Here is a 280,468-nt window from a genome sequence, read left to right as displayed (position 1 = left end):
TTAACCACATATGAATAATAAATAAACAAACACATGGTATGACATAGGTTATACATAATATGAAATAGAATCATAATTACATTAAAAAAATCAAATCAGGTGAGGATGAACTAAACTATTATAATTATAAGTCAATATTTAAAGTTGATCTTCTAATACTCAGAGCTTGTTTGACAAATAAGGATAGTTTTATAAGTTCTTGTTTATTTCTTGTGTTTAACAGTTCGATGAACTTAAATACAGACGGACGTAAATAATAATACCGTTTTATGTATTTCTTTCTTATAGTTTCCAAACGTGTACACATACAAATAAAATGAAATTGGTCTTCTATATCTCTTGAGTTACAGCATAAACGATATCTTTCTTCACGTTGTATACGATTACGATTATGAATTTGAATCCTTAACGGGTGTGCAGAAAGTCTAAGTCTGCAGAAAAATAGTCGTAAGCTTTTAGGTAATAAATCCAAATAATCTTCATACACAAAAGTAGTCTTAAATTCCTTATACAAAAATAAAAGACGGCCATGGTTTTAGGTGATTCAATGCATACATATTACAAAACTAAACAACCAAAATTAAAATAAATTTCGAACTAGATCAAAGCATTCTCCTGATATTGCACGGAAATATTTTTTTACATTAGAGGTCACAGCGACGTTGACCTTTGACCTTGTGACCCCCCAAAATATAGGAGTTTTCTAAACCTCATGATCAACCTCCCTACCAAGTTTGGTGAACCTAGGTCAAACCATTCTCAAGATATTGAGCGGAAATGTTTTTTACATTGGGGGTCGCCGCGACCTTGACCTTTGACCTAGTGACCCCAAAAACAATAGGGATCTTCTACACCTCATGACCAACCTCCCTACCAAGTTTGGTGAACCTAGGTCAAACCGTTCTCAAGATTTTGAGCAGAAATGTTTTTTATATTGGGGGTCGCCGCGACCTTGACCTTTGACCTAGTGACCCCAAAAACAATAGGGATCCTCTACACCTCACGACCAACCTCCCTACCAAGTTTGGTGATCCTAGGTCATGCGGTTTTCCAGTTATCGATCGGAAACGAAGTGTGACGTACGGACGGACTGACGGACTGACGGACTACCGGACTGACGGACAGGGCAAAAACAATATGTCTCCCCCAGAGAGGGGGAGACATAATAAGCAAATACATCACCTTCATGAGTTCAGTAAATCAAAATATTTCATAATGCAATATATTACTTAAATGAACATGTCAATAATTTTATATGTATATTGTATCATTTTTATGTGTTTTATGAACAAAATAACTGAAGCACGTGCCTAAACATGTGCTGTTAATGAAAATCTCCAAGTTTACAAGATGTGAGTGATGAGTGTCGGTTCTCGATTATTTACTCTAATGAAATGATTACTCGATTACATTGGAGGTTACTTATTTTCCAACGTGACAATATACAAAACAACGCGTTCAATATTTTGGATTAATATGAAGTAGTCTTAATGACTAGAAAACGAAAAAAGTCAAAAGCTTCACCGGGAGAAGACAAACAAACTCCAAGTAAACGGCGAGAAAGAAAACAAAGACAAACAATGGACACTGACAAAGGTCAAAACAGTGGCAATAACAATAACACTGGGATTACGACCAGCCAGTTTAGTCAATATCCAAACCCTCAAACTCCACAGGCACAGTACTGCAGCCCGGGACCGCAGAGCTTAAACATGGCGGCAAGGCCGTACCCGGCCTGGGGAACGCTACCCCCCGGGGTGCCACAGAGTGGACAAACAACATCAAATTCACCAGGTACAATAAATAATGACCTAGTTTCAATGCTTATAAACATATTAGACAGCATGGACAGTAAACTCGCTCGGCTGGATTCCATTCAAACTAGTGTAAACAATATAAATATACGGATCCAGAGCATGGAGACAAAGATCATTGATCTCGAGAGTAATGTGCGTGACATTGAGAGGAGCCGCGAGTTTGATAGCCAAACACTGTCGGAAATAAACAAACAGCACAAAGACTTAGATAGTTACATTCAAAAAGTAAAAAAGTTTGAAAGTAAGCGCAATAGTAGTAGTAGTTTTATTCGTGCATTATGTCAATAACAGTACATTTCACATCAATATCAGATATATCACATATTATATTTGCATGATATTTAGAGTCCTAATAAGTTATATCACAGAAAGTTTAACATGAAATACATAATACTAAATCTACTATAATACTAAACAAGTATTACTTCTGGTGTTAATGATAAAGCTATCTAATTTATTACCAAATAATGTTTTACCAAATAAAGTTTAACATAATAAATGACATTGCACAGGATAACCCGTAAAGATTTGCACAAGTACAAAAGCTTATTTCCAACGGGGTCCATGTCTAAGGTATTAAAGTTGGCATTTAATGATTTAGCGAACAGTATTATATAATATTATATCATATACTCAGATGAATTAAATTAATATATGACATTCATCACAAATAAACTACTATCAGTATCACATAATTATATAATATACCACACAATTATACAAATAGTTAAGGAATATTTAAAAATTACCAAAGCAACTATATAAAAATTGTGCGTATTCTTAGAAAGCGCACTTATATTTATCTAATACATACAAATTATGAATACAAAAAGACAGACTTTTCAAACTTCTCCATCTCATTTAAGAGGTGAGTTTTGACTAATTTCTTAAAAACATACTTTGATTCTGTGTCTTTGATGTTATTTGGAAGCATGTTCCAATCCCGTATACCATTAAAATGAAAAGAAGCTGCTGTAAAACCACCATTATGTGGGACATAAAATTTTAAGTTGGATCTACTGCCATATGAGTGAACTTCGTTACATTTGGCACAATTATCCTTCATATAACTTGGACACTTGTCATAAAATATTTTGTGTACATGATTCAGCCTGTTGTTTACATCTTTGTTCGACATTTAAAAAACCAAGATCAGCAAAACTTGCCACTGAAAGCGAGGTTCTACAATGAAAATTATTAATAAAACGAACAATTTTATCTTGTGCCACCTGGATTATATTTTTAGACTTCATGGTAAGGCCACAGTACCAAGATGATGAAGCATAGTCAAGATGACATTGAACTAATGCATTACAAAGAGTTTTCCTAAGAGATTTGTTTAAATATTCACGTTGTCTATATAAAAATTTGATTCTAGAGTTAACCTTCTTAACAATATTGTTTACAGTAGATGTACCTGACAAATCAGAGTCCAAAATTGACCCAAGATATTTGACTGAATCTTGAGACTTAATTTCATGGCCATTACATTGAATGCTGAAATCCCCTATTTTGCCAAGTTTACGTTTGGAGCCAAAAAGAATGCATTCGGTCTTTCCTAAATGAAGGGATAATTTGTTATCAGTTAACCACATGCTGCAGTTTTGCAAATCTTGACCAAGAACTTGTCTAATAATATCAGGGTCTTTATGAGAAAATAAGATGGCGCTGTCGTCAGCATAAAGTATAAGTTTGCAATTAGAACAGATGCTTGTATTCATGTCATTAATGTAGCATAAAAACAACAGAGGACCTAATATACTTCCTTGAGGTACACCACACACAACTTGATCAAAATCTGATTTGGTATTGTTAACATGAACAGACTGTTTTCTGTCGGTTAGGAATGAGCGAAACCACTCCACCGACTCCACACCCAAGACCTATAGCTTTCGGCATAAGATATCATGATCTACTGTGTCGAAAGCTTTTTGCAGATCCAACATGATCATGCCAGTAAATAAATCTTTAGAAGATTGTCTACGTATATAATCTGTAAGGTGTATTAGGCAGGAGTCGGTAGAGTAGTTACCACGGAACCCGCTTTGATATTCATACAGCAAACTATTTTTTACTAAGAAGGATTCCAGCTGAGTGTAGACAGCTCGCTCAAGAATTTTGGACACAATTGATAAAATGCTAACAGGCCTATAATTTGAAACTTCTGACCTACTATTTTTCTTAAAAAGCGGTTTGACCTTGGCACTCTTTAAGTCATTTGGCAAGCTTTCATTAACAATAGAACTATATATTAAAAATGTGATATGTATCTTAATAAAAGGAGCTGCGTCCTTCAGAAATCTAGCAGGAATATCATCAAGCCCAGTGCCTTTTGAACAATTTAGTTTGGATAATTCATTCAGGACAAATTGCTCTGAAACAGTATGTAGTTTAAAGGATTTTGACTCAGGGTTTCTCTGCTTGTAGAAGTTTTGAAAAACACTGGATGAAACACTGAACAGATTTGATGCAACAGGCAGTTTCTCCACTAGAACTGATGCGACTGATGTAGTAAAAAAAATGATTTGCTATTGTTTTAGCGTCAAAACACAGTTTGTCACCTATGTTAAGAACTTCATTAGGTGAAGATTTACTACTATTACTGTATCCTAGATCCTTTAACTGGGACCACAGACTTTTTGGATTGTGTTTATTTTCTTCTAGTTTGTTGCATATATACTCAGATTTGGCTTTCTTAACAGCCTTTTGAACTTTATTTCTAAATGAGCAAAAGAGCTTGTAAAAATCTGTATTGCCCGTTTTCCTAAACTTATACTTATAAAAATCCCTATTCTTTATAAGGTCCAATATATCAGAATCAATCCAAGGCTCACTTCTTTGTTTTAAACGTACTTCTTTAATAGGAGCACTGTTATTTAAAACTGATAAAAATGTACCTTTAAAAAGAATCCAAGACGATTGTACAGATTCCATCTTAAACATTTCAGACCAATCACAAAGTTTTAATTTACTAATGAAATCATCAACATTGTAGTTTTTGGTACACCTTACATTAATAGTATTGTGTTTGTTAGGCTTAACCATGGTAGTTTTTCTTGTGCAAAAAAATTGGTAAATGATCACTTAAGTTTATTGGTAATGTACCAGACTGAGAGATCTTGTCACTGTGACTACATAAAATATGATCAATCAAAGTTGAGGATAAAGCAGTGACTCTTGTAAGAACTGTTATTAACTGTTTGAAATTAAACATATTTAATAATTGTTCATATTTCCTGTAGAGAGCAGATTTTTTATCTTTCATACATATATTAAAATCACCTAAAATATACCATTCGCTATCAGAAAGTCTACATGATAAAATATTTTCAAAATGTTCAGTAAAATCTAACTGGTTTGGAGGTCTATAACAAGATGATACTAAAATAGGTTTAGTTTTATATAAAAACAGTTCAGCCCATACAGCTTCTACATTATCAAATTGTAAGTCAGTTCTCAATGTGAAAGCAACATCTTCCCTTATATATAAACACACTCCTCCCCCATTCCTGTTACGGTCCTTGCGTAAAATGTTGTATCCCTGAATGGCTACCTCGTTGTCTGTAACGGATTCATCAAGCCATGTTTCTGTGATTGCAATAACATCCACTCTGCGTGTAGTGGCGAAATGTCTCAGTTCTGATAATTTTGGTAGTAAAGACCTTGTATTAAAATGTACAAAATGTAGACCTTTCTGTTTAAAAGCATCAAATTTGGAATAATCAATAAAATCTTCAGATCAAGTATGACTAGAATCATGTTGTTCAGTATTATTGTAGTCTGGTTGATTAGAAGTAACACTATCAAGGTCACTGGAGGTAATATCATCAAAGAATGAATCATTAAATTTATATGGATTAGAACACTCGTGACATGTCCAAGGATCTTCACTGGTGGATAGTCAACAAACTCGGAAGGTGAGACTCTGTGACACTTTATGTGCCACAGCTGATAGCAAGCAACACATTTTACAGCACGATGGTTGCAGGCAATTGGACGATAACATTCTGTGCAGGGGTTACGGACCGGACCTGGGTTGGCATGTATATCTGATTTATGAGGCGACGTTGATTTTTATGATTGTTTATCTTCTTACATGTCTCTTTTTCCAGCCATTTTCCATATCTATGATTTGGGTTTAAAATGCTTTAAATTGGATAAAATGAAGTTGTTCACCTTACAAAGTCTTCAAAAAGAAACTTCAGATCAGCATCCACCTTGTTTCAAACCTATGTGTCACTTAACTTTGTTGACATATCGCCGGATGTTCAAATCAGCTGATTCAGTCCACACGGAAACTTTAAAACCGGTTTATTTTACTTTTATTCCGTTGATTTTCACACAAATTTCACCAAAATACTCGTTTTCTTTATTCTGATGTTTTCTAATTTAACTTTTTTGTTTACCGTCACAAAATATTTTTATTTCTTGATTTTTGTATTATTTTCAAAAAGTAAACAACTTTCCGTTAAGTGACGTCATTTCAAACCGTCAGTGAAACAGCTCTAAGAGCAGAAATCCAGGACCTCAGATGCCGCAGTATGCGTGACAATTTACTGTTTCATAAATTATCAGAGGAAAAGGACGAAAACTGTGAGGAAAAAATATTACAATTCATACAAGAAAAACTCAAAGTAGAAAATGCCTCTCAACAAATACGTTTGCAGCGGGCGCACCGGATAGGTCCCTACAATCCGGAAAAAATATCGACCAATTGTGGCCAAGTTCGCCGACTTCCCCGATCGCGAGAAGGTACGCCGTGCGGCGAAAGAGCTGAAAGGTACAAGCTACGGTATTTCTGAACAATTCCCAAGAGAGGTAGTCGAGCAACGCCGGAAACTGATACCCATCATGCTCCAGGCCCGGAAGGATGGAAAGGAAGCCTACATAAGGTCGATAAACTGTTTATTAACCACCAGCTTTACCGTGGACCCTGTTAGGACGCTAGTGAGAGTGTGCTAAAGTGTATATCATGGAATGTAGAAGGGCTTACACTTCAGAAAAAATCTTCCAGTAGTTTTGTAAATATCATTAGTGAATATGACATTATATGTTTAAGCGAGTCATGGACTAATAAGAACTGTATTATAGATATAAAAGGATATTCTAAACCTATTCATTCATATCGTAAATATCAAAATCGACGGGCCAAACGATCCAGTGGTGGAATTATAGTATATATTAAAGATTACATTCGTAATGGTGTGCATTTAATAAAAAATACAATTGATTGTATTATTTGGATAAGACTAGATAAAACTTCTTTCATATTGATGATGATCTATATATTTGCTTTACATATATTGCCCCGGAGTCATCTGTATAATGTTGACATTTTTACCCAGTTAGAACAAGATATTTTATTGTTTAGCCAACGTGGGAAAATATTTTTGTCAGGCGATTTAAATAGTATGACTGGTAGTAAAGCGGATATCATTCAATGCGATCGTAGTATAAATGTAAATGACGTTATCGCCATAGATACATATTCGCCTCGCGTCTCGCGAGATTTCACTTCCAATCGCTTTGGTGAATACTTACTAGACCTGTGCAAGGCAACCAATCAGCGTATAGGCAACGGTCGATGGCCAGGAGACCGTGGGAATTTTACCTGTATGACCTATAACGGGACCAGTGTAGTTGATTATTTGTTGACACACCATGATAATTTTGATCTGCTAGCAAATTTCACAGTCGGGGATTTTAATACGTTTTCTAACCATGCACCTGTGTCATTCTCATTTAAAATAAAGACAGTACATCGGAATCCAAGCGATGGAATAATGAATTCACATTTTATAAATTTGATACAAAATACACGGCTTCTTTTGTGAGAGATACAACACAAAATATTGATAGCCTGATACAGGATCTAGATACTGAGATCAGCGGGGAGGGGAATGTTGATAGATTGACATCGATTTTTACAATCTTTTTATGTGGTCACGGAAATAAGTATTTTCGTAAATCATCTAAAAAAAAGAAATGTCGAATTTCATTATGGAAATAGGAAACAGGAATGGTTTGACGATTTGTGTTAACATAAATATGAAATATATAAAAATGCAGTGCGTCAATTTAATCTTAACCATTCTGATGTTGCTAGAGCATCTTTGTATAACGCGAAGAAAGGCTACAAGTATCAGTGTCGGAAGTCTAAAAAATATATTTAACTATGCACGTTGTCGTAAAATGAATGATCTCAGACGAAAGACCCTAAGAGAATTTTGGAAAATATTTCAACCATCGAAGGTGGTAAATGGGACCGATAATATCACTAACGAGGATTTTTTTTAGTAACCTCATGTCAGGTGTTGAATCTCGTGATAATGGTGACTATGATGATTTTGTTGGCCAGTTTGATGCGGAGGTAGAACAAAATGTTACGTTTGATTCGTTGGATGCACCTATCACAAATGATGAAATTAAAAAAGCAATTGGGAAACTAAGCTCAAATAAGGCAGCTTCTTTTGACAATGTGTTATACGAGTATTTTAAGGTATCAGTTCCACTAATCATGGGCCATTGAATACTTTTTTTAATCATATCTTCGACATGAAGTCATTTCCAAGGTCTTGGGCATCTGGTGTTATTATCCCAATCCATAAAAAGGACGATCAATCAGATCCAAATAATTATAGGGGGATAACTCTTACTAGCTGTTGTTCAAAATTATTCACTGTTATATTGAATGAAGATTAAAAGCGTGGGCAGAGGAAAATAGTATATTAACAGATGCGCAATTTGGGTTTAAAAATAAGTACAGTACTGTGGATCCTGTTTTTATTTTGCATTCATTGATTCAAAAGCAGTTTGAAAGAAAAAAAGCTTTACTGTTGTTTTATTGATTTTAAAAAGGCTTACGATTGCATTGATAGAAACAGACTCTGGTATAAATTTATTAAGTTGGGAATTGATGGTAAAGTTTTGTCCCTAGTAAGATCAATGTATAATGAAGTGAAACTATGTGTAAAACACTTGGGAACATTATCAGATTTTTTTAATAGTGACATTGGCCTGTTTCAAGGAGAGATAACCTCGCCGATATTTTTTCTCTCTTTCTTAATGATATTGAAATGCATACAAGAAAACCTTGACGTCGGAATGAACATTGACCATATTTCAATTTATTTGCTGCTTTTGCCGACGATGCGGTTATTGTATCAGAGACTAAGGCAGGATTGCAGAATTCTCTAAATAGTTTACATTCATACTGTCGCAAATGGAACCTCACTGTTAATATAGATAAGACTAAGGTAATGGTGTTCAGGAAGGGTGGAAGACTAGGTATTAATGATAAATGGTTTTATGACAATAAGGAAGTGGAAATTGTGAGCTCGTTTAATTATTTAGGAATTGTATTTAGTAGTGGCGGTGCATTTATGCAAGTTACAAAAACTTTAGCTGGAAAGGGGTTGAGATCACTTCACTCTTTGATGGCAATAGTCCGTAATATTAAAGTGCCAATAGATATAATGTTTAATCTTTTTGATGCATACGTCCTGAACTATGGTTCTGAAGTCTGGGGTTAAAATTCGGACGTGGTAGAAAGAGTCCACAAAAAGTTTTGTAAATGGGTATTAAATGTGAAACAGTCAACCAATATTTTGGCGTTGTACGGAGAGTTGGGCAGGTTCCCATTGTATATCGAAAGACATGTAAGAATGGTTAAATATTTCTTAAAACTTCATATAGTCAAGCAAGATAATTGCATTTTAAATGTTATATTACAGAATCAAATTTATAGTGTTGAAAATCGTTCTTCTACCAACTGGGCATCAAAGGTTAAGGAAATTCTCCAATCATCCGGTCTTTATGAAGTATGGTTATACCCAGGGTCGGTTAAAATGGACGTATTTGTTCCCGTACTAAAAAGTAGACTCAGAGATATTTATATCAGCAATTGGAGGTCTGGGTTAGACTTGTCTTCGTCTCTAGATGTGTTTAAAGAAATTAAGACAAATTTTGAACAATATTCATATCTCAGTCTTGTTTAAAATACAAAGTATATAAGTATTTTATCTAAATTACGCCTATCATCCCATAAACTAAGTATAGAAATAGGTCGACACAATAACGTTCCTATGAATGAAAGAAAATGTTCACTCGGTAATCTTAATGATATTGAGGACGAATTTCATTTGTCCAGTATATGCGGACCTTAGACGTCAATATATTCCGAAGTATTTTTACACTCATACGAGTATGATGAAATATATTGTTTTAATGCAATGTAACAACCAAACCACCCTAAGGAAGTTAGCGTTTTACTGTGATAAGTCCTTCAAATTACGTGATTCCTTAATATAGTATAACTTTTTGCTATGTTTCTTTGTTATTTTGATTGTATCATAAATGGTAGTGTTTAAACATAAATCTGTAGATCCTTAGGACATACGAGATGTACATATTCTTGTTCCTTTTGTGTGCGTGTTTTTTGTTATTGTTTTTGTTGTCTTATTTTGTAATATTCATATCCTTACGCAGTAACCACAAAGTTGTATGTACCACGCAGCTTGAACCTTGCGGCTGTATTAATCAACGTTGAGCAGTATTTATATATATAGAAATTCATATAGATTTTTATAACACCGAAATCATTACTTTTTCATATTATACCTTAATATCGATGACATTCTTGTTATTGTTATACACACTCTCACAATATTTATATCAAACTTAGGATTGATTTATTAATAGAACTTATGTTATAATTGTCACATGCCATGCATTTATTCTATACATATTGTTGTGACGATGAGCTTTTTATGCTTAAGTCGAATCAAATTTCTGTTCTGTTCTGTTCAGATATACTTATTAAACAAAAACGTGTGAATAAATATTGAAATGAGATGATATTCAAAAGAAAATTGTAATTTTTCGGCAAACCACGAAATTTCATGCCAACGAATATAAATGATTTCACAGTAAGTGGAAATAAAGAGTATACACATACATATATTCAATAATTGTTCTATGATGAGAGTTATATTAGCAAATATCTATAACTCTCTGTATCGGACAAGCTATAGAACATGAAACTATAGATGGTCATTTGAAAAAAACTTCAAAATTTACTTTTGTGATAGTCTTACCTAAATGAGGTACAATTAGTTTAAAACTGTGATCATAACATACTACAGAGAATCATTGTACATGAAAATTTGTGTATTTACCGTAAATAAACATTCCGTGTAGTAAAAAGACAGACAGAATGTCGAAGGGAAAAGTTATATTTAATACGTTCTTAATCATGCATACTTTTAAAAGCGTACGTATTTTGATTCAGGTAAGAGTTACTATACCAGAAGTATTTGAATATACTATTAATGAAACTATCACTTTCAAATGATTTTATTAAGTACTTAAAGCTGAATACTCGCTTTATGAAACAGTAATTTTTGTAAAAGTATATAATACAAGTATGTAGAACAAGTAAATATTCGTAATTAACAATTCAAAACGTTACATAATAAATACACAACTGGAACATCTTAGGGTTTTAAGGAAAGAAGATTCAACACGCTGTAGGACTATATGTGTTCATATACTTCTAAAAGAACATGCTTGCTATGATCAGCAGAGAAGTGAACTCGATTATAATATTTGGAGGCGGTGCCAATATATATAGGCGTGGTTGACAGGTTGACATTTAAATTACAATAAACGTTACATCCCCTCTCAACTCAGATTGAAATAAACATGGCTTATTAAAAAGTAATTGTTTTTCAAAAACATAATTGCCTTCTAATTCAAAGCTCAGTTTTAAACAAGTTTTGTCAAACCTGATTAATTGTTCACATTTGATGAAAGTTAAACATAAACACACAGAGTGTTGCACGTGTTGACCATTTCAACATTATCGCAACTGTCTATAGTTAATAGATAGATATTCATGTCAAATAAATCAGTGCGGCTTGAAAATCCAGGAGAAAATGTTTTAGTTAATATCCTGTTTCACTTGCCTATGAATGAAATTCTATAGTAATGAGAGTGTTCTTTCTAATATTCCAAACTGGTGCTCAATAGTATAGACTGGTCACTGGTATTTGAGAACAATTCTTTAATTACAACAAAGGGGAACAAAACGTGTAGAGCGAATGTAAATGGTAAGAGCCCTTGGTGTTTTTAACTGGGCGTTCTTTTTATCCTCCGCATAATAAACAGTCCATAAGTTATTTGCAGAAAGAAATAAATAATCAAAGATTATTTTTTAATCATTTGGTAGTTTCTGTAAAATATGCGGAGGTAAAAATGATTTTTGTTGCAATATGTTCATTTTAATCAAAATAACTTTCGATTCATTTTAACTTCTGTTTTAAATACGCATGACCCATGTGAGTGGGCATGAAAATGTGGTCACGGTGATTTAATGGATAACTTCCAGTTCAAGGTGATTTTAACGTCATAATTTCATTTTTTGTTGTCTTTTAACTTTTCATAGATACTGAAGTGTTGCGATGTGCTAGTCTTCTCGAATTGTCAATATTAAGCGAACTCGCGAACATACATGACACTTTGACAGTCTCCACTCATTTCATTTATTTAAATGTAGATAAACTGGACGAAGATATCGCCTAATTCTATCGTAGAAAGATATTCATTGTCTGAATCCGATAATATTTACACCTCAACTTCCATTCCTTAAATGAACTGCCTTTCGGCAATTGCGTTTATCAATCGATGAACGCAACATCTTCGGATATGTTCAGATTGCAATTCATCGCATAACAATATACATGAAAACTATTAATCTTGTTATTGTTTGTATTGTGTCAGCAGGTCCCGCTAAATATAAATTAACATTTTAGAAAGTGTTAATTTTTTAAATTTTAAATGTATTGTTGCCATAAGTGTTTGAATTTTACGTTTAAACGTGATTTCAAGTGGTTGATCTTTTTCCGCGTTATTGCGACGTCATTTGAAAATGTTTCCGGTTACAGTCGGGTCGTTCTATTTACAGAATATGTAGGAAAGGGTTACTGAAAGTCTTGTTTAAAAAGAAATGAAGTATTTTTAATACAATTATTGAATGAAATAGTGAACTATTGGTGTAAATATAAGTAAAGAATTGCGGGTTTGATGTCATTATCGGGGATATGAACGCAATTGGACTGGTCAAAGTACGCGTGGAGTCCTTCGGACTTTTACCAGCCCAATTGCGTTCATACCCTGAACAATGACACCAAGCCGCAATTCATTGCTGAAATAGATCATATATTTGTCATAGAAAGGAATCGCAGAACTCAGAATCATTAGCCATATTTGTTTTGACAGTTTTGCAGACGAACCGTAGTAAAAACCGCGTCAATTTTAATTTGTTTTTATTTATTTGTTCAATGCGTGTTCTTTTGTTATCAACTTTTTTCAAATGATATTTCTAGAAAATAATGTCTTTCATTTAAATTCTTCGTAAAACATCAAAAGAAGCATGTAAACAAGCCGGCATTCAACGGAACATGTGCCCTGCTATATTTAGCAATAAAGTAGATCGTAGTTAAATCACTACGCGCGGTGATTCACCAGCGCCCAATCAGAGCGTTGCTTTCTTGCCAAACTCCGCCTACAAAGGTCACGAAAGGTCGACCGATTCATGCAAAATGAACTCAATTTTTATCTTTCAGAAAATCAAGTACGGATGTAAATATAATTAGTGTCACTGTTAGTAGCGGGGGGGGGGGGGGGGTTATTGATATACACCCCCAGTGGTTTCATACCATGCGAGAGCGAAGCTACTAACAGTGAAATAACGAATATATCTCACCGAGTACCTTTAATAATAAGATAATATTAAGATTTAAGGTATGTGTCAGGAAAATATTCAGTGACGCTTTTTATTAAATATTGTCTCAAAATTATATTTTAAGAAATACAAAAAGTTTATTTTATCAAGTTTATTTGGAATAAATAAAATAACAATGTAAATATAGCGATAACATTGTTTGACAGCATATATATTTTCTCAGTAAGGTTACATTAAATTATAACTGTACAAGAAAGATGTATCACAGTCAATAAATGTAATAATAAGAAAAACAACAACAGTTAACTGTTTTTAACACTGATTTTTTAACAATTTCTTGAAGGTAACTCCTCAGCACATTTGCAGATTTCTTGTTGCATCGAAGCGTCTCTTCTTAATTTAATTTTAACCTTCTTTGAGAGATTCGTCACTTGTTGTGCCTGTAAACCGTTTTTTAGTCGCCATTTTGTAACCATTGACTCATGTAAAACAGTCGGTTACACTCAACAGATTGCTTGAATAAAATCGATATCCAATAACGTGCATGAGTTAGCTCCCATACAGTGAAAAGATAAACTGAGAAAGAAATTTTCGGCCGCCATTTTGTTACGTCTTGTGCGGAGTATGAAAGTTACAGGGGTGGTATGAAACTTACTGGAAATTACAGGGTAGGGGGGTATGGATTATACACGTCGTGCACGTGACCGCTCTAGGCCAATCGGATAGCGTCATTCATGTAGGAGGTGAGATATATAAATTTACATTTAGAAAAAACAATACATGTAAATATACACAGACTTGTATAGTAGTTTAACAATTAAATTATATTTACACATGTACAAACTTCCTCTTAATTAACTATTTAATTATTATGCTAATGGATTATTGTGCCATTGCATAAAATTAACACATTTACACTGCTATTTACAAACAGTCTTTGAGATATTCCGGCGGCTTTCGAACTATTTCTGACCTCCGGAGCTGTACTGGAGCTGCTGGTGGACCATAGGGTGGAAAGTCGATCTCTTCTTCACTGGTACCGGGTAAAGCGGGTGGATTATGAACAGTTTTAACTTTTGACGCATTTCTTGTAATTTACTTGTCTTCCCGCTGCGCGATTATCATTGAACCTTTCTTTTCAATGATCTCATATGGTTTTGGATCAAATGGTGTTGAGAGTTTATTGTGTTTTTCTTGTTTCGCAATTACTCGATCTCCCACTTTTAAGTTTGAGTCTTCTGCCTGTCGTCTGTTTTCTGCATATGTTTTCATCTTTTGTTTAGCTTTGAAGTCATTCTTTTTTGTCTGTTGGTGCATTGCAGATTTTTCTTTTCTTTGGGTGCTGACGGTTGTTTCGTGTTCATGGGTCTTCCAAAGAAAATTTCATATGGAATTTGCTTTGTACTTGCATGCGCAATAGTTTCTCAGATATGAGTGCATCGCCTGGTTCCATGGAATTCCTTCTGTAGTTGCTGCTCGTATGGCTTTGCAGATTGATTTATTAAACCGTTCAACTTCTGCACTTGCTTGCGGCAACATTGGAGTTATCTTTCTGTGTTTAAAACCCATATATGAAGCGAATTGTGTAAATTCATATCCTTTAATCGGTGGACCGTTGTCCTTTTTGAGTCCTTTTGGTATTTCATATTCATACATTTTTTCATCTAAGATAGGTAATACTGTCTTTGCTGAAAGTGACTTGATGATTTTAACTATTGGGTATCTGGAGAATTCGTCAATATATACCAATAGATACTTTCCATCGGGAAATGGACCATAGACGTCTAGCGATGTTTGATCTAGAACACTTTCTGGAATTTCGGTCATTTTTAGCGGTTCTCGAGTATTTGTATCAGTAGATGGCAGACATGGGATGCATTTTAATTCAACTTGCTTGTCTATAACTGGAAAAAACACCTTTTCTCGTAACAACTGCTTGGTTTTGACAATACCCTGATGACCTTCATGGGCAATTTCCATCACTTTTTCCTGTAGTGATCTCGGTATAATGAGTTTTGAGTCATGAAGTAACACTTCACCATCTTCAAGATACGCGACTGTTAGCTCTTACACCGTGCAACAATCTCTTTCACATTGTTTTGTGACCTTTTCTGTGTCGAACGTTTAACATTAGACAAACACCGTTTGCCTTCTTATAAGCTTATGCTCAACTCAGGCCTAAAGTGTCTCAAGTCAACAACCAGTAGGCGGAGGTCACTTTATGTGCAGCTTAGGCCTAATATGTCCCTATAAGTGTTGTCTTTTAAGGCGACAACCAGTAGGCTGTGGTCACTTGATGTTCATTACAAAAACGTACGTCCCTATTAGTGTCTTTAACGTCGACAACCAATAGGCGGAGGTCACTATGTTTTCAACACAGGCCTTAAATATAGGGATAAAAGTTTCTTTAAGCAAAATAACAGCAGGCAGAGGTCACCATATGTTCAGCTCAGGCTTAGTACCCCCATTTATGTGTCTCCTTGTATGCGACATTTTGTAGGTGTAGGTCACTATATGTTTAGCTCAGGCCTTAAATGTCCCTGTAAGTGTCTCCTTAGGCGACAAGTAGGCGGAGATCACTATATATATATTCAGCTAAATACTAGAACTTCTCTATTAGTGCCTCTTAAGGCGACAACCAGAAGGCGGAGTTCACTATATGCTCACTTCAGGCCTAAAATGTCACTTTAAGCGTCTCCTTAGGCGACAACCAGTAGGCGGAGGTCACTTCATGTGTTAAAATAAATATGTTCAGCTCATGATTACAATTTCCCGATAAGTGTTTCTGAAGGTGACAATCAGTAGGCGAACGTCGCTATATGTTCAGCTCAGGAATAAAATGTCCCTAAAAGTGTCTCCTAAGGCGCCTACCAGTATATGGAGGTCACAATATGTTCAGCTTAGGACTAGTACGTCCTTTTCATGTATCTTCGTCGACAACCAGTAGGCGGAGTTAACTATATGTTCAGCTCAGGCCTAAAAAGTCCCTATACGTGTCTATTGAGGCGACAACCGGTAGGCGGATGTCACTATATGTTCACTCAGGTCGAAAGTATCCCTTTAAAAGTATCGTAAGGGGACAACTAGTGGGCGGATGCCACTATATGTTTAACTCAGCCCTAAAATGTCCGTATAGGTGTCTCTTAAGGCGACAACCAATACACGGAGGTGACTATATGTTCAGTTCAGGAATAAAATGTCCTATAAGTGTCTCCTTAGGCGACAACCAGAAGGCGGAGGTCCCTCCCGCGGGATATGTTCAAATCAGACTAGAATGTCCCTAAAATATCTCTTAAAACGACGACTACTTACTTAGCTCTGGCCTATTATGTCCCTAAAAGTGTCTATTAAGGCGACAACCGGTAGTGGTGTTCGACTTAATACAAGAACGTCCTTATCATGTCTCTTAAGGCGACAACCAAAAGGCGGAGGTCACTATATATTCAGGGCAGAAATAAAATATCGCTATAAGTGTCTCTTCATGCGACAACCAGTAGGCGGTGTCAATTTATGTTCATCTCAGGCCTAACAAAGTCCCTATACGTGTCTATTAAGGCGACAACCAGTACACGGAGGTCACTATATGTTCAGCTCAGGAATTAAATTTCCCAGTAAGTATCTCCTTAGGCGACAACCAGTAGGCGGAGGTCAATTCCGCGGTATATGTTCAACTCAGACTAGAACGTCCCTATAAATGTATTTTAAGGTGACAATCAGTAGGCGGAGGTCGCTATATGATAAGCTCAGGCTTAATATGTCCGTATAAATGTCTATGCAGGCGACAACCGGTAGGCGGAGGTGAATATATGTTCAACTCAAGACTAGACGTCATTATAATGTCTCGTAAGGCGACAACCAATAGGCAGAGGTCACTTTATGCTCAAATCAGGAATAAAATATGCATTTGAGTGTCTCTTAAGGCGACAACCAATAGGCGCAGGTCACTATATGTTCAGCTCAAAAATAACATGTCCATATACGTGTCTCTTAATGCGACAACCAGTAGAAAGAGATCACTATATGCTCAACTGAGTCATAAAATTTCCCTATACGTGTCTCTTAAAGCGACAACCAGTAAGCTGAGGTCACTATATGTTAACCCCAGGAATAAAATGTCACTATAACTGTCTCTTAAGGCGACAAGCATTAGGCGGTAATTGAGTTAATGAGTAGAATGTGCAAACCACGTTTTCTTAAATAGTATATATGAAGAGGTAATATGAAGAGTGCATGATAACGATAAACATGCGATTTTATTTGGCGTACATTTTGTCCATCTGACCATCATCGATTGTACACAGGGAACCCACTATGTGATATACAAATATGGCACCATTTAAATAAATAATATTTAAATTTGATGTAATAAGAATTGAAAATTAAAGAAATCGTCACTTATACCCTAAAAAGGGCCGTATTTTTCTCTTTAATTCTATCCCCGTAACTAGACGTGAAATTAAATGACATAAAACACATGTAAATGTGGTTTAAAACTTGAATGGTGTACATAGTGATATTGCTCTTTTTAATACACATTAACCTCAACCCTCAGTCGCACAAAAAACAGACAATTACACATAAAAACAAAGTTGGAGAGAACTACACAAAAGCAAATTAAGGAGAGGACTAGAACAGTCACACATAAATATAACACAAAAATGCAAAAGAAAGATAGAGAGACTACATATTCATATATAACTAGTACTGGCGATACCACAGTGTACTAAAACGATTCCTCTCTGGCGATACCGCAATGAATCAGCGATACCGCATATTTTACATTCATGACAAAATTCATATATAACTAGTAATGGCGATACCACAGTGTACTAAAACGGTTCCTCTCTGGCGATACCGCCATGAATCAGCGATACCGCTTATTATAACTTCATAACAATATTCATATATAACTAGTACTGGCGATACCACAGTGTACTAAAACGATTCCTCTCTGGCGATACCGCCATGAATCAGCGACACCGCTTACAATAACTTATAACAATATTCATATATAACTAATACTGGCGATACCACAGTGTACTAAAACGATTCCTCTCTGGTGATCCCGTCATGAATCAGCGATACCACTTATTATAACTTCATAACAATATTCATATATAACTAGTACTGGTGATACCACAGTGTACTAAAACGATTACTCTCTGGCGATACCGCCATGAATCAGCGATACCACTTATTATAACTTCATAACAATATTCATATATAACTAGTACTGACGATCCTACCGTGTACTAAAACGATTCCTCTCTGGCGATACGGCCATGAATCAGCGATACCGCTTATTATTACTTCATGACAAAATTCATATATAACTAGTACATGTGATACCACCGTGTACTAAAACGATTCCTCTCTGGCGATACCGCAATGAATCAGCGATTATGTTTGTTAACTTTATAACAATATTTACACAATTTATACACTATTACTGGAATTTACATAATATATACATTCTTTTACTGGTAAAACCGTGTACTTAAATCAGCTCTTGCCATTCTGACATGAATGATCAATGTCGCTTCAATAACAATTTTTGAACGGAGGCCCTTCAGGGCCAACGATCATAGTAGGCATATCAGGTCCTTTCTACAAATAGCTAAACGGTAAAGCGGTCAAAAATAGTACGCTCTGACAATGCCTGAATACACATGACATTTTAAAATTTCAAAAAAATCTGAAATGATGTAAAGTAATGTATATTTGAACTGGTACATTTTTCCATAATTTTGAAAATGCAGCTAAAAAAATTCAGAAAATAACGACAATGTATACATACGCAATCGCTAAGAAACGGCGAAAAACTATGAGCATTGTTACAGATGTAAATCGGTAAGAAGTAGTTACCACCTGTATAAATTGATATTAAACAATTCTAAAATTCCTTCAAAATGAATGGACATGTAAACAATATGTAAATGAGAAACTAATGTACGAAGTGATTTTTTTTTGAAGACATATATCGATCAGGCATATTGATTACATTATTGCGCCGGTAATGAGCACTCAATATTTCATAAGCGCCTTATATTTACCGGAGCGTGTGCGACTTTGGCAACTTCTTAAACAGCAGCTCGAGGGATTGTGTATTGTAAGTATTTGGTCGTAACTCACGAAATGTTTAACGTTTTATAAGCATGATTTATTTTTGGACTGTCATTGATAAATCATGTACTGGGTGAGTACCTAAATGATCAGATCACTCTCTGCACTTTTTTTTGAAATATTTTTAGTTAGACTTGCATTACAACTACAAAATTTTCCATCAGCTAAGATTCATGACCAATTGGTTGATATAAATGGTATTTTTCAAGATACTTCTAATCTGCATGAAAATAATTTTATTAACCGCACAGTGAAGGCTGCCATTTTTGTCCTCGGAGTACCTTAATATGGAACAATTTTAGTTTGTTAGTTATTTCTATTTATTCTTTTTTAAATTATTGCTACATGTTCTGTTTTTGTAAATTATTATTAATATAGTTTAAAGCCAGCTTTTTTGTCATTTTTGTCAATACAATTTGAAGATTTAATTAAAAAAAAGTGCAGACTATACCAGTTTGTTGTGATTGTGGCAAGCATGAACGTTATTCCCCCCGCGTGCCATGTATTGACATTTGAACATAAAACTTTGAATGATAGCAGCATTTGAAATACTTACCGGAGTATCGTATTCTTTGTAACTTTTATCTAAGGCAAGCGTCTTTATTGATTATCCGATAAAACAATCGGAATCGGAAAAACACTATCATAACGGGTGTTCCATATTAAGGTACCGTTCCGATTTAGGTACTCACCCAGTACGGTAGATGGTTCCTTGCGCAAATACCTGTTGTTTATGTTTGTGACCTACATAAAACGGCCTAAATAATGACCCTCCATGTTCATTTCAATCTGTGTCTGGAATGCGATGACAATGTGTTATGTTCATCGAGTAAATTTCAAAGACGTACCTTGTTAACATGCTTTGTTTTGTTTTATCATGCATTCGTAATCTACGTGTTTATTAACTTCTTGGAACATTCGTGTCTAACTCGGCATTTGAAAACGTAGTTAATCGTGTATATAGCATCAATTTGTATGGTTGTGGGAATTTAATATATTAAAATCTGCAATTAGTTTTTTTTTCCAGCAGTATGATTTCACTGGTGTCAATGCATTTTCGCATAAATTGGCAATTTCTAAGACAAAAAATAAAATAGATCGTTTTGACAACTTTTTTTTTATATTTTTGATCTTAATAGAATGAGCGAAATCAGTTTGCTTATATGACTCACCGGGGATGAGCAAAAAAGTCACGTGACCACAAATGCAAACGCCAGTAGTATTTTGGCTCGATTGATCGTCAATCAAGGTAAGTTTCTTATCGATATTTTTGTTATACGCGAGAGTTCGTTCAAATGACATAGCGCAAAAAAGAATGCATTGTTTTGTCTTTCGATCGGTGTATTGGTCACCATTCATGTCTGCATAGTTTCCGAGAACACTTCGATACAAATTGTGTCCATAAATGCAAACGCACGTAGGTAGTGTTAAAATGTCACATATTTTGATAAATTGCCACATTTAATTCAAATGTTTGTTTTTCTGTTGTTCAATAATTGTTTTTAATTGCTTTATGAATACTTTGTGCGATGCAATATGTACAAAAATGCATTTTCTGAAGTATTTCAAATTTGGAAAACGTACGTAGTCTACCTAAAATGGCAAACGCACGTAGGCATCTTATAATAAGGAGCAAACGAATATTTCGTTAGCCTTTAATTGAAGATATTTATCCGCTTTAATATTAAATATCCATCATAATGAAAGTTATATAAATTTATGATACGTAACAAACATTGACACGATATTATGCGGGAGTGTTGCGGGAAATATGAGTTCTCGAACAAACTCTCATCCGGCCATACTGGTGGTATACAGACTTATCTAACCTAACAATGCTTGTTAAATGTTTATTTCGAACATTTAGAACAGCTGTTGTAATGTCACATTTCAGGAACCACACGTTTGATACAAAGAGTCGGAGTACAGTACAGTACGGGACTGTTTTGATAAACAGAAATGCATTACAGAAGGGTGTGTGCTGGGAGCGGGCCAGACGTAAAGATTCTAAGATGCTTGTAACAGATCGCATGGGGATAAGCATTTAATTTGAACATAATTTAAACATCTTTAATGAACCTTTTATTTAACCATTCTTCGTGTTGTGATGATAATACTGTCATGATAATTGTTAATGACAGATATTGTGATAATGATAACCATAAAATGAATTGCGGTGATACAATGACAATGTATGCTCTACCCGGAACAATGTTTATATCACTGAAAATACTCTTTAAACTGTATGTATAAGTGCTGTTTTACAGAAATAAAGACATTATGATGGAAATATTCTTCATTTATTCTATAACTGTATATCTTAGATTAGTTTTATACATTGAATAAATTGATTGACAATAAAAGCGATCACAGATAATCAGATAAAATCAAAGATAAGTAATCAAATAACATAACGATTAATTAATAAACAATACTTTTGTTATGATCTGCCTGAGATTCTACTTTCTTCCACATCAGATAAGTTGACCTAAAAATTTGGCAAGGGCCAAGATAAAACAAGTACCAGTATGGAATTTATTTTTTTAATCGTCATCACACAATTACCTCCCTTGTAGACGACTGTCGTCTGTAGCATCATGGAAACATTGTCTCGTGGCAATTTTAAAAATCAAAATTGATTATTACTCGCTTCAAATGGAGCAATAGAAAAGTTTTCGCGCTCCATTCAAGAAATAACGCTGTCCTCTTTTAAGAACTATAAATATTTAATCATAACATAAACATAATCCGAATTACTGCACGCATATCCATAACAACCACGAATTATTACAAATCTATACGCGCATTATATTCTCTACGCACAAAAGATTTCCAGGTTTTTCCAGGATCATCGCCGCTCGTGTAAGATAGGTTCATCCCACCCCTCTCGCAGGGTGTTTTGCGGAAACACGGTAAACCCCGCTTCCGCAATACACTCTATGTTCGGGTTGGGATGAACCTTGCACTCTCGGCCATGAAAGATACTTATTATCTAAAATTTGATGTTTTATTTGGTGTGTTTAATAACTTTTGCTTGCACAATCTACTTCTATGCCGATAACATTTCTCACATTCAGCGCACTGGTATGATTTCTCGCCAGTATGGCCGTCCATATGAGCCTTCAGGTCTATTTCTCCTCCATTGAAATCCCACACATGTCGCACGTATAACATTTCGTGCCATCTTCTCCTCGCCAATGCCTGTTCAGGTACGTATGTGTGGTGACCTCCTGCATGCATTTCGGGCACAGAAACTGCTTATTGGATCCATGTGTGGTGCACCTGTATAAATACATGTATGCCTTTAAAGGTATGCAATTAAAATACTTTAATTGCAATATTTTGGTAACCTTTTATAAAAACGCCTGAGCTTGTGACTGGTAGATAATTGCTTAATTATAGGATAATATAGAATAAAACAAGAATAATATAAGCATTTTTTAATACTAGAATACACTTACATATGGCGCGTCAAGCTCTCCGTTGTGTATAACTGTTTCTAACAGCGTGTAAATGCTTTTACACCGTCATTGCGGCGCTCATGCAATTTCAGCCCCCATGTCGTTTTCAACGCATTCCCACAAACGTGGCAAACAAATGACATCACTGAAACAGACACTGTCATTCATTAATTAAGCGCCACTTGATTTACTTCGCAAAATATATTACACAAATTATAGTTTGTTAAAAGAATATCATCTGTAAAAGCATTTTCATAAAAATACGTCTCGCGCAAACAAACGCTTATTAAAATTTTAAAAGATGGCTTATCTAGCTAAGTAAAACGACATAAATCGTTTCACTTTCCCTTGTGCATATGACCGTAAGCATTATGATCATAATAATAATTAAATATAAATTCAAAAATCTTACAGCAATAGTTATGGATATAAAAAGAATAAAAAGTTTTAAAAGCTTTCGACATATACGATAACTCATTTTTATTATTATATAAGATGCCTACGTGCGTTTGTCATTTTTGGTAAGCTACATGCGTTTGCCTTATGAAAATGCCAACGTGCGTTTGCCAAATTTAAATTCTTCAGAAAATGCATTTGTTTGTGCAAATTGCATCGCACAGAATATTCATAAAACAAATAAAAACCATTATTGAACAACTGAAAGTCAAAACAATTGAAAAAAATGTGGCAATTTATCATAATATTTGACATTTTAACACTACCTACGTGCGTTTGCATTCATGGACACAATTTGTATCGAAGTGTTCTCGAAAACTATGCAGACATGAATGGTGACCAATACACCGATCGAAAGACAAAACAATGCATTCTTTTTTGCGCTTTGTCATTTGAACGAACTCTCGCGTATAACAAAAATATCGATAAGAAACTTACCTTGATTGACGATCAATCGAGCCAAAATACTACTGGCGTTTGCATTTGTGGTCACGTAACTTTTTTTGCTCATCCCCGGTGATGACTGGGAAGCCATTGAATACGATTGTTTACAAAGAATAAGATCACATTTTTTATATTTACGAAATAAAACTTTTATTTTCGAATAGATATATATCAAAAATTGTAATCTGAAATTTTGTTATCTGTCTTATTTCACTGATTTCCAGATATTTACACAAGGATTGGTTAGTTTCATGACAAAAAGAAGAAAAGATGTCTTAATGGTCAATCTGTGAGAGTGCAGCTGTAGCAGCAGAGTCCGGTGAATAGCAGGGTATTTTTTTCAGCCAATTCTGAGGTAAAATCCCCGTTCTGTTGAGACTGCAGGTAAAATCCCTACCAAATGCTTTGATATCCCGGGAACATCCTAAGGAAGTCACATTTCCCCGCTATTTTTGGCCCAAAAGAAATCCGCCACATTTACTTGGCATTCACACCGCGGAGATAACAACATTGCCCATTTCCCCTCTACCCCCTGGACCGTGGGTTACAATTGACTGGAGCATGGCCTGTTCATTGATATATCAAATATTTCTGATGCAAATTTTAAATTGGATGATATTTTATAATGATTTCAATTATGAAAAGATAACTTTCTGCAAGTGCCTCAAAATACAAATAGTCAGTTTTTCACTTGATGTGGCACAGATATATTTTTGCAACTTAAATTTTACTTAATGAATATCAATTTGAATTTGCTTCATTGATTTAAGGCTTAAACTTATCTTTTGCTGCTATAAAAATGTACTATGTTCCAAGTATTTCCTGTATTTTCTAATGTTTTTCTATACTTTATTTTGTAAGATGTAAATAATTCAGCTCTGCACAATGCCTTTTTCAGATGTCATCCATAAATGACTTATTATATCACAGTTATACAACACCCTTCAATAAGCCTGAACGACTGTCGATGGAGGCCGGGGATGAAGCCAAGATTCCATTGACTCTTGCTGTTGGTGCCACATGCAACAGTATATAATCACTAACATGGTATTGCCTTAAAGGATGTGATCAGGAGAAGTTACAATGGATGTCACATAGTGGTGAAAACATGTGGCTCGGGGACAATTCCTGGTCAACCCATACTCTGCAGTGGTGCCTATTCAGAAACAACTATCCTCCTTTGCAAAGTATCATGTGCATCCATTAGGTTCAGGTATGGTTTCAAATTTAGACATAGGCCATTGACCGTGTAATCTCAAAATAATGTTAGGCCATACCAGTTTTATATATTAGGTAGTATTATCATATAACACTAGCCGATCCATTCTTATCATATGAAGTATAAAATGGCAGATTATTTATTAAATATCAGTCTTTAATGCTTTGTTGACAAAATATTAACACATGTTTGGATATATGAATTAAGTTTATATTGAAATAATAGAAGCACATCATTCTCCTTTTGGTCAGCTTTCATGTTTCTTCCTAGTGGAATATGCTGTATGCGGCAATGAATATTGAAATGTTGGTTTCAGGAAGTCTATGTGCACATTCAAAGTCTGAGGGTAGAAAGTAGCAATAACGCTAGAGGAAGTTGATATTTGGGCAAAAGTTACACTTCATCAACATCAATGTTTACATGGTGGTAACTTGAAGGTAATTTCTTTTTAAGCGTGCCAATCTTTTGAACATAAAAAATAAAATATAATGATTTGGGGTTTGCCGTCAACATTGTTTTAACATTAATTGATCAGAATCGCTTCGCATAATACTGAATACTCAATATATTAGTGTAGATCAATACAGTTAATTCGCCATTCCAATCAATTATTTTTTTTTTCCTTTCAAATGGCTTAAAACCAAAATTTAATATGAATGCTGATTGAGCATGTAATAGCTATCTTTGCCTATGTGTCCTATGCAACTCCCACATCCAACTCTTACAGACAAGGTCCCTTGTAGACTGTGATTGTAAGGAAATGTTGTTAACATGCACATACATTGAGTTAAGGCGGTTGTGTCTGCTCTGTAGTTTTGTTATATAAAAAAATAAAGGGTGTTCAGATAATTTGGTATACATGTTCAGCATGAAATGTTGACATGTTGCATGCAAGTCCCCTAATGGTCTGTTTTATTTCTACTATTTTAAAATGCTTTAATGAAATGCTATATATTATATGTCAGTGTATCTTTAAAGAACTTCCTCATTCGTTTGGCACATAATGCACATGTGCAATGCCCACACACTTTCCTTGAAGGTCAAGGTAAAACTCACATCATCATCGCCACATATGGCTGTAAATAGCCACATGTCATGGTTGTTGACACCATCAACATTACATCTGTTCTTTCGCTCAATCATTGCCTTTTCCATCGTGATTTGAATACATGTTTGTTTCCATAAGAAAGTTAAAATCATTAAAAACTTCCATAACATCTCTTGTTTACTAAGTAAGTACTATTTGTGTGTGCATGTAATTACTTCTCAATGCTCTTATGCAATGGTATGCACTGCAGTAGGGGTGCAAACGAATTGCACAAATTGATATTCAAATATTCGGTAATTCTTTCGATCGAATATTCGAATACCGAAATAATAGTTTGGAGGATTGGAGTAAACTACTCATTTTCCCCAAATGAGCCTTTGAAAATCGCAATTTTCAGGAAGAAAAGAACAATTCATTATAAACAGACACACAACAAAATCGAATAATTATAATTCTGCTGCCTTTATATTTGTAAACAATGTGAAAATAGATGGAATCCTAGTCAAATAGCGTTTTGCGCCAACGGAGGGTCTTTTCATAGGGCGAGCTGCCTCGTTCTGAGATTGACCTCTCAATTGACTAAATATAACTATGAAAAACCCAAACCAACTCGGGAACTAGTGAAATAATAAAACGAAAACATATCTGGATTTGATTCATCTGTTGTTTAACAATAGAGGAACAATATCCCAAAACGCTATACAGTCAAACCTGTATTAAGTGGCCACCCTTGGGAAATGATCAAAGTGGCTGCTTAAGACAGGTGGCCACTTAATCCAGGTTTGACATTTCCGCCACTTTAGCTTTATTCAGAGATGGAGTATGTATCTTAACCACCACCTCACACCACAATCAATAACATCTGTTTCAATATTATTGAAGGAGGTTGAATACAAATACATGTGTATAGATCAAAAACTTTATTTCAAATTTATAAATAAAATACATTAGATAAATGTTGATACAAGGCATAAACAAAACACACCACATATCAGTCTACACATTAACACAACTACATGAACATACACATTTTTAGTTCACTTTATAAAGTAGTCCGTATATTAAATAAATGTTGATGCATAGCGTTAACAAAACACACCACAGATCAGTCTGCACATTTACACAACTACATGTGCATACGCATCTCCCGTAATTTTACTCTGTCTTTTTGCCTTTGGATTTCCATTGCTTTCATATTCCTCCACAATTTCACGCTTACGCTTAAGTAAGAAATTGATTTGAGTCCGTCCACAGTTATAATCCTTGGCAACATTCTTGCATTACGACCGTTTTCTAATAACTTTACACACTCGACATGTTCTTTTAGAGTCAAACACTTTCGATTAGTCTTTTTTTCAGCCATAATCAAAGTTAAAAAAAATATCAAGAACAATGCATTGTAAATATCCGTTCGTAGAAATATAAATCCGAACACTTAATATAATATTGAATATAATAATATTGAAGTGAATAAAAATCGTAACTCACGCCGTCGAATGACAATGCACACTGTGAATTCATAATAACCGGTGTTTTTGTCGGTATTTAATAATTAACTTCTTATCTTAATTATTTAATTATCGTATTAATTGTGTCATTAATTGTGTCAATTCTGATCAAAACATTCGCCGACGTGTTATAAACATGATTTCTCGATGAGAAAACACGCATGGCAATCGTGTGATGCAATATTCATTTTCATTGGATGACGGAGATGCCCGAGGCCGTCGTTCTTTTCCGTAAACTTCTATGCGCAATTAAAGCTGTGTATTGGAAAAATTTATAAGCGGAAGTGTCAGTGACAAGGGATTAGTGGCCGCTAATTAGTGATTATATGGCTTCATGGGGACAAAAATAGTGGCCGTGGCCGCGTTAGACAGTTGGCCGCTTAATGCACGTACATTATATAGTAAAAACGTACGGGGGGAATTTGGAGTGGCCCGTTAAGGCAGGTGGCCATTTAAAGCAGGTGACCGTTCAACCAGGTTTGACTGTACTAGACATTTACATTTCAAAGCACGAACATTGTATCGAAACACGGAAAACAGTTTAAAGCATATATATGTAACAACATTATTGTACCACATGGCATTCATATCATCACGGCGATCTGAGCTATGTTGCACAGCTTTATTTGCAGCCAAGACAAAACATTGCTGTTAAAGCCGATTCCTAGTCAGTTATTGTAAAAGTAGGGGGACTTTTTACAGTACCCGACGATATGTCTCTAAATGACATATGACGCGTGTTTAGTATGTTGGCATTAGGGTCGTTGTAAAACCAAAACAAAACAACTTTATAAACAACGACAGTGTTGTAGGCAAAAGGTTTTTTTTTCTCTTTATTGAGAATTAGTATTATTACTCTTTCTTTCGAATATTCGAATATACGTTTGCATCCCTAGTATGCAGTGATTTTTAATAGCATTGATTTTATTATATCCAAGTATGTCGGACTTCGAGAAAACTGAGGCACCTTTTAAGAAAGTCAATACCACCATTGACGGTAATGATGTCCGGAACTTTGACTTAACATGCCTGCAAGCCACCATCTAATGTTGAGAACCTCTTTTTGGATGATTCCCAAGTTGCCCAGTTGCTATGACAATTGCCATGACAGGATGAGCGGTACTGGCCTGTCAGTGATGTTGAAATTGAGATGTACTTTTCCACATATTGATCCTAAACTAATCAGGCGTTATGCTCATTTATCCACCAATTTCGATATATTATTTCCTGAATTATAACAAATTATCCAATTTTTCATTAACCATCCTTACCTCTTTAACATTTGTATACAACTACTAAACATATGCTTGCGATTAAACTGTGCCATTCATTCATAATATAGGATTCTTCATTTCATGTCATGCTAGCAATGACCCATTAGAGTAAAAGGTGTTTTTTTTCAATGTTTCAATGTCATTTTTATCTTTTTGATCTACAATGCCTACCTCTCACACATTTTCTGTAAAATTTTAAGCACCAAAAACTTGACTTCTCATGTTATTTTTATGCAAAAATTATATACATCTATATTCCCATTATCATCGTTACCAATTGCATTCATTTTTTTACTTTCTTTTTCAGTACAGAAACAATTACATATTTTTTATCAAAATTTTATAACATTCCCAAATCCTTTTCTTCATCAGATAACTTCTTACAGTGAATGTCAGTCAAAAAAGTCTGCCCAGCAGTTAACTGTAGCCTTCAGTAATATACTAGTTTGATTGATTACATTTGTTTTCAGAAAATGAATGGATAATGCCTTTAATATATCAAATGGGTTTTTGAGTCACACATTTGGAAAAGTAGGGTGATGGTGGGAGATGTTTTAGTATTTTTGGACTTTGTAATATTTAGCAAGTCTGATTTTTTAAGTTTAGTGCTTGGGTCACTAACAAGCAAACTATCAAAAGAATCACTTTGAAACTTTAGAATACCTGTTACTTTAACCATTATATATTTTACAACAATTGTGAAGGAAGCTATGATAGCTTATACTAAGTCACTCTCGTTGGCACAATGTTGCGCGAGATTGTGGTCTTGTGTTGTGGGGGAAACCGGAGTACCCGGAGAAAACCCACTTCCCCGGCTTGGTGACCACTAACCAAACTCACATGTGCCCAGGCCGGGAATCGACCCGCCTTGGTGAGAATCGAGTGCGCTAACCACTGCGCTAACCGGAATACCTGTTCACTATCAAAAGTACAATATGAAATAAATAAACCTTAAAAGGATAAAATCAGGCGAGCGTTCATTACCTGCAGGCGGTGCTCTTGTCAAAAAAATATTTTCACCTGTATAATAACTATCACATGCTCATTCTAAAGTTTATTTTTTATTCGTATGTTTTCACAAACTGTATCGTTGTGGATTTTTTTAACATTTAAACATCTATGTATATAGCCTGTTAAAAGTCATGTGTGTAAGAATCCATACGCTTATTGTGCATATTTCACATACTTCATGTTGATATTTTCCTAATATTGACAATTGTGCTTGCTTAAGTCACTTGACCCTTTGTTAAACTTATTATAAAATGATTGATAATGCTATCACATGTACTTTTTGTTAATGCTATTGCTGTTTATATTTTTCCTTACTCATCATGTCAGTAGTACTTGCAAAAAACTCAAATGTTTTTACTAGTTGATGTTTCATACTGATACTTTTATGGGACAATGGTATATAAACGCTTTTATGGAATTATTGTACAAAACACTGACTACACATTGTATCTGATTATTTTAATGATACTTTTCTACAATTCTGCTCTGTATATGTTGATAATGTAAATACATGTTACTTGATGTATAGAATTATTGTCGCCCTCAACATGAAGTTTGCTCACTTTTTTCTACACAATTACTGATTTTTTTGTAATTACATTTACACCATAAAATTATGTTTACATTCTGTTCTGAATTGTGATTTATTCTGTTCAGTATATCAAAAACATTCCTAAATTATTGTTCATAAAAGTACTTCTTACACTGAATGTCAGTCAAAAAGTCTGCCTAGCAGTTCACTGTAGCCTCAGTAAGATACTAGCTTCACACATGACCAGTTCGTGTATTTCACACTGAAATTAGCCAACAAAACCAATATATGTATTGGGATATCTAGCTTTGATGTTTTGGCATGTAAAAATATTTTCACTTGCATCATAACTACCACATTCTCAACTAAAGATTAATAATTTATTCCATATGTTTTTCACATACATACATTTTATGCTCATTTACATTCATGTATCTATGTTTAATAAATTAAAGTCAGGTGTGTAAGATTCAATATCTTGACATTGCATATCTTATAGAACTGCAATATCTTATTTTATGTTTATGTTTTCTTCATCTTGACAATAGTGCTGGCAGCTATTGCTTATATCATGTGTGTACTTTCAATCAATATTATAGACTGATTGATAAGGCCAAATAAAAAAAATGGTCTGTTTCAGGTTACCCGACCGACCCTATTTTTTCCCGCCGACCTTAACCTATTTTCCCCTGAAAAAAATGTGATTTGGGTACGAAAAGCATTTGTTAGGATATGTATGTACGATAATAATAGTTGACAATATTAGAGTTGGATTTCTGAATGTATTTACCATACTTCACCTTAAAATAATTAGTCCTCTTGACAGCATTGAGGTTTCCTTGGCTGATGGCTTATATGGTAAATTTGCTTTCCCTCTCTTCATGTAATTATGTTACAGGGAGGTTAGCATTCTACAGAGGGTGATTGAAAGCAAAAGGGTGCATAAAGAAAAGTAAAACCGTTCCTGGAAAGTCTTAAATAATAGCAGAGTGGTGTACCATACCTTAGTTGAAATCCAACCATCATTGTCAAAGTATTTAACCAGACAAATAAAGAATGTTTCCTTTGAAGCATGGAACATGTTTAAAAACTACTGATAAACCTGAAAATTGATGACTTTTATTTTTGTTACTTTCTGAAACGCACCTATTTTTTTATTTGGCCTAATGCTTGCACATGTATTTTAGCTCAATTATTCGAAGAATAAGGAGGGCTTTACAATTCGCCCCGGATAAACTTTTAGGGCAAGTTGGTATTTTCACTCTATAACTTCAATACCCCTCATTCAATTCACTTAATACTTCACACAGTTGTTCAGGACCATCATATAATGAGGTTAGATGACTCAATATTATCCTATATTATACAAATTATGGCTCCTGATTAACTATGGAACTTATGTTAAAGTTTTAGGGCAGGTTGGGATATTTATTAATAACTTCTATCACCTTCATTCGATGGACTTAATAGTTCACAGTCGTTCAGGACCATCACACAACGAGGTAACATAACTCCATATTATCCTTAATACAAGTTATTGCCCCTGATTGACGTAGGAACTTAGGTTAAAGTTTTAGGGCAGGTTAAAGTTTTAAGGCAAGTTTGGATTTTAATAAAACAAACTTCTATATCCTTCATTCAATGCAGTTAATACTTAATTAATGACTACCATCTTACAATAAGGTCACATAACTCCATTTTGACCCTAAATACAAATTATGGCCCTTGATTTTTCTTTAATTTCTTTTGACAGGCACATTTTTATATTCTTAAACAGGTTTTCATAAAGGAAAACAATGTACATTTGTATAAGAATGACTTGCGTCATTGTCCGGGCGGGCTGGTCGGAGGGCAGCGTCAAAGTGACCTTATGTATCGGATAATTTTAGGTAGGTTTGACATATGGTGATCAAACTTGGTATATACGAAGAATTTATGGAGACCTTTCATGGGAATGCGTTGAGGCCTCTATGATCAAGGTCAAGGTCAAAGTTACTAGAGTCCAAACTTGGTATATAGGAAGAGTTTATAGAGACCTTTCCTGAGATTGTGTTTTGGGCCCGAGAGTTATGGTCTAGGTCAAGGTCACTGTTGCTAAAAATAGAAATATGGTTAGTACTCAGTAACTCAAGTAAGGGCTGACATGGCGTAACCAAACTTGATATATAGGACAAGTGTATGCAGAGCTTTCATTGGATTGCCTTTTGGCCCCCAGGGTCAAGGTCACTGTTACTAAAAATAGATTACTGTTTGGTGCTGAATAACTTCAGTAATGGTTGACATACTGTGATCAAACTTTATATGTAGAATGTGTTTATGGAGGCCTTCTATGGGATTGTGTTTGGGACCCTTAGGATCAAGGTCACTGCTACAAAAAATCGAAGAAAGCAGTTGAAACTAAATCTCTTCTGCCATCCATTAAATACCCGGTTTTGTCACATCGCGATTCTTATTCACTTTTTAATTTGATTTTTGTATTGCCTTTGTCAGGCACATATTACATCGTTATTGTAATCACTTCTTCGTCAAATCGGCGTAGTCGAGCGCGCTGTCTTACAACAGTTCTTGTTTGTTAATCTAATTGCTGTCTTAGAACTCATCATGCCAGCAGTGCTTAATAACTTATGTGTGCATATTTTTGGTGTTACCACCGTGTACTTAAATGATTCAACTCTGGCGATTCCGCCATGAATCTGCAAGGCTGCTTATTATAACCTCATAAAAAATTTTACATATTAACTTTTACTGGTGATACCACCATGTACTTTAGCGAATCATATCTGACGGTGGTGCCGTTAATCAGCAATGCTGATTTTTTTAAATAAATTTATAACAATATCTTACCGTAACTGGTGATGTCAACTTTAACTATTATACGAATGCAGACTTTATTTTCAGCATGCAAAAGTGTAGATACGCAATAAAAAAGTGCTGGGCTTATTAATTAAGAATTTCAACTTTCGCGCGCGTTTAAAATCGCGCCTACTGCCACTGATTCAATGCACAATCCGTGCTTCAATTGAAAATCACTCCGCTCATTCTTAATCATTGAGAATTTACTTCATGTTAACTAAGTAATATATATTGACTCCCTTCGTTACCGCCGTTGGAACAGCGATGCCGCCTTTTATTAAACTCTATAAAATTTTTATATCTTTGGTAATGCACTCATTCTGAAATACAGTACAGTCTCTGGTGTTTTCTTATTCAATACATTAACTCAAAGACTTATTATTGCTTTTCGACAAAGCTTTTCGACAAATAGACCATGTCTCAAATAAAACAATAAACTTTCAATTTGATAAATAGCTACCTAAAACAGCGAATGAATTATAAAACAACTTAAAATATGCATACCAGTCAAAATATCAAAGAAGTTGACAGTAAATACACCTAATTTTCCGAGCAACAAATAATTAAAATTCATTTTAGACGTTCGATGACAAATTTCAAAAACATTTAGTTAAAAACAGTTTGTAAGTATGTACCCAGGCATACAATTCTACTTGCATTTACCGAAACTCTGATGTGTAAAATCAAATGACAGATCATCACAATCGACTACTCCAGACAAAGTACCCTTACAGACTTTTAGAATCATGAAATATTTGAATTACTTTGTCAGTAGTAATACACAATTTACGAACTGAATACTGAATAAATAATTTATTGGGTCTTTTTTATATATCTGACACATTTTTAAACCGATCGACGTAAACGCATACATTCTCCATAACGTTCCATATGCTTCAAAATTGAATTTAAAACCAATGGCTCTGCCATATCATAACTAGATATCTTTGCATTTTAATATTATTGCTTCAAATCTTCCTCGTTCAATTCAGAGATGATTGAAATTCATTTATAATACTGATCTTTATATGTTGACCCTATGGCCACAACTATGACTGAGTGATGATAACAGAAAACCACAAAAAGCAAGGGAAATCCATCGGAAGCGCAGCCCGTGCACAGGAGATGACGTTAATGGGGCTGTACTCCGTATGATAAAAAAGCGGGGAAAAAAGAAAGTTGTCGAAAACTGACATTAACTTAATATCGATATGTACAATGCATTGAAACTTACTAACTGAAGTACCACATAATTTATTTATTATCCGCAGTTTTTTTCGTATTTTTCCATTTAAAAAAAGTACTAGGTATGTCAACCTAGTAGAAACCATTCCATATGCTTGATTGGCTGGTCGATGTTATCACGTGGTATTACCAAGTTAGGTTTATAGCTTAAACATTCCAATTATCAGGGAAAGCCTTCGTAGCACAGTGGATACAACACTCAACTGCAATTATGGCGACACCGGTTTGAACCCGGTCTCCGACTCGATTTTTTTTTACATTTTGGTATTTTTTTATAGTTATGAGATCAAAGAGTAAAACATTTTATTAAATAATTGTCCTGAGATTCGTTACAGAAAAAAAACTTTTTTGGTGCCAATCTGGTGTACAGTCCCTTTAACTTGACAAACACATATGTTTACACCCACGTGGTTGGCCCTCGGAATCCGTGTAGCCCCGACTTCATTGTTTGGCATATTTTCTCCTACGTGTTGCTCGCAAAACAGAAATAAAAAATGTCACCTAAATATTCTTTATAATTATGTCAAATCTTCATAAAACTAGAAGCACTATATATAAAAGGGGCGAAACTAAAGTTTTCTATCAAAAATCATCGATGCCTTTAAAAACAAGTATATTTTTTTATCACTAGTAACAAAATACATATGAACTGTCTATATATAATAAACTTAGCATTACATTTTTCATTTGGAATCATTATGATAATACATGTATTCATCATTTCATATAAATCCAAAAAACACATTGTCAAAACAACTTACCCTCTACATGAGGATTTAAACCATGCTTTCCCCAGCCTATTCAGTAAAACACGGATGTCTGTCTACTGCCCGTTACGACCTCAAATAAATTAAATCGATGTGAACGTATCGGCTCCCCAAAGCTGAATACCTTTTCATTCATATGCGCACGAATTACTCGTGCTATAATTATAAATCGCCACCTGGTCGTTATTTCATTTGAAACTAGGGAAAATAATTTCCTTCTTATTCGTTTTGCTCAAACGTAGGAATTATATGGTAACTCTAATTTCTACAATATTCAAAATTATCTATTTCCATAAAGTAGTATAACTTCAATTTATAAGGTTAAAATATTGGACAAATATTCATTCAACACCTGTCGATAACAGTAAAATGGGATCAAATACTTGATCTATTTAGTAACCCAGTGTATGATACGGATCAAGTATTTGACTATAATGTGGCTGTCACAGGCTGATAACATTGTCTTTACCTGTTGGGGCTGAGTTATATTGGTGAATACTTAATTTTTCATCAAGGGATATGTGCAAAATCAAGCAACACAGTGAACGACTTCTTACATAAGTGCAACCCCCACTGTCCTATTATAATAATTCTTATCATCATTGTTTTCATGTTGATTAGAACAATACTTATAGAGATCAAGAAGAATTATTATGCCAAATTTTAGAATGAAATATAAGTATTATAGGTTTAATATAGTTATCGATCCATACTAAGGGGTTTTTTTTTAAGATGAAAAGATCTGAATAAAATCAAGACAGTATGACTTCGAAATCAAATAGCAAAAAGTTACAAGTACAAAATTGCTGCAGGAGACAGCAAAAAACACCGGGGATGAGCAAAAAAAGTTACGTGACCACAAATGCAAACGCCAGTAGTATTTTGGCTCGATTGATCGTCAATCAAGGTAAGTTTCTTATCGATATTTTTGTTATACGCGAGAGTTCGTTCAAATGACAAAGCGCAAAAAAGAATGCATTGTTTTGTCTTTCGATCGGTGTATTGGTCACCATTCATGTCTGCATAGTTTTCGAGAACACTTCGATACAAATTGTGTCCATGAATGCAAACGCACGTAGGTAGTGTTAAAATGTCAAATATTATGATAAATTGCCACATTTTTTTCAATTGTTTTGACTTTCAGTTGTTCAATAATGGTTTTTATTTGTTTTATGAATATTCTGTGCGATGCAATTTGCACAAACAAATGCATTTTCTGAAGAATTTAAATTTGGCAAACGCACGTTGGCATTTTCATAAGGCAAACGCATGTAGCTTACCAAAAATGACAAACGCACGTAGGCATCTTATATAATAATAAAAATGAGTTATCGTATATGTCGAAAGCTTTTAAAACTTTTTATTCTTTTTATATCCATAACTATTGCTGTAAGATTTTTGAATTTATATTTAATTATTATTATGATCATAATGCTTACGGTCATATGCACAAGGGAAAGTGAAACGATTTATGTCGTTTTACTTAGCTAGATAAGCCATCTTTTAAAATTTTAATAAGCGTTTGTTTGCGCGAGACGTATTTTTATGAAAATGCTTTTACAGATGATATTCTTTTAACAAACTATAATTTGTGTAATATATTTTGCGAAGTAAATCAAGTGGCGCTTAATTAATGAATGACAGTGTCTGTTTCAGTGATGTCATTTGTTTGCCACGTTTGTGGGAATGCGTTGAAAACGACATGGGGGCTGAAATTGCATGAGCGCCGCAATGACGGTGTAAAAGCATTTACACGCTGTTAGAAACAGTTATACACAACGGAGAGCTTGACGCGCCATATGTAAGTGTATTCTAGTATTAAAAAATGCTTATATTATTCTTGTTTTATTCTATATTATTCTATAATTATCTACCAGTCACAAGCTCAGGCGTTTTTATTAAAGGTTACCAAAATATTGCAATTAAAGTATTTTAATTGCATACCTTTAAAGGCATACATGTATTTATACAGGTGCACCACACATGGATCCAATAAGCAGTTTCTGTGCCCGAAATGCATGCAGGAGGTCACCACACATACGTACCTGAACAGGCATTGGCGAGGAGAAGATGGCACGAAATGTTATACGTGCGACATGTGTGGGATTTCAATGGAGGAGAAATAGACCTGAAGGCTCATATGGACGGCCATACTGGTGAGAAATCATACCAGTGCGCTGAATGTGGGAAATGTTATCGGCATAGAAGTAGATTGTGCAAGCAAAAGTTATTAAACACACCAAATAAAACATCAAATTTTAGATAATAAGTATCTTTCATGGCCGAGAGTGCAAGGTTCATCCCAACCCGAACATAGAGTGTATTGCGGAAGCGGGGTTTACCGTGTTTCCGCAAAACACCCTGCGAGAGGGGTGGGATGAACCATCTTACACGAGCGGCGATGATCCTGGAAAAACCTGGAAATCTTTTGTGCGTAGAGAATATAATGCGCGTATAGATTTGTAATAATTCGTGGTTGTTATGGATATGCGTGCAGTAATTCGGATTATGTTTATGTTATGATTAAATATTTATAGTTCTTAAAAGAGGACAGCGTTATTTCTTGAATGGAGCGCGAAAACTTTTCTATTGCTCCATTTGAAGCGAGTAATAATCAATTTTGATTTTTAAAATTGCCACGAGACAATGTTTCCATGATGCTACAGACGACAGTCGTCTACAAGGGAGGTAATTGTGTGATGACGATTAAAAAAATAAATTCCATACTGGTACTTGTTTTATCTTGGCCCTTGCCAAATTTTTAGGTCAACTTATCTGATGTGGAAGAAAGTAGAATCTCAGGCAGATCATAACAAAAGTATTGTTTATTAATTAATCGTTATGTTATTTGATTACTTATCTTTGATTTTATCTGATTATCTGTGATCGCTTTTATTGTCAATCAATTTATTCAATGTATAAAACTAATCTAAGATATACAGTTATAGAATAAATGAAGAATATTTCCATCATAATATCTTTATTTCTGTAAAACAGCACTTATACATACAGTTTAAAGAGTATTTTCAGTGATATAAACATTGTTCCGGGTAGAGCATACATTGTCATTGTATCATCGCAATTCATTTTATGGTTATCATTATCACAATATCTGTCATTAACAATTATCATGACAGTATTATCATCACAACATGAAGAATGGTTAAATAAAAGGTTCATTAAAGATGTTTAAATTATGTTCAAATTAAATGCTTATCCCCATGCGATCTGTTACAAGCATCTTAGAATCTTTACGTCTGGCCCGCTCCCAGCACACACCCTTCTGTAATGCATTTCTGTTTATCAAAACAGTCCCGTACTGTACTGTACTCCGACTCTTTGTATCAAACGTGTGGTTCCTGAAATGTGACATTACAACAGCTGTTCTAAATGTTCGAAATAAACATTTAACAAGCATTGTTAGGTTAGATAAGTCTGTATACCACCAGTATGGCCGGATGAGAGTTTGTTCGAGAACTCATATTTCCCGCAACACTCCCGCATAATATCGTGTCAATGTTTGTTACGTATCATAAATTTATATAACTTTCATTATGATGGATATTTAATATTAAAGCGGATAAATATCTTCAATTAAAGGCTAACGAAATATTCGTTTGCTCCTTATTATAAGATGCCTACGTGCGTTTGCCATTTTAGGTAGACTACGTACGTTTTCCAAATTTGAAATACTTCAGAAAATGCATTTTTGTACATATTGCATCGCACAAAGTATTCATAAAGCAATTAAAAACAATTATTGAACAACAGAAAAACAAACATTTGAATTAAATGTGGCAATTTATCAAAATATGTGACATTTTAACACTACCTACGTGCGTTTGCATTTATGGACACAATTTGTATCGAAGTGTTCTCGGAAACTATGCAGACATGAAAGGTGACCAATACACCGATCGAAAGACAAAACAATGCATTCTTTTTTGCGCTATGTCATTTGAACGAACTCTCGCGTATAACAAAAATATCGATAAGAAACTTACCTTGATTGACGATCAATCGAGCCAAAATACTACTGGCGTTTGCATTTGTGGTCACGTGACTTTTTTGCTCATCCCCGGTGAAAAAAAGGCTCGCTCTCAATCGATCCATAGCAATGTACAGTTAGTGTTTTGTGAGGGGGCGAAATGGGCAGTTTCAGTACTGACACATGGAAATTTTAATTAGCCTAGGTTCGTTTTATTACATATATATAATGCAAACATGAGTTCACAAATCGTATTCAAATAATGCAGGACATCTTTGAAGCTTTATTTTACTTAATGACAGATTTTGAGTAATGTACATTGAAACGTTTTGTAATGAGAACTTTTTAGAAAAAAAGCTGCACTTTGTGTATTTTGAAGTGCTGAAATTAGAACGAATAGGCACTATAAATGACTATAAGTCTGATGTGTTCTAGTCATGTTAGCCAGGAAATAATGTAAAATGGGGCAAAATGAACTGAGAAATGAAAAGTGGCACTTTTATTCAAAATTTGAAATTGAAAAAATATTAATGCAAGTTAAAAAAAGAAGTGACTAGAAATGAGTGTGACATGATATTCAGAATGCAATCAACAATATATGGTATTGAAACACAGATGTGTCTTTCAAGTATGAAATATGCAACATGCAATACACAGTTTCATAACATACACAGGTACTAATAAAATTCCTGAGAAATATAATGATGTTATAGGCAGTTGAAATTTCAGTTTTCGAGATCGAATTCCGCGTGCCGACTCGCCAACCGAAAGCTTCCAAAATACATAATTATTCAAATTAATGATGACCTCATAATATTCATATAACTAATACACACAAATAAAAATGAAAATGTTAATGAAAATATTTACTTATTGGTCAATTTGAATAAAGACAATATGTCAGTGAAGTATTTGTCTCCCTTCGCCAACCGCCGAAAGACGATTTAACGCGTCAGTTAAAATGAACTTATTAGTTGTTTGATTATGAAATGATTATGAATTATGATTCAAATAATAGCATTTATATTCTTATGGAAATGTTAGATCAATAAACAGCAATTGAAAATATTTAGGAATATATTTGAAACATTGCCTTTGAAAAAGGTCGAAAGTGTCGTTAAAATAATTTTCTTTTAAACCTAGATCTGTAGTTTAGGGCTTTCAAAGTATAATATAGTAAAGTAATATATGAAAATTGGAAAAAGCAGTCCAGTCTGTTTACTGCCACCAGTGCTGCTATAGACCAGGTACTTCATAGATAAATAAAAGTTGTTCTTTATAACACTCTAAGATAATCGCATGTACTCGAACATATTATAATTATTCAAGTTTACATATGCATTTATTACACAAAGGTTAAATTCTGCACTCGTTTCCTATTTTGGCATTGTTGCATTTTTTTTATTAATACTGTTTATAGGAATTTATTCACGACAAGTCATCAATGTAAGAAATTGTTGATAAACAACAACGTGTAACGTCACAATGCCCGTATAAAATAAAAAATATACACTTCTTTTATCTCTGAAGTTTTAGTTTTTATCAATTTCAGCCTGCAGAAACGAGAAAATCGCAGATGTCCATCCTGCAACAAGATGCCAGACACTGAACAACATTATAGTTCTGCCATGGTCATCCTGAAGAAAAAAGACCGCTTTTCATAGGTGCGCTCCTTCAAGGACAACCATAAGAGACTGTTCAAGGTGGATAACATTACATATTCCAATCAGCTTTTACAACAATTGAAAACGCAAGTACCTGTCACTGCCAGAGGTCGCTTTACTACAGATCTAAGTTTAAAAGAAAATTATTTTAACGACACTTTCGACCTTTTTCAAAGGCAATGTTTCAAATATATTCCTAAATATTTTCAATTGCTGTTTATTGATCTAACATTTCCATAAGAATATAAATGCTATTATTTGAATCATAATTCATAATCATTTCATAATCAAACAACTAATAAGTTCATTTTAACTGACGCGTTAAATCGTCTTTCGGCGGTTGGCGAAGGGAGACAAATACTTCACTGACATATTGTCTTTATTCAAATTGACCAATAAGTAAATATTTTCATTAACATTTTCATTTTTATTTGTGTGTATTAGTTATATGAATATTATGAGGTCATCATTAATTTGAATAATTATGTATTTTGGAAGCTTTCGGTTGGCGAGTCGGCACGCGGAATTCGATCTCGAAAACTGAAATTTCAACTGCCTATAACATCATTATATTTTAATCTTTAGGCTCTAAAATTTGGTTTGGTAATGTATTTGTATAATATTAATATAAAAACAATAAACAAAAATCATAAGAAGGCGTCTTTCGGTAACTTTCATGCGTATTTCGGTAATTTTATCCGTCTTTTTTTCCGGTAAATAAACGTATTTCGGTAAGTCCAGTATCCGTGGGTTGAATTGCTTTGCGCATGCTCAAAAATTGAAAGGAGTTATTGACCTCCGGGCCTTTGTTTATACGCCTCGAAATCGACAAATTATATAATTTCGTTACACTTTTTGCCAATTAGGTAAAAGAAAAACATTTTCACAAAAGATAAATCGAAATCACTCTAACAGTTGTCAATATAGTATCATTCTCTAATTCTAAATTTTCAACATCACTTTTCTGTGCATACACTAACAATCGAAAGGCTAAAATCAATCATTTCCATCTCCAGTACGATCTCATAAACCAATCACTAAAAAAGGCTCGCTCTGTGGAGCAATAACTATATATAGCACACACTTCTTCTGGTTTCGTCTCAGTCTGTAGTCTGCAATGGTCTCACTAATGTCATCATAAATGTCAAATTTCACTCGTTCTTTATCGTGTGCCTGTCCAAAAACTGATCCAATAAAGAACCATGCAGTCTCTATCTGGTCGTGTCTGATACAGTCTACTAATAAGGGCCGTGTTGAGGCGTGTGACAGCGTCTGTAACTCGGTGCCGAGAGGTCCTCAGCTCCTTCCGCTTTTTCATAACACGGGTCTTAACACTATTGTTAATGGTCTTTACAATTACTAGTCTTATCCCTCCACCTCTGGTTGATATTCTGTGTATCGCAAGGATTTCATCCCTAGATATTTCGGCACCCTCTCTGTTCAGTATCTCGTACGCCCACCTTCTCAACAAGACTCACCTCTGTCTCGCCCCGTTCCTCCTTAACAGCCATCATCTTGAAGTTGGTCTTACGAGAATATTGCTCGTTGTAGTTGGACATCCTCATGGCTTCGGTGCTCCTCGTTTCCTACATTGGGCTCTATCTACTGTCCTGTCGTTAGGCATTTTTGTCGCAAGACCAACACAGAAATATTGGAAAAGATTCAATACAGAGCTTTAAAAAATGTTTTAATAATTACACCTCAACTAACGAACTTTTTCTACATCTAGTTCGATTGCCAACATTACATTTGAGCAGGGTTAGATACATCGCTATTGAAACTAACAAATGTCTGTATGGTATCTCACCAGAATATGTTCAAAACCTTGTAGCTTTTAAGACATATAATTTTAATCTCAGATATGAAAACTGTGTACTTGTTCCATCAGTAAGAACAACTAAATATGGGAAGAACTCTTTCCGCTTTGAGGCCAGTCATGTATGGAACAGCCTCCCAAAAGAAACAAGAAACGCCGCAATGCGACGAAACCAGGGTTTCAATGATTGACAGAAGAACTTCAGACTGTGTCTATTTTTCTTTTTTTAGTAACAGTGACCTTGACCATAGGGACTCCAAACGCAATCACATGAAAGGTATCCATAAACTCTTCCTTTATACCAAGTTGGATCAAGATATGTGATACCTAACTAAAGTTATTCAGTTTCAACCGTTTTTTTAATATTTAGTAAAGTGACCTTGGCCTTGACTCTAGGGACCCCAAACGCAATCCCATGAAAGGTATCCATAAACTCTTTCTATAGACCAACTTTGGTCAAGATATGTGAACCCTGACTAAAGTTATTCAGTTTCAACCATTATTCTATTTTTAGTAACAGTGACCTTGAGGGACCCCAAACACAATCCGATGGCAGGTCTCCATAAACTCTTCCTTTATACCAAGTTTGGTCAAGATATATGGAACCTGACTAAAGTTATTCTGTTTCAACTGTTTTTTTTCTATTTATAGTAACAGTGTCATTGACCTTAACCCTATGGACCCCAAACACAATCCCATGAAAGGTATCCATAAACTCTTCCTTTACACCAAGTTTGGTCAAGATAGGTTGACCCTAACAAACGTTATTCAGTTTCAACCGTTTTTCTATTTTTTGAAACAGTGACCTTGACTTTGACCCTATGGACCCCAAACGCAATCCCATGAAAGGTCTCCATAAACTCTTCCTTTATACCAAGTTTGGTCAAGATATGTGGACCCTAACAAAAGTTATTCAGTTTCAACCGTTTATCTATTTTTAGAAACAGTGACCTTGACCTTGACCATAGGGACCCCAAACGCAATCCAATGAAAGGGTTCCATAAACTCTTCCTTTATACCAAGTTTTGTCAAGATATGTGGACCCTAACAAAAGTTATTCAGTTTCAACCGTTTATCTATTTTTAGAAACAGTGACCTTGACCTTGACCATAGGGACCCCAAACGCAATCCAATGAAAGGGTTCCATAAACTCTTCCTTTATACCAAGTTTTGTCAAGATATGTGGACCCTAACAAAAGTTATTCAGTTTCAACCGTTTATCTATTTTATGAAACAGTGACCTCGACCTTGACCCTAGGGACCCCAAATGCAATCCCATGAAAGGTAATTATAAACTCCTATAGACCAAATTTGGTCAAGATATGTCAACCCTAACTAAAGTAATTCAGTTTCAACCGTTCTTCTATTTTAAGTAGCAGTGACCTTGACCTTGATCCTAGGGACCCCAAATGCAATCCCATAAAGGTATTTATAAACTCTTCCTATAGACCAAGTTTGGTCAAGATATGTCAACCTAACTAAAGTGTCACCGTTTTTCTATTTTTAGTAGCAGTGACCTTGACCCTAGAGAACCCAAACGCATCATATGAAATATATCCATAAACACTTCCTATAGACCAAGTTTGGTCAAGATATGTCAACCCTTATTGAAATTATTCAGTTTCATAGGTGAGTTTGACGCCGCCCGGCCGCCCGCCAGCCCGCCCGAACAATGACGTTCGTCATTCTAATTACCAGGTTTCACTTTGTGAAAACCTGGTCAATAAGGTGCTCTCAAAACTACCTGTCATTTAGAAGGCTGATCTGCACCTGGACCTGACCCTCTTGTTAATGCTCAATGTGCAAATAATACCTTATTGCTTTAAACAATTAGAAGAAATTAGAAGAATTATATGTTATATGAATTAGATGTTTGGTTGAATATATTTATCCTTTGTCTTAACGGAAAAGGAGTTACGTTTTAGTGGGATGGCCTACACACTCTGGACAAGATATGGCATTCAAATACCATAGATTTCAGCGGAAATTTTGAATAAAAATAACAAATAATTAAATTAAATAACATGAGCTAATCTATATATTTATGATTGTTTCAAATTTATAGAACACCTGTCAAACACATACAACTACTTGTGGTTTTCTTTCGGCAAGTATTGTTTTAGGTGTTACGACTTTACATTTTCAATTAACATTCTTACACAGTGGTAGGTGCTGATATTGCCAGGACAGTTGCTGGGCAGAGGGTTGGATGGTTACCTGTAGGTAGGGATTGCCCCCAATGGGATCAATAATGTCTGTATACGCTACTGTTTCTGATAATATCAGCAAAATCTAGTAGTATCTGGAGGAGTGAATGCGAAAAATAAAGAAGCAGATAGAACCTTTTCGCTTTCACCCCTCAAATTTTATTATTATTATAAATTACATGATAAATAGAATACCTCCTATAAGCAATACTGTCCAAGGATGTTTCCTATCAAGCTAGATTAATTATTTATATATTATTAACTTTTTTACCAACCACACATCAATGTACCATGCTGTTATTCCCATCTATAAAATGCTACTTACAATTTTGCTATTTTAATGTATACGATTATCCTTTAAGCTATACCCTTCAAAAAACTAACCATTTTACAGTGTTATGTCAACTAGCGGAACCGTGCGCGTGTGGATTGCCCGTACAGCCGGGAAAACTTGTTGATGTTATCACTGTTTTCAATGCTCTAATCTAATTTACTTGTTGAAGCTGTATGCATGAATATGATAACCAATAGCTGTTTTTTTTTGTTCATTTGATATTACTTTAGAAATATTCCAACTTAGGGACTAGTTCATAAATTGCAGAACAATGCTTTCAATAGTTTCCACGTTGCATGATAAAATATGAAGTTTAGTATGTTTTATAAAACTTTACACTTTAATTGATAATGAAACCTTAAATTATAATAGCCCTGCTTATCATTTTGAAAATTTTGATTTTAAATACCAACTCAATCATAACAACTCGGCCATCTCCGAGATAGATACAGGCCGAGGTGTTCCGATTGATATGAACTCTACCAAATATATGAAGGTTACACGGTACTATTACAATATCCTTTATGTTTGTAAACCTCCTACGCAGTAATCTCCCTTGGTGACAGCAAAAATGCCGAGTTTTTAAAAATTAACCTTGAGCTTAATTGTTTGTTTTGAAAATGTCATTTGAAAGAATCAACTCCAGATAATTCCCTCTTGATGTATAGTATTTTTATCCCCGTTCTATATACTCGTATGAGTGAAATGTGTTACAAAAACTTATACAAAATATGAAGCAAGGAATTCACATAACATGTCGGTACAAATAAAAGGTGAATTTCATGCTATTGAAATCTATGTATTAGACCATTGACTCTATTTCTTCCGAAGAAACGTATGTATATTTTTGTTATAATTTAGTTTTAACCGGAAGATTAGCTTTGGAAAAAAAAACAGAATATCTATAATTCCGGGCTTAAACTATTGTAACAATATTATTAACCATAATATCCTTCGAGCATATGTACACCCAACATAAAAAAAATATTATCATTGAAATAATAACCATTTTTGGTTATCTGCATGCACGTTTTTCTTCTAATTTCATTGCGCCGACTTGATGCTATGCATCAACTTTTTTCTTGTGTATGTTTGTTATTCATGTCAGAAAAAGCTCATTGAGCAAATGTTTCTTGTTAAGTGCGTATTTTGCAGGATGTTCAGTTCTCGCGCCATGTGCCCTTCTTCTTTTCCTATCATTCTTGCATCATCATCGCCTTTTACTTCATCTAACGTTCGTGAGAAATCCGCCATACTCCTCCAATGTACCCAATGTACCATTTGACATACTGGAGGTACAAAGTGGTACTGCGAAAAAACTGGCCTTCGACATATAGTCTGGATTGGCGGCTCCTTGTGCTCCAACTCGATGTCTTCCAGTTTCATGTTGGCTGTGAAGTCCAAGATCCGGTTCATGTGCCGGGTGCCAGATTTTCCTTGATTTCAGTTTGATATTTCAGCTCTGCAAGTGCACATTTTTCACCAATACCTTTTACACGCTGCAAGCGTTCAAGTTTATCGAAACTGACGTAGACTACATTCTTTCTTTTTGTTTCAGAGTCTGTCATGAAATTAGCATCACCTGGGCTAATGTATTCCGCCATTCTCAAAAAAGCATCCAGTTACTCAAGGTCAAAGTTTAATTAACAATTTAATTTAATTTACGAAATAAATTCTTTGAAGATCAAAACACCAGAACAATTTACATTAATCAGCATTAAAGAAAATCCATTTCTTATCATTTTTTTAATCAACAAATAAATAACAAATAAGATATTCAGATTTAAATATCAATTTTCTACCTATTTTCAAAACAGACTGTGTAGGTACAGTGTAACTCGAGGTGTGAAAGGAAAAGTTTCTATCTTCTTCTTTATTTAATGTCACTTAGAACCTTTTCGCATTCACTCCTCGAACTGTATACTGGATGTTTCGCCTGGTATTCTGTCGATGATGCAACACGATTACAACTTACGTCCAGTGATATGTCTGCCCGTGTAACGTGTAACGGGTTATTGACTAACACCTGGATACAACGACACAAGAACCACCAGCTCTCAGGATCCCGAAACCCTCCGTCACAACAACTTGCGATCCGGATGCTTGTGTAAGAAGCTCTGTATCCTGATGAAAGAGGTACAATATCAATTGCTGGGAATACACCAACTCAATCCGGCGTAACATTAAATTTTGACCCCGTTGAAAACTGACCCTATGGGTCATTTTCAACGGATTATTGAACAATTTATTTTCAATTGACCCTGCCCGTTATTCATGACCCAAGCCCCGCATTAAAAAATGGCCCCGTTGAAAACTGATCAGCTGTATGCAGGTCATATTTCAACGTTGAAAACATATCCCAATAGGCTTATGCTATACGCCTTTTACCATACAGCTGTAAGATAAACATTTGTGCACCCTTTTTCATATAATATTTTTAAGTTATTAAAGGGGCTTGTTCACAGATTGCCAAATTGCACTTTTTTAAGATTTTTTGTTTTATATTCCAAAATAAACTGATGAAACGCATTAGATATGTTAAAAGACTGACAACCAATTAGGAGAGGACGTAATTTCGTTTCATGCAAACATTAAGTGAGAAAAATGTTTCATGGCAAACAAAATGTCGGATTTAGAATGAAAAGTATCGATTCAGGTACCAACTGTTACCTGGTAAGTGGTCTTTTTCTTTAAATTTTGAAAAATGTAGGCGTCCAGTATGTGGCGAAAAAGGGTATTCTTCGATCGACATCTTAGTTTGGTATCATAACTTCAAAGATAAAAAAGTTATTCATTTAGAACAAACAAACATCAAAATCGAATAATTTCAATTCCATAGCCTTTAAATTTCTAAACAATATGAAATTAGATTTACTCCTAGTCAAATAGCGTTTTGCACCAATGGAGGGCCTTTCCATAGGACGAGCAGTCTTGTTCTGAGATTGACCTCTAAATTAACTAAATATAACTATTGAAAACCAAAACCAACTCGGAAACTAGTAAAATAATAAAACGAAAACAAACGTGGATTTGACTCATCTACTGTACAACATTAAAGGAAATGTATCCTAAAAAGCCATATTATACATTTACATTTCAATACACGAACATTGTAACAAATCATGGAAAACCGTTTATAGCACATATATGTCACAACATTATTGTAGCAAATGACATTCATATCATCACGGCAATTTGAGCTATGTTGTACAACTTAATTTGCAGGGAAGACAAAACATTAGTGTTAAAGCCGATTCCTAGCGCGTTATTGTAAAAGAAGGGAGACTCTTTATAGTTCCCAAGTTTCCAAGTTTATTTTTAACATCACTCATGTCATAAGTACATGACAAAAGAGCATGGGTACATATACAATACAACATAATGAGGCATTACAAAATATATTGGACATAATAATACAGATTTTCTAAATGTGAATATTGTTTATGTTATTGAAACTTTAATATCAAACATATATAAATATATGTGGAGGAGAACATAGTGTTACATTCTTATACTCAATTTGTTAACAATACACTTGAGGAATTTACATAATTTTATGAATTTTATATCATCATTGGGATTGATATTCATAATATCCTTAAATTTCAAAACATTAGGATATCGGTATAATTGTCTGTCAATAAATCTTATTCTATATGCGGCAAAATAGCTACATTCTAATAAATAATGAAATTCATCACCAATACTGTTTTTATCACAAAGTTCGCATTTTCTATCATTCAGTTCTATATTGTTCCAGCTTCCTACTTCAATTGGTAGTCTATTATTTCTTGTTCTGAATTTTACTAAATATTTCAAAAACTTAGCAGGTGTTTTAACTAAATATTCTGCGAATTCAAAATTCTCTTTAAACAGTCTATAGCTACAACATTTTCTTGACGTATTTAAAGTAGAATACCACTCGTTTTTGAATAGATCGGATAATTTCATGTGAACGGACCTTTTAAGCCATAATGTGTTTGGGAACTCATGGGTTTCCCAAATATTATTCATACCACCTTTAATGAATATATTTCGTATATGTTTTATCCATTGAAATTCATTGTTTCTAATTCTATTGTCATACATATATCTACTAAGCATAACATAATAAACAGATACTGGAAGTTTTGTACAGTGTGGGACTCTAAGCCTTGACCAATAACTGATCATTTGAGTATCAATATCTATTTGCAATGGCTTTACACCGGTTTCGCCATATACCATACAGTTTGGTGTACTGCTTTTAATGTTTAGTACATACTTCAAAAAATTCAACTGTACTTTTTCTAAAATATGATTATTTCCGTAGCCCCACACTTCACATCCATATAATAAAATTGGTTTTACAATTTTCTTAAACAAATCAATATGTAGGTCAATAGATAGACATAATGTTTTTGCTTTTTTTAAAAGACTAAACATGGCCTTTATTGCTTGCTTTGCAATATGTTCTTTAGCTTTACAAAATGAACGACTTCTACCAAATATCACTCCTAGATATTTATATTCAGACACTACATCAATATTAGCATTACAAAGAGTGAACTCGTATCTAGGCAATCTACCTCTGGAAAAAATAAGAATTTTGGTTTTTGAAGTATTGACTGTAAGTCTATTTTCGTTACAATAATTTTCATAGACATGTAGAGCATTTTGTAAATCGTTAGCATTTTCAGAAATAATAATTGTATCGTCAGCATACAGCAGTACAAACAATTTTAAGAAATCTATTAATCTTTGATCACCGTCGTGTTTTGTAATAATCAAGCCATTTGCAACTGTGCTATTTTGAAAATAGTCATGTAGATCATTTACAACAAACGAAAACAATAAGGGGGATAAACTTTCTCCTTGTCTGACCCCTATACAACATGGGAAGTAGTCCGAGCATGTTCCATTTACTCGAACACAACTTTTAGCCTTTTCGTACATATTTTTTACAACATTAAAAAACTTTCCATGAATACAATAGTTATCTAATTTCAACCATAGCAAACTTCTATTAATAGAATCAAATGCAGCTTTCAGATCTATGCACGCACAGAATAGCTTTTTGCGTGAGACATACAGATAATTTTAATACGAACATATTATCAACTGTCGAGAACGTAGGTATGAAACCAGCTTGAAATTTACTTATCAGATCATGTTTTTCAACAGATTTCAAAAGTCTATTATTAAGTATCAATGTAAATAGCTTCCCGAAGCAAATAAGCAGCGTTATTGGGCGATAATTGGCCGGGTCAGACACGTCTCCTTTATTCTTATATATAGGATTAATGATACCAACAGTCCAATCATCTGGAATAATGCCTGTGCTTAACACAATATTGAACAATTTATGATACATATCTTTCATAACATCAAAAAAATATTTCAAATATTCATTTACAATTTCGTCTGCACCTGACGCTTTGCTATTTTTCAGTTTCTTAATTGCCATTTCTATTTCTTGAATGGAAATTTCATCGTTAAGCATATTGTCATCAATGTTTATATTTGCATTTGTATTATTTATGTTTTGTTCATTACCTTCGCCATCTCCATGAGCATTTGGATCACTGTTGATATTTTTAAAATAATCATACATTTCGCCTAGTGTTGCATTACAAATATTAGATTTGTTAGAGCTCAAAAATTTCCAAAATTGTTTTGGATTAGATTTACTCATTTTTTTCAATTTATCTACATTTGCCTTTTGATAACTCTTGTAAGTTTTAGACAATGTGTTTTTATAACTCTTGCTTTTGTCTTTAAGATTATTTCTATGAACTTCAGTTTTATGTAATTTGTACAAAAATTTCGCTCTATGGAATCTTTTCCGTGAATTTTTACATTCCTTGTTGTACCAAGCTTTATCTTTGTTTAAACATTTCTTTATTGTAGCGTTGCGAGTGCTAAAACTAGCATTTGCACTGTCATGGAATAACTGTCCTATTTCATGGACAATATCATTTATATTGTTAATATTAATATTATTCGTTTGTTACAACGCTTCTTATTCGTTAACAATATAATTTATTTTATCTTTACTAATGTTATCAATAAAAATGTCGCTTTTATCATTTTCCCATGACCTCACTTTTTGGGGCGTGTCATGTTTGTCATTAACAACAATCTCATTACACTTAAAACTAAACGTAACATTCACAGGACAATGAACATCAGAGTACATACAACAGAAATCATTGACACACATTTACAACATTCTCAAACAAAGTTGGACTGCACACAAAATAATCCACAGCGCTTACATTTTTACAAGTCTTACTGCCGTTTAAATCGCCTGGGGTACGGCCATTCAAAATAAACAAACTGTTTGCTTTAAGGAAATCAATTAAGGGCGTTTTTGTTGGTAATAATTTGTTTCGGTTTTATATCGGTTTCACGAACTGTGTATTTGTTGTAACAGTTTCAAATAAAACCAAAACCAGTTTCAATCGTTTTTTAAGGAAAACCGAAACCGATTTTTGAAACTATCGAAACCCCTACCGGAGGCGGTTTCATCGGTTCGTTCCATCCGAAAACTAGTTTACTTCGAAAACAACATGGCGGATAGTGATCAACTTCGTTTGTTGAAACTCAATCTTTGTTATAACAATGCTTAACAATGGGCAAATGAGCTAAACGAAAAGGGTTACATTAGTAATTGTGTAGCTCAGTAGCTACAGTAGCTCCGCCACATTGTTGAAAATGTACACAAAACCATGCATTTGTTACTTCAAGCAAAACTATAAAAAACCGGTTTCGTCACTGCTGAAACCATTGAAACCAAAACTGAAACTGGTTTGATATCAACAAAAACGCCCTAATTTATATCCGTAGTTACTATTTTATCACAATTGTTTCTTTTTAGGCTTATACGCGATTGCTTAAAGAAATAACTTTCATAATTTAGTTCTTGAAACAAATCGTCAAGTTGCATTTCATGAAAAATGTCAAAATCAGGTGCCACATACTCTTCCAAGTATTTTGTTCTACTATTCAAATCACCAAATATGCATAGTTTATTAAATTTTCTAGAAAGAGAATCAACATCATTTTGTAAAAGCGAAAACGGGTTTTCAGGTGCATAAATAGAGTTTTTCGGGGGGATATACACAACACCATATAAAATATTGCCGATAGCGGTAATCTTGTCAGACAATAAAAACCACAATAAAATTAAATGACATATGACGCGTGCTTAGTGTATTGGCATCACATTCACACCTCTGGCATTAGGGGTTAATCGTTGTAAAAACAAGACAAAAGAACTTTATAAACAAAAACAGTGCTGTAGGCAAAAGGTGTTTTATTCTCTTTTTTGCACCATTTTTTTCGAATATTCGAATACCGATTTTGACATTCGAAAACTTAACGTTTGATCGAATATTCGAATATTCGTTTGCATAGTTAATAACCAAAGTTTTATTACGAAAACCATGTTATGGAGTGACCAAACTCATGCAAAGTGACAAAACACGATCAAATCCACGATTTATATGGAAAACAACAAACTTCGCTCCTTCGAACATATCAAACATGTGCAGTACATTCATGACTATTAACATGAAATCATCTACTAAACTTTCAAATTATAGTTGTAAACGTCCAGTGTGTTAATATGGGAAAGTAAACATTAACTGCACTTTGAGAGACTGAAATTAAAGCCAGTGATTAGCAAAGTCCTCTTCGTCGCACAGCAGATTGAAAACATTTGGGTCTATAAGATTTGCTATACGTTCGGTTCCAGGAATATTGTATGGGCTTAAATTAAAAGCACGAACAAAAATTGTGTCTGGGCGCGTTTCAGATTCCTCTAACACTCTCTCATCGCAGAAGTCGTTCACAAGTGCAGCACCCAGCACAGCGCCTGACACATGTACCTTGAATTGTTTTGGAACATATTTTCCTATTGGTAGATACGGGGGGTGCTGAAGATATCATCTGTTACGTCTAATACGGGCTATAAGTGGCCATTAGGGTGAAGCAAGAAAGCGTTGCATTCGGCCGTTAAATTCATTGATGAAAATTTTGTCCAGCACATTTGTCCTCCATATTTGCAGTATACAAACACGTTCGTATTTAACATTGTGGCAAAAGCCAGATTTTCTATATCCGTCCCCCATTGCCCACATTTCGGTTTTATTTAAATACGAAGATGCTTTGCACTCCCTACAGCAGATATCTAAATGTTCTAAATAAGCAATTGCCATCTCCTCTCATTTGTACCGTATTCTTAGGTCTGGCAGTAATAGTAACTTACTAACTTTCCAACGGGGTCAACTATCCCATATAAATATTCGTAGCTCTTTCCTGCTGTTTATAAATGCCCATTTTCTTGGTCAAAATGCATCGAAGAAAGAACTGTCTATACATGTTTTTTTCAGTCCAAGATTTCATGACTTGCGTAGATGTTCGACTTCTCAGCATCTCAAGTTCAAGCTCTGCAAACCGAGTCCCCGCCAAATTATTTCCCCTCAACCTTCTACTTTTATTTTATTTCCGACACATTAAAAGTTCTAACCATGTGAGACGATGTCATCGCATGGGCGCCACTGGACAGGCGTATATCCGGCCGCCACGCGGCTCTCTTATTAATAGTAGCTCATATAGATTATCACGTGTCTCTTTTGCCGTTAATCTTGCAATCAGAGCATTATAATTGTGCATACCCTTTTTTTTAAAAGAGTACGATTTCATACTGAAACACGGTAATTTGCCGATGGTTATATATCGATGTTCTAGTTCCAATGATGACGTGCACAGATTGAAGCTGACATTCTAATAGCGGGTGTCCACGCAGTGCGTATAGGGAAATGGATCTTTCAGCTGCATTGCTGTCGGTGTCTTTGGGTGATGACTTTATTTGTTTGATGTTTGAACTTTATTACTCGCTGAAAGTGATATACCATGGACGTGAAAAAATGGGAATTTCATTCAGTTAGAAAAATATTAATATACGAGTTAAACGTAAAAAAGAGTGAATATAAAACATTTTTAGGTATCGGCTTATGAAATAAACGTATTTTAACTACCATAAATATCATGGTATTAAAAGACGGGAAAGAGTTTTAAAAGGATGAATATCAAACAATTATCTTAGTATTCAAAATGGGATGTTAAAATTAACGACTATCGTAAAACATACATAACGGAGTAAGGTTTTAATTTAGGAGGAGTTTTAAGTGGGAAACTAACAGACGAAGTTCAGAGGTGAAGTCCAGATGATGTTCCAACAAACAGTATCTTGGATTGTAGCTGTGGTAACGAATGTGGTCGTAGCTCAATCAACGGAAGTGCAGAAAAGACCGAATTGTCTGGATGTAGGGGAAACGTGTGCGCACAGTATTGGGTGCGGGATGGCTTTGACAAATTTAAATGTAGCTTGTCACACGGTGATTTCTGGAGAGGCACTAGGTTGCACTGAAAGTTGCACAAGAGCATTAGTGATGATTCTCCACTCTGACAAAGGCCTTGGCCTTCCTTTCACCAATTGTGATTGCTATGGCAACCAGTTTTGTCAACAGCGGAAAGATATGATTGAAGTTTGCACGGAACCCGTGTCCAAAACATTGCATACGCGTCATGTGATCAGTTGCCGACTTGCTCATTGGTTGTGCGCGGCGGACATGGAATGTAATAGAGCACTAATTGAGGTTGAGACAAATTGTGACGGCCTTTACAAAGAACAGTGCGGTAACAGATGTAATGATAGTATAAACGTGCTTTTCCTCAACTCAAAGACGGAGAAACTCCAGAATTGTTTGTGTGACGGAAGTGAACAGGAAAAGTGCTCTAAGTTCAAGATTAATCGACAAAGGATTTGTCTGATGAGAGACGACGTCAAGCACTCATTAAGGCAATATAATGGCGGTCTTTCCCTGAAATTAACTTTAATTGAGCTTTTAGTTAGTGTCTTATATCTTCATATTATGATGGATTCTTTGTAGCTTCACGTGTACATTTAGATATAAAATATGGTCAGTCTCTTAAATTGTATTTAATTTACCAAAATTAAAATAATTGCTTCCAAATAATTGTTATTGAAACACCTAAAAAATATATTAAATCCGTGATATTTTCTCATATTTACACCAACCCAGCAAAAAAATATAACTCAATTCATTTCAATGAAATGCCACTTTCAAAAAAAATACACAAACATCAATAAAAACTAAACAAAATTAGTCTTGAAAAATCTTTAATTTCAAAACTTACTTTTTTCACTTCTCTGTCTATATGGTCAGCAACTCTCTTCTATTTCTATATCGTCAACTAACTTGTCCGCACTTTAGTGTGTGCCTGTTAAAATGTCGTGCGTTTATTCCCACGTGGGCTATCACGTGAAATTTTAAGCGGGGAAACTGCGCAGGGGATGAGATAATTGTGTTACGTGATGGAATGATGCGCTTTGAGTGGATAGTAATTCTTTGTTTACGTTTCGATGTTCATTCATGTTTGGGCGCAGGGATACTACTTTAATATTATCTTTATCTAAGTTGAACAAATAAAATTATTAAAATAGATATTGCGTTATGACTGCTTCTTGCATTTTTAAATCTAGCTCAGTTATTGGAAACAGCTTGCAATTTATATAGTCCGCATTTTCTCACTACTTTTTTTGGTGGTAAAAAGGCAAACGACACTTGTTACTATTAATAGGCATTTTATGTTTTGAGTGTCGAGTTTGTGGCTACGCTGAACAGGGTTGAACCCTGTTCAAAAATATCGATAAGAAACTTACCTGGATTGACGATCAATCGAGCCAAATTACTACTTGCGTTTGCATTTGTGGTCACGTGACTTTTTGTTCATCCCCGGTGATACCGGACGTGTGTTTCCGGTCATGTGACACCAGTGCTGGAATATTAGTATCTATCATGTGTTTTCGGTACGGATAGAAAAAATCCGACCCGAGGGCACGCGCGTAAGCCGGTAACGAGGCGTGCGTGCCCGAGGGTCGGATTTTTCGATCCGGACCGGAAAAAAACATGATTGATATTTTTTTTTTTATATACCTAAAATTATGAATTTGTGGAAAAATTGACGTAGAAAACGCGCTTATGTACATTTCACCAAAAAGAGCGTGCGACATTGTGTACTGACGTCTTAAAGCGCAGTAATTTTAAATCACTATCGACGTCAAATAGTTCCTTTAAGGTCACTGTTACTAAAAATAGAAAACTCTATAGAAAATAGTCAACGGTAGATGGTAAAGGTTTAAAGTAGATGAATGATGTTTCCTGTATACTCGTATTTGAAAATAATGTCTGGCTCGATCAAACATAGTTTAAACGGTTGCAGGCATAGGACGAATACTTTACAGGTTGTTAAATAGGTCCGATCTAGAACTGTTATGTTTGTTGTGTCACTAAACCCTAGTTTCTCCTGACATGATACTACTCTATTGTTTAGATCTTCGTTTGTGATTTAAGACAGTCTTGCTGTACGTCAACGCAAACATGGCTAACGCTATTTAGCCATAGCGTTAGCCATGTTTGCGTTGACGTACAGACATTATTTTCAATTACGAGTGTACCGGAAACATCATTTATCTACTTTAAACCTTGATCATCATTACAATCTTTTGTCAACATTTTTGACAAGACCGATCTACCGTTGACAATTTAAGTACTAATTAAGTGCAATCAGTTTCGCTTCTGGTAACGATTGATTAAATATGAATGTGAATATTTCTTTATTAATTGTTTTAATGCATCCTCAAATTTAAACAGGTACACCAAAAACTACAAAATAGACGATTTTCATCCACAACATCGCGTCACTGTAGTTTTTTTTCTCAACTGTATCTAGATGAAAACACAGCGAAATCAGATTTGGCAGTTTCAAAATACCTCATCTGGATAATGATGATGTCGCACAGTGTTACGAAAACCATTAATCTCTCAGAAAGAACAGATACAAACACGAAACAAAATTACCGTAGGTAATGAACGCCTCTCTCAATAAATGGCACCTAACCTTAGCCACTTATTTGCGTGCACTGCTCCTTAGCATTGTGCATAAATACTAATTTTGAAGCAAATACGTCATTACCGGTTTCTAGACGGATAACTTTTGATCAATACACATTTATATTGTACCAACTTGACACAACAATCATGAATAGTGTTGCTAATCGTCAAAACAGGCCAATATTATCGAGGGATCCTAACCTTAGCCGTGCCTTTTAGTTCGTTTTCCTCTCGAGTCGATGCCGATGTCCGAATGTTTGACAAAACTACAGCATGTTTCATGGAGATCCAAGTACCAATGGGTGTGGAATTTTCTCTAGCAGGTTTTTCACAATATGCCAGTGTTTAAACTGGCTTCCAAAATTTTAAATCGCCAAAAAACTCACCTTTTACATGGGCGCCGCCATCTTGTTTGAATGCTAAGGTTAAGCTCGATTCTCCCCCCCTGGTAATGAATTCAATGTAAACTTAAAATAACGAGCACGATCATTGTATACGCCGAGAACCACTATCTGGACCCTTTACAAAAGGGTGGTAATACAATGACTGCTCTCTGAATACAAATAAATTAAAACTTTAGTTCATATGTATATGTATATGTGTATTTTACTGTTTGAAAATATACGAAAAGGACGCCATGGACTTATGCATGATATCAGGAACGATATAATGATCGACTTTCCAACATTACCGAGCCCGGAAAACAAACACTTCATCTCCGGAGTTATGAAATGAACGCGTATAATATGGATTTCCATTACTTATAATAGTAATTATTTTAAAGATGTATAATCTACGTTGTGGTGTCGAAACATTTCTCTTCTTTTCTTCTTTCGTTTTCACATGAAAGGATGAGGTATTACAGAGTATGATGTAACACAGAGATCTTACTAGAAACCTTAAAATGCAAGTCACCACAACGCCAAACGAAACCAAATTAATTTGCGCCCGGAATAGTAAAAAAAGAAACCAGTATCGAAAAAATATCAAAATTATAAAGGCTCAAGACACAACCGTAGTGCCAGTAGAAGTCCAGGATGATACATGTTATATGCTATGCAAGGTGATGGTGTTGTTTTAATAACGCTTCTGGTCTAGATACATTGTATGAAAGTATGCATACGGAAATAGAGCATTACTGGACCAGAGGCTACATATGTATATAGATGTCTTGATAATCCAGTATGAATGATCACTGTTAAAAAATTGTTCGGCCGAAGTAGTCAAGAGAGAAAAAACAATATCGGTATAAACTGTATAGAGACATTTTGAGTTAACAATTCTACCGATTTAAACTGTTACATCCATAGCACTATTAGAAGTCCATGATGATATTACATGCTATGCTTGGTGATGGTGTTGTAATATAACGCTTCTGGTCCAGGTTCATTGATAGGAAAAACAGTTTTTGATCCTAGCCCTAGTCCATTCATTCACTTAAAGATATTTAAGTTTTGAAAGTACATTTTGTTAAGACCCATTGATAAAAAAGAGAATGCACTGGACCAGGAGCTACATAACTGGGTATAGAAAGTATACTATGTATTTTTATCCCGCATATACATATTAAAATGGAAACAAATCGGGCGCGGGCCGATTTAAAAAAAAAACAACAAAAAAACCCTATATATTATTTTAATTGTTTGTTTAAAAAAAAACCATAGTAACCCTCTCTGTATATGTACATGAACACTTAAAAAACATGTAGGGAAAACAGGTAATGTCAACGCACTCTCTGGTCTTGAAGAAGTTCCAATAATTAAATAGTGTGGCAATAGTTGGGCATCGACAACAAAGTGGTCAGTTCATATATATATGAGAAATATAAATTCATATAGTGGGCGAAAAGTCCTGTTCTCACAACACTTTCTTGTCAATGAACTGATCGCGAGTCTTGCCCATCCTCGAAAAAATATCATTCTTACACGTAAATGTTTTTTAAGATACAGCGCAATATCTAAATTACAACTGTAGTTAAGACTAGAGAAATGAAACCATATCCAATATTCAGAGCTGTGAGGCCACTCTAGATGTCATTCATCGCAGGTTTCGCGGCATTTTGGGTGACGGGGTCAAGCCATAATGCAGCCATTATAGGGCGCGAGCAGACCTTTATAAACTCAACAACAACAACAACAACAAGCGTTTACAAAACGTATAGCTTCCGTATAGGTAGGGCTACTGATCTCGTGGCACATGGGTGTCCTCATAATGAAACTTGGTCGGTGGTCGTCGGATTCGTTCAAGCGATACATAAGAATATAGACACGCCGAACTGAATATACCATTTAGGTCATTACTTGAGTATATGTATTTAATAGTATGAGGATTAGGACACGTTGAATAAGACGGCCCGGGGAAATAGGTTAGGAGATAAAACCTCATATACATAAATAGCATTACGGATAAATATATATATATATATATATATATATATATATATATATATATATATATATATAAATATATTTCGCAGACATATGGGTACTGGGAGACTCAATCCCGCGTCAGGCCGGCGAGAAAGCACGATCGAGGGGTATACCAGATCTGAAGCTTCCCGCGTCAATTTCCTGGTGGGGAGTCGGCGGCCTCACCTGGCCTAAATTCACGAGGTCGTTCGAAACGCAGGTTCTCTTGTGTTCTCCACCAAAGATCATAGTCATACATATCGGGGGAAATGACTTAACCCAGGCTCCCTGTTACGTAATTTCAAACCAAACCGCAAAGGAAATCCGCTATCTTAGAGCGGCCTTTCCAAACGTAATAATAATTTGGGTTGACATTTTGGACCGCATGGACTGGCGCACACAGTCTTACTAAAAATAATAATTAAAGCCAAAAGAAACTGCTTAAACAGACATGGTAGGAGCTGGGTTAGGCTTACGGGCGCGTTCGATGTTCTGTCGATCGATATTGACTCTACTACACCGGGGTTTTATCTGTCCGACGTGGTGCATCTCTCGGACGTCGGACTAGAGTTTTATTTAGATTCAATGAAGGACATCCTTAAAAAACATATCTAAAACAAACGATCATTTGCGTGGCCTAAGGCATCAGAATTTTGGAGGATAAATTTATTTCATTAAATTTATTGTGGCGTAAAATTCTGTCGGTTGGTTGACAGTTGGCACATAAATATTAATAAGTTTAATATAATAAATCATTTATTGACTAAAAAATAATGACTACTGGATTTGTGACCTCTACCAGCGTTTAGCGTGGCTCCGGTCTCATGTCCTTTACATTGGTTTAGAGGTTACAGTCCACCAATTTTTAAATATAGTTAGGAAACATGTTGTGCAAGTTAGTTTAGTCTTGCATGGCCGTCGGGAAGGTCATTCCTGATATTGTACCATGTGTCAAGGCTAACGTTGTTTTGTCAGAGCCAGTGCCGGCTCCCGAGCTAGTGCCAGCTCGCATAAATATTAGTTTGAGCTAGTGCCAGCTCGTGTACAACTGTTAGGTTTAACATCTGTGAACAGTTTTTCTTATTTTACATTTACAAGCATTTAGGATGCTTCAACCGGCGGTTTTACGACCGACGGGATTTTACGTCACACTGCGGCCAAAACTTGCCACTACTTAGGTTTTTGATAAATATGGTTCATACATACATTGTATGTATATATGTATATGTCTAAAGGTTTCCATCAATAAAAGTAAACATATATCCACGTTTTGTTAGTTTTTATTTCGCATGATATAAATAATACACAAAAATCAAAACAACAAGTTTAAACATAATTTGACCAATTATGGTTCCTGACAAGATTTGACCTAGTGACCTAATTTTCGATAATATGTGACCCAGTTTTGTATATGTCCAAGAGTTCATCAAGGAAGACATTTTGATTAAGTTTCATGAATATTTGACCATGTATAATGCCTCTAGTTCGTTCCAAAGATTTGACCTAGTGACCTAGTTTTTGACCCCATGTGATCCACTTTTACAAGTGGTGGAGATTTGATCAAGGGGAACATTCTGACCAAGTTTGAACATTTTCTGATCAATGCCTACCAAGATATGGTTCCGGACGGACGGACGGAATGACGTACAGACAAACAACGCCAAAACAATATCCCCCTCCCAAAACCTTTGATTGGTGCACCCTGCTTCAGCTTTCTGGCATCCTGTTGCCTTTTTATTAAACCCTGCTGTTCCATTTGGTTTGATAGAGTTAATTTTCAGAAATAAGTATAAAGATAAAAATACATTATTGTGACACTAAAGTAAAGATAACGGCTAAGGTATTTAACTATTCGTATCGAAAGTAGTTACAACACAAACACAATGAGAATTGAACATTGGTCCTTGCAAAGTGACCCAAAACGGTTGGAAAATATTTGAGGTGGTACGCAAACTTTAATGATAATTCTAAGTCGAAAAAGGGGCATAATTCTGTCAAAATGCTTGATACGGTTGACCTCCTCCTGTGTACAGGTTGGGGGCATGATGGTGAACAAGCGTGCAAAGTTTCAAAGCCATATGTCCATGGACTTTGAAAATATTTGAGGTGGTACGCAAACTTTACAGTAAATTCTAAGTCGAAAAAGGAGCATAATTCTGTCAAAATGCTTGATACAGTTACCTCCTCCTGTGTACAGGTTGGGGGCATGATGGTGAACAAGCGTGGGAAGTTTCAAAGCCAGATGTCAATGGACTTTGAAAATATTTGAGGTGGTACGCAAACTTTAACGTAAATTCTAAGTAAAAAAGGAGCATAATTCTGTCAAAATGCTTGATAAGAGTTACCTCCTCCTGTGTACAGGTTAGGGGCATGATGGTGAACAAGCGTGGGAAGTTTCAAAGCCAGATGTCAATTGACTTTGAAAATATTTGAGGTGGTACGCAAACTTTACAGTAAATTCTTAGTCGAAAAAGGGGCATAATTCTGTCAAAATGCTCGATACGGTGACCTCCTCCTGTGTACAGGTTAGGGGCATGATGGTGAACAAGTGTGCAAAGTTTCAAAGCCATATGTCAATGGACTTTGAAAATATTTGAGGTGGTACGCAAATTTTAATGTAAATTCTAAGTCAAAAAAGGAGCATAATTCTGTCAAAATGCTTGATAGAGTTACCTCCTCCTGTGTACAGGTTGGGGGCATGATGGTGAACAAGCGTAGGAAGTTTCAAAGCCAGATGTCAATGGACTTTGAAAATATTTGAGGTGGTACGCAAACTTTAACGTAAATTCTAAGTAGAAAAAGGGGCATAATTTTGTCAAAATGCTTGATAGAGTTACCTCCTCCTGCGTACTGGTTGGGGGCATGATGGTGAACAAGTGTGCAAAGTTTCAAAGCCATATGTCAATGGACTTTGAAAATATTTGAGGTGGTACAAAACTCTTACAAAAACTTTAACATATTAAGTGGTTACGCCGACGCTCAGGTGACTAGGATAGCTCTCCTTATTCTTCGAAGTCAAGCTAAAAATGTTATTTCTCTCTATAAAATAGGTTGTACAATATCACTTTTGGAAAGGGGAAATGATCAATGCATTGACATGAATTGCTCTTGAACATATTTTTCAAAGGTGATATCCACACATCTTTAAAAGAAATATAATAATAATTCTAATAATGATTTCATTAAAATAAAAACAGCAATAAGGTGCATGATAAATGTGCATGTATTTCCAAGCAAGACTTGACAACAAAACAATAAGTCAAAGACATTAATCAATACATCATATGACAACAATAAAGTAAATATATGATATACATGTCTAACAAGACAAAACCAATGTAAATAACAATTGAAATTCAAAAAATAACAAAAGAAATTTGACCATCTCAAAAGACTTTCAACCTTAGGTCAAACCAAATTGATGTTTTATTTGTCAGTTTAACTTTACCATTTTTTTTTAAATGTGTTGTTTTTATACCTAAGCAACAGCTCCAATTTTAAAACTCAAACAGGGCTAAACAACATTATGTGCATGCCTTACTATGAAATACCATAGCAAAAAAGTGAACAAACCTTGATGTGAATTTATTCCACATTTTTTAAACACATCCAGAAATAGATAGTTAATCATTATTATATATTTGAAATGAAAATAAGTTTATATTTCTAGGGTATGAACATAATGGGAAACATTGATAATTAATTAATACTTATGTAACCTCCAGTCAATGTAAGAATAAAATACTGTATTCCTGACCAATGTGTTTTATGAAAGTTTTATGTTCAAATTATATTAATGTTGGTAAAACTGTAAGGTAGTGTCACCAGAAGCGACCCATATACGCAACTTTCTTTGGGTTTGGATATTATCCTCTCACTTGTTTAAGTACAAACTCTGGCATACTCGAGTACTCCGGCAAACTCTCAGCTGTCAGGTTCACACATACCTCATGCATAAGTCTTTCTTTTCTCTGCAATTATGTGTTATGGCTTCACAGTCCTCATCTCTCTGACACAGTACCGGTACTTTCACCTTATACGTATAAAATTATTGCCAGGAAGCGGTGGTCCTCCATTCCCAAGCTAAGACATAAAAATATTTACATGTTTTTCTTTTAAAGGGGCTAGACACCAGATGATCAGAACATCGGCAAATACAGTCTTTCCTCAAAACAAGCCCAGAATTGTCAATGTGAGCTAGTAGGAGACCAATAATACATCACTTGACATGGTTGAAATAATGAACGCAACAATCATTTAGCTGTCTTATCTGTGTTTCCCCCTTTAAAAAGCGCATAATGGTTTCCCAGTTTAAATCATATCTGTTTTTGAGTACAGATAATTATACCAATGCTATTTTTAAACTTACTGGGATTTACGTGGTAGACAACCCTCGTAAATTTCAATTTGGAAAACTGCGCAAAAACTGCGAAAGATTCTTACAAGTGGTGTAAACTATATGATACATCAATATATTATAAGTAAAATTCAATGCTTTGTACACACCAATGTCAATTTTATTTAAGTTCTTGACAATTTTCTTTTTTTCTTGCATGATCTGGTGTCTAGCTCTTTTAAAGTTTTCACTGATGATTCTGGTGAATCATTTACCACATTTAAATATGTTATATTATTTTCATATTTGTACTAACATGTGATCAAAGTGAATTTTATTCAGGGTTATATATCTAAATATAAATTATTCAGAAAAAATCATTTCTCAGCCAAAATCAGACAAAGCTAAAGCTAACACTGAATGTGATAAATATCTCCACCTTCTTTTTATACCCCTTCCCTAAATTTGCCATGAAATGGAAGTGGAAAATGGGTGGTAATTGTTGGAGTATTGGAATGACTTGGCAGTTTGTGAAAAATGAGAACAAAAATGAGAAAATTGGACTTTGATCTTATTTTAATCATTTCCCACCAAATGCCACCCCAACGTGGTAATTGGTTGAGTATTGAAATGTTTTCCACGAAATACCACATGGCATATATTTTCACCAAATGCCAACCCAAAGTGGCAGTTGGTGGAGTATTGGAATGTTTTCCACCAAATGCCACATGGAAAATATTATTTCACCTGCTCGCTCCAATATTTCTCAGACGAAATCTGACAAAACTAGAGCTATCACTAGATATTATTAATACCCCCAACACACCACCTTCTTGTAATAACCTATCCCTAAATTTGCCACAATAATAAGGTAAAGGAGAAAAGTAGGCTTTTTCCACAGATGGACAGATGGATGGACAGACAGGACAGGGTGATTCCTATACAGCCTCCACCACCAAGTGGTAAGGGTATAACAACAATATAATGAGTGGAGCTTTATAACAATATGTTAACATATTTTAATCTTGTGGTTCTGGAAATTTTGGGATATCTAACCAAGAATATATTAAATGAAAAACATTTCAGCTTGCCAATGCTCATTTACGATTTGGTACATTAATGGCGCAACAAAGTTGAATATGAGATGGTCATGAAACGACAATTACTAACCTTTTAAGAAAGAATTATCTTGTTTTAGTAAATAACTACTAAAATTTAAAAAAACAACAACAAATTATTAGACAAATTTCCTGCCTTAAAATAGAAATCATCCAAGTTTTGAAAAACATTATTTTTTGAAAGTATACTGCCTTTCGAGACAGTTAACAAAACTCACCCTTGTGTTTTTGTTATACAAGTAAAGCATACAAATAGATGTGCAGTTTTTGTTTTACAATAACAACAAATGACACAGAACAAAAAAAAATATGTATTGCATGTACGTGTTAAAGGATTATTTGGTATTTTCTCTCAACACAGTCTCTGTCACAATGTCAAGTAGAAAAAACATGGAACTTTTTTGTCTGAGACATGATTCTGTCTAAAAAAAGACACTGACAGGGGTGTCCATGATGACACATGTTACATTCAAGTTGGCATTTCAAAGACAGCTGTCACTAGCTTTTTTGTAGAAACGCTTACTGGATCTGACAACCATCTGGAAAATATGTGGAAGAGAAAATGGTAAAAATATGATGAAATGTACAATGCAGTACTTGTTTTCAGTAATGGTGTATTGATTATCAAACCAAATATAAGCTGAGCTTAGTGCTAGTCTTTAACACCGAATAAGAATATAAGCAATGTAAATAAATGTTCAGTACATATAAAGGTTAGTATCTATACTATTCGAGTAGTTGGAATTTAAAAAAAGGGAAAGTATAATGACTTGTAAGGAGTATATTGAGGTAAATTAAATATAATACCATCTTGATTACCTAAATAGCACTAATATTACAGTGGTAGAAAATATCACAAGCCTGGAAGCCCTGTTTATTGTGAAACTGAATTTAAGTGTGTAAGTGATTAATTGATGTAAGCATATCTGCTGACTGCACACTGATAACCTTGATATGGTCAGACAAGAGTTTCACCTAGTAACCCAGAAAACAATTAAAAATCACCTAATATAGCTTTAAATATTTATTATATTATAATACAAGGAACAATACAAGGAATTCAACTTTGTATCCCAGTTTTACACCATAAACAGTCATCATTAAAACAAAACGACATACAGTTGTAAGGCAAATATAACTAACAAGAATAGTTAAATAAACAGGTACAAAATTTATAACAAGGTTGTGCGTCATGCCATACTTTAATGGCACTTCAATTAATGTTTTTTTTTTGTTCAGTGAAATATGAAATGGTATTGGTACGGGTATGTGTACTAGTCCAGCAGCGGATGTCCAAAACCTTGCATCGGATTATATAAAAAATGTTTTTGTTTTTTTAAGTAGCTTAGACCCCCAAGTTAAGGAATCCGTTTGATGGCCTCTCGCCACCCTTGGGGAAATCAAAATATTCAAGATGGCCGCCAATTTTTACCAAAATCAACAAATAACTATGCTTCAATTCTTGTGAAAATCTATGCGTTTATGGTTTCTGAATATTAAACAATGAATTATAAGATATTTCACACCATATTAAGGCCATCATGGCGTCCAATATGGCCGCCAAAACAAAACAAATCTGTCTAATTTGTTATATTTGGTTGCAAATAGCAGTATCTTGGATTGTTTTAATATGTACAAATCATGTGTGCTTTATCTATTTTAAATAATAATACATAGTCACATATTTACTATTAGATGGCGTCCAAAATGGTCACCATAACAATCATAAATGAACACAGAGTAAATAAAACATGCACAATTTTTTACGTATGTATTTAAAAAATATGGCATTATTTTCATTAAGCCTTCGGCTTTCACATGTATACATAGCATATTATTCTGTACGTTTCAACCACACCGCTCTTTAAAAAGACGTTTTAAATAACCCGCCTTATCACTGCGCATGCGCATATCCACAACCGGAAGACAAGACCCATGCTGTGTCACTTTTTATTTTGGCGTGGACCAGACCGGTCGCATTTTAGAAGAAAGAAGTATCATAGACGTGCTAGAATTAGAGGACAGCGTAAGTATGTCTTCGGACCATACTGATAAGTCTCTCAGTGGGTTTTCTTCTTTGGAAGATAACCAGATCCATTCTTCGGATGGTTCCGAAAAAACGACAACAAAGCCAAAAAAGGTTGTTAAATCTGTTGTTGTTGTTCCAAAAAAGTCAAAGACTTTGGTTAAAACTCCAGTTTCTACAAGTAAGACAAAGAAACCGTTAAATAAAAAATCAAAGAAGTCTTCGGACAAGAAAAGTGTCTTCGGACAAGAATAGAAATTCGGATAAGCAGTCTTCGGACAATAATGGAATTGATATTTTAAAACTTACTCCCGAAAATATTGACTCCCTTCCGGGTTTGTTAGGGAAAGATAGTTCATCATTTAATGATTTTGAACAATTTTCCCCACAAGATTATCCCAGGATGCAAATTCAGATTGATGCTAATGACATTTCAGATACGGAACTAGCTGAAGAAAATGTGTTGCCTCCTCCGGATTTTACGAGTGTGTTTGATACAGACAGTAACAATAACCAAGTTTCCTCGGAATTCGGGTGGACAATGCCAAAGCTGAAAGCCCCAGAGATGGGCGAGCCAGTAAGTGATCCATTAGCTAAACTTGTGAATGTTGCTAGTTCTAAGCAATGTGAAATGGATGGGGTGGTGACTAAATACAAAGTTCCATCCAACTGTGATTACAGTTAATCAGGAAATTTGGAAGATTATGAATATAGGTGGACATCTAAATGATAAGTTGATGGTGGATATTCAAAACTTGGTGGCTGATGGCATTGGTTTAGTTTTGAAATTGGTGAACCTTTTAAAGGATCAGAGTTTAGGCACTGAGGCTAAGGGTGTTTTGTCAGACACTTTGACTATACTTGGCCAGACACAATACAATCTTTCTATGAGAAGGAGGTACATGATTAGGCCTGCCTTGAAGAAAAAATATGCTGGTCTATGTAATCTGTCAACAGAAGTTACAAAGAAATTGTTTGGTGACCATATTGATAAAGAGATAAAAAGTTGTGAAACTTTGTCTTCCATTGGGAAGGATTCATACCCACAGCGTGGTACCTTTGCTCGTGGTTGTGGGAGATTCCAGCAAAGGCGTGGTGGTTATGGAAGTTATTATCAGCCAAGGTACCAGCCATATGAGCAGTACAGGCCAAGAGGCGCTGGCTCTTGGAGGGGTTCGAGGTCTAGGCCGCATTCCGAAATGCTATGGCCACAGCCACAAACGATCAATGGAGAGTTCAGTAGGTAAACTAAAATTGTATGTTGATCAATGGAAAAATTACACTAATGATTCTTGGATTATTAATGCTGTTTCGGGCTATAAAATTTATTTTGTCAAACAACCATATCAAGAAAAAGTCCCAAATGAGATACCTTTTGATGGGGAAAAATGGGAAATTGTTAATGATGAGGTAAATTCTCTGTTAGATAAGGGCGCAATTGTTGAAACTGTTGAATGAATCAGAAGAGTTTATATCAACTCTATTCATTGTTCCAAAACCAAACAACAAATTTAGACCTGTCATTAATCTTAGATTTCTAAACAAATTTGTTGGTTATAATCATTTCAAACAGGAGATATTTAATGTTGTTTTGGATTTAGTGCAAAGAAATGATTTTTTCACTAAAATGGATCTTTTAGAAGCCTATTTTTCAGTGCCTATCCATGATGATTCCACTAAGTATCTGAAATTTTCTTGGAATGGTCTATTATACAAGTTTATTTGTTTACCGTTTGGTTTGGCTATTGCGCCATTCCTGTTCACTAAGATTTTGAAGCCTATTTATGCCTGGTTCAGGAAACAGAGTGTCCGATGTTCCTATTACATCGATGATTCATTGAATATGAACCAAGATAAGTTAATCTGCTCTAGAAATACAGAAATGATGACAGACACGTTAGAATCCTTGGGGTTTGTGTTAAATAGAGAAAAGTCTGTTCTGAAACCATGCCAACGAATCCTCTTTTTTGGTTTTATCCTGGATTCAGTAGAATTTAAAGTATATTTGACTCAGCAAAAGATTCAAAAGATTTTGATGATTAAAAAAATAATAGGCCAAAACATTATTATCAGAAGGGGTTGTTGTCATTCGAGATTTGGCCTCTTTTATTGGTCTATTAGTCAATGCCTTCTATGCTGTGTTTGAGGCAAAATTACACTTTAGAGATCTTGATTGAAACAAGATTAAAGGGTTAGAAGGATCAATGGATTTTGATAAAAAGGTTCAGTTGTCGGATCCTAGTATCTTGGAACTAAAGTGGTGGCTCAATAATGTAGAAACCAAACATGGGAAATTGATAAGACCCATGCCTGAACATGTGATTTGTAGAACCGATGCATCGTTTCTGGGTTATGGAGGTATTGATTTATCAAGTGAAACGCATACAAATGGTAGATGGGCATCTGAAGAAAAGCATAACAAATCGATAAATTACTTGGAATTGTTGGCAATATTTTATGTATTACAAGCATTGTAATATGACGTACAAAATACGCATATAGAAATTCAGTCTGACAATACAACAGCAGTTTCTTATATATCTGAATTTGGGGGTATGGCTTCCTCTGATATGGATGTTTTAGCGAAGAGCATTTGGATGTGGTGCATAGAAAGGAATAGTCATTTGTCAGCTACTCATATACATGGTAAAAGTAATACCGCAGATTATTATTCAAGAAATTTTTCTTCATCAACTGAGTGGATGCTAAAAATGGACATATTTGAAAGGATATGTTTGCATTTTTTCACGCCTGACATTCGGATTTATTTGCCTCTCGATTAAACAAAAGACTAAACAAGTTTGTTTCGTGGTTTCCAGAACCTGGCGCTAGCTTTACTGATGCTTTCAGTGTCTCGTGGCAAAATATGTCACCATATGTTTTCCCACCTTTTAATATTGTTGGGAAAGTGATAAACAAGATCATACAAGATGAGGTAGATGAGTGTATCATAATATTTCCATTTTGGTGTGCGCAATCTTGGTTTACCATGATATTAGAAAACATGTGTTCTTTTCCTGTTAGGCTACCAAGACACCGGGACCTATTGACATTAGCGCATAACAGAGAGGAACATCCTTTAGGGAGGAAGTTTCGACTCATCGCAGCAACAGTATCAGGGAAGCACTCAAAGGTCGAGGTCTTTCGGGAGAACTTGCTGATTTCATCATCAAGTCATGGTCAACAGGTACTAGGAAGCAATACCAACATGCATGGAGACAGTGGGGTATTTGGAACGATATCAGGTGTAGCAGTGCCTCTCAGACGTCTGAAATGGTTGTCTTGACATATTTATTTTATTTGCATAAGAGTGGTAAATCTTACTCCGTTATTAATACACACAAGGCTATGTTGTTATGTACTTTACCATTTTTTGGGAATTCTTGGTGTAAAAATACAGATTTAATTCCAAGATTTATGAGAAGTGTTTTCATTAGTAAACCTCCGAAACCTCGATATATTGCTATGTGGGATGTGTCAATTGTGTTAAGATTTTTGGAGTCTTTGGGCAAGAACTCTGATCTTTCATTGAAAATTCTAACTTTTAAGACTGTTGCTTTAGTGGCTCTTGCGATAGCTCCTAGAGCTCAGACTTTAATATCATTGTGTTTGAATAATATGATTGTGGAAAAGGATGCTATAGTGTTTATGATTTCAGATATATTGAAGACTACTGCTCATGGTGATTAATTTTCAGTTAGGACTGAACATTTCAGAAATGAATCTTTATGTGTTATGCACACATTACTTGACTATATTGAAGCCACTAAGAAAGTGAGATTGTCAAATTCCCTCTTTATTTCTTATGTAACGTTTAAGAAGGTTACTACTAGTACCATAGCTAGATGGTTGAAATTGACTTTAAGTTTAGCAGGAATAGACATGGAAGTGTTCAAGGCACATTCATTTAGAGGTGCAGCTACTTCTGCTGCATTTAATAGAGGTTGTTCATTGAAGTCTATTTTGAAAACTGCTAATTGGAAATCTGATAAGAACTTCAGAAAATTTTATTATAGACAGTCTTTAAGGAAGCAGGATATTTCATTCAGTAATGCATTATTTACTTTATAAATATTGAAAGGTGTTTTTGTTTACTTTGTTGATTATAGTTTTAGTTACCTTTGAAGATGCTATGTATACATGTGAAAGCCGAAGGCTTAATGAAAATGATGTCCCCTCATCCAAGCTTTAGTGCAGGATGAAGGGCATTATTGGAATTAAGCCGGAGGCTGAGCATGTATGCACCTGCCCTTCATTGGTTATCATATACCCATCCCTTTGGAGATGCAACTAAAACTAATTATTTTAAGAGTGACACGGCATGGTCTTGTCTTCCGGTTGTGGATATGCGCAGTGATAAGGCGGGTTATTTAAAACGCCTTTTTAAAGAGCGGTCTGGTTGAAACGTACAGAATAATATGCTATGTATACATGCTCAGCCTCCGGCTTAATTCCAGTAATGCCCTTCATCCTGCACTAAAGCTTGGATGAGGGGACATTTTTCTTCATTTAAATTAACAGTATTTTATATGATATGAATTGATATATTTGTTACATAGCTCAACTGTTTAAGCGTTATTAGAGTTTATTGTTTTTCAAGCGTTTTACTTGACAGTTGCCAAACATTGTACATGACATCTGCACATGGTTGCAACGACATTGAAGAGACTGTTGCATACATGTGATAATTTCTTGGGTCGATTCCGGGACACTCGTAATGTCAACACACACTAGTGGGGTCCGGAGGCATGCCCCCCCGGAATTTTTTTTAAATGGGGAACGTCTGTGGTGCATTCTAGAGCATATCTGGGGCTATTTTAGTAGTTTTTAACATCGGGAAAATGTACCTATTTTGACTGCCAAGAAGTATTTTTTACTTGACATGGTTGTTTTTTTTCTGCATTTAATAAAACCACCAGATATTTTCCCAGGCTTTAAATGAAGTGCTAACCAGGAGCATATGCAGTCTACTTTTGGTTTCATCAAAACAGAAAATAAACAACTTTTATACAGGCACCTGTTTTCCCGCGCTTTTGAGAACATGTGTTACAAAATATTTATTTTTTCATCACATTTAAAACGTTTGCAATTTATGACACACAATATTTTCCAGACGATCAAGAAGATTTTCCAGTCGATGAGCTTTTTTCCGTTTGGAGATGCATATAATTTTGATAGAGAAAGGAGAAAGACCCGCGGTTTCTGCAGGGCGTGATATTTGTGGGTTTCAACAAGAACATCAACTGAAGGATTTCAATTTTATTGCGTTTTATAATCATACCAGCATGAATTAATAAAAATGATTAAATAATACAAGAACATACACTAACAACACTAGTTACACACTTTAAGGGCCTCAGCACACATGTCAGACGTAATTTCTGTCTTAAAGCACGGCGTTTTGGAGTTATACTTCAAGGACAGTAGGGCGTTTATCGCTTGCTTGTTTAGGTTGCCTCTGTCGTCCCTCTGGATTTTCTTCAGACTGCTGAAGCAGCGCTCAGGATCGGCATTGGAGTGCGGTAGCGAGAGCACAGCGAAAAAGAAGTTCAAAACACTTAAGTTGTTTAAAGTTGTTTAAAGTATAACGGCGTATCGACTTTGAAATTTGAATGGAATATGGGATGTTTTCCGTGTTTTAATTTTGTTTTCTTACTCATTTTGTCACTTTCTTTGAACTTACCTTCATGCTCGTTTGTGAAAAATATCAATTCATCAATTAAAAGCTATCATTCATAAGACCTAACAAATCCATAAGAAAAAAATGAATTTGTATACAAGAACGCTCCCCGTCCCCGACTCGCACAACAATAGGCCAATAGATCAATTATCGGGTGATTGACGATGACCTGGACGACACACGTACCAATTAACGGATTAGTGTCAACATGTCCTGTGTTTTACGACCAGTGTCCTGGACAGGCAAAATAGCTGACTTACATTGGTAAAATTAAGATAATCGATTCCGAGATTTTTTTACTTATGTTGTCTATGTTTCACCCAGAAGTTCTATTGATAGCATACATAAGGCTGGTTATAATATTTTGTGGAAACTCCCTTGCCCTTAATACCATTCTATAACCTCCTATAGAAAACAACAAAATCAATACCTTTCAATGGTATTATTTTGGAAGTCTCATTGAAGTGATTTAGGAAACCAATAAACATATACAGCATAAACTTGCAACATGAGCAAAGTATGCCTTATTAACAGCATGCCTGACATAAATTGAGCTTACAGACGTGGTTGACTGGCCGAGGAAAAATTGAGATAAGACCCACCTTCTGGGGAAAACTCAGAAACCAGTCTGCCCGTTTGTCATCCAGATTTACAGGATTTGTCTCGTACCACTAGATGTCGGGCCTCGTCACCCGTAAGCTCCTTCACAATTATGTATAAGGAACATATCATTAATATGATTCATGGATACATACTTAATCAAGTTATACAAGTGTCAATTACAATGCTTTGTATTCAAGTGATAACAAATAGATCATTCATATCATGAAATTGCATAAAAACAGGAAACTTTCAACATTTGCTCATAAGATTTGACAATCACTTGTATCGATGTGAACGTATCGGTTTCCAAGCACTGGGTGCCTTTACATTCATATGCGCACGAAATACTCGTGCTTATAAAACGCCACCAGGCGGTTATTCCATTACAAACAAGGGAAAATAATTTTCTTCTTATTTATTTTACTCAAATGCAGAAAATAATATTCCATTAGAGTTCCCACGCTTCCTACACATTACTCATAAGCATATGCATTCCCCCAAAACGTAGAAAAAACATCGGTGTACTGATCTGGGTTTGACCATATGATATTAAGAGCTACTCTGTACAGTTGTAAATCTTCGGTAAATACTGTGTACTCTTGACTGCACCTGGTGGCAATAAGCTGGGCTTCTTTTAAAGCTGCTTTTATTGTGTCTGGATCAGATGGAGATTTTCAATAAGTGGCAAGTATATATACTGCTTTGTTTTTGTCTTCTTGTATGCTTTGCTCGTCTTGTTTATCTTGCCATTTCTTTTACTACCTTTAAGGGCATTACTTTCTTTAATGGTGCTTCAACTGGCATGCCTTCTTTGGGCCATTATAATGTTCGACGTTGATTTCACAATCAATTGGGTTTGTCATTTCACTCTTGTCAACACGCCATATCACGTTGCCATCGTCTCCATCATTTTCTTTGGAAGTAAGCCGTGTCACAAGCATTGCAAGATAATGTGTTGATATTTTCACATTTTGTTAAGATATGTCCGCATCAAAATTATCCACAACCATCTAAACTAATTCATCTGAGCAATCTGATAATCCCTGAAGAGTTTGGTTATTATATAGTAGCTGTCACTGCTGCTGATATTTTGAATCGCAATACCTCGTCATAGGTACAGGTAACCCCAAAGCTGTTCATTTGGTTTACTTGTGCCTTTGGATTTCGCATTATAACATCTTAACACTCCAATTTGAAGTGGAGTTGGAAAATTGGTCAAAATACTGGTCACGTTGCTTCAAATCAGATATGCTGCTGGAGCGTCATTAAGAGTTTCATAGACACTTGGGATAAAAGTTTCATTACTGTTGGACTGAAATGATTTTCAATTTTTTGTTTCTGCAAACGTATGTTATACATTTTTCTGTCATACTCTATATCTTTGCTTTCGCGAACGATATGTTTTGCTACTTTTAATCGCTATTATAATCTATATCTGACTCATCGTTGTCGTTGACAACTTTCAACAATGCCGGGGCTCTTGCTTTTAATACGACTATCCTTGCAAAACCAGGTGCTTTTACAACTAGCAGATCGTCACCAAATCGTTCAGTCAACGAGGCAACAAGATGTCTTTGGGTCAGTATTACACCTCCTTCAGCCATATATTTTTTAAAGAGTTCAATTGTGTTCAACACAGTAGAAGGATTCTCTAACATCAACCCACAAAGATATTCAAATGCTTAATCAACATCTCTGTCTTCATTGACAGACCCTGTAGACAAACTTGATTAAGCATAGAGAATATTTTTGGGTGACATAAATTTAGCCTTACAGTCTACATGATACATAATTTAAATCAGCAAATTAACAAAGGGCAATAACCAAGGGGAGGACGTTATTTCGTTTCATGCAAACATCAAGTGGGAAAAATGTTTCATGGCAAACAAAATGGCGTATTTGGAATGAAACTTTTGCCTGGTAAGTTGACTTTATCTTGTAATTTTGAAAAATGAATGCATCCAGTGTGTGGCGAAAAACTTATTCTTCAATCGATATCTTCATTTGGTATCATAACTTTAAAGATAAAAAAGTTATTGAACAGGTTTGTGGCTCAGGAGGCAATGTTTACAAATAAATGTGTTGAATTTATCCTCATCGTTTTTGTAATTTCTCGGCAAATATGGCATATCTGTGCATGTTGTAACCGTGCTTGCATGTATATATTCCTATCTTCCGAACGTCAAGGTTGTTACTGGACTGTACATGTTTCCTGGCCGATTTTTTGTACCTTAAACCCCCATTTTGTTTAGTGCAAGCACATTACCCACATTTTGGTGACAATGCAAACAACCTTCTGCATTATTTCAAAATACAAGTGTGTCCAACTGTTCATGTTGTGCTGTAAAATTAACTACATACCTCTGACTCCCTAACAATTGTATGTGTTTATGACAAAACTTTAAACATGAAAATTAACAAACGGCAATTACTCTAAAACTAAATAAGTAAGAGTTACTGTTATTGTATACTGCACTTACCCTCCATGAGATCTATCTACATATGAGGTTTCAAGTTGATATCTCTTATATTCTACAAGATATGACCCAGACAAAACTTTAAGCATGAAAATTAACAAACGGCAATTACTCCGAAAATATGGAAGCAAGAGTAACAGTTCTTGTGCTCTGCACTTGCCCTCAATGAGATCTATCTTCATAATATGAAATTTCAAGTTGATACCACTAATAGTTTATGAGATATGCCCCGGACAAGCGAAAACAGGATGCAACCACCGCCACCGCCGACAAAAGTAACCCCTATATGTCGCCATTTCAGGCTACACAAAAAGCTATCATTGTGCAAAGTGTTTGATTATTTTGATTAAATGTATTTTGTTATGTGTTAAATTCATTTACTTCTTATGAATATTACAATTAGAGCTGTGCCGTAGATCGATTATAATTGACAATTGATCGGAAAGGCTAACAGCGGCGACAATCGATAGTGAAATTTGAACAATCGACTATAAAAACAAGGGACGTAACCGCTAACAACTAATTTACTTATTTCTGGTTAATACTAGTTTATGTTGAAATGTTAAGGTGTTACTATGTTATGTACGCATATTCTTATCAAGTCAATAAGTCACTACAGTACCTTATTACAAATTTTCTTTGTAGTTTAACTGCTAAATTTGGTCTCAACTTTTCATGTTTGTGGTTTAAAAGTGATTTTTAAAACATGTCACCATTTACTTCTAACCATGTAAGAATTTAGTTTTCTCAGTTTTCGGAAAGAAACTGTTCTTGTTAAACAGAAACTGTTCTTGTAAAACATATAGAATATTCAACTGCTTGTTGTACTTGTAATTGACTGATTCTTAAAAAGAAAATGATTTCTCCCACCTCAGATAAGTAGATCCATTAATTTAACCATGCTAGAAATTCTTATCTTGCCCACGGGCCAAGATAAAATGCCCGTATGGAACTTCTTTTAATGGTCACCACATTGTAATTACCTCCCTTGTTGAAGACTGTCGTCTGTAGCGCATCATGGAAACCTTGTCTTGTGGCAATATTTAAAACGCGAGTTAATTATTTCTCGCTTCAAATGTCACCAGAAAACAGTTTTCACGCACCTTTCAAGAAATAATGCTTCACTCTTCTTAGAACTATTTAAAGACCGATCAGACCATTTACATACTCTGAATTACTGCGCGAATATCCATGACAACCACGAATTATTGCATATCGGTACGCAATTATTTTCACTAATTACAAAAGAGTTCCGGCAAAAAAATACATTTTTACTTAATTTTGTTTAACTGAGGTGGGAGAAAAAGCATCTACCATAGCCGCTCGTGTAAGATAGGTTCATCCCGACCCTCGCGCTGGCAATACATCCTACGCTCGGGTCGGAATGAACCTATCTTACACTCTCGGCCATGGAAGATACTTATAATTTTTCCTTGTGTTTATTTTACACATGTATACAATGCTAAATTAATGTAAGACAAAAATTAGAGCCTGTGGTCTCATTTCCTGTCATAGTAACTTGTAAACACTAAACAAAAGTCGCTTTCTGAATAAATAATGTAATTTATATAAAGAAATCTACAAACAATATTGTAAGGGAACATTGTTGCTTATAACTGGTGCATGCACTGTAACTGTACAGTATACCTTAAAGATGATGACCAAAGATAATTAAATAATAATTAAATCTATTAATAATCGATCATTGATCGGTTTCATAAACCGATTATCGATAGTAGTTTTTCTGTCCGATTCCCAACACTAATTACAATTATTGTTAAAGTGTCATATATAGACAAACTGGTTCAGATGTGATAATTTGCTTTTATCAATATGTACATTGTACGTCGCATTGAGTTCTTACCAGTGATATATTTATGTGTGTGTAAACACAAAATGAATAAGCTGAAATGAAAAGCTACGGACATAATTTTTATATGGAAATTTTCCACAGAAAACAATGCTAGGCCTTTAACCATGTGCTGTGAATATTGAACACATGTTTGACCCAAACACTTTCAATCATGATTTTCTGAAAATTCTTTAAATAGTAACTGTATTGGGTGTAAAGTATTTATCAATGATTATGTAATATCAAAATAAAATGCCATTATTCAGTCATGATTAAATCAAACATTGTCAACAAGAGCAAAAGTCACGTTATGATATACATGGGCAAATTATACAACTACATTTCTTGTGGTAAGCTAACTTCAAGTTTATCAAATATTTTCTTGGCAGTGGATCTGAAAATCAGTAACAGCAGTTAACTGTTGCCATCATCTTTAATTAACAGCTACATGTACCTTAATGTCCTTTTATTAACACTTCTCAGCGCCGCGTATAGTGTTAAATTGATACGGGAGGACAAGGGTCAGATTATAGGAATTAACACGCCGTGCGATATGCTTATCATGAACAAGAGGTCCATGAGGGCGTATGCTCTACATGAGGGCGTATGCTCTACTGGCATGGCTCTTGTGGTCATTTTCAATCCAGAGCATGTATGTATGGGTAAAAGGCAACAAACATATAGTTCACGTTTTGTGTTTGGGTTAACTGAAAATGTTGAGTGTTCAACATCTGAAGACAGAAAGTGTTGTAAGCAGATTAGTTTCATGAACTATTTTTATATGTGCCAAGTCAAGGTCATCTGAGGAAAAAAAATGTTTTCAAAACTGTACTCATGGTCAAAATTTCACTGCTGTAGCTTTAAAATTTAGAAAGTAAGTCAAGAGGTCACAAACAAGGTGATCAAAGTACAAAATAAATATTTGTTTACAAAACAATACACATTGTCCACATTGCTGTAGCTTCAAAAATAAGAAAGTAGGTCAAAAGGTCACAGTCAAGGTCATCTAAGGAAAACATTGATGCTCATTTGCAAAACTGTACACATGGTCCAAATTTCATTGTTGTACCTTCAAAAATAAGAAAGTAGGTCACAAGGTCAGTCAAGGTCATCGGGGGACAACACTGATGCTCTGTACACATGGTCCAAATTTCATTGCAGTAGCTTTAAAAACTAGAGTTATCAAACTTGGTTAATTAAGTAGGTCGGATGGTTGAGTACCATTGTATAAAGTCTCAATGCAATACCTCAAGTAGTTGCTGAGATATTAACCTATATGTGCTTACACACAAACCTTAACCAGAATTTCTAAGTCAAATAATAAAGGGCAATTATTTGCATTAAATGCAGACTAGAGTTATCTAACTTGGTTAATTAAGTAGGTCGGATGGTTGAGTACCATTGTTTAAAGTCTCAATGCAATACCTCAAGTAGTTGCTGAGACATTAACCTATGTGTGCTTGCAAGCAAAACCTTAACCAGAATTTCTAAGTCGAATTATAAAGGGCAATTATTTGCATTAAATGCAGACTAGAGTTATCTAACTTGGTTAATTAAGTAGGTTGGATGGTTGAGTACCATCGTATAAAGTCTCAATGCAATACCTCAAGTTTTTGCTTAGATATAAACCTATGTGTGCTTGCACGCAAAACCTTAGCCAGAATTTCTAAGTCGAATTATAAAGGGCAATTATTTGCATTAAATGCAAACTAAAGTTATCTAACTTGGTAAATTAAGTAGGTTGGATGGTTGAGTACCATTGTATAAAGTCTCAATGCAAAACCTCAAGTAGTTGCTGAGATATTAACCTATGTGTGCTAACTTGGTTAATTTAGTAGGTTTGATGGTTGAGTACCATTGCATAAAGTCTCAATGCAATACCTCAAGTAGTTGTTGAGATATTAACCTATGTGTGCTTGCACGCAAAACCTTAACCAGAATTTCTAAGTCGAATAATAAAGGGCAATTATTTGCATTTAATGCTAACTAGAGTTATCTAACTTGGTTAAATAAGTAGGTTGGATGGTTGAGTACCATTGTATGAAGTTGCTGAGATATAAACCTATGTGTGCTTACATGCAAAACCTTAACCAAGGTGTGAAGCCGACGCCAGGGTGAGTAGTATAGCTCTCCTTATTCTTCGAATAGTCGAGCTAATAAAAAGTAAGTCAAAAGCGTTGGGGCTAGCTTTGGCCCAAGGGGCATAATTTCATCTGTTTTGTTAGACGGTCATCATATGATGCTCCACAACAAATATCAAAGGTATGAGCCTTGTGGTTTGAAACAAGAATATTTTGAAAAAAAATCTTAAATAAGTCTCTAGGAAATTTTTGACCCCCAATGCAAGGCCAGTTTTGACCTCAGGGGCATAATTTGAACAACCATGGTAGCAGACCAATAAATTATGCCTTATTCAAAATAGCAAGGGTCTCCCTAGCGGTCTCAGACAAAAAGATTTTCAAACATTTCCCAATTTAAGTATACCAAACCTGTGAACTGGGGGCATGGCCAGTAATGACCCCAGGGGCATAATTTGAACAAACATTCACAAGCAATTGTGTTTAGATGGATGCACGAATGATAGAACTTCTGGTCATTGGCCAAAAGCGCTAAAAATGGCCTTTGGCCAGTAGAGCTAAAAATCAACCAACCCCATAAAACTGTAATTTTGATCTCTTTCAACAAGGGCAAGGGAGAGTACAACATAAAACCAACTGCACAACCCAAAAACAAGTTGTCTCTCTTTAATCCTAGACTTGGCTATACATGTAGACTTGGCTAAAACTAGCATTTTTTTTTTATACTTTCAAGGGCCATTATCTAGGCATGGCTGGTTTTCGAAAGGGTTGTTTACAGACGTACTGATGCACGGACGCACATACAACATACACATCACTCTTGAATAAGCTCTTTTGGCCTTAGGCCTGTAGAGCAAAAAATAGATTAAACAGTAAACATCTGCAGAAAAGAAAAATCCTGTGCAAAAAATGATTGGTGGGTAGTTTTACTACAAATACACGCGCATGATTTGTTTTGCAATCTTTCTAATATACTAGGAGGTAATGTTGCATAAGTGTGCCGCTAAAGGAAGCTCTAATGTTCGTCTCTTGTTATTCAGTCTAAAAAGGGGCATAACTCTACCATTATTAAAGCCCTTGTTATAGAACTTTGTTTTACATGTGAATATTATCTATCCATCAGTGCTATCTAAAAATGTTGGGCGGAAACCATTTTTCTATTTTTAGTTACAGTGACCTTGACCCAACCCGCTAAAAGCAATCCAAGCTACCTCATTACATAAGCTACCTTCTCACCGAGTTTCATCACCATCCATCAATTCTTTCTTAAGTTATTGGAAACCATTTTTATATTTTAAGTTACAGTGACCTTCACCTTCATCCCACACCCCTCAAAAGCAATCTTAAGCTGGCTCTTCACATAACCTACCTACAAACAAACTATCCATCGATTCTTACTTAAGTTAGTGGGCGGAAACCACTTTTATAATTTAAGTAACAGTGACCTTGACTCCCTCCCCCTCAAAAGCAATCCCAAGCTCGCTCTTCACATAAGCTACCTACAGACCAACATGTTACACAATCCATTAATTCTTACTTAAGTCATTGTGCGAAAACCATTCAGGCCAAAAAAATAGGGTGGGTTATACAGGATAATTTTTTTCTAGTTTCCATTCCGTTGCATCGGATCAATTATGTTATATCTAAGCGTTTCATTAATCACAAAAAGTCAGAAATAAACAGCAAGAAGTCATTTCCTTACCTTTGACTACTGTATTTTCCTGCCTATTTTGCCCATGAAATCTGGTGTTTTTTTGTATACAATATAAGTATCTATCATGTGTTTCCGGTACGGATAGAAAAATCAGACCAGAGGGCATGCGCATAAGCCGGTAACGAGGCTTGCTGTACAGTTACCGGTCACGCAGCGTGCCCGAGGGTTGGATTTTTCGATCCAGACCGGAAAAACATGATTGATATTTTTTCTTGCATACCTAGAATTACGAATTTGTGGGGAAAATTGATGTAGAAAACGCAGTTTTGTACATATTACCAAAATGCGCATGCGACGTTGTGTACTGACGTCATAAAGCTCAGTAATTTTAAATCACTATCCGACATCAAATAGTTCCTTTAAAAATCGCGCTTTTACGATTATTTATTTTCAATTTTAATTAAAAGTATTGTATACTTACAGACTTCCCGAAAGCCTTTGGACTGACGGACATGACCGGCAAATATTGATCCGGTCCGACGATTTCTGAACAAAAATCGGTCCGACTGTCCGGCTATTTTTTATTCCCGGTGACCGGGTTTTAGCATAAAATCCCGGTAACTGAGTTTTAGCATGAGGGCCTTAGAAAAACGTTACACGTGTTGTCATTGGTCGCTTTCGGTACAATGCCCGTAGAATAACCAATCGTCGCGCATGTTACATACTATCAGTCATTTGCGCATCCAACATGGCTTCTCTAACATTTTACGAATGCTAGGTAAATAAAAAGAAAATTATCAATTGATGAATGCTCTGAAAGGAAAATGAATATAAAACGAAATGTCATGAAAGAATCATTTTGTTAAATGATGATGGTAAAACTCAAACATCCAGAAATATTAAACATTCCATCCACAGAAAGCTATGGACACATTGTTGGTAGGCAATTTTTACCTCTATCTTTAAAAAATAGCTCTACCTTCATAAATTTAAAAAATAATTTATTCTGTAAGAAACAAACAAATCAATAATAAGCTATCAAAGTGTAATCTAAATTCACCACTGTAATATAATATTTGGCATGTTTTTAAGGCCAGAAAGGCATTTTATTTGTGGAAAAAAAATGCTGATAATAGTTTATTTGTACATCCACTGTCCATGATAAATTTTGTACTTTTAGGCAGAGTCTAGATGTGCCTGCGCATATAATCGAACAGACAACACCAGAACCATTGGCATCACAGGAGGTTGTCACCCTGTCCAACACTGAAAAAGTCTCTAGGGCTTCCGAGCAGGGATTCCAGCAGGATATAAAAGATCTCGCCCCAGAACTTTTACCTGTGTCTCATACTGAGATAATACAGGATTCTGTTAATCATGTGTTTGAAAGTCCTTACATGAGGCTCTTGAAATGGAGATTTTAAACACAACACTTTTATTGGCAAACAGGACTTTAACCCCGATATTGATGAGGAGTGTTTTGAATATCCAGATGAACTTTTGAATTTTGACAGACTGATGATGTTTCATAAAAGAAATACTAAAAAGCCTTTATTTAGAAATAAGCTGCTATTGATGAATAAAGCAATGTTATTACTTCGTTTTTGTTCCTTTCGTTTCGGTCTGACAGATTTTCTTCAAAATCTGTCAGACCGAATGTCTGCCACTTTTTTTCAACTTTCGGGAAGTCTGTATTTATATTTTTGATTATGCTTTATTGAAATTGCATAATAAACTTTTCATAAACCACACAATAAAAGAAATAAGAAGTGGCGCGTTGTTGCGCGTGACTCATCTTACATGGGGTATGAAAGATGAGTTTTTCCAGCACCGGTCACATGACCGGAAACACACGTCCGGTATGCAAGAATACTTGTTTATAAGACTCGATCGGTTATAAGAACAAATCCAGCACAACAATTTTTACAAATCTGTGATAATGTTCTAGCCAAAATGTCAATTATCAACTAAATTTGTTAATTTGCTTGAAGAAAATCACCGATTTTCTTGTCAACAGTGAGATCTCTTAATATGTGGAGGTAGGTTAATAATAGAACAAGTAAATGTGGATATAGATTTATTTTACGTATCTTTTTTTTTGTACAATCAAAATTGAATTTATATTTGTAGTGAATTCTAACATTTCGGTCATTGTTTTATAATTCTCAGACGACGATTATTGATAAAAATTTTTTTGATCGTATGGTATTTTCTATCCAGCCTAGACAAAATCCTGGCAATAGAATGGGATCATAGGGTATCTGACTGACCGATTTAAATACAAACTAGAGCTGTCACAGGAGTGACGAATATCCCCAAATGCCGCCTGGACACAGGAATGGCAAACCATTCCTTTGAAAAGAGGCCATAACTCCAAGGTTACTACACACTGCATATTCTTTTATCATGCATGTATTGTTTTATTTAAATCTGTTGAGTAATTTAAAGTTACACGGCTGACAAGAAAAACTAGCCTTTCATTAGTTATCATCCGGAAACCGTTTTTCTATTTTTAGTAACAGTGACCTTGACCTTGGCCCCACCAGCCCCAATATCAACTTGACCTGTATCTTCTGATGTTACACCTGTGTACCAAACTGTATCTTCTGATGTTACACCTGTGTACCAAAAATTGTTCAAATTTGTCTAGCCTTTCATGAGTAATCGTCCGGAAACCGTTTTTCTATTTTCAGTAACAGTGACCTTGACCTTGGCCCCAACAGCCCCAATATCGAACTTGACCTGTATCTTCTGATGTTACACCTGTGTACCAAAAAATTTTCAAATCTGTCTAGCCTTTCATGAGTTATCGTCCGGAAACCGTTTTTCTATTTTTAGTAACAGTGACCTTGACCTTGGCCCCACCAGCCCCAATATTGAACTTGACCTGTATCTTCTGATGTTACACCTGTGTACCAAAAATTGTTCAAATCTGTCAAGCCTTTCATGAGTTATCGTTCGGAAACCGTTTTTCTATTTTTAGTAACAGTGACCTTGACCTTGGCCCCACCAGCCCCAATATCGAACTTGACCTGTATCTTCTGATGTTACACCTGTGTACCAAAAATTGTTCAAATCTGTCTAGCCTTTCATGAGTTATCATCCGGAAACCATTTTTCTATTTTAAGTAACAGTGACCTTGACCTTGGCCCCACCAGCCCCAATATCGAACTTGACCTGTATCTTCTGATGTTACACCTGTGTACCAAAAATTTTTCAAATCTGTCTAGCCTTTCATGAGTTATCGTCCGGAAACCATGAAAACCAACAGACCAACCGACCGACCGACGGACAGACAGACCGACCGACCGACAAGCTCACTCCTATATACCCCCTCAAACTTCGTTTGCGGGGGTATAACTATAGCCCCGCGCCTTTGATCTAATTGCCGCTCGCGCTCTGATGTCACAAATAGTAAACACCGCGAACTACATTCTAAATATTTTCATCATAAAGGCAGCAAAATGAGATTTATTTTTGTCTTTCATAATTTTGAACATTGTGTATGTTGTGTTTAAATGTCATCTCGTTTGTTATTGTTTGAATGAGAAATGTATACTTATATGTTTGTAAAATCCACTTCATGTGTTATCTTCATGAAATAAATTTATTATTATTATTATTATATATTATTATAACGTAAAGAATTGCACGCTGACAATGACAATGACACAAAGCTATGACAATACCTAGACTTTTTACTTCGAAAAACAGCCAAGCTAAAGAAACAGCAAACACACCCTGTCCAGAAAAGAGTATCTTGCTCTCGTTTTCTTCCTTCTCTTCCTCTTGTTGCTGTTGTTCAATGCTGTCATCGCAGGACTTTACGGTAAGGTATTTCTTGATCGTCTCCGCGCGCGACATCCACTGCTCCACCGCCTCCCGTAATAAGTCCTTCCTATGTCCCGCCTGCTCAGCTGAATTTCATCAGTCACAACTTGTCAATCAAACTTTGAGTTGGTAATCATAGAATTTAAGTAAGTGAATAGTTGTATGCAATAGTATAATGTTGGTCATTCCATTCAATTTTCCATAATTTACCATAAAACCTCAAACATTAACAACATTGGACAAATAATAAGGAACAAATAAGTAGCAGGGCATTCATCTGACTATTCAACACAGGCTTTTACGCTTGAAATTTAAGATATCATGCATTTTTAACACTTGAAAGTTCACAGCAAAGTGTCAATATAATGTTACATTTTTAGAAAATGGCCCTTGACTTGCAAACTTTGTGATTAAAGAGTCATTTTGGCACTTTTAAGGCTCATGGAAGCCCTGAAAATGTTTTTTGCCCAGGATTAATTACCTTAAATCTTAACTTTATCATAATGTCATGGCTGTTATGGTAGTTCTCTTCGTATTCATATAAATGTTCAAACACTGTAGCTTATATAATGTTGAAAAATTAGACTTAACATTTTTTTCAAAAATTCTAATTGTTTGGTCACATAGTTAATATGCAGGCACGTATATAAACTGTGAACCACGACATGGAATGATATTCTTAATTATACGTTCCCATCTAGTAGTATCTATTATATGGGATTCAGATTTATTCATTGTATTTATATAAAATGATATGTGAATAGGACATAAGATATTATAGGCCTGGGATTTTGTTCAGTTAACTATTGTTATACAGTGGAAACCGTTGGCGCGATATTCCAGGGAATGGGCAAAAGTACTTTTAGTCCAATTGAGAATATCGAGCCAAGCAGGAATGCTTACTGGCTGTCTATTTTCTTCGATACGTAAAATAATAACCCAATTATCTTGTTTGTTATTTTCCTTCGTTATCTCCACTAAAGAAAAGTATTAATTGGACATAGTTTCCATACCCTCATCGTACTGTTGGCAAGATGTCACATTCAATAATGAAAATATCAAATAATTCTAGTGATTTATTCACGCAATAAAAAAAGTATATAAACATCTACATGTATATGAAAGCAATAAACAGGCATATTTCATACTGAGATTATCACAAAAGCTCAGATTTGACACTTGTATAAATTCTTTGATTTGGAAAAGCATTCAGTCCAATATTTTATGTGAACAAGACTTCTCAAAATGCATTGAAATTTATACATGTAATGACAATTTTTACATTTTGTAATTGTGCCAATTAAAGACAGATATTAAAGTAATAGGGAAGTTTGCTCAAACTGTTAACAGTTTCATTTGGTTTCATAATTATGATACCAATGAGGCAAATCTAATCGACTAACGCCTTCAGCGAAATAGAGCCAAGCAAACGCTGTCTCAGGTATGTCGACCATTGTCGACGTATGAAACCCCATATCGCTTTGCCTGGAATGATCTGGACAATTCAAACAAACACATAGCAGTTTCTCCACTTCACCAAGAATGTTTCCAAGGGCTCTGACAGCTCAGCATCTCCGAAAGGCTGCACTGAGCTGCCAACATCAACACCACAAATAGCATCCATGACGATCACATATTGTCTGCTCAATCTTCACCGTTACTAATGGAGACCCCCAATGAACCTCTGACCATCAAAGAGTCCCGTTTATAGAACAGACAGGGAGAGTCATGCTTGATCTCTGACCAAATATACAGTGGTGACTTAGTGAATCAGTCTGATGACCTCACAATGAATAGTAATTTGTTTTCTATTAACAATCATGGTGAATATCTAGTAATAATGAATGTTTGGAACATTTTGTTTACGAATATGTATGCCTACTTATCATACTGTAATTACTATTATGCACATTATTTACATTATACAGTGGAAACTCACTAAACCGGATCTCCACAAAACCGGAATCCTCGGGATACCGGACTTTTTTCAGGGTCCCGATTTTCCCCTTCTATTTTCAATGTAAAATAATCCCTACAAAACCGGAACCTCGGAATTCCGGATACCGGACAAAAAATTGAGAAAATTTGTTAGATTTCAACGTAATTTTACCTCACAAAACCGGACGTATATTTGTTCAAACATGTCAAAATGATTTTGTGTATTAGGAATTCGCGAATCGCGTGTCACTTTGTCACTTTGTTTTGACAGCCGGTGCGTCGTTAAATATTGCACCTGTGATGTTGTGTTAACTCGATAATCGATAATGATGATTGCGCTGTGGATTGACTGCCGCGCGATAATCAAACGATTATCAAACTTGTGAAAAGAAAATTGATTGAAACATTAATTTGTTTGTTGCAGAAAATAAAGAACTAGAAACGGTTATTAAGTGATCATTTTGGAGGGTTGTTTTATCTAAAGACTTCTATGATTGAATCAAATTAGAGCGGTGCAATAATTAAACTATCAAACATACTTAACAAGCATTAAATTACGCGAGTTGTTTTATTTTAAGACTCGGAAAAAAGATGATTATAAAAACACAGAAATGTTTAATTATGTTTATCACTTATGCATGTGCTTTAATCATGTCTCAACCTCCGTCTAAACGTCGAAGTTTTTTTTGAGTAAACTTACTCCGTACATCAAATCCTCACTAAACCGGAATCCTCACTAAACCGGAAATTTTGCCCAGTCCGGACCTTGTCCGGTTTAGTGAGTTCCCACTGTAGTTATATTGCCCATTATTAAACAAATAGATTAGTTTTACTACATGTTATTTGTTGAAACCATCTAACAATGCTAGTAAATTTATTGAAAATGATAAAATATTTAACTGTTCTCACGAAGTTGAAATTAGGAAATTTGCGCTTTTTAGAGTATCTGCGCATGCGCACAGGTAGTCTTAAGACCACAAAATCCAAAGAACTACTTCCTTTAATGTCGTTTTAACCCTTTTTTGTGTCAATGTGCTCTATGTATAGCAGAATGACGTCGCAACCATAATCAAAGCGCGATGCGCTGAAAGACTATCTGCGGGCAAATATATGAGAGTTGCAAATTTTATTTGGGCGAAGAAACAAACTTATACATATCTTTATGGCGTCTTGTGTCATTCTTTTTTTTGTAAATGTCACTTCAATCATAGTAATCCCCACCATTTTTTTACAAACAACTTCAGCAATAATTCAAAATGCACAGCTTTATATCAATTCAGTCGACATATCCCCATGCATTTGAAGTTACAGTAAATGCTCTTTTCAATCGCGTCTAAAGGTTTTTCGGTGCTTTGATTAGATAGCATACGTTAGACAAATTTTATGAACTTACACGATTAAATTCTTTAAGGAAAATGATTTTATTTTTACGAGCAACTTTAGCAATAATACCTTTTAAAATGCAGAGCTTATCAGATGGTCGTTTTCCCGCAGTAAGGACAAACATGTGGTCAGTTAATGTATGTAGAAACTATGTTTAGAATATAGGTCAGTTAATGAAGTTGAAACTATTTTTAGATTATCAGAACTAGTCCGTTTTTATGAATGAGAATATATGATTGTCCTTTTTAAAGTTTACTGATAAATTTAATGTTATTTATGTTTAATGTAAATACCTGTGTAGAAACAGTACTAGTGCTGTTATGAATGCTTCGTACTATTTGGATGTTAAACATGTTTAATCCGAACTACTTTGCTTCACCAAACGTATGCATGACTCACTGTCGTATCAGGGCAATATAAATTATAAGCCTAATGTCTAAAACTATGCCAAGAATACACCGGAACGAAGCTTTTATGCAAAAATAAAAACATCTCATTAGAAATATAAACGCCTAAAATCATAGAATGAAAAGTATCTTGTTATTGTGTAGCAGGTAAATTACAATGTATAGTATTTGAAGCATTAACAATGTGAAACCTGAGAAACAACTATTTTAACACTTAAGACAATAATTATATTTCTTTCTTTTCTCATAAAGTCAAATAAAAAATCACCATTACAAATAAGCGTGAAGGTCACGTCAGGTTTAAATAACAAATCCTGCAGGCGATGGGACACTTGCGGTCGGTAATAATTTCTGAAACATCATAGGCTAAACTAGAGTGGATATCCGAATACTGTATGTTACCTTCCTACCAGAGCCTCCATTATCTTGACCCTCATTAATCTGATAAATATAACGATCTAAAAATAGTAATAATCTGCTAAAAATAAAACGCCGGGATAGATAATTACAGCGCCGAAATAGCCGAACAAGCAAAAACTCATACTCGCACTGCAACACGACCAATCCATTTGTATGGTTTCTACGTCATTCTGCTAAACATAGAGCGCATTGAGACAAAAAAAATGGGTTAAAACGACATGAAAAGAAGTAGTTCTTTGGAGTTTGTGGTCTTAAGACTACCTGCGCGCAAGCGCAGATAGTCTAAAAATAGATAAATTGTATTGCGATCTGATCGATATAAGGGCAGGCACACAAACCGAGCCAGTACTAGCGGGCGCTAACAGTGCTTCAAATTTTAATTTTTCTATTGTACCACATTGAGTATGATACTATGGCTCTGCTTAAAAGTTTTTACTGTTTTGCATTTATATGTGTATTTACAGGCATTTTCATGCACAACCTTTTGTTCAAGGTGAAATACTTGGCAGAATATGGTGGGAGTGACACAGTGGACACGTTTTCCCGGATAATGAAGATGGTGTTGACAACAAATCTGGACCGCCAATACAACCTAACGGGAACCAAACAAAAAAAGAAACTGAATGGACTCCACTTGATAAACATCTTTTTCAGTAGGTGGTTTTGTTGTTGTATATGTAAAAGTGTGCTAAATGAAACTACCTATGCTGTGCATATACATCAATGGATTTTTAAAAAAAATATAATGGAGTATTAGTATTAAACTAGAACTCCGCGAGTCGGATGTGTCGCCTGACGAATTATTTACTGTCGACATTATAGCTGTTAGATTGGCATTTTATTCATTTATAGACAATGATGTTGCCATTTAACTTTCAAGTGTAGGTGGCATTTGATAGTTTACGAGATATGCCACGGACAAAACCTAAGCAAGAAAATTAACAAAGGGCAATTACTCTAAAAATATGGCAGCAAGAGTAACGGTTCTTGTGCACTGCACTTGCCCTCAATGAGATCTATCTAGCTATGAAGTTTCAAATTGATACCTCTTATATTCTTCAAGATATGCCCCGGACAAAACTAACAAAGGGCAATTTCTCTAAAAATATGGCAGCAAGAGTTACGGTTCTTGAGCACTGCACTTGCCCTCAATGAGATCTATCTAGCTATGAAGTTTCAAGTTGATACCTCTTATATACTTCAAGATATGCCCCGGACAAAACTTTAAGCATGAAAATTAACAAAAGGCAATAACCCTAAACATATAGATGCAAGAGTTACGGTTTTTGTGCACTGCACTTTCCCTCAATCAGATTTACCTACGGAATAAGTTTCAGGTTGATACCTCCTATAGTTTACGATATATGCCACGGACAAAACCTAAGCAAGAAAATAAACAAAGGGCAATAACTCTAAAAATATGGCAGCAAGAGTAACGGTTCTTGTGCACTGCACTTGCCCTAAATGAGATCTATCTATCTATCAGGTTTCAAGTTGATACCTCTTATATTCTTCAAGATATGCCCCGGACAAAACTTTAAGCATGAAAATTAACAAAGGGCAATAACTTTAAAACTAAGAAAGCAAGAGTTATTGTTATTATGCACTGCACTTGCCCTCCATGAGATCTATCTACATATGAAGTTTCAAGTTGATAACTCTTATATTCTACAAGATATGCCCCGGACAAAACTTTAAGCATGAAAAATAACAAAGGGCAATAACTCTAAAAATATGGAAGCAAGAGTAACAGTTTTTGTGCACTGCACTTGCCCTCAATTAGATCTATCTACATATGAAATTTCAAGTTGATACCACTAATAATTTAGGAGATATACCCCGGACAAGCGAAACTGAGAAGCAGACGCCGCCGCCGACGCCACCGCCACCGCCGACAAAAGTAGCCCCTAAATGTCGTCTTTTCAGGTGACACAAAAATGACAAACTTTTTAAGATACCTATGTAAATTTATCTGCCTAGCTAAAATTATCATACGATAGTTGACGATAAAATACTGCTTATTTATAACTAAACATTTGATAATCACTGATAAAATAACTGTCTCGGATATTCATCTATCCACTAACACTATTTACAGGATGTCTACAATTAAACCCAGCAACACGCTCTTGTAATCGCATGGAAATGGAGGGGGGCATCCAGAAGTGTCTTTCCAGGTCTAGAGGTCGTGAGGTTGGCAGCAAAGACCGAGCAAGGGTCACCTCGATGCTTCCTGATTAGAATGTTGACTTATTTACTTACCAACAAAAATTCGGATTTGTGACTAAAAAATTGTCAGAATATTTATCACTGCTTTTCAAATTTATTATATACAATTTGTATGCATCAATTGTTTTATCATATAGACATCAACGTCATGTGACATGTTATTTAGTTTGTATGCAAAATGCATCACAATAATGTAATTATAAACGAGATATTTTCAACTTTTGCCATAAATTTTCATATCCTTAAGGGTTGCAAGAGCATTTCTTATCTATATTTATAGGCAAATCCATGTTGCTTTTACATTTTTGTATAAACATAAGACAAACTGTCCATGACAAATAAGAGACACATCAACAAGACATATAATTATGTTTAGTTCACATTAATTTTGGATGATTGTTCAAAAGAAGACTCTTAATATTCAATCTTTCCCTTTTATAAACTGCATAACACTGATGTTTCAGGTAGGTTATCTAAGGAAATATATTTTATTAACATTTTTAATCCAATTCTAAACAAAACGTGACGATGTCAGATTTCATTTACCAACACGTGTACATATGTGAACTCCCAAGTTACAGTGTCAATATTGTCATATTCGATTATTGTATCCCTGATGAAAGCGAAACCTGTTGGCATTGAATAATTATCATTATATCTCAGAATGATGTCGGTTTATATTTTACTATAATATTTTCTTATCCAGGGTACACCATTTTAAACTCGATACACTCACGATAACCTTATTTTGATGTAGTAAAATATCAAGATGAAGTAAGGAATTTGGCTGAATTATTTCAGCTACTTAAGGCTGTTACGCTTAAGAACTTTTAAGGAATTGGGGCCAGATGACTGTAATTATTTCAATACCATTTATTTTCCTGGCCATAACAGTGATCCCTGATTTGTACATGGTAGATACATTTTCTTTAACCTATGGAGTAAGTGTGTACATATTATAAGGATCTATCTTGTGTTTCCGGTACGGATAGAAAAATCCGCCCCGAGGGCACGCGCATAAGCCTGTAACGAGGCTTGCCGAGGGTCGGATTTTTTTATCCGGACCGGAAAAACATGATTGATATTTTTTCTTGCATACCTAAAAATTATAAATTTGTGGAAAAATTGACGTAGAAAACACACTTTTGTACATTTCACCAAAAAGCGTGTGCGATGTTGTGTACTGAAGTCATAAAGCGCAGTAATTTTATATCACTATCGACGTCAAATAGTTCCTTTAAAAATTGCGCTTTTACGATTATTTATTTTCAATTTTAATTAAAAGTATTGTATACTTATATTTTTGATTCCGCTTTATTGAAATTGCATAATATACTTTTCATAAACCATACAATAAAAGAAATAAGAAGTGGCGCGTTGTTGCGCGTGACTCATCTTACATGTCCGGTATGCAATAATAACTAATCCTTCTTGATACACAACAATGAAATGGGTCTAAATAATGTAATCTTAAGTTATTATGTAAATGTAAATATTTGTTATATTATGCTGTTGCTCTACTTTTGTTTCATACGTATTTTGTTATGTTACTTATGTAACTCTTCATACATAGAGGAAATAAGGATATATATATTTTAACATTCAGTGATGTCAGTTCACTATTCATTTTTTCAAGGTGCATTAATTGTGTTAGTCAATAGTTCTGATTTGTGTTTAGCTTTCTCTTTTTAAATTCTTCTTTGTTTTACTTGCATGATTTTTGTGATTGAACCCAATGTGACAATTAACTTGAAACTGTTAGTTCATTTCTAGGTTAAAATGCTGCTTTATGTCTTTATGTTCTGTTTATTAGAATTGTGCATCTTTCGATGTGTGATTCCCTTGAGTTAAGTCATGAAGTTGAACTGCTAAATAAAATTACTAAGCAATCTACATGAAGCAGACTTAAACATACCGCTTTTTGAGTATGGAAACTGTCCAAATACATCCGAAGTTGTTTTCGATAAAAATAGCCGAGGACCTCCGAATGTTGTTAAAGTCTTTAAAATGTGTGTTCTACTACATGTAATTTCTGACAGGCTTTTTCAGTTTGACAGCTTTAAGTGACAGATACAATCAATAAAACGAAGTTTAGACTTATTATTAAGTCATAAATCAAATTCCCATATAGATGTACTAGATTTTTTTAGCTTGGTGTTGTCAAACCAAACTGAAAAAATGTGTTAAAATTTCAGTCACATTTTTTCTTGTGTGCCACTTTTATATTGCCAGTATTACGCAAAATCCTGTCAGTATTTAATTTTTGTTGACTTTATTTAGTTTGTACATCTTGTTTTACATTGCTGATGTTTTCATGTTAATGAACTTAATAAGATTATTGCTATTTTTGTTGTCTAATAAAATATTATGTTGACATTATGTCGTTTGTACTTCACAACATAGCTGTCGGTCTAGATAACGAATGAAAGCATAATTATGCAATAGGTGAACACTCGAGATCAAATATTTTAGGTAATTGGAATCAATATATAATAACATGTAATAACAAAAGTAATGGTTTACCCCAAATTTATTGCTTAGATATGGCCCATAATTATACAGCCCACATACACCATGTGGGACCCATATGGGTCCCATATCAAGCCCTGTTCAAAAACCCATGTGGGGCCCATATGGGTCCTAAATCGAGCACTGTTCCAAAACCCACGTGGGGCCCACATTAGTAGCCCACATGGGACCCATATGGTAACCCATATGGGACCCATATGGGTCCCATATGTTTTGCTGGCTGGGAAACTTACATAAAACATAAATAACATTAATTTTTCAATAAAACTTGAAAAAGCACAATCAAATTCTCATTCTTAGAACAGACAATTTCCGATAATCTAAAAATTCTTTCTACTAACATTAACTGACCGATAGTCTAAAAATAAACTATATACATACACTGACCACATATTTGTCCTCACCGCGGGAAAACGACCATCTGATAAGCTCTGCATTTTGAAAGGAATTATTGCCTAAGTTGTTCGTAAAATTAAATCATTTTCCTTAAACAATTAAAACGTGAATGTTCATAAAACTTGTCTATAGTATGATATCTAATCAAAGCACCGAAAAACCTTTAGAAGTGATTGAAAGGGAAATGCATTATAACCTTAAATATATTGGGATGGGGGATACGTCGACTGAAGTGATAAACTGCGCATTTTGAAAGGAATTATTGTTGAAGTTGTGTGTAAAAAAAAAAAAAATCCTGAAACAAAACATGTATCTTCATAAAAGGTAATGATATATATGATGTATTGTACTTTCCTATAGTATGATATCTAATTAAAGCAACGACCTTTAGAAACAATTGAAAGGGGCATGCATTGTAACCTGAAATACATTGGGATAGGGATTACGACGATTGAAGTGACTTGCATAAACAAAATGACACTAGATGCCATAAAATAGATATAGATATGTTTGTTTCATCGCTCAATGTTGGCACAAGCGCACTTGGCCCTCGGCACAGTTTTCACTTTTATCTATGTGCCCTTCACCCATTCCCATTGTTCAAATAAAATTTGCAACTCTCACATATTTGCCCACAGATAGTCTTTCAGCGCATTCGCGCTTTGATTATATTTAAATGTCTGTGGGCTGAAACCAAAGCTAATGTGTCCTGAATTTAACGATATTTTGAGCAGCCATGATATTATTGGCTTGCAAGAAACAAAATTAGATGATCTTGATTGTATTGATATTGATAATTTTGTTGTTTTGATGAAGAACAGACAAAATGTCATACTAAATTCCCACAAGACGTGTGGCCTAGCTCTGTCAGTATATCTAAGTATGTACGCGTTATTGACACTGATTGTAAACAAGGGGCCCTGAAGGCCATGTATCACTCACCTGATCCAATTCAATTAGCTTGCTGTAATAAGTACATTCTGACCAGGTTTCATATAGATAAAGTAGAAAATATGGCCTCAACAGTGTTTCAACAATGTTTTCTATGATTTGACTTCGTGACCTAGTTTTTGAACTCAGGTTACCCAGTTTCAAACTTGACATAGACTTCATAAACACAAACACTCTGACATAGTTTCATGGTGATCAAAGAGAGAATGTAACCTCTACAGTGTTTACAAAGTTTTCTATGATTTGACCTAGTGGCCTGGTTTTTGACCTCTGATTACCCAGTTTCAAACTCTACCTAAAGATCATCAAGAATAACATTCTGATCAAGTTCCATGAACATATGGTCATAAATGTGGCCTCTAGAGTGTTAACATGCTTTTCATATTATTTGACCTGGTGACCTAGTTTTTGACCGCACATGACCCAGATTCGAACTTGGCCTAGAGCTTATCGATATAAACATTCTGACTAAGTTTCACGAACATACAGTCATAAATGTGACCTCTAGAGTACTAACAAGCTTTTCCTATGATTTGACTTAATGACCTTGTTTTTGACGGCACATGACCCAGATTTAAACTTGACTTAGAGATTATTAATATAAACATTCTGACCAACTTTCATAAAGAAGCATTTATAAATGTGACCTCTAGATTGTTAACAAGATTTTCCTTAAATTTGACTTGGTGACCTAGTTTCTGACCGCCCATGACCAAGATTCAAACTTGGCCTTAGAGCTAATCAATATATACATTCTGACTAAGTTTCATGAACAAACAGTCATAAATGTGACCTCTAGAGTGCTTACAAGCTTTTCCGATGATTTGACCTTATGACCTAGTTTTTGACCGCACATGACCCAGATTTAAACTTGACTTAGAGAATATTAATATAAACATTCTGACCAACTTTCATGAAGAAACATTTTTAAATGTGACCTCCAGATTGTTAACAAGCTTTTCCTTAAATTTGACTTGGTGACCTAGTTTTTGACTGCACATGACCAAGATTAAAACTTGGCCTAGAGCTAATCAATATATACATTCTGACTAAGTTTCATGAACATACAGTCATAAATGTGACCTTAAGAGTGTTAACAAGCTTTTCCTATGATTTTACATCGTGACCTAGTTTTTGACCGCACATGACCAAGATTTAAACTTGATTTAAAGATTATTAATATAAACATTCTGACCAACTTTCATGAAGATACAGTCATAAATCTGACCTCTAGTCAGTCAAGGTTTTCCTTCAATTTGACCTGGTGACCTAGTTTTTGATCGCACATGAACCAGATTCGAACTTGACCTAGAGATTATTAATATTAACATTCTGACCAAGTTTCCTGAAGATAATCAGTCATAAATGTGACCTCTATAATGTTAACAAGCTTTTCCTTTAATTTGACATGGTGACCTAGTTTTTGACCGCACATGACCCAATATCGAACTCGTCCAAGATTTTATTGAGGGTAACATTCTGACCAAGTTTCATTAAGATTGTACCCAAATTGTGACCACTAGAGTGTTAACAGTCAAATTGTTGAAGACAGACGACGACGGACAACTACAACGGACGACGGACACAGGGCGATCACAAGAGCTAAAAATGTTTTTTTGGTTTAGAATTGAAAAATTGTACGTTAATTCGGAGTCAGATATTTTATGTGGCATTGTGTATATTCCTCCTAAATATTCTAAATGTAAGTTTATATCTTTGGGGACAACAATAGTAGAACCAAAAAATATACACAATATTAACCATTTTATTTGAGTGAGCCAAAAATGTAGAATTAAACGGACAAAGCTGTGACAAATCTGCTAATAATCATGGAAACCGATTTATTGAATTTCTCCATGGTTGAATAATCTATATATTCTGAATGGAAGAACAAAGGGTGATATTCTTGCTAAAGCAACATGAAAAGGAGTCGGTACTGTGGACTATTTTTTATGCAATACCAACATGTTATATATTATCCTTTAACAGAAGAATCTCGTACTACTCTCGTATTTACATGGAAGAAAAGCAGGTGTCTGATGTACCTAGCATCAGAATTCGAGGTCATCTCCGTGGAATTTTTGGCGAGTTATAATTCATGAGCACTCATGGTAACTCGCGGATCCAATTCGTGACAGTGTGACAGGGTCTTTAAATATACAAGAATTTTGTTCTCTTTATTCGGATGCACATAATCCTATATCGTTAATGTGTAGTTTTAATTTGTCTAAATGTAAACATTCTTGGACTGTTGGAGTAATTAATCCTATTTTCAAAAATAAGGGTGACCAAACAAAACCTGAAAACTATCGACCTATAACACTTCTTAGTTGTATGGGAAAATTATTTACAACTAGAGTTGTCACAGGAGTTACGAATACCCCCAAATGCCGCCTGGACACAGGAATGGCAAACCATTCCTTTAAAAAGAGGACATAACTCCAAGGTTACTGCACACTGCATCTTCTTTTATCATGCATGTATTGTTTTATTTAAATCTGTTGAGTAATTTAGAAGTTACACTGCTGACAAAAACTAGAAATGTGTCCATAGGACACGGATGCCCCCACTTCGATTTTTTGTCACAGAAAATAAGCCATAATGATTATTCAGGATAAATGATTAAAGCGATTTCCATGGCTATCGAACTTGATCAAGATATTATGGTCACAAACATGTGTTAAAAGTTTGGTGAGGATTGGACAAACAGTTTTCAAGAATTAGATCGGAAACAATCTTCGGGACGTATTTTTCAAGTCTTTTTTTGCAAATAAAGGGCCGTAACTCCTAAATGACAAAAGCGATTTCCATGGCTATCGAACTTGATCAAGATATTATGGTCACAATCATGTATGTAAAGTTTGGTGAGGATTGGACACATACTTTTCAAGAATTAGATTGGAAACATATATTTTTGAAGTATTTTTGGCAAAAAAGGGCTGTAACTCCTAAATGACTAAAGCAATTTCCATGACTATCGAACTTGATCAAGATATTATGGTCACAAACATGTGTTTAAAGTTTGGTGAGGATTGGACAAACGGTTTTCAAGAATTAGATCGGAAACAATCTTCGGGACGTACGTACGTACAGACAGACAGACAGACAGACGTACGTACGGACAAGGGCAACCCTATATGCCGCCACTTTGTGGGGGCATAAAAACTAGCCTTTCATGAGTTATCGTCCGGAAACCATTTTTCTATTTTTAGTAACAGTGACCTTGACCTTGGCCCCACCAGCCCCAATATCAAACTTGACCTGTATCTTCTGATGTTACACCTGTGTACCGAACTTTGTTCAAATCTGTCGAGCCTTTCATGAGTTATCGTCCGGAAACCGTTTTTCTATTTTTAGTAACAGTGACCTTGACCTTGGCCCCACCAGCCCCAATATCGAACTTGACCTGTATCTTCTGATGTTACACCTGTGTACCAAAAATTGTTCAAATCTGTCAAGCCTTTCATGATTTATCGTCCGGAAACCGTTTTTTCTATTTTTAGTAACAGTGACCTTGACTTTGGCCCCACCAGCCCCAATATCGAACTTGACCTGTATCTTCTGATGTTACACCTGTGTACCAAAAAATTGTTCAAATCTGTCAAGCCTTATATGAGTTATCGTCCGGAAACCGTTTTTCTGTTTTTAGTAACAGTGACCTAGACCTTGGCCCTATCAGCCCCAATATCGAACTTGACCTGTATCTTCTGATGTTACACCTGTGTACCAAACTCTATCTTCTGATGTTACACCTGTGTACCAAAAATTGTTCAAAACTGTCTAGCGTTTCATGAGTTATCGTCCAGAAATCGTTTTTCTATTTTTAGTAATAGTGACCTTGACCTTGGCCCCACCAGCCCCAATATCGAACTTGACCTATATCTTATGATGTTACACCTGTGTACCAAACTGTATCTTCTGATGTTACACCTGTGTACCAAAAATTGTTCAAATCAGTCTAGCCGTTCATGAGTTATCGTCCAGAAACCATTTTTCTATTTCTAGTAACAGTGACCTTGACCTTGGCTCCACCAGCCCCAATAACGAACTTGACCTGTATCTTCTGATGTTACATCCTGTGTACCAGAAATTGTTCAAATCTATCAAGCCTTTCATGAGTTATCGTCTGGAAACCGTTTTCCTATTTTTAATAACAATGACCTTGACCTTGGCCCCACCAGCCCCAATATCGAACTTGACCTGTATCTTCTGATGTTACACCTGTGTACCAAAAATTCTTCAAATCTGTCTAGCCTTTCATGAGTTATCGTCCGGAAACCGTTTTTCTATTTTTAGTAACAATGACCTTGACCTTGGCCCCACCAGCCCCAATATCGAACTTGGCCTGTATCTTCTGATGTTACACCTGTGTACCAAAAATTGTTCAAATCAGTCTAGCCGTTCATGAGTTATCGTCCAGAAACCATTTTTCTATTTCTAGTAACAGTGACCTTGACCTTGGCTCCACCAGCCCCAATAACGAACTTGACCTGTATCTTCTGATGTTACACCTGTGTACCAAAAATTGTTCAAATCTGTCAAGCCTTTCATGAGTTATCGTCCGGAAACCGTTTTTCTATTTTTAGTAACAATGACCTTGGCCCCACCAGCCCCAATATCGAACTTGACCTGTATCTTCTGATGTTACACCTGTGTACCAAAAATTCTTCAAATCTGTCTAGCCTTTCATGAGTTATCGTCCGGAAACCGTTTTTCTATTTTTAGTAACAGTGACCTTGACCTTGGCCCCACCAGCCCCAATATCGAACTTGACCTGTATCTTCTGATGTTACACCTGTGTACCAAAAATTGTTCAAATCTGTCTAGCCTTTCATGAGATATCGTCCGGAAACCATTTTTCTATTTTTAGTAACAATGACCTTGACCTTGGCCACACCAGCCCCAATATCGAACTTGACCTGTATCTTCTGATATTACACCTGTGTATCAAAAATTGTTCAAATCTGTCTAGCCTTTCATGAGTTATCGTCTGGAAACCGTTTTTCTATTTTTAGTAACAAAGACCTTGACCTTGGCCCCACCAGCCCCAATATCGAACTTGACCTGTATCTTCTGATGTTACACCTGTGTACCAAAAATTGTTCAAATCTGTCAAGCCTTTCATGAGTTATCGTCCGGAAACCGTTTTTCTATTTTTAGTAATAGTGACCTTGACCTTGGCCCCACCAGCCCCAATATCAACTTGACCTGTATCTTCTGATGTTACACCTGTGTACCAAAAATTGTTCAAAATTGTCAAGCCTTTCATGAGTTATCGTCTGGAAACCGTTTTTCTATTTTTAGTAACAATGACCTTGACCTTGGCCCCGCCATCCCCGATATCGAACTTGACCTGTATATTCTGATGTTACACCTGTGTACCAAAAGTTCTTCAAATCTGTCAAGCCTTTCATGAGTTATCGTCCGGAAACCGTTTTCTATTTTTAGTAACAATGACCTTGACCTTGGCCCCACCAGCCCCAATATCGAACTTGACCTGTATCTTTTGATGTTACACCTGTGTACCAAAAGTTCTTCAAATCTGTCAAGCCTTTCATGAGTTATCGTCCGGAAACCGTTTTTCTATTTTTAGTAACAGTGATCTTGACCTTGGCCCCACCAGCCCCAATATCGAGCTTGCCCTGAATCTTCTGATGTTACAACTGTGTACCAAAAATTTTTCAAATCTGTCTAGCCTTTCATGAGTTATCGTCCGGAAACCATGAAAACCGACCGACCGACAGACAGACAGACAGACAGACCAACGGACTGACTGACAGACCGACCGACAAACTCACTCCTATATACCCCCTCAAACTTCATTTGTGGGTTATAATGATATTATACATAAATGTCAGGCATGTTTATGAGCTGTTTCTCAACATCAGATCACTTGTTTGTCATAAACCACATAATTCAATATTTGAACAGTAACAAAAAGAAGCTATTCTGCGTGTTTGTTGATCTTAAACAAGCTTTTGACACTATCTTGCAAGAAGGGCTTTGGGTGAAACTTTCAAACTGCAATATAAACAGCAAATGTTTAACTCTCATTAAAAATTTGTACAACAATATCAAATGCTGTGTTACAGTTTACTCAGAATTGTCAAAAAATTTCGCAAGTAATAAAGGTGTCAGACAGGGAGAAAATCTGTCTCCATTTTTTGTTTTCCTTGTTTATGAACAATTTAATCAAGTATTTTACAAGTTACAATATAGACAGCAGTGTACATTTACCCAATCCAAACCATATTCAACATTTGCTAAATTCATAAAAATATTCATCCTTCTATATGCTTACGATACAATTATAATGTCTGAGACTCCAACAGGTTTACAAAATGCATACAATGCATACGCATAAAACGTAAGAGAAGTTGCAAAGAAACCAATAAGCAAAGGGCAATAACTCTTTCAAAAATGGTCAAATCAGGAAAGCCCGACAATATGCGCTGCTTCACTTTATGATCATCAATCTGTGAAAGTTTGGTAGAAATCGCATGAAAAACGTAAGAGGAGTTGCGAAGAAACCAATTTTAAATGTAAAATAAACAAAGGGTTATAACTCTTTCAAAAATGGTCAAATCAGGAAAGCCCGTCAATTTTGGCTGCTTCACTATATGATCATCAATCTGTGAAAGTTTGGTAGAAATCGCATGAAAAACGTAAGAGGAGTTGCGAAGAAACCAATTTTAAATGTAAAATAAGCAAAGGGCAATAACTCTTTCAAAAATGGTCAAATCAGGAAAGCCCGACAATATGCGCTGCTTCACTTTATGATCATCAATCTGTGAAAGTTTGGTAGAAATCGCATGAAAAACGTAAGAGAAGTTGCAAAGAAACCAATTTTAAATGTAATGTAAGCAAAGGGCAATAACTCTTTCAAAAATGGTCCAATCAGGAAAGCCCAACAATATGTGCTGCTTCACTTTATGATCATCAATCTGTGAAAGTTTGGTAGAAATCGTATGAAAAACACAAGAGGAGTTGCGAAGAAACCAATTTTAAATGTAAAATAAGCAAAGGGCATTTACTCTTTCAAAAATGGTCAAATCAGGAAAGCCCGACAGTATGCGCTGCTTCACTTTATGATCATCAATATGTGAAAAGTTGGTAGGAATCGCATGAAAAACGTAAGAGGAGTTGCAAAGAAACCAATTTTAAATGTAATGTAAGCAAAGGGCAATAACTCTTTCAAAAATGGTCAAATCAGGAAAGCCCAACAATATGTGCTGCTTCACTTTATGATCATCAATCTGTGAAAGTTTGATAGAAATCGTATGAAAAACGTAAGAGGAGTTGCGAAGAAACCAATTTTAAATGTAAAATAAGCAAAGGGCATTTACTCTTTCAAAAATGGTCAAATCAGGAAAGCCCGACAATATGCGCTGCTTCACTTTATGATCATCAATATGTGAAAAGTTGGTAGAAATCGCATGAAAAACATAAGAGGAGTTGTGAAAAAAAACAATTTTAAATGTAAAATAAACAAAGGGCTATAACTCTTTCAAAAATGGTCAAATCAGAAAAGCCCGTCAATTTTGGCTGCTTCACTATATGATCATCAATCTGTGAAAGTTTGGTAGAAATCGCATGAAAAACGTAAGAGGAGTTGCGAAGAAACCAATTTTAAATGTAAAATAAGCAAAGGGCAATAACTCTTTCAAAAATGGTTAAACCAGGAATGCCCGACAATATGCGCTGCTTCACTTTATGATCATCAATCTGTGAAAGTTTGGTAGAAATCGCATGAAAAACGTAAGAGAAGTTGCAAAGAAACCAATTTTAAATGTAATGTAAGCAAAGGGCAATAACTCTTTCAAAAATGGTCCAATCAGGAAAGCCCAACAATATGTGCTGCTTCACTTTATGATCATCAATCTGTGAAAGTTTGGTAGAAATCGTATGAAAAATGTAAGAGGAGTTGCGAAGAAACCAATTTTAAATGTAAAATAAGCAAAGGGCATTTACTCTTTCAAAAATGGTCAAATCAGGAAAGCCCGACAGTATGCGCTGCTTCACTTTATGATCATCAATATGTGAAAAGTTGGTAGAAATCGCATGAAAAACGTAAGAGGAGTTGCAAAGAAACCAATTTTAAATGTAATGTAAGCAAAGGGCAATAACTCTTTCAAAAATGGTCAAATCAGGAAAGCCCAACAATATGTGCTGCTTCACTTTATGATCATCAATCTGTGAAAGTTTGATAGAAATCGTATGAAAAACGTAAGAGGAGTTGCGAAGAAACCAATTTTAAATGTAAAATAAGCAAAGGGCATTTACTCTTTCAAAAATGGTCAAATCAGGAAAGCCCGACAATATGCGCTGCTTCACTTTATGATCATCAATATGTGAAAAGTTGGTAGAAATCGCATGAAAAACGTAAGAGGAGTTGCGAAAAAAAACAATTTTAAATGTAAAATAAGCAAAGGGCTATAACTCTTTCAATCAAAGCACTGAAAGTGATGATGGACGCTGACATTGTTCGGTCTGCTGCAAGTATAGAAGTCCTTTCTCTTATAAACACAGAAAATCATCGGGACCTAATCTTGAATATAGGAGCATAATTTGAACACTCTTAGGTGAGGACAATTAGACAATGCTTCAAACCAAATATCTATGCTTGATATCTATTTTCCAAACATATTCATTTAATGCTGTAGCTTTGAAAAGTTGATGAAAAGGTCACCCGGCAATATCATCGTTAAGTTTATTTGCAGAACTACATTATGGTCAAAATTTCATTCCAGTTGCATAACAAATACGCCAAAAGGACACAATCAAGATAACCGAAGCATAATATTAACAGACGTTTTCAAAACAGTACACATGGTTCAAAGTTCAATGTTGTACTCAAAATTAAAAACGTAGGCCTTAGTTGAAGCAACTGTGCACAAGATGATCAATTTGCAAGAATGTTTTTGTCAAAAACTGACAAACTTGGTGTTAATGTGTACAATGCATTGAATCTTACTAACTGAAGTACCACATAGTTTAAAATTTATTTTAGCTAAGCAGTTATTTCGTATTTTTCCATTACTGGGTATGTCTACCTAGGTATACAGCTTAAATATACCACCCATTTGGAGTAAGCCTTCGTAGCACAGTGGATACAACACTGGACTGCTATTTTTTTTCTATTAAATAATTGTCCTGAGTTGCGTTACAGGAAAAACATTTTTGGTGCCAATCTGGTGTACAGTCCCATTTATTGCAGAGGCAACAAAAATGAAGAAGTAAGTGAAAATGTCAAAATCATGGTTAGCCAAACACAACATTTATAATTATTTTTAAAGCAGAACATTCTGTCCAATCTGTAAACATATAAGTTAGCCTTAGAGAGCTTACTAACATATTTGATTGACGAGTTGTATGATACAGTCTATTATATGATGACGAGTCTTAGTATCTTTTTATCAAAATATTCTTTAAGTAAAGACAGCAAAAACAACCAACCTGTTTTACTTCTCTAGTAAAAAACAGGATACCATAAAAGCGATGCTATTCTCTGCACTAAATGCATGCATTGCAAAAATGTTGTATTAGGAAAAATTTCAAAACAAAGAATCATGCGATCATTCTCATACTGTTTGTAAGAAGAATACATATAAAGGTGATATCAAGTACAGTAGAAGGAATAACAACAAAAAACTAAACTCTTTCTTTTTAATTGTGACATCATAATGGTCACCAGTAAAATGAAGTCATAGATTACTGTGTTCATGAGGTCATTTCCTATTTAAACCAATATAGTACCCCATTCAGTACCCAACGTGATTGAAAGTTTTTATCAGGAGATAAGATAAATATCACAATTTCCTCTTAAGAATTGGTTGGAAATTTAATTTTACCTTTTTTCATCACAATGAATACAAAATGACAAATTGGCATTTGAACAAACTATTCTTGCCAATGATTTTTTTAAAAACATGTGGAAGGATACTATAAGTTCCATGGTCAGTAGGTAACCCGATATGGGATATTCAATGTAAAGGAAACCATACTGCGGTGGAGTGAAGCTCGAACCTAAATATATATTCTTGCCCACACATATATCCAATACTATGTCCCCTACTAATCCTGTAATGTAAGTATAACGTTGATAACCTGTTACCCTGTTTAAATGTTTTATTTATTCATTGAAATATTCATCAAATCCGAATAAAGACGCCATTTTGGTGTAATAATTTGGAATATGGAAAAATGTGGTGTCACCGCTTGACCTGTCCTTGACCAACAGCGGTGTTGCATAAATATTGGAGTCGCGATATTTTTTTCCACCAATAGAAATAGACCAATGCTATATGATATCCCCATGTGTATTTAGGAGAAAAAAAATGTGATGGCTGTATTTAACTGGATATAAAGTATACAAGTAAATAAAAAACACGAAAAAAAATCTTTATGACAAAACATTATTAAGAATGGGTGGAGTGATTGCTGATAATGAGCCCTTCTTAATTATTAAGCTAGTTACTTTAGGTCATTTAATTGACTTCGAATACAACCTCATTGTCCAATTCATTGTCAACGTAAAATCTTATACATGGATTATGCATCAGGTGAGTGACAGTAGGCTGAGGAAAAAACAAACTTGAAGAATGAAATTGTTAATGATTAAGGATAGCACTTCATTTATGCCTATCTGAAATTTCATTTGCTTAATTGTACTGGTTTATTCTATTTTTGTTGTTAAAGCTGCACTCTCACAGATTGAAAGTATTAACAACTTTATTTTTTGTCTTGGAACGAGCCATTTTTTTGCGAAATTCATGGAAACCAGTAATATAAGACTGCTGACAAAAGATCAGATCATAGATTCTTATACTTAAGTTCAAAAATTGATGTTTCATGCATTTTTTCTTTAACCGTTAGTATCAGTTTAAGCCATTAAACAACATTTTTTGAATGAAAATCTAAGATCTGATATTTTGTCAGATATCTTATAGCATTGGTTTGCACATATTTACGCAATAATTCGCTCTTTCCAAAACAAAAAATAAAAGGAGCTGTTAAAATAGTCAATCTGTGAGAGTGCAGCTTTAAGGGCTCATTATTTCTTAGTCTTAACAAATTGATGTTCAAATTTAGATTCTTCTTATCCATAAACATCTATTAAAACAAGTTTTTAAAAAATAGGGTGTTTTAAAAATATCAAAATTGAATTAAGGAAAAGAATTTCATATTTGTCAGGTTTGAACTGACATTTCCAAATGCTTTATCCTTTGGAACAGGCCATGCGGTAACTAAGAAATATGTCAAGTCCAAGATATACGCATTACCACAAAATTAACCAAGCACAATTTTGAACACAATTCACACACTGTGCAAGCATGTCAAAACATGGCCAAGATAAAATTGTATGTCTTGTGATTTTCTTTTCAATCAGAAGAAAATTTCCTTCTGATTGAAAAAAAAATCACAGGCTGTCAGACTGAATTACTGACACTCCTTTTCTATAATAGTTCATGCTGTCTTCAGAAATAAATTGAAACTAGAGCTGTCACAAGAGTGACGAATACCCCCAAATGCCGCCTGGACACAGGAATGGCAAACCATTCCTTTGAAAAGAGGCAATAACTCCAAGGTTACTGCACACTGCATCTTCTTTTTTCATGCATGTATTGTTTTATTTAAATCTGTTGAGTAATTTAGAAGTTACACTGCTGACAAGAAAAACTAGCCTTTCATGAGTTATTGTCCTGAAACCGTTTTTCTATTTTTAGTAACAGTGACCTTGACCTTGGCCCCACTAGCCCCAATATCGAACTTGACCTGTATCTTCTGATGTTACACCTGTGTACCAAAAATTATTCCAATCTGTCTAACCTTTCATGAGTTATCGTCCGGAAACCGTTTTTCTATTTTTAGTAACAGTGACCTTGACCTTGGCCCCACCAGCCCAAATATCGAACTTGATGGTATCTTCTGATGTTACACCTGTGTACCAAAAATTGTTCAAATCTGTCTAGCCTTTCATGATTTAAGTTCCGGAAACCGTTTTTCTATTTTTAGTAACAATGACCTTGACCTTGGCCCCACCAGCCCCAATATCAAACTTGACCTGTATCTTCTGATGTTACACCTGTGTACCAAAAATTGTTCAAATCTGTCAAGCCTTTCATGAGTTATCGTCGGGACCCTGTTTTTCTATTTTTAGTAACAGTGACCTTGACCTTGGCCCTACCAGCCCCAATATCGAACTTGACCTGTATCTTCTGATGTTACATCTGTGTACCAAAAATTCTTCAAATCTGTCTAGCCTTTCATGAGTTATTGTCCGGAAACCGTTTTTCTATTTTTAGTAACAGTGACCTTGACCTTGGCCCCACCAGCCCCAATATCGAACTTGACCTGTATCTTCTGATGTTACACCTGAGTACCAAAAATTTTTCAAATCTGTCAAGCCTTTCATGAGTTATCGTCCGGAAACCGTTTTTCTATTTTTAGTAACAGTGACCTTGACCTTGGCCCCACCAGCCCCAATATCGAACTTGACCTGTATCTTCTGATGTTACACTTGTGTACCAAAAATTCTTCAAATCTGTTTAGCCTTTCATGAGTTATTGTCTGGAAACCGTTTTCCTATTTTTAGTAACAGTAACCTTGACCTTGGCCCCACCAGCCCCAATATCGAACTTGACCTGTATCTTCTGATGTTACACCTGTGTACCAAAAAATTTTCAAATCTGTCTAGCCTTTCATGAGTTATCGTCCGGAAACCGTTTTTCTATTTTTAGTAACAGTGACCTTGACCTTGGCCCCACCAGCCCCAATATCGAACTTGACCTGTATCTACTGATGTTACACCTGTGTACCAAAAATTGTTCAAATCTGTCAAGCCTTTCATGAGTTATTGTCTGGAAACCGTTTTACTATTTTTAGTAACAGTAACCTTGACCTTGGCCCCACCAGCCCCAATATCGAACGTGACATGTATCTTCTGATGTTACACCTGTGTACCAAAATTTTTTCAAATCTGTCTAGCCTTTCATGAGTTATCGTCGGGACCCTGTTTTTCTATTTTTAGTAACAGTGACCTTGACCTTGGCCCCACCAGCCCCAATATCGAACTTGACCTGTATCTCATAATGTTACACCTGTTCCAAAAAAATTTTCAAATCTTTCTAGCCTTTCATGAGTTATTGTCTGGAAACCGTTTTTCTATTTTTAGTAACAATGACCTTGACCTTGGCCCCACCAGCCCCAATATTGAACTTGACCTGTATCTTCTGATGTTACACCTGTGTACCAAAAATTGTTCAAATCTGTCAAGCCTTTCATGATTTAAATTCCGGAAACCGTTTTTCTATTTTTAGTAACAGTGACATTGACCTTGGCCCCATCAGCCCCAATAACGAACTTGACCTATATCTTCTGATTTTACACCTGTGTACCAAACTGTATCTTCTGATATTACACCTGTGTACCAAAAATTGTTCAAATCTGTCTAGCCTTTCATGAGTTATCGTCCGGAAACTGTTTTTCTATTTTTAGTAACAGTGACCTTGACCTTGGCCCCACCAGCCCCAATATCAAACTTGACCTGTATCTTCTGATGTTACACCTGTGTACCAAAAATTCTTCAAATCTGTCTAGCCTTTCATGAGTTATCGTCCGGAAACCGTTTTTCTATTTTTAGTAACAGTGACCTTGACCTTGGCCCCACCAGCCCCAATATTGAACTTGACCTGTATCTTCTGATGTTACACCTGTGTACCAAAAATTCTTCAAATCTGTCAAGCCTTTCATGAGTTATCGTCCGGAAACCGTTTTTCTATTTTTAGTAACAGTGACCTTGACCTTGGCCCCACCAGCCCCAATATTGAACTTGACCTGTATCTTTTGATGTTACACCTGTGTACCAAAAAATTTTTCCATATCTGTCTGGCCTTTCATGAGTTATCGTCCGGAAACCATGAAAACCGACCGACCGACCGACCCACAAGCTCACTCCTATATACCTCCTCAAACTTCGTTTGTGGGGGTATAATAATGGACTGAATGCTTTTCCAAATCAAAGAATTTATACAAATGTCAAATGCTGAGCTTATGTCATACTCACTGTATGAAATATGCTTGTTTATTGTTTTCAAGTCCATGTAGATGTTTATAAAAAAAAATATTGGCATAAATAAATAACTAAAATTATATGGTGTTGTCATAGTATCGATTGTGTCAACTTGCAAACAGTACGATGTGGGTACGGAAACTGTGTCCAATAATTACTCTTCTCTAGCAGAGATAACATAGGAAAATAACAAACAAGATACTCATGACTTCATTTACCTGATTAATGTATCAAAGAAAAATACTTGGCCCTATATTCTCATGGCTCGAAGTATTTTGGCCGGTCTCTGGAACATCAAGTAAATGGGTTTCGACTGTATAGTAAAACTAGCCCCTCCCCAGGGGGCCATGTTTTTTTTATAAATCACAATGGGAACAAATTTGATATATGGATACCTAAGGAACAGTTCTGTCAAATTATTTTGAAATTGGGTCAATCGATTCAGAAGAGAAGATTTTCAAAGTTTCCCATGTACACATACATAGTGGTAACTAGCCCCGCCTCTGGCAACCGTGTTTTTTATGAATCAACATGGTGTGAAGGAATTTGACAGAGGGTCACATTAGAAACATTTCTGTGAAATGATTTTAAAACTGCGCAATTATTTTCTGAAGAGAACCTTTTCAAAGTTTTCCCTATAGACATTTAGTGAAATGCAGCCTTGCCCCTGGAGGCCATGCGTTTTTACATACCAACTTTGGGTGAAGGAATTTGACAGAAAGTAACCTGAAGAACTTTTTTTTTAATTGAGCCAGCGGATCCTGAGGAGTAGATATCCAATGTTTTCCATATAGACATATATAGTCAAAAAAAGCCACGCCCCCTTATTGCCATGTTTTTTAAGAATTAACATGGGGTGAAGGAATTTGATACAGGGTGACCTGTGAAATTATTTGGAAAATGGCCCAGTGGTTTCTGAGAAGTTTTTCCTTTCAGTTCTGTATGGAACTACTTTTATTAAAGGTTTAGGAGGAGAAGTTGTTTGAAGGAAAATGTTGAAGACAGACATAAAGCGGAAAATCACCCTCTCACAATAGCTCACACTGAGCACAAAAAGTTTAAACAACAGGTGATATGCTAATCCTGAACAAGAGGCCCATGAGGGCCTATGCTCTACTGGCATGGCTCTTGTGGTCATTTTCAATCCAGAGCATGTATGTATGGGTAATAGGCAACAAACATATAGTTCACGTTTTGTGTTTGGGTTAGCTGAAAACGTTGCATGTTCAACATCTGAGGACAGAAAGTGTTGTAAACAGATTAGTTGCATGAACTATATTATAATATGTGCCAAGGTCATCTGAGGAAGAAAAAATTGCTTTCAAAACTGTACTCATGCTCAAAATTTCATTTCTGTAGCTATAAAAATGAAAAAGTTGGTCATAAGGTCAAAGTTAAGGTCATCTGAGAACAACATTTATGCTATTTTGCAAAACTGTACACATGGTCCAAATTTCATTGCTGTAGCTTTAAAAATAAAAAGTATGTCAAATTGGGTGGGGCCCAAGAGGCATAATTTCAAATGTTTTGCTAGACGGTCATCATATTATGCTCCACAACAAATATCAAAGGTATGAGCCTTGTGGTTTGAAACAAGAAGATTTTGAAAGTATTTCATAAATAAGTCTCTAGGAAACTTGGGACCCTCGGGGCAATTGCAGTTTTGACCCCAGGGTCATAATTTGAACATACCATGGTAGCTGACCACTAAATTATGCCTTATTCAAATAGCAAGGGTCTACATAGCTGGTTTAGACAAAAAGATTTTCAAACATTCCCAATTTAAGTATACCAAACCTGTGAACCCCGGGGCATACATGCCATATCCCCCGCCGGGAGAATAAATCCCCCTGAATTTTGACCCATCCCCTGGTCTCCCGGCGGGGGATGAATATCCCCATTATATTAGCCTGTTTACAGTTATAATGCCCTTCCTGTCCAGAAGCTTAATTGGATTATCAACTGATGGTGTGTGTTAACAACACCTATTGGGTGACACTTAATAAATCAGCAAGGCAGATTTGATGCATTGTTTTGATTGAAACTGACAGAATTTGCGAAAAAAGTGCCAAATAGACTGGTCAGATGAAAGGTCGATTTTCATTGCTTGAACTATATTTTTTATCCAATCAGAAAGGATGTAACAAATTAAGAGTTCGCCACATTGTGCTAAAAACATGTGTCATTGTCCTCAGAAGGATTAATAATTTAAAGGTGACAGTAAATTATTCGGTAAAGAAAATAATTAAAATAACTAATAGACAATGCTGTTCTATGTCATGCCTCACCTACATGCTTACATACATGACATTGACCTTTATTGCAAATATCGGAAAATAACAGAACTTCAGAAGTGAAACTGAAAGTAGGGCCCTGAAAGTAGAAGGCCCTGAATTCGGATGAAATGACTAGTATTTATTTATTATAGTGACGATGTTTTTAATTTTTGAGGAATGCCAAAAGGAAATATGTTAATGAACTTTAACAAAAAAATATGCATTTGCTTTTGATCACATGCAAACAAATCTGACTATTTGGGAATAGGAAGAAATGAAAAAATTGATAATATTAATTCCATTCTCTCTATCAGTCTGAAAGTCATCATTTCTGATAGGCAGCAGATTTTATATCCAATTTTAGTGGAACATAAGCCCATTAAATTGTCTCTGAAACATATTTGTCTATGAAGTGTTGTATTATGCAAGTGAGTGCTATTATTATGCAATATGACAGTGTTTCATAAAAATATAGTTGAAGTTTTGGAAAAGGGGTAAACAAGGTGAATTGGTGCATGCGCCATAGCGCTACGTGGCAATGATGAAAATCCCCTGGTATGCATACATGCCATATTTTCTGGAGACCATTCAGGGGGATTTGTTCAAAAGGCTGAAAATTCAGGGGGATTTTGGTTGTATTCAGGGGGATTTTTTTAGCAGGTCTAATTTGGCGAAATTTTAATGTATTTTTAGACGCAAGTACGAAAAAATGTATTCACATATAGTTTGCTTTGAAAACCTCTTAACTTTTTCATTATGCAGAATTATTTTATGTCATTATGTTTTTATCATATTCTTATGATACACTGTCATGTCATACTGTAATGCACTTGCAGAACAAAATATGTCATTGGAAAAATATGTTTTCGAGACAATTAAATTAAATTTACCTTCCTCCAAAGTCTTTTAAAAAATTGTGCTTAATTCTATCAGCTTTGATGACTTTCAGACAAAAAGAGAATAGAATAAATATTATTAATTTCTTCCTTCCAAAATAGCAATATTTCTTTGCCTTTGATAATTACTACAAATTAATTGATCACTTGTTGTAAAAGTTTCCTTTTGGCATTGTGGAGTTGTTTCTTTACATTCAGTTTCACTCACATACTGTGGTTTCACTTTGTCATTATTGCCTGATGTAAAATTTCTAAAAAAAAAAAAAAAAAAAAAAAAATTTTTAATTCCGGGGGATTTTTATCTCCCGCCGGGAGACCGGGGGTTGGATCGAAATTCCGGGGGATTTTTCCCCCCGCCGGGGGATATGGCATGTATGCCTGGTATGTGACCCAAATCCCCTAGAATTCTGGACAAAATCCCTGGGGGAGCCTTTCAAAAAAAATCATTATGATGATAAGCATGTATGATTTTTTTTTTTTCGTAATTATGTCTTAAAATACTTTGAAATTTCGCCGACTTAAACCTGCTAAAAAAAACCCTGAATACTACCAAAATCCCCCTGAATTTTCAGCCTTTCTGAACAAATCCCCCTAAATGGTCTCCAGAAAATATGGCATGTATGCTGGGGGATGGCTGGTAATGACCCCAGGGGCATAATTTGAACATTCACAAGCAATTGTGTTTAGATGGATGTGCGAACACACAAAAAGATTTTCAAACATTTCCCAATTTAAGTATACCAAACCTGTGAACCTGGGGGCATGGCCTGTAATGACCCCAGGGGCATAATTTGAACAAACATTCATTGTGTGTTTAGATGGATGAGCGAACAACAGACACTGGCCAATAGAGCTAAAAATGGCCTTTGGCCTTCCAACAGGAACAAGGGTGAGTAATTCACAAAATCAACTGCGGAACCAAAAAGCAAGTTGTCTCCCTTTAATCCTAGACTTGACTTACATGTAAACTTTGCTAAAAATAGACTTCGCTTATGTAGACTTTGCTAAAAATAGACTTAGGTAAAAATAGCATTTTTTTATACTTTCAAGGCCCATAATCTAGGCATGCGAAAGGAACCAAGCTCTGATGGATATCTAAATACTGTACAAGTTTCATCGAGATACAATAACAAGAGGGCCATGATGGCCCTATATCGCTCACCTGAGTAAAAGAGTTTAACCTTTGTTATCAATATAGCTTGTCTCTCAAAGAATATTGAACAAGAGCTGTCACAGTATGAGACAAATGCCCCCGAATGTGTCATTGACCTATGAAGAAGTACATGAAAAGTTGATCTTGCCTTTACGTGTCAAATTGTTATGGCAAGTTATTATAAATTGCCTCTGAAATACCACCCATACTTGACAGCCTACACTCTTATGTCATCATATTCAGCATTCCATTGTGAATAAACACTTAGTGTATCTTTCACCTTAGAGGTAGGGACATGGGTCTTGCACACGACATGTCGTCTTGGTATGTCGAAAATATGTGGCTAGTCATTTTAAAATCTGTCCATTCAAGAGAAAGTTACAGCCCAGTTACGACAGCCTAACCTCCATGTTCTTATATGCAGCATACCATTGTGAATAAACCCTAAGTGTGACCTTCAACTTAGAGGTAACCGCCCTCAAAAAAGGGTCTCGCTGGAGCACTGTACTAAGGTTTTAGATTATTTTAGGAACAGTTTGTTGTTTTTCTTGATACTAGAGCATTGTGTTAACAATAAATTGTGAAATTCAAGACATGAAAAAAAGAGTATCAGTGATTTGTAAAGAACAAATTCCTGGATTATTCATTCAAAGAATGGAAATGATGGAAAAACAAATTTGCAGCAATATAATGTTGTTTTCTTTTTTTGACTTGGCTGAAAGGTACCGTATTATATCATGTATAGGACGCTAGCATAGATAGGACACAGGCAAAAAAACCTTAATATATAAGATAGGACGCAGCGGAAAAATGTAAAAATCGGAGCCGAAAAATTGAGGTTGGTAAAGTATTTACTAGTGATGTTCCGATGATCGATTATAATCGAAAATCGATTAGTTGGGTCTGAAATCGGCGACAATCGATAGTATTTAGTTATAATCGATTATCGAAAAAAATTTTTTAGTAAGTGTTAAGATGTTATCTTTAACAAAATGGCTGATGAAAGCCACAATGAGCAAGGAAATGAACTATTTTTTATACAACAACACTTAATAACTTCAATCATAGACATAAGGTATATGCATATAATGATTAACAGTTTAATACTCTACATGAATAAAACTACAACTCAGGTACTATCTAGTATTTTAAAAACCGATTGTACTATCGATAATCGGTTACTTGAGTGGAACCGATCATCGATAGTAAAATTGCAACCGATTCCCAACACTAGTATATACAACATATATTGAAGTAAAAATCAAACAAAAAATTGTATATAAGGCATAATTCGATAACTGTCTTGTGTATTTCGATAATTATCGTCGTATTTCAGTAATTTAGCGTACACAACAATGATTTAAGTCTTGACATTTTGAGAACATTCATGCATATTATAAGAAATATGAAAATAAAAGAGACCAAACAAAATTATTTTAATACATTTGAGAGAAGTCTATGCAAGGGTGCTTCAGACCAAATTTGGTAAATATCCATCAAGAGGTTCACAAGAATAATCGTTTTTTACTCTATTTTTAGCTAAAAGGGGCCAAACAAAATTATGTGAACAAATTTAAGAGAGGTCCATGCAAGGACACTTCAAACCAAATTTGCTGAAGATCTATCAAGGGGTTCATGCGAAGAAAATGTTAAGTTTTTTTTACTAATTTTAGCTCTGGTGGCCCTTAAAAGGGGCCAAACAAAATTATTTGAAAAGACCTGACAGAGGCCCATGCTAGGATGCTTCAGACTTGAAGATCCATCAAGCAGTTAATAAGATCAAGTTGTAAAAAGGTTTTTCTATTTTTTGCTCTGGTGACCCCTAAAAGGGGCCAAACAAAAACATTTGAACAAAGTTGAGAGAGGACCATTTAAGGATGCTACATATCAAGTATGGAGTCATTCTGACCTTTACTTTCAGAGGAAAAGATGTTTAAGTGACAAGACAATGTAAAAACAAATGACCCCTGAGCAAGGCCAATTTGACCCCGGGACAATAATTTGAATACCTTTGGTGTAGGTCCACTAGGTAACACTATATACCAAATATGAAAGCTCTAGGTCTTATATTTTGGAGAAGAGGATTTTTAAAGTTTTATTATATAAGACTATATAAAAACAAATAACTTTCAGGGCGGGGCCAATTTTGACCCTGTGGCAATAATTTGAACAAATTTGATAGAGGTCCACAAGATGACGTTGTATACCAAATATCTAAGCTCCTGGCCTTACGGTTCTGGAGAAGAATATTTTTAAAGATTTACTATATAACACTACGTAAAAACAAGGACCCCCTAGGCGGGGTCAATTTTGACCCTGTGGCAATAATTTGAACAAATCTGGTAGAGGTCCACTAGATGATGCTGTATACCAAATATCTTAGCCCTGGGCCTTACAGTTTCGGAGAAGAAGATTTTTAAAGATTTACTATATAACACTATGTTATAAAACTAGTGACCCCTGGGGCGGGGCCATTTTTGACCCCAGGAGAATAATTTGAACAAATTTTGTAGAGGACCACTACATGATGACACATACCAATTTTCAAGGTTCTAGGCCTTGTGGTTTTTGAGAAGAAGATTTTTAAAGTTTTCCCTATATAAGTCTATGTAAAACAAGTGACCCCCGGGGCGGGGCTATTTTTGACCCCAGGGGGATAGTTTTAACAATTTTGGTAGAGGACCACTAGATGATGCTATATACCAAATATTAAGGCTCTAGGCCTTGTGGTTTTGGAGAAGAAGATTTTTAAAGTTTTTCCTTTAAGTTTAAATGAAATTGGCTCAGCGGTTAATGAGGAGATGTCGTTTAAAGTAAAAGTTTACGAACGGACGCCGGACGGACAGACGCCGGACGGACGCCGGACAAATTGTGATCACAAAAGCTCACCTTGTCACTATGTGACAGGTGAGCTAAAAACTGAAGACTGTATCGTGTTCACAAGCAATTGTTTACAGTAACACTAACGCACGCACTGACGCATGAACGCACATACGACATACACATTACCATCACATAAGCTAAAAAAAGAGTAAAAAAAGTCAATCAAGAGCCATAATTTGTGTTGAGGGTTTATATAGAGTTATATAACCTGGTTGTGTGATGGCTATGAAGGCCATTGAATGAACCATATTTGAGATCTGAGTAAAAAAACCAAAGTTGCCCAAAAACCGAACTTTTTAAGTAGATCAAAGGCCATTATATTTTTATTTAGAATAATATGGATTTACATAACCTAATTATGTCATGGCCGTAAACAACTGTGTCAATTGAAAGAAGTGTATAGAAGTTATAAGTAAAAGTCAAACTTAAACCTGACAACATGTGCCCTAGCACTTGGACCATAATTTGTATTTAGGATAACATGGAGTTATGTTCACAAGTGCAAAACTATTGTTGAAAAACTATTTGAAATCACTCCTAGGATTCTTCATGAAACAGCCCCAATGCTCTTAAAGTTCTTACATTTCAAGTATCGTATTGCTGTGCCGAGGGCTAGCTCGTAATGCTTCAACGATTGTTCAAACTCTTCCTTGTCCTCCTGAAACAGTTAAATGTTATCATATATATATATATATATATATATAACTTTTTACTTCTTATTTCATACTTCATGTACTGTCAAATCATTAATGTTCGTGGGACATTAATGTTTGTGGTTTTCGTGGGTTGGGTGATCCACGAATTCAAGATCCCATGAAAAATAGACCCTTTATCCAATTTTTCAATTGCCATGTTATGCACATACTCCAGTATATTCTTTACAGAGGTCGCAGTATACAGTGGTATACAGCGTAAATACCGAACTCACTGTATATCTAACTATCATTGTTTTGTTTATTTATACAGTCAAACCTGTATTAAGTGGCCACCCTTGGGAAATGATCAAAGTGGCTGCTTAAGACAGGTGGCCACTTAATCCAGGTTTGACATTTCCGCCACTTTAGCTTTATTCAGAGATGGAGTATGTATCTTAACCACCACCTCACACCACAATCAATAACATCTGTTTCAATATTATTGAAGGAGGTTGAATACAAATACATGTGTATAGATCAAAAACTTTATTTCAAATTTATAAATAAAATACATCAGATAAATGTTGATACAAGGCATAAACAAAACACACCACATATCAGTCTACACATTAACACAACTACATGAACATACACATTTTTAGTTCACTTTATAAAGTAGTCCGTATATTAAATAAATGTTGATGCATAGCGTTAACAAAACACACCACAGATCAGTCTGCACATTTACACAACTACATGTGCATACGCATCTCCCGTAATTTTACTCTGTCTTTTTGCCTTTGGATTTCCATTGCTTTCATATTCCTCCACAATTTCACGCTTACGCTTAAGTAAGAAATTGATTTGAGTCCGTCCACAGTTAAAATCCTTGGCAACATTCTTGCATTACGGCCGTTTTCTAATAACTTTACACACTCGACATGTTCTTTTAGAGTCAAACACTTTCGATTAGTCTTTTAATCAGCCATAATCAAAGTTAAAAAAAATATCAAGAACAATGCATTGTAAATATCCGTTCGTAGAAATATAAATCCGAACACTTAATATAATATTGAATATAATAATATTGAAGTGAATAAAAATCGTAACTCACGCCGTCGAATGACAATGCACACTGTGAATTCATAATAACCGGTGTTTTTGTCGGTATTTAATAATTAACTTCTTATCTTAATTATTTAATTATCGTATTAATTGTGTCATTAATTGTGTCAATTCTGATCAAAACATTCGCCGACGTGTTATAAACATGATTTCTCGATGAGTAAACACGCATGGCAATCGTGTGATGCAATATTCATTTTCATTGGATGACGGAGATACCCGAGGCCGTCGTTCTTTTCCGTAAACTTCTATGCGCAATTAAAGCTGTGTATTGGAAAAATTTATAAGCGGAAGTGTCAGTGACAAGGGATTAGTGGCCGCTAATTAGTGATTATATGGCTTCATGGGGACAAAAATCAGTGGCCGTGGCCGCGTTAGACAGTTGGCCGCTTAATGCACGTACATTATATAGTAAAAACGTACGGGGGGAATTTGGAGTGGCCCGTTAAGGCAGGTGGCCATTTAAAGCAGGTGACCGTTCAACCAGGTTTGACTGTATATATATATTATATCTGCTTTTAACAAATAATAAACCAAATCAATTCATTGCGGGGTTTTTTATGAACAAAACAACAGAAACACATGCTTAAACATGTGCTGTTTATGAACATCTCCAGGTTTACAAGATGTGCATGTTGAGTGTCGGTATTTAATTTTTTTCTTTCATAAAATATTTAATCAATTACATTGATTGTTTACTCAAATATACGCGCCTTCACAGTGTTTTCACAGTTTGCAAAATTCTTAATTGGCATGTCGTACCATAATAGGGAGTGTCAAAAACAGTTTGACATAGAATACGAAAATCATGTGCCCAGCATGTTGAGATTCTGCAGACAATTTAGGACGATCGCAATTTTGGAAAAAAAAAATCAAAATGAGAAAGTATACACGAAAATGTAAATTTTCAGAAAACCACGAAATTTCATGTTTTCACAGTATTCAATTAAGGATTTTATGTTTTAGTATTGTGGTTCATCGATGTGTGAAAACATTTGGTCAGTGCACAGTTAGTGAAATCCGTAATGCCTTTCAAACTTTTGGAACAAGTCATTCCAACTGAATTTTGCAGCAAACCACTTGTAAACTAGAGATATCACTGGATGTGATAAATAGCCCCACTACATCACCTTCTTGAACTAAGAAGTATCCCTGGGAGTGATGTATGCTCATTGAATGCCCTATGTCGGTGAGAAGGCATCAATTAAGTTAATGGTCCTTCTATAGAGAAATAAGGGCTATAACATCAGGGAAATAAGGCATGCAATTCACTTTTTATTTTTTAAAAGCATAGCACAGTTTTTAATTGAGGTGATAAAACACAAAATAATATTTCTTTTTTACAGTTTAAGTCCATACCTCAAAAACATGTACAGCTATGGAGTAAGTAAACCCACCCTCCCCTTATTATGAAGAGTATCAGCTTCACCTTACCATCTCTGTGGCCTAGTTAGTTAAGGCGTCCGCCTACTGAGAAGGAGGTCATGGGTTCGATCCCTGGCCGCGTCATACCGAAAGTCGGTACTAGTAGCTCCCTTGCTTGGCACATAGCAAAAGTGGTGTGGTTTTACAAACAGGTCCTATTCACATTTTGACTTCATTTTTTTTTAACTACATATTTCTTTTGCATTTTCTGAATTGTCTGTAACTTAATGTATATTAACTTCAACTAATATAGCCTTGGCAATTTGAAGTAATCCTAAATTGAAGAGAAACAAGAGGGCCATGATGGCCCTAAATCTCTCACCTGAGTAAAAGAGTTTAACCTTTGTTATCAATAAAGCTTGTTATTTGTTCTCAAAGAATATTGAAAAACATACTGGTCAAACATGTTGCCTGGATAATCACTGACAGGACTTGTCACAGTTGCCTGCACACTGACAGGACTAATGTCACAGTTTTCTGGACACTGACAGGACTTTCGATTGACTGCACACTGATAGGATTTTGTTCAGTTGCCTGCACACTGACAGGACTTGATGATTGACTGCGCACTGACAGATTTTGATTCGCATACCTGCACACTGACAGGACTTTGTTCAATTGCCTGCACACTGACAAAACTATGTTAAATTGCTTGCACACTGAAAGAAATTTTAGTATAGATATGCAAACAACTGACAGGACATTGTTCAATTGCCTGCACACTGACAAAACTATGTGAAAGAACTTTTAGTATAGATACACAAACAACAAACAGTGCACCATCCAATAAAATCAATTATCTGCCTTATGCTCTAAAATTCAAAAGCAGAACACATTCATATTCCATTTTTGCTTCTTAAATCTAGGACAACAGCACCTTCCTTCAAAATATGGATAATTAATTTTTTCTGTAATAATTAAATTAAATTCCCTTCCCTAAATTTGCCATGAATTGGACGTGGAAAATGGGTGGCAGTTGGTGGAGTATTGGAACGGGTGGCACTTGGTGTAAAACAATGAAAAACAGAAGAAAATGGGACTTTGATCTATTTTTTCTCCATTTTCCAACAAATGCCACCCCAACGTGGCAGTTGGTGGAGTATTGGAACGTTTTCCACCAAATGCCACGTGGCAAATTTTTTCACCAAATGCAACCCCAACGTGGCAGTTGGTGGAGCATTGGAAAGTTTTCCACCAAATGCCACGTGGCAGTTGGTGGCAAATTTTTCACCAAATGCCACCCCAAAGTATTCTTTGATCTTTGTTTCACCAAATGCCATGCCAATGTGGCACTTGGTGGAAATTACGTGGCACTTGGTGGAAATAAAATCATGGGATTATGAAGTATGCATACAGCAACCAAAGAACAAAAAAAAACACACAATTCTTTGCAGTCATTTAGTTTCATATGTACACAAAATTACAAAGGATCACAGTTGATGGTGAAGAGCTGTCTGCATTTGGAGAAATCCTGAAAACAGTTTTAGTATTATTTATTTTGGAGGTTTCATTTTAGCTATCATTATTCAAAATATATTTTAAAATTAGATGCATAAATAAAATGACAACATTAAAGACATACTCTTAAATATGTTTCTTCAGCTTTGGGGCCTAGCCAGATTAATACCAAGTATCATTAATCAACTATTACGTATTTGACGAGATACAGAGACAATTGCGGTACCAATACCAGACAATTGAAGACAATATATGCCAGAACTCGCTCAATATCAACCAAACTTGGCCAATATCAACCAAACTCGGCTGATATGAGTTTCCTCCGTTTTGATTGGCTACAAAACTCCCCTAATATAGGATTTGAGAAATGGGCCATTTTCATTGGCTGTCGAAACTCGCCTAATATGAGAAATATGCTAGAAATTATTTTTAAAGGTAGCCATTTTGTTTTCTGTTTTCCGACTGTTTTGAAAGTTTTGTGCTCGTATAAACCTATTTGGAATACTTGAACCTATTGAATGATTGAACCACTTTGTACGGTTTGATATTACAGTTGTAATTAACCCGTTGGTTGATTTCACGACTAGTATGATTTTGTACACCAACAAAATGGACGATTAAGATGAAACATTTTATGTTTTGGCAAACGATTTACAAAATTAAGACGAAAAGACATGCTTCCTTACAATGTACAGTGCTTTTTTCATAAGAATGTGCAATGTCACTTTAAGGATGCAATATGTCAAAATCAGCAAAGTCAAGTGTAGAAAAGCAGACACCATGAATTAATAAGGGATGAATATGGCTTTAATGTGAACTAGTGGTAAGTTACAAGAATGTTTTAACCAAAATGGTAATAGTTAATTAATAAAATACTTATTAATTAGGTGATTTCATATTGGCCCAGTTATTTGTCCTCGGTCAGCATTATTCGCCTTCGCCCTTTCGGGCTCAGGCAAATACAGCTAACCTCGGACAAATAGCTGGGCCAATATGAAATCACCTAATTAATAACATAATATTACAACAAAATGATATACCATAACTAAATATAGAATCCAGCCTCATACATTGAATCATTGCAAATATGTTTTACAAGAGCACTCGTCTATGTATTAGCAATGACAATACAGGTAAAAAGTTAATTAAACTACCGGTTTTGGTATTTTGAATATTGAAATGTCAATAACCTGTTTCGTTTCTTTAGTGATGCACATCCGGTTGTTGTTTTCTGCAAGTTTGGCTTTACTTCTTCTGCTATAGAAGTCCTCTATTCATATTTCTTTCTGAAAAAGCGATCATTTTAATAAATCTGTTCAATATAACAGGGTTTGCCTCACCAAGATTCACTTGAATATCTTTATTTTTTTCAAAATCATGCAGCCAACAACATGAATAACACCAAGGCTTTGTCAATACCTCAACAATTTTTCTTAAAAACACACACACCCTTTAGATCATATACATCTACATCTTTTCTTGACTGGCATTTAATAATTGTTTATCTCACCCTTTATAGCACTTAGCACTTTTAAATAAGTATTAGCTAATATAATATGATAAAACTATGAGGTCAGTCTTCATTTTAAGTTATTGTTATATTCAAATATTTACCAAAAAGGTCTTAGAATCTTGTCCAAGTACATTGTCATCATTATGGGGGGTTTTGTCTGGAAAAAAATGTGTATAACATTTCTTTATACATCTTCAACTTCATTGTACAAATTGAATGATACTTTTTAAACTTAGTACATTCCTTAACTAAGTATTTGTCAATTCTTTTGGAATAAAGTGAAACATACTTGACAGTACATGCATAAAGCTTATCTCTTAGTCAAACTTTAAACAAAGACAAAGAGCCTAATATGTGTAAAAATAAAATAAAATGATAAGTCATGATCTTTTTTGGTTGTTAATATGATAAAAAAAAACATTACCTTAAAATCAATCCATTTTATTAAACAAAACTTCACCTTTTTTTTCTCACTATTCAAAGTTCCACAAAATTAATGCTAGTAACTGTCAGAAGATTCAAATATTTTGAGGAGATTTTCCAGCAGAGAGGTCATTCAGAGTTTAAATCAAACATTAATGGGATCCCTGTACCTTTGGGGAAATAGCAACAGAGCACATGTACACAGAAGACTTAGTTTAACTCATCATTATCATGATCATGAAAATCATCATCACATTGTTGTTGTTGTTGTTGTCGTCGTCGTCGTCGTCGTCATCATCATCTTCATCATCATCATCATCATCATCGTCATCATCAATAATAACATGTTGTTGTTGTTGTCACCACCACCACAATCATCATGATCACTATCACCCCCACCACAATCATCATCATCACCAATACCACCACAATCATCATATTCACCAACACCACAATGAACTACCAACAACACCACAATTGTCAAAATCAACCACCACCACCACCACCACAATCATCATAATCACCACCACCACCATCATCATAATTACCACCACCACCACCATCATAATCATCATCAATAGAACCACCAATATCATAATCATCATCAATAAAACCACCAACATCATAATCATCATCAATAGAACCACCAACATCGTAATCATCATCAATAGAACCACCAACATGATGAAGAGTAGTAGGACATGTAGTTATAGTAGTAGTGGGAGAAATCCCCAAAAGAAGTATTACCAGTTAGTTTTAAATAGTAGCATATGTATTGATGCTAAAACAGCAGCATGAACAGCAACTGTCGTAAATGCTATTCTTATTCCATGATGATAAGTAATGGTTCCATTTTACAGAACTCTTGAGATTTTCTAAGTCTTTTTTCACCAAATGCCACCCCAAAAATTAACTAAGTTCAGTTTTTCACCAACTGCCATATGAAAAATTAACTAAGTCCAACTTTTTCACCAAGTGCCACATGAAAAAAAAAACTGAGTTCAATTTTACACCAACTGCCACCTCCAGTTGGGTGGAAATTTCATGGCAGTTGGTGGAATTCTTGATATTCCACCAAGTGCCACCCATTTTTCACCAAGTGCCACCCATTTTCCACCAAATGCCACCCAAATCCATGGCATTTGGTGGCAAATTTAGGGAAGGTTAGGCTTATTCACTATCCACACAGAAGATAAGATTGTAGCTTAGAATAATCTACATGAAGTTTACAATAATAAACATGAAGTTCAATGGAAAAGCCTGATTATTAAATTTATCATTAAGTTAATATGAAATTTCTTCTAAAGAATAAAGTGGATAATAATTATTTTAATCTATGAACCTAAAAAAGAACAATAATTACCTTAAAAGTGACTATGTTGAAGACTTCATAAAATTTAAAATATATTCCCTTGTTACTAAAAATAGAAAGTTGTGGAATCTCTAACAAAAAGGGAGACCATATAGCAAGAATTGCTGCCCTTGTTTCAAGAGTTAACTTTATATAACTATCAAATTTTAACAAAATGTATTTATAATGAACTTGTAACCCACTGGGTGAGGCCAATTTTTCTCCAGGGGCATTATTTGAATAAACATAGTAGATAACCAATAGACAATGATACACACCAAATATTTAAGCACTATGCCTAATAGTATTTGGAAAATATAGTTTTGTAATTTTTCCTTTAGGTGGCCATGGCAATAAGAGTTCTGTATGGAATTCATTTCTTTGAACAATTTTGAAAAAGCACCAACCCAGGATCACTCCAATGAAGTTCCATTTAAATTGTCCAATCGGTTAAGGAGAAGATGATGATTATAACCAATTGTTGACACTTTTCCTTTAGGTTGCCATGGCAACAAGAGTTCTGCATGGAATTCATTTCTTTGAACAATTTTGAAAAAGCACCAACCAAGGATCACTCCAATGAGGTTTCATTAAAATTGTCTAATCGGTTTAGGAGAAGATGATGATTATAACCAATTGTTGACACTTTTCCTTTAGGTTGCCATGGCAACCAGAGTTCTGCATGGAATTCATTTCTTTGAACAATTTTGAAAAAGCACCAACCAAGGATCATTCCTATGAAGCTTCATTAAAATTGTCCAAGTGGTTTAGGAGAAGATGATGATTATAACCAGGGCTTCTAAAAGTTTGGAACCTCAATTGGTCCGGACGCGGCGATAACCCCCCCCCACCCTCAAAAAAAAAGATTCTCCCCCTCAAAATAAAAACTAGAAGCGCCGCAATGCGACAAAACCAGGTTTTTGTTATGGGCAATCAGAAATTATAGCTAATTAATTTGTTGTATGACTTTTTACCCAATAAAGTAAGAAAGTTTTGTTTTTTTATAAATCAACAGAAAAATTAACTTACCTTGTAAAATATTCTCAAACAAGAGGCCCAAAAGGGCATATGCTCTACTGGCATGGCTTTTGTGGTCAAATCAATCCAGAGCATGTATGTATGGGTAAAAGGCAACAGACATATACTTTATGTTTTGTGTTTGGGTTACCTGAAAACGTAGAACGTTCAACATCTGAGCCCAGAAACTATTGTAAGCACATTAGTTGCATGAACTATTTTATTATGTGCCAAGTAAAAGTCATCTGACAAAAAAAAATGCTTTCAAAACTGTACTCATAGTAAAAATTTCTGTAGTTTTAAAAGTTAAAAAAAGTTGGTCAAAAGGTCAAAGTCAAGGGCATCCTAGGACAACATTGAGCAATTTGAACAAACATTCACAATCAATTGTGCTGAGATGGATGCACGAACACACAAAAAGATTTTCAAACCTTTCCAGATTTATGTTTACCAAACCTGTGAACCCTGGGTTTGGCCAGTAATGACACCAGGTGCATAACTTAAACATTCACAACCAATTTTGTTAAGATGAATGTGCAAACTACAGAACTTAAAGCTAAAAAATGGCCTTTGGGCTTTCAACAAGAATAAGACAGAGTAATTTACAAAATCAACTGCAGAAGCAAAAAGCAAATTGTCTCTCAAAATCCAAGACTTGCAAATTGTCTCCCTTAACTCTAGACTTGAATTTACATGTACATGTAAACTTGGCTAAAAATAGAATTCACTCATGCAGACCTGGCTAAAAATAGAAAGCATTTCTTTAAAACTTTCATGGCCCATAATCTAGGCATTTATGGACGGATCTGGCTGGTTTTCGAAAGGAACCGAGCTCTAATGGAAATCTATATACTGTACAAGTTTCATCGAGATACAATCAAAACTGAAGACTGTATCGTGTTCACAAGCAATTGTTTACAGACGCACGACCGCACCGACGCACGACCGCACGGATGCACATACTACGTACACATTACCATCGCATAAGCTCTTCTGGCCTTTGGCCAGTAGAGCTAAAAATCAGTTGTCTGCTTTTTGAAAAAACCCTTAAGTCTTTAACTTACACTCAACAAATCAAGTACCTTGACCTTCTTCCCCACCCTCAAAAGCAAGTTCAATCTGCAGCTTCATATAAGCTATATTCACACTAAGATTCATCACTATCCATCAATTCTAACAGAGTTGTTGGGCAGAAAAACATTTTTCTATTTTTAGGAACAGTGACCTTGACCCCACCTCCCAAGCTAGCTCTTCTCATAAGCTACCTTTGCTCTAAGTTTCATCAATATCTATCAATGCTAACTAAAGTTATTGGGCAGAAACCATTTTTCTATTTTTAGTAACAGTGACCTTGACCCCACCCCCCTCAAAAGAAATTCCAAGCTTGCTCTTCACATAAGCTACATTACTAGTATCTACACACAAAATTTCGTCAATATCTATCAATCCTAACTAAAGTTATTGGGCAGAAACCATTTTTCTACTTTTAGTAACAGTGACCTTGACCTTAGCTCCATCCCCCTCAAAAGCAATCCCAAGCTAGCTCTTCACATAAGCTACCTACACACTAAGTTTCATCAATATCTATCAATGCTAACTTATGTTATTGGGCAGAAACCATTTTTCTATTTTTAGTAACAGGCAACCTTGACCTTAGCCCCACCCCCCTCAAAAGCAATCCCAAGCTAGCTCTGCACATAAGCTACCTACACACCAAGTTTCATCAATATCGGTCAATGCTAACTAAAGTTATTGGGCAGAAACCATTTTTCTATTTTAAGTAACAGTGACCTTGACCATTTTTCTATTTTAAGTAATAGTGACCTTGACCTTAGCCCCTCCCCACTCAAAAGCATTCCCAAGCTAGCTCTTTACATAAGCAACTTACAAACCAAGTTTCATCAATATCGGTCAATGCTAACTAAAGTTATTGGGCAGAAACCTTTTTCCTAGTTTAAGTAACAGTGACCTTGACCTTAGCCCCTCCCCCCTCAATAGCAATCCCAAGCTAGCTCTTCACATAAGCTACCTACACACCAACTTTCGTCAATATCTATCAATCCTAACTTAAGTTATTGGGCAGAAACCATTTTTCAATTTTTTAACAGGCGAACTTGACCTTAGCCCCACCCCCCTCAAAAGCAATCCCAAGCTAGCTCTTCACATAAGCTACCTACACACCAAGTTTAGCCAATATCTGTCAATGCTAACTAAAGTTATTGGGCAGAAACCATTTTCTATTTTAAGTAACAGTGACCTTGACCATTTTTCTATTTTAAGTAATAGTGACCTTGACCTTAGCCCCTCCCCACTCAAAAGCATTCCCAAGCTAGCTCTTTACATAAGCAACTTACAAACCAAGTTTCATCAATATCGGTCAATGCTAACTAAAGTTATTGGGCAGAAACCTTTTTCCTAGTTTAAGTAACAGTGACCTTGACCTTAGCCCCTCCCCCCTCAATAGCAATCCCAAGCTAGCTCTTCACATAAGCTACCTACACACCAACTTTCGTCAATATCTATCAATCCTAACTTAAGTTATTGGGCAGAAACCATTTTTCAATTTTTTAACAGGCGAACTTGACCTTAGCCCCACCCCCCTCAAAAGCAATCCCAAGCTAGCTCTTCACATAAGCTACCTACACACCAAGTTTAGCCAATATCTGTCAATGCTAACTAAAGTTATTGGGCAGAAACCATTTTCTATTTTAAGTAACAGTGACCTTGACCATTTTTCTATTTTAAGTAATAGTGACCTTGACCTTAGCCCCTCCCCATTCAAAAGCAATCCCAAGCTAGCTCTTCACATAAGAAACTTACACACCAAGTTTCGTCAATATCTATCAATGCTAACTAAAGTTATTGGGCAGAAACCATTTTTCTATTTTTAGTAACAGTGACCTTGACCTTAGCCCCAACCCCCCTCAAAAGCAGTCCCAAGCTAGCTCTTCCCATAAGCTACCTACACACCAAGTTTCATCAATATCTATCAATGCTTACGAAAGTTATTGAACAGAAACCAATGTTTGAGGTACCCCCGCCCGCCCACCCGCCCAACGACAACCTCATTCTAATAACCCAGTTTTCGTTGAAAACCGGGTTAAAAAACCTGTTCAAAAGTCGGATTATATAGAAATGTCACACATTTTCGCGACGTGTATTTTGTCACTATTTTTTCGCGATATGGCAATTCGTAAGAGGGCTCTAGAACCATCATAGCCGATTAAGATAGTCATTGATACAAGCTTAATTCAAATGAGATTCTCATCCAGTTCTGTGGCGTTTCTAACAAGAACGACTGCGATCGTAATTAACTGCGGCCGGCGGGAAGCGGTCAGTCGACAAAAAGTGAAACAGTATTATGATTTATTTGCTTAATGCTTCTACAGCGGGTCAACATTCAACAGATAATCTTGAATAATAATATATATCTAGATTTATAACCGGGGCTTCAAGCTATAAGTTTGATATCGACAACAAATTTTTCATTACTGTAAATTAAAATGACGTAAACGGCTCACTCAGCTATCAGACTCTGTAGTTAATCAAGCGTGTCCCTGTTGATATCCTATATGATTAGGTTAATTAATTCGGAATATTAATGCTTCCGCGGATTTACAATGACAATTGCATTTATCTTAAAACCGTTTTTAACCAGCAATGCTTCTTTATTACAATATAAATTTAACAGTTTGGAAATCAACAAACGGATATATCATGTAATGATCAACGACGACATAGCATATTGCCATGTGAAAATATGGACCGATTTTAACACTTAATCAGGATAGCTGCAAGCACATAATTTGTTTGTGTCTTCTTTGACCTACCAATACACATGATTGGACCGATTGCAAGCGTCTGCTAATTAACAGATATCGAGTGTTCAGCGTAGCTGAAAAAGCAGCTGGTCGCATTGGTCCGATGGTAACTAGGACACTTTTACTGGGGGTAATTTTGAATGTGTAAATGACCCAAGAATGTTTGTGTATTACAATTTTTACTGACTTATTCGTTTTGGACTGAAAATATAAAAAAATGAGAAAATTTCGGACCAATTTTTTTTACACTTTTTGAAACTGAAATCGGTCTGGCTTGGTCAAAATCGGTCCAGACCGGCAAATTGCCGGTATTTAGAAGCCCTGATTATAACCAATTGTTAACTCTTTTCCTTTAGGTTGCCAGAGTTCTGCATGGAATTCATTTCTTTGAACAATTTTGAAAAAGCACCAACCAAGGATCATTCCTATGAAGTCTCATTAAAATTGTCCAAGGGGTTTAGGAGAAGAAGATGATTATAACCAATTGTTGACGCCGCACGACAGAAGCCGGACATAGACCGATCACAATAGCTCACCTTGAACACTTTGTGCTCAGGTGAGCTAAAAAGGACCAAAATAGTCTAAAACCCTTGGAATAACAACTCCTTAGGATATATTATCAATAACAGAATATGACAACATCACTATCAAGTCTTGACTAGGGATGGAAGCGAATATCCGAGTATCCGGATATCCGGATATCACGCAAGTATTCGGATACCAAAATGGGTATTCGAATATTCGTTAAGAATTAAAATTTCAATGAAATAGCTTAGCAGAGACATAGCAATTGTTATAAAACTTTTCAGATGAAATATTTCAGGTGATCAACAGTGTCTGTCGCGAAGTGGGTATGTGTCACAAATCGTCTGCTAATTTGGTGTTTGAACAAGGCATGATATTGTGTCCTTGTGCAGCACCCTGTGAAGTTCTATGACCTTGTTTACAGTGTTGTTTTATGATATCAGATGTGCTTAATTGACACTAATTGGCACTAGTTGATATTAAACGGATTGATCATTAATCCGCAGGAATTGATCGTCCAATCACAAGATAAGGGTCATGCAATCAAAGCTATTAATGACCAATCGTATTTTTAATGAATATGCATGAAGAAATTATTGCTATCTGAACAATAAATATAAAAACAAATTTGTTTATCTTTTCACTTTTCAATCAAATTTCCATCATTTTGCATGTTGTAATTGTGTTTTGAATTATTAATCGTTATTCCTGTATCATGACAACGGAAATATGCCTCCAACATTGACTTCAAGTTTTTGGAAGTATTTCACAAAATCCGAGGATGGTAAAAGTGTTGTGTGTCAACTGTGTAATGTTAAACTGGTATATTGTGGTGGAACTTCAAATCTTAGAAATCACATGAAAAAACACCCCGTATGCAGTCCACCGACTACGCCTTCAAAGTCCACCATGAGGCAGACAACTCTTGACGTCACCATGTCCACTATTTTTTTATACGATATGTAAACATGTTTAGTTTATTGATAAATAAAAAAAGTACACGCATGTAAATAAAGAAAAATCAGATCGTCTTTTTGTCTTCTTATCTTTTCCGCAATTATATCCTTCATCAAAAAACACCGCAGAAATTGTAGGTATTGCATTAAATCAAACAATATAATGAAATAAAATTACAATCGACTAATCAAATAATCAAAGCGTCATTTAACATGAAACCTGCTGATAAATAACAAACTCTAAAGCACGTGGCAGTAACCAAGCAACCACCTCGGCCGAAGTGACTATCAAATTCGCGAGGTGTTTATGTGGTATTCATCATGAGTTTTATGACGTAAAATGAGTTGTTTAGCTTTGATTAATACATTATAAATTATTAAGACTGAGAAAGAATGAATGAAAAAGTGAAATTGCCATATGACGAATTATAAATTAAGTGGACACTTGTGTCAAATAACAGAAGGTGGGTGACATATAATAGGAAATTTACTTATTATGAAAACAATTTGATACGAGTATCTGGATAGTGTTCGAATACTTGATACGAATATCCGGATACCGATTTGGTATCCGGTTTCCATCCCTAGTCTTGACCAGTTTAATAAAATTATCATCTTTATCAGAACATAACTAAGTAAAATAATAGAATTTTTACCTCGATAACTGCTTCATGTGTGACTTTTATAGCAGCTTGCATAACTTCACACCCAGAAAAGAGATGAACTGGAATGGGCAAGCAAAAATCAACCTTTAACATATTTCTCATAAAAGTATTAACATAAAAACATTGGATTCCTTCAAAATTTTACGTGACCACATCAGTTTTAATCTGCTCAAATGCATCCCATGAGTATAGGGTTGCATAGCAAAATGAATCACTCAATGGTTCAACAGGAAAATGAGTATAGGACTTGGGTTGCATAGCAAAATGAATCACTCAATGGTTCAACAGGAAAATGAGTCAAGGACTTGGGTTGCATAGCAAAATGAATCACTCAATGGTTCAACAGGAAAATGAGTATAGGACTTGGGTTGCATAGCAAAATGAATCACACAATGGTTCAACAGGAAAATGAGTAAAGGACTTGGGTTTGCATAGCAAAATGAATCACTCAATGGTTCAACAGGAAAATGAGTATAGGACTTGGGTTACATAGCAAAATGAATCACTCAATGGTTCAACAGGAAAATGAGTATAGGACTGGGGTTGCATAGCAAAATGAATCACTGCCATATTATATTCATTTCCTGGTCCTATTGTTTTCCACAACTGACAAAAATAAAATGCGGACCAGTATACTTACAACGCAGTCTGAATGACAGCTTTATTCAAATGCCACAGAAAAAGTTACGCATTAAAAGGGAGGTTTTTGTTTGAATGTGCTTTTGTGTTAAGTGAGCAAAGCGAAAATGGCTTGTATGTTTTTACTGTGGAATAAATCCATTATGGTTTGAGAAAACTATAACAATGAAGCAGCAATAAAAGCAACAAGGCTGCCTTTGAATAACTATGCAAAAAACGATATTTCAAAACTGGCTTAATATTACAGGCCTATCATTGACTCTATTTGGATGCGTAATCATTTGCTTTTTTCTGCATTGGGGCTTTTGAGTTGGGTGCTAGGTTTGTTAATTAAAAAGCTACAAACCAAGCTGACTGGTGGCCTTTGCAAGTTAAATTATATCCTTGGAGCAGACACAAAATGCAAGTCTTAAATACTGAATCTAGTGCTGTTAACTTTACTTACCTGCCAAGTTTCAACATGAGTTATGCACATCCTCTTTCAGATAGATTCCTTATATAAGTGTAGGAGATATGGAGTGGACATGAAATACGAACCAGCTCAGTTACAACACAGGTTTTGCACATCTCCTTGATGGGTAGAACATTGTGCCCTAAATTTCATAAAAGTCCTTCAATAGTTGTAGAAGATATACGGACACAGTTCCAACATTGGCTCTGCAAATCACCTTGATAAGTAGATCCTGAGAACTAATTCTGATTTGTTGAAGATCCTTCCACAAAATGAACATAGGAGATTATTATGGTGCAAACAAAACATGCAAGGCTCAAATCCTCAACCTAGTACAGTGACCTTGACCCCGCGCACTTTCAATTTGGGTTTCGCACAGCAACTTGATGGACAGAAAATGTGTCCCAAGTTAAATGAAGATCCTTCCATAAATGTAGGAGATAATTATGCAACAGATTCAAATCCTTGATTTTGTTCACTGACCTTGACCTTGAACTGGCACAGTATTAACAAGAGTTGTCACAGACAGAGTCAAGGTCATCCGAGGACAATATTGATATTTGTTTGCAAAACTCAACACATAGTTCAAATTTCATTGCTGTAGCTTCAAAAATAAAAAAGTAGGCTAACAGGTCACAGTCAAAGTCATCTAACCACAACATTGTTATTTGTTTACAGAATTGTGAACATGGTCAAAATTTCTTCGCTGTAGGTTAAGACAGTAGGTTAAAAAGGGTGGGACCGAATTTGACCTAAGAGGCGTAATTTGCACAATTTTGGTAGAGGACCACTATATGATGCTCTTTGCAAATTATTAAAGGTCAAGCTTGGCCTAGCGGTGTCAAACGAGAAGATTTTCGATATGTCTACAGGAAACCTCATGGCATAGTGAGTTTTGACCCCAAAGGCATAATTTGATTTTCACAAGCAAAAGAGTAAGACAAACAAAAAAAAGGACAGGGCACCATCCAACAAAATATATCTTTGCTATAAGCTAAATGGATTTGATATAACTATATTTTGTCTAGCCTATGGTAACAATGTCTCTAATTCCATCCAACAACATGACTTCCAATCTACTAATATGGGTTAAAGTATAGTTTATAAAAGGTGTATTCACTAACCATGTAAAAGATAAAGATTAAAATTACAATGGTCTACATGTCAGTAGAGAAGTCTGATTATTAAATTTATCATTGGGTAGAAATGAAATTCTTCTATAAATTAAAGAGATATGATATTTCCTAGCCTATAAACCTATAAAAAGAACAATTATTACCTTAGAAGTGACTAATTTGAAGAGTTAATAAAATACAACATAGAATCCCTTATTACTTTAAATTGAAAAACTAAAAATACACAATGCACTCTTGAACAGAAAGGGAGACCATATAGCAAGATTTGCTGCCCTTGCTTCAAGAGTAAACTTACATAACTATCAAATTTTAACAAAAAGCAAAACAGTTAGTGGGCCATTTTGTTTTTGTTGTTGTTGTTGATCAATCTTAATGCCTTGTACTTTTAGAGGGTCATGCAATGAAGCTTCCTGCAAAGTTTCAGTGAATTTGGCCCGGAAGTTTCAGAGGAGATGTTTTTAAAAGCAAAACAGGAATTTGGCCATTTTGTTGTTGTTGTTGAACATTCACGACCCCTTGTTGTATTTTTGTAAAAGGTTACCCAAGGAAGCTTTCTGTAAAGCTTCATTGATTTTGGACTGGTAGTTTCAGAGCAGATGCTTTTTAAACCAAAACAGGAAGTTGGCCATTTTGTTGTTGTTGTTGCAATCGTGACCCCTTGTTGTATTTTTGTAGAGGGACACCCAAGGAAGCTTCCTTTGAAGTTTTATTGCATTTGGCCAGGTAGTTTCAGAGGAGATGTTTTTAAAGCAATTGTTGATGGACGGATGGACACACTGACAGACGGACGACGGACAAAGACCGATCACAATAGCTCACCTTGAGCACTTGGTGCTCTGGTGAGCTAATAAGAAAACAGGTCAGAAGGTCACATACAAGGTCATCCAAATACGACATTGATAATTGTTTTCAAAACTGTACACAAGGTCCAAATTTCATTGCTGAGGCTTCCAAAATAAGAAAGTAGCTCAAAAGGTCACAAACAAGGTCATCAAACTCCAAAATTAATATTTGTTTTCAAAAATATACACATGGTCCAAATTTCATTGCTGTAGTGTCAAAAATAAGGAAGTAGGTCAACAGGTCATATTCAAGGTCATCGGAACATAAATATTTGTTTTCTAAAACTGTACACAAGGTCCAAATTTATTGCTGTAGCTTTAAAAATAAGAAAGTAGGTCAAAAGGGGTAGGAAAGCTGGCCCCAGGGGCATAATTTCTACTGTTTTGGTAGAGGGCCATCATATGATGCTCCACAACAAATATCAAAGGTATGAACCTTGTGGTTTGAAACAAGAAGATTTTGAAAGTTTTTCTTATATAGGTCTCCAGAAAACTTGTGATCCCCAGGGCGGGGCCAGTTTTGACCCCAGGGGCTTTATTTAAACAATCTTCGTAGAGGACCACTAAATGATGCCTTATTTAAAGTATCAAGGGTCTGGGCCTAGCGGTTTCAGACAAAAAGATTTTCAAACATTTCCCTTTGTAAGTATACCAAACTTGTGAACCCCGGAGCATGGCCAGTAATGACCCCAGGGTCATAATTTGAACAAACATTCACACGCAATTTTGTTCAGATGGATAGACACTTCTGGCCTTAAAATGGCCTTTTGTCAAAAGAGCTTAAAAAAACAACCAGCACCTTAAGACTGTAATTTTGATCTCTTTTTAACAAAGGCAAGGGAGAGTAAAACATTAAACCAACAGCACAGCCAAAAAACAAGTTGTCTTTGGCCAGTAGAGCTAAAAATGAATAAAATAATGATGTAACATGTGCCTGTCAAAAGCAACAGTAACAGAAAAAAGAGAGCTTGTGTTCAAGTATCAATAGTTTGTTAAAGTTGAATGAACTATAAGAAGTGACCCCATGCCAAAAATAAGCACAGCTTCATGGAAAACGCAGCTTTAGCTTATAGCTGCCGTCCACTACAGCACCGATGCTTTGCAGAAGGGTTGTCGATAAAATTTTGGTAGTTTCAGGAACCTTTCAGGATCATATATCAATAAATGGGCGGAGCTTTGCCATCGGGCCCGTTAGGCATGTATTCGCATGCATTTGCGGAGCGGCATATGAAAGGTTGTGGTATAAACGCTGAAACCTATCCGAAGTAGCCGAATGCGACGCAGAAGAATACCAACAGTCCCGGAATAGGCTCCCGAATGTTTCCCGATCGTGCGGAATGGTTGCGGCAACATTGCAGATCATGCCGAAGAGTTTTTTTAAAGCTACAGTACTCTAAAGCTACTATTACTTAGTAAAAGATTGGCTCTAAGAAAAGCTGCGTCTTTTTCATTAAAGCTGCATCTTTTTCATCAAATGCTTTGTCTTTTCCAAAAATTAAGTAGGCTAAGTAGTATTTCTTCAAAAGACGAAGCTTTTCAAACAAAAGACTAGTAAGCTTTTGGAGAAAAGAAAAAGGTAAATTTTATACAAGAGGGCCATGATGGCCCTGTATCGCTCACCCGTAGCTTTGCTAAATAAAGTGAACATTCTGACCTATAATTTACCTAGTGACCTAGTTTTTGACCTGGGTTGACCCAATATGGAACTTGACCTAGCTTATGTTAAGATGATCATTCTGACCAAGTTTCATTAAGATTAGGCTAAAATTGTGACCTCTATTGTGTTCACAAGGTTTTTTTACTATCTGACCTAGTGACCTAGTTATTGACCGCGGATGACCCAATGTGGAACTTGACCTAGATTTTATAAAGATGATCAGTCTGACCAAGTTTCATAAAGATTAGGCTAAAATTGTGACCTCTATTGTGTTCATAAGGTTTTTCTAATATCTGACCTAGTGACCTAGTTATTGACTGCGGATGACCCAATATCGAACATGACCCAGATTTTATAGAGATGATCATTCTGACCAAGTTGCATTAACATTAGGCTAAAATTGTGACCTCTATTGTGTTCACAAGGTTTTTCTACTAATTGACCTATTGACCTAGTTATTGACGGTAAATGACCCAATATCGAACTTGACCTAGATTTTATAGAGATGATCATTCTGACCAAGTTACATTTAGATTAGGCTTAAGTTGTGACCTCTATTGTGTTCACAAGGTTTTTATACTAATTGACCTACTGACCTAGTTATTGACTGCGAATGACCCAATATCGAACTTGACCTATATTTTTCTAGAGATGATCATTCTGACCAAGTTGAATTGAGTTAAGCCTAAAATTGTGACCTCTATTGTGTTCACAAGGTTTTTCTACTAATTGACCTAGTGACCTAGTTTTTGACCTGGGTTGACCCAATATGGAACTTGACCTAGCTTATGTTAAGATGATCATTCTGACCAAGTTTCATTAAGATAAGGCTAAAATTGTGACCTCTATTTTGTTCACAAGGTTTTTCTAATAATTGACCTAGTGACCTAGTTATTGACTGCGTATGACCCAATATCGAACTTGACCCAGATTTTATAGAGATGATCATTCTGACCAAGTTGCATTAAGATTAGCCTAAAATTGTGACCTCTATTGTGTTCACAAGGTTTTTGTACTAATTGACCTAGTGACCTAGTTATTGACCGCAGATGACCCAATATCGAACTTGACCTAGATTTTATAGAGATGATCATTCTGACCAAGTTGCATTGAGATTAGGCTAAAATTGTGACCTCTATTGTGTTCACAAGGTTTTTGTACTAATTGACCTAGTGACCTAGTTATTGACCGTGAATGACCCAATATCAAACTTGACCTACATTTTATAGCGATGATCATTCTGACCAAGTTGCATTGAGATTAGGCTAAAATTGTGACCTCTATTGTGTTCACAAGGTTTTTCTACTAATTGACCTAGTGACCTAGTAATTGACCGCGGATGACCCAATATCGAACTTGACCTAAATTTTATAGAGATGATCATTCTGACCAAGTTGCATTGAGATTAGGCTAAAATTGTGACCTCTAATGTGTTCACAAGGTATTTCTACTAATTGACCTACTGACCTAGTTTTTGACCCCAGATGACCCAATATCGAACTTGACCTAGATTTCATAGAGATGATCAGTCTGACCAAGTTTCATAAAGATAAGGTCAAAATTGTGACCTCTGTTGTGTTCACAAGGTTTTTCTAATAATTGACCTTGTGACCTAGTTATTGACTGCGGATGACCCAATATCAAACTTCACCTACATTTTACAGCGATGATCATTCTGACCAATTTGCATTGAGATTAGGCTAAAATTGTGACCTCTATTGTGTTCACAAGGTTTTTCTACTAATTGACCTAGTGACCTAGTTATTGACCGCGGATGACCCAATATCGAACTTGACCTAGATTTTATAGAGATGATCATTCTGACCAAGTTGCATTGAGATTAGGCTAAAATTGTGACCTCTAATGTGTTCACAAGGTATTTCTACTAATTGACCTACTGACCTAGTTTTTGACCCCAGATGACCCAATATCGAACTTGACTTAGATTTCATAGAGATGATCAGTCTGACCAAGTTTCATAAAGATTAGGTCAAAATTGTGACCTCTGTTGTGTTCACAAGGTTTTTCTAATAATTGACCTAGTGACCTAGTTATTGACTGCGGATGACCCAATATCGAACTTGACCCAGATTTTATAGAGATGATCATTCTGACCAAGTTGCATTAAGATTAGCCTAAAATTGTGACCTCTATTGTGTTCACAAGGTTTTTCTACTAATTGACCTAGTGACCTAGTTATTGACCGCGGATGACCCAATATCGAACTTGACCTAGATTTTATAGAGATGATCATTCTGACCAAGTTGCATTGAGATTAGGCTAAAATTGTGACCTCTATTGTGTTCACAAGGTTTTTGTACTAATTGACCTAGTGACCTAGTTATTGACCGTGAATGACCCAATATCAAACTTGACCTACATTTTACAGCGATGATCATTCTGACCAAGTTGCATTGAGATTAGGCTAAAATTGTGACCTCTATTGTGTTCACAAGGTTTTTCTACTAATTGACCTAGTGACCTAGTTATTGACCGCGGATGACCCAATATCGAACTTGACCTAGATTTTATAGAGATGATCATTCTGACCAAGTTGCATTGAGATTAGGCTAAAATTGTGACCTCTAATGTGTTCACAAGGTATTTCTACTAATTGACCTACTGACCTAGTTTTTGACCCCAGATGACCCAATATCGAACTTGACCTAGATTTCATAGAGATGATCAGTCTGACCAAGTTTCATAAAGATTAGGTCAAAATTGTGACCTCTGTTGTGTTCACAAGGTTTTTCTAATAATTGACCTAGTGACCTAGTTATTGACTGCGGATGACCCAATATCGAACTTGACCTAAATTTTATAGAGATGATTATTCTGACCAAGTTGCATTGAGATTAGGCTAAAATTGTGACCTCTATTGTGTTCACAAGGTTTTTGTACTAATTGACCTAGTGACCTAGTTGTTGACCGCGGATGACCCAATATCCAACTTGACCTACATTTTATAGAGATGATCATTCTGACCAAGTTGCATTGAGATTAGGTCAAAATTGTGACCTCTATTGTGTTCACAAGGTTTTTCTACTAATTGACCTAGTGACCCAGTTTTTGACCTGGGTTGACCCAATATGGAACTTGACCTAGCTTATTTTAAGATGATCATTCTGACCAAGTTTCATTAAGATAAGGCTAAAATTGTGACCTCTATTTTGTTCACAAGGTTTTTCTAATAATTGACCTAGTGACCTAGTTATTGACTGCGTATGACCCAATATCGAACTTGACCCAGATTTTATAGAGATGATCATTCTGACCAAGTTGCATTAAGATTAGCCTAAAATTGTGACCTCTATTGTGTTCACAAGGTTTTTCTACTAATTGACCTAGTGACCTAGTTATTGACCGCGGATGACCCAATATCGAACTTGACCTAGATTTTATAGAGATGATCATTCTGACCAAGTTGCATTGAGATTAGGCTAAAATTGTGACCTCTATTGTGTTCACAAGGTTTTTGTACTAATTGACCTAGTGACCTAGTTATTGACCGTGAATGACCCAATATCGAACTTGACCTACATTTTACAGCGATGATCATTCTGACCAAGTTGCATTGAGATTAGGCTAAAATTGTGACCTCTATTGTGTTCACAAGGTTTTTCTACTAATTGACCTAGTGACCTAGTTATTGACCGTGAATGACCCAATATCAAACTTGACCTACATTTTATAGCGATGATCATTCTGACCAAGTTGCATTGAGATTAGGCTAAAATTGTGACCTCTATTGTGTTCACAAGGTATTTCTACTAATTGACCTACTGACCTAGTTTTTGACCCCAGATGACCCAATATCGAACTTGACCTAGATTTCATAGAGATGATCAGTCTGACCAAGTTTCATAAAGATTAGGTCAAAATTGTGACCTCTGTTGTGTTCACAAGGTTTTTCTAATAATTGACCTAGTGACCTAGTTATTGACTGCGGATGACCCAATATCGAACTTGACCTAGATTTTATAGAGATGATTATTCTGACCAAGTTGCATTGAGATTAGGCTAAATTGTGACCTCTATTGTGTTCACAAGGTTTTTGTACTAATTGACCTAGTGACCTAGTTGTTGACCGCGGATGACCCAATATCGAACTTGACCTACATTTTATAGAGATGATCATTCTGACCAAGTTGCATTGAGATAAGGCTAAAATTGTGACCTCTATTGTGTTCACAAGGTTTTTCTACTAATTGACCTAGTGACCTAATTATTGACCGCGGATGACCCAATATCGAACTTGACCTAGATTTTATAGAGATGACCATTCTGACCAAGTTGCATTGAGATTAGGCTAAAATTGTGACCTCTATTGTGTTCACAAGGTTTTTCTACTAATTGACCTAGTGACCTAGTTTTTGACCCCAGATGACCCAATATCGAACTTGACCTGGATTTTATAGAGATGATCAGTCTGACCAAGTTTCATAAAGATTAGGTCAAAATTGTGACCTCTATTGTGTTCACAAGCAATTGTGAACGGACGGACGGACGGACGGACGGACGACGGACGAAGAGTGATCACAAAAGCTCACCTTGTCACTACGTGACAGGTGAGCTAAAAAAAAAATTGAATTCACTATTCCAGCTTTTGACTATTAATAACTCACTCAGTTTAATTAAAAAATAAACATGACATGTGGTTTTTTTTCAGAAAAGCATGTGTCTAAAAAAGTATGCTTGTTTCAATAAATAATAGTTTTCCTTTTGAATGTCTTTAAAAATGTGATCCATTTCTCATCATTCAAAATTGATCTTTTTATTCTTATCCAAAGAATGGCTTCAGTGAGTTCAATCAATCGATCAATCCATCGTTTTTGGATCAAAGGATTAAAGAATGTTGATGTATTTTAATTAAGTAATTAATTTACACAAAGAAATCCATTGATAATTAAAGGGATTAATGAAATAAATGTATGATTTTTACCATCATTAGATCAGGTGAACATGAACTATGATTTGGAACATGAAAATTCCAAAAAATAGATGTTTTGTGATAAGATGAAGATTCCTCCAGTCATCAGGTATGTTTCTTTTCTTATATTAGTTGTTCATTTAAGTTAGCAATCGCTATTTGTCAAAGAAATTCCCTATTAAAAATCTGTTGTAAATAGTTTACTCTTTGTTAATACAGAGCTGTTTAAAGAATCTTTAAGAAATTTTGGCCAATACTGCAAAAAGCTGAGCTTTTTCAACAAAAACAGCTATGCTATTTTGGCTAATAGCTAAGCTATTTTAGAAAAATACTAAGCTATATTTGGGGAAAAGCTAAGCTTTTTTGGAAAAAAGCTAAGCTATTTTAGATGTTTTTTCAAAAGCCATGTTTTTTAATCAATAAATGCTGAGCTTTTTTGGCTCACCACTGCTATGCTTTTAGCCAAGCTTTTTTGGCACAGGGGCCCAGTGCTCTTTTTGCATAAAGCTTAACATAATTTGACACTGTATGCAAAAAAATTATAGTTTCAAGTGTAAAAATTGGAAAAATCATTGCCTGTGGAAATGTGTAATTTGGTTGTTTGTAGCCTTATTCTGTTTTGACCTCAGGGTCATGAATTTCTACTCAATGTTTGGACACACTGCATTGGTCAACCTTATGTTTTCTTGTGTTTAAAATTTGTGTCTCCAGGATTGTTCTACAGCAGCCAGTTACTTGTTTTTCAATTCGGACTGCTTTAATAAAGTGAAAAGCCAGGTAAGTGTTTATAAGACACATATAAAAATAACTGTGGTGTCATGCCTGTAAGCAAACTGGCTTTACCAACAGGTCTACAAGTATTTGTTAATATAAATAATTACTAATAATTCCGTCTTATAATATGCTGATTTACAATAACTTGCTATGTTTCTGAAATTAAATCGTAAACACAAATTTCTAAATATTTTTTTTACTATTGTTAACATTAATTCCCTGGAGACGATCCTCTCATCAAAATAGAAAACATGACATCACAACATGTTTGTATATGGCGTAAATATTAATGAATGATCAAGGAATTAATATTTTTATTGGATTAATTTGTGCAAAGATTATGATATACAGGTAAACAATAACTTCAATTTGGATACTGACTATTAATACATGCAGACTAGAATACTAGCAGACGTTCAATTGTCCGTACAACTTGTTAATGAATCAATGACACATGTAGATCTATATCTTCTGTAAACATGCATACATTATTTATTTATTCAGGACGCAGGCAATTTTTTAGACGATAATCTGGGGTAAAAATGTGTCCTATGCATAATATAATACGGTACTTGACATCAGTTTCATTAATTTTTGTCCAGTAGTTACACAGTCATGACCCAGACAGACAGATGGACAACGCCAAATATAAATCCCTCTTCCAAAACATTTTTGCGGGGGATAATAATATTCTCAGCTTACACAATTCCTCCTCTGTGTTATTGGAAGGGGATTGTTGCAGAGGTGAGTTGCCTCCCCTGACAGGTTTCAGCTGGGTTTTTATCTCTGCTGCACGATTTATGTACTCCTGGGCCTGTAAGGGATAATAAACAATTATGCAGAACATTTTAGAAATTTGATGAATAATAAAATAAATAACATTTTAGGAGTTACTTAGAATGTTTGTCTACTTCTTCCATGCATCTTGGTGAAATATGAAGTTTAATCAGTAAATACAATCAGTGAATTTTTAACAATTAATATTTGTATGCAAACCAATTCAAAGATTTTCCTGTAACTTGTTAACAGTAAATATAAAGAGTGAATGTGTATGTTTGAGTGTGAAAATAAAATGTTAGAAATGTTTATGGCCTTAATTGTTACTTCAAGTATTATCTTGGATTGTGGCAGTGATGGATTGAGTAATGAATAAAAAGGTAACACAATTCCCGATTGTGTTAAATCGGTGACACTGACGAAAGTGGTGGGATATGTAATAGTTAGATGACATGAAGTGAATTCTTAATGATTAAGAATGGGTGGAGTGAGCGTAGCGAACGAGTCCTCATTATTCATTAAGAATTCACTCGGTGTCATCTTAGTGACTTAGAATACAACCTTATTGGCTGAAACATTCTCGACGCAAAATCTGACTCAGGGAGTGTGTATCGGCTGATTGGCAGTAGGCAGACCTTTTACACGTGCAAAATTTAAAATTCTTCATGATTAAGTCTACTATATAATGGTTGCCTATCTGCAATCTGGTTTTACAAGGTCCAATTAAAACTCAGCATTTAATGTACCAATTCAAAAGAAAGAAAGTGCAGCCATAATTTGCTAAGATTTCAGGAAAGATTGTTGATGGTTTTAAACGAATTAATGAATTTACTCCAATAACAACCATTAGTTATTTAAAGACATAAATTGATGATTTAACTATCATAAGATCAGGTGAATATTGCCTTTGATTTGGAACAATGAGCTATTGTGATAGGTTGATTGTCCGTCGTCTGTCGTCGTCCGTCCATCGTCCATCTGTCCGTCATCAACATTTTCCTTCAAACAACTTCTCCTCCTTAACTATTGATACAATTTCAACTTAACTTTACAGAAATGTTCCTTAGGTGGTCCTCTTCCATGGCAACTGAAAGGAAATCTCAGAAACCGCTGGCCTGATTCAAATGTTATTTCACAGAAATGCTCCTTAGGTAACATTGTAACAAATTCCTTCAACCCATGTTGGTTCTTAAAAAAACATGGACGCCAGGGGTGGGGCTACTTTTCAATATATCTCTATATGAAAAGCTTAAAATATTTTCACCTATTACATTCAACCTATCACAACAGCTCAAGCTTTGAGCTCAGGTAAGCTAATAAAAATACATAGTCTTAATTGATCTGATCAACAAAATAATAAACATAAATTGAAAAAATAATCAATATTTGAATGTCTAGAAATCAAGCAAAAGGCTGTCAATATGATTCAACATCATCAAATTAGACTGAAATTGAATAGTATCAGACAATCATTTTAATACACAATAATCATAACAAAAAACTTATATTTAGCCCAATTTTAGATTCAATATTAACTTGGGATTGCTTTTATGAAAACCAGCTTGTCTCGCCCATTGTGTGGTCATAGGTAAAAAATAATCAATTATGGACATGAAATTTGTACATAGGGGTCATCTACTAGTCATAGCTAACCTACCAAGTATAAATTTCCTGGATCCAAGTATGAAGTTCCTGGGTCCAACCAAGTGTTCTTTAGTTATTGAACAGAAAGAATTTTGACTTACAGATTTGTGACCAAAAAACCAAAGCACAACATTTACAGATGTTTTCAAAACAGTACACATGGTCCAAAGTTCAATGTTGTACTCAAAATTAAGAACGTAGTCCATAGTTAAAGTAATCCGAGAACAACAATGATGAATTGTGTTCCAAACATGGCAAAATTTCATTGCAGTAGCCTCAAAAGTAAACAAGAGCCGTTGTAAGACAGCGTGCTCGACAACGCCGCTTTGACTTAGAATACAATAACGATGTATTAATACCAAGTTTGGTCTCTTTATGTCAAACCTAACTAAAATTATTTGATACATAAGGTGACTTTGATGCTGCCCTCCCACCAGCCCGCCCAAACAATGACGCAAGTCATTCAAATAACTTGATTTCCCATTATGAAAATGTGGTTAAAAATATAAAAATATGCCTTTCAAAGGAAATAAAAAAAAATAAAAAATAAAAAAATAAAAAAAGGGCCATAACTTGTATTTAGGCTTAAAACGGAGTTATGTTTCTTGTTGTAAGATGGTCGTAAATAATTTTGAATTTTATTATTATTATAAGTGCATTTAATGAACGGTATAGAAGTTTTTTTTATTAAAATCCCAACTTGCCCTTAACTTTTACTTGCCTAAAACTTTAACCTAAGTCAATCAGGGGCCATAACTTGTATTAAGGATATGGAGTTATGTAACCTCATTGGGTGATGGTCCTGAACAATTGTGTGAAGTATTAAGTCAATTGAATGAAGGGTATAGAAGTTATTAAACAATATCCCTCCTGCCCTAAAACTTTAACCTAGTCAATCAGGGGCCATAATTTGTATAAAAGATAATATGGAGTTATCTAACCTCATTATGTGATGGCTCTGAACATCTGTGTGAAGTATTAAGTCAATTGAATGAATGGTATTGGAGTTTTAAGAGAAAATCCCAACTTGCCCTAAAACTTTAGCCTGCCCTAAAACTTTAACCTAAGTCAATCAGGGGCCATAACTTGTATTTAGGATAATATGGAGTTATGTTACCTCATTGTGGGATGGTCCTGAACAACTGTGTGAAGTATTAAGTCAATTAAACAAAGGATATAGAAGTTATTAATAAATATTCCAACTTGCCCTAAAACTTTAATCCAAGTTCCATAGTCAATCAGGGGCCATAATCTGTGTAAAGAATAATATGGAGTTATCTAACCTCATCATGTGATGGCCCTGAACAACTGTGTGAAGTATTAAGTCAATTGAATGTAGGGTATTGGACTTATAAGTGAAAATCCCAACTTTCCCTAAAACTTTAACCGGACGCCGACGCCGACGCCGACGCTGGGGCGAGTAGTATAGCCCACCAATTCTTCGAATAGTCGAGCTAAAAAGTAAGTGAAAAGGTCACAATCATGGTCATCCAAACACAACATTTATAATTATAATTTTAAAAACAGTACATTTTGTCCAATCTGTAATAATATGAAAGAGGGTCAAAAGGTCACAGTAAAGGACATCTGAGGACAACATTGTTTTGAAAATTTACACATGGTCTAACTTTCTTTGCAGTACCTTCAAATAGAAAAGAGGGTCAAACAGTAATAATCAAGGTTATCTAAGCACAAGATTGATATTTGTTAAAAAATTACATGCAGTCTTAATTTCTTTGCGGTTGCTTCAAAAATAAAATGTATGTCAAACAAGAGGGCCATGATGGCCCTAAATCGCTCACCTGAGTAAAAGAGTTTAACCTTTGTTATCAATATAGCTTATTTCTCAAAGAATATTGAACAAGAGCTGTCACAATATGTGACAAATGCCCCAGAATATGACATAACCTATGAACACGTACATAAAAAGTTGATCTTGCCTTTATGTGTCAAATGCATAATATCGCAAGTTATTTTAAATTGCCTCTGAGCATAGAAAAAATACCAACCATACTTGACAGCCAACACTCTTATGTCCTCATATTCAGCATTCCATTGTGAATAAGCACTTAGTGTATCTTTCACCTTAGAGGTATGGACATGGGTCTTGCACATGACACATCGTCTTGGTATGTCGAAAACATATGGCAAGTCATTTTAAAATCTGTCCATACAAGAGAAAGTCACAGCCCGGACACAACAGCCTATACTCTATGTACTTATATGCAGCATTCCATTGTAAATAAACACTAATTGTGACCTTGACCTTAAAAGTAGGGACACAGGTCTTGCAGGCAACATGTCGTCTTGGTATGTGGAACACATGTGGCAAGTTATTTTAAAATCCGTCTATACAAGTGAAATTTATATCCCGGACACGGCAACCTATACTCGTTGTCCTTATATATGCAGCATACCATTGTGAATAACACTTAGTGTGAGCTTGACCTTAGAGGTAGGGACACAAGTCTTCCACGCTACACGTCGTCTTGATATGTCAAACACATGTGGCAAGTCATTTTAAATTATGTCCATACAAGAGAAAGTTACAGCCCGGACACAACAACCTATACTCTATGTCCTTATATGCAGCATTCCATTGTGAATAAACACCTAAGTGTGACCTTGACCATAGAGGGAGGGACACAGGTCTTGCACGCAACACGTCGTCCTAGTATGTCAAACACACATGGCAAGTCAATTTAAAATCTGTCCATACAAGAGAAAGTTACAGCCCGGACATGATAACTTATACTCTATGTACTTATATGCAACATTCCATTGTGAATAAACACAAAGTGTGACCTTGACCTTAGAGGTAAGGACACGGGTCTTGTACACAACACGTCGTCTTGGTATGTCAAACACATGTGGAAAGTTACAGCACGGACACGAGTTATTGAGACAGACACAGGACAGACGGACGGAGGGACAGATGGACGGACGGAAGGTGCGATTTTAATATGCCCACCTTTGGAGTCATAAAAACATACTGGTCAAACATGTTGCCTGGATAATCACTGACAGGACTTGTCACAGTTGCCTGCACACTGACAGGAATTGTCACAGTTTCCTGCACACTGACAGGACTTGTCGATTGATTGCACACTGACAGGATTTTGTTCAGTTGCCTGCACACTGACAGGACTTGATGATTGACTGCACACTGACAGAATTTGATTCTCACCTGCAACCTGACAGAACTTTGTTCAGTTCCCTGCGCACCACACTGACAGGACTTGATAATTGACTGCACACTGACAGCACTTGGTACAGATACCTGCACACTCACAGGACTTTTTTCAGTTGCCTGCACACTGACAGGACTTTGTTCAATTGCCTGCACACTGACAAAACTATGTTTAATTGCTTGCACACTAAAATAACTTTTAGTATAGATACACAAATAACAAACAGTGCACAATCCACCAAAAAACTGCCTTAAGCTCTAAAAATCAAATATCAGATCACATTCAACACCATCAACTAATATTATCACCTTGACCTGTCTTGGACAACATCACATTCCTTCTAATATTAACTAGAGCTGTCACAGGAGTGACGAATACCCCCAAATGCCGCCTGGACACAGGAATGGCAAACCATTCCTTTGAAAAGAGGCCATAACTCCAAGGTTACTGCACACTACATCTTCTTTTATCATGCATGTATTGTTTTAATAAAATCTGTTGAGTAATTTAGAAGTTACACTGCTGACAAGAAAAACTAGCCTTTCATAAGTTATCGTCAGGAAACTGTTTTTCTATTTTTAGTAACAGTGACCTTGACCTTGGCCCCACCAGCCCCAATATTGAACTTGACCTGTATCTTCTGATGTTACACCTGTGTACCAAAAATTGTTCAAATCTGTCTAGCCTTTCATGAGTTATCGTCCCGAAACCGTTTTTCTATTTTTAGTAACAGTGACCTTGACCTTGGCCCCACCAGCCCCAATATTGAACTTGACCTGTATCTTCTGATGTTACACCTGTGTACCAAAAATTGTTCAAATCTGTCTAGCCTTTCATGAGTTATCGTCCCGAAACCGTTTTTCTATTTTTAGTAACAGTGACCTTGACCTTGGCCCCACCAGCCCGAATATCGAACTTGACCTGTATCTTCTGATGTTACACCTGTGTACCAAAACATTTTCAAATCTGTCTAGCCTTTCATGAGTTATTGTCCGGAAACCATGAAAACCGACAGACCGACCGACCGACAGACAGACCGACCGACAGACCGACCGACCGACCGACCGACCGACAAGCTCACTCCTATATACCCCCTCAAACTTCGTTTGTGGGGGTATAATAATAATATTTTTCTTGATATAAGTTATATGTGAATAACACTATCCACACAGATGGTAAGATTATAAGTATCTATCATGTGTTTCCGGTACGAATAGAAAAATCCTACCCGAGGGCACACGCGTAAGCCGGTTGTGCAGCGTGCCCGAGGGTCAGATTTTTTTATCTGGACCGGAAAAACATGATTGATATTTTTTCTTGCATACCTTAATTTATGAATTTGTGGAAAATTTGACGTAGAAAACACACTTTCGTACATTTCGCCAAAAAGCGTGTGCGACGTTGTGTACTGACGTCATAAAGCGCAGTAATTTTAAATCACTATCGACGTCAAAAAGTTCCTTAAAATATCGCGCTTTTACGATAATTTATATTCAATTTTAACTACCAAATTATATCATGCATAGGACGCACTTTTTTACCCCCAATTATCGTCTTAAAAATTGCCTGCGTCCTTTCTATGCTATTGATGTTACACCTGTGTACCAAAAAATTTTCAAATCTGTCTAGCCTTTCATGAGTTATTGTCCGGAAACCATGAAAACCGACAGACCGACCGACCGACAGACAGACCGACCGACCGACCGACTGACAAGCTCACTCCTATATACCCCCTCAAACTTCATTTGTGGGGGTATAATAATAATATTTTTCTTGATATAAGTTATATGTGAATAACACTATCCACACAGATGGTAAGATTATAAGTATCTATCATGTGTTTCCGGTACGAATAGAAAAATCCTACCCGAGGGCACACGCGTAAGCCGGTAACGAGGCTTGCCGAGTTACCGGTTGTGCAGCGTGCCCGAGGGTCAGATTTTTTTATCTGGACCGGAAAAACATGATTGATATTTTTTCTTGCATACCTTAATTTATGAATTTGTGGAAAATTTGACGTAGAAAACGCACTTTCGTACATTTCGCCAAAAAGCGTGTGCGACGTTGTGTACTGACGTCATAAAGCGCAGTAATTTTAAATCACTATCGACGTCAAAAAGTTCCTTAAAATATCGCGCTTTTACGATAATTTATATTCAATTTTAACTACCAAATTATATCATGCATAGGACGCACTTTTTTACCCCCAATTATCGTCTTAAAAATTGCCTGCGTCCTTTCTATGCTATTAGAATTTCATCTGTTTTTTTCCAAGTCCATTTCAGGTCGAAAATATCGGACAGGGGAAGAACGCGGTAATAGTAAGTATCTGTACTGCGTCACCGAAGAGAACAACTGACATAGGTAAAATCACGCAATTTAACACACGCAGAAATGTATTGAATGTTTACTTTAAAATGATTTATTGAGAAATAAATTGAAAACAAACCGAGTGCTTACTTTTTTACAAAAGGGACCCTACTCACAAAAACTGGATGTGAGTCAGCACTTTAACTGGATTGAGTTATAACGGCAACATATAATCGGGAAAGGAGGTATTTATCAATTAATCGTTGTTCATGATTTTAATGTTTCGATATTTTACAAAACATTTTGTTGTATGTTACTGTTTTAAAAAATTAATAAAGGAATGTGCATAACGCAAAGTAGCATTATTGTCACTATCAAATCTTTTCAAATGTGCGAAGGTGTGAAAAACACCCGCTGTCTGTCATTAGAATAACATCAATAGAACAAACTATTGCGATGGTAATACCGTATTGTTGTTTGTTCGCACTTTACCCGAGGTGCCTTCTGCTGGGAAGGCTAATTACCGACACGCAATAATTATGCTGACATGCTTTAATCCGCGCAGCGACAAGCCTTATCAAAACAATCATTAGTTTTGACAATACACAGTTTTGCAATGGTTGCAACGGTTGACTGTCCTTCACAAGGCATGTTGGGAGATGCAACGGTTGACTGTCAGTCAGAACTAGTCCATTACAGCATTTGTATAAGTCTTATATTATGCGTGAATGTTCTCAAAATGTCAAGACAAATAATATTATTGTTGTGTACGCTTAATTACCGAAATACACAAGACACTTATTGAAATATGCCTTATATACAATTTTTTTTTTTTTTTTTTTACCTCAATATATGTTATAAATACTTTACTAACCTCAATTTTTCGGTGCCGATTTTGACATTTTTCCGCTGCGTCCTATCTTATATATTAAGGGGTTTTACCCGTTTTCTCAACAATTTTTTTGCCTGCGTCCTATCTATGCTAGCGTCCTATACATGATATAATATGGTAAAAGTATTCGCACACGCTTTTTGGCCACTTCTTATTTCTTTTATTGCATGGTTTTTGAAAAGTATATTATGCAATTTCAATAAAAATACTAATATTTTTGATTGCGCTTTATTGAAATTGCATAATATACTTTTCACAAACCATGCAATAAAAGAAATAAGAAGTGGCGCGTTGTTGCGCGTGACTCATCTTACATGGGGGGTGTAAGATGAGTTTTTCCAGCACCGGTCACATGACCGGAAACACACGTCCGGTATGCAAGAAAATAGCATCTGCATGAGCACATCAAGTTCAGTGGAAAAGTCTGATTATTAATTTATTATTAAGTAAAAATGAAATTTCTTCTAAAAAATAAAGTGTATAATAATTATGAACCTAAAAAAAGAACAATAATTACTTCAGAAGTGACTATGACTAAAAATAGAAAGTATTGGAATCTCCAACAAAAAGGGAGACCATATAGCAAGACTTGCTGCCCTTGCTTCAAGAAAAAACTTTACATAACTATCAGATTTTAACAAAGTGTATTTTTTATAACGAACTTGTAGCCCACGGTCTGAGGCCAATTTTCTCCAGGGGCATAATTTGAATAAACATGGTAGATAACCAATCGACAATGTTACACACCAAATATTTAAGCACTAGGCTTCATAGTATTTGCCAAAAACGTTTTGCAATTTTTCTTCAGGTTGCCATGGCAACCACAGTTCTGCATGGAATTAATTTCTTTGAACAATTTTGAAAAAGCACCAACAAAGGATCATTCCTATGAAGTTTCATCAAAATTGTTCAAGCAGTTTAGGAGAAGAAGATGATTATAACCAATTGTTGACATTTTCCTTTGGCAACCAGAGTTCTGCATGGAATTAATTTCTTCGAACAATTTTGAAAAAGCACCAACCAAGGATCATTCCTATGAAGTTTCATCAAAATTGTTCAAGCAGTTTAGGTGAAGAAGATGATTATAACCAATTGTTGACATTTTCCTTTGGCAACCAGAGTTCTGCATGGAATTAATTTCTTTGAACAATTTTGAAAAAGCACCAACCAAGGATCATTCCTATTAAGTTTCATCAAAATTGTCCAAGCGGTTTAGGAGAAGAAGATGATTATAACCAATTGTTGACATTTTCCTTCAGGTTGCCATGGCAACCACAGTTCTGCATGGAATTAATTTCTTTGAACAATTTTGAAAAAGCACCAACCAAGGATCATTCCTATTAAGTTTCATCAAAATTGTTCAAGCTGTTTAGGAGAAGAAGATGATTATAACCAATTGTTAACATTTTCCTTTAGGTTGCCATGGCAACCAGAGTTCTGCATGGAATTAATGTCTTTGAACAATTTTGAAAAAGCACCAACAAAGGATCATTCCTATGAAGTTTCATTAAAATTGTCCAAGCGGTTTAGGAGAAGAAGATGATTATAACCTATTGTTGACATTTTTCTTTAGGTTGCCATGGCAACCAGAGTTCTGCATGGAATTAATTTCTTTGAACAATTTTGAAAAAGCACCAACCAAGGATCATTCCTATGAGGTTTCATCAAAATTGTCCAAGAGGTTTAGGAAAAGAAGATGATTATAACCAATTGTTGACGCCGAACATAGACCGATCACAAAAGCTCACCTTGAGCACAAAGTGCTCAGGTGAGCTAAAAACAGAGACTTGCCCAGAACAGAACTGCATTACTTTGGTTCCAGTATATGGAGATGATATCCATACTTCAGCAATTTATTAGAGCTGAACATGTTGGTGACTGGAATGGACATCTTAATGCTGTGAGAAAAATGCTGCCATATTTTGCTGCTTCTTGACACAACCTTTATTTAAAGGCAGCTTACATCTACGTAAGAAATATGTTTAAATTGGAGCAAGACCACCCTGATGTTCACAAGCAGTTTGTGATGGGGAACCACACCTAAGCAGATGTTGACGTTACTGGGCTGGCCTTTTGACAGACCTTAATTGTCATAGAATTGGTACTAATGCAGTCACTAAAAAGCACAGGAGGGGTAATAAGAGGCTGTGGAATGTCAGAGACGCAAATGGCTGTATGGCTAATGTCGTTGCCTGCTAATGCAGAAATAAATAATGTGATGTGACAGTTCACCAGAACAACGTTCACAACAAGTGACCAGCATAACACATAAATCCTGCAAGAACAGCGAGAGATGACAATGACACTAGAAAATTACTCCTATTTCTTCAAGATCATTCACCTTTTGATGAAACAGATGGAGCAGTGAGAAATATTGAAACTGGGGTTGCAGCTGATAGCAGAGTAAATGCAGAGCAGGCGAAGGCTATTGGGGAAAAGTTTGTAGAAAATATGGCTGGGCAATTTGTGGATGAATATTAGTTTATTAGAGATCAAACCAAGTGGTAACCCTTGTCAAAACACCAGTCAAAATTACAGGAGAAGCAATTACCATTGACCCTCAACTTTTGTTTCAGTGCCTTACTGCAATAGCAAATAGGTTTTATGAAGATTTGTCTGGATTATTCCAAGACAAACTCCCGGGCGCAATTTATCAATGGGTTGAAGCTTAATTGGATTATCAACTGATGGTGTGTAATAACAACACTAAATCAATCACCAAGGCAATTGTGCATTGTTCTGATTGACATTGACAGAAATTCGTCCACAGAAATTACGTAACAAGTGTCAATTAGAATGGACAGATGAAAGGTGGATTTTCATTGGTTGCATTTTTATCCAATCAGAGAGCAAGTAACAAGTTAAGATTTCCTTTACATTGTGCTAAAAACATGTGTCGTTGTCAACAAAAGGATTAATAATTTAAAGGTGACAGTAAATTGTTTTGTACAGAATGGGATTAAAATAACTAATAGAAAATGCTGTTCTTTGTCATTTTGTTTAAAAACATGACAATGACCTTCATCACCAATATCAGAAAATGACAGAACTTTAGAATTGGAACTGAAAGTGGACAACTCAATAAAGGATGATGTACTAATTTTTTAAAGAATGCCAAAAGGAAACATGTTTAAGAACTTGAGCAAAAATTGATGCATTTGCCTTTTGATCAGTTGCAAACAAATCTGACTATTTGGGAAATGGAAAAAAAACAACTTTTGAGTTTGTTCCACTTACTCTATTAGTCTGAAAGTCATCATTTCTGATAGGCAGCTGACTAAATTGTCTTTGAAATATATTTTTCTATTAAGTATTATGTTATGCAAGTATGTGCTTTTATTATGCAATATGACAGTGTCTAATTGAAATATGCAATATGACAGTGTCTCATTAAAAAAAAAAATTGTCAATATCTGACTATTTGGGAAATGGAAAAAATGAAAACTTTTGATATTCGTTCCACTTACTCTAATAGTCTGAAAGTCATCATTTCTGATAGGCAGCTGACTAAATTGTCTTTGAAATATATTTTCTATTAAGTATTATGTTATGTAAGTGAGTGCTTTTATTATGCAATATGACAGTGTCTCGTTAAAATATGCAATATGACAGTGTCTCATTAAAAAAAAAATTAAGTGTTGGAAAAAGGGGTAAACAAAGTGAATTGGCATGCACGCCAAAGCGCTACATGGCCATCAGATGAAAATCCCCTGGTATGTGACCCAAATCCCCTGGAATTCTCTCCCAAAATCCACTGGGAGCTTTTGAAAAATATGGCATGTATGAAATAGAATTATATACACTGTTTGATGAGGCGGGAAATAGGATGCTTTTAGCACCGAAAAACTTTCAATCATTGCAGCCTCGTTGGTGGGATGAGCGTTGTGATTTTCTTAAGAAACAAAAGTATGTGTATTTACGCAAATTTCGCTCTTCAAAATTAGCGTCTGATCTAAGACTATATAAGGACTGTAGAAATGCTTTTAAGAACCATTGCGGTGTAAAAATACTTGAATTACAGACACAAAATAGACAAGAACTTATTAATAGTCGAAATAATCCATGTTTTATGTGGAAGAAAATTAAACAGGCTAAAACGAAGCAGTCTTTAGATACTAGAATAGAAGCCAGAAAGTGGTATGATCACTTTCGTAGTCTGTTATATGATGATGGAGTCATGCCTATTTCTGTAAATAACGACATGCACAATACTGATATTGATGATAATGATTCCAATACTCTAAATGAGCCTATTACACACTCTGAAATTGAAAAGGTGATCCGCAAGTTAGTTAATGGCAAAAACTGCGGAATAGACGGAATTCCATCTGAATTTTATAAAGGCACTATTGATAGTATTGCGCCTTACTTATTTGACTTTGTTCAATAGAATATTTCAATCAGGGAATTTCCCAATTTCATGGGGTCAAAGTTCCTGGAAATTATCGTGGTATTTCACTTACCAATACTATGTATAAGAGTTTTTCAGGTATCATAAATAAACGTTTATACGAATGGGCTGAAAATAATAACAAAATAGATGAATCACAATCCGGATTCCGATCTGATTATTCAGCCATCGATAATGTATTCTGTCTCCAAGCAATGGTTCAAAAATATATATCAAAAAAGGGGGGTAGGTTTTATTGTTTATATGTCGACTTTTGTAAGGCGTTTGATAAAATAAATCACCAGATTTTGTTCCAGTCGTTACAAAAAAAGGGTATCAACGGGAAGTTTTTATATGTTCTAAAGCAAATGTATAACACATTGTACTCTTGTATTAAAGTACCAAATGAGGTCTCTGACGCGCAATCTAATAATAACGCCCGAACAACTATTACAGAATTCTTTAAATGTAATATAGGGACGAGACAAGGGGATAAGTCAAGCCCGACCATTTTTGCATTGTTTATTGACGATCTATCGACGATGTTACGAGAGAGATGTGGTTCCGGAATATTTATTACAAACGAAATTAATGATATTATATGTCGGATGTTCGCCGATGATGTAGCTAGCTGTGCAGAAACAGCGAACAAATTACAACAACAGTTAAATGTCATTGAGCAATTTTGTGCAAATACTGGCATGGAAGTTAATTTAGACAAAACTGAAATAATCGTTTTCAGAAATGGTGGACCGCTAAGAAACTACGAAAAATGCTTTTTTAATGATACCCAAATAAATACTGTATCTTTCTACAAATACATGGGGTTACTACTTACTCCCCAATTATCGTGGAGTGCAGCACATGATAAATTATCTGCACATGCACAAAAGGTAATTTTTCAATATATAGCTATAAGAAACACTTTGGATCTTTCCCAACAAAGGAATTATTTATACTTTTTGATAGCATGGTTAAGCCAATTTTGTGCTATGGATCGCAGATTTGGGGATATAAATATATTGATACCATAGAGACGGTTCAAAATAAATTCTGCAAGAGACATTTGTATGTTAAAAGAACTACAAATACATGTATAACTCTGGGCGAATGTGGACGTCTTCCTCTGTGTGTTACTTATTTTGTTAACTGCATTAAATACTGGTGTAAGTTATTAACTATGTCTAATCATAGATATCCTAAACACTGCTACAAAATGTTAAAATCGTTAGATGACCCCAGGGGAAATTGTTGGGCATCCAAAATTAAATCTTTGTTATTCACGTACGGTTTTGGATATATTTGGATTGCTCAAGATGCAGGAAATATAGATCTATTTATATATACTTTTAGACAACGGTTGATTGACTGTTTCGTCAAAAACTGGCATAACGACATTAGTGAGTCCTCAAGGTGTCATCATTATAAACATTACAAAACATTATCAAATACAGAATGGTACCTACATCTGGAAATTCCAGTAAAATATAAGATTGCGTTTGCTAGGTTTCGCTGCTCCAACCATAAGCTGAATATTGAACTTGGAAGATATATAAATACTCCGCAAGATGAGAGACTTTGTATATATTGTCTGAATCAACATTTGACAGTTATTGATTGTGAATATCATGCATTCTTTCAATGTCCTAAATTAGATATTATTCGTAGACAATATCTTTTTAACTGGTATTCATCTGGTAATAGTTTAAATGATTTCTACTCTTTAATGTCTACTGAAAATGATAATACAATATTGAAGTTAACAATATATGTATACCATCTGTTAGACATGATAAATGTGTAAATCGTATGTTGCAACTACTATACTATGTTTGTTTTTTGTGCATTTTGTGTATTTTGGGCCGGTGGCCTTTATTTACTTGAATAAAATGAATTGAATTGAATTGAATTGAATGTGGATGTAAAATGTTGTTGAGATGTGAATTGAGTAGTTAAACTTTAAAAAATATGTAGTTAATTAGTTAAACTATAAAAAATATGCCAGAATCATACATGCGATATTTTTTGGAGACCATTCCATGAGATTTGGTCAAAAGGCTTAAAATTTAGAGGGATTTGGAAAGTATTCAGGGGGATTTTATATCGAAAGTCTAAGTTAGCGAAATATAATTTTTTTTTGTATTTTATTCACATAGTTATATAAAAATATTTATTCAATATTGCAATGACAACTGGACTTACGTCAATTCATAACATATTATGCATAACACGTCAATGTATATATATTAAATGTTAAACAATAAAAAAAGTAAATTATTACATTAAGCACTACTAAAAAAAAAAAAATTTTAGGCACTTCACAGCACTAAGTCCACATGACAATCAGGATAACAAACACATGCACAAATTATCCATGAGTGTAATATACATGAGTATGATATGTACTCATTGTTGTTATTATATTAATGTAAAATGATTTTAAAATGAAATTATGCATATCCTATGGATGCATTTTCATAATATATTTGAAAAATACTGATGGAAAATAAAATCAATTCGAATTTTATCATTTTCTGCATTTTTACTTAAAGGGGCTGTCTCACAGATGATAAAATAGCAAAAAAAATAGAAAATTGTCGAAAAATGACATAAACTTGGCATCGATGTGTACATTGCATTGAATTTTACTAACTGAAGTACCACATAGTTTACAATTTATTTAAGTTTAGCAGTTATTTCGTATTTTTCCATTAAAAAAGATAGAATTCATTCCTTATGCGTGATTGGCTAGTCGGTGTTATCACTTGATATTACCAAGGTAGGTGTATATATAGCTTAATTATGTCACTCGATTATAGTTAGCCTTAATAGCTTAGTAAGTAAGACGCTGGACTTCAATTTTGGCGACGCGGGTTCGAACCCGGTCTCCGACACATTTTTTTTTACATTTTGGTACTTTATTAGATGATTGTCCTGAGATTGGTTACAAAAAAAACACTTTTTTTGGTGCCAATCTGTGACACAGTCCCTTTAAGTGGGTGGGGTAAATTACCTCGTAAATATATTTTGTACATATCGCAAGATCCCAAACCAAAATAGAATTATTGCCAGTTTTTATACCCGAATAAGTTTAATAACATCACTCTCGAGTATACTATGGCTTAAGTTTTATTAAAACAATAATCAATGCTTTCATTTATCAAAAAAACAGACATGTTCAGATTTTGTAGAATTTTATCGGTAAGTAAGTTCAAAGGCATTTTTTTCAAATTTCCCATTGGTTTTCTAAGTGCAACTTTTTATCCTCTAAAGTAGACATATTCTTTTAACAGAAAACAGACATGTGAACCTTTGACAATGACAGAGAGGTAGATTTAGGTCTCAAAAGCGGTAGTTTGGGTTCAAAAGCGGTAGAATTTCTAATTTTCAACGAAAACAATGATGGAAACAATGTAAACAAAAACTTGATATTTGTTACTATTTTTAGATTTTTGGAAAATACGCATAAATATGTCATGGTTGAAACTTGTCAAGTGTCAGTGTTTTTGATTGAGAAACAGACAGAATATTTCCTCTGACTTGTAAAAACAAGTTTATATCAGAAGAGCTGCTGAAAAATCAATTCAGACTGCCAAAACAAGCAGATAACTTACTTGATGCGGTGTGCATCATTTTGCAATTGATGTGCAATTATTAAGTATGTGTTGTGTTGTTATGGTTATTTTCGTTATTAAAGACAGAAAAAGGTTATGGAAATTTACTTACTGTTGCAAATAGCATGACTATAGCATCACACGTACTCATTCAAGGTTTAACAATTTAAATGATCATACTATTTTTAAAGAATGTATTCCTTACTGATATTATGAACTTTCGATTATTGTCCTATAGTAAATTGAAATGCTTGGTCCGATTCGATTCGATTATTGATAGCAAATGGAGTCCGATTTTCAAACACTACCTATAGCTACTGCTGTGGTAAAAAAACACATTAATTTTTATAGAGCTTCATTAAGATTACAGGCTGGTGTTGATTGGACATTCTGATGATAACTGAGACAGTCAATTGCTTTTAAAAGCATCAATATAGGATGTCTGGAGGACTTGTATAATAATCAGGAAAACAAAAGCTGTCACAGTTTGTGACTAATTCCCCCAAATGTGACACTGACCGTCGAACAATGTCAGTACATAAAAAAGGGAAGAAAATAGGAGTGGAATGTCCATTATGTCTAACTATTATGGCTGGTGCATTTGCTAGCTACAATAATGAGCGATCAGGGATACTTTTTTATTATTTTGGCATTTCATGTCCGACTCGCCCTTCCCTAAATTTGCCACCAGCTTCCACCAAATGCTATGGATTTGGTTGGCATTTGGTGGAAAATGGGTGGCACTTGGTGAAAAATGGGTGGCACTTGGTGGAATATCAAGAATTCCACCAACTGCCATGAAATTTCCACCCAACTGGAGGTGGCAGTTGGTGTAAAAGTTGGACTTAGTTAATTTTTCATATGGCAGTTGGTGAAAAACTGAACTTAGTTACTTTTTTGGGTGGCATTTGGTGAAAAAAGACTTAGAAAATCTCAAGAGTTCTGTAAAATGGAACCATTACATATCATCATGGAATAAGAATAGCATTTACGACAGTTGCTGTTCATGCTGCTGTTTTAGCATCATTACATATGCTACTATTTAAAACTAACTGGTAATACTACTTTTGGGGATTTCTCCCACTACTACTATAACTACATGTCCTACTACTCTTCATCATGTTGGTGGTTCTATTGATGATGATTACAATGTTGGTGGTTCTATTGATGATGATTATGATGTTGGTGGTTCTATTGATGATGATTATGATGTTGGTGGTTCTATTGATGATGCTTATGATGGTGGTGGTGGTGGTAATTATGATGATGATGGTGGTGGTGGTGATTATGATGATTGTGTTGGTGGTGGTTGATTTTGACAATTGTGGTGTTGTTGGTGGTTCATTGTGGTGTTGGTGAATATGATGATTGTGGTGGTATTGGTGATGATGATGATGATTGTGGTGGTGGTGATAGTGATCATGATGATTGTGGTGGTGGTGACAACAACAACAACAACATGTTGTTATTGATGATGATGATGATGATGATGATGATGATGATGATGATGATGATGATGATGATGATGATGACAACAACAACAATGTGATGATGATTATCATGACCATGATAATGATGAGTTAAACTCAGTTTTCTGTGTACTTGTGCTCTGTTGCTATTTCTCCAAAGGTACAGGGATCCCATTAATGTTTGATTTAAACTCCGAATGACCTCTCTGCTGGAAAATCTCCTCAAAATATTTGAATCTTCTGACAGTTACTAGCATTAATTTTGTGGAACTTTGAATAGTGAGAGAAAAAAATGTGAAGTTTTGTTTAATAAAATGGATTGAGTATAAGGTAACTGTTTTTATTATCATATTAACAACCAAAAAAGATCATGACTTATCATTTTAATCATATTTTTACACATATTAGGCTCTTTGGCTTTGTTTAAAGTTTGACTAAGAGATAAGCTTTATGCACATACTGTCAAGTATGTTTCACTTTATGCCAAAATAATTGACAAATACTTAGTCAAGGAATGTACTAAGTTTAAAAAGTATCATTCAATTTGTACAATGAAGTTGAAGATGTATAAAGAAAGAAATGTTATTCACATTTTTTTCCAGACAAAACCCCCCATAACGATGACAATGTACTTGGACAAGATTCTAAGACCTTTTAGGTAAATATTTGAATATTACAATAACTTATAATGACGACTGACCTCATAGTTTTATCATATTATATTAGCTAATACTTATTTAAAAGTGCTATAAAGGGTGAGATAAACAATTATTAAATACCAGTCAAGAAAAGATATAGATGTATAATATGATCTAAAGGGTGTGTGTGTTTTTAAGAAAAATTGTTGAGGTAATGACAAAGCCTTGGTGTTATTCATGTTTTTAGCTGCATGATTTTGAAAAAATAAAGATATTCAAGTGAAACTTGGTGTACACATGTTTCCAAAGACATTTGTAGAACAAATTGTAGAACAAATAACACTCTTCTGTGAGGCAAACCCTGTTATATTGAACAGATTTATTAAAATGATCGCTTTTTCAGAAAGAAATATGAATAGAGGACTTTTATAGCAGAAGAAGTATAGCCAAACTTGCAGAAAACAACAACTGGATGTGCATCACTAAAGAAAAGAAACAGGTTATTGACATTTCAATATTTAAAATACCAAAACCGGTAGTTTAATTAATTTTTTACCTGTATTGTCATTGCTAATACAACAGACGAGTGCTCTTGTAAAACATATTTGCAATGATTCATTTCAGTGTATGAGGCTTGATTCTATATTTAGTTATGGTATATCATTTTGTTGTAATATTTGGTATTAATCTGGCTAGGCCCAAAGCTGAAGAAACATATTTAAGAGTATGTTTTTAATGTTGTCATTTTATTTATGCATCTAATTTTAAAATATATTTTGAATAATGATAGCTAAAATGAAACCTCCAAAATAAATAATACTAAAACTGTTTTCAGGATTTCTCCAAATGTAGATATGCAGACAGCTCTTCACCATCAACTGTGATCCTTTGTACTTTTGTGTACATATGAAACTAAATGACTGCAAAGAATTGTGTGGGTTTTTTTTGTTCTTAGGTTGATGTATGCATACTTCATAATCCCATGATTTTATTTCCACCAAGTGCCACATAATTTCCACCAAGTGCCACATCGGCATGGCATTTGGTGAAAAAAAGATCAAAGAAACAGAACGTGGCATTTCATCCAAAAATTGTTCCAATACTCCACCAACTGCCACGTTGGGGTGGCATTTGGTAAAAAAAATTTGCCACCAACTGCCACATGGCATTTGGTGGAAAAACGTTCCAATACTCCACGAACTGCCACGTTGGGGTGGCATTTGGGGATAAAATTTGCCACGTGGCATTTGGTGGAAAAAGTTTCAATACTCCACCATATGCCACGTTGGGGTGGCATTTGGTGGAAAAAGGTGAAAAATTAGATCAAAGTCCCATTTTCTTCTGTTTTTCATCGTTTTACACCAAGTGCCACCCGTTCCAATACTCCACCAACTGCCACCCATTTTCCACTGCCACCCATTTTCCACGTCCAATTCGTGGCAAATTTAGGAAAGGGTGTATCCCTGTAACGCTACAACTTTCTACCATTTAACACTGGGCGAAAGAATATATAGTAATATTATGCATCGATGTTGAATAATAATGATATAATTGTTACAAATGTACCTGACAGTGATCTTATCTGGATTAAATTTGTCGTTAGAGTCGTTATATTAACATAAATATACTCTGGGTCACGAAATGATCGTTGCAGCCCACCATTTTGTATACATGTTGATTTTTATCGAATAAATTTGTACCCATCCGTCAATGATAGATAACCCTCTAACGCGCAGTCACAGTTATCCTCGCTTTTCTATGTATTGAGCAGAGCAACACAACCTGTGTTCAAAATAAGGGTGATACCTAATTTGTCTGTTGTATAATGTTAAATAAAAAATTACATTAATTTCAGAGGATAAACAATAAATATTATTCTCACAGTAAAGCCATCATCATTCTCATAATCATCATCATGTAATCATCATCATCACCGTCATAATCATCATCATGTTTTCATCATCCTAGCTGTAATAATTAAAACGTACATACAAAACAAATGCATATCACATATATCATGTCACAGTAATACTGATCGAAGCGGTTCGGATGTGGATGGAGTCAAAATATCAAAAACATCTTCAAGATCGTTTCTTCGTCACCAATAGTGTTCTTTTGTACCCTTTGGCTCTTGGAGAAATTATCTTCGAACACGTAGCACACTGCATTTTTTAAATATTATCCATTCAATATATTTCTTGCATTATTCCGATTCTAAGAAATCTTAAAGGAACATGAAAAAATAAATAATGTTCAATGTGATCACCAAGATGAAAACAATCGGTGCAGGTATCAGCATCAAACAATTTTGGCATACATGTGAAACGATACTCTCCAGTGTTCATTATTTAGCGGCTGCTTCTTTAATCACTCGGTACCAATCGCCCATTTATAGTGGCCAATCTGTTTGTATGATAAGCCCGCCGCTGGCTAACAGTTGCATGTATGTTGATAGTTCAGTTATTGATTGGATTCAAGATTATGTGCGTAAGAGTATGAATGTAATAAAGCTATATAAAACCATTCCGATTTGGGTCTGTTAAATACATTACACTGACAACATTACACCATTTGCCATGGAAACCGTTCGCGGCTCCCGCTTTGATCATCCCGGGCCCTTTCGTGGACAACTTATGTTATTTCATTATCATTGCGATTGCTGATACTGTTAAAATATTGTACAATGTCGTTCGGTCAAAGTTTAACTTTGAACTTAAGAACGAACAAGTAAATAATATTACGGCATTGTTGGAAAACAGAGATGCGACTGCTTTGCTGCCAACTGCATGGATATGGAAAATCCATGTGCTACATTATCCCGTCATTCAGCTCAAAGACCAGCAGGTTATCATTACAAATAGATATGTACATTGGTGGTGGTGGTGGTGGTGGTGGTGGTGGTGGTATCAATAAATTAATTAATTACAAATTGACAAAAACTACTCACCATGTTAAAAGGAACATGCGTATTCTCTTTGAAGTCATTAGTTTTTACTGCGTATTTGCACATAATCATATGGATAATCTGATATGTTTCACATAACGTGTTATCCATTTCTTATATTAATGTTGAATATATTGTATAATACTAGACATAATAATTATTTTCGTATGCAAATAATTTGATTTATTGCGGGAAAATAAATTACTGTGTTAGGTTCTATATCTTATCGTGAGTTAACTTCCTAGATACGCATACACAATGACGTAACCAACTTTGCCTGGAACTCTGGGAAGAAGTTGTGTCGTAACTTCCGCTTCCTTTTTACGGAATCATTTAACGAGACGTCGCCTACTGAAATTTCTCGTCCACCCACCACACCCCAAATGACCTAAATATATGTATATAGGCGGAAGACAGTTGAGCATATTTTTCGTCACTTGTTATTAATGATCAATAGTTGTATCATCATTTCCTCTGTCGGAAATGTATAACGTACTGCGGTTGAGTTTTATATACTTTCAGTTGTGGCCTGCATTTGCCGCTTACCTTTCCCCGGGCTGTGAGATGAGGCATGTCTGTCACAAGTGTCTGCTAATATCACCACGCATGAGCGAATGGGGGGTGCAGCACAGAACAGACCATGAATTGAACTTTGCAATCGACAGCGAAAGGGGAACAGTTTCACTAATTAAAATTGTGTTTAAAAGATTCGTGTTATGACAGTCAGTGACAAGCCGGTGTTTATAAAATCTGATAAAAAAGAAAGAAGAAAAGTTTGTTTTATTCGGGGATGTACATTTAACCATATATTATTTAATATAATTTTGTCCACAAATGGCGGAAAATTCTTGCGGCGGGCGAACAACACAACTCAGTGCCAAATAAATCATTAAAAGAAAATAAAATAACATGTATACATAATTCAGGGTCTGCGATTGTTAGCTCCTGCAGGCAGAGGAACCTCCAAAAGGGGTTCGATAAGCACACTCGCGGAGATGGGATCGCACACCAATCTTTTCAAGTCTGTGTTATTACGCCATGCGGGAAATTGTCTTTGTGTGTCAGCCCATTACTGTGTTCATACGTAACGTCTGCTAGGCTTACATGCAGGTGCTTGTGCTGTGGTTCACGAGCCAGTCATGCGTTAAGCCGGTTTATATGTGTGATGTCAGGTGCTCATGCTGTGGTTCATGAGCCAGTATATGTGTACCCAGGCTTGCATGTGGCGGCAAGTGTGTCAGCCCATTCAAAACATGTGTCAAGCAAGGGAAACGTTATTTCAATGTGTATGTCGTGTTAAGTACCGCATGGCTATACTTTTACGTCGGGCACTTCTTTAACGTCGTACAAAACTAAAGCGTTCCCTTGCCGTAGGGGAGTTCCGTCACTTCTGATGCGACCATACGCCAATACATTTTAACAATTTTACTTACATCATGCTAAGAAGCAATCTAAGACACAGATAATAAATACAAAGAAAATGTTTGCAAGTGTTGTTGAATTTATTGTAATCCGTCAATAATAAAGTAGTAACCTATGCTGCTGCTTCTGCTGCTAATGGTGATGTTGTCAATGATGGAAATGCACAATCCTCTCTTGTAGTCAAGTCATTATATCTATACAGTTTTATGTTTTGTACTGTCTCTATGTATCATTCAAGGAATGACTGTGTTGTTGTTGTTTTATGTGCACAGTTATATGTATTATCTTTTACCTATATAAGTCATACCGGTACATAAATTTATAAACAATGCGCGTATGTGTGAAATATTTCACTAGCTTGTAGAAGTAAACACATAGACACACAAAATCACTGTCTAGACTCCCGGCAAGTCACCGCCAGATGCATCCTTATATCGTTAAAAAAACGACCTTAAAATTAAAGAAAAGTTATTTTTAAATAATTTCTACATATGTATTGACTTGATACGTAGTATGTAGAAAACAATGTTGAAGCCCTAAATGCGCGGTATCACGGTGGAACGTGAACACTAAATTGTGACTACTTCCCCCTTTATAACCTTTATTGATACATTCAAATACATATTTCATAAAACATGTAATGCATATAGGCGAATAAGCTGTGTTGTCCCAACTCGATACATCAAACACGTTAGCGTTCAGCGCATTGAAATGGTTGCATTTAAAATAGTGTTATTTAACCGAACCTATTAACGACCAAAACATTCGAAATCCTTTACCCCGTTTCCTACATGTACACAACCTGTCAGATTTGTCCTAGATTTACAGATAAATGGATACAATCGATGCATGTAAGTGCATTATGGTATCTGAACATGTTTTTTCGGCATAATGACAAAATAAATGTGTGTTTAATAGTAGGCAATGATATTTTCGTAGAAATTTGAATTTATAACGAAGATAATTTAAAAATTGTGGCCGCGAGGATCCTCTGCGCAAGGCCCGTTCGCTACTTTTTGCTGGGATGGTGGACGTCACGAGTCTGCCATAGTCTAAAAATCGTCAAAAGACTCATTGACGGCCATTTAGGTGGACTAGTGCATTTGCAAGATCACAGTCATGGCTTTATGTCTAACCAAAATGGCTAATGCATTTGCAAGACCCCTTTGCATGTTGTTTAACCAACATGGCTGGTGCATTTGCAAGACCACATGGCATTATGTCTAACCAATATGGCTGGTGCATTTGCAAGACCACATGACATTATGTCTAACCATTATGTCTGGTGCATCTGTAAGACCACAGCTGTGGCATTAAATTGCCTCTGAACATAAGAAAATACCACCCATATTTGACACCCTACACTCTTTATGTCCTTATATGCAGCATTCCATAGTAAACAAACACCTAGTGTGACCTTGACCTTAGAGGTGGGGACACAGGCCTTGCACTCGGAAAGTTGTCTTGGTAGGTCAAACACATGTGGCAAGTTATTTTAAAATCTGTCCATACATGAGAAAGTTACAGCCCAAACACAACCACCTACACTCTATGTTCTTATATGCAGCATTGAATTGTGAATAAACACTAAATGTGACCTTTGACTTTAGAGGTTGGGACACGGGTCTTGCATGCGACGCGTCATTTTGGTATGTTGAACACATGTGGAAAGTAATTGTAAATCTGTCCATAAAAGAGAAAGCTACAGCTCGGACACCGCCACCTATACTCTATGTCCTTATATGCAGCATTCAAAAATATTCAAACACTAAGTGTGACCTTGACCTTAAGAGGTGGGACGTGGGTCTTGCATGTGACACATCATCTTGGTATGTCAAACACATTTGGCAAGTTATTTTAAAATCTGTCCATACATGAGAAAGTTACAGACTCGACAACCTATACTCTATGTCTAATTTGCAGCACTCCATAGTATTTAAAACACCAAGTGTAATCTTAAACTTAAAGGTAGGAACACAGGTCTTGTATGCGACACATTGGCTTTATATGCTGAACACAAGTGGCAAGTTATTATACACGACCTGTCACAGAGACAGCGCACTCTACTATTCCGCTGCTTTTCAGTGTAAGGATTGAAAATTTTGGCGAAACATGCATGGATCACTTTAAAATTAGATAAGAGTGATGCCATTATTTGAATTTAATGCAAACTAGAGTTATCTTACTTGGTTAATTGAGTAGGTTGAGTACCATTGTATAATGTCTCAATGCAATACATCAAGCAGTTGCTGAGATATTAACCTATGTGTGCTAACATGCAAAACCTTGACCAGAATTTCTAAGTTGAATAATTATGGGCAATTATTTGCATTAAATGCAAACTAGAGTTATCTAACTTGGTTAATAAAGTAGGTTGGATGGTTGAGTACAATTGTATAAAGTCTCAATGCAATACATCAAGTAGTTGCTGAGATATTACCTATGTGTGCTTACATGCAAAACCTTAACCGGAATTTCTAAGTCAAATAATAAAGGCCCATTATTTGCATTATATTCAAATAAGTGTTATCTAACTTCATTCATTTGGTAGGTTAGATAGTTGGGAATACATGTCCAAAGTTTCAATGCAATAAATGATGTATTTACTGAGATAATGACTTAAAGGTGCTTACATGCAAAACCTTAACCAAGGTGTGACGCCGACGCCAATGCCGACGCCAGGGTGAGTAGAATAGCTCTCCTTATTCTTCGAATAGTCGAGCTAAAAACTGTGCATACAAGAGAAAATTACAGCCCTGACACGAGAAGTTGAGTCGGACACACAGACGGACGGTCGAACGGACGGGTGGAAGGATGGTTTGACTCTACATGAAAAGGAACAAAGGATAAAAAGTAGGAACACTCAAAAATCTGCAGAGCTGATCATTGCTCACATTTGGGATGCCTCTCATAGGATGATTTTTCAGAAATTAAATTTATATTTTACCCTTTTTCGAAGAATGTCTTTTTTTGATGGATCTCTTTCATCTAAAATAGAATGAAAGGAAAAATGACAAGGTGGTAAATTTTAGCATGGGGCAAGCAATAATACAATGATCATACATCAAATTATCATATGAAAATTGAGTTGAATACCTTGCAATTATCAGAAATCAAAGAATTTCGGTCTAATTATTTGGTAACATACAGTCTATTGTGAAACAAGAATACCAGGGCAAAGGTCAATACAGTCTGTTTTTTCTCAGTCAAATAAGGGACACAACTGAACATTTATTAAAAACAGAGTACTGGGTCTTGGTCCACATGTGCATATTATCATTGGCAACCCTTGTACCTGCAAGTTCCATTTGAATATCTTGAACTTTTTTCTTTTTGAATTATACCAAAGATTAAAGAGTTAACACAAAGATGCTGATATCGACCATACCAAGGCAATGACAAATCTTTTTTTCATTAAAAAACAGCTAATAAAATTGTATAAAGTGTACGAAATACTGCCTGGATAGAACAATTAAAGAAAAAAACACTAATGGAACAAGTTTCACTGAAGTTAAATATGCCTCAGAATTGTCAACATCAACAATATAGAGATATGAGGAAGATTGAAAAATATTGTATTGTAAAGTATTACCATATATAGAACATAAACATAGAGAAAAGTGCTAGTGATCTTTTTAATGAAATGAAATGTAACTTCAGCCACATCATTTCGAAATCAAACCATGATTGAAAAAGATATGGACCAGACATAAACAGTAAGGCTTATATAGCAAAACACACTAAGTTAAGAAGGTTGCTGTGACTTTGACTTTGAAGGTAGGGATATAGGTATTATGTGCAACACATCCTCATGCAATGATTGCCACATCTGCCAAATAATTTTAAAATCAGACCATGAATGACAAAGGTACTTTTCCATTACTCCCCATTATAACAAGAGCTGTCACAGAGACAGTGTGCTGGACTATTCTATTTCAGTGTAAGGATTGAAAAGTTTTGGGGAAACTTGCATTGATCACTGCATTAGGCCACACCAAATTAATAACTTGTTCATCGGATTTCCAGCACCTATTTCTTCAGAAAAGAAAAAAAAAAAAAATATCACTTGCGTTATCATCTAAAAAAATAGTTTGGTTTTTTTACGAGCGCTAATTTGTTTAGTAGAATGTAGCCTTTTCCCTTATAACCGTGTTTTTCGATCGTAGTAATTATCACCTAGTCTCAATCATGCAGCCGCTCTAATTAGAGTCAATTAACGATATAGACCCGGATAGATGATCGAGACTAAATTGGCAACATGAAAACATTTATTTCACTGAACAAATGACAATACTACCACCATTTAAAGTTTGATTAAATTTTGGACAATGAGTTTGTTTTAATTTGGCTTCCGCTTAAAGTAAACGTTTATATACTGGGCAAGAAGTGCTGAATTTCATCGTGAATAACAGTGATTATCAAAAGTTTGAATTTGGTTCCGACATGTTTAACGGGAATACGGATGACCGTTACCTTGAAAAGACAGTTTCCAATCGGTCATCTATACCTACTACACCTGTCCAGGTAAAAACTTCAGGTGTGTATTTTAACTTCTTTGTTGTTTGCAAATATGATATATTTTTTGTATTATTTGTTGACTTCAAAAATATGCATATAATGATTTATGCATGTTTGTTTTCATTTTGCTACAGATCAGAGTATAGTGTTTATTTAATTCATATGCAATGCATGTACAGTAATAGAAAAATAAAGTTTGGCCAAGAAATAGAGGATATTTGTTGAATTCAGTGTAAGATCTTATTTTATTTCACGAGTGGTCACAGAAAAAATATTTTCACGAGTAGCGTAGCCACGAGTGAAAATGTTATTTTTCTGTGACCACGAGTGAAATAAAATAAGATCTTACACTGAATTCAACAAATTTTCTTTTTATTTCATGCATATATCATGTTTTTTTCCCCGCTAGAGTAAATTTCTGTGGCCTCTTTGCGAAGGGAAGTAACTGCGGCATAATCGCTATGTCAAAGTTACCTCCTCTTCCCGCAAGCAGTCCTTCCACTAAAAAAAAAGTTCCACACTTTATGAAAATGGTTGTTGGAATTGAAATTGTTTTAGGAAAAACCCTAGTTCCATCAACGAAACCTATCATGTTTAACATTTAATGAGGCAAAAAAACAAGTATTTAAACAAAAGCATTTCGTAAATAAACAAGAGGGTCATGATGACCCTGGATCGCTCACCTGATTTTTGAAGATTTACTATATAACACTATGTAATAAAACTAGTGACCCCTGGGGCGGGGCCATTTTTGACCCCAGGAGAAAAATTTGAACAAATTTTGTAGAGGACCACTACATGATGACACATACCAATTTTCAAGGTTCTAGGCCTTGTGGTTTTTGAGAAGAAGATTTTTAAAGTTTTCCCTATATAAGTATATGTAAAACAAGTGACCCCCGGGGCGGGGCCATTTTTGACCCCAGGGGGATAGTTTTAACAATTTTGGTAGAGGACCACTAGATGATGCTATATACCAAATATTAAGGCTCTAGGCCTTGTGGTTTTGGAGAAGAAGATTTTTTAAAGTTTTTCCTTTCTGTTGCCATGGCAACCAGTTCTGCATGGAATTCAATTCTTTGAACAATTTTCAAAGGGGACCACCCAAGGAACATTCCTGTAAAGTTTGGATGAAATTGGCTAAGCAGTTTATGAGGAGATGTCGTTTAAAGTAAAAGTTTACGGACGGACGGACGGACGGACGGACAGACGGACGGACAACGGACAAATTGAGATCACAAAAGCTCACCTTGTCACTATGTGACAGGTGAGCTAAAAAAAATGTATCGCGTAGAAATACAATTCAATGAAACTTGAGCATGTGACATTTTTGTACATTCAAAAACAATTTCAACAGATTTAAATTAACAATGATGGACTTATACAAGTGTGTATTCATAAAAGCAACGGAAGTCTGTGTTTAGTTTTTTTCGTAGTGTATATCTAGTCACTGTCGCTCTCAGACTCTGGATCTTACGGGGGGTTTTCGGGGTGAATTCATTCTCAGTGCAGCCGAAGGATGTTTTGTTGTTGAGACAGCGAATTAGTTTCATATCTATTAAAGTTGAATGTCACGTTCCCGTGTGTTTATGAAGACCCCAGAGGAAATGTCGAGGATGTGCCCGAAGATGCTTTTGAGAGGGACGCAGCGCAAACTTTGAAAGTTTAAAAAAAAAAATGTATTGTTGAACTGATGAATGTAAACTGGAAATTGGTCAAATTCAAAATGCTTGTGCATACATGTATGCGGTTAGAGTTTGTAGGAAGAAATCGTCTATCAACTCTATTACTAGCACATGTGGCCAAGTAAATATTCAACCAATTGTAACAGTATTTTCCATGAAATAGTTCATACATAAATTGGTAAGCTTGTTCTTTTTTAATAGTTATAATCAATCGCAAAAAATGTTTGTTTTATTAAAACTATTGCATAATTTGATTGTGACAATTCAATACGATTCGGTCAATGTGTATATATTACTGCACTACAGATGACAACAAACATGTACTTGTGACATACATGTATTTTTTCAAAGTCAAGGGAAGCAAATCTTCTAAAAGATGGAAAAAATAGTCCCGAGTTGTCTGTACAGTACAGAGTGGAATGAGCAAGGGTTATCATTTCACTCGAGCCAGAGTGAAATGATCAAGTTATCATTCACTAATATTTTTCACTCTTTCACCGGTATGCATGAAATAAACAAGCACCACTTTTCTTGTGTTATCATCAAACTGTTTCAGTAATGCATACTACATCATACTACAATGATTATTTATGTATAATATTGCTTATTAAAATTTCAGATTCCTCCGATGCAGCAGATCATGAAATTCCTGTCCCCATGAGGCAACGAGGGCGTGCTCGTGGTGGAGGCCTTGGTTGCCGATGAGTCAATGTTCGTGGACAGTAGAATGACGCTAAAAATTAACCTGACTGACATTCCTATGTGCTTCATGCAATCCCATGAGTTTTACCATTCACAAAAAAAACATCAAACAAGCCGGATTGTGTATATTTTGTAAATATTAGTCAAAAAGGATAAAAAAAAATGGTGTCAGACTGTGTGATTGGAAAAACGTATTAATCACACATTGTGTGTTGCGAATAAATGTTTGTAGGTTTTTTGGATGTTTATGTGTATATTTAAACTATATGTGGAAATCATTCAAATGTTAAATATTTATGCTGATTGGTTTTTGTCTATGAAAAAATATTGCATATTCTTGTATTTTCTTGAAATATTTTTTTTGCTATATTAGAAAATTGACACAATCAGTATTTGCAGTACAAAAGAAGTAAAACTGTCTTTTGTATTTCTATTACTTGTCTAAATTTGAACAAGAAAAAAAACATAAGGAAAATCTGAAAGTTTAAATCAGATAGGCGTTAAATTCTGAGAAAGCCTAAAATCAATCTGGCGTTGACTGGAATTTTCTGTGACATATTTGGTGCTGAAATGGTTTACAATACGGTGTAGGATTTTTGTAAATTCTCTTCCAGAACTAAGATGGCTACCAAGGCCAATCATGTAGTCATTGCAAGAGTGATAGCTGTAGTTTATATTTGATTGCAAATGCCTATGAATTATTTTGTAAGTTATTTTTCAAGTCACCATGGCATGAGATATGACAATGTATTTTAATAGACAATTATTTTTAACCAAGTTTTCCTAAGGAAAAGTGGAAAACCTAGTTAATAGATTTGGATATGCCAATGGGCAGGCAGGTGGCTGTGACCATTGGCACTTGTGTCCAGGCTTTAACTTAGCCATGCATAGCGTATTTTGAAAAAACAAAATCAAAAATGTTTTAAAAAATGGAAAACTGTGGTTTTGAGTTCTCTCATTTATTAAATATTTTAAAGAAATACATTTGCTTGATCTCAAATAGCATTTGTTTGATCTCAAAACTAATATTTGTATAGAATTATCTTTTAGTGTTATCATTCTTTCACTGGATGTTATCCTTGTACTGTTTACAGTACCATTGTTTAGTTAATAAGTGAATAAAATGTGAGCAAAAGTGAGTTAAATGACTATATATATTTGTTCGCTCTTCGCTCGCTCCTCTTTTTTCCTAAATGCAAAACAAATATTTTTATTATTATTTCACTCGCTCGTCCCATTATTTTTTGGAAAAAATCTGATGAACAAGTTATCAATTTGGTGTGGCCTTCATACATGCCATATCCCCTGGCGGGGGGAAAAATCCCCCAGAATTTCAATCCATCCCCCGATCTCCCGGCGGGAGATAAAAATCCCCCGGAATTAAAAAAAATAAAAATAAAAATAATAATAATAATTTTACATCAGGCAATAATGACAAAGTGAAACCACAGTATGTGAGTGAAACTCTCCAAAAGGAAACTTTTACAACAAGTGATCAATTAATTTGAAGTAATTATCAAAGGCAAAGAAATATTACTCTTTTGGAAGGAAGAAATTAATAATATTTATTCTATTCTCTTATTGTCTGAAAGTCATCATAGCTGATAGAATTAAGCACAATTTTTTTAAAGACTTTGGAGGAAGGTAAATTTAATTTAATTGTCTCGAAAACATATTTTTCCAATGACGTATTTTGTTCTGCAAGTGCATTACAGTATGACATGACAGTGTATCATAAAAATATGATAAATCATGACATAAAATAATTCTGTATAATGAAAAAGTTAAGAGGTTTTCAAAGCAAACTATATGTGAATACATTTTTTCATACTTGCGTCTAAAAATACTTTAAAATTTCGCCAACTTAGACCTGCTAAAAAATCCCCCTGAATACAACCAAAATCCCCCTGAATTTTCAGCCTTTTGAACAAATCCCCCTGAATGGTCTCCAGAAAATATGGCATGTATGCTTCAGTCTCAATTCAATAAATCAAGAAGTTGGTGAGATATTAACCTATATGTACTTACATGCAATACCTTGCCCAGAATTGCTAAGTCAAATAATAAAGGGGCAAAATTTATATTGTATGCAAGATAGAGTTATCTATCTTGATTAATTAAGAAGGTTGGGTGGTTGAGTTCCATTGTATAAAGTCTCAATGCAATACATGAAGTAGTTGCTGAGATATTAACCTATGTGTACTAACACGCAAAACCTTAACAAGAATTTTTAAGTCACATAATAAAGGGGCAAAAATTAAATAATATGCAAGACAGAGTTATCTTACTTGATTAATTAAGAAGGTTGAATGGTTGGGAGCCTGTGTATAAAGTTTCAATGCAATACATGATGTATTCGCTGAGGTATTGACTTAAGTGGTTATATGCAAAACCTTAACCATGATTTCTATGTCAAATAAAAAAGGGCCATTATTTGATTTAATGCAAAATAGAGTTATCTTACTGGGTTATTTAAGTAGAATGGATGGTTACCATTGTATATAATTTCAATACAATACGTCAAGTAGTTGCTGAGATATTAACCTATGTATGCTCACATGCAAAACCAGAATTTCAAAGCCAAAAAATAAAGGCCTATTATTTGCATTATATTCAAAAAAGTGTTATCTAACTTCATTAATTTAGTAGGTTAGATAGCTGGGAATACATATCTTAAGTTTCAATGCAATTCATGATGTGTTTGCTGAGATATTGACTTAAATGCGGTTACATGCAAAACCTTAACCAAAATTTCTAAGTCGAATAATAAAGGGCAATTATTTTGCATAAAATGCAAACTAGAGTTATCTAACTTGGTTTACCATTGTATAAAGTCTCAATGCAATACATCAAGTAGTTGCTGAGATATTAACCTATGTGTGCTTACATGCAAAACCTTAACCAGAATTTCTAAGTTGAATAATAAAGGGCAATTATATTTGCATTAAATGCAAACTAACTAGAGTTATCTAACTTGTTTGATTAAGTAGGTTGGATGGTTGAGTCCCATTGTATAAAGTCTCAATGCAATACATAAAGTAGTTGCTGAGAAATTAACCTATGTGTGCTTAAATGCAAAACCTTAACCAGAATTTCTAAGTCAAATAATAAAAGCCAATAATTTGCATTATATTCAATAAGTGTTATCTAACTTGTTTAATTAAGTAGGTTAGATAGTTGGGAATACATATCTAAAGTTTCAATGCAATAAATGATGTATTTACTGAGATAATGACTTAAAGCTGCACTCTCACTGATTGAACGTTTTGACAAATTTTTATTTTTTGTCTTGGAACGAGCCAATTTTTGCGAATATCCATGGAAACCAGTTATATAAGACTTAAAAAATTAGATCATAGATTGTTATATTTAAGTTAAATAAAATGGTGTTGTATGTATTTTTCTTAAACCGTTTGTAACGGTTTAAGCCATAATACATTAATTTTCGAACGGAAATATGAAAATCTACGATCTGAGTTTTTGTCAGAAATCTTATATCATTGGTTTGCAGATATTTACACAAAAATTTGCCCTTTCCAAGACAAAAAATAAAAAAAGTTGTAAAAATGGTAAATCTGTGAGAGTCTTCAAAGGTGCTTACATGCAAAACCTTAACCAAGGTGTGACGCCGACGCATGGGTGAGTAGTATAGCTCTACTTATTCTTTGAATAGTTAAGCTTAAAATGTACCCAACAATGCCCTACTTTCCCTAATTAGCCCTAACCAACAAGTGCTACCTAACAAACTAATTCCTTATACAGAATGAAGGATTTAGTACCCAATCTATACCCATTTGTGTGTGCGGACCAACAGATGGAAACGATGAGACGGGTGATTCCGATACAGCCCCACTTGACTATGTGAAGCAGAGGTATAACAATCTGAAACCTACACTTGATAGCAGGCAGGAAGAACTCCACAGCCTGACAGTAGATCTTAACAGCCTCTGGGTAGTCTCCCTTGGCATCTAGTGCCACAGCCTCCTTCACCAGTGATGTCTGAAATAGATATTGATATGGTGATATGATGTACATGCTTTGACTACATGTACCATTGATGTACAGCCTGACAGTAGATCTTATCTGCTTTGCAGTAGACTCCCTTTGAGTCTAGCCACACCACCTCCTTTACCATTGATATTGATTTGGCGAAATGTATAATGTACATGCATCCCCTGCACTTACATGTTCTTTTGATGCTGCAACCTGACAGTAGATCTTCATAGCCTCTGGGTATTTTCCTTTTGCATATAGTGTCACCACCTCATTTACTAGAGGATTGTGATTTATTTAACATGAAATGGTGTATTAAGTATTGATGAAATACATTTTTTTATAATTTATATCATCAGCAACAAGACTTAATTCTTTGCTATTTTGCTAAGAAGCCAGGCTTTGTGAAATTTAAATGTTAAACAAGCGCTGTAAGCACATACCAGAGCTGGGTTTGTGATCATGTACTAATTTCAAGCAAATATGGGCCATCTTATCAGCAAGCACACATCAACTTATTAAATTGGTGTCACAGAACAAATTGCAAGTTAAACTTGCAAAAACCAATACACTTTGCCTAAATTGACAAATAATGGTATTCTAACTACTGAACTAGAGCTATCACTGAAGGTGATCAATTCCCCCGAAGCCGCCTCTCATTATGATTTATCATTGTATGAAGTTTTATGAAATTCCATCTAGTAGTTTTCAAGTTACTGTCCGGACAAAAGTTTGACAAAAAAAACACAGAAAAAGGCAATAACTCTGTAATTTGCTAAAATAGTGTAATGATTCATGTACATTGAACTCCATCTCATTGTGCTGTACCATTGTATAAAGTTTCATTAAATTCCACCTAATAGTTTTCAAGTTATGCTCCGGACAAGAAAAAGTAACAAAGGGCAGTAACTCTGTAATTGGCTGAAATAGAATTGCAGTTCCTGTACACTGCACTCCCTCTCATTATGATTTATCACTGTATGAAGTTTTATTAAATTTCATCCAATAGTTCTCAAGTTATGCTCTGGACAAGAAAAAGTAACAAAGGGCAGTAACTCTGTAATTAGCTGAAACAGAATTGTGGTTACCATACACTGCACTCCCTCTCATTATGATCTATCACTGTATGAAGTTTTATTAAATTCCATCCAATTGTTTTCAACTTATGCTCCGGACGAGAAAAAGTAACAAAGGGCAGTAACTCTGTAATGAGCTGAAATAGAATTGCAGTTCCTGATCACTGCACTCCCTCTCATTATGATCTATCACTGTATGAAGTTTTATTAAATTTCATCCAATAGTTCTCAAGTTATGCTCTGGACAAGAAAAATTAACAAAGGGCAGTAACTCTGTAATTAGCTGAAACAGAATTGCGGTTACCATACACTGCACTCCCTCTCATTATGATCTATCACTGTATGAAGTTTTATGAAATTCCATCCAATTGTTTTCAACTTATGCTCCGGACGAGAAAAAGTAACAAAGGGCAGTAACTCTGTAATGAGCTGAAATAGAATTGCAGTTCCTGATCACTGCACTCCCTCTCATTATGATCTATCACTGTATGAAGTTTTATTAAATTTCATCCAATAGTTCTCAAGTTATGCTCTTGACAAGAAAAAGTAACAAAGGGCAGTAACTCTGTAATTAGCTGAAATAGAATTGCGGTTCCCATACACTGCACTCCCTCTCATTATGATCTATCACTGTATGAAGTTTTATGAAATTCCATCCAATTGTTTTCAACTTATGCTCCGGACGAGAAAAAGTAACAAAGGGCAGTAACTCTGTAATAACTTGAAATAGAATTGCAGTTCCTGATCACTGCACTCCCTCTCATTATGATCTATCACTGTATGAAGTTTTATTAAATTTCATCCAATAGTTCTCAAGTTATGCTCTGGACAAGAAAAATTAACAAAGGGCAGTAACTCTGTAATTAGCTGAAACAGAATTGCGGTTACCATACACTGCACTCCCTCTCATTATGATCTATCACTGTATGAAGTTTTATGAAATTCCATCCAATTGTTTTCAACTTATGCTCCGGACGAGAAAAAGTAACAAAGGGCAGTAACTCTGTAATGAGCTGAAATAGAATTGCAGTTCTTGATCACTGCACTCCCTCTCATTATGATCTATCACTGTATGAAGTTTTATTAAATTTCATCCAATAGTTCTCAAGTTATGCTCTTGACAAGAAAAAGTAACAAAGGGCAGTAACTCTGTAATTAGCTGAAATAGAATTGCGGTTCCCATACACTGCACTCCCTCTCATTATGATCTATCACTGTATGAAGTTTTATGAAATTCCATCCAATTGTTTTCAACTTATGCTCCGGACGAGAAAAAGTAACAAAGGGCAGTAACTCTGTCATGAGCTGAAATAGAATTGCAGTTCCTGATCACTGCACTCCCTCTCATTATGATCTATCACTGTATGAAGTTTTATTAAATTCCATCCAATAGTTTTCAAGTTATGCTCGGGACAAGAAAAAAGTAACAAAGGGCAGTAACTCTGTAATTAGCTGAAATAGAGTTATGGTTCTTGTGCACTGCACTTCCTCTCATTGTGCTTTACCATTGTATTAAGTTTTAATAAATCCCATCTAGTAGTTTGCAAGTTAATGTCTAGAAAAATATTTGACAGCAAAAAAACAAAAAAAGGGCAATAACTCAGTAATTAGCTAAAGTAGAGTTATGGTTCTTGAACACTGCACTTCCTCTCATTGTGCTTTACCATTGTATGAAGTTCCAATGAATTCCATCCAGTACTTTTCAAGTTATACTCCGGACAAAAAAAAGTAACAAAAGGCATTAACTCAGTAATAAGCAAGAATAGAGTTATGGTTATTGTACACTGCACTTCCTCTCATTATGCTCTATCATTGTATGAAGTTTAATCCAATTCCATCCAGTAGTTTTTAAGTAATGCTCCGGACAAGGTAAATTGCAACGGACCAACCGACAAACCGACCAACCGACCACAGGATGACTCCAATATACCCCCTTCAAACTTTGTTTGTCAGGGGTATAAAAAAGCAATTGTATTATATGTGTATTGATATGCTGGCCGTGATGTGTATAAGTTGAACAAGTAATTCTGCAATGCAACGAAAACAGGTTTTTAATGATTGACAGAAGAACTTCAGCTTTCATTTTGAGATTCAGTTCAAGCGTTTTTCTATTTTCAGTTACAGTGACCTTAACCTTGACCCCAGGAGCCTCAAATGCAAACAAATGAAAGGTCTCTATAAACTTTTTCTAAATACCAAGTTTAGTCAAGATATGTCAAGATATGTCAACCCAAATTAAAGAAATTCATGTTCAACTGTTGTTGTTTTGTTGTTGTTTTTTGTAACAGTGACCTCGATATTGACCCCCATGAGCCCCAAATGCAATCCAATGAAACTTTTCTATAAACTCTTCCTAAATACCAAGTTTTACACAAGATATGTCAACCCTTACTAAAGATATTCAATACTAATATTTTTTTCTGTTTTAAGTATCAGTGACCTTGACCTTGACCCTAGGGGCCCCCAACACAGTCCCATGAAAGATTACGTAAAGTCTTCCTTTAATTTTAAGTTTGGTTGGTTTCATTCATTCATTTATTCATCCCATCCCATCCCATCCCATCCCATCCCATCCCATTCCATTCCATTCATCATTCATTCATTCATTCATTCATTCCATTCATCATTCATTCATTCCATTCATCATTCATTCATTCAATCATTCATAAATATTTGTTGACAAAACAGTACACATGGTCCAAATTTCATTGCTGTAGCGTCAATTACAAGAAAGTAGGTCAAAAGGTCACAGTCAAGGTCATCCGAGTAAAACAATGTTGCTTGTTTGCAAAACTGTACATATGGTAGCAATAACAACGTAAAAATTTAATTTCATGCGGTATAGTAAAGTGATATATTATTTTAAAGGTTACATCATTACAAACTCAAATATGCACATTTTTTAAAAATCCATCAATTTTTGACAGAATTATGGCCCTTTTAATTTTACATTTTTATCATTTATTCTGTTAAAATAGGTCAAATTCAAAACTTCGGAATTTAAATGAAATAAATAATGTAAAACAACACATTTTGTTTAATTTCTATAAATTTAATACACATTCCTAAATATCAGAGCGTAAACTATGTTTTAAGCAATTTATTTCACGTTAAAAAAATTGATGAAAAAACGTCTACTTTTAATTTTTTTTAAAAATGCCCTATATTTTAAAGAATGAGCTAGCAATAAGGTAAAAGACAAATAACATTTACATTCTTCCATTCACTGCTTGGCTGTTGCATTTTTACAATTAATAGTATTATAAATAGGCAGATGAAAGGCAAACAAAAAATTAGTTGCCATGGTCACCATTCAATAAAAATACAAAAAATGCTAAGAAACATCGCTTTTTGTTAAAAAGGAGAATTATGTATATCTTTCATAGATTTGCCTGACAATTGTAAAAAAGGTGAACTTGAATAATCTAGCAATTCTGAATATTTTAATATAAGTATGAGATTGTCAGCAATTTTTAAGGTTAAATTATAAATATAATTGTATACAAAGTATGACCAAATGAATAAAAAAATAACAGAAATATTTTATTGACTGAACCGGACATGCTAAAGAAGTATCACATTGAAAATACTTAGGTTTTTAGACAACAATTAAAGTTTCCTAAGAAAACTAGACTCTAGTTACCATGGCAACTGTTTAAAGTGACACACTTATTCATTATCAATGCATACACATGTATAACAAACATATACTTTGACTGTTAACCCTTTAACTACTTACTTAATAATTCATTTATGGAAAATATTTAGTACTGATAACAAGATTGTAAATGTCCATGCATGTATTTGTAACCATTCATAACATGTGAAGTTTTACACATAATAAGACAGCATTTTATATGGAAACATTTTCACTCTATAATCACTCAAAAAATGAAGGAACTGTTCATGCTGTACCGGGGTATTTGGAGGTGCAAATACTTCTTATTGCAAGAAAATTAATCCTCTTTGCACTACACTGTAATCTTGGATATTGCAGGAATTGAGAGAGAATCTGTGAGACACTTCATGGTATGACTGTTGCATGATAGAATGAAAGTCAAATACTGAAAAATACTGTCAAATTACACCAAGCTGATTTTTTCTCAGAAACCATCATGGGCCTGAAAATATAACAAAGGAATGTGTTGATTTCAATACACGTGTACACAAAAGAAACTGAATGCATTCAGTTTATATGGCAACAAACATATACAGATGTATATATACAGTGTAAAAAGGTTTTATCACAATTAATTATGGGACTACATTATATTACCAGATATAATCTTAATAAAGTTGACATACATACAGAGAGAAATAAGGATTTTTCTAATTTAAAACTTCATACTGTTCAACTTTTTTGTCCATTTTTTTGTACATAGCAAATTACTTTTTCTTAAGTTTTAATAATCTATTTTTCCTTTCAAAATTATTCCTCAAAAATAAGCCATAATGATTATTCAGGATAATCTGCACAAGGGCAAATCCTTTTCAAAAATTAGATCGGATAAGATATTTTTTAAGTATTGTTGGGAAATAAAGGGCCCTAACTCCTAAATGATTAAAGCGATTTCCATGGCTATCGAACTTGATCAAGGTATTATGGTCACAAACATGTGTTAAAAGTTTGGTGAGGATTGGACAAACAGTTTTCAAGAATTAGATCGGAAACAATCTTCGGGACGTATTTTTCAAGTCTTTTTTTGCAAATAAAGGGCCGTAACTCCTAAATGACAAAAGCGATTTCCATGGCTATCGAACTTGATCAAGATATTATGGTCACAATCATGTATGTAAAGTTTGGTGAGGATTGGACACATACTTTTCAAGAATTAGATTGGAAACATATATTTTTGAAGTATTTTTGGCAAAAAAGGGCCGTAACTCCTAAATGACTTAAGCGATTTCCATGACTATCGAACTTGATCAAGATATTATGGTCACAAACATGTGTTTAAAGTTTGGTGAGGATTGGACAAACGGTTTTCAAGAATTAGATCGGAAACAATCTTCGGGACGTACGTACGTACAGACAGACAGACAGACAGACAGACAGACAGACGTACGGACAAGGGCAACCCTATATGCCGCCACTTTGTGGGGGCATAAAAAGGTCAACATTATATTTTTTAATTGAGCAAAAAAATACAATTTGACAAAAAAGTACATACAATTAGGTTACTGAATCTGCATGTCAGGTGAGAGTGATGCTGAAAGTAAAAAGAAACATATTAAAGATAATTATGTATTATAAATGTAATGAGGTTTGATGTCTATACACAGTTTGGTATTTATCAGAATCAAATTAAGAATCAATTCAACTTTACAGCTCAGACAAATGTCAAAAGCATTTATTTTACAAATAATAAAATATATCATCATACAAAATGTCACAGTTTATAAAGAGTTCTCAATAACTTAAGGTATAATTCCAAATAAAATCAAGCAAATGACATGTTCATGAGATATTCTCTGGTAAATATGCATCATAGTTCTAAGTTACCTCAGTTCTGCAATCCTTCCCATCATTCCGAGTGGCTGAATATGAGTGGCATGAATGTATTCTATGGCTATATCTCACTGAAAGGAAGAAAAGATTAAATAAACTAGAAATGTGTCCATAGGACACGGATGCCCCCACTTCGATTTTTTGTCACAGAAAATAAGCCATAATGATTATTCAGAATAATCTGCACATATAGGATAAGTTGAGTTGAGTTGGGTTTTACGGCATCGCAAGACTGTATAGGTTATATGGCGCCATTCAGGCAGGAAAAAACTTGTTGGATCCACATTGGACACATACTTTTCAAGAATTAGATTGGAAACATATATTTTTGAAGTATTTTTGGCAAAAAGGGCCGTAACTCCTAAATGACTAAAGCGATTTCCATGACTATCGAACTTGATCAAGATATTATGGTCACAAACATGTGTTTAAAGTTTGGTGAGGATTGGACAAACAGTTTTCAAGAATTAGATTGGAAACATATATTTTTGAAGTATTTTTGGCAAAAAAGGGCCGTAACTCCTAAATGACTAAAGCGATTTCCATGACTATCGAACTTGATCAAGATATTATGGTCACAAACATGTGTTTAAAGTTTGGTGAGGATTGGACAAACGGTTTTCAAGAATTAGATCGGAAACAATCTTCGGGACGTACGTACGTACAGACAGACAGACAGACAGACGTACGTACGGACAAGGGCAACCCTATATGCCGCCACTTTGTGGGGGCATAAAAAGGGAAAAAAGACCATAAATGACAAAACTGACCATCCATGAATTGGCAGACTTACTAATGTGTCAAAATACTCACAATATTTAGTCAAAAAGTAAGAACAGCCATTTATGGAATGTTAAGATTAAAATAATTTCAAATGAATAATCACAACATTGAGTTGAAAATTAATGACAGCAATTGAAAACCCCTCATAACAGGAATTCCAATAAATTTGAAGACTAATAATGTTTGAAAAGTTGAATAATTTTACAGAGACAGGGATCGAATTTAACGGTCGCTAACTAGCAAAATGCAAGTAAGAATCGTAAAATGCGAGTAGAAAATCCTGGCACTCGAATATTTTTGCGACCGCGAATAAAATCGTCGAATTCGCTCAAACTCTCCTTTGCGCTTTAAAAACTCCTTTCCGCAAGTTTACTGCATAAAAGATAATCACGTTACCCGGTATATGGACGCTTGTCGGTGTGTACAAATGGTATTATCGGATATTTAAGTAAGCGCCTCGAAGATAATCACGTGACCGTGTATGGACGTTTGTCGCTATACTCAAATGTTAATATCTAATATTTAAGCAAGCGCCTAGGAGATAACTGTTTTCGTCTGGTTTGTGAGTCGCAACTGCCAAAAAAGAAGTGGAAATTAACCACGTTTTGTTACGCGAAAATGCCTGGAAAGGTGAAAAGGCTGACAGCGACGCGGGGATTGACCGAAAACCCCTCCAATAAAACCAAACCTAGCGAAAAGTCATGAATTGTCAGTACTTTGTCGCAAACCAAAAATTCTTGGTCCGATTCTACGGCATCTGTCAGAACCGTTTAAAAAATAGGAAACGGAGTTGAACACCAAACTTTTGTATGCAACAAAAGAGAATAATGGCAATGTTGAGTTTAAAGTGTAGTGTGATGTTTGTAAAGAATTCGCCAGCGATAAAACATCAACTGTAGGCATTACAGTATTTTTTTTATTTTATTTTTTACTAAGCAACAGTTCGCACCCTGCCCATATTACTGGCTAGATCCTCCATGCTTTGGTCACGTGTGCAACATACATTACCATCGAAATATGTCAGTGTACATATATATATTTTCAAGAGAAAAACATCTACTCTGTGTAGGATTCGAGCCTATGAACCCCTGCTTGCAAATCTGGTCCTCTAGCCAACTTGACTAACCAGGCACTTGGCTACTCAGACCCATTGACTGGCTAAGAATAATGACTGTTACACTTCTCCCCACTTTACATTTTGAAAGTATAAACTAAGGTGGGGAGGAGTGACTGTGTAGTCACTCACTACTAATGATTCAAGGCTTTTGAGTAACCAGGAGCTTAGTTAGCCCAGCTGGGTATATGACTTAATATATGTAAGAATTAAAAACAAAATGTAAAGGTTTATAGTTGATTCTTATCTCAGTGCACTTGATAAACAATGTACATAATGTTACAACAAAACTACTTGTTTATTTGGCAACTTACATGAAGTAAAACAGCCTTTAAATATCTGCTAGTGGAACCAACCATTTTGCTAGTTGAAAAAAATGGCACTAGCAAAAACTTGCTAGTGGCAAAAAAAGTTAAATTCGATCCCTGAGAGAGTGATTTTATAATTCAAGTAACTATACAGAACTTAAAAATGTTTCCTGAAATTTACACCTTAAAATATTGATATGTTGAAATTTGAAACATTCCCATTATTATTTAAGCATTAGTTACTTATTGATAATGTATGATCTATAAACAATAAAATTGGTAGGCATCCAATAACTGTTTAGGAGATTAAAAATGCTTACTTTCTTAGTTACAATTGTGAAATGCCTATATATTAGCCAGCCTGCATTTTTTCTTATTAACCAATAAAACACTCAATGGAAACTTGGCGTTGTAATTTGATTAATTGAGTTTTGGTTGTTGAGCTCCTTTAAGTTATTTAATATGAATTTGTCGGGCAATGCCATTGGCAGAAACATGCGTATAAACAATAACAAAACTTCAGCTTGACAGATTTATAATTAATAATTTAGAATGGCTTTAATAAACAAGAGGGCCATGATGGCCCTAAATCGCTCACCTGAGTAAAAGAGTTTAACCTTTGTTATTAATATAGCTTGTTTCTCAAAGAATATTGAACAAGAGCTGTCAAAGTATGTGACAAATGCCCCCCCCAATGTGACATTGATCTATGAACAAGTACATAAAAAGTTGATCTTGCCTTTAAGTGTCAAATACATATTGCAAGTTATATTAAATTGCCTCTGAGCATAGAAAAAAAACAATCATACTAAATGACAGCCAACACTCTTTATGTCCTCATATTCAGCATTCCATTGTGAATAAACACTTAGTGTATCTTTCACCTTAGAGGTAGGGACATGGGTCTTGCACACGACACGTTGTTTTGGTATGTCGAAAACATATGGCAAGTCATTTTAAAATCTGTCCATATAAGAGTAAGTCACAGGTGGCCATGGCAACCAGAGTTCTGCATGGAATTAATTTTTTTGAACATTTTTGAAAAAGCACCAACCAAGGATCATTCCTATGAAGTTTCATCAAAATTGTCCAAGCGGTTTAGGAGAAGAAGATGATTGTAACCAATTGTTGACACTTTTCCTTTAGGTTGCCATGTCAACCAGAGTTCTACATGGAATTAATTTCTTTGAACAATTTTGAAAAAGCACCAACCAAGGATCATTCCTATGAAGTTTCATCAAAATTGTCAAAGCGGTTTAGGAGAAGAAGATGATTATAACCAATTGTTGACATTTTCCTTTAGGTTGCCATGGCAACTGGGCCAAACAAAATTATGTGAACAAATTTAAGAAAGGTCCATGCAAGGACACTTCAAACCAAATTTGCTGGAGATCTATCAAGGGGTTCATGCGAAGAAAATGTTAATTTTTTTTTACTAATTTTAGCTCTGGTGGCCCTTAAAAAGGGGCCAAACAAAATTATTTGAAAAGACCTGACAGAGGCCCATGCTAGGATGCTTCAGACTTGAAGATCCATCAAGCAGTTAATAAGATGAAGTTGTTTAAAGGTTTTTCTATTTTTTGCTCTGGTGACCCCTAAAAGGGGCCAAACAAAACCATTTGAACAAAATTGAGAGAGGACCATGTAAGGATGCTACATATCAAGAATGGAGTCATTCTGACCTTTACTTTCAGAGGAAAAGATGTTTAATTGACAAGACAATGTAAAAACAAATGACCCCTGAGCAAGGCCAATTTGACCCCGGGACAATAATTTGAATACCTTTGGTGTTGGTCCACTGGGTAACACTATATACCAAATATGAAAGCTCTAGGTCTTATATTTTGGAGAAGAGGATTTTTAAAGTTTTATTATATAAGACCATATAAAAATATTGAAAACCTAAGCCTATGAACACAGGGCGTGGCCAATTTTGACCCCAGGGCTAAAGTTTGAACAATCTTAATAGTGGTCCGATAAACAATGCTTCATACCAAATATCTAAGGCCTTCGCCTTTTGGTTTCGGAGAAGAAGATTTTACAAGTTTTCATCATATACATATATAAGGAAACCCATGACCTCCCGGGTGGGGCCATTTTTTGACCCCAGGGCCAAAGATTGAACAATATTGGTACAAGTCAACTAGATGATATATCATGCCAAATATCTAAGCTCTTGTCACTACTTGATTTTACGTGTGTATCTATATATGTATATTTGTTATTAATCGTTGTATGTGGCCCATATTGAAAATTGGTATGTGTACTAAATATGTTATCCAGTTTAAATTAAGACGTTACTTGTCTTTGTGGGTTCGGAGAAGATTTTTTAAGTTTTCACTATAACACATATAGAGAAAACCCATGACCCCCCGGGGCGGAGCCAATTTTGACCCCAAGGCCATAATTTGAACAATCTTTGTAAAGGTCCACAAGACGATGAATCATGCCAAATATCTAAGCTCTAGTCCAAGTAAGTTCAGAGGAGAAGATTTTTGAAGTTTTAACTATAAACATATAGAGCATACCCATGACCCCCCCGGGGCAGGGCCAATTTTGACCCCAGGGCCATAATTTGAACAAACTTTGTAGAGGTCCACTAGACGATGAATCATGACAAATATCTAAGCTCTAGGCCAAGTAAGTTCAGAGGAGAAGATTTTTTAAGTTTTCACTATAAACATATAGAGAAAACCCATGACCCCCGGGGCGGGGCCAATTTTGACCCAAGGGCCATAATTTGAACAATCTTGGTAGAGGACCATTTGGTGATCCTACCTACCATATATCAACGGCCTTAGCCTTGTGGTTTGGGAGAAGAAGATTTTAAAAGTTTTTCCTTTCCATTGCCATGGCAACCAGAGTTCTGCATGGAATTCAATTCTTTGAACAATTTTCAAAGGGGACCACCCAAGGAACATTCCTGTGAAGTTTGGATGAAATTGGCTAAGCGGTTTATGAGGAGATGTCGTTTAAAGTAAAAGTTTACGGACGGACAGACGGACGGACGGACGGACGGACGCCGGACAAATTGTGATCACAAAAGCTCACCTTGTCACTATGTGACAGGTGAGCTAATAAAAATAACTGTCAATTCTCCATTAAGTTATTTACATGTTTTTCAAACCGAAAGTAACCTGATTCCTAAAGAACCCGGTCTGTTGATTTCATTAAAACCAATCACAATATCAAAAATAAAAACAATTGCAAATGGCTTATTTTTTTTAATTATAAAACATTTGACCAATTTTCATGCAAAAGGATTGGCAACCCCTAATAAATAAAATTCTAAATAAAATAAAACAATGATATGCATAAACCTACCTCAATGTTTACTCAAAATAAATTACTATTTACAGAGGTTGGCATTTTAAAAGTAAACCAAAATTACTTCCTGGTTAATTCGGATACTCTCGGCTTTTAAGGTTGCATGCCTTATGCGTCATCAAATTGTTCTTGTTTTTGGCCACTCTCAGAAACGATGTGTTTATAAATAGCCCTTGCGAAAAAATGCGACAGATTACTGAATCAAATGGATAGTATCACTGTGTAGATAAATGAATTAATTTTCAGAAATTCGATGATGCATTGTTGTTCTCTTTCAATTTGGACCTGTAATTCAGCATGTTTTATCCCCTGTTTCAGTTTTTGTCAAAATAAAAGCAGAAAAAATACGTAATAAATCATTAATGTTATACTCACCGATGCAGGAGACGCCAATGTATCCTTGTTAAGTCATTGACAATCAAACAATTCTTCAAATATCCGAAATCGGAAGTATAAAATGTCAGTCAAAACGTCCCAAGACCGGCAGAAAAATGACATATTACAAAAAATGCATATGAAACTTTTTGCTCGTTTTATTTGTTTCACATAATTACATAAAACCCGTACTACAGTTGATAGATAATTTATTCATGATTATTTTGGTACCATTTTCGGCAGTAAGTATAAATGTTTGCGGGAGTAATATCCATTGGAGTGAGGAGTGGTATTAGCATTGTGCAGAATAGGGAAGTGTAAAAAACGACGTTACGTTGTTATTGCTACATATGGTCTAAATTTCATTGCTGTAACTTCAAAAAAGAAGGAATTAGGTCAAAGGTCATCCGAGAACAACATAAATATCTGTTTTCGAAACTCTACACATGGTCCAAATTCCATTGCTGTAGCTTTAAAAATAAGAAAGTAGGTCAAAAGGGGTGGGGCCAGCTTTGACCCCAAGGGCATAATTTTAACTGTCTTGGTAGAGGGTCATCACATGATGCTCCTCAACAAATATCAAAGGTATGAGCCTTTTGGTTTGAAACAAGAAGATTTTGAAAGTTTAAGTCTCTAGGAAACTTGTGACCCCCGATCAGGGCCAGTTTTGACCCCAAGGGCTTAATTTGAACCATATTAGTAGAGTACCGCTAAATGCACTTAATGATGCCTTATTCAAAATAGTAAGGGTCTGGGCCTAGCAGTTTCAGACAAAAAGATTTTCAAACATTTCGCAATACAAGTATACCAAACCTGTGAACCCCGGGGCATGGCCAGTAATGACCCCAGGGGCATAATTTGAACAAACTTTCACAAGCAATTGTGCTCAGATGGATGCACCAACGACAGACACTTCTGGTCTTTGGTCAATAGAGTTAAAAATCAACCAACCTAAACTGTAAATTTGATCTCTTTTTTAAAAGGGCAAGGGAGAGTACAACATAAAACCAACTGCACAACCATAAACAAGTTGTCTCTCTTTAATCTTAGACATGGCTATAGATTTGGCTAAAAAAAAGCATTTTTGTTTATACTTTCAAAGGCCATAATCTAGTCATGCAAAGGCGGATCTGGCAGGTTTTCGAAAGGAACCAAGCTCTGATAGATATCTAACTACTGTACAAGTTTCATCGAAGACTGTATCGTGTTCACAAGCAATTGTTTACAGAAGCACTGACGCAAGGACGCAAAGACACACATACGATGTACACAATGCCATCGCATTAGCTCTTCTGGCCTTTGGCCGGTAGAGCTAACTAGGAGAAAACTAGAAATTTTTCAAGCAGAAAATGAGGAAAAAACTAGGATAAACAAGAGATGTTTGTCAAACATTATGCCCTCCATGAGCGCCATGTTGTCAAGAATATTTAAACAATTGAATGAAATATGCATCAACCAAAATGACAGCTGATTTGTCATTGACATTGGATGCCTTTGGGGCAGTTTTAAGATTATGACCATTCAAAGTGTGAGTATAGTAGATGCAGTTTTGAATCAAGTTCAGATGATGACTGATATTTGCAGATAATCATGTTTCCTCTAAGCAGCAGTGAACAATTAAATATAACGTAATTTTTATTACCAATATCAGGTAATTTAATGACCAATATGAGTTGTGACCTTGACCTTTATCTCTATCACCTAAAAATCCATAGGGGTCATCTACTAGTCACCCTGACCTAAATCTTTGAGGGCCATGTGTGCAGGCATTGTAGAGTAATCACTCAGACAACCCATTCCAAGTCACTGAGACCTTGACTTTTTCCCGATGACCCCTAAAAATAAAAATATATGGGGTCATCCTGTGGTCAGGCCCAGCATCCATGTAATGTTTCATGACCAAAGGTTCAGGCATTGTTGAGCTATAAGAGAGGCTTTGTCAACCTTTTCACATTAAGGTCATTGTGACCTTGATATTTGACCCAATGACCCCTTAAATCAATCGGGGTCATCTACTGGTCAGGACCAACCTTCATGTCAAGTTTCATGACTATAGGTTGTGGAATTGTACAGTTTGCATTCAAGGTCACTGTGACCTTGACCTTTGACCCCATGACCCATAAAATCAATAGGGGTCATCTACTGGTCAGGCCCCAACACAAAATGTGATGGCCATAGGTGCAGGCTTTGTTGAGTTATCACTGAGACAAGCATTTCCCATTAAAGGTCACTGTGATCTTGACCCGATGACCCCTTAAAACAATATGGGTAATTTACTGGTCAGGCCCAGCCTTCTTGTCAAGTTTGATGACTATAGGTCCAGGAATTCTAGAGTTTGCATTTAATGTCACTGTGACATTGACCTTTGACCCCATGACCCCAACTCTAAGTCAAGTTTGAGGGCCATGTGTTCAGGCATTGTTGAGTTATCACACAGACAACTTTTTAACATTTTCGGTTGCTGTTACCTTAGCCTTTGGCCCGATAAACCCTAAAATCAATAGGGGTCATCTACTGGTCATGCCCAGTTTCAATGTCAAGTTTAATGACCATAGGTCCAGGCATTGTTGTGTTATCACTTGGACAAGGTATGACAACCTTTTCCTGTTAAAAGTCACTGTGACATTTGACCCAATGACTCCTAAAATCAATGGGGGTCATCTACTGGTCCAGGCCCAACCTTCATGTCAAGACTGATAACAATAGGTCCAGCAATTTTTATCACTTGGACAAGCTTTGGTCTACCGACGGACTGACCGACCGACATGTGCAAAGCAATATACCCCCTCTTCTTCGAAGGGGCACAACTAGGAATACTGAGACAAAAACTAAGAGGTATTGTCAGATAAAGGACTACCTACTGCTTCACTGTTCAATTACCTTACATATAAGTGTTCAGCTGACTGTGAATTTGCTTCTGTTTGGGAACTTCAGCATAGTCCAACCTTAAATCACCATGGGTGAAGGCCAAACTATGAATCAGTGACATGAAATCACTACTGCCAGTAGCATAGGCAAGTCAGCTGAACATCTCTACATTGTTTTCTGCAAGAAAATCTTCAAGACACAACGAAAACACAAAATTGAAACTCTCAGACATAATGCTTTCTGATATGATGCTGCAAATGAAAAACAAGGAATACTAGGAGCATTTTAGAACAAGAGCTGTCACAGAGACAGCGCTTCGACTATTATGCCTCTTTTCAGTGTAGCTCACACACGAACTGTATACGGAAATAGCGTGCCCTTCCGCAATAAAGTTTCCATTGTCGAATTAATTGATAGACCCGTAACAAAAGATTCCAATCATGTGTGTGCATATCTTAAAATTTCGCACAGCGCCCCAACAGTCAAAACTAAGGATTGAAAAGTTTTCGCAAAACATGGATCACTGTAAAATAAGATTAGATTTCAATGCAATACATGATGTATTTGCTGAGATGTTAACATACATATGGTTACATGCAAAACCATAACCAGAATTCCTTAGTCCAGTAATAAAGGGCTATTATTTGCAAACTACAGTTATCGAATTTGGTTATTCAAATGGCTGTCAGACTTTTCAACCCCACCTTAAACAAAGACTTTTCAACCCCTAATAAACGAAGACTTTTCAACCCCTTAATTTCTCACCTTTTTAAGAAATTAACTACCGTACAACAGTAAACAATTTATTTTGAAATTTCTTTTAAAAATCAAGAATATATTGAGACTAAAAATATAGCAGACAAAAAATATGTAATACATACAAAATATACATACTTGAAACACATGATAATACAATAATTCATTAAATATTTACATTGAAATAAATAAAACTAGAGCTGTCACAGGAGTGACGAATACCCCCAAATGCCGCCTGGACACAGGAATGGCAAACCATTCCTTTGAAAAGAGGCCATAACTCCAAGGTTACTGCACACTGCATCTTCTTTTATCATGCATGTATTGTTTGTCCCGAAACCGTTTTTCTATTTTCGTAACAGTGCACAAAAACCTTTACTCCACTGGCCCCATTTTCAATCACAAGCATTGTCTTCACAGAGGCTGCCTATACAACAAGTTTCATCACAATATCTCATGCCCAATTAAAGTTATGAAGCAGAAAACATTTTTCTATTTTTAGTAACAGTGACCTTGACCTTGGCCCCACCAGCCCCAATAACGAACTTGATCTGTATCTTCTGATGTTACACCTGTGTACCAAAACTTGTTCAAATCCGTTCAGCCTTTCATGAGTTATTGTCCAGAAACCGTTTTTCTTTTATTAGTAACAGTGACCTTGACCTTGGCCCCACCAGCCCCAATATCAAACTTGACCTGTATCTTCTGATGTTACACCTGTGTACCAAAAAATTTTCAAATCTGTCAAGCCTTTCATGAGTTATCATCCGGAAACCGTTTTTCTATTTTCAGTAACAGTGACCTTGACCTTGGCCCCACCAGCCCCAATATCGAACTTGACCTGTATCTTCTGATGTTACACCTGTGTACCAAAAATGGTTCAAATCTGTCAAGCCTTTCATGAGTTATCGTCCGGAAACTGTTTTTTTATTTTTAGTAACAGTGACCTCGACCTTGGCCCCACCAGCCCCAATATCGAACTTGACCTGTATCTTCTGATGTTACACCTGTGTACCAAAAAATTTTCAAATCTGTCAAGCCTTTCATGAGTTATCGTCTGGAAACCGTTTTTCTATTTTTAGTAACAGTGACCTTGACCTTGGCCCCACCAGCCCCAATATCCAACTTGACCTGTATCTTCTGATATTACACCTGTGTACCAAAAAAAAATTCAAATCTGTCAAGCCTTTCATGAGTTATCGTCCAGAAACCATGAAAACCGACCGACCGACAGACAGACCAACCGAGTGACCGACAGACCGACCGACAAGCTCACTCCTATATACCCCCTCAAACTTCGTTTGTGGTGGTATAAAAAATGCTCGACTGTCCATTTAGCTATTTAGTCACTTAGCCATAAATCTTCCCTATCTCCCTTAGGAAATCCTCACACAATAAATTATGTGCATGGTACTGCTCGATGAATTAATTGAAACAGCGTTTGTTTTTCTTTTTTTAAACACTTTTTTAAAAAACATTTTGTCATCAATAAAAAAGACAATAAAATGGGTTGAACTTTAAATAAAATTCTTCATAATATTTCAAAATATCTAGATTTAGCAGACATTGTTTAAGAAATACAAAAGTATACATTGAGTTCAAAGATGTTAAAAATGTATTATAGATTGAGTTCCAAATGCTTTCAAATTACATAAGTGTAACATAAGATTTTATTAACGTTTTTTATTTCTCAGTTTAAAAAAAGTAAGGACATTCTATTATAAAGTGTTATATATGTAAAAAAATGCTATAAGCATTGTATTGTCTTTTCATATATGCAATTAAAGAATGGAATGAAGGTCGCACATTCATTAATGGGCAATATGTGTGACATGGTCAAAAATTCCTAAGGGATTAAGGGGCTTCATAACACCTTTAATTGAGGTTATAGTCACTTGAAAGTGACAGTTAATTAAGGTTCTAATATCATGGCCATCATTCCAAACTATGGGCAGCTTGATACTTTTTGTGTATGATTTTTAGGATTTAAAACCAAACAAAAAATATATTTTATTTAATTATACCCGCAAATTCTGAATTTTTAGATAATACATTATCAAGAACTATAATCAAACTGTACTGAAATAGCAATATGGTACTACAAAAAAAGTTTCCACGGTTGACCTTTTTTAAAAGCAATGAAAGTTTTATAAATGTTCAAGTTCAGGTTTTTATTGGCATTCTACAGGTACAAAAAGGAGAATGTTCCGTAAATTCTTCTTTGCATTCATTTTCTTTTGCAATTATTCAAATTTGTTATTTAAAGACCAAAATTATGGTAATAACTTTGTACATAATATATGTGAATTCGCTGAAATATGTAATATCCTTCAGAATAATACAACAATTGCATGTTCCGGGTAACCAGGCATCAAAATCTTACTTTACCGTACCATTGTTAATGTTCAGAATATTATTTTGAAAAAACACTAACCATCAAGTGCTTAGTAAATCAAGGCAAAGCCTTTGTAAATTTCATCCAATACTTTGGAGAAAAGTGTAACAAATAAGCCAAGCAAATCTTTAATGTATTTCAATAACAATTGGTTAAGTTTGTTGCAAAAACAATGAAAAAGACAACACCTGGCTGACAAAAATAATAGGGGTTGAAAAGTCTTTGATATAGGGGTTGAAAAGTCTTCAATATGGCTATCAAACTATTTCAACTAGGGGTTGAAAAGTCTTTGATTTAGGGGTTGAAAAGTCCAAACAGGTAGGGGTTGAAAAGTCTTTAAAATAGGGGTTGAAAAGTCTTTGTTTTGAGAAGGGGTTGAAAAGTCTTGGGGTTGAAAAGTCCTGCTCCCATTCAAATAGGTTGGGTGGTTGAGTACCATTGTATAAAGTCTCAATGCAATACATCAAGTAGTTGCTGAGATATTAACCTATGTGTGCTAACATGCAAAACCTTAACCAGAATTTCTAAGTCAAATAATTAAGGCCCATTATTTGCATTAAATTCAAATAAGTGTTATCTTACTTCATTACTTTAGTCGGTTAGATAGTTGGGAATACATATCTAAAGTTTCATTGCAAAACATGATGTATTTACTGAGATAATGACTTAAAGGTGGTTACATGCAAAACCTTAACCAAGGTGCGACACCGACGCCGACGCTTGGGTGAGTAGAATAGCTACCTTATCTTCGAATAGTCGAACTAAAAACTAGGAAAAACTAAAAAAACTAGGAACAGCTGGAGAGCCTGCACTTCCATAGCTTAAATACACTTCATTTGTAAAAGATGCAGAAAAAATAGACTTAATTTGTAAAAGATACAGAAAAAATACCCTTATTTATAAAAGATGCAAAAAAGGCACTTATTTATAAAAGATGCAGTTAAAATGCACTTTCAACTGCATCTTTTATAAATAAGTGCCTTTTTTGCATCTTTTATAAATAAGGGTATTTTTTTGAGTGTTCTTTGGTAAAAAGGGTCTTTTTTTTTTAGAAGAGTATGGCCAAGGTTGAAGTCTTTGCATGACAAGAATGACGTGAAAAATTATTAAATAACTATTAATAACGACCGTAAATGACTGGGTATAAGACGATAGGGGGTATTAGACCCAGGGAAAAAAATCTGTGAAAAGTCCAAGAAAAAAACTTTTAATCTATGTTTTGGGTTAAAAGACGCATAGAAAAGATGTCAAATCGTCTGTCATTTTCGGCCACCATGTTTGTTGACACGTGAAAATGGCGACGGTTATCTTTAAATCCATACAATGATAAACTGTCGAGAATGAAAAGTTAAGTTATGCAAAAACCTTATATTGTACGGGTTTGTTTTCAAAATGTCAACACCTACAGAAAAGAATAAAGAATGTGACAAAGTGTTAAAAAACAAGACCATTATCACAACAGTTTGTAGTATTGGTATGTTAAACAGGTTAAAGGCAGTCGAGTTTTTCACACCTTCTCGTACAACTGACAAAAAATATTTTGACAGTGCCCAGCTTTGCTTTTTTATATGCAAGTTTAATTATTGTTCAATTCAATTTATTATTCAAAATAATACTGAATAACTTTAATCGAAAAATATTTTTGTTTAAATTATAAACATCTTACGATATACCATATCCCGATCTTCAACTGCCGTTTTAACTCGTATTATACTCGATCAATATGACGCGAGTAACATGCCTTTCTACATAAAACTAAACAAAGTCTTGGCTTGAAATCGATCTCAGAAAAAAAGTTTAAAAAATTGTTACTGGGTATTATACGCAGGCATTTTTTTTGCAGCGAAATCTGAGGGAAAAAAGGGCGTCTAATACCCAGTCATTTACGGTATTAATTATCATCCCTTAAACACAGCATTTGCCTCATCCAATAATACAAAGGCCTCCTCTATAACAGTGCCAATATCTAAATCATTTAGCAGCCCCATGCCAAAAAGTGATATAGATATAAAGCCTGCATTTTGAAGCATTTGATTGGCTAATTAAACAGGGCCAAAAATTAAATAGATTGGCAGCTGGAAGTTCGGAAATGGCAGCCATTTTGTTTAAAATATATAATCTTTATTAAAAATATAATATATGTCATGTATTTAAGTAATATATGTCATGTATTTGAGAGTTGTTCTTATTATAATTGTTATAATTAATACATTTTGTATAAAATTAGTGTTTAAATTTTGAATCCTTGGGCCTAGTGCCAATAGGACTGCTCTGAACAAATAACAGGGCCAATCAAATCACTTATTTATTAACATATATGACAATAAATTCACTGTTTTCTTCGAAAATCAGAAAAGCTAATAAATATTAATCTTACAGCTTTGGAGAGACATCTAGATGAGGGTATGTGTTCGAGATCTAGGAACGGGTGAACGAAGAACTCCTCGAAACTTATCCTCTCATCGGGATTACGTTTTAAAAGTCGAAGCAGAAGGTCGCGACAATTGTCTGAGACCTCAACTCCATATGGAAGCTAAAACCACAAAATTAAGGATTATTTTCACACCAAGGCCATAAAATATATTGTTATCAAAGAGTTGTGTTATATTTTTCTAAAATATCAATACATCTTTCCAGTAAACAAGTATTTTGAATATTTAAATATAAGCAATCACAAACTTTTAAAAATTATTCATTAATTTACTGGTTTTTAAGTCTATTGATTTGAAAGTCATATGAAATTTACATATACAAATTCACAATGATCTTGACTTTTAAACAAAGAACCTCTCATATTATCAAATGTTCTTAAATACGCGACTTTCAAAAATATTATGATCCAGTATTCCTGTAACAAAATATATCATTGACAAACAGCTGCTGCTACCTCTACTGGTTTTGGATCCCATATTTTTTCTTCCAATTCTCTGAATGACTTGGAAGCATATGGAGGTCTGCCAAACAAACATTCTGGAATCAAACAATACTGTAAACAACTTAAAAATTGAAAGCCTTTTTGTATAAAATAAGTTATTTGAAATACCTCCAAATATATGGTAAGTTGTCTGGCTCCATTTCTATATAAAGTAGACAAAATAGTATAGTTAGCTTATTACTTAGCCTGCTACAGTCAATGAAATTAGACTTTTGGATAAACAATCTTGAATTCTTGCCAGAGTGTTTGTCATCAACATTTTTAATAAGCTCTGCTAGATAAAATCCAGAATTTGAGCGAGACCGAAAAAAACATACTACCAGTGTTGGGCTGAATGCTGGCTTGCGCTAATTTCAATCTCTGTAGCTATACAATGAAATGTTGTAACTTCCTATGCATTAAGCTTAAAACAAACTAATTCCCTACTCATTTTTATCTGATGTACATGTACAAGCTTTTCACATCCTTTCAGTCAAGTCAATATATTAAAACATAACCTACCATACAGTATAACCCCAATAGACCAAAGATCCACTCTTGCATCATATTGGCCCTTACAGATGATCTCTGGGGCCATATACAGGGGGCTGCCCCGTAATGCATGCAGCTCATCTCCAGTGTACATGTGCTTTGCAAACCCAAAATCTGAAACAATTTTTCCATGTTTGTTTTATGAAATCATGGATCGTTCTGGGTACTTTGCAATTAAAACAAGAGCGGTCACAGACAGCTATATCCCCCGCCTCATGGGGCAATTAGCCAATCAATGGTAAGGGTAGTTTCTCAGGAACATAACAAATGCGTAAAATTAAGAAAGGGCAATAACTCTTTCAAAAAAGGTCAAATTGCAAAAGCCTGACAATATGCGCTTCTTCACTTTATGATCATCAATCTGTGAAAGTTTGGTAGAAATCGCATGAAAAACGTAAGAGCAGATGCGAAGAAACCAATTTTAAATGTAAAATAAGCAAAGGGCAATAACTCTGTCAAAAATGGGCGAATCGGGAAAGCCCAACAATATGCGCTAATTCACTTTATGATCATCAATCTGTGAAAGTTTGGTAGAAATCGCATGAAAAACGCAAGAGGAGTTGCAAAGAAACCAATTTTAAATATAAAATAAGCAAAGGGCAATAACTCTTTCAAAAATGGTCGAATCAGGAAAGCCCAACAATATGCGCTGCTTCACTTTATGATCATCAATCTGTGAAAGTTTGGTAGAAATCGCATGAAAAACGTAAGAGGAGTTGCGAAGAAACCAATTTCAAATGTAAAATAAGCAAAGGGCAATAACTCTTTCAAAAATAGTCAAATTGGGAAAGCCCGACAATATGCGTTGCTTCACTTTATGATCATCAATCTGTGAAAGTTTGGTAGAAATCGCATGAAAAATGTAAGAGCAGTTGCAAAGAAACCAATTTCAAATGTAAAATAAGCAAAGGGCAATAACTCTTTCAAAAATAGTCGAATCAGGAAAGCCCGACAATATGCACTGCTTCACTTTATGATCATCAATCTGTGAAAGTTTGGTAGAAATCACATGAAAAATGTAAGAGCAGTTGCAAAGAAACCAATTTCAAATGTAAAATAAGCAAAGGGCAATAACTCTTTCAAAAATAGTCGAATCGGGAAAGCCCGACAATATGCGCTTCTTCACTTTATGATAATCAATCTGTGAAAGTTTGGTAGAAATCACATGAAAAAGGTAAGAGCAGTTGCGAAGAAACCAATTTTAAATGTAAAATAAGCAAAGGGCAATAACTCTTTCAAAAAAGGTCAAATCAGGAAAGCCTGACAATATGCGCTGCTTCACTTTATGATCATTAATCTGTGAAAGTTTGGTAGAAATCGCATGAAAAACGTAAGAGGAGTTGCGAAGAAACCAATTTTAAATGTAAAATAAGCAAAGGGCAATAACTCTTTCAAAAATGGTCGAATCAGGAAAGCCCGACAATATGCGCTGCTTCACTTTATGATCATCAATCTGTGAAAGTTTGGAAAAAAATTTTAAAACCAATTTTAAATGTAAAATAAGCAAAGGGCAATAACTCTTTCAAAAAAGGTCAAATCAGGAAAGCCTGACAATATGCGCTGCTTCACTTTATGATCATTAATCTGTGAAAGTTTGGTAGAAATCGCATGAAAAACGTAAGGGAAGTTGCGAAGAAACCAATTTCAAATGTAAAAATAATCAAATGGCTATAACTCTTTCAAAAATGGTTGAATCACAAAAGCCCGACAATATGGGCTGTGTCACTATATAGTCATTAATCTGTGGAAGTTCGGTAGAAATCGCTTGAAAAACGTAAGAGAAGTTGCGAAGAAACCAATTTTAAATGTAAAATAAGCAAAGGGCAATAACTCTTTCAAAAATGGTCAAATCAGGAAAGCCAGAAAATATGCGCTTCTTCACTTTATGATCATCAATCTGTGAAAGTTTGGTAGAAATCACATGAAAAACGTAAGAGCAGTTGCGAAGAAACCAATTTTACATGTAAAATAAGCAGGGGCAATAACTCTTTCAAAAGTGGTCGAATCAGGAAAGCCCGACAATATGCGCTGCTTCACTTTATGATCATCAATCTGTGAAAGTTTGGTAGAAATCGCATGAAAAACGTAAGAGCAGTTACCAATTTCAAATGTAAAATAAGCAAAGGGCAATAACTCTTTCAAAAATAGTCGAATTGGGAAAGCCCGACAATATGCGCTTCTTCACTTTATGATAATCAATCTGTGAAAGTTTGGTAGAAATCACATGAAAAACGTAAGAGAAGTTGCGAAGAAACCAATTTTAAATGTAAAATAAGCAAAGGGCAATAACTCTTTCCCAAGTGGTCGAATCAGAAAAGCCAGACAATATGCGCTTCTTCACTTTATGATCATCAATCTGTGAAAGTTTGGTAGAAATCGCATGAAAAACGTAAGAGCAGTTGCGAAGAAACCAATTTTAAATGTAAAATAAGCAAAGGGCAATAACTCTTTTAAAAAAGGTCAAATCAGGAAAGCCCGACAATATGCACTGCTTCACTTTATGATCATTAATCTGTGAAAGTTTGGTAGAAATCGCATAAAAAATGTATGAGGAGTTGCGAAGAAACCAATTTTAAATAACTCTTTCAAAAAAGGTCAAATCAGAAAAGCCAGCATATTGCGCTGCTTCACTTTATGATCATCAATCTGTGATAGTTTGGTAGAAATCGCATGAAAAACGTAAGAGGAGTTGCGAAGAAACCAATTTTAAATGTAAAATAAGCAAAGGGCAATAACTCTTTCAAAAATGGTCAAATCAGAAAAGCCCGACAATATGCGCTGCTTCACTTTATGATCATCAATCTGTAAAAGTTTGGTAAAAATCGCATGAAAAACGTAAAAGGAGATGCAAAGAAATGAATGTGGGCCAGACAGACGCACACACACGGAATCGCGCCTACCATTTCTATATAATAACGATGAACTCCATATGACCTCTTTTATTAGATAATTCAGTAGTAATAAAATTTATTTTAAACAAAATGTTTAACTCATCACAAAAGAAACAAGAGCCATCGTAAGACAGCGCGCTCGACTACGCTGCTTTGAATACAATAACGATGTAATAATACCAAGTTTGGTCTCTTTATGTCAAACCTAACTAAAATTATTTGATACATAAGGTGACTTTGATGCTGCCCTCCCACCAGCCCGCCCAAACAATGACGCAAGTCATTCAAATAACTTGAATTCCCATTATGAAAATGTGGTTAAGAATATACAAATATGCCTTTCAAAGGAAATTATAAAAAACAACCAAAAAAAAATAATTCAAGGGCCATAACTTGTATTTAGGCTTAAAACGGAGTTATGTTTCTTGTTGTAAGATGGTCATAAATAATTTTGAATTTTATTAAGTGCATTTAATGAACGGTATAGAAGTTTTTTTTATTAAAATTCCAACATGCCCTTAACTTTTACTTGCCTAAAACTTTCAATCAGGGGCCATAACTTGTATTAAGGGTATAGAGTTATGTAACCTCATTGGGTGATGGTCCTGAACAATTGTGTGAAGTGTTAAGTCAATTGAATGAAGGGTATAGAAGTTATTAAACAATATCCCTCCTGCCCTAAAACTTTAACCTAAGTTCCATAGTCAATCAGGGACCATAATTTGTATAAAAGATGATATGGAGTTATCTAACCTCATTATGTGATGGCTCTGAACATCTGTGTGAAGTATTAAGTCAATTGAATGAATGGTATTGGAGTTTTAAGTGAAAATCCCAACTTGCTCTAAAACTTCAACCTAAGTCAATCAGGGGCCATAACATGTATTTAGGATAATATGGAGTTATGTAACCTCATTGTGGGATGGTCCTGAAACACTGTGTGAAGTATTAAGTTAATTGAACAAAGGATATAGAAGTTATTAATAAATATTCCAACTTGCCCTAAAACTTTACCCAAGTTCCATAGTCAATCAGGGGCCATAATCTGTGTAAAGAATAATATGGAGTTATCTAACCTCATCATGTGATGGCCCTGAACAACTGTGTGAAGTATTAAGTCAATTGAATGTAGGGTATTGGACTTATAAGTGAAAATCCCAACTTGCCCTAAAACTTTAACCGCACGCCGACGCTGGGGCGAGTAGTATAGCCCACCTATTCTTCGAATAGTCGAGCTAAAAACTTATTTGAATTTTAAGCATATTATTTTATTTATAAGTAAGTTCATGGCCATAAACTTGGCGAACACACTCAGCAAGATCTGTTTTGTATGATGACATTAAATATCATTAACACAACCAAACCCATGTACAGCGCTATACCTAAGCCTCGTACTCAATGCCATATGATGCAATATTGGATTTGGTGGCCATATTTGATTTTTTTCTGATTCAATACTTACCATAACCGTAACCGCCGTATTTAACTTATTTATGTTAACAATTTCATAAATAGTAACGAAATGTAAATGAATAATCAATTTACAATTACGGCATTGGGTATAAATAATTTGCATTAGCATCAATTACTAGAAAGTTATACATAAATTTTGTATAATTTTTGTGCTTTGACCTTGAAATGGCCTTGACACTGACCTTGAGGTAGTCAATGTAGAACATTTATTTAAGAAACAGAATAAACATGAGCAATAAACATTGAAATATTCTTCCCCTAAATTCTATAAACATACACTCATTTTTGGGATAAAAAATACTCAATTAGATATGTATGGCGGTCATCTTGAACGCCATCTTGGAAGTCTTGATCTTCTTTATACGAACTTAAGTTTTAAAACAAAAACAGCACTACTGCAACACATTCAATATTTTCAAACATGGTTTTGTACAAAGCATCAACATCTTAAAATAAAGTTTCCTTTCTCTTACAATCGGCAAATTAATCATTTTGAAGGAAATCATGGTTGCCATGGCAACAAAATATTTTCTCGATGAATCTTTGTATGAATTTTAAAAGGTTCACTTTCAACATCTTAAACGTCATTAAAATCACTAAACAATGCATTAATTCATGTTGCAGTACATAGTACCACATCTATTTATTAACAGAATTAGGTTAATGGCGGCCATCTTGGATTTTTGCAGACATATTGGATGAATCCAGAGTGGGTCCTGAGCTTTTTTAAATCATATTAACATTTTCTGCATGCATACCAAGTTTCAAGATTTTAACCCAATGTACACAATCCATATAATTAGGATTTTAAGCCTTTTGTGATTTTCTTATCCTTATGCAGCTTCATTTTAATGCAATCCTCGATAACAAAATGAAGGTCTTAAATTAGGCTTTTTTGTCTGTCCCTAGATCCAGTTTAATCACCATCATAGTACCAAAGACAGTCATTCAACTTGACATCAATATTTTTTACACTCATTATGTTTTAATGATGTTAACTTATTTATTTGTATGCATATCTAGATAACTTCTCTTAGCCTTTTTGACCTTTATAACAACTAGAATGATAAAAATAATGCAATAATCACAATTAGAAAATGCAACAAAACTGAAAGCAAATCTAAATTTAGTGCGCACAATGTCATTATGAAATTCACATATCACATGACTTTCTGAATGCCTGAAAATCTATGTTGCTTTAAATACTAATGGTTTGCATTTGTAACTATTAGAAGAATTTGCTTTAGATAGTTTTCCTGGCAATGCACCTGAAAACATTAATTTTATCACTTGTTTACCTATGACATCGAAATTGCAGAAAAAAATACAATTATAGTAGAAACAAGAGATGTTTGTCAAACATTATGCCATCTCTGCGCACCATGGACTGAAATGACAGAAGATTTGTCATTGATATTGGTTGCCTTTGAGGCAGTTTTAAGATTATGACCATTCAAAGTTTGAGGATAGAAGGTACAGTTTTTTATCATGTTCAGATGGTGACTGATATTTGCAGAAAAACATGGTTCCTCTAAGCAGCAGGGAATAAGTAAATATGATGTTATTTTAATGACAAATATGAGTTGTGACCTTGACCTTTGACTTTATGATCTCAAAACACACAGGGGTAATCTTCTGGTCATCACTCAGAGTCACTGAAACCTTGACCTTTGACCTGATGGGGTCATCTACTGGTCAGGCCCAACCTTCAAGTCAAGTTTTGAAGTCCATGGGTGCAGGCATTGTTAAGTAATCACTCAGACAACTTTTCCGCATTTAAGGTCACTGTGACCTTTACCTTTGACCTGATAACCCCTAAAATCAACAGGGGTCATCTACTGGTCTGGCCCAGCCTCCATGTAATGTTTGATGACCATAGGTCCAGGCATTGCTGAGGTATCACTAGAAAACGCTTTGTCATCCTTTTCACGTTAAAGGTCACTGTGACCTTATCTTTGACCAATTGACCCCTAAAAACAACAGGGGTCTTCTACTTGTCAGGCCCAACCTTCATGTCAAGTTGGATGACCATAGGTCCAGGAATTGTCAAGTTTGCATTCTAGGTCACCTTGACCTAGACCTGATGACCCCAAAAATCAGAAGGGTCTTCTACTGGTCAGGCCAAACCTCCAAGTCCAGTTTGAGAGCCATGGGTGCAGGCATTGAGTTATCACTCGTACAACCTTTTAGCATTCGTGACCTTGAACTTTGACCCGAAAACCCCTTAAATAAATAGGGCTCACCTACTGGTCAGGCTCAGCCTCGATGTAAAGTTTGATGACAATAGGTCCAGGAATTGTCGAGTTATCACTCGGACAAGCTTTGGTCTACTGACAGACCAACCGACCTACTGACTGACTGACCGATCAACCGACCAACCGACCGACATGTGCAAAGCAATATATTGTAATATTGTAACCCACACCAGTCAAATCAACAAGAAATAGAAGTAACAGTTGATCAGCTAGACCATGAGGACTTTCATACTTCAAAGTCTATATTTTGATATATTGATCATACATTGATAACATCACTTGGTAATGTCAATCAACCAATCACACAACAACAAAGCTGTTGATGCTAATTAATATGAAAATTGTGGTATTCAAACATGATATTGGAGCAAATATCAAGATTTGCTGAAGGGTTCCAGCTATCTTAGTTTTAACACTCCTCATGATTTGCCACACTTTATTCCTAGCTACGACTTTTGACTAAAAACACTGATGCTATGCTCCGCCCACTTATCTGCCTCATAAGCATCTAGTAAGTCAGCGGACCAGTTTGGAATTTCGTTGGTATTTTCCATACATTTCTTTCAAATAAAGCATGGTGTGGACCTCGGGAATTTATCAGACATTATATGAGATCCTATCATAGTTATATACTCACTTTTATTTTTTCTCTCTAATTATTTAATCCTAAGTGGCACTGAAGCTTTAAGAAGATTACACAAAATGATTATATATCAAACAATGTTGTCTGCAAATAAAGTCATCATTTATAAAATTGCACATCAATGATGTACATCTGTAAATAACAGTCCTAAATTTAAATTTATAATAAATACATGATCTGGAGACTGAAGAACTCAGCCAATTGCAAAGTGAAACCCATTAATTATATGTAGGGTCATGTCCATATACCAGTGCACTTGCATCCAATACCAGAGCAAGCGCATCTCAAACAATGTATCCAGTTATCATACTTACTTTAAAGATGCACTATTACTCCGAAATAAGATTTACCACATTCAATAATATTGTTTTACTATTCCAAAAAGGATGACTAAATGTCGAAAACAATGATTCTTATGAAGGATACTGAGTTTAATTTGAAAGAAATGAGATTAATCAAGGTATTTCTACCATATGAGATTATGTAGATCACAGTCTTTTAGCATTCGCCAATCATTTAATATTTTTACACTTTCTGCTATTAAAAACACGGTTACAATCTTGTTATCAGTAATTAATATTTTACATAAATGCATTATTTAGTAAGAAGTTAAAAGCTAATCCGTCAAAATTGATGTTTGTTATACATGTGTATTTATTGATTTTAAATAAGAGTGTCACTTTAAAGTGCTCTACTTTCCATATATCCACTCGCAGAATTTTAAATGCTCAGAGAAGAGAAAAGTCACTGGCAATATTTAAATTTCACTTGCATTTTGTGAGTAACTGTTTTAACATTTGTTGATTTTCCATTTAGAAAAAGTAAGAACATATTCCATAATAGTTAAACTGTATTTCGTTTAGCCATTAATTTACCTTTCATCTCAAATTTTCATATTAACCTTCATCAACATGGTCAAACGACTGTTGATTTTCATATACTGTAATTAAAAAATAACACCATAGTATGTGTTTGTTTTTATTAACCCGATATCTCCTCGTAAAATCTAGTCTCATCTGGTCTCATAATTCCCGGTTCATAACTTATGGCCCCAGGCAATGCATTGTATTGCCGATGTTTCTTAAACTTCTTTGACAATCTTATTTTCAAACTAGAGATTGCTTTTTTGAAAAAGCGCTTGTTTCCCCTATCGTGTGGTCATATCTGAGAAAAAATAAATGATGGACATGAAATTTGTAATTTTGGACTGGAGATGAACCAACAGTGAAGTTTGGTTTATTCACCCATATTAAATAGTGAATATCTACTGCAACCTTGACCTTTGACCTACTAATCTCAAAATCAATAGGAGTCATCTACTAGTTATGACCAACTGGCAATTACCAAGTATGAAGTTCCTGGGTACAAGCGTTCTTTAGTTATTGAGCAGAAACCATTTTTAAGCTTAAGGTCACCGCCAACATATCGTTTTTTACCTGAAGGTAACCTTGACCTTTGACCTTTTGATCTCAAAATCAATACAGGTCATCTACTAGTCATGAACAACTAGCATATCAAGTATGAAGTTCCTTGGTGCAAGCGTTCTTTAGTTATCGAGTGGAAACGAAGTATGACGTATGGACAGACGTACGGACGGACGGACTGATGGACAGGGCAAAAACAATATGTCTGGGGAGACATAATTACACCTTCTCGATCACACCCGATAGCTTTTGTACAATTTTGAAAACAGAGAGCGGATGAGACCGGGACCAGATGAGACCATGACAGGGAAATAGTATCGCCCTTATTATTGGCATCATATACTCTTACTGTGTTTAAGGTGTTGAGAACTTAATTGGATTGGAGTAATAAAGGTGTTGAAAAGGTGTTGAGAACCATGTGTGAATATTTTTCGGTCATTATTTCTTTAGCTTTCTTGCATACCAGATGTGTGTTTCCGGTCATGTGACCAGTGCTGGAAAAACCCATCTTACATACCCCATGTAAGATGAGTCACGGGCAACAACGCACCACTTCTTATGTCAATTATTGTATGGTTTATGAAAGATATATTATGCCATTTCAATAAAGCGCAATAAAATATATATGTTTGCAAGACGTTTAATTAAAATTGAAAATAATTCATCGTAAAAAACGCTATTTTTAGTTATTTAAAATTACTGCCTCTGCACATGCTTTTTGGTGTAATTGTTCAAAAGATCGTTTCCTATGTCATTTTTTCACAAATTCATAATTTTAGGTATGCAAGAAAAAATATCAATCATGTTTTTCCAGTCCAGAATGAAAAATCCGACCCTCGGCACGCTGCATGACTTACGCGCGTGCCCGAGGGTCCGATTTGTCTATCCGTACCGGAAACACATGATAGATACTTATAGTAATACATATCTTCTGTATTTCCTAGTTCTAGTTAATAGTATCATTGCATTGTTAATCATTACGCTATATACAGATATGAAAACAACTCCTGTTCAAAGGTTGGAGATAGTGCGCCTGCACGAAGAGGGATTATCATCTACAAGGATTGTAAAAGTCTTTAGGAGACGTGGTAGTGAAAAATACCAAGAGAAAATGAAAGATATTGGGTAAGGCAGTAGACACAAGGTCAGTTTGTGCCTAACAACGAAGGAGCCAGTGGGACCGTTCAGAGCTTCCGTGTTCGTTGAGTTAAGAGGCTGCCAACCAACTGGAAAATAACCTACTCTTAGTTGAGCTTCAGTCCTGCCAGACTGTCCACAATGATCTGGTAAGGAAAGGTCACTGTTGAAGAACACTGTTGGGACTGTTGTTATCAACAGCACGCTGTGTTATCAAATCACTAGGGTTCACTACTTCATCTACCCAGTACGGCCAGATGGTACAAGACTCGAACAAGGAAAAGCAGGTGCAGTTTTGCCAGCGACTTATACAGGCAGACATTGACTTGGACAACGGGATATTCACAAATGAGTCAACTGTTTCGCTTGAGCAGAGCAAACCTAACTCATACCATCGCCTGGGCACTATCAACCCTGTCATACCAAAGGCCAAACACCCGGCAAAAGTTCACGTGTGGGGTGGGATAAGCCCCCGCTGTGCCAGCCAGGTAGGCATCTTCTCTGGAATAATGGAAGACATTCTTCACGCTACAGATTTTGGCAAATCGGGCGTTTTCTTTCATTCAAGCTTACTGTTTAGATGGACATCGTTTCCAGCAGGATAAACGACCCCAAGCATATGTCCAACCTTGCTCAGGACTTCATGTGTGACAACGGAATTAACTGGATGGACAGCTTGCCATCAGGTAAGGATATGATATGGGTGTTTTGTTATTTCTTATACTTTAGGTTCATATGTTCAGCAACAATATATAGTTTTGTCTATATTCTTTATGTTTTACATGGCTTTCGCTGAAATTAATTTTCCATGCGAATTTCAGAATCAGCAAACATAAACCCCATCAGATGGTTTGGGCTAACCTAAAGACATGTGTACCGGCAGGCGTGCACCACTGTGGACAAGCTCATGGCGGCCATCCTGAATTATTGGGAGAGGGAGGTCACGGTCGACATGTGTAATAGAAATATCGACCACGTGTTGCTCCGATATGTGTTCTGATGAAGGGTGTAGCAACAGGTAACATCCTGAAGAAGGTTTTCCCTGAGCGCTCATGTTTCATAAATTTGATTGATTTGATTTTCAAATTATGTTCTTTTTATTATGTATATACTGTATATACGTTTAGTTTTATAACAAGTTTGAAACATGTTCTTACAGTCAATAGAAGGTTTATGGAAGCTTAATTTGTTTAATAATGCATTCTTGTGACTGTACTCAAGCTATCACTCGATTTTATAAATCAAACGTTTTATATGAAAATTGTCTTTAGAAAAAAATTATCAATACTTCCAATGTATCAGTAAGGTTTAATTAAACAAAAAAACACACGAAACCATTGACACACTTTAATAATACATGCACATTCCTATCAAAACAACCCATTGGCATCAGTTGGCATATTGTTTCTGTCGACACTTTAAACACAGAAATTGGGTCAGGTGGAAAAGAAGCCTCATCTGCTCTCAAGGTGGCAAATTGTTTAAGACCCTATACACTAGCACCAGTGCTGACACGTTGTAGCCAAAAAGGGACCCAAGTTTGATACTGAACAAGCCAACATATATTATGCAAGTCATGTTTCAGATGTTTATTGGGAAAAGGGAGTGACATTTATAAATTAAAACTTAATAAGATAGAAATTTGTATTGCACTTATTCTACAAAAATTTGTACTACACTTTTTCTACAACAATGCGTTATAACACTTTACATGCACCTTTTCTTTCTTGTGGTAAAACAGGATTTTATAATTTAACTAAATGATGTCTCCCTAGATCTTGAAAAAAGAACAGAATCAAACAGGGCATGTATGTAAAAATAAATATATCATATTAAGATGAATGTTATACATTTACCAATTTGAATACTGTTTACAAGTACATCCTAGTTAATATAATGATAAATATAATTTAGGGATTAAAGTTAATCAGAATTTCAATGTACATGAACCTAAAATAGGATAAGTACCGTAAATGACTGGGTATTAGACGCACTTTTTTCCCTCAGATTTTGATGCAAAAAAATGCCTGCGTATAATACCCAGTAACAATTTTTTGAACTTTTTTTCTGAGGTCAATTTCAAGCCGAGAGTTTGTTTAGATTTATGTAGAAAGGGATGTTACTCGCGTCATATTGATCGAGTATATACGGGGTAAAACGGCAGTTGAAGATCGGGATACGGTATATCGTAAGACGTTTATAATTTCAACAAAAATATTTTTCGATTAAAGTTACCGTAATTTACCTAAGAGTTCGGACACTCTAAATATTTGGACACCAATATTTATTTCCCAAAATAATTTATTTTGCATACCTAATTTTCGGAAACCCAAAGGACATCAATCATAACTTTCATAGTTACCAAGTTTCACAGACGAAGATTATTGATTTTTATCTTTACAATGCCTGGCTAGATTACCTAACCGTATACACCACTGTGACAATTTAATTAGTTACTACCCATCCTAAACGATTTATTGCCTGTTGAAAAGGAAGTGTGATATATTTATTTGAGGATTAAACAAACAACAAGGGCAATCAAGGGATTAAGAAAACATCAACATGGCATGTTTGTAAAACGATCTGCCAATAAGCTTTCAAACTTGTACCACACTTATAGACTATATGAAGCAATAATCGTACAGTTATACATTAATCCTGCATAGCAATGTCCATGCTCTCCACGAGATCCTCGTGGGTATAACTATAAGTTATGTGACGTCACACAGTGTGACTCTTTGATCTGAAGCCGATAGAATGTGTTTATTCAGTTTTTTATAAATTGGTGTTTTAATTAACTTCATGAAGGATTTACACTAATAGGCATAACAAATAAGTTTATGACCATTGATTACTACGGATAAATTAATAAGTGGTAAAAAGCAAACATGAAGAAAAAAGGCAGGTTAAACAAACATGTAAATATGTAAAAATGATAATTATCTATGTATTCAGAGAGCGAAAAAAATAATTAATTTATGGTGTCCGAACTCTTGTGAATTACGGTATTCAATATTATTTTGAATAATAAATTGAATTAAACAATAATCAAACTTACATATAAAAAAGCAAAGTTGGGCACTGTCAAAATATTTTTTGCATAACATAACTTTTCATTCTCGACAGTATGGTTGTATGGTTTTAAAGATAACCATCGCCATTTTCACGAAATAATTTTTTTTGTCACTGTCAACAAACATGGTGGCTGAAAATGCCTGACGATTTTGACATTTTTTCTATGCGTCTTTTAACCAAAAACATAGATTAAAAGTTTTTTTCTCGGATTTTTCACAGATTTTTTTCCCTGCGTCTAATACCCCCTATCGTCTTATACCCAGTCATTTACGGTACAAGTATAGCAGTTATAAGGGGCACAATATACAATGCGAAAACATAGCTTTTTATTTTTTTTCTCATAATTAATAGCTTCATGTACATGTCTGGCGACAAATTTTACAGTAAAATAAGCCTCAAAATATCATTAATATCTTGGTCATAAAAGCATAATAATGCATTAATACTAAAATAAAAATAAAAAAGGAGATGAACTGATATTTTTGAAAAGGATTACCAGTTATACCATATGAAAGTGAGTCTAAAAAATATTGAAACAAAACAGTGATAGAAATCCGCAGAGTAAAATTAAAAGTGGTATTTCCTTGAGGAGTGTACTGTATGTGAGTCCTAATTCCAACCCTGGAATACGTATGGTTGATTATTGGTAAATTAACCTTAGTCCAATTATTTTATATCATACCAGCAATTTTGAGGACAGGGTCTGATGCTGATGTACACAAGATGTTCTGTGGTTTCAGGTCCATATGGGCAACTTTGTGTTCCCTTAGAAACTGCATGGCAGACACTGAAAGTAGTAATTAGGATACAGTTGAACACCGTTATTCCGAACACCGTTTATCCGAAATTATCTCTATTTCGAAATTATTTTTCGGTCCCGATTTTACTCCTTCTTTGTTTAACTAAATTTTTGGTCTTTAATCCGAAATCCCTATTCCGAAATAATAGCTATTCCGAAATAATAGCTATTCCGAATTAAAAATTAGGTCCCGATTTGGTTTTTCACAACTATTTATCAATTCTTATTTCGAACTCAATCGTGTCATAGTTTTTCACACCATACTGCGAATGCACTCGGGCATCTGCTTGAGGTGACAATGGAGCACAATTCGGGCTTGTTTAATAATGACATTGAGCACGCGTATGTTACAAACATCGATGTCAGAAAATGAGCGATTCATTTGGGATATGTAGTGTGTATATAATTGCTGGTTAACACAATCTGAATATCATTCGAAAATGCCTATCTCATCTGATTCGATCGCCACATTGCTCACACGACCCGCTACCTAACAATCCGGAGAAGGGCCTGGTAACCAACCCAGGAAGATATCTGTATTGGTAATAAAAGGGTAGGGTGCTAAACGACGTCACAATTCGAAAATCTACCTGGAGAAGTGTGACGCAATTAATGAAGTGGAGGGTGGAATAAAATCTAAATCAAAAATCGCTGAAGCATATGGCATACCCAATGAGCACACTTTCCACATGGCTCAAACAAAAGGAGCACATAAAGTCGCTATATCTCTCCAGAGGTATTGAACTGTGCTATGTTCCGAATGCATACATGTGCTATCATTTTGTTTTAAATGTTTTATGTTGTTTTAATAAAGAAGTATAATAACAAATTATTTGTCAATTATTAAACACTAAATCAATAAATATTTTTGTATACGAAAGATAACTCAAACAAAGTGTATCATATTGGTAAAGTGTAACTGACATTGCAATCTTCACTATTCCGAAGGTCAAGGTCATAGTGACCTTTTATGCGAAAAAAATAACAAAGCCTTTCCCTGTGATACCTCAATGATGCCTGGACCTTTGATCATCAACCTTGACATTTAGGCTGTGCCTGCCCAGAAGATGACCCCTATTGAATTTAGAAATCATTGGGTCAAAGGTCAAGGTCACAGTGACCTTAAATGATAAAAGGTTGTCTGAGTGATAACTGGGCAATGCCTGCATCCATGGCCCTCAAACCTGACTTGGAGGTTGGGCCTGACCAGTAGATGACCCCTATTGATTTTAGGGGTCATCGGGTCAAAGGTCAAGGTCACAGTGACCTTAAATGATAAAAGGTTGTCTGAGTGATAACTGGGCAATGCCTGCATCCATGGCCCTCAAACCTGACTTGGAGGTTGGGCCTGACCAGTAGATGACCCCTATTGATTTTAGGGGTCATCGGGTCAAAGGTCAAGGTCACAGTGACCTTGAAGGCAAACTCGACAAATCCAGGACTCTCTTGTTTAATATATTTTTCAATATACCCTGCATTATAAGCATATTATCATAGCACAAATCATTTGAAATGAAACAAGCAAATTCATTGAATTGATATCCCCCGCCTGATTGGGCTAAGTCAAGGAATGGAAATCAATTGCTGATGAAATATATATGTGAGTTTGAGTTTGATTGGAACTGTTTGAAATAAAAAAAAATATTGTATATAATGTAACATTTAGAATTGACCAAGAAACCTAGTTTATGACTCCATGTTACCCAGTTTCAAACTAATCTAAGATTTCATCAAGGCAAACATTCTGATCAAGTTTCATGAAGATTGGTTCAGATATATTGCAAAAAAATATAGCCTCTAGAGTGTCCACAAGGTTTTTATAAGATTTGACTAAGTGACCTCATGTTTGACCCCACATGACCTACTAGTTTCAAGCTATTCCAATATTTCATTGAGGCATTTTGATTAAGTTTCATGGAAATTAGAGCAGATGTATTGCCTAGAGTGTTCCCAAGATTTCTGTAAGATATGACCTAGTGACCTAGTTTTTTACCCATATGACCCACTTTTAAAATGCAGTCGAAATTTAACCCAAGAGAACATTCTGACCATGTTTGAACTTAATCAGATCAATCACCACCATAAAATAGTTTCGGACAAGATTTGACCTAGTGACCTAATTTCTTATCACATGTGACCCAGTTTAAAATATGTCGAAGAGTTCACCAAGGAAAACATTCTGATCAAGTTTAATGAATATAAGACCATACATATTGCCTCTAATGTAACCCACTTTTTAAAGTGGTCCATATTTCTTCAAGGGGTACATCATGACTAATTTTGAACATACCTTGACCAATCATTACCATGATATGGTTCTGGACAAGATTTTCTAAGATTTGACCTAATTTTCGATCGTATGTGGCCCAGTTTTATTTATGGCCAAGAGTTCAACAAGGAAAACATTCTGATAAAGTTTCATAAATATTTGACCATGTATAATGCCTCTAGTATGTTCAAAAGATTTTTCTAAGATTTGACCTAGTGACCTAGTTTTTGACCCCATGTGACCCACTTTTAAAATAGGTCGAGATATGATCAAGGGGAACATTCAGACCAAGTTTGAACATTTCCTGATCAATGCCTACCAAGACATGGTACCGTACGGATGGACGGAATGACAGACGGACAACGCCAAAAAAATATCCCCCTCCCGAAATCTTCGATTCGGCGGGGGATAACTAATTAATAACAAAACAACAAATTGATAAAGTCTACTAAAAAACTATCTGTTAATCCTGGATAAAACTGTCACCTGTATGTAGAGAATATCATCGATCACAATGATAATATCATAAAATTTAACCAGGTGGGTGGGTGGGACCAAACATATTTCACTAACATGCTCAGGCTACAAGAGTAAACAAAGAGAGAAATACAAGAACAATGATAAAAATATCTTTAAGACTCAATTAACATTTACTTAAATAAATATTATAAATATCCTTCGAACAACATTCCCTTACTGATATGTTTGTATTACAGTATAAAAAAGCATCATTAACACACATTTACTCTGCATTATACCACTACACTAAATCAAAGCGTGAGGCGCTGAAAGACTATCTGCGGGCAAATATGTAAGAGTTGCAAATTTATTTGAACTATGGGAATGGGTGAAGGGCACATAGACAAAAGTGAAAAATGTGCCGAGGGCCAAGAGCCCTTGTGTCCACACTGGGCGAGGAAACAAACATATCTATATCTATTTTATGGCGTCTTGTGTCATTTTGTTTATGTAAATGTCACTTCAATCGTCGTAATCCCCCTTTCCCATGTATTTAATGTTACAATGCACGCCCCTTTCAATCATTTCTAAAGGTTTTTCGTTGCTTTGATTCGATATCATACGATAGGAAAATACAATACATCATATATATCATTTCCGTTTATGAACATACACGTTTTATTTAAGGAAAATCATTTTTTTTACGAACAACTTCAGCAATAATTCCATTCAAAATGCACAGCATATCACTTCAGTCGACTTTCCCCATGTATTTACAGTTACAATGCATGCCCCTTTCAATCGCATCTAAAGGTTTTTCGGTGCTTTGATTAGATATAATATGAAAGGCAAGTTTCATGAACATACAAGTTTTTTTAATTTTAATAATTGTTTAAGGAAAATGGTTTTATTCTTACGAGCAACTTAAGAAATAATTCCTATCAAAATGCAGAGCTTATCAGATGGTCGTTTTCACGAGGTGAGGACAAACATGTGGTCAGTTAATGTATGAAGAAATTATTTTTAGATTGGTCAGTTAATGTAGTTGAAACTATTTTTAGATATCGGAAATTGTCTGTTCTAAAAATGGGAAATATGATTGTGCGTTTTCAAGTTTTATTGATAAATAAATGTTATTTATGTTTTTGTAAGTATCTGTGTAGAAATAATACAGCAACAAATGCATCAAACACATACTTGCAGCACCAACTGCATTCAATACACACTTGCAGAACCAACTGCATATAACAGTAACTTGCAGCACCAACTGCATATAACAGTAACTTGCAGCACCAACTGCATAGAGCATTAACTTGCAGCACCATCTGCATATAACAGTAACTTGCAGCACCAACTGCATAGAGCAGTAACTTGCAGCACCATCTGCATATACAGTAAATTGCAGCACCAACTGCATAGAGCAGTAACTTGCAGCAACTGCACAGAGCAGTAACTTGCAGCACCAACTGCATATTACAGTAATGTGCAGCACTAACTGCATAGACCAGTTTACAACTGCACAGAGCAGTAACTTGCAGCAACAACTGCATATAACATTAACTTGCAGCACCAACTGCATAGAGCAGTAACTTGCAGCATCAACTGCACAGAGCAGTAACTTGCAGCACTAACTGCATATAACAGTACCTTGCAGCACCAACTGCATAGAGCTGTAACTTGCAGCACCAACTGCTTAGAGCAGTAACTTGCAGCACCAACTGCATATAACAGTAACTTGCAGCACCAACTGCATAGAAAAGTAACTTGCAGCACTAACTGCATAGAGCAGTAACTTGCAGCACCAACTGCATATACCAGTAACTTGCAGCACCATCTGCATATACCAGTATCTTGCAGCACCAACTGCATATAACAGTAACTTGCAGCACCAACTGCACAGAGCAGTAACTTGCAGCACTAACTGCATAGACCAGTTTACAACTGTATACTAGAGCTGTCACAGGAGTGACGAATACCCCCAAATGCCGCCTGGACACAGGAATGGCAAACCATTCCTTTGAAAAGAGGCCATAACTCCAAGGTTACTGCACACTGCATCTTCTTTTATCATGCATGTATTGTTTGTCCGGAAACCGTTTTTCTATTTTCGTAACAGTGCACAAAAACCTTTACTCCACTGGCCCCATTTTCAATCACAAGCATTGTCTTCACAGAGGCTGCCTATACAGCAAGTTTCATCACAATATCTCATGCCCAATTAAAGTTATGAAGCAGAAACCATTTTTCTATTTTTAGTAACAGTGACCTTGACCTTGGCCCCACCAGCCCCAATATCGAACTTGACCTGTATCTTCTGATGTTACACCTGTGTACCAAAAAATGTTCAAATCTGTCAAGCCTTTCATGAGTTATCGTCCGGAAACCATTTTTCTATTTTTAGTAATAGTGACCTTGACCCCACCAGCCCCAATATCGAACTTGATCTGTATCTTCTGATGTTAAACCTGTGTACCAAAAATTGTTCAAATCCGTTTAGCCTTTCATGAGTTATTGTCCAGAAACCGTTTTTCTATTTTTAGTAACAGTGACCTTGACCTCGGCCCCTCCAGCCCCAATATCGAACTTGACCTGTATCTTCTGATGTTACACCTGTGTACCAAAAATTTTTCAAATCTGTCTAGCCTTTCATGAGTTATCGTCCGAAAACCATGAAAACCGACAGACCGACCAACCCACCGACCAACCGACATACCGACCGACCGACAGACCGACCGACAAGCTCACTTCTATATAGCCCCTCAAACTCTGTTTGTGGGGGTATAATAACAGTAACTTGCAGCACCAACTGCATAGAACATTAACTTGCAGCACCAACTGCATAGAGCAGTAACTTGCAGCATCAACTGCACAGAGCAGTAACTTGCAGCACCAACTGCATATAACAGTAACTTGCAGCACCAACTGCATAGAGCAGTAACTTGCAGAACCAACTGCATAAAACACATACTTGCAGCACCAACTGCATAGAGCAGTAACTTGCAGCACCAACTGCATATAGCAGTAACTTGCAGCACCATCTGCATATAACAGTAACTTGCAGCACCAACTGAATAGAGCAGTAACTTGCAGCACCATCTGCATAGAAGAGTAACTTGCAGCACCAACTGCATAGAAAAGTAACTTGCAGCACTAACTGCATAGAACAGTAACTTGCAGCACTAACTGCATAGAACAGTTACCAACTGCATATAACAGTAACTCGTAGAACCAACAGCATATAACAGAACTTGCAGCACCATCTGCATATAACAGAACAGTAATCAACTGCATATAACATAGGTTACTTGCAGCACTAACTGCATCCAAAACATACTTGCAGCAACAACTGAACATAACAGTACCTTCCAGCATCAACTGAATAGAGCAGTTACTTGCAGCACCAACTGCACAGTGCAGTAACTTGCAGCAGTAACTGCATAGAACAGTTACCAACTGCATATCACAGTAACTTGCAGCACCAACTGCATCGAGCAGTAACTTACAGCACCATCTGCATATAACAGTAACTTGCAGCACCAACTGCATAGAGCAGTAACTTGCAGCAACTGCACAGAGCAGTAACTTGCAGCACCAACTGCATATAACAGTAACTTGCAGCACCAACTGCACACAACAGTAACTTGCAGCACCAACAGCACACAACAGTAACTCGCAGCATTAACTGCACACAACAGTATCTGCCAGCACCAACTGCACACAACAGTAACTTTCAGGACCAACTGGACATAACAGAAACTTGCAGTACCAACTCCACCTAACAGTAACTTGCAGCACCAACGCACAAAACCGTAACTTGCAGCACATACTGCACACAACAGTAACTTCCAGCACCAACTGCACACAACAGTATCTTCCAGCACCATCTGCACACAACAGTATCTTCCAGCACGAACAGTTTTTCTGCACACAGCAGTAACTTCCAGCACCATCTGCACACAACAGTATCTTGCAGCACCAACTGCACACAACAGTACCTTCAAGCACGATCTGCACACAACAGTAACTTGCAGCACCAACTGCACACACAAGTAACTTGCAGCACCAGCTGCACACAACAGTAACTTGCAGCAGCGTCACATGCAGGCCATGGGTGTCGTATGGAACTTACAGGCGACGAAACAATTCGGATGACGACACTAGCAGCGCACGGGGACGATGGCAGACCGGCAGATCGGATATTGGAATGAACGTGATGCAAGAACCAACTCTGGGTTCAGTGATTATAACAAATATGACGTTCTAAATGACCCAAGCGTCGATTAACAATTGTTATAATGATAAAACTAATTTAAACCTAGCAACATGGAATGTTACAGGCGTAATGTCCAGCGCTAGCTACTTGAGTGACTGTTTAATGCAAAGAAACATACACATATGTGGAATAGCTGAACATTGGTTATATAACAGTGATTTGTATTTCTTAAATTGTATAAACAATCAGTACTGTAGCCACGCAATCTCAGACCCTGATCTTTTAAAACCTAGCAATAGAAGGGTCGGAAAAGGAGGACTAGCAATATTGTGGCATCGTAATTTAAATGAATATGTATCGCCGTTAACTTTCAACTCTAAATATATCATAGGCAAAGAACTTAATGTAAGCCCTGGTCAATATTTGTATGTTTTTCAGGTATATCTTCCATGTAAAAATTATTCTGTAGATACATTTAGACACGCCCTAAATGATGTAGAAAATATTATTATACAATTTTTACATAAGGGAACAGTTGTTGTAATGGGCAATTTTAACACAGAACTCCCCTCGCGGAAACAAAAATATATGTGCTTAGACTACCGAGGCCAGTCTCTAACAGATACTTTACTTAGAAATAACCTTATCGCAGTAAATGGTCTGTCAATTTGCACTGGCACGCTTTTTACTAACGTACCTTTCAATAGTAAAAGAGAAACTCTTATTGATCATATACTTGTACAATTGCATGATGTAAACTTTGTTAATAGTTGCCAAATATTGGATGATGATTGTACACATTTTTCAACACATCGCCCTATCATAATGAATTTTGTCATTCGGATATATATGTTTAAAGAAACTGAGCAGTCGAATACAGACACACGGTTTGTTAACTGGAAGTCGGTTAAGCCGAGATACATTGAAAACTATAAGGCTAGTATAGAAGGGAGCAAAGTGTTAATAAATCTATCTAGTAAAAGTCCTCGTGAAGAAGAAAATATTAACGTATACTACCATGAAATTGTCACATTATTAAATGCGGTAACCAAAAAGTGCATACCAAAGGCAAAATTCAAACCTTACATCAAACCATATTGGACTAAGAATCTCTCACTCCTACACAAGAAAATGACAGATGCTAGAAGTAAATGGATACACGCACGAATCGTCGAACACACGAAAATTAAATAAAACGGCTAAAGCGGAATTCAGAAAAGCTCACAGATATGCAGTGCAGAACTTTATTATGAAACTTGAACAAGAGATAGACGAAACAGCAGAAATGGACCAAAATCAATTCTGGAAGCTTATAAATAAAAAACGCAAAAAAGTTAAATTCGATAAAGTATTTGAAATGAATTTCTCTGGTAAAACTTGCAACAGACCGGAAGAAATAAACGAAGGATGGAAACATTATTTTACTGACCTTTATTCGCCTGATGAAACTGATATGGAGAGACATAATTTACGTAAAACAGAGTTAAACAATGTTCTAGAAAATTTAGAATGTGACGTAAAATGGTTACCTTCCATTACGGAACCAGATGTTATCAAACAACTAAAGAACTGTAAAAATGGGAAATCAAGTGGCTACGACAACATTAACTATGAACATTTGAAATATGGCGGCGAGGTAATCATAAAGACACTGACAATATTTTTCCAAACTATGTTGAAATTCCATTTTGTTCCAAAAGAATTAAAATGAGGAGTAATAACCACTGTTTTCAAAGGTGGAAATAAAAATAAAACAGACCCTAATAGTTATCGAGCAATTTCCTTATGTTCAACTATCCTTAAACTATTTGAAAAAGTATTATTATACAAGTTAGACGAGTTAGGTGGGCCAACGATAAATTCTCTTCAAGGCGGCTTCCAAAAGAACACAGCTGTACGATGACGTCATTTATGTTGAGAGAAAGTATCCTCTTCGCACGTGAAAGCAGTCGAAAATATACGCATGCGCACTTGATGTCCGGCAGGCATTTGATCATGTAACCTTCGAATTGCTTCTGCTAAAACTGCATAAAACTGGGATAAATAGCCATATATTTCCAACAATATTCAAAATGTTTAAAAACATCCAAAGCTGTGTTAGAACTCAAAAATGCTCTTCACAGTGGTTTGACATTCAACAAGGAACGAGGCAGGGTCAATGTATAAGCCCGATGTTATATCTTGTCTATATCAATGACCTTATGAACAACTTATTAACCGATAAACGGTGCCTTAAAATAAATAATGCGAGTTTTTGTTGCCCAACATCTGCTGATGATATGATTCTTTTATCGCTTAGTAAAGATGGCCCGCAGCATTTGATGAACATATGTTACAACAATTCAGTCAATGAAAACTACACATACAATGCACAAAAATGCAGCGTTGTGGTGTTTAATGAAAACATAATAGAAAATAATCGCCGACAATGGAAACTGGGTCGCGAAATCGTTAAAGAGGAAACCGGCTTTATCCACCTAGGAGTGTATTGTGACAAAACTGTATCGATTGATCGAAATATCAACGACGCTTGTAATAAAATAAGGAAAACGTATTTCAGCCTATCTGACTGTGGTGTGCTCAATCCAAATTCTATAAAACATCTATATGAAATCATAGTTTTAAGTAAAGGACTATTCGGATGTGAGCTATGGTCGTCGATGTCGGAGACACACAGATCATCTCTAGAAACCGTACACCGACAATGCATTAAAGCTATGCAGTGTTTACCGAAATCCACAAAAACCGACTTTGCTTTATCATCTGTAGGCCTAATTCCTATTGAAAATGAAATCGATAAAAGGAAACTATTTTTTCTAGGCCAAATGTGTCACTCATCAAACCACAAGAGTGTGAAGAATCTATTCAATTTTCGACTTGTACAATACATTAAAAGACCATAAAACATACAGGGCTTTTTCCCAGATATATTCAAAATTCTTGGAAAGTATGAATTACATAAACATTTGAAGACATATATTGAAAGCGGACAATTTCCTGAACTGTCGATATGGAAAAGCCGTGTCAGAACATCAATAAGACAATACGTTTCGAATGATTTCTATCGAAGACTATCAATTGATGAAACAATGTCCGATTTTATCATCATACAAAGTGAAATCGCTCCATGTATATCTTGGAAATTTGCACAACTATACAGAGAATACTTACCGTACTGCCACTCAGTTGTGTTTCTGCTAAGTAAACTTTTTTCTAAACCGTACGTGTATATTTGCCCACATTGTAAAATGCAAACTGAATCCATCGGGCACCATATACTTTTCTTTTGCATCAATAATGATAGTATTCGACACTTACTTTGGCGTAAACTGCATTCTTTGTTAGGAAATGAAATGTTCACTAGCTTTTGTAAGCTAAGCTTACGAAAGCAAATTGTCGCGATGTATTCCGGTTTTACATACTTAAATCTTACCGATGAATTACGGGTATCTCTGTATAAGGTCATTACAAGATATTTGCATTTACTTGTTAAACCATTTGTGTTCCTAAAACAGATTTAGGACATTACATTCACGCAGCATTCAACTGTGTCAATTTTGCACCTGATTGTCAGAATTCTTACTCATCAACATAATTTATCATAAATTATTATCAAATATGTGTGAGCCAAACATTTGTCTAATTTCTTTCGCTTTCGTCTCAATTAGACAACATGAAATTGGCACGTTTTCTTTGTGAAAAAAAAATAAAAAATAAAAAAATAAATAATAATACACTGTCTAATCATTTTCGCTTTCGGCTGAATTAAGCATTAGGCTATTGGCATTAAAAATATTTATAATTTTACAAAATCATAATTTGCACTTGAGTTATGCCATATGTAGTAATAATGGCAACACGAATTAACTATCGCAATTATTTTCCTTTAATCTATATATGTATTGTTTAATCATAAGTACTTGTACACACATGTAAATATATTTACTTATAGACATTGGAATTATATTATCATTGTCTTATAAATCACATGTAATTAAGTCCTACAACTATGCTCCATGTATATATGTACATACTCGATCACACTTATAAATATGTATATGTATATGTATTATGTAATGCCATGTTCAATCTCTTCTTCGAAGGAGGAAATATAGAATTATCTATCTATCTATCTAGTAACCTGCAGCACCAGCTGCACACAACAGTATCTTGCAGCACCAACTGCACACAACAGCAGGGTTTCCGCCAGGAAATTCATAAGGCATGTCGGAAGGGGAGGGTTTGGGAAAAGTGTCCCCTCCCGACGTCGATTTTTTTATGTTCGTAATCAAAATGGTGCAATTTCCTGCATTTTAAACATGTTTACAGTTATGTTCCTATGATTTAGAATTACCAACTCAAGTCCGATTTACATTAAAAATATTTGCGAAAAGGTTCCATTGTTACTCTTCATTTATTATTGGTAACACAAATGAGCCCGGAGCAAAGCAACTGCTCGTGGGTGTATTTAAAGCTGCAACATCTAAACAATTACTTAATGGGAATGTAATGAGTATTATTAGATTTATTTATCTTTTTTTTTCAAAATAAATTAAAAGAACGATAAAATAATCAAAGTTTAATAACAAAATATAATTGTACACAAAACTAAAGATGGGAACGCGACTCAATTACATACGACGACATAGCATATAACCCTTGTTAACACAGATATCATGGTTCTCAATTAAAATTTAATAATTGGTAAACAAAAGGACAATAAACAAACGGACTCAGGATCAATAAACATAATAAAACGACACAAAATTTATGTTACCAAAATCAATTAACACTTATTGTTTACTTTGCATTCATAGGTGATTATAGGAATGAAGGTCGCAATTAGGACAGTGGTGTGTTTCACACAATCTCATTTTGATAAAGAATAGAAGGAGTTTGATTAATTGCACCGTCGATCCTCACCAACACGCCTTCATGCTGTCGTCGATCCTGAATGGCTGATACAAATGCCTTAATAGTCCCCGAAACGCCTTCTGGCTGTCAGTCAACCATTGCAATCGCAACAAAACTGTGTATTGTCAAAACTGATGATTGTTTTGATAAGGATTGTCGCTGCGCGGATTAAAGCATGTCGGCATAATTAACGCGTGTCGGTAATTAGCCTTGCCAGCGGAAGGCACGTCGGGCCCGACAAGCCATAAGGGCCTGCTGGAAACCCTGCACAACAGTATCTTGCAGCACCAACTGCACACTCAAGTGACTTGCAGCAACAGCTGCAAATAACAGTAACCTGCAGCACCAACTGCACACAACAGTAAATTGCAGCACCAACTGCACACAACAGTAACCTGCAGCACCAACTGCACACACAAGTAACTTGCAGCACCAACTGCACACAACAGTACCTTGCAGCACCAAATGCACACAGCAGTAAATTGCAGCACCAACTGCACATAACAGTAACTTGCAGCACCAAATGCACACAGCAGAAACTTGCAGCACCAACTGCACACAACAGTAACTTGCAGCACCAACTGCACACAACAGTACCTTGCAGCACCAAATGCACACAGCAGAAACTTGCAGCACCAACTGCACACAACAGTAACTTGCAGCACCAACTGCACACAACAGTACCTTGCAGCACCAACTGCACACAACAGTACCTTGCAGCACCAACTGCACACAACAGTATCTTGCAGCACCAACTACACACACAAGTAACTTGCAGCACCAACTACACACAACAGTAACTTGCAGCACCAACTGCACACAACAGTAACTTGCAGCACCAACTACACACACAAGTAACTTGCAGCACCAACTACACACAACAGTACCTTGCAGCACCAACTGCACACAACAGTACCTTGCAGCACCAACTACACACAACAGTACCTTGCAGCACCAACTACACACACAAGTAACTTGCAGCACCAACTACACACAACAGTACCTTGCAGCACCAACTACACACACAAGTAACTTGCAGCACCAACTGCACACAACAGTATCTTGCAGCACCAACTACACACAACAGTACCTTGCAGCACCAACTACACACACAAGTAACTTGCAGCACCAACTACACACAACAGTACCTTGCAGCACCAACTACACACAACAGTACCTTGCAGCACCAACTACACACAACAGTACCTTGCAGCACCAACTACACACAACAGTAACTTGCAGCACCAACTACACACAACAGTATCTTGCAGCACCAACTACACACACAAGTAACTTGCAGCACCAACTACACACAACAGTAACTTGCAGCACCAACTACACACAACAGTACCTTGCAGCACCAACTACACACACAAGTAACTTGCAGCACCAACTACACACAACAGTACCTTGCAGCACCAACTGCACACAACAGTACCTTGCAGCACCAACTACACACAACAGTACCTTGCAGCACCAACTACACACAACAGTATCTTGCAGCACCAACTACACACACAAGTAACTTGCAGCACCAACTGCACACAACAGTACCTTGCAGCACCAACTGCACACAAGTAACTTGCAGCACCAACTGCACACAACAGTACCTTGCAGCACCAACTGCACACAACAGTACCTTGCAGCACCAACTGCACACAACAGTAACTTGCAGCACCAACTGCACACAACAGTATCTTGCAGCACCAACTACACACAACAGTACCTTGCAGCACCAACTGCACACAACAGTACCTTGCAGCACCAACTGCACACAACAGTACCTTGCAGCACCAACTGCACACAACAGTAACTTGCAGCACCAACTGCACACAACAGTATCTTGCAGCACCAACTGCACACAACAGTACCTTGCAGCACCAACTGCACACAACAGTACCTTGCAGCACCAACTGCACACAACAGTACCTTGCAGCACCAACTGCACACAACAGTACCTTGCAGCACCAACTGCACACAACAGTAACTTGCAGCACCAACTGCACACAACAGTAACTTCAAGCACCAACTGCACACAACAGTAACTTCAAGCACAAACTGCACACACAAGTAACTTGCAGCACTAACTGCACACAACAGTAACTTACAGCACCAACTGCACACAACAGTAACTTCCAGCACCAACTGCACACAACAGTAACTTGCAGCACCAACTGCACACAACAGTACCTTGCAGCACCAACTGCACACAACAGTAACTTCAAGCACAAACTGCACACACAAGTAACTTGCAGCACTAACTGCACACAACAGTAACTTACAGCACCAACTGCACACAACAGTAACTTCCAGCACCAACTGCACACAACAGTAACTTGCAGCACCAACTGCACACAACAGTAACTGGCAGAACTAACTGCACACAACAGTAACTTGCAGCACCAACTGCACACAACAGTATCTTACAGCACCATCTGCACACAACAGTTTCTTCCAGCACTAACTGCACACAACAGTAACTTGCAGCACCAACTGCACACAACAGTATATTACAGCACCATATGCACACAACAGTAACTTCCAGCACCAACTGCACACAACAGTATCTTGCAGCACCACCTGCACACAACAATATCTTGCAGCACCAACTGCACACAACAGTATCTTGCAGCACCATCTGCACACAACAGTATCTTGCAGCACCAACTGCACACAACAGTATATTGCAGCACCATCTGCACACAACAGTATCTTGCAGCACAAACTGCAGACTACAGTAACTTGCAGCACCAACTGCACACAACAGTAACTTGCAGCACCAACTGCACACAACAGTAACTGGCAGCACAAACTGCACACAACAGTATCTTGCAGCACCATCTGCACACAATAGTATTTTGCAGCACCAACTGCACACAACAGTATCTTGCAGCACCATCTGCACACAACAGTATCTTGCAGCACCAACTGCACACAACAGTATCTTGCAGCACCATCTGCACACAACAGTATCTTGCAGCATCAAACACAACAGTAACTTGCAGCACCAACTGCACACAACAGTAACTTGCAGCACCAACTGCACACAACAGTATCTTCCAGCACCAACTGCACACAACAGTTACTTCCAGCACCAACTGCACACAACAGTAACTTGCAGCACCAACTGCACACAATACTAACTTGCAGCACCAACTGCACACAACACTAACTTGCTGCAGCAACTGCATCTAATAACAAATTGCATTCAACAGCTTCTACGTGTTATCAACGCATCACTTTATCCATCAATGTTGATAGCACATCACTTTTAGGTCATTTCACAAATTTATTGTTTGTGAAAACAAGAATTTTTAATTATAACCATATTTTGCGGAAATCACTTTTAGGTCATTTCACAAATTTATTGTTTGTGAAAACAAGAATTTTTAATTCACATTTAGGTGCACCACCATAAGGAAATGAATGTAGACTGAATTTGGAAGAACCAAAACTTATCATATTAAAATTACAGTTTAATACATTACAAACACAAGAATAAGAAAATTGTTTTTTCAGAGATCTTCAAAATATGTTCATGAGTGACAATTAACAGAAACCTGCTGAGAAATTTAACCATTAGAAACTTGAGCAAAGTGTGCAGAAATCAAATATTTCTCTAGCAAGGCAAATGGGCAGTTGGGGATTCTGTCCCTAGCCTTAACAAAAGTATGTCCTTTAAAATATCAGTCTTAGATTTAGGCACATATATTTCAAAATAAGCTTCATATAATTCAACATCTGATTTCTTTATATTCAAATATTCACTCATACAAAAAAGCCTTTATACAAACAACTGTTTCTCAAATATCCTAATGAATTGGTCTCTGAAGCGGAATGTACTAAGTAATTTATTTTATTTTTTATAATATCGGATGTAAATCCCCTGAAACAATCTTTTGATGCTATTAATTTCATCAATTATGTCTAGAACTACCCGTTGGACTACAAGGAATATTTTAGAATGTGTATCGATGCTATTTATTGCTATGTCAAAACGCACTGATACTCTGGCTGTCGTTGCTTTTTTATTTGACGCAATGTATTCACTTGCAGCTTCCCTTATGATACTGATATCACTGATACTCTGGCTGTCGTTGCTTTTTTATTTGACGTAATGTATTCACTTGCAGCTTTCCTTATTTGATATACATGTCCGATAGTAATGTGTGGTCATCTGTGTATTTATTTTTTTCACCATTATCATTATCATCATCACCCTTATTACCATTTCCATTAAATTTTTTAAAACTTATTTTATCAATACCATTATTATCATTACTATATCCACTATCAAACACAGTTAAAGATAAAAATAGGCTTACAATTTTAAGCAAGTAAACTATATATGAATGGTCTCTTCAATTGAGTATGCGTTTATCTAAGGTATTATACGACTACAGTCCAGACTCGCTATGTCGACATCAGATATCTCGACTTTCTGGTTATGTCGACTTTTTTCTCCGGTCCCGAAATTATTCCTTCTTATTCTATATATAAAATAAATCTGCTTGTGTCGATTTTTCTATCTCGATTTTTTCACTATGTCGACCTCCTATTTCAGTCCCTGTGGTCGAAAATCACACATTTCCCTTGTTCCTTATGTCGAACTGTAGATCAAGGTATAGGTGCGAAAATATTCGACAGTTTGTGGCATGTCGCTAAATAATCGTGTGTGTCAAAATAACAAACTGTCATAATTGGAGGTTATTTAATAAGTGTGAATAATTAAAGCTGTTTGTTTATGTTTTTGATCAAAGAGCCATTTATTGCTCAAGAGACTTTTATTGAAACGCTCGAGGACGCCGATGACATCATGGGAAAATTCGACAACATTGAAAGTTACGTGACAAAGAAATTTCTCTACACTGCATGTAGAAAACAAACTTTTTTAAACCAATAAATTGAATTGAATTAAATAAATTTGACACAAATAAATCATTTTTTCACTTTATTTTTCGATAATACGTTTGCTGTTTTCACAACGGTAATATGTAACAAGACCATTCAATTGCAGAAGTCGGACATCAGACATAAATCGAACTCAAATGTGTTGGGATTAGTGATATTTTAATTCGGATGTGTCGAATGTTTGTTATGTCGACTTTTTTACCTAGGTCCCAACAAAGTCGACATAACAAGTTTTGACTGTATATATACCCCCAGCAGAGTTATTGAAAAAGTGTCTGCTTACAGTTGTAAGCGGACAGCACGAGAATTTCGAGAAATCCCACAAGATGATACATTGTATTTAGAAAGGTCATGATAATAATCTAATGTTTATCTTTCGGAAAAATATTTATTTTTATAAATATGTATTTATTTATTTATTAATGCATTTATTTGCTCACTAATATATGCAATACACTTATTGTTGAATAAGTCAGATACAGTTACTCGTTTTTCTTCAAAAGCGTCCTCTTACAGACGTAAGAAACCATTTCGCTGGGACGAACACCAATTTTATCCTTGGCTTCGCCTCGGACAAAACTGGTGTTCGTCCTAGCGAAACGGCTTCTGTAAGAGGACACTTATAAAGAAAAACTCGTACTGTATCTATTACTTAAAAATTACAAAAATTAAATCAACAAGCAATTTATATTACTATCAAAACATTCATGAGTTCCATACTCAATGATTTATATCCTTTTCATTTTTAAACAAGGGATGATCTCAACAGATGTACTACCTATCAAAAGTACAAAATCTCTACTAAACCTTTGATAATACCTAAACGTAACAAGGAATATAAATGTTCTAGGCGACAAATTAAATGTAGGAAATGTTTTAAAGATAACGAATAAATTGACATGATAGGCATAGCTTTTGATGTTGTGTCAACCCAACTAAAACTTTTAAGTCAAATATCAAATATCAGCAGCATTATCTTATAATATCTTTATAAGTAAGAATATGAAATACATCACATATTAAAATGATCATCATGCAAGCAAATAAACACAGACAAGTTCTTTAAACAATTACAAACTAAGCAAATGAAGTTTGCGTCTCAATACGCTACGCTTAAATTAGATTTAATAGAAATTGGGTATAACCTCTGTATAAATATTTTCATTATAAACTTGCATCATCAACACTAACTTGAAGCACCAACTACATCCAACACTAACTTGAAGCACCAACTGCACCCAACACTAACTTGAAGCACCAACTGCACCCAACACTAACTTGAAGCACCAACTGCATTTACCACGTACTTGCAACAACATAACTGCATCCTACATATACTTAAAGTCACTACTGCATACCATACATAATTACAGTACTTAGAGCAGCAACAGATTCTTGCAGCACCTACTGCGTCCAATACATACTTGTATCACCAACTGCATCAAACACATACTTGTATCACCAGCTGCACCCGACACATACTTGTAGCACCAGCTGCATCCAACACATACTTGTAGCACCAACTGTATCCGACACATACTTGTAGCACCAGCTGCATCCAACACATACTTGTAGCACCAGCTGCATCCAACACATACTTGTAGCACCAACTGTATCCGACACATACTTGTAGCACCAGCTGCATCCAACACATACATGTAGCACCAACTGTATCCGACACATACTTGTAGCACCAACTGTATCCGACACATACCTGTAGCACCAGCTGCATCCAACACATACTTGTAGCACCAACTGTATCCGACACATACTTGTAGCACCAACTGCATCCAACACATACCTGTAGCACCAGCTGCATCCAACACATACATGTAGCACCAGCTGCATCCAACACATACTTGTAGCACCAACTGTATCCGACACATACTTGTAGCACCAACTGCATCCAACACATACTTGTAGCACCAACTGTATCCGACACATACCTGTAGCACCAGCTGCACCCGACACATACCTGTAGCACCAGCTGCATCCAACACATACTTGTAGCACCAACTGTATCCGACACATATCTGTAGCACCAACTGCAACCAACACATACCTGTAGCACCAGCTGCATCCAACACATACTTGTAGCACCAACTGTATCCGACACATACTTGTAGCACCAACTGTATCCAACACATACATGTAGCACCAACTACCATCAGCACTTAAAACACAGCCCTGAAGAACCAGCTGCATCCAACACATACCTGTAGCACCAGCTGATCAAACACATACCTGTAGCACCAGCTGCATCCAACACATACCTGTAGCACCAACTGAATCCAATACATACCTGTAGCACCAGCTGCATCCAACACATACCTGTAGCACCAGCTGCATCCAACACATACCTCTAGCACCAGCTGCATCCAACACATACCTGTAGCACCAGCTGATCAAACACATACCTGTAGCACCAGCTGCATCCAACACATACCTGTAGCACCAGCTGAATCAAACACATACCTGTAGCACCAACTGAATCCAATACATACCTGTATCACCAGCTGATCAAACACATACCTGTAGCACCAGCTGCATCCAACACATACCTGTAGCACCAACTGAATCCAATACATACCTGTAGCACCAGCTGCATCCAACACATACCTCTAGCACCAGCTGCATCCAACACATACCTGAAGCACCAGCTGCATCCAACCCATACCTGTAGCACCAGCTGCATCCAACACATACCTGTAGCACCAGCTGAATCAAACACATACCTGTAGCACCAGCTGCATCCAACACATACCTGTAGCACCAACTGAATCCAACACATGCCTGTAGCACCAGCTGAATCCAACACATACCTGTAGCACCAACTGAATCCAACACATACCTGTAGCACCAGCTGCATCCAACACATACCTGTAACACCAACTGAATCCAACACATATCTGTAGCACCAACTGCAACCAACACATACCTGTACCACCAGCTGCATCCAACACATACTTGTAGCACCAACTGTATCCGACACATACTTGTAGCACCAACTGTATCCAACACATACATTTAGCACCAACTGCCATCAGCACTTAAAACACAGCCCTGTAGCACCAGCTGCATCCAACACATACCTCTAGCACCAGCTGCATCCAACACATACCTGTAGCACCAACTGAATCCAATACATACCTGTAGCACAAGCTGCATCCAACACATTCCTGTAGCACCAGCTGCATCCAACACATTCCTGTAGCACCAACTGTATCCGACACATACTTGTAGCACCAACTGCATCCAACACATACTTGTAGCACCAACTGTATCAGACACATACTTGTAGCACCAACTGTATCCAACACATACATTTAGCACCAACTGCCATCAGCACTTAAAACACAGCCCTGTAGCACCAGCTGCATCCAACACATACCTCTAGCACCAGCTGCATCCAACACATACCTGTAGCACCAACTGAATCCAATACATACCTGTAGCACCAGCTGCATCCAACACATTCCTGTAGCACCAGCTGAATCCAACACATACTTGTAGCACCAGCTGCATCCAACACATACCTGTAGCACCAACTTAATCCAATACATACCTGTAGAACCAACTGAATTCAACACATACCTGTAGCACCAACTGAATCCAACACATACCTGTAGCACCAGCTGTATCCAACACATACCTGTAACACCAACTGTATCCGACACATACCTGTAGCACCAGCTGCATCCAACACATACTTGTAGCACCAACTGTATCCGACACATACTTGTAGCACCAACAGTATCCAACACATACATTTAGCACCAACTGCCATCAGCACTAAAAACACAGCCCTGAAGAACCAGCTGCATCCAACACATACCTCTAGCACCAGCTGCATCCAACACATACCTGTAGCACCAGCTTAATCAAACACATACCTGTAGCACCAGCTGCATCCAACACATACCTGTAGCACCAACTGAATCCAATACATACCTGTAGAACCAACTGAATTCAACACATACCTCTAGCACCAGCTGCATCCAACACATACCTGAAGCACCAGCTGCATCCAACCCATACCTGTAGCACCAGCTGCATCCAACACATACCTGTAACACCAGCTGAATCAAACACATACCTGTAGCACCAGCTGCATCCAACACATACCTGTAGCATAAACTGAATCGAACACATACCTGTAGCACCAGCTGAATCCAACACATACCTGTAGCACCAGCTGAATCCAACACATACCTGTGGCACCAACTGAATCCAACACATACTTGTAGCACCAGCTGCATCCAACACATACCTGTAACACCAACTGAATCCAAATCATACCTGTAGCACCAACTGCAGCCAACACATACCTGTAGCACCAACTGTATCCAACACATACTTGTAGCACCAACTGTATCTGACACATACTTGTAGCACCAACTGTATCCAACACATACATTTAGCACCAACTGCCATCAGCACTAAAAACACAGCCCTGTAGCACCAGCTGCATCCAACACATACCTCTAGCACCTGCTGCATCCAACACATACCTGTAGCACCAACTGAATCCAATACATACCTGTAGCACCAGCTGCATCCAACACATTCCTGTAGCACCAGCTGAATCCAACACATACTTGTAGCACCAGCTGCATCCAACACATACCTGTAGCACCAACTTAATCCAATACATACCTGTAGAACCAACTGAATTCAACACATACCTGTAGCACCAACTGAATCCAACACATACCTGTAGCACCAGCTGTATCCAACACATACCTGTAACACCAACTGTATCCGACACATACCTGTAGCACCAGCTGCATCCAACACATACTTGTAGCACCAACTGTATCCGACACATACTTGTAGCACCAACAGTATCCAACACATACATTTAGCACCAACTGCCATCAGCACTAAAAACACAGCCCTGAAGAACCAGCTGCATCCAACACATACCTCTAGCACCAGCTGCATCCAACACATACCTGTAGCACCAGCTTAATCAAACACATACCTGTAGCACCAGCTGCATCCAACACATACCTGTAGCACCAACTGAATCCAATACATACCTGTAGAACCAACTGAATTCAACACATACCTCTAGCACCAGCTGCATCCAACACATACCTGAAGCACCAGCTGCATCCAACCCATACCTGTAGCACCAGCTGCATCCAACACATACCTGTAACACCAGCTGAATCAAACACATACCTGTAGCACCAGCTGCATCCAACACATACCTGTAGCATAAACTGAATCGAACACATACCTGTAGCACCAGCTGAATCCAACACATACCTGTAGCACCAGCTGAATCCAACACATACCTGTGGCACCAACTGAATCCAACACATACTTGTAGCACCAGCTGCATCCAACACATACCTGTAACACCAACTGAATCCAAATCATACCTGTAGCACCAACTGCAGCCAACACATACCTGTAGCACCAACTGTATCCAACACATACTTGTAGCACCAACTGTATCCGACACATACTTGTAGCACCAACTGTATCCAACACATACATTTAGCACCAACTGCCATCAGCACTAAAAACACAGCCCTGTAGCACCAGCTGCATCCAACACATACCTCTAGCACCTGCTGCATCCAACACATACCTGTAGCACCAACTGAAGCACCAGCTGCATCCAACACATTCCTGTAGCACCAGCTGAATCCAACACATACCTGTAGCGCCAGCTGCATACAACACATACCTGTAGCACCAACTGAATCCAATACATACCTGTAGAACCAACTGAATTCAACACATACCTGTATCACCAGCTGCATCCAACACATACCAGAAGCACCAGCTGCATCCAACACATACCTGTAGCACCAGCTGCATCCAACACATACCTGTAGCACCAGCTGAATCAAACACATACCTGTAGCACCAGCTGCATCCAACACATACCTGTAGCACCAGCTGAATCCAACACATACCTGTGGCACCAACTGAATGCATCACATACCTGTAGCACCAGCTGTATCCAACACATACCTGTAACACCAACTGAATCCAACACATACCTGTAGCACCCGCTGCATCCAACACATACCTGTAGCACCAGTTGCATCTAACACATACCTGTAGCACCAACTGAATCCAACGCATACCTGTAGCACCAGCTGCATCCAACACATATCTGTAGCACCAGCTGCATCCAACACATACCTGTAGCACCAACTGAATCCAATACATACCTGTAGCACCAACTGCATTCCAACACATACCTGTAGCACCAGCTGCATCCAACACATACCTGTAGCACCAGCTGAATCAAACACATACCTGTAGCACCAGCTGCATCCAACACATACCTGTAGCACCAACTGAATCCAACACATACCTGTAGCACCAGCTGAATCCAACACATACTCGTAGCACCAACTGAATCCAATACATACCTGTAGCACCAGCTGCATCCAACACAATACCTGTAGCACCAACTGAATCCAACACATACCTGTAGCACCAGCTGCATCCAACACATACCAGTAGCACCAACTTAATCCAATACATACCTGTAGCACCAGCTGCATCCAACACATACCTGTAGCAACAGCTGAATCCAATACATACCTGTAGAACCAACTGCATGATTTTGTCCAAATAAATCAAACCATTATCGAAATAAAAAGCACAATAATTTTACAACCAATGTGTACAATACTACTTTTTACTTAAATGAAAGTCGTAAAATATTTACTCTCTTTTCCATGCTTTTAATTATATAAACTTATAACATCAAAATATCACACTCTTGGCTGTCTACAAAGCTCCACATACACCATGACATGAAATTTCACCAAATAGTATTCTTATAAACTAAGCATTATAACATTATTACCAACAAATGAAGGAGCAAACTATACTTATCCAAACCATACTTGCAGCACCAACTGCATCAACACATACTCAAAGCATTAACTGCATTTCTGTACATGATCTTATTTCCAACTAAATTTAGCCACCTTTGACATGAAGAAATCTAACAACCAATATCTACCATAGCACTCTCTACTAAAATGAAATTTTTAACTCTCTTTTTTATGCTTTAAACTACAGTCGAAACTCGTTATGTCGACTTTGTCACGACCTAGGGAAAAAAATCGACAAAACGAACATTCGACACATCCGAATTACAAAAAAAATATCACAAAACCCAACACATCAGTTTATGTCTGATGTCCGACTGAGTATATATATTCATAGAGCACAATTGTCAATGACACAACTATCCCAGTGTTCTGCCAAGGATTGAAAAAGATGGGGCCGAATGGCCCAGCAGTCATGAAAATTAGGGGCCAGTTTCAAAAGTGAAGGGCCATGCCCTTTTCCAGGGGAAAAATGAAAACTTAAATGAAAGTGTTTTATTTACCCATTATACATCCACATGACATCAGTATTCTCAAGTATTGGACAGATCAATTTAACATTTAGAAATAAACTATAAACATGGCACAAATGAGACACAATGATATATGTTAATGAACAGTTTCACATGTCAATGTGTTGTTATGCTTTATCAGGGATATGTGATTGACCTGGCAGCTGGAGGGCTGAAACCATTTCGTTGGGGGGGGGGGGGTCCTTGTGGCCATTAGATCCGCGGAATTCCGCGAATAAATCACATCGCTAAATTATAACCCTCCCCACCCAGGAATATTTTCCTCTGTTTTGCATTCCTCTAATGCACCAGGGCCTCATTGAAATTGAATTTGTTTATATCTCCCCCCTTTAATTTGAGTTGTTTTCTTTTTCTCAGCCATGATGATGACATTGAATTTGGTAAAAAATATACTACCCCTCGCAGTTGGATAGTTACATGTATACGGACCAATGAAAATCGTTGTTTTATCGTTTTGTGCTGTAAAACTTCTGAAAAAGAAATTGATTAAGTCAAAACGGCTCTTTAAAAATTCAATTAAGTCAAAACGGCTTTCGAAAAACGGGCGCGCCGATCGGCCCGTCTACAGGTATTTCGTTGCGCCATCCCGATATTTTCTGCGCCAATGGCGCAAGGGCGCGTCCTTGGCAGAACACTGCAGTACATATAAAAGCTATACTCTCTACAGTATCTGAGTTAAAATATCTATACTCACCAATTGAACGGTCTTGTTACATATTACTGTCGTGATAACAGCAAAAGTATTATTGAAAAATAAAGTAAAAAAATTATTTATTTGTGTCAAATTTATTTAATCAAATTCGATTGATTGGTTTAAAAAAAAAATGCTTTCTACATGCAGTGTAGAGAAATTTCTTCGTCACGTAACTTTCATTGTTCCCATGATATCACCGACGTACTCATGTGTTTCAATAAATATCTCTTGTACAATAAATGTCACTTGAATCAAAAACATAAACAAACAACTTATTCACACTTATTAAATAACCTCCAATTATGACAGTTTGTTATTTTGACACGCACGGTAGTTTAGCGATATGCCGCAAGTCATGAATATTTTCGCACCTAGCTCGATCTATAGTTTGACATAAGGAACAAGGGAAATGTGTGAAATTTGACCACAGGGACTGAAATAGGAGGTCGACATAGCGAAAAAATCGACACAAGCAGCTTTATTTTATATAGAATAAGAAGGAATAAATTCGGGACCGGAGAAAAAAGTCGACACAACCGGAAAATCGAGATATCTGACATCGACATAGCGAGTCTGGACTGTATATAAATCTATAAAGTCAAAATATCAAATAATACTTATTATTATCAAAAGAATCTTTCACACTACATAATATGAAATTCCATGCATACAACAGTATAATAAAAGGACGCTCTTTTTAACCCCATTATTTTAAAAAATAATAGCCTGCCCCCATTGTTTTACTGCTTTTGAAGAGAAAACACATGTTTTAAATATATTATCACATTTGTGTCCATTATTTTTTTAAATATTAAACTTGTTGCACAAAATGATAATGCTTGAAAGAGTGCGCTTAGTATCAATCTGTGCAACTTCTTTAACGATTTTCAATTAACATTTATATTTTATCCTTTAATTATTTAGCATTGTCATAATATGGACCTGAAACTTCATGATGGATTACTGGCATAAATTGCAATTGGTTGAGTTCTTTGATCAAATTCAATTATTGTTGCTAAATGTACATGAAATGTATAAGGTCAAAAAATCCAGTAAGAATTGACATGTCTACACTGCTAAATGTAAAAAGCCAAGATACACAGATAACTCGAGCAGATTACGAATCATTTATTTTAAAATGGTAAAAATTAAATCTAGTGACATTTCAGGGAATTTGCCACATGAAAACAAGACAATAAGGCCTTCAAACATGCCTGGTGAACATTGAACGTGTGACTTTCAATCATGATTTTCCAAAAATCTTTAAATAGTAACAAACACTGCAAATCACATTATAACAAACACTTTGCGCTATGATAAGTTTTTAAAAGAAAACAAAACTCAATTTTGTTTTATAGTTTTGACACTTACTAAAACATACAATAACCTCTGCTCTGCCAAGAAGCCTGATTATGAACGGAGCTACTGCTGCAAACTCTTCATACAGGCGTGATAGCCCTTTTGCAGGTACATTCTAATATGAGTAACTTATAATTTCCAAAAATGCTTAAAAAACACTCAGTATTCCAGCGACCTAATTATCATGTGTGGCGTATGAGATTGTTCACCCTCGCAATCGGGTGAAAGCCATTTTTCAAGCGTGGTAGTATTTACAATTTTTATCTTTTAGTGCCTGTAATATACCTGCATGTTGCTGTAAGGCACATGGCTGCGATATGCCGAGTGCATGTTTTCAGAAGTAGTACGCTATAGCAACAGATGACCACAGTGACTGCGGTGACCCGCGTACCACCACAATTGCCACCCCAGAATACATCCCCGTGTTTTACCGCATAATGCAATTTCCCTTATAAGGCAACGCGTTTTTTGCAAAAAAAAACACATAGTTGGTATTGTACTTAAAACATGAGTCTCATTATATAATAAACAGTGCCAGCAAGTAGTGATTAAAACATCACATTGAGAAGCTGAATTTACTATCCGAAAAGGGTTTTAAAATATTTTTTAAAGCACCAAGATCTCCAAAGCAGTGTTGATGGAGCACCAGTCTTAAGACAGTATTATTGGTTGTCTGCAACTGCACCATAATGTTTTACATCTTCAAATTATTTTGAGTTTGACAGCAGCAAAATAATCTGATATTAGTTGACAGCAGCAAAATAATCTGATATTAGAGTATAAATTCTTTTTTGTGGTTTCCAGGCAGTCTGGAAGTTGATTCAGTAACTTTTAGCATTGTTTTTTTTCAGGCAACTGACTGAACTAACAACATTTAATCCATCAACAAAACTGTCAGTCAGCTAGTTGCTTATTTATGACTGTTAAGATGTATGTTGTATCATGTACACATTAACACTTCAAATTGTTCATGCATTCCCATTGGAGTACAATGATGAAAAATATCAGCTATAGTGAAACACATAAAAATTTCTCATTCTGTGTGCAACAATTCATAACATAGGTAAACACAAATGGGTGACAAAATTTATTTTGGGGCACCTGAAAATAAATTTCATTCAATTTTGAGATTTAGAAACCGTTTAAAATGTGAAAAACAAACATTGCGTTAAAGGAACTGAAGGAAAATGAATGAATTTGGGTTTGAAAAAATCAAAACCACTTTTGTTCCCCCTCACAGGCCCTCCCTAAAATCACCATGGCGCAGCTTGAATATTTTCAATATTCTACCCTGTCCTTTTTTCAAATCCTGACTGGAGAAGCGTCAGTGCACTGCAAGAGACTACTAGGATGCCAACAAGAACATGTTCTATGTTGCATTGATATCCAGGAAACCTAACAATTACATGCACATGTATGCTATTATATCAGTTCATATACTGAAATGTGAAAGTTTAAATCAACAAAAACATTTACTGACCGATATGTCTAAGGAACTTCCGGACAATGCGCTCAGGTAGGAGGCGTTTGCTGCGTATGAATTGGGAGAGGTCGCCACCACTGCAGTACTCCATGATGAGGTATATGTAGATGTCATCCCACTGTGATGAAAAAAGTAGATGATATCTATTACAAGAGAGATATTTTAATCCAAAACATATTTCTCAACAAACTCAATGTCAGACGAAGTAGTACTTCCTCTCCTAGCTAATGTTCTTTTAATTATATATCCATTTTCAAATAAAGATTTTTGTATCTTGTATTTCACCTATGTAAACTTCAATTAATAATGCTAGCCTTTTGGGCTTTTAATATTAACAAGAGCTGTCATTAATTGTAAGTGACAATTGCCCTAAAAGCTGCACTCTCACAGATTGAACGTTTTGACAACTTTTTTAATTTTTGTCTTGGAATGAACCAATTTTTGCCCAAAACCACGGAAACCAGTTATATACGACTGCGGACAAACAATTATATCGCAGATTTTTATATTTAAGTTAAAAAATTGATGTTTTATGCATTTTTTTTAAACTGTTAGTAACAGTTTAAGCCATAAAACATTAATTTTTAAACAGAAATATGAAAATCTACGATCTGATTTGTTTGTCAGCAATCTTATATCATTGGTTTGCAGATATTTATGCAAAAATTTGCTCTTTCCAAGACAAAAAATAAAAAAGTTGTAAAAATGGTAAATCTGTGACAGTGCAGCTTTAAAGTGGTACACAAGTGTGATTCAAAAGTAATTTAGAAAGGGAAAACAATAGCAACGAAATGTGTGGATAAAGAAAGGAATGTTTATGGACATATGGAATATATAACAAGAGTTGTCACAGAGATAGCGACCTCGACTATTCTGCCGCTTTTCAGTGTTTGAAATGGATTAGAGTAGAATGATACCTGCGAAGATTTGTGTAAAATTCAAAAACATACAGCCTTTAATGAAATATAGACTTGATGGAAATAGCATGCAATACAATAAAGGATTATAGGTTGTATACAATAATGCAAGAGTAACCATATTTTCCTCAATTACAGTGGAGCATTGTTAAAAGTTCCTATCAGTTGGTGGGATATACAATGAATATACAATGGTGGTTGTGCACAAAAAAATACAAATCAAAATTGATGTTGAACAAAACAATAATAAAATTATGCAATTTTAATTGTTAAATGCAAAGACAAAGTCCTACTGGATATTGAAACTCTTACATGATGTATTTGCTGAGATATTTACATAAATGTGGTAACATGCAAAATTTTAACCAGAATTTCTAAGTCCAATAATAAAGGGCAAATATTTGCAAAATACAGTTATCTAACTTGGTTATTCCAGTAGGTTGGGTGGTTAAGTACCATTGAATAAAGTCGCCGATGCTAGGGTGAGAAGTATAGCTCTCCTTGTTCTTCGAATAGTCGAGCTAAAATCACTAATTACCTGTCATGTGAAACACCACATGAGACCAATGCATGGTCACTGATAATTGTCAGTGTTGCTGTTGGTCTTATGCCAAATAAACCAGAGAGACAAGAACCTAATATATGGGTTGGTGTGTAAAAATACTGGTGAAATCCTTTTTCTGTGAGCGTCTCAAATATTCAAGGCATTGGACGGGTCATCACATTTTGGTTGAAATCACCAGTTATAACAATTGACAGTTGACATTCTTTGATCTGTATCTGGTTTATTTAATCTAGTAGGACAGTTTCCATCTAGATATTCTATGTCCTAAATTGAAGCATTTATAGTAAACAAACACTAAGTGTGACCTTGACCTTAGAGGTCATCGTCTTGGTATGAATCATACAGCTGAAGCAGGGTTCACAACTAAATCATGAAAATCCAGCTGGCCTAATATGGCTAAATTAATTGTTAAGACAATTCTGCTTTATCAAACGAAGAGCGCCACAGAGGAATTCCCAATGCTTTTTTAAGTTATTGCACTCCAACTACAACACCTGAAGGCAATCACATTATCCCTACATTTTAACTTCGAAAAACAGAGGAGCTAAAAATCATACCTGGAAGTCTTTTAATAACACTATGTTGTCATGTTTTAGCTTTTTTAAAAGTGCAATTTCTGTGAGAAGATTTTCTGTTGAAGACTTGTTCAAACTGCTTTTCAAAACACATTTTACAGCTGCTACTTCTCGATATCCTGTCTGAAATTAAAACAACATTTCATAACTTGTTTAACCACTATATAAGTGTATTGTTTTCATCAGGAGTTTATTTGTAAATATCAGTGGTTGATATTTGCATAAGTAAGCCCTGCACTGGTAAAATGCTTTCATATATACGGCCGGGCTTGTTGAAATATCTTACAAAACTATGGTAAGAACTAGTAAGTAATTTTGCCATAAAAGGCTGCTTGAATACAAAGAAAAAATGTGGAGACAGACATTTTCCTATTTGTAGATTAAAGTTTAACAAGAAATGCCGCAATGACGAAACCAGGTTTTCAATGATTGACAGAAGAACATCAGCCTCTAAAGTTATTCTGTTTCAACTGTTTTTCTATTTTTAGTAACAGTGACCTTGACCCTAGGAACCCCAAACGCGTTCCCATGAAAGGTAACTATAAACTCTTCCTTTATACCAAGTTGGGTCAAGATATGTCAACCCTAACTAAAGTTATTCAGTTTCAACCGTTTTTCTATTCTTAGCAACAGTGACCTTGACCTTGACTCTCGGGACCCCAAACACAATCCCATGAAAGGTATCCATAAACTAATCCATTATACCAAGTTGAGTCAAGATATGTCAACCCTAACTAAAGTTATTCAGTTTTAACTGTTTTTCTATTTTAAGTAACAGTGACCTTGACCTTGACTCTAGAGGCCCCAAACGCAATCCCATGAAAGGTATCCATAAACACTTCCTTTAGACCAAGTTTGGTCAAGATATGTCAACCCTTACTGAAATTATTCAGTTTCATAGGTGAGTTTGACGACGCCCACACGAACAACAACGTTCGTCATTCTAATAACCAGGTTTTTCACTATGTGAAAACCTGGTTAAAGAATCATATTCAACTACAAAGCAAGTTTTCTAAAAGGTTGTTATAATGGACCCTAGAAACACCTGAACTAGTGGAGGGGTTTGTTATTAAGATAATGAAGATTTAAGCAAAATAATACAGTATAAAGTTTAAACAAGAGATGTTTGTCAAACATTATGCCCCCCTGAGCACCATGTTGTCAAGATTATATGGACAATTGAATGAAATATGCATGGACCGAAATGACAGCTGGTTTGTCACTGACATTGGATGCCGTTGAAGCAGTTTTAAGATTATGACCATTCAAAGTGTGAGGAAAGAGTGTGTTATGACCATGACGTTTGACCTCAAAATCCATAGGAGTCATCAGCTGGTCACAAAAAATCTAAATGTCAAGTTTGAGGGCCATGGATGCAGGCATTGACAAGTTATCACACAGACAAGATTTTTTCATTCAAGGTCACTGTGACCTTGACCTTTGACCCGATGACCCCTTAAATCATAAGGGGTCATCTACAGATTAGACGCAACATCAAGTCAAGTTTGAGAGCCATAGGTGCAGGCATTGTCGAGTTATCACTCGAAACATTTTCGCATTCAAGGTCACTGTAAACTTAACCTTTGACTTGATGACTCCTAAAATCAATAAGGGTCATCTTCTGGTCAGGCCCAACTTCCATGTCAAGTTTGATGATCATAGGTTTAGGCATTGTTGAGATATCACTGGGAGAAGATTTGTTAATTTTTTTGTGTTAAATGTTACTGTGACCTTGACCTTGGCCCGATGACCCCCAAAGTCAAGAGGGGTCATCTACTGGTCAGGCCCACCTTTCATGTTAAGTTTGATTGGTCAGGCCCACCTTTCATGTCAAGTTTGATGACCATAGGTCCAGGAATTGTCGAGTTTGCTTTCAAGGTCACTGTGACCTTGACCTTTGACCCCTAAAATCCATAGGGGTCATCTACTGGTCAGGCTCAACTTCCAAGTCAAGTTTGAGGGCCATGGGTGCAGGCATTGTTGAGTTATCATTGGGACAAACTTTTACCATTCAAGGTCACTGTGACCTTGACCTTTGGCCCGATGACCCCCAAAAACAATAGGGGTCCTCTACTGGTCAGGCCCAACGTCCATGTCAAGTATGAGGACCATGGGTGCAGGCATTGTCGAGTTATCACTCGGACAATCTTTTAACATTCAAGGTCACTGTGAACTTGACCTTTGGCCCGATGACCCTTAAAAACAAATAGGGGTCGTCTACTGGTCAGGCCCAACCTCAATGTCAAGTATGAGGGCCATGGGTGCAGGCATTGTCGAGTTATCACACCCACAACCTTTTACCATTCAAGATCAGTGACCTTGACCTTTGGCCCGATGACCCCCACAAACATTGGGGGTCATCTACTGGTCAGGCCCAACAGCCATGTTAAGTATGAGGGCCATGGGAGCAGGCATTGTCGAGTTATCACACAGACAACCTTTTACCATTCAAGATCACTGTGACCTTGACCTTTGGCCCGATGACCCCCCAAAACAATAGGGGTCATCTACTGGTCAGGCCCAACAGCCATGTCAAGTATGAGGGCCATGGGTGCAGACATTGTCGATTTATCACACGAACAACCTTTTACCATTCAAGATCACTGTTACCTTGACCTTTTGCCCAATGACCCCCAAAAACAATAGGGGTCATCTACTGGTCAGGCCCAACTTCCATATCAAGTTTGATGACCATAGGTCTAGGCATTGTTGAGTTATCACTCAGACAAGCTTTATAATTATTTTACCATTAAAGGTCACTGTGACCTTGACCTTTGACCCAATGAGCCCTAAAATCAATAGGGGTCATCTACAGGTCATGCCCAACCTTCATGTCAAGTTTGATGACCATGCGTCCAGGAATTGTTGAGTTATCACTCGGACAAGCTTTGGTCTACCGACAGACCGACCGACCTACCGACCGACATGTGCAAAGCAATATACCCCTCTTCTTCGTAGGGGGGCATGAATATTGATTTAAATCATTTTGATTTATTTTTATGCTTTCCTGACTGGTTTATAGAATTAGAATGTTTATCAGTGAAATAAAAATATTTCAAAGTTTTACATTACACATCAATAACAGGATGCCATTATCATTTTTTTTTTATTTCAAAAAGATTGCTATATTATGTTTAAGTTATAGTCATACTATTATAGTTAATAGTAGGGATGGCAATGAGTAGTAGTTAAATTGGTACTTGAGTACTCAGACAATCTTCTGATCAAGTACTAGGGTACTCAATCACTCGGATAACTTGAATTGGTTTTTAGGAAAGACAAGTTCTTGTATACATGTATCGTTCATGTACTTTGTGTAATATTGGCCATTTTCATCTTTAAATAAAACTGTCATTGTGTACCTTAACAGAAAAATCGATAAAAAAACAACATGTTTTACGCTTTTAATTTGGCCTTTACATTGCATTTTATACATACACATGTACTACAATATAAATGGAAAGTAAAACTCGGGTCATATTCAAGAGTCTCGATGATCAAGATTACACTCAATAATGAACAACATTCAGAATTATAATAAATATAAAATGTTTAGTTGTTTACTCTACGCAATAATATTTAAAATGACAGTTTTTCCCTACTGAAGTGTTGTTGATTACCTCATTAATATTCATTATTCCTGAATTAAGATATCCACCAATCAATTGTGATAATCATTGCAAAAGAACACCCATTCAGAAATCATTGCATGTAACGGCCGTTACAAATTTGCTCGTCCATTGTTTGGTGAAAACTCTCTAATTGGTAAACAATACAATTCTGTAGGAGATGTACTGCTATCAAAACATCCCCAATTGATATCAGTGCTATTTGCAAATAAGGACCCTTTGTTGACAGTTTGCAACTCTCACAACAACTGTCAATTATTTTATTAGAGCCAATTGTATACACAGAGGGGATTAGAGGGACCCTACATTAGCTTCTTGGAAACGCTTCAGATCTGATACTTACGTCTGTAAATTGGTTATTTGGCGAATTTTATAAAAAACAAGAGTGACACTCACAAAATACGCCCATCAATAATTTCTTGGATTCTAAGACAACTTACTGTCACATTGGCCCTTTGAGAAGCAAGCTTTTCAAGAAGCAAATGATTTGGCACAATATGGCATTAACAGTAGAAAAAATTTATTTTAATTCGAGGGTTTCGAGTCAAAAGGTGCTAAAATGTCTATAATTTTCATAGGCACTTAGAACCTTTGGGGACCAAGCCCTTGATATTTACTGAGGGTTTCATGCAAAATTGTATTTACCAAGTACTTCTGTATTTCAGGGAACTATGGCACATTCTTCAGTTATCTATAATATCTAGAATATATACCAACAAACATTTATAGTAGCAAGTTTGGTGAAATTCGGATAAAAACTGTTCAAGTTTGAGAGTAGACAAAGCTAAAATGGCCAATTTTGATAAATTCAGGGGGCCATAACTCTGGAGTGCCTAAAGCGATTAGGCTGGTTATCGAACTTGACCTAGATATTTCACCAACAAACACTTTCATGAAGTTTGGTGGAAATTGGATGAGAAATGTTCAAGTTTGAGAGCGGACAAAGCTAAAATGGACAATTTTGACAAATTCAGGGGGCCATAACTCTGGAGTGCCTAAAGCGATTTGGCTGGTTATTGAACTTGACCGAGATATTTCACCAACAAACACTTTCATGACGTTTGGTGGAAATTGGATGAGAAATGATCAAGTTAGAGAGCGGACAAAGCTAAAATGGCCAATTTTGACAAATTCAGGGGGCCATAACTCTGGAGTGCCTAAAGCGATTTGGCTGGTTATCGAACTTGACCTAGATATTTCACCAACAAACACTTTCATCAAGTTTGGTGGAAATTGGATGAGAAATGTTCAAGTTAGAGAGCGTACAACATTGTGGAGCCGCCCGCCCGTGCGCCGCCCGCATGCCATGGGTGTTCCCATAATACGTCCATCGTAAGATGGGCGTATAAAAACAAGAGCTGTCACAGTATGTGACGAATGCCCCCGAATGTGACATTGACCTATGAACAAAGTCAGTACCAGGTACATGAAAAGGTCTTGCCTTTACATGTCAAATACATATGGCAAGTTATTTTAAATTGCCACTGAACATAAAAATACCACCCATACTTGACAACCTACACTCTTATGGCCTTATATTCAGCATTCCATTGTGAATAAACACTAAGTGTATCTTTCACCTTAGAGGTAGGGACATGGGTCTTGCACGCGGCACGTCGTATTGGTATGTCGAAACACATGTGGCAAGTTATGAACACATGTGGCAAGTCATTTTAAAATCTGTCCATACAAGCGAAAGTTACAGCCCGGACACGACAACCTATACTCTATGTCCTTATATGCAGCTTTCAATTGTGAATAAACACTAAGTGTGACCTTGAACTTAGAGGTAGGGACACAGGTCTTGCACGCGACACATTGTCTTGGTATGTCAAACACATGTGGCAAGTCTTTTTAAAATCTGTCCATACAAGAGAAAGTAACAGCTCGGACACATCACATATACTCTTTGTCCTTTTATATGAAGCATCCATTGTGAATAACACTTAGTGTGACCTTGACCTTAGAAGTAGGGACACGGATCTTGCATGCGACACGTCATCTTGATTTGTCAAACACGACAACCTATACTCTATGTCCTTATATGCAGCATTCCATTGTGAATAAACACCTTAGTGTGACCTTGACATTAAAAGTAGGGACACGGGTCTTGCACGCAACACATTGTCTTGGTATGTTGAACACATGTGGCAATATAAGTATCTATCATGTGTTTCCGGTAACGATAGAAAATTCCGACCCGAAGGCACATGCTTAAGCCGGTAACTAGGCTTGCCGAGTTACCGGCCATGCAGCGTGCCTGAGGGTCGGATTTTTCGATCCAGACCGGAAAAACATGATTAATAATTTTTCTTGCATATCTAAAATTATCAATTTGTGGAAAAAATGACGTTGAAAACGAACTTTGGTACAATTACACCAAAAAGCGCATGCAACGTTGTTTACTGACGTCATAGAGCGCAGTAACTAAAAATAGCGTTTTTTTACGATTATTTATTTTCAATTTTAATTAAAAGTCTTGCAAACATAAATATTTGATTGCTTTTTATTATTTATTTTTCATAAACCATACAATAAATGAAATAAGAAGTGGCGCGTTGTTGCGCGTGAATCATCTTACATGGGGTATGTAAGATGGGTTTTTCCAGCACTGGTCACATGACCGGAAACACACGTCCGGTATGCAAGAAGTTATTTTAAAATATGTCAATACAAGGGAAAATTACAGCCTGGACAAGACAACCTATACTCGATGTACTTATATGCAGCATTCCATTGTGAATAAACACTAAGTGTGACCTTGACCTTTGAGGTAGGGACACGGGTCATGCACGCAACACGTCATCTTGGTATGTCAAACACATGTGGCAAGTTATTTTAAAATCTGTCCATACAAGAGAAAGTTACAGCCCGGACACGAGTTATTGAGCGGGACACATGGACGGACGGACGGACGGACAGACGGTTCGATTTTAAATGCCAGGCAAGGGAACTACTTGTACCAACTTTTAACGTCGTTCAGTATGACCCAGCCAGGGATCGAACCCACGACCTCCCACTCCATAGGAAGACACCTTAACCTCTAGGTTTCAAAACTTGGCAAATAACTATTGCATTACAGTTATTTTGGATACATGTTGCAGTTGCGACAGTTGCTCAGAGAATGCAATCAGTGATGCAAAAGACGAGCACATGGTTCCCCACACACTGTAGATCACAAGGAAGAAGTAATTGCTGCTGCTGGAGATGAAAATGTGACAGCTGGTGATAATGAAACCAGGTACATCAGAGACAATCGACATGCGGCTTCGAAACACAATAGAACAGTTATCAAACAGTGCTTAGGTCAAAAATGAAAAGTTGAGAATGACCGGTATGAAATATAAAGGTAGAAAACGGTAGAAAATGGGAAGGAACATTATATAAAAGACAAAATCTGAATATATTTTAACACAGAGTAAATGCTCGAAACGTTGTGAAAAGAGAGCTGGTGGCAAACGCTGCGTTGACGTTGATGCTGATAGTCGTAAAATGATATTCACTCACTTCTGGCGAATAATGGACTGGAAGGCGAAGAGGGTTTATGTACTTAGTCATGTTGATAAACAAGATGTAGCTCGCAGAACAAAAAGCAATAGCCCAGGGGATAACAAAAAAATGTACATTCGTGTATCATCTAAAAGTTAATAGTGACAGTTGCTCATATGCAAAGAGATGTTCCTGTCCATGCTCGGACTGAACAAGAAAATGATTTACTATTGGCTAGAGTGCGAAGCACGGAACTAGCATTCCGACAAAGGTGTCAGCAGTTGACAGTCTAATGCCTACGAAGGCAAGAGAATCAAGATTTACAGATACACTGAAAAGAGCCAAAGAGTTTCTGGATAGCCTACCGAAAGTACCTTCCCACTATTGCAGGGCAGACACAAAGAAAAAATACATAGAACCGGTGTTTGGTTCTACAGTTGATCTACCTGTTGAATACAAGAGGAAAATGGATGAGGAATCAAAGCCATCAATATGTTACCAGAAGTTTGTAGAATTGTTCAATGAAATGGATCTTCGTTTATTTAAACCAAAGAAAGTGAGTAGTATAGCTCTCCTTATTCTTCGAATAGTCGAGCTAAAAACCGTTCATCACAAGCTGACGATAATTCTAGTCTGTTTTAAAAAAAAAATATATAAAAAAACAGAGACATGTGTGCTTATGTACGCTGCTACGACATATAATACTGTAACGGTCCGCTGTAGGTGGCGGTTGTGTGTTCATAGTGTAACGGTCCGCTGTAGGCGGCGGATGTGTGTTCTTAGTATAACATTCCGTTATAGACGGAAGTACGTTCATAGTACGTACATTTACCTGGTTGGTAATATGCAAATTAGCAAAGCCCGGGCCCTGTGTGGATTGAGAATAGATTTGTAGTTTATTTTATGGTAGCGTGTCTGAGCTAGCTAGGGAAGAAACGTTAAAAAATTTGGCGCCCAACATGGGGCAATATAGATTCATAGCAATCTAGCTTATCCTTTATTCAAAAAGTAGCATGGACAGCCCAAACCGGAACGAGGTTTCGAGACTGATGGTCAAAAATGCTGTCTTGAAACAAGAAATAACAAGGCTTAAGGAAACCTGAGCTCAAACACAACTGACTACAAGGAGTCAGAGCGTTAGAGGACCGATTTTCATTCCAACCAGACTGAACTTTATAGGGTTCAACTTCGTGATAGGCGGCAGAAAGCCATGGAGACCATGGCAGAACTAGGGCAAGATATAAGATATATCAAACAGTCAAGACCAACCAACCTGAATGATGCTGTGAGGCATGCAGTGGAGCTAGAAGCTTTTTATCGGGCTGAGAAAAGACAACAGGAGCAGATAAGGACAGCATCCACTGAGACTGAAACACAGGCTAAGGCTATTGAAAATCTGACAGTCTGTCTCAAGGCTGGAGACATTGGTTTAGGCTATGCAGTGGCAAATACCAAACTAGAGAAACCAAAGTTAACTGAACATATATTTTTTTTTGTATTTTATTGTTGTTTGACATAATTTTTCATGCTTGGATGCATGTACCCGGAGGCATGGGTAATGTAATTTTCCTGGAATCATGTAGTCCGGAGCCCAGAAAATAAACATTTCTGTTTTAGTGAAGTTTATCAAGATTTTTGCTTTATCGCTATTACTTTTTTAGGATGATTTTGTGTATTTAATACTAATGTTATGGTTTTAGTATTAAATGTCTTAATCTAGCTAGTAAATCATAAAATGGTATGAAAGAAGTTATATGTTTAATGGTTTTCTACTTTTTCTGAAGATTAATGAACTTGACACCCCTAGTCTGTAATGTAAGTTATATATAATGGTTTAACCCATAAGGTTTGTTAAAATGGACCATTCCATTTTGGTCACGTGATGTTAGGGTATAAAAGCAGGGAAAGGCTTAGGAATGGTTAGTTTGTGTCTCGAACCCGATGAGAGAACAGCAAGTTAATATATAGGGAAGCTTTGAAGTATCTTTTTGTACTGTTTAGGGCGGGTTCTGAACTATTGGAGACTAGGAGAACTAAAGTGAAGCATTGCGCTACAGCTTCTAGTTTCCAGGTTCGAATATCCGTGGGGTTACTTTTTGGCCACTTAGTATGCCTGGATCATTGTGATACAGACGGAACAGGGTCAATGGTACAGGACATTAACAATGAAACCGCTACAAAAGATACATGACAAGTATGTAAATATCGCTTATCATTGCAAAATGTTTTAGTTGACTTCAGGATTTCGGAAAAAGAATTAAAAAACCAAGTTTGTTAAATTTAAAATTATGTTTTAAATATTTGCAAATTGGTATCATGGCAAAAGCGCATACTGTTAATTGCAATTGAACAACGTTTTTTTATGATAAAAGTGTTTCATTTCAAATCCTAGACTTTCTCAAATGTATAAAGTGATTAAACAACAAATTAAGTGTAAATAACAAATATAAAAATAACAGTTCACACAACCACTTATTGGCACACTTCTGGACCCTTCTATGATAGCTCAGGCTGGAACGTGAAGCGTATCCTTTACCACATCTACATTTGTACATTTTCTCCCCTCGGTGGGATGACAGATGGACCTCCAGATCTAGTCTAATGTGGTTTTTAGCACCACAAATGTCACATTCAATCTGGGCATATGTATGTACCATTCTCCGATGGTGTAACAAATCCCCATTGGTGGCGAACACTTTGTAAGTCAGTGCACTGGCAATGCATTTCCTCACGTTGGGCAAAATCTCTGAAAATATGATTTAGTAATTATTTTTAGAGTATTTGTATCATGTATTTGCAAATTGAAACATTTTAAATCTTTCTTTACATTTAAATTGATATTTCATATGCATTCATTATCATAAAAGTAACGACTTCGAAATATGGCATTCTGAAACGGATAGTTTACCTGTTGCATTTCAAGTGGCTTTAGCTAAAGAACATAAGCCCGCAGCATATGTATGGTGCTGAGCCTGTTTATTTTCTTTCATGTACACTTAATGTGCCTTTGGTCTTGTACAATTTCCCAAAATGTTGGCATAACATCAACTGCAATGAAATTAAAACAAGAGATGTTTGTCAAACATTATGCCCACCCTGAGCGCCATGTTGTCAGGATTATTTGGACAATTGAATGAAATATTCATGGACCGAAATATGAAGACAGCTGATTTGTCATTGACATTGGATGCCTTTGAGGCAGTTTTAAAGGGACTGTACACCAGATTGGCACCAAAAAAAGTTTGTTTTTTTTCTGTAACGAATCTCAGGACAATTATCTAATAGAACGTGTTACGCTTTGATATCATAATTGTAAAAAAAAGTACCAAAATGTAAAAAACAAATTGTGTCGGAGACCAGGTTTCAACCCGTGTCGCCAAAATTGCAGTCCAGCGTCTTATCCACTGAGCTACGACGGCTTACTCTAATTGGGTGACATAATTAAGCTATACACCTACCTCGGTAATATCACGTGATAACACCGACTAGCCAATCACGCTTAAGGAATGAATTCTACCTGGTAGACATACCGAGTAATCTTTTTTAATGGAAAAATACGAAATAACTGCTAAACTTAAATAAATTGTAAACTATGCGGTACTTCAGTTAGTAAGTTTCAATGCATTGTACACATCGATGCCAAGTTTATGTCAGTTTTCGACAATTTTCTCTTTTTTTCGCTATTTTATCATACGGAATACAGCCCCTTTAAGATTATGATGTATCCTCTTAGCAGCAGGGAATAAGTATATATGACGTAAATTTTAATGATGAATATGAGTTATGACCTTGACCTTTGACCTTAAAATCCATAGGGGTCATCAACTGGTCACACCCAACCTAAATGATAAGTTTGAGGGCCATGGGTGCAGGCATTGTTGAGTTATCACACAGACAAGCTTTTTGCGTTCGAGGTCAGTGACCTTTAACCCGATGACCCAAAAAATCAAAAGGGGTCATCTAATGGTCAGGCCCAGCCCCCAAGTCAAGTTTGAGGGTGCAGGGTTTGTCGAGTTATCACTCGAAACAACCTTTTCGCATTCAAGGTCACTGTAACCTTTGACCCAATGACTCCTAAAATCGATAGGGGTCATCTTCTCGTCATGCCCAGCCTCCATGTACAGTTTTATTATCATAGGTCCAGGCATTGTTGAGATATCACTCAGAGAAGCTTTGTTAACCTTTTCGCAATTAAGGTCACTGTGACCTTGACCTTTGGCCCAATGACCCTAAAATCAAAAGGGGTTTATCTACTGGTCAGACCCAACCTCCATGTCAAGTTTGATGACCATAGGTCCAAGAATTGTTGAGTTTGCTTTCAAGGTCACTGTGACCTTGACCTTTGACCTGATGACCCCCAAAATCAATAGGGCCATCTACTGGTCAGGACTAACCTCCAAATCAAGTTTGAGGGCCATGGGTGCAGGCATTGTCGAGTTATCACTTGGACAACCTTTGAGCATTCAAGGTCACTGAGACCTTGACCTAGGTCACTGTGACCTTGACCTTTGACCTGATGACCCCTAAAATCAATAGGGGTCATCTTCTGGTCAGTCCCAACCTTCATGTCAAGTTTGATGACATACGTCCAGGAATTGTCAAGTGATAAACTTGGATAAGCTTTGGTCTACCGACGGAACGACCAACCGACATGTGAAAAGCAATATACCTCCTCTTCTTTGAAGGGGGGGCATAATTATGTAGTGCTTGGTTCGAAGAATATTTCATAAGTACTTGGTTCGAAAAATGGTTGTAGTATTATTTCCACAACATGCGTATGTTGTTGTGGACACACAACTTAGGGCATATCGTTAGGTGTACACTTAATGTTAAGATAGCTCTGTAAACGAAATTGCGTATATTAAGGACAAAATTTAGAAGAAAAAAAAAGTTCATGCTTGATTCAAAGATTTCCACAGTAGGGAATATTGGGCGCTAGAACATGGTCAATGTTAGGAAATTAATTTTTTTAATTATGGAGAGAAAAAAAAATTAGGGATGGAAGCGAATATCCGAGTATCCGGATATCCGGATATCACGCAAGTATTCGGATACCAAAGTGGGTATTCGAATATTCGTTAAGAATTAAAATTTCAATGAAATAGCTTAGCAGAGACATAGCAATTGTTATATTACTTTTCAGATGAAATATTTCAGGTGATCAACAGTGTCTGTCGCGAAGCGGGTATGTGTCACAAATCGTCTGCTATTTGGGTGTTTGCACAAGGCGTGATATTGTGTCCTTATGCAGCACCCTGTTAAGTTCTATGACCTTGTTTACAATGACAAGTGTTGTTTTATGATCACAGATGTGCTTAATTGACACTAATTGGCACTAGTTGATATTAAACGGATTGATCATTAATTCGTAGGAATTGATCGTCCAATCACAAGATAAGGGTCGTGCAATCAAAGCTATTAATGACCAATCATATTTTTGATGAATATGCATGAAGAAATTATTGCTATCTGAACAATTAAAACAAAAACAAATTTGTTTATCTTTCACTTTTCAATCAAATTTCCATCATTTTGCATCTTGTAATTTTTTTTTTCATACGATATGTAAACATGTTTAGTTTATTAATAAATAAAAAAAGGTACACGCATGCAAATAAAGAAAAATCAGATCGTCTTGTTGTCTTCTTATCTTTTCCGCAATTATATCCTTCATTACAAAACACCGCAGAAATTGTAGGTAGTGCATTAAATCAAACAATGTAATGAAATAAAATTACAAATCGACTATCAAATAATCAAAGCGTCATTTAACATGAAACCTGCTGATAAATAACAAACTCGAAAGCACGTGGCAGTAACCAAGCAGCCACCTCGGCCGAAGTGACCATCAAATTCGCGAAGTGTTTATGTGGTATTTATCATGAGTTTTATGACGTAAAATGAGTTGTTCAGCTTCGATAATAACATTATAAATTATTAAGACTGAGAAAGAATGAATGAATGAAAGAGGGAAATTGCCATATGACGAATTATGAATTAAGTGGACAATTATGTCAAATAACAGAAGGTGGGTGACATATAATAGGAAATCTACTTATTATGAAAACAATTTGATACGAGTATCCGAATAGTATTCGAATACTTGATACGAATATCCGGATACCGATTTGGTATCCGGTTTCCATCCCTAAAAAAAATACATACCGTCTAAATTGGCGCTGCCATTTTTTAGTGCTTGGTTTCAAAACAATGAACCATGTGATTACTGCCTCTGAACATGGGCACTGTGCGAGAGATGCAGAGAACAGCATAGAGTTATAGTTATAGACTTCTTGATCCACATTCGGTATGTAAAATGTGTTGTTGCTGCGTTAGTTTTGTGTTTTATGATTTTTATATTTTTCTTTGTATTTTAGCAATGATTGCGGCCACTAGATTGTCACAGCTAAACTATTCATTTTAGATGAATAGTTGTTAGGACTTATATTCAATTTGGTAGTCATTTTCTTATTAACTATGCATAATTTATGTGATGTAGTATGTATTAATTCTTTATATTATATTTATGATTGTTATTTCTAAATTTTCATGATATTCTAATAGTATTCTATAATATTCTGAGTATGTCATATTATACTACTCTTCAATGCATTAAATAGCAGAAGTGTGATAGACTTTGAGTTACCTTACTACTTTATTAGAAAATACAGTTTGGTCGCCAATAGCGGATCTTCCCCAATAATGGAACATTTTGTAAACAGTGTTCTGTAAAATTTTTTAAAGTTTATCAACAGTATTGAAATTTTGTGGTTATGATTATTAATCTTTTACAGTTATGAATACCAAGTGTTTATTTTGTTGGATTATTACAATCAAGGTCAATGAACCGCTTGACCAAGCATTTGCTCAACACGGAAATCAAGCCTCACTTTGAAAATGAAACTTTGCAGAGGAGGCTCCCATTTCTTATCAACAAAATAATGTAGCTTCAAACCGACACCAACGAAGAGGTTAACCTTTCTAAATAAGAATTATCAAGTTATGACTTATAATTTGCTCTTACATAAATGTTACAGCTGTCACAACAAAGGGTAGTGAAGTTGCCAATAAAGGATAACTGGTGCAAAAATATTTGGTGGATTTTGTACATGAATCAGCGGTTGTCTCAAAGAGGGTTTTGCCTGTCAAAAGTTTAGAAACAAATTGAAAAAACGTGTTGATTATTTCACGGCCTCTACCAGCCTACAGTAGAAGTGTTCTTTCACGGTACCACATTCTCCGATTTTCGACATGTGTCCGTTAAATGAAATTATCAAATAAAATATAAATCATACTCACGTTTGTTCATGTAAACATAGGGCACAGCTCCACCACGGAAGTGTCGACAGCTCTTTTTCTTTGCACCACCGTAAAGTGGTGGAGCTGGCGTTTATAAACATAAATTTATTGATATTCTTCACAAATGTTTCCTCTCAAGAATATGATCAAGATCAATAAATTTATGTTTATAAATACACGGCCTCTAAACGCCAGCTCCACCACTTCCGTGTATTCACATATAGTTTGCTTTGAAAACCTCTTAACTTTTTCATTATACAGAATTATTTTATGTCACGATTTATCACATTCTTATGATACACTGTCATGTCATGCTGTAATGCACTTGCAGAACAAAATATGTCATTGGAAAAATATGTTTTCAAGACAATTAAATTAAATTTACCTTCCTCTAAAGTCTTTTAAAAAAATGTGCTTGATTCTATCAGCTTGATGACTTTCAGACAATAAGAGAATAGAATAAATAATTCATTTCTTCCTTCCAAAATAGTAATATTTCTTTGCCTTTGATAATTACTACAAATTAATTGATCACTTGTTGTAAGTTTCCTTTTGGCATTTCACCCTCGTGAAGTTGCTTCTTTGCATTCAGTTTCACTCACATACTGTGGTTTCACTTACTTTGTCATAATTGCCTGATGTAAAATTTCTATAAAAAAATTATTTTTTTTTCTTATAAATTCCGGGGGATTTTTATCTCCCGCCGGAATACCGGGGGATGGATCGAAGATTCCGGGGGATTTTGCCCCCCGCCGGGGGATATGGCATGTGTAAGACTACAGTATATATTATATATACTGTAGTCTTAATAAAAACTCTACCAATTATTAAAGCCCAGTACAGTTTAGTAATTTGTTCATGAACCTAGAACCGGCAAGGAAATACTATACATGATCACAGAGCTATTTGGTTGAATCCACTTGATTGATACCCGTATAACCAGTTGCAATTAAGTGTATTGCCGGAGATGGCCGAGCTGTTACGATTGTATCCGGGATATATCATTATATGTCGCGAAATTATGGGACAGAATTTTACCTTCTTGTATGCCTTGTAAACAGTTGCATAGGTACCACAACCTAATTTTTCTACAAACACATAATCTCTCAATTTAGGGGATGGCACTACAGTGGCTCCCCTTGAAGTGCCAGGTCGACAAGAAGGAGGTCTTGCAGATGAGGGTCGAGACATTTTCGTATTATCATGGCTCCTTTAAATTTTCTTTGGGTTAAAAAAGAACGTAAACACGGCAATCGGAACTCCTCGGCTAGTATCAAGATATGGCCGGAGATGGCCGAGTTGTTACGATTGGTAAACACGGGTCCGACTGGTCGGTATAAAACGCGGCGATTTACGCGGTGCGTGGTGATTGGATTGTGGTTGGTTATTAAATCCTTTCTACGACCATTCGCACTGTACCACTGCCCTGGCATGTACAAAAGTTGTCAGTATCTTGCAGAGGTGAAGGCACCTAGAACTGGTTAACCGCCTGATTGTCTGCCACGGATATGTGGGCGGTGGTTCAACTGTCACTTTGGGACCCTTCGATGTGCTCACGCCGGGACCCGGAGTACAACCGTTTAGGTTGGGTATAAATGACTAGCCGGACCGGATCAAATCCGGACCAACGGAAATCTCCGAATTAATACGGAAATCGTTCGTTGCTGCAAAAGACTGGCAGCCGGACCGGACCAATTCCTGACCAAATTAAAATACGTATTGCTATATTTCATAGATATTTTATTTATTAATCAATATATTTTATTATGTTAGGTTATAATAATAATAATATTAATAATATTAATAATAATGATAATAACAACAACAACGAATAACAATTAACAGCTTATTACATAGTATTTTTAAATACATACATGATACATGAATAAGTTTTATCCTGGAAAATGATACCGTGGGAACAATTAGTCCAAATAATTGTACGTTGACGGATTTTTTTTAGATTTTTGATATGGCAAATCCTTCACGTACAAATTGTTTAGTATCAAAAGTGGGTAGTTGTTCCGATCAGGATTCCGGGTTAAAGCATATAGCGTCTATAAAATATCATAAAAACAAGAAATATTACCAGATAATGTTATTTTATATTAGTTCCGTACACAAAAAAATAAATATCCAACTTATAATTATGAGTTTGACGGCTTTTTTTTCATTTCATTCTGTCAAAACATAACGATATATACATGAAGGGCACCTGCAAGGCTTTAGGGCACAGTTTTAAATCGCTCGGAACATTTCGGCCATGGCCGAGTTGTTACGATTGTATAACGAGGTCTATCTCGAAGCTTTGTCGGAGGAGGCCGAGCTATTACGATTGTATTGTGTTGTTCCCCTTCGCATAATTGTTGTCTGTGTCAGTCAACTTTCGTTTTATTGGAAAGGTAAACAACTTGTTTTAATGCACTTAATGCTTGTTTAGTGCAAAATAACATTTCACTTACATGGTAAAATATGAATATAACTCTTTATGATCAATTTCAACCATAAAATACTTCACTTAAAACAATTTCAATATTTTTAAAACACCCCCGTTTTTTGCACATTCCCGTTTAGACGTTAGGGATTGGAAGAATCCCGTATAACACGTCTATTATTTTAGACTAGGGAACAATATACTTACTAAAAAGAAACCCATACAGAGTACATACCGGGTAATCATTGGAGCCATAACATTTTGTTATGTGTTGAAAATGCTCGAACGCGTCTTCCGTTATAGCACGATGAGTGGAATATGGATGTAAACAGTGAGTATGGTTTCTTATTTTTCATTTTTTGAGGTTCATACGAGTAAATTTAAAAAATTGGAGAATGTAGTTTCACAGAGGAATGGCCATGAGTTGTTCTAAAGGTAAAAGTTCTGAATAAAATTTAATATCTGATCGTCTAGAACTTGCATAACTTGCTAGACGTTAGTGTTGACATCGTAAAAATCTGGATTTTCGTGAGAATTGTTCACATACCTTAGGTTTAAGCATTTTCTTAACATGTGTGTGTCTTTTTTATTGACAAATGGTTGCCGCGTTACAAATTTTAGAACTTTATTTGTTGTATACTTGCTGCAGTACGCTCGATTTTCTGAACGTTGTGGTGCCAATGAACGGTTACTCTTAATACCGAATAATACAGGATAATACCGAATAATACCGGATAATACCAAATAACTACCGAATAATACATTTATTTTGCAAATAAAACTTATATTAGTATAAATTTAGGTGAAATATATATAAGTAGTTTAAATATTTAGTAAAAAAAAACCTGTTTTGAGCATATAGGCCTATTGTTCAAAATGTCTGTTTCATATATTTTTGAGTGTTCTCCCTTTAGATGTATAAGAGTGTTTCCATTTGTTCAGTCCATCAAGAAGTCTTCTGATTCAAAGTGTTAATTTTAAGTTGTGTATCAAGTTATATAAAATAATTGTGAAAGAAAAATAAAACATATTGAAGTCATATGTAAAAGGTTTCGTTTGAAAATAAGCATGTAACAACATTGCAAAATAAACTACTAAGAAGTTGTTTAAGGTATTAGCACGTATGAAATGATTATGTAGTGAACTAAATGATTATGACAATATCTAAAAATAAATTTAGAAAGGAATTACATTCTGGAATTGTTCTATTTATTTGCGCATTTTTAGAAACATTGTTCATGAGAATCTTCGATGACAGGTTGGTTGTCATATCAGAGATTGTTCATAGAAAAGGGGTCTCCATTAAAGCATAAGCATACGACATACATGTTAAAATATGAATTAAATTGAAATGATGACTTGTTTTTAAAGGATATGATATAATGAGCGTCGAAATGACCCGTAAAAAGCAAAATGTTTCATTTCATTGGTAAGCTTCTTGTTTACATATCATTTGAAACTCACGAGTTTGAGTGTAAATGTCAATATGATTTCATGAGGTTACGTACTCAGATTGCGTTTAGCAGTGCGCGTGGAACGCATGGGACGTAAGCAACATATGAAACGTGGAACAGCTCAAATTCAGACACGAACTAAAATCATATTGTACAAAAAATATCATCCACAAATATAAGCCATATGTTTAAACATTATGTCCATTGATTAACACTGTCTATTATTGATTAACAATTTAACCACCAATGAAGAATACGTCAGATTTGTGTCATTGAAGGGTTAAAAAGTGACGAATGCAATCCATAGAGATAATAAATTTGGCTAATTTATACCATTATGAAACTGTGTCCTTTAGTTTGAAGAAATATTACGAAGTTTATTTATTTAATGCACAAACTATTTTTTTCTATTTGACATGTTAACGTCGTTCTCGTTCAACGGAGCTATAATGCTACGTGAACAATATGCGTAAATAAAGCATTGTCGAACTTCTGAGGACTTGTACATAATATAAAATTGAATCAGATATTGATACTTTTTTTATCCAATAATTATGCCAGTGACGAATAGTGTTAATATAACATTGTATTTATAATTGAAAATGTTATAAACTCAACACGTGAGACTAATTGAACATTTCCAGGCAAAAAAGAAGAATCCCACCTGGACGGAGGCGAACACGAAATGTCAGCAGTATTGTTCATGTAAAATTTACCCTTTATATATTATTTGAAAATATTAATGACTTTGTCCATTGCATTTATTTTATGTGTATATGCTATTGCTTTACTAAATGGTAAAATAATTGTGAATAGAACATATATGGTATAAATCGTTATGAATTATTTAACACGACGATAAAAAGTGTGTGACTTATTGGACCCACTCAATAAACTGTGTATTGACCCCCCTGTCCGAAAAGTTGTCCAGAAAAAGGTTGTGTACGTACCTGTGAACTCGCAGCCAGAAAAGGCTAAGGTTGTCGTGGTTCACAGGTACTACACAGCTTCTAAACTTGATAACAAATACAAAAAGGGTCACTTGGCTTGGGGATAGGGGTCTTCAAAGTTCCTTAGCTGTTGTCGAGTACTTGGGGAAATTCCCAGGTCTTGCCCCACACGGAAAGGCATCTAGTAAGTCTAGTGAGTATGTGAGAAGCGACAAAGAGGTGTTCACAAATATTGATGAAATGACAGATAAGGTCAAGCCCCACCAAATTTACAACCATCTGAAGAATAATTTTGATGAGGTCACTGGTCCGTCAGATCGTAAACAGATCTACAATAGGCAGTATTATAAGCGAGTCAAAAGTAAGAAGTCTGCTGTTCAGGTCAAACTGTTCTCGGTGTCGATAAGACATTTATGCTCTGCAAAATGCATGTCACAGTGATGTGTTACAAGCAATTAACAGTCACCAGATCTCTAACAGGAGAACCCCACATCTGCATAGGACCTATGTTCATTCACTATTGCAGTGATTATGAAACATACGCCCAATTTTTCCACCATCTTAGGCTAAAGTTACCAGGTGCCAACTTAGGAAAATTGGTTATTGGGTCAGATGATGAAAGGGCACTGGTAAAGGCAATAACGACAACTTTCCCTGAGTCCACCCATATACTTTGTACCGGGCATTTAGAACAAAATGCTAAGCAAAAAATGACTGATGTAGGGTTAGGTAGGAACGATAGGAAAAAGATGATGAAAAACATCTTTGGTCATGATGGCATAGTGAGTGCAGATGACACAGTTTGCTTTGAGGAGCGCTGTGACGAATTTGCCCAACAATACTCCTCCACATCAGGGCCCTTCTTGGAGTATTTTAGGAAACAGTTAAAAGCAAATTTGCAAACCAAGGTCAACCCTCTAGGAAAGCACCATTATGCCAAAAGTGGATGAACAACAATTGTGAATCCATCAACCATTTGTTGAAGCAAACTGTAAATTGGAAGTCAAAAGGTTTAACCGAATTTGCCCAGTTAGCTCATGATCTAGTAATAGGTCAGTTCAAAGAGGTCAAACGTGCCCTGTTAGGAACTGGCGAGTTTCGTCTTGCCCCGTCCCATAGCAAATTCAAGGTTACTAAGACTGAGTGGCTGGCCATGACAGTTACTCAGTGGTCAAATTTGTATAAGAAGTTTAGGTCACATAGGACAAACAAGTCCTTGGTTAACTCTACTGATGGACGTTGTATAATTGTGAACCCCGCACCAATGGAAAAAAGCCTGGAGCGCGAAAGCGCAAGGTCAACATCAAAACAAGAACATCCAAGGTCAAACACCAGGCTCCCATTGACCCCACTTAGGTCTAAGGTCTTGGTCAAACAACTCTGCTCACAACTTCTTTGTGTCTTTTCGTGTGGGGCTAGGATGAAGCTTGTGTGACGTTACGTCATTAAGCCGTTACGCACGATGTTGCCATTATTTACGGTATCATAACTTGACGTTGGCTTTACCATGCCATGGTAAAAGTATATTGTAAATACCATCATCGCTTTACAATTGAATGTTCTACGATTAATATCGGAATTGATACGCTTATGCAGAGACATAAAATAAAGATATGTATTATATGGCTCTGGCTTAAGCGATAGGAAATGCTGCATACATATATTACACCTAATTTCAAACTGGTACGTGTTTCAATTCGGAGATATTTATCGAATGTTGAAACAAGGATCGCGGACTTCCATCTTGATAATATGATATTATTATTCATGAACTGATAGCGGGAAAATACAAAGGGAGGCAAATCTTGGATAAAATAAAATGTTGAAAAAAGCAATAAAAACAATAAAAATGTACCTTTTTACGTCATATTTATATATACTTCACCTAAATTTATACTAATATAAGTTTTATTTGCAAAATAAATGTATTATTCGGTAGTTATTTGGTATTATTCGGTATTATCCGGTATTATTCGGTATTAAGAGTAACCCGCCAATGAATACGTTGTGGTGCTCATGAATAGTAATTTAGTAGGAAACGAATTGTGAAAAATCTGTAGCAATTTCATAACATGCAAATTAACAATTAACTGAATTAATATCATTTATGATATTTTTAAAGTATGACCAACTACCACACTGCTTCCCGGACTTTAATGTTCATTTTGTGTCTAATAAATTAATACTTATTTAAAACCAAATGATCGTCGAAATTCCAATTCTGTATTTCCAGGTATTATAAAGCAAAAATCTAACGATTGTGTTTACATATTTTCAGATTGGTGTCTTTAAAGGGAAAAGAGGCGGGTATATCCCGGCATTCAAGATTATCCGGCAAAGAACACATTTTATGAATGTTGTTTTTGAAAAAAATGGCCGAGGAGTTCCGAATGAGTTTTAGAGAAATAAATCATACGCGGTTAAAGAGTTCATGCCATGTAATATTTTGTTAAATAGCTTTTATGTTTCAAATGATTTTATTTCAGTAGCAATCGAACTATTGTATTTGTTTGAGTTAATTATTCGGACTATAACTATTACAGTGTGTCAACGTTATGCCTATTGTTATTCTGTACTATAGGGGTCGTGCTAAAAGGCCGACCAAATGGCTGCCCATATAGATATAGAGGGAAAAGGCAGAGCAGGCCAGAAAAGGCTGACCAGAAAAATGAGAATGGATTTTTTTAAATATTTTATTATTGTTTTATTTATTTCTGTGTACTATTTTAATTATTTTAATTGATATATTATTAAAATATTATAAATTATAAGAGCGTTTTGTTGAAGACGGATGACTTTTCGTAACGTTTATGTAAGAAATAGTATCCATCTTCATCCAGGCCACACCACGTGGAGGTGCTCTTGTCATGACCAATGTGATTGAGTTGGTTTGTGAGTGAGTGAGTGAGTGAGTAAGTGAGTGAATGAGTGAGTGAGTGGGTTGATGTGTGATTGAGTAAGTAGGTTGGTGGGTGAATGAGTGGGTTGGTGGGCGAGTGAGTGAGTGGGTGAGTGGGTTGGTGGGCGAACGAGCGAGCGAGTGGGTGAGTGAGTGAGTGAGTGGGTGTAGTTTTTAAAGTCATACAATATGGTGGTGATTATGCGGAAATGAAATTGAATGTTACTTCGAACACGTTCCTCTACAAAATTACCGACCAGTATTTAGTGTTATTGCTTCAACATCAGTCGAAGCAAAAATAGCATCAATGTATGCGTCTAAAGATGTTAAATTTCGATGGAGACAAACCAGAAATGAGCTGCCAGGAAGTGATCGATTTGGGACACGAAGGTACATCCAACTGATCTACATTTCCTAGTCCAAATATTTGTACGTTGACGGATTTTTTACGATTTTTGATATGGCAAATCCTTCACTACAACATCTCCATGTTACTTTCAAGTCAGAGTTGATTATTAGTCCAAATAATTGTACGTTGACAATTTTTTTTACGATTATTGGTATGGCAAATCCTTCACATGCAAATAGTTTTGTACCAAAAGTGGGTAGTTGTTCCGTTCGGGATTTCGGGTTAAAGCATATTGCATCCATAAAGTATCATAATCAAAGCACTGAAAGTGCTGAGGGACGGTGCCTCTGGTGTACATTGTATGTGAGGAAAAATATACAGGGAGAGCTGCCTGGTTTCAAAATCGTGTCGTGTTGTTATCAACTATTGACAGTTTGGTTATTTCAAGAGCCAACTTTCGTCATGCATGACTATTTTTTATGAATGCATGTTAAGCTAGCAAGCGATCACTTCGTAAGAAGTTGCATACGAAGATTTCTGCGACCGTTTTATTAACGCTTTCGTACGTAATTACTCTTCAAAATGGGGACGGATCGGACGAAAATGTAAACAAACCGTAGATGTGAGAATACTAAAAAAATCGCAAATAGTGATTTGATCTGCTTCGCTTTTCGAATAATCAAAATAGACATTTACTATTTATTTTAATAAATATAGTGGGTGGTAACGTTTTGTCGACTACGGTAGCTACGGCATGGTTTGACCCATTTAAAAAGCTGTTTCCTGTGTCACATTGCAATGTTTTCAGGTTATGACACATTTCGATACCAACTATATTCATTTCTTATCGCTTGTATTGTGTATAATAATTGTTATGGCGTTAACATGTTAAATAATCACATCCCAAAAGGTAAATGTACTATTACGTTCATTAATTCTTTGTTCTATTCGATTGAAAACCCCGGAAGTACAAATTTAAGAAAGTTTACACACTCTAATATGTTTTAATATACAATTCTATATACTAACCAGTATACAAATGACATTTGTCATTACAAATAGGTAGACCTATTGTCAATTACAGTATCCTCTTTGTTTGTTATTTATATGATTTATTAAGTTTTTCATTGCAGGCAATCTTTTGAAAGAAAAGCTCAGTCATCTGAGATGCAGTGTTGCAGCACTGAAAAGCATTGGGTATGACTGTATATCTCAGCGTATGATTAAACCAACTATTGCAAAAACTATGCAAACAGCAATCGGGGAGTAGGATTATTATTATATTTTTAGTGTTATTAGACCTAGTCTTTCAAAAACAGATGCAATTGCCATTATAACATAGTATGAAATAAGAAAATACTTGCTACTGCTTCTTGCAAACTACCGATTTTTTTACTAATATATGTAATCTTTATACAAAATATCACTGTCAAGGCAGGCATTTCATTTGAATTTGAGAAATGGATTTTACAATACAAATTTGTACTGTAGTGTTTTTTTTTATCTCTTAAGATAAATGTGTAGTTTTACAAGAAATATTATCAAGAATTGTATTTGAAAAAAATGGATTATGGATAATAGTAAAGATTATGTATCTTCTATTTTACAGGTGCTCATCAAAGAGTGTTTCTCTTTGCCTGCAATCAGGATACATCAACTGACTTTTGACTTTTGAACTGTGTTTTCCAACTTGGGATTCAAACACATGCCCTCTTCAAGGGCAGTAATGTCAGGTGCGTCCATGCTTCCCGGTTCATTGTTTTGAGTGGAAAACGTCCTCGATTCGGTGAGTATTGCCACTGTTTTCTATATGTTTCAACGATAATCTTTAGAAACGACCTTGTGCACCGAATGAAGAGTAATTGCTAGTTTACGAAGACGCTTGTTTTAGATCAAAATAATGTCTGTATTAGAATATCTCGTGAAAACAATGCACGTTCTTACTAGGCTTCCCGACTCATTCAATGCATTTTTTGCTTCGAAACAACTATTTAATACCGTTCTCTTGCTATTGTTTTCCGAATGCAGACATTTTAGAGTTAAATCGGCTCATTTACGAAAATGCTTGCTGGTTCATTCTGTACATTTTTAGAACCTTCGATTTTTTTTTTAAATTTAAGTATATGTACTTAAGAACTTCTAAGAAGGTTAATTTTGTACAGGCAGTGTGTGTATACCACATGATAGTTTACGTCATATATGCTACGTCGAAGGGCAACATTTTGCTTAAAATGAAGACTTAAATCGAAGGTAACTTTCAATCACTACACCATTTTAAATGAAACAAAGGGCAGTCTATGCCACCTAAGGAGCCACGCCTTTGTTGTTGTACCGGAGTTTGATAAAGTGATTAGTTTCAACAAACACTTCGACAAACCTGTTTCCAAAATAATGTCAGACGGCCGTATTGTGAACAGTTTTGTCGAAGTGTTTGAAGAAACTAAGCTCTCAATCAAACACTGGTAAACGACCGAAGGCGGGGCTCCGCGAGCGACGTACACTGCGCTATATTTGATTTAAAATGGTGAAGGAATAGGAAAGTTATCTTTGTTTAAAGTCTTCATTCGAAGCAAAATTTAGTTTTCGGACGTAGCGTTTATGACGTTTTTTATCACGTGGTATACACACACTGAGAGGGCTCTCTACTTAAAGTAGAACTGCCATTATTGTTGGAGGTTATATAGTAAGTCGAGACACGGTTATGTCTTTACAAAAATCAGTTTAATCAACTAAGGTGTAACGTACAACATTTAAGACCTTAAATTGTTGACTGTTTGCTGCAGGTTGTCTCCCTTTTTTATTTCGATTGCCAAAGTAAGCATATATCTCACTCTTTAAGGTTAACTCTTTGTTCCTTTTCATTGCTTTTTCCTTAAAAGGTAGTTTTATATAATCCACAATTTTACCTTACATTATTACATAAGCAATTTTAAAGGGGCTATACTCCGTATGATAAAATAGCGAAAAAAGAGAAAATTGTCGAAACTTGACATTAACCTCGTATCGATTTGTACAAAGCATTGGTATTTACTAACTGAAGTATCACATAGTTCAAAATTGATGTGTTCTTCGCAGTTTATTCGTATTTTTTTTTCAATTAAAAAATATACTACACCTGTATGTCTACCTAGTGGAATTCATTCCCGTAATGCGTGATTTGCTAGTCGATGTCATCACGTGATATTACGAGTAAGGTATATAGCTTAAATATTCCAACCGTTTAGGGTAAGCCTTCGCAGTACAGTGGATACCACACTGGACTGCAATTTTGGCGACACCGGTTCCAACACGGTCTACGACTCGATTATTTTTAGATTTTTTTCTACAATTATGATATGAAAGAGTAAAACATTTCTTTAAATAATTGTCCTGAATTTCTCTACAGAAAAAAAAACTTTTTTGGTGCCAATCTGGTGTATAGTCCCTTTAATATATAAAGAACCTCTATTTTTATTTTACCATCAATTATGCAGAGTTCAATTATTATGTCTTTTATATAGACTACATTTAAGCGTCTTGTTTTTTGTCTATTTAGACTCAGGTTTGATCTCTTCTTACGTTTCATCGTTTATTCCCTTAAAATATAAATTATATATCTGTACACCCTCTTATTTATTTGAATATTTAACAAAATTATTTTTTGTGAAAACAAAACAAAAACAAACGTACGGTAATTCGGGTAAATACAGCGTGCCGTGATCTTCCAGATTTGGGATGAACCTAGGTTCTAAAAATGTACAGAATGAAACAGCAAGCATTTTCGTAAATGAGCCGATTTAACTCCAAATTTCGCTGTCTGCATTCAGAAAACAATAGCAATACTTTTATTGTCCAAAACAAAGCATCGGGTGGGGGTTGTACGCAAGAGAACGGTAATAAAAAGTTGTTTTGAAGCAAAAAATGCATTGAATGAGTCGGGAAGCCTAGTAAGAACGTGCATTGTTTTCACGAGATATTTTAATACAGACATTATTTTGATCTAAAACAAGCGTCTTCGTAAACTAGCAATTGCTCTTCATTCGGTGCACAAGGTCGTTTCTTAAAATTATCGTTGAAACATATAGAAATCAGTGGCAATACTCACCGAATCGAGGACGTTTTCCACTCAAAACAATGAACCGGGAAGCATGGACGCACCTGACATTCTGACCTTGCTCTTGGCTAGGAGAAAGTCAGACAAACACTGTATCACTTTACTTCTTCAAGTCTTGCTCTATGAGTGATCATGATGTGAAATAAAACAAAATGCAGTCATCTTTTATATTAAATAAGTTATGAACAAATAAAATATTTCAAACATTTTATTAATTCGTTATTTTGAAAAATAGTATGAATAAACATAAACCAATAGACAAACAAATAATTGGCAAAGAATGGGCACAAAAATATGAGAATATTGAAGTTGGAGATTTATTGTTAATATTGATTTTAATGTGACAGAAAATGCCCCAATTTGCCAAAAAGCGTTGAATTTCAAATGACAATGCTTGTATTTACAAAATTCTGCCCAAATGAGTATAGATTTGTGAGTTGCTGTTTGGTATTTGTTCATAAAAGTCATGATATATAAATCAAAGTTTAAAAACTTTTTTTTGCGCATGCGCTAGTAATGGCGGTCGTGTTTTATTCCGGGAGTCAGTGAATCTAAATAAATAGGTATTATAGTAGTTATCACGGTACGTCGGTAGACAGCTTGATTTCCAAGGTGAAAATTGGAGACAATGAGGCTGTGGCATCGGAAGTCATCCACCTCGGCACGAATGACATGCGCAACAGAAGCAGCGACGATATTATCGCAGACACTAACCGCGCTTTGATCACCGTCGCCGAAACGTGGCCGGACGTCCCGGTAGCGTTTTCAAGTATTCTGCCGCGCAAAGGCACAAATCCTCTTGTGAAAGTATGAACTCTGCTGCTAAACAGTTTAACACGAACATTCTTAGACTGTGTCAGTCCAAAAATAACTTCCACTATCTAGACAACGACGCACTCGTTTATCATGAAAACAAGTTTAATAAATCCTTCTATGATCCGAGGGATCCCACAGGTGTTCATGTTTCCGACGAGGGCGCGGAGGAGCTATACGCTAAATTTCTGGCTTTCGTCTTTGATGGCGAATCGGACGAACTTGTAGAGGTTCCGTCTACTCCAGGAACTGGGAGAAAGCGGGGCAGGGGCAGCAACTCCTCCACACCGCCGTCGGCAAACAGGCTGCAAAAACAAGGCAGATTAGAAATTTGCAAATATTGGCTTTGTATCATTTTAAAACTCTTAACTACATTTAAAAACTAAAATAAATATACATAACTAAAATGTTCAAGGTAGTTTCCATAAACGTGAATGGATTACGAAATAACTTAAAACGAGTTGCAGTATTTAATTGGATCAAAGACAATGACTACGAGTTTGCGCTCTTACAAGAGACACATTGTAGCACTGACTTTGAGGCTAAAATTTGGAGCTCTCAGTGGAACGGAAACGCTTTCTGGAATAATGGAGATAGTAACTCCAAAGGAGTAGCTATTCTGGTTAATAAAAAAGGTGTCATATGTGTGTGTGGAAAAAATATCACATATGATTAAGGGTCGTTTTCAAACAATTAATATAAATGTAGATGCAGACAAAACATTCACCATTTCAAATGTATATGCATCGAATAATACGGTGGATAAAAAGATTTTTTTCACTGAAATTAATAGAGCACTTAAAGCAACACAAAATGAAAAACATATCATTGGGGGTGATTTCAATTGTACCCAAAATGTAACATTAGACAGGAAAACTGTATCCATAGACATTAAAGAAGATGAAAGCCTCCTTTCGATGAATCAAATAATTTTTGATAATGAATTAGAAGATATATGGCGAAGGCGGCATCCAAAAACTAAAATGTATACATTTAATAGAAACAAATCATACTCGCGAATTGATTATATTTTAACATCTAAATCCATAGGTAATGAAGTAGACAGTACAATAAAACATTTTCCTCTTTCAGATCATGATGCTATTTCAATCAAATTAGTAATGGAAACTGAAACAAGAGGGCCGGGCTTATGGAAAATGAACACTAGTATACTTGAAAATCCTGAATATGTTAAACGTTTTGAACTTTTTTGGAAAGAATGGACAAAACAAAAATGCAACTTTTCAACACTAACATCATGGTGGGAAATTGCAAAGATAAGAATTAAAGAAATATCAATAGACTTCTGTAAAGAACTTAATAAAAGTAAAACTAGCATCAAGCAGTTAAAAAACTATGGAACAGTTAAAGCAAAAACAGCTGACAGATGACATTTGCTCAGAAATACAATTGTTATCAGAAAAAATCAAAGATCATTATAAAAATCAGGCAAAGGCTGCCCAAATAAGGTCAAGGGCTAAATTTATAACAGAAAATGAAAAATCAACAGCTTATTTCTTTAACTTGGAAAAAATAAGGGGGAAAGAAAAATTATGGTCAAAAATAAAGACTGAATCAGGAGAAACTAAATATGGTATCCAAAATATACTACATGAGCAAAAAAGGTTTTATAAAAAAATATTTAAATCAGAGGGCATTGACATGCAAAGCAGCAACAGAACTTTTAACTGATGTAAAATACATCATTGGAGTGTAATGATAGCAATAATTTAGAAAATAATCTAAATATTACAGAACTAGAACATTCAGTATTTAACTTTAAGAAATCAAAATCTCCAGGAATAGATGGAATACCAGCAGAATGGTACCAGAAATTTTGGTATATAATTAAACATGACTTTGTAGAATTAACAACTGAAATTTTGTCCACAAACAAATTGTGTGATACAAAGTATAAAGAAGTACTGACATTAATTTACAAAAATGGTGACCGAAGGGATCTAAAAAACTGGCGTCCATTAAGCATTTTGGGCGTTGATTACAAAATAATTGCAAAAGCTCTTTCAAACCGAATTAAACCCATTTTATCAAAGATAATACATTCTGACCAAAAAGGGTATGTTGAGGGAAGGAACATTAATGAAGCAAACAGAACATACAAGATCTAATAGAATACACAGATCAAAATAAAAATGAAGGCTTAATAATATTTTTGGATCAGACCAAGGCCTTCGACTTCGTTATGAAAAATGAAATGTTTTCTACTATTTAATATTTACTATGAACAGATTGACATATTATCTGAGCATATTTTTTCTGAAGTTCTATGTTTGTGACTCAAGTCATTCAAAAGTTATGGCTGATCATATAACAGCAGGTATGACCGTTGCGGACACTACATTTATATGTTGTAACATTTGTATATGTCTTCAAAAATACCTTAAACATTGCTTGTTTTGGTTGAATTTATTGAAACTCATCATCATACAGAAGTTCAACCCCAAAATACAGAACTGTATATAGATTATCACTGAATTACACTGCGATTAACATGTTGCTCAAAATAACTAAAACTATAACCACTTATTCAGAAGGATCTAGAAAAAAATATTCTATAGGAAAATGACTGTCTTAATGGTATCAATTGTCAACTATATAAAGGACAATATATAAAAAAATGTTTGCACATAACCATGAATTTAAAAATTGTCACACATTTTTCAACAGTACACAATATTGTTGCGGACACTACAATTTCTTTCTTTGTGTATGTTCACTGTTAAACATAAAAATCACATTCTAACTGACTAAAGATTGTTTTAAGAACATTTTAGCGTGAATGTCAATTATAATGATAAAAATGATACCATAAATCTGTCCATGGTTACTTCATCGAATATATCATAAGTAAATTTTGCATATTGCAGTAAATTACTAGACTGTATTTTAATATAGCAATATAAACTTAAAATGTAACATTTTCAACAAAGAACTTGGCTATCTTTACAAAGAAATTCTTATAAAGAACAAAACACATAACGTTGCGGACACTACAGTTTTTCATAAACAACAATGCAGGACAGCAGCAAACACTTAATAAGTTGATCAACTGCTGAAAATTTTCACATGAAATATAAACACGAACAATTGTTTTAACTAAACTAAATCAACAATACAATGCATATGAACTGCTTAAAGTAACAATAACAATTCAGTTACATTAGTAAGTAATTATAAACAGTGAATAATATGTGTTCTGATTAACACACAACAATTGTGCAAGAAGCAGTTATTTATCAGAATTAAATAACTCATCTCGTGCAAGATCGTATACAATGTTTAGTAATTTTATGTTACAACCTTATCTGACAAATGTTAATATGTACAAATTTAGAAAAGACATGTGTAGATTGAGAGTTTCTTCACATAACAATTGGTGTTATCCTATCTATCTGACTGTCAATAGAGTCAGGCAGATGGCACAAACCTGACCCAATACCATATATTGATAGAAAATGTTTGTGTTGTTATGTATTAGAAGATGAATTTCATTTTATTTTAGAATGCTCATTGTATAGTGATTTAAGAAAAACTTATATTAGTAAATATTATTGGACTAGACCAAATGTACCAAAGTTTGTTGAGTTAATGCAATCGGACAATGTTAAAGTGAATAGAAATTTAGCTATGTATATACATAAGGCATTTAATGTTAGAAACCAATACCATTATTACTATGAATAATATGTGTTTTTCATGTACACAATGATCTCTCGCTGTCATATACATGTACATAATGCTATATTGTGTCTCTATTATGACATGAAACATGAATATTTATTTATATGATCATTGGTGATTTATTTGACCATTTGATTACTTACATGCATATAATTCTCTATTTGTAAATGTATACTCATGGACATATTGTCTATTGTATTTGTTAATAAAACTAAAAAAAACTATCAAACACAAAGTAATATCGTCTGTTTGTGCTCTTAGATGAGATGGTCGGATCAGGCATGACACGTTCAATGCTCCGAATTTTCTCCCAGGATTCATCTGCCTTTTCTGGCCACATGTAGAGTTGACCCTTTGAAGTCGTGAATGAAATTCTCACCTCCTCGCTGTTCTCATCAACTTCCAGGATCTTCAAAAAAAATCAGATAAAACAAACTCCATTACAATTTGAAATAAATATTGCTGTTTTCAAACTGATAAGCCATTATCTACAATATATGTGTTAAAGCAAGAGCAACTACTTGAAACATACCTGTCCTATATAAGCTTTCTGAACAGCAGGCGATGACCCAATTTTCACAGACACATACTGTTGTTTTTTTTAAATTGTCCTGCACTGTAATTAATTAACAGTATATTGCATTTTTTAAATTTAGGTTTATATGAAATAACAAAATGAATGATATATTGAAGTATCAAGAATCTTAAACAAATATACATATATGTATGTGAGTGTATACTAACAAATATAGTATGTGCATGTCTACTAACAAACATAACGTGATTGGGAGTTGGGTAATGTTAAGGTTTAGAATAGTTTGCCTGTTTTAAACACCCAGTACTAGCTCTGATACTCTCGGCTTTGTTGTTAGTAGATATATAGCTTCAGTTAATATTGTTATTCTTCAATGAAAGAATATGCAGATATTTGGGAATTAAGTTAAAGGTTATTTGGAACAATAATAATACTACTAAGTAGATACCCAAAATCAGACTGTAAAACATCCCCACCACCAGATCTTGAAGCTATACTGGCATTAGTTGCATGTGCACTGGCACCAGCTTCTTTAGCTATATCTGACAAAAATACAATATGAAAAAGCAAGCTACTAGTTTGGTCCAAATCCATAGACAAGGAATACTATTTCTTGCATACCGGACGTGACCAGTGCTGGAAAAACCCATGTGAGATGAGTCACGCGCAACAACGCGCCACTTCTTATGTCATTTATTGAATGGTTTATGAAAAATGTATTATGCCATATCAATAAAGCGCAATCAAATATATAGATGTTTAAGACTTTTAATTAAAATTGAAAATAAATAGTTGTAAAAAACGACTAGTTATTCAACGTTACTGCGTTCTATGACGTCAGTAAACAACGTCGCACACGCTTTTTGGTGTAATTGTACAAAAGTTTGTTTCTACATATTTTTTTCCACAAATGAATAAATTTAGATATCCTTTCCGCTACCATAGCTGCCTAATGCAGACCCTAATTTCGGGTGTCCCCATTACCTCTATCATTCACAGGCGAACTACCACAGCAGTGTAAATCGTACTCAAATTTTCGGCTTTGATTACCGCTATCGTACAGCGTGGGAATACCGCTTTTTTTATAATCTTGTACATGTTTTGCTAAAAGCAGAGACTTAAATCTCCCGATTAAAATGCGTAAGCAATTAGGTAAAATGTTTATCAATTTCGAAACAGTACAAATTGATAACACAATTAAAGAAATTAATTACAAACATTATATAGTACATAAAATTATATAACATAACACCCTTATAAATCAACTTTGCATTTCACGAATAAGTGACATATAAATTATCCCTAATTAGGTAATGTTCTAATGAAAATGTACATTTTTCCTTTTACTTAAACCCTTTAATAGACACATTAATACAATAAAATGCATTTTATTAAAATATTCACTTATTTATAAATATGACATATCAGCATAACTACGCTCTGGTTGACTTCGGAAAAATACAAAACTCTCATTAATACTCTCCGGTTATGATGAATGTAGGAATAACCGTAGTCGTGTGTTGTAGTAATTTGATTGAAGACAATCATCAGACGCACATGCAAAACAGCGCAATGGTAATCCTGTGATGTTGTGGTAATTTTCATCTTCGGTATTGGCTACTTTTTAATGTTTAAAAAACTACTATAGGCGAGTTTTGTAGACAGGAATTACTTCTTTGAACAAATGGTTAAGTACATAAAGGAAATATTATATATTAATCAGGTATATGTTTATCAAAATTGCCGGAGACGTTTAATGTTATGATCAATCTTGGAATTATACCACGTGTGCATGCATAGATACACTATGGCAGTTTTTTAGTAACTTGATATTTATGTCTGTTGTTTTCCTCATAAATACGCTACGGCTAGTATTTGATATTTCTAAAACAGCAATTTTGTACTACAGTAGTAGAAAAAGGTTTTCCAAAATATTTCAAAAGTACAATGCTTAAAAAGATGTTTGTAAGGCAACGTTGCGAATTGTTTTTTATTATTTCAATCATATTATGCATGTGTGTGCTTGAATCGGAGTAAATTGAAAAATCCACATAAACACTCTCTGGAATGTCATGTGTGACTAAACTATGTATGTATAAATACGCTATTTCATTCCATTAAAAATTCAGTAATAAAACAAAAAGTGAAACTTATGATTTAAGAAGTGATGTAACAATATTTGTGTCTCTAGTTCATAGTTGTTTGGGTCCTTGACGTGTACCCCTTTACAGGGCCTATCTTTTACTGGTCAACTTATGGGCTTTTCCCTGTAGTTTTCATTATATTATACATATGTTTGTTTATTTTAGTATTTACACATGCATAAAAACGATTACAAAACAATATGTTTTTAATCAAATAAATCAGAAAAGAATTAAAATAACAATTCTAGATCATGATATTTGACACACATGTTCATTCATTTCCTATATAAATGTATACTTATAGGACTAAAATCCAAATACGGATTTAAAATTCATTCATACATCAAGGTTATAAAATGTATAGATCATTTATTTACATCATAGGAACTTGAGGAATACATAGGGATAAAATCAAACATGACGAAAATCAATAATGATAATAATTTTTCTCCTATCAACAAAGAACATATGTACATAATTATATAATAGAAAAACATAGACCAAAACTTAAATCAAAGTATTTGACTGTTACTATTATATTGCTAAAAATATCGCAAGATTTGTCACGGGAAACAACACCAGCATGCGATTAACGAAACGGCAATAGAGTCTAGTGGAGTTTCTGGTGCAATATCATCGGTGACCGTCTGTAAAAAGAAATCACATATTGATTAATATTTGTTATAAAGACACGTTGTTAGCGACAATTGCATTGTATATGTGTAATTTCAAAAATATGTCCTCATTTTAAGCATGAAATGTTTAATTCTTTAAAAAAAACATTAAAACAAACAGTATTTGTCCCTTCAGGCACCTGTACAACATTTTGTTATGATTATTTCATCAATACTATATTGAAAATTTATTTTAATACATGGTTGATCTAAACGGCGCTTTCTTGTACTAGACTTTGAAATTCAAGATGTTCCATTAAACAGTAGAAATAATTTAATGTATGCATTTTCATGAACTTCAGAGGCCGTTCATTGTTTCGATTTAAGGGTCATTTCAAAATGCAATTAAATAAAAAACATATATTATTGAAAATGTTTTACATACATGAGTTGTTGTTTTCCATTTCTCTGTGTTTCTGGAGCCATAGTCTTGTTGGACTTGACCTCCATTCGGCTTTTCATAGAGGTAATGCCACGATACGAAATAAAACATTCCCTTAAATAAAATTTCATTAGAGTTTTATTTTATAAACATTAGAATTATACTTGTGCAAGCTGACTCTGCACTGCACATTGCCAAAAAAGGTCAAGCTTAAAAATGTCGCTTGTTTGTTTGGATTTCCTTATACGTGTGCTATTCCCGCCGATAAGTTGTTCTGCAACCTAAAAACAGAAACATAAAACATTAAACAGCTGATTGATTTTAAAAGATGTTGATCATGTTTCATTTTTGGTGGTACTTGCAATGATCAATACGTTATTAAATCTGATTATGGTTACTATTTAACATTCTACAGCATGGTTGTATTATACTTTAAAAAAAGTATTACCATTCTCTCAAACAGCTTATAGGTAGCCAGAGGTTTGATGTTTTATACATGATGAAACCACACATATTAGGTCCACAAATAATCGCTTTGTGTTGGTACACTGTAAATGTTGACTGTCTACAACACCCCTGTTCTTTTTTAATTAAAAAATAACTTTGATGCATGTTTTTCCCACTTTCCTTTTGTATTTACTTCTTCCGTCAAAGCCTTGTTCTGTCGGCTATTTTTTATAGGATTGAAACATGTCATCGGGTTGCACACATGTTTTGATTATTCCCATGCAGTGGACATAAGCTTCCGGCTTACGCACGTGCCCTCGGGTCGGATTTTTCTATCCGTACCGGAAACACATGATAAATAGTGGAAACTAGCAAGTGCAGTTATATATTGCATCAGTTAATGTGGAAGATAGTTAGTAGTTATCTACATGTGATATATGCTACATGTTAGACACTTACACTTCTTTGCAAACTTTTTTTTCTTGACCTGAATCTGTGTACCTTGCTGCTCATTGATGTTGTCGTCATTAATCGTTTTGTCTGCGACATGTTTTGCCTGTTGCTGCGTTTTGTTCAGGATGATTACATTTATTTTTTATGTTTTTGTTTTAGGAGGCCTATCTATGATTAACTGTAAATAGAATGTTAGAATTAAATGAAAAGTTGTATGCAAAAGGATACATTTCAGTTTTATGCTTTGCTCTTGCCATGGCTCAACATAGTCGGTAGACTCACATGGACCATCAGCTCGGCAGCCGTTACAGAAGCAACTCAGGTTTCTGGTCTGTATTTGAAGAGACTTCCCAGTACTTTTGGCACAATGAAGTTTTCTGGTGCCTACAACTGTAGTGGCATTAGCGTTTGGCCTCTCTCGAACTACATCTATATACACAAATTCTCGTTTGTTTTCAGGTTTGTCAACTGTTTATCTTTCTGTACAGTAGGTGTACAAATCCATTGCGTTGCCAATGACGCATTTGCCTGATATGACAGCTTGATGACAGCAGTTTTTCACAGTGGCGCCGAGACCATCGCATACATTTTTACCATGTGACGTCTCAATAAAGGTTCTTTGCAACAAGAACCGATTTTCATCACTAATAACGGCAAAGCTTACTTTGCCCTTGTACTGACAGGCAGCACCATCTGTCCATTCATGCACTGTCTTTATCTGCCCATTATGTTTTGCAATCTTTGAGTAAAGCCTTTCTCTGAAAACATTTACTCCATGGGCATGCCTTTGGTCATTTGAACAGTTGGTGGGCATCATTTATCGTCATGGTCATCAAAAACTTTGGCTGATTGTCTTTCTTTGAAATATCCTTCTTACTTGGTAAACATCTGCTTACCTCACCAGACAGATAGAAGTCTTTAATCATTGATTTTGTGTCGGCTGACACATGCCCTTTTCGAATTGTTCCACCAGCAGTTAGATTGTTTTCGCTTTGTCCAGAGGCGTGTGCGACATTTTCCTCCTTGTACTTTCATCAAGGATATGTTTTAGAGTTTTTTTTGCATGTTTCTTTTCTTTTTTTTCTCAGCTCTTTTAGTTTCATTGGTTTTGGCATTTGTAGTTTGTTCATTGTTCATCTTTTTCATAGCTGTTACAGACTGGATAAAATGTTTGCCAATTGTTGCCATTTCCTTCATTTCTGGTGTGGCTATCACACCTCGTTCTTTTAGATGTTTAGATGTGGATGGTGATGACGCCAGCCTTTCAATAAGCCTAACTCTCTTTGCGGGTGTGGAAGGCATGATGTCCTTCACGCGTTTAATGGCACGGAATTCTGACCATCTTGACATGTACTCACTACTTTCTGCTGTGGTACTCTTGTCTTTACTACCTGCTTTGTTTGTTACTTGTGTGTGATATTTATCCTCATTATTTTCTCTGTTAAGCTCCGCAACCTGATTGTCATCTTCTGGAATGTTTGATTCAGTTTTTCTCTTAAGCGCCATTTCTGTGTTCTGAGCACTGCACCTTTTTTCTTTTGTTCCTGTGTTGCTAGAAGCAGCTAATGTTTTGACCATTATCCTTTTTTGGTCACTCTTTTGTTTTTGTCTCTTTTTGGTCCTGTATTTTCTGACTTCCTCTCTTTTTTTAGCTCTGACCTCGTCCTGAAGTTTTTCATTGTTTTTTATGCGTTCTTTAAGTTTGGTACTTGCCAACTTCTTTCTTAATCTGTCCTTTTCTTTTTCACTTTCATAGTCCTTTTTGTTTAATTTCAACTTATCTCTACGTTTTCTAGAGCGTTCTATACTTGTTAACCGTTTTTTGTCCATAATTGCAGCTGAAATGGTTTTATTCTAAAGCACCATACAAGTGATGAGTTTTGTATTGTACGCAACAAACTTTAATTAATAAATTTAACTTGTACGGAGAAATAACTGATATAAGAGTTATACAATCTTTTTAACATAATGAGAATGACATTGTTTCTTTACAAATATATATTTTATTCCAGTAGCAACATGATTATTGTGAATCATTTGTAAATTCAGATAATTTGTTATGTGTATGTTAATTTTACAAATCTAAAACATTTCCTGTTTGGTTATTTTTGATGTCTCAAAAAGAAAAAAGAAAAAAAATTAAAAAAATTATTGCAAACAAAACAGTGGAGGATCTGATGTTATGTTGAAATGATATACTTCTATAAGCTATTTAAACTGTATATGAGCAGATTCTTATGGAAATATGAGCTTTAAGTATACTTTATTCCAAAATGGTGACCTAGAAGGTTAAGTCAATGTTTTATTTTTCACTTAACAGCTTGAGATAAATGCAAGATATAATACAGTCAAGATCAGAAACAGCTCAACAGTTATAATAATAAACCCTTCCTCTCAATATGGTGTGCATTTGTGGGAAGTTATATCAAATCCTTCAAAAGGTTAAAGAGACATAGAGCAGACACAATTTGTTACAGGCGGACAGACAGACAACTGGAGCTAAAAGAATTAGTCTATTTCAGGAGGAGACATACTAAGCCAAATGGTTCTTGAGAAAAAATCATTAAAAATAATTTATAAAAAGTACAATATACAGACAGTCATAAAAGTTCACATGAACACTAACTTAGACTGGATAGAAAGTCTTAAACAAAATAATTGAGAAGTTGCCCAAAATGTTACAGCTACAT

General features: G+C 35.6%; 1 protein-coding gene and 1 long non-coding RNA gene across 11 annotated transcripts; both read right to left on the bottom strand.

Annotated features, from left to right (window-relative positions):
- Window positions 1-61,145: 61,145 nt before the first annotated feature.
- On the bottom strand, window positions 61,146-259,122 carry LOC128229255 (serine/threonine-protein kinase ULK3-like). 10 transcript variants are annotated; one of them, XM_052941041.1, is made up of 14 exons: window positions 257,491-258,067; window positions 242,018-242,158; window positions 239,976-240,096; window positions 212,158-212,262; window positions 198,548-198,691; window positions 197,999-198,081; window positions 197,489-197,644; window positions 176,501-176,606; window positions 168,650-168,690; window positions 143,114-143,225; window positions 131,974-132,041; window positions 117,651-117,726; window positions 85,446-85,622; window positions 61,146-65,874 (listed from the first exon to the last, which is right to left on the bottom strand). In XM_052941041.1, the coding sequence occupies exons 1-14, from the start codon at window positions 257,641-257,643 to the stop codon at window positions 65,855-65,857; spliced, it is 1,503 nt and encodes a 500-aa protein (XP_052797001.1). In that variant the 5' UTR covers window positions 257,644-258,067; the 3' UTR covers window positions 61,146-65,854. The 10 variants fall into 10 exon arrangements, with proteins under 10 accessions (XP_052797001.1, XP_052797005.1, XP_052797002.1 ...); XM_052941048.1 differs by lacking the exon at window positions 61,146-65,874 and adding an exon at window positions 94,830-94,873 and having other exon boundaries at window positions 85,519-85,622; window positions 257,491-258,068; XM_052941045.1 differs by lacking the exon at window positions 85,446-85,622 and having other exon boundaries at window positions 257,491-258,069.
- On the bottom strand, window positions 180,723-188,787 carry LOC128229256 (uncharacterized). The gene is made up of 4 exons (XR_008260062.1): window positions 188,715-188,787; window positions 183,180-183,256; window positions 182,848-182,886; window positions 180,723-181,797 (listed from the first exon to the last, which is right to left on the bottom strand). It is a non-coding gene; the product is annotated as an uncharacterized LOC128229256 (long non-coding RNA).
- Window positions 259,123-280,468: the final 21,346 nt, after the last annotated feature.

This window comes from Mya arenaria, chromosome 3 (genome assembly GCF_026914265.1).
Source record: "Mya arenaria isolate MELC-2E11 chromosome 3, ASM2691426v1".
NCBI lineage: Eukaryota > Metazoa > Mollusca > Bivalvia > Myida > Myidae > Mya > Mya arenaria.
Note: the sequence above shows the minus strand (reverse complement) of the source record. Positions and strands in the feature narration are given on the sequence as shown.

Excerpts from the sequence above, each read along its gene's own strand:
- LOC128229255 (XM_052941039.1), bottom strand. The coding sequence starts at position 257,643 with ATGTCTCGACCCTCATCTGCAAGACCTCCTTCTTGTCGACCTGGCACT. Across the intron at positions 212,263-239,975 it reads GAAGTTCCTTAGACATATCG|TGTCTGCCATGCAGTTTCTA; the intron begins GTCAGTAAATGT and ends TACTACTTTCAG. Across the intron at positions 197,645-197,998 it reads GGGATCCAAAACCAGTAGAG|CTTCCATATGGAGTTGAGGT; the intron begins GTAGCAGCAGCT and ends TTGTGGTTTTAG.